General features: G+C 31.4%; 5 protein-coding genes and 2 long non-coding RNA genes across 8 annotated transcripts; 4 read left to right on the top strand and 3 right to left on the bottom strand.

Moving 5' to 3' along the window:
- The first annotated feature begins 57184 nt into the window (after positions 1 to 57184).
- LOC115879277 lies at positions 57185 to 102416 on the top strand. The gene is made up of 6 exons (XM_030895994.1): positions 57185 to 57401; positions 86030 to 86194; positions 87583 to 87705; positions 99619 to 99759; positions 100775 to 100906; positions 102085 to 102416. Exons 2-6 carry the CDS (start codon positions 86140 to 86142, stop codon positions 102243 to 102245), a joined length of 612 nt encoding a protein of 203 aa, XP_030751854.1. The 5' UTR covers positions 57185 to 57401; positions 86030 to 86139; the 3' UTR covers positions 102246 to 102416.
- Positions 94863 to 97090, bottom strand: LOC115879278. Its single transcript, XR_004049687.1, has 2 exons — positions 96835 to 97090; positions 94863 to 95221 (listed from the first exon to the last, which is right to left on the bottom strand). It is a non-coding gene; the product is annotated as an uncharacterized LOC115879278 (long non-coding RNA).
- A 2394-nt stretch (positions 102417 to 104810) lies between the features above and the next one.
- Positions 104811 to 122315, top strand: LOC115879286 (dipeptidyl peptidase 9). 2 transcript variants are annotated; one of them, XM_030896032.1, is made up of 14 exons: positions 104811 to 105000; positions 105082 to 105461; positions 105689 to 105806; positions 105864 to 106008; positions 106106 to 106274; positions 106995 to 107102; positions 109559 to 109835; positions 111165 to 111492; positions 113267 to 113503; positions 116939 to 117128; positions 117204 to 117322; positions 119128 to 119350; positions 120033 to 120225; positions 121965 to 122315. In XM_030896032.1, exons 2-14 carry the CDS (start codon positions 105236 to 105238, stop codon positions 122167 to 122169), a joined length of 2538 nt encoding a protein of 845 aa, XP_030751892.1. In that variant the 5' UTR covers positions 104811 to 105000; positions 105082 to 105235; the 3' UTR covers positions 122170 to 122315. The 2 variants fall into 2 exon arrangements, with proteins under 2 accessions (XP_030751892.1, XP_030751893.1); XM_030896033.1 differs by lacking the exon at positions 104811 to 105000 and having other exon boundaries at positions 105007 to 105461.
- A 15815-nt stretch (positions 122316 to 138130) lies between these two features.
- On the bottom strand, positions 138131 to 138839 carry LOC115879257 (39S ribosomal protein L51, mitochondrial). The gene is made up of 2 exons (XM_030895969.1): positions 138467 to 138839; positions 138131 to 138405 (listed from the first exon to the last, which is right to left on the bottom strand). Exons 1-2 carry the CDS (start codon positions 138738 to 138740, stop codon positions 138185 to 138187), a joined length of 495 nt encoding a protein of 164 aa, XP_030751829.1. The 5' UTR covers positions 138741 to 138839; the 3' UTR covers positions 138131 to 138184.
- A 20549-nt stretch (positions 138840 to 159388) lies between these two features.
- LOC115879179 lies at positions 159389 to 160165 on the top strand. The gene is made up of 2 exons (XM_030895871.1): positions 159389 to 159550; positions 159827 to 160165. Exons 1-2 carry the CDS (start codon positions 159389 to 159391, stop codon positions 160163 to 160165), a joined length of 501 nt encoding a protein of 166 aa, XP_030751731.1.
- Positions 160166 to 174302: 14137 nt separating this feature from the next.
- On the top strand, positions 174303 to 175953 carry LOC115879407. The gene is made up of 2 exons (XR_004049708.1): positions 174303 to 174821; positions 174946 to 175953. It is a non-coding gene; the product is annotated as an uncharacterized LOC115879407 (long non-coding RNA).
- Positions 175954 to 192644: 16691 nt separating this feature from the next.
- On the bottom strand, positions 192645 to 266854 carry LOC115879205 (centaurin-gamma-1A). Its single transcript, XM_030895898.1, has 14 exons — positions 266626 to 266854; positions 227855 to 228087; positions 213335 to 213476; positions 210068 to 210202; positions 205583 to 206028; positions 205218 to 205400; positions 204976 to 205159; positions 201694 to 201783; positions 201409 to 201627; positions 199690 to 199923; positions 199218 to 199335; positions 198954 to 199068; positions 197200 to 197619; positions 192645 to 193034 (listed from the first exon to the last, which is right to left on the bottom strand). Exons 1-14 carry the CDS (start codon positions 266852 to 266854, stop codon positions 192942 to 192944), a joined length of 2841 nt encoding a protein of 946 aa, XP_030751758.1. The 3' UTR covers positions 192645 to 192941.
- Between the last annotated feature and the right edge of the window lie 21488 nt (positions 266855 to 288342).

Below are 288342 nucleotides of genomic sequence, written 5' to 3'. Positions count from 1 at the left end.
ACCATTGGAGAACAAGCAAAAATGTGTATAAATGCATTTTTCTTAAAATGTCAATGATAAAATTATTTTTCCCCTTGTAAATACAATCCGGGGATATACTGTATATCTACAAAAATATTTTTAAAATGTGCTTTTCCATTGTTCCCATATTTTATAAAATGGACTAAAGTAAAAATCTCAAATCAAAAACCTAATATAGAACTTTTTGGATCCATGGTTCACCTGTTAAATAAATCACTTTAAAGAAATATGCGTAATGCATTATGGCTTATTCAGGTTTTAAAAGGCCCTACAATTCCTGTAAAATATGCCCTTAATCTAACTCTAGTGGTTCTTACCGCCTTTGAAGTGATATTGCTTCTGTCGACACCTCCCTAATGATATATAGCCTACTAATTTGAATTATTTTAAGATAAGTAGCTTTCTTTTTATCGGAAGAGAAAATGGAGGAGCACTCGAAAGGTTAAATTAATAAATTGAAGTGACTATAAAATATATATTTTATGTGAAAAATATCAGACATATTATGACAAAATATTTTGTTATAAAACACTCAAACTATATTAAGCTGTTTATATGCGATGAGTCAATAATAAGTACACAAATATTTTCAGGACTGGCAGATCTCGATAAAAGAAACAAATTTTCTTTGCCGTTTTTCAAATTTTTTTAAATAAAATTTTCAAAAATATTCTTCGCGAAAAAACCCTCAGAGACGTGTTTCTGGGATCGAAATATACAGTTCATTGTAGACAAAACTGTGTGTCCAGGAAGAGTTCATACTTTCATAGTTGTCGATTTTCGAAAGAAATCAGTACATTTATATTATTTCGTATATTTTTCATTTTATTGTTTTTATGGAAAGCACAGTTCATTAAAATGTTGTATCCTGTGTTATAGGGATTGTTTCTCTCTACAATTTCCTGTTTCACAATGTACCGTTTGTGTCCGGGAAGAGTTCATAGTTTCATAGTTGTCGGTTTTCGAAAGAAATCAGTACATTTATATTATTTCGTATATTTTTCATTTTATTGATTTTATGGAAAGCACTGTTCATTAAAATGTTGTATCCTATGTTATAGGGATTGTTTCTCTCTACAATTTCCTGTTTCACAATGTACCGTTTGTGTCCGGGAAGGGTTCATAGTTTCATATTTGTCGATTTTCGAAAGAAACCAGTACATTTATATTATTTCGTATATTTTTCATTTTATTGTTTTTATGGAAAGCACTCTTCATTAAAATGTTGTATCCTATGTTATAGGGATTGTTTCTCTCTACAATTTCCTGTTTCACAATGTACCGTTTGTGTCCGGGAAGGGTTCATAGTTTCATATTTGTCGATTTTCGAAAGAAACCAGTACATTTATATTATTTCGTATATTTTTCATTTTATTGTTTTTATGGAAAGCACTCTTCATTAAAATGTTGTATCCTATGTTATAGGGATTGTTTCTCTCTACAATTTCCTGTTTCACAATGTACCGTTTGTGTCCGGGAAGGGTTCATAGTTTCATATTTGTCGATTTTCGAAAGAAATCAGTACATTTATATTATTTCGTATATTTTTCATTTTATTGATTTTATGGAAAGCACTGTTTATTAAAATGTTGTATCCCATGTTATAGGGCTTGTTTCTCTCTAGAATTTCCTATTTCACAATGTACCGTTTGTGTCCGGGAAGGGTTCATAGTTTCATAGCTGTCGATTTTCGAAAGAAATCAGTACATTTATATTATTTCGTATATTTTTCATTTTATTGATTATATGGAAAGCACTGTTCATTAAAATGTTGTATCCTATGTTATAGGGCTTGTTTCTCTCTACAATTTCCTATTTCACAATGTACCGTTTGTGTCCGGGAAGGGTTCATAGTTTCATATTTGTCGATTTTCGAAAGAAATCAGTACATTTATATTATTTCGTATATTTTTCATTTTATTGATTTTATGGAAAGCACTGTTCATTAAAATGTTGTATCCTATGTTATAGGGATTGTTTCTCTCTACAATTTCCTGTTTCACAATGTACCGTTTGTGTCCAGGAAGGGTTCATAGTTTCATATTTGTCGATTTTCGAAAGAAACCAGTACATTTATATTATTTCGTATATTTTTCATTTTATTGTTTTTATGGAAAGCACTGTTCATTAAAATGTTGTATCCTATGTTATAGGGATTGTTTCTCTCTACAATTTCCTGTTTCACAATGTACCGTTTGTGTCCGGGAAGGGTTCATAGTTTCATATTTGTCGATTTTCGAAAGAAACCAGTACATTTATATTATTTCGTATATTTTTCATTTTATTGTTTTTATGGAAAGCACTGTTCATTAAAATGTTGTATCCTATGTTATAGGGATTGTTTCTCTCTACAATTTCCTGTTTCACAATGTACCGTTTGTGTGTCTACGACAGGCAAGAGTACAGGTTAAATTGCGCAAACTGGTCTGCACAATCAGCCCGTCCAAAAGGACTGAGCGTCTATGTGGGCTCTTAGAAATACCTAAGATATTTTCAAGGAATAATATTTTTTCTTTAAAGGCAATAAAAAATCAACTAGATATTTTAAATGGAAATATTTGTTACTAGTGATCTACGATCACAAGGATTAGTTATTTATTACCAATTAGAGAAACCGAGGTTTTCAATAATAATAAATCTGCTTTTATCAATATGATTGACAGACGACTTGGTCGGCTCTAAAAAGTGTTCTATAGGCTTCTATAAAAACCTATAAATCCATTTTAAAAGTTAATAGTCTAGACTCTAGACCTTTATGTTGTTTTATTCATCGTGTGTTATATTGATTTTTTATGGGACTTTCTGAAATAAAATTGTATTTTGTATTAGAACTATTCTGGTTTAGTAGGTAAAATAAGTACCTATAATATTTGATTGCTAGATTTATTACTCATATCTGTAAAACCTGTGAAAAAAAGTGTTAATAATTTTGTTGCTTTCTTCTTTCATCTCAGACAAATAATATCCTCTTTACTGTACAGGGTGTCCCATTTTCGTGTGTTTCACAAGGCTTCTCGCTTATGAGTAGAGGTACAATTACACTTACGTTATCACTGGAATATTTTTCAAAAAAAACATGTGCGCCACTGACTTTTTTCTTTTGATATCTTTTCTTTTGATAAAATTGTGTAGGCCGTTTAATGCCAATTAAAAGTTATCTCTTGATATGTTGTCGAATTCGGCCTCCTTGATGAAACAAACGCAATTTTATTAATCACAATTAATAAATTTAAAATAAAAATAAAATTAATAAATTATATATTTTACCTAATTTATTATTATATATTATTACTAGCGTGTACCAGCGACTTCGTTCGCGTCGAATTAATCATTTGTAATGGTGATGATAAAGCAAAGCGAGAATTTCCATTATCACGTAACTAGATAAAATTTTCTCACATTTATGTCAGCATGAGAAAAAACAATATGGCGATATTATTATATAACTTGGTAATATATGAGGGGTAGTTTCATCTTGTTGGGATTCGACTTTCGAAAAATCCGTTTGCCAAATTAAGCTTTTTATGTCAAGCAGTTTGAGCAGAATCGTGGTTAAGAAATTACCAAACTTTTTGGAACACCCTGTATATTTTTTAAAAGATTTTAAAATATGTAAAAAAAACAAATAAATTATGCTTGTCCAAGCGTTCTCCCGAAAGACTAACCGTTTTTTAAATAACAAATATTGTAATATTTGAGGGGCGTTTTCACCCTCTTGGAATTTGAGATTCGAGAAACCCCTCCTTATCGAACCTCTACACCCCACAGTCAATCCGTTTGCCAAAAATCAGCTTTAAACGTCAAGCAGTTTAAGCAGAATCGTGATTACTCAATGGTCATATTTTATGAAACACCCTGTATAAATTTATAAAAAATCATAAAATATGTAAAACAACAAAATAAAATATACGTGTTTAAGAGCTTTTCCGAAAAACTCACCGGTTTTTAAATAAAAAATATTTTAATATTTGAGGAATATTTTCACCCCCTTAGAATTCGAGTTTCGAAAAATCCCTTCTTATCGAACCTCTACACCCTAAAGTCAATCTTTTTTTCCAAAAATCAGCTTTTTACGTCAAGCACTTTAAGCAAGATTGTGATTAATCAATGACCAGATTTTTCGGAACACCCTATATATATTTTAAGAAATCTTAAAATATGCAAAAAAAACAAAATAAAATATAAGTGTTTAAGCGTTTTTTCGGAAACTTGACCGTTTTTTAAATAAAAAATATTGCAATATTTGAGTGGTGGTTTTACCCTCTGGGAACTGGAATTTCAAAAAATCCCTTCTTATCGAATCTCTACACCCTAGAATCAACCTGTACGCCAAAATTGAGCTTCTTAACGTTGAGTGGTTTGAGCAGGATCGTGATTAATCAGTACGTCACTTAAGGATTTTATATATTAGTACAGACAATTAGTTATTATTACTCTTAGTCCAACATAACAGCAATTTCAAATAAAAATAATGGTATTTAAGATAATTGCAAAAAATACTAATTTAAAAAAGTTTTAACATCCTGAAACTCTAAAACTATGCATTTCCAGACCTATGTTTATAGGAACATATTTTCATATTATTTGATGAAGAATCAATGATTACTTATTTAAAACTTTTGCAAGTTAATGATATTAAAATGTTTTAAAGGTTGATATTAGACTTGGATCAAGGCAAATTAATAAAATTGCGTCAAATCTCATCAAAGAGGCCGAAATCGACAAAATACCAAGAGGCAACTTTTAATCGGCATTAAACTGCTTACACTATTTCGCTAACAAAAGAATTTTAATAAATCGAAAAATTATTAAGATTTTAACACCCTGTAGCTACGAAAGAAAGCAGAATCGGACCTATGTTGGTATGAAAAATAAATCTTATTTTTACATGAGGAATCTCCCCACGAGAGATGACACATGCTTTTTGAAACACCCTGCATATTATTGATAGATGGTTATTATTAATTTTGATTAACGTAATATTTTTTGCTGTTGTTTGGTTTGGTTTGGTTTGAGATATTGATATATAGGAAAGAGATAGTATATAGATATTTTGGAAAGATATTACATTTTCCTGTAAATATTATCACACTTTCCGCAGCATTGAATTAAATAAATTGTGTGTTTCTTTAGCATTTTAAAACAAAAAGAAATCTTATACTTTAATTTAAATTATATCAGTAAATCTATGAAGGAATTATAAATGATATTACCATAGAAACGCGTTTTGATTTTTAGGACTTCAAAAAATATTCAGCTATATTTTCATGTTTTTTGTAATTTTCTCTAAAACAGGTATGGAATTTTGGAAAAGTATAAACGGGATTATCCATCTTAAAACAAACAAATTTTTTTATGAAGAATGCATTTTTCTCAAATTGTCAATAATAAAAAAGTGTTTTCCTCTTGTAATCCGGGGATATACTGTAGATTTATATCTCTACATATCTAATTAAGTTTATACGTCTGTGGTTTAACTCTGTCTGTTAAAAATGTATTTCTTACAATGCATCGGTATATAATGAAAGTGAATAATCGGATTTGTTGATATTCAATAGAAAATTATTTGTTGTAGGTTATGAATTGAATCAAGTGTTAACACATGTAAAGCTTTTACGAGATGCATGGTAGGTACTCATAAATCATAAAGTGTTAAGATGAATGGCAATCCAATTTAGGTCTTTACATATGTTACCTACAAACGAAAAAATAATAATAAAGATTATTTAAATTAACTCATATATGATAGGTAATTCTTAAAGATTTTTTTTTCTTCGTCAATTTATTGACGTGAAAAATTACTTAAACGTTTCGTTTTTCTGGAGCCATCACCAACTTTATTTTTTTTTAAATGGGTACCTGATTTTTTATTTCTTTTTTAAAAGCTTCTGACCTCCCAAATGTAATGATACCCAAAAAAGGTTGCTTGTTTTTTACACACACATAACATAAACGACCCGTATACTCATCTCTTTCCAGCACATTGCCCTTTATGGGAATATTATTTATTATACATGTCTTAGTCAAATCTGCTACATTATTGTATTTAGTAGGTAAAGTCATACGTTTATAAAACATAAAATTCAGGCCCGTATTTAACAAAATAAAGTCGATGAAGATTTCAGAAAAACAAAATGTCTTAAATGATGTTTGACATCACCAAGGGATGAAGCTAAAAAAGTTTCTTGGAAAATATATACCGGGTGCTTCTCAACAGTGGCTCACCCCCTATAACTTTTTTATATTTTCAGATAAAAAGACAGATTTGGTAGGTTAGTATATGACATAATTTAGAATTGACTGACGTATTCAATTGTTTTCGGTCACTTCTTATTTCCTATTTCACCAGAAATGACTACAATTTTTGATTTTTAAATGGCACCCTTGGTATTTTTTTTACTTTATTAGATGGAAAATGACATTCTGAATAGAATGACATATCATATGTCAACTTTCGACGTTCTCGCTTAATAAAAAATTGTATTTTAAGTATCAATCTAGAGTGCCATGGCTATGTTAAAAACAATGATTCTATACTCAAGGAGCCTTGGAAAAATAGATTTGATCGTCTAATGTTTTTAGGACCTTGTCCTGGCCGTTAAAAAATGAATAAAATTGTATTTTTAATCATATCTAAATTATTTCAACTGGGTATTAGCATATTTCAAAAAAGCATTTTTTTACGATTAATATGATACCATACACTTGGTATTTCGAGTCAAATTTTCGCCGAATTTGCCGAATTGCAAGTTATATAATTATTGCAGTTGGGGATTGGAACCTTTGGTGTTACACAGCAAAATAAAACACTAAATCACCACAATACTAAACATATTAGCATCATCAGCAGATGATGAAGACTCAAATTTTGAAGTCTTGAAACATGGTTAGCAAACGCGCGTCCAGTGTAAAAGTAAAAGTGTTTTGGTGTATTGTGGTGATCTAGTGTTTTATTTTGTGATCTAGTGTTTTATTATGCTCAAACCACTCAACGTAAGAAGATCAATTTTGGCATACAGGTTTATTCTAGGGTGTAGAGGTTCGATAAGAAGTGATTTTTCGAAATTCCAATTCCAAGAGGGTGAAACCACCCCTCAAATATTACAATATTTTTTATTTAAAAAGGTTTAAGCGTTTCCGAAAAAACGCTTAAACACGTATATTTTATTTTGTTTTTTTACATATTTTAAGATTTTTTAAAAACGTATACAGGGTGTTTCGAAAAATCTGGTCATTGATTAATCACGATCCTGCTTAAAGCGCTTGACGTAAAAAGCTGATTTTTGGAAAACAGATTGACTTTAGGGTGTAGAGGTTCGATAAGAAGGGATTTTTCGAAACTCAAATTCTAAGGGGGTGAAACTATCCCTCAAATATTAAAATATTTTTTATTTAAAAACCGGTGAGTTTTTCGGAAAAACACACGTATATTTTATTTTGTTGTTTTACATAGTTTAAGATCTTTTATAAATCTATACAGGGTGTTTCATAAAATATGACCATTGAGTAATCACGATTCTGCTTAAACTGTTTGACGTTTAAAGCTGATTTTTGGCAAACGGATTGACTGTGGGGTGTAGAGGTTCGATAAGCAGGGGTTTCTCGAATCTCAAATTCCAAGAGGGTGAAAACGACCCTCAAATATTACAATATTTGTTATTAAAAAAACGGTTAGTCTTTCGGGAAAACGCTTGGACAACCATAATTTATTTGGTTTTTTACATATTTAGAAATTTTTTAAAAAATCATACAGGGTGTTCCGAAAAGTTGGGTAATTTCTTAACCACGATTCTGCTTAAACTGCTTGACGTAAAAAGCTTATTTTTGGCAGACGGATTTTTCGAAAGTCAAATTCCAACGAGATGAAACTACCTCTCAAATATTATTAAGTTATATAATAATATCGCCATATTGTTTTTTCTCATGCTGACATAATTGTGAGAAAATTTTATCCAGTTTGTAATGGAAATTCTTGCTTTGCTTTATCATCACCATTACAAATGATTAATTCGACGCGAACGAAGTCGCTGGTACAAGCTAGTTTTCTATAATAAAGTAATCAATACCGAAGGTGCCATTTAAAAATCAAAAGTGGTAGTCATTTCCGGTGAAACAAGAAGTGACCGAAAACAATTGAACACGTCAATCAAACCTAATTTATGTCATATACTCACATACCAAATCTCGTTTTTTTTTAACTGAAAAAATAAAAAAGTTATAGGGGTGAGCCATTTTTAAGATGCACCCGGTACGTAGATTTTTAGAACTGTTAAAATAAACTCATAAAAAAGGGGAAATTTTAGTTTTTCCGCCATATTTCCGGAAATAGCTTCAATTGCTAAACGCAATACGATTGGACCTATCAACAGGCAAATATGCTCCAATTAGAGCCGCCCTGTATCTCTTAATTGTCTCTGTAATTTAACAGTCACATTTTCATTATCTTAATAATCTAATTTTTTTATAAAAAAAAATTATTTAAATTTTCATAATTTATTTATTTTTATTTAAATAATGTTACTATTTTTAAGAAGACACTCTGTATTTACAAACCAACGACTTACTAAACTGACAAGAGTACAAACCCCGCGGACTTCAGACTACACAATACACTTCTTTTTTCTATCTTGGCTTTAACGACCGCAAAACGCATAGACGCAACACAACCATAACTCATAATTTCTGCTAATTTCACACAATTAAAATAGATCTATAAAATCTAATCTAGACTTATGCAGTTTAACGCCATTGCGACAGTAAAGTTCAACAAACCAACCGCTATAAATACGTGTAATGTAGACAAAAAAATAAACAAATTATGGTCTAGGTTTACGGAATTACCTAAATGCATCTATATTTTGAAAGGTAAATATAACAGGTTTTCAGGAAACATCAAAAATATGTTTTAAAGTATGTTTCTTGGCTGGTTAATATTGGAAACAGTTTGGCAAGTTTAACTTCTAACGTTTCACCTTTCAGATGTAATTTGATAGTTTTAAAATCCAAAATTAAAGAAAATATACAGGGTGTTCCCTAATGACATGCTAATATTTAAGGAGGTAATTCTTGGACTTATTCTAAGAAGAAAAACTTCATATGAATATACAGGGTTGTTCACCACATACGACACGGAGTATTGTAGCTAAACGATTAGATTTTTACAAATTGTAAGTTTTGGGTTCGTTGAAGGACTATTAGAGCTACAATTTAAAAATATTTTTACAAGATACAGAGTGTCCCAAATAAATAAAAAATATCAAAGTTGTATTTTTTTAAATGGAACACCCTGTATATTATTACATTTTTAGTTTCTACGATTAAAATAAAGGCAATTTTGATTAAGGTTTATCACACTTAAACCTTACCGTTTTTGAAATATTTTGGTTTTTAAGCGTATTTAAGTTTTTAAAACCAAATATTGTACTCAAGTATTTATATTTACTGAATTTTGTCTTGCAGTAATAAAAATTATACTGCCTTATACAGAGTGTCTAAAAATTTATTTTAAATAATTACTAGCTTTAAACGGCAATAACTTGTTTAATTTAAATGGAACACCCTGTATATTTTATGAGAATCAGATGCATAATTTAATTGTCTATCAAATTGTATTACACCATTTTTACCTATCTCTTCAAGTTTCCATAGAAAATGCATTTTGTTGTAATTTAGAACTCATTTATCAATATACCCATGGAATACTGACATTTTAGCTTATTTTTAAAGATGTATCAAATTTTTAAAGAGTACAGATACTAATATTGTCGATATAATTCGTTTATTTCATTAAAAAATAAAAAAAAACTGTTTAAATATTTGTTAAAGGGGACCAATTAATATGATTCCGGTATTCAAACTACATTAATTGACTGTTTGTGTTGACTAATAATAATTGCTCCAAATACTAAAAAACTGAATTTTGTATGTGTATTAGACACTATGGTAAAAAATAACACCTTAAAAATGATATTTCATTTTTTCACAAATGCTTATTCATAACAACAGTTAAATTAATATTATAATCATTTCTGATTCAAATTCATATTTATTCAGAATAATTTATTAACGAACACAATTAAGTATGTAATAAATCAGTATTTGGGCGGAAATAATGGTGGTATATTTAATTAATGGTATACTCTTTTATAAAGATTTAAATAGTTTTCTTCTTGCATACAAATGGGCTCGTAATATTATCGTTTTGCTAAAAACGATAATATTACTAGCCTGTACGTTTTGTACATATGTTGCTTTAAAAACAATCTAAAATGTCAATATTCCATGGGTATATTGATAAATGACTAAATGATTAAACTATGTTTAAATTATAAGAAAATGCATTTTCTACGAAAACTTGAAGGGATAGGTAAGAAATAGTATAATACAATTTGATAGACAATTAAATTGTGCATCTGATTCTCCTAAAATATACAGGGCGTTCTATTTAAATTAATCAAGTTATTGCCGTTTAAAGCTGGAAATTATTTAAAATAAATTTTTAGACACTCTGCATGAGGTAGTATTATTTTTATTATTGCAACGTAATAACTGATCAATAAATACACTTCAGTAAATATTTAGTATTAAAAACTTTGATACCCTTGGAGAAATGAAGCCTTAAAATTTTTGTTGCAATTTCACAAAATTGAAAATATTTCAAAAACGGTAAGGTTTAAGTGTAATTAACTTTAATCAAATTTACCTTTATTTTAATCGTAGAAACTAAAAATGTAATAATATACAGGGTGTTCCATTTAAAAAAATACAACTTTGATAATTTTTATTTATTTGGGACACTCTGTATCTGATAAAAATATTTTTAAATTGTAGCTCTAATAGTCCTTCAACGAACCCAAAACTTACAATTTGTAAAAATCTAATCGTTTAGCTACAATACTCCGAGTCGTATGTGGTGAACAACCCTGTAGGTATGTCGTAAACATCTTAACTTTGCAGATACAGGGTGGTACATTTTTTACTTTTTTTTAAATATCTCTGATGGTATATTTGATACACGTCTTCCATGCATTAAAATGCTTATTTTGATATACAAAAAAAATGTTGTATTTCTTAATTTATTTTTTCTCTTTCTTAATTTTAATGGAGATTTTGAAAATAATTTTTATTTTAAGAGAAGTCTTAGTTATTTTTAAGAAGGTGTACCACTTTTTCCTCCAAAAATATTCAATGTAAAACCCGTTTGGACGGCACTGGTTGAAATAAATAAAATTCTTTGTACCCCAAAAAAGTATTTTGATGCATTGAAGACACGTATCAAGTTTCGTAATGATACCCATAATAAAACCAGGGTTATTATGAAAAAAAGTGTTTTTATAGAAAAATTTACCACCCTGTATCTCAGAAATTAACATGTTTAGGATATACATTCACATGATTTTTTTTTAAATGTTCCTGACTTTAAGAAACAATAGCTGCATGATAAATTTAAATGGTCCTAAAAAGTCATTCTATTTAGTTAATAAAATTTATTTACCTTTACTGCCTACCTCCATTGCTTTTGGACGTAAACACAAAATATTATTACTAATTTTAGAAATTAAATGAGAATTTCATTCGAACTTCCAATATTTGCTCGATTTCTGTCACATAAATGACATTGATTGACAAACAAAACCAGAAAAACCAGCCTTCTCGCGCTGGTTAGTTTGGTGACAGTTATAACATAACTAGTAGTGGGAACTATCGAATGAATACTATCGAAACATTCGATAGTTGCAATTCATTCGAATAATTCGATAGTTAGTAAGAAAACATTCGTTGAAAACTATTCGAATAAAAAATATCGAATAGATCCGTCATCTGCCTTGAAATATTGTATTCTAGTAATTCGGCAGCAAAAACATTTATAAAATTCATTCATTTATGAAATTCATTTATTCGTCAGGATCGATTATAATAAAATATTAACTGAATTTTAGTTGTCGCCCGGCGACGTAGGTTTCTTTCCGAGAAACCCGACAGCGGTCGGTGGCAATGCTATGAAAGAAGCCAGCATCTTTGATTTTTTGCGGAGTCAGATATAGATAAGGACACATTATTTTTTTTATTGAGGTGCTAGTATTTACACAAAAAATACATTATGAAAGGCGCTGTTGCCATATTTTGGTATTAGTTGATATTAGCAAAGAATATTATTGTTTGGCTTTAGTTAGTTAGGGATAGTATGTCTATATATTCTGCATTTTTTTTTATTAAATTCTATTGTTACACTGCAATAATACTTGTTATTTTGGATGTAGGAAAATAAGTTGTTTAATGTTTTTAAGTTCAGTTTCAGTTTTTAAAGACTGGTTTAATAAATAATAATAACAGTAATAATTTGTTATACCTATTAACAATAAAATTTAAAATCATTTAATATAAATATTTTTAGTAGTATTTACTTAGTATTTTAAGTAGTAGCAAAATATAAACAACAAATTAGATGTCAAAATTATTTATATTAGATCCTATTTAAAAATAATATAGTCTCTAAATTTTTTGTGTGTGGCAACGTTGGTTTATTAAATAATAATAATTACAGAACTAATTTGTTATATTAACAACAAATTTTAAAATCATGAAATATAAACATTTATTAATTTTCTAAGCATGCAGTGTAATGGAAGAAAAATATAAATAAAAAATTAGAAATCAAAATTATTTGTATTAGGTGCTTTATATTACTATTTAAAAATTATATTTACTTTTACTGGCATTTACTTTAAAAAATAAATGAAATATTTCTTCGCAAAAAACTACATGTAAGAGAATTAGCATAAACAAAATAAAAACATCGTTAACTTTTTTTTTAATTGGCACGTGTAAAACTTTCATTTTAATTTTCTCACCCCATAGTTTGAGTTCGATAACCATTTACTTAACCACATTACTTAAATATGATTATTAAGTTCAATTAATTCATATTATTAAAACATCTAAAATACAAATACGTATTTTTAAAATTAATTGTAAGTTCATCTCATCTCTCTTAAAAATTGCTACTTCTCAAAATTTCCCATTAAAAAATAGACCATATACCATATAAAATTAAATAATTGAAAGATCGGACTACGGAAAACCACACAAATTTTCGGAAAAATTTTGACCACCTGCACATGCACACAATCGTCAATAAATAAAATTAAAAAATAACTACTATTTTAATAAACGCAAAAAATAGCACAGTATTTATACGGCGAAGTTATAAAAATTTGGAAGAACTAATAATGCACTGACGCATACAAAAATCAAACGAATACTAAATTTCATTTGTCAAAAGCATTCGATAGTCGTGGCTCAACGATAACCATTTAGTCGCACAGCGAGGTTGTCACATATGCTTTAGTATACAAATGAATGAATGATTTTATTCGAATAAAACCATTCGATAGTTGAAATCATTCATTCATTAACCATTCGATAGTCTAATTCATTCGATAGTTCCCATCGCTAGTTATAACCGAATTTTTCAGGAGCCGTGTTCTGTAATAAGAAAATTTTCAGGAAACCGATAGAAACGGAACATAAAACCATAACCAAGATAAGCAACGGAATACACCCTAACTAGGAAGTTTTATAATCAAAAATTACTTTCGTCAATCAAGTTCAAACTTCGGACATGAACAATTATTTCATTTCTAAGCCAACTGAACGCCGTTTTTTTTTTCAATCATACGGTACTTAATATCAATACGCAACATATTTTAAAGTGACCCCATAACACTTCGATATAAAAACTGTTTAAGTTATAATTAGTGTATTGACAGATTTATAAACTGACAATCTCGAAATAAACCCAGACCCGTTTTATTCCGGGATCATTTTCTTATTTCTTTAATTAATCGTGAGTAATAGCATATTAATTTTATTAAATTAATTCTAACAGCCAATAATTATGTATTGACATGCAATCTAGCCTATAATCAAGTGTCTCCTGTTTAGTAACTTAGGTAGAATTTTGATGTTAGCATAGTAATAACTGGCTATATTATATGGATGATATAATTTTGGGCTATAATAAACATATATGTAGGTAATTAGAAGATCAAGCTGGTGTTTATCGCAAATTTGGTTTTGGTGGTCTTCTGATGTTATGCCGAAAATTGCTTATTTAGTACTATTAATACAAGACGAAATTTGTTTTGACTATAATTATATCTGCTAGAAGTACCAATTTGTATTTCCGGTTTGAGAATGAGTTGTTTGGAAATATCACTATGTGTGGTATTATTTAGAGTGTGTCAGTGTATTTCATTCAAAATAGCAATGTATTAATAGCAAACATCAGAAGATTTACACAGGGTGTTTGAAAACAAATACAGACAGGTATCATCACCATCCTATCTTGGTCTAGAGCCAGTATTGAGGATACCCATATGTATGACCCGTTGTGTAATAAAACTTTAGATTAGAGCAAAGTAGATATTGCTCTGGAGTCAAAGATAAGGGCACAGGCCAAATCCTAAAACCTAATTCTAAAACCACACATCCCTTGAGAGGATATAGGGTTATCAAGTGCTACACTCAGAAAAAAAATGCATTGTAAATGCACAATAAATCACGTTAAAATAATTAACTCGTTCTATGGAATTCGATTTACCTAATTATTTGTTTCATAAACGATTACTGATAATATAATATTGTTTTATATACATAATAAAAATTAAAGCATTCAAAATAAAGTGAATACTGTTTTATCGGATATCTAATATTTAGTCCTTTTAAAGTAATTATTACTCTATATGATTCAAAACAACCACGTTTAAAATAAACTGGCATTGCCCTATTATTTTTGAAAAGTGTTGCTTGTCTATTTATTCCAATAAGACGTCCTTATAATAAATTTATTTTAAGCACGAGGGATTTTATTTCTATAAGAATTGCTAACATTTCTGTTAGGCTTTTGTCACGTGATTAATATTTTCCAATAGAAAGTTTTGCATTTGAGGTGGACATCGAAAGATGGTGTTTGGCGGTATTGACGGGATAAGCCCGATCAGCCACACGTTGTTGTATGATTTTTGTCGCGGTCCATTATTTTGAATAGTACAATGATATTTATAGTATATGACAGTTGTTAGTGACAAAAAGGAGAATTGTATCGTTTACAGGTAATGTGTTGTTTAATTAGTTGTTGAGAATGATCAAAGGTTAATATTATTTCAGTAGCATTATGGCGGCCAACATTTTTCTTGAAGAGTGATGGAAACGACACCGGCCGAAATGATGCATTGTGATTTTGAATTTAAAGCTGAACGAATTCAACAATTCAAATTTGCAAAGTATGTAATATTTCGCTAGACGATGAGAATTCAGATGTATAGGAATACGAAGTCAAGCTAGCAAAATTGTTAAAAAGGTGGAACTTACTACAGCTCGTACCAGTATAAAAGGTAAAAAAATATATTGATGAACATTACAGAATGTACAGGGTGAGTCAACGATAGAGTAAGGTCATTATTTCCTTTGTTTTGAGATTTACAAAAAAATGTTAAATATAAAAGTTATAGGGAGGGTTAAGATACACATTTTAAAATGATTGTAGAATATACAGAGTGCTTCAAAAAAGTGTTGCGGATATAACATGTTTTTTTTTAAATGCAGCACCCTATTTTTTATTTTATTTTTTAAATTCTACATAAAATTCTACAACTTTTTTTATCTAATAATATTTTTTTTTATAATATACAGGGTCCGGCAGTAGTGCGTCGGGCCATCTGTAGCTCCTAGAATAATAAACTTCACAATTTTGTTTAAGTGCAAACCTAAAGTATGTACTAGGATGTATTTCAAGAAAATATTTCAACTTTTATAGGGTGGCTCAAAAATGCAATCGGTATGTTTTTTTTTAAATGGAAGACCCTGTATATTATAGCATTTTTGGCTTTTTTTTGGACCACTTTACATAATATATTATATATGAGTAAATATATTTCGATAATATCAGAGATATTAATAAATAAATAAAAATATATTTTTTCGACCTTATTTTTTTTTACTGTATGAAGCACCCAGTATATTCTACAATAATTTAAAACGTGTATCTTAACCTTCCCTATAACTATTGTATTTAACATTTATTTGTAAACCTCCAAACAATTATTGAGATAATGGACTTTACTCTATCGTTAACTCATCCTGTACAGAACAGAAATTTGTACAGGGTGGAAAATTTAATGTATTACCCAACTACAATATTTTTTCGCGAAAGAATAAGTGATTGACTTTCGAGTTTTTCAAGAAATTTAAGAACTCCACTTTTTTAAATTCAACATAGCGCGGTTTTCTCATCTATAGTGGCGTTAGGAACCTAAAAAATACTGTTTTTTGCAATTATACGATTCAGAAAATCTGCAAATCCTGTATACCCTGTATAGAAAAATTTGTTTCAGGTTAACTGCAGTTTTAAGATGGAGAAAAGTATATCATATATTTAACTAAACGTTGATTTCTTTTTTAGAATCTCTGTGGCCTTTGAAGGAATCGAGGAAGGAATCTAATAAAGACAGATCAATTCCAGGACATTACAAAAACCATTCGTCACTAGACAAAATTCATCAGGATACCCTTGTATCTATTATTTTCATTTTATTTTGGAAGACATTCAATACAATTGTATTTACCTACTTATCACCAAAAGATTAATTCCGAAATAAAGTTATTTTCCTAATAAATTTGATATTTATTTCATTTAAATTGTTAGTACTGATCCTAAAGCTTTTGATTTTTAAATGGCACCCTCGGTATTTCTTTACGTTATTTGATAGAAAATGACACTCTGAATAGAATGACATATCATATTTCAACTTTTGATATTTTTGCTTAAAAGTGCCATGGCTGTGTTAAAAACATTAATTTTTAATCAAGGAGCCTTGGAAAAATAGATTTGATCGTTTAATGTTTTTCGTGTCTTGTCCTGGCCGGTTAAAAGATGTCCAAATCGTATTTTTAATCATATCTCGATTCTTGAAAACGGAACGAGGGTGGTTCATTAGCATATTTGGAAAAATAAGTCAAATTGTCGTTACATTTGTGGCCATAGCACTCAAATTTAAAATTCAAAATGCTATTTTTTTAAATTGAAAATGTCAAAACTTGACATATATGCTATTTCATTCTATTCAGAATGTCATTTTATATCAAATGAAGTAAAACAATACTGTGTCATTTAAAACTCAAAACTTGTAGACGTTTCCGATGAAACAGAAAGTGACCGAAAAGAATTAAATACGTCAATAAATTCTAATTTATGTCATATAACATACCATATCTCGTTTTTTGTCTGAAGAAATAAAAAAGTTATAGGAGTGAGCCACTTTTGAAACGCACCCGGTATATTATTAAATTTAAAGTCGTATTTGCTTTCAAGAACCATAGCCAAATTCTTTATTAATTCTCTATAGAATTAAACAATGCATCCGGTATAAATAACAAAATATTTAGAAATAAGTCCGAGAAAAAATGGCATTATTTCTCTTAACACCCCGCATATAAAGTTAGGAAGTCGTAAAATAGAACATTGTTTTTGTTCGTAATGCGGGAATGGTACCGTTTCGTGTACAGTAGTGCCCCATTTTCCCATCAGTATTTACCAAACAAAATCGGGAGTATCATTCCGCAGGCCTTAAAATAAATTATGGGTCTTTTAAGAAGTTGTAAATTTCAGATAGAGTAGCGAGGAAAAGGTATTAGATAATAATGGTTTTATTCCAGGAGGAATATCCAGGAATTCCAGGAACGAATCAGTTACGTGGTTTTAAAGTGTAAGCAAACAGTGAGATGCTTTACATAAAATATTTTATAAGAAATGGTAATATACCGGGTGTCCCAATATTCCGTGTACACAGAACTGCTACGTATTTTTGGAATCAAAATAAGTTCAAAGTAAAACCTCTGACGAGCGGTAAGAGGACAAAAAACGCACAAATACAGGATAGAAATAACTTTTTAAAAAGTTTGTATGTTTGTTTGTATGTAAAAAAAACTCTTTGAAAACCACCCCAAAGGGCTCATGAAACGGCCGCTAAGTCCGGAAATAATAAACTTATAAAAAAAATCATTAGGCGAACTTATAGAGAATGTTCTTATGTACAATTTGCGTCTAATTATTATTCTGTTATAGTACAGTTTAAAAAAAAAACACCCCTATTGCTCAAAAACCGCAAGAGGAAAATTTCCGATTTTGTTTATTTTACACTCAAAAGAGAAGACAGTCGCTGAAAAAATCAGCTTGCCCGTAATTTTTTTTCAAAAGACAATTTTATTGGATTATAGACCATGGGTCACAACCTAAAAAAGTAAATCATCAGGTCCAAAATTCTTAATTTTATTTATTTATAACACGAAAAAACACAGCGTTTTAAATTATGGATGCATGCATATGAAAATAAACGAATCAGAAAATTCCAAAGTTCCATCTGTAATCAATAGTTTTCTTTTTCATCTTCATCATCCTCATGTAGTATATCAGTAAAGTTAAAGAGGTCTGGTTCATCTCCATCTTCAAACTCATCTGGATGATAGTTTTCCAAAACATCAGTTAGTTCGGGCCCCCCAAAGGATCCCCTTTGGTCCAATCAATCTTCAGTTGTCCATTTTCTAATTTCCAGCCATGTCCCACTGGACTTAGTGTTATGTAGCACTGGTAGTTTACACGACGGATGTGGTTTTCAAGAGAAGCTTTGCAAAACGGTAGTAAACTTATTTCAACACCTTGTGGATCTGGTGAAGCAAATGTCACTGTGGGACTATTTTTGTGTGAACAAATCGTACCGTAGCTTATTTATATCTGTATATCCTTTATCAGTGTACAAGAAGTAACACACGAATTCCTCTAGGTCTGACATTGATTTTCTGTAAGTGTAAGTGATTCTCCTAATGATATAATGATAGGCACGAATTTAGAATATGTTTCTAATTTAGATTTTACTAATACTACTATATTTAATTTTTTTCTACTATTTTTTTATTAATTTTTTTATTATTTTATGAACTTGCACAGATCTGTTATAATGTGTTCCCGACATTACTTTTGCAATCGAACCACTTGCACATGTTCCTGATTCAAGTAACACATCTTCAAAGCCAGAACCACTCATCAATTTACCTAGGCATCCAAAATAAGAGCAAATTGTATGAAAAGCGCCAACGTTAATGATTACGTCTGGAAATTTTTTGGTATACCGCACAGCATAAGCTTTTATGGCAGCCTCCATATCTAGTGTAACAATGGTATAAACCTGGCCAGTTTTTTCTGTAGACTTTTGCGATAGTGTCAAAATTTCTAGAATAGTAGAATATTCTGTAATTGGAAAAATAATTGGTTAAAAAGAAGTATACAAAAACTCAAAGTCTCGGTTTTTAATTGAAACCAGGTCTCTTTAACAAGAATGGACGCCTTCTTTTAAAAATAATTGGTGTCATATAACCTACAGTTGAAAGTTTCTGTTCAGCTTTAATATTTGATGTTTCTGAAACCCATCCTGACCATCCAGGTACGTGGCATGTTGTGTTAAATCTTGCTCTGCACAATAACCAAAAGAAATCTGATATTGTCACGGTCTCAAATTTGAAAAAACATTGAGAACGTGACTTGGAGTTTTACTGAATTTTTGTTTTTTCATTTTTCCTCAGTTATCTACGTTTTTCCGGGCTATGCTGTAATTGGCATTAGGCAAACAGCTAAAACCTTAAACTACATGACAATACCAAGCAAAAAATATTTAGCTCACAAATTCCCACGGTGGGGGGATGGGGGTATATACGAACCTTCTCTCTATTAGTATGTAACAGATAAACTGTTCTCTATTATATAATACTAATATTTTTCAATATTCAGGTCGATGCTGCAACACACGGTTGGTAATTTTAAGCTAAAAAAAGAACATCAAAGAAAATCAGTAATTCAAACAATTTAAATCGACAAAAGAACCGTCGGAAATATTCGAAACCTTTATAAATAAAAAAAGAGCCGCCAAAATAGTTGCGGTCGAATATGTAAATCACAAACTTCTTTTACATCCGAATCGATGGCTGTTGTATCTCTACGATTCCGATGAATTATTTATTAAAATGTCAACGGGGCTCGCCTAATTTGTTTATTTAAACACCACGGTACAGGACAATAACAAATAAATTTAATTATTAATTTTTTTCGTGGTTAGAATTCGAACAACTTACGCATTTCAATGAAACTGAACAAAAAAATCAACTGAATTTAGAGAAGCTAATTATAAATTTATAAAAGCAATAAAAATAAACGAAATAATAATAATAGTTATTTATGATATAAGTGCTAAAAGTGGTATTTTATTTTGTGAGAAGGGAAACTTGGGGAAAACTCCCCTCCCTTCGAACATATCATACACTATTTTTTCTGCAAATAAGATTATGCTCGTATATATCAAGGTATTATTCAAAGACATTATAAATATAGACCGAACATCTCATTCATAAATACTCGTTGGTAGTGTATCAAACATTCCAATGTGTCAAACAAGGACAGAAGAGACAGAGAAGTCTAAAATTTCCGACCCCGGCAACTTGGCGCATTTGGATTGTTCTAATGGCCAGTGGCGTATCGTTTTTTGGAACGAATTTAATTAGTAAAGTAAAAGTAAAGTAATTAATAAAATGTTTACTCCATATTAATATACTACATTAACACTTTTTCGTCAGATGAGTTTTGTTATAAGGTCTAATATAATAATATAATTAATATCCCACATATACTTATGTTGAAACGTTAGTAGGTAGTTTTCGAAAATCGCTCCAACTTCGATTTTCAATTTAAACTTTCAGTTAATTCTATATAAACTTTCAGTTACTTTTGAATATTTACAGGGTGACTCAGGCTTCCGAAAGAGTTCTATATTAGGTTTGTGGTTGGTGACTTCTCTTTCAATTTTTTTTCAGAATATGGAGGCAATGGTAAAACACATTTTAGACATTTTTGTAAACATAGGTGGCCGGAACATATTTTCAAACTAAAGTTGTAGATTTGCCATTAAATTTCCATTCCAGAAATACCTAGGGTTGCCACCTGCCCTTTTTGAAAAGGGCAGTCCTTTTGGAATAACTCATCCTTTCGACTTTTTGACTTAAAAAGTCATTTTTATTACCTATTTTCCCTGAGAAAATTACCTACAGCAAACAGAAATATTATTTTCGTCCAAATTTAATTAGAGATGTTATAAAACTTATAAATAAATTTTTCTTGTTTAGAATAGGCAACATCATTTAGAACTTCCCGTTTAATCTCAAATGACAATTTAGGTTTTAGTTTTACCTTTTTTGATCTTAAAAAGAACTTTTTAAAATTAGTAATTAGTAACGATTTAGTTAGTTCACAATTGATAGCTTCCTGTAAAGTACTATGTAATAGTTGTTTAATCTTGTATTATGAATAACTTCCTATACCTAAAATCAATATTTAATGAGAAAATTGTGTTTTTTGAAAATATAAGACAATATTTGACTTTCGGTTTTCTTCTTGTATTATGATGGCTGTGATACGAGGCAATTACCTTTTAGTCTCTCAATAGAAGGCATTTATCATTAAAAGTATCAAATCTGTGTGCTACAGTATGGGATTTCTGTCGCATAATAATGAATATTACGTTTATTTACAAATCCATTACTTTTAAAGGTAGCTTCATCAGACAATTAAATTTTAGTTAAATGTCCCAATCTTCATGAACTGTATTAAGCATATGTATTGCGGTTTGAATCACCCCGAGAATCACCCTGTATGTTGACAAAAATATTTTGAAAATGTGCGTTACAATGACCCCGTCTTATGTAAAAAATTGAAATAAAAATTACAAACCTAAAACGTAATAGGTAAAAAGCTTTTTTGGAGGCCTGGATCACTTTGTATATAGGTATGTATAAAACTAGTAGCCTAAATTATTTACAGTTCGTCCCATTCTAAAAAAAAGGTAAACACACCGTACAAATAATTCTAGGAAGAGGTATTTGTACGGTGGTAAAAAATTGTTTAAACGAGGCCGAAGGGAATATAATAATGCAATAAAATGTAAAAAGGGCGGGTAAACACCTTTGTTTATTTGTTGAGCAAAATTATTCCTTTAGAATATCGTATATAATGACCAAAATATGACGCAATTTTAAGAAAAAAATGTCACTTTCTGGCTTATAATAAAGTTTCAAATGCAACGTTTATATTCGAATTTGTTATGATCTACAACAGTTAAGTAGTAATTGAGACGAATTATAATTCAATTACCGGCTACTACGTTCTTGTTTTAATAGCTCAAAATTCAACAAATATAATTAGAAATTATTTTAATTGTGAGAGGGTCCCTTGTGGGACGCCTATGTACGGCGATTACGGCGCGACGGAAACAATACCTACCTGTGAAAAGACAAATTCGGGTAATTTGAGTTTATTTTTCTACACATTTGACACTGTCGTACCATATTGACAATTCGCAGATTCAAAAGTACGTTAAACAAAAGCAAAAACTACTGAAAAACACTGAAAAGTTCACTTCGGACTTATTTCCGACTTCAAACACACCGTAAGCTAAACGTAGTACGCTATAACGGACCAAGGGCCGTCGCGAGGGGTGGTGGGACGGACGGCTCATTTCATTCTAAAAGACTAGCAGCGACGTTGCCAATAGTTCTAGACGTTTCAGCACATTAAACAGTAAACATGTCCTTTAATAGTAACACATATATCCTCTGGTTAATAACATATTATTACGCATTCTTCTTTAAAAATAAACTATTAATTTAATTAAGAAATTGAGATTTATTAATATCCGGTGAAGGTTTTAAAGTCACCTTTTCTGCAAATCAAACTAAGTAGATAGGCGCAAATTTGAGATGTGGCAATGTCGCCTTCTCTATCTCAGTTGGTTTTTACAGTACGTAGTCAACCTCCGATTGTTTGATCGGGTTAAAATGCAAAATGTGATATCTGTTCTTCCTAAATCTATGGTATTATTACTTTTTACGTTAATTAGTGTCATATATTCTGAAATCAAATTAAATGTTGCCAGAACACGAGTACGAAGGGAAGTCAACGCGCAACGTACTAATCTCCTACCACCAGCGCTAATTACCAGGAACGTGCAATGAGACCAAGGGATGTCAACGCGCGAGGTCTCTGTTACAAGATAATGAGCTACAGGCCTAAAAGCTGTGCTAAAAGGCCTAAATACTGAAGGGACGTGTACGCGCGACAGTGCCGTATATCTTATGCTTTATTTATATCTCTGGTAAATAAAAGAGTAGCCTTTAAATATTATCTTCTTTCATCAGTTCAAGACTGATTGTTACTTTGCTTATCTTTGACTTTTATTGAAATGAGTTTATTAATTAAATACTTTTAAAATACGTAAAACTCAGTAAATAAAATAGTTCAAGAAAATAAACAATATACAGTTTTAAAAGAATATTAAGAAATAGATAAAAATGGTATGCTCTGTGAACAACTCACTGTATTAAAAAAAATATAGAAATGGTTACCCTGTGAGATCACTCACCCTATTAATTTGACTTCTTATTTCAATACAAAACCAGCACTACATCGACTGAAGGCAGTCAAGTTAATAATAAACAACGCTTTATTGTAGAAAAAGCCAAAATAGCATCATCGACAAAGCATTTACAAAACAAACAAAAGCACAAAAACAAATATACAAAATAATAAAAAAAATGTCATACAATACAAATCAATTCAAAAAAAATTACGTCATTAAAATTACAAATAAAACATATATGGACATTGTAGAACACAGGCGTATCAAGAAAATTTTACAAAAGGAAAATTGTAAATGGATAAAATCATGTAAGAGTTATACAATATTAAATATTAAATACTAGACCTTTAACCAGTGTGTGAGAGGATCAAAATTTTAAAATTCAAAATTGTTCATGATTAAACATCAACAAAAAAGTCGTTTACCGCATATAGGACTCTCTCCAGTAAGTATAATTTCAGAGCTTTGCGAAATGCGGGAAAGAATAAAAGTGACTTGATATTCAAAGGCAAATGTTTGTACATTCTTCTGGCATTGTACAGTATTGAGTCCTTAACTAGTTCTGAGCTCGGGGTTGGCAGATAAAGATCGTACTCCATTCCTAAGTGGATAGTTGTGAGATGGCCTTTCGGAATAGCAGATATGTGCTTGCGAGTTAAGCAAACGGATTGAAAAATGAATAAGGAAGGAAGAGCTAGTATTTTGAAATTCTTAAAGAAATTCTGACAGTGAGTTGTACTGTTCAGTCCCAATAAGTATCGAACTGCTCTCTTTTGAAGTTTGAAAATACGATCAAATTTTGTCGCGCAGCAAGTACCCCAGAATGGAAGGGCATAACGAAGATGCGACTCAAAAAGGGCATAATAGACCATTATAGAGGTTGATGAGTTAAGTTCCTTAGAAACTGATGTTAGCGCAAAACAGGCAGCGCTTAGTTTCTTTGATAAAGCTTCGATGTGCAAGTCCCATTTTAACGAGTTGTCTACAACAAGTCCTAAGAATTTCGCAGAGTCCACGACGTCAATAGTGCTGTTATTAAGTACAAAAGGTTGTATAGTACTTTTAAAAATGAGAAGGACCCCTCTAGAATATAGAAACGTCCCAGGCATCATAAACGCTTGTGTATTTCCTAGCCATAAATGGCCCTAGACAGTCACCAGGCAGCATAAATACACAAGTTTATTCTGTTTTAGATTTTTAAAGAAATTATTGTTTAAAATATTATTTGAAAATAACTGACTCTTACATTAGCTACACCATAATTGAAAATGGCTACACCATAAAGGCTACACCATAACTGGACATGGTTGAATAAGCCGAAAAAGATGATGATTTTTAAGAAATAAAATGGCACCTTTTCATTAGCATCTACATCCATCAGAACTGGCACTGAAGAGAGGTGCGTGGGGTCCTATCCATCCCGACTTACTCATCTCTACTTATAACCAAGTTAACCTCGATTGTAAAGCCAATAAATTAACAATTATACCCAGTTAAATCACCCGTAATATGCTCAATCAAATCACCCATTACCATTACAGCGCACTAAATAAAATCTCAAACCAATTTAAACCCCGAGAAACGTCAGTCGAAAGAAAAATGACACCGGCGCGGCGACCTTGACAGAAAAACGCCACTAACTAAGGTGAATAAGGCCTTATATCAATTTCTTGCGCTCATCGCCCATTAGCTTCCATGTAAACCGACCCTTTAAAGATGTCTCTGCAGTTTTATCCTTGTTTATGCAAGTACCTAGTACAGGGTGGCGCCTCTCATACGATACGGAAGCTCCAAAGAGAACGACAGTTTGTATTGAAATTAAATGTTGTGACCATATATAGTAGGCTAATTTAGAGCATTTTTTTAAATATACAGGGTGAGTCCTAAAAATTCTTCCGAAAAATGAGGACTAAATTTCAGATTTCAGTAAAAGCTGCTAAAGTGGAATTTACCCCACATAACTTGATATACCGTTTTAAATTAAAATACCTGCTTTTAATTTCTTATTTGGCGTATATTTCTGTCCCATGATTCTTTTTGCTTTTTCGGTTTTCTGTTCAAATGAATTTTCAATGTAACCTTCAGCAACCGAGCTTGATCGCCAACCTCCATGTCGCTTTAAAACTGTTATGTCCGCTCCTGAATCTGCCAGCATTGTTGCAGAGCTGCGCCGGAAACAATAACCAGTGTATTCAATGGCGTTAGAGAGTCCAAGAAATTCCGCTATCTTTTTTGCGGCATACCCCCAATTGTATTGAATCCAACTGGCAGGGTACAGCATTGATTTTTTCGATACATCAAGAAAAATCGCTGATGTGTCACATTGAGTGGTCGAAGTTTTGGGTAGGTACTTACGAAATACATGTAAGAAATTGATACCATCTATTGGCACAAATTACCTATAACAGATGCGAAAGAAAGCGACTGCATCGGAAACCGCTCGGCAAACCCGACACGCCTATTGAGTGGTGTAAATACACCAGTCGTTTAGTCCGGAAACCTATGCTGTGTCGTATTCGCTTGCTGGAATGACATAGTGCGTGGTTATATGTTTCTTTTTAAAAACGCGTGTAGGATTTTTGTTGAACTTTTGAACTGTTATTTCTAAGTTTTGGTAATTTGTATATCTTATTTAAAATGGGATGCAAATGTGTTTATTTATAAGGAAAAAAATATATTTATAGTATAAAAAATGAATTTATTTAACAAAATTTAATTAAAAATGTGACAAAATAGTTACCTTTCTATTGGTTCTATCGGACTTTTTTCGACTATATAAATCTTTATTTGTAAACCTTAATACATCAAATATTTTCAATCTAATAAATCATTTAATGATGTAAATAAGAGGAAATTTCTCACATAGGTGGTCAAATTTTATAGTTTTCATTATATCAAACAGCCTCTGAGAAATGTTTTCAACTCAAAATGCCTTTAATTATGTTTGACTACATCATTAAAAAGGGTCTTCAAATACATCAATGTGATATTTGTCTAAAATTTGCAAAAGAATCCGAATCTCTGGATAACTCGAAATTATTTACCCATTTAAAAGCCTTTGATCATGAAAGTGGAAAAATTTGTTCATTTTATTTACAGGCTGGAAAAATGATTTATATTAAATTTTGATGAGTTTTGCACTGAAGAAAACATACAGAGGCTGTTTGACATAATGAAAACTATAGAATTTGACAACCCATGTTAGAAATTTCCTCTTATTTACATCATTAAATTATTTATTAGATTGAACATATTTTATGCATTAAAGTTTACAAAAAATAAAGATTTATATAGTCGAAAAAAGTCCGATAGAACCAATAGAAATGTAACTATTTTGTCACATCTTTAATTAAATTTTGTTAAATAAATTAATTTTTTATACTATAAATATCTTTTTTTTTTCTAATCTCCTACGAGCTGATATAATATGACGAGCAATCTATTAAATTACTGTGAGATTATACAGAAAAGTCCACAGACTTCGAGACATAGGAAAATCAAGTCCATTTAGCGTGTGTCCAAATTTTGACAAGTTTTCAAAAATGACAGTTTTGTTTAGACTGACGTTTAATTTCACCTGACTTCTCGGTGAATGATTTCTTTTATGGGGGTACATAAAATCTAAAATTTACGGCCATGAAGAAATTCAAAACTTGGAGCAGTTAAGGCAGAAAATATTTAATGCCTTTGACACTGTCACCCCTGATATGTTATCCAATGTGAGGAGGGGATTTTATGATCGTTTGGGTTATTGTTTAATGCAAGAGGGGGGCACTTTGGAACAATTTTTGTAATTTTTTAAATTTCATTATCCTGTTTTTTTACCGTTTATCCATTACCTACCTTGACGAACATGGGAAAACGAAGGTCCTTTTCAGGACCACAAATATTTTGATTGAGAAAATTGGACAATTTTTTGGATTAAAAAACAAAAGTTGTTAATATAATATCAATTTAAAAGTGTTTTAGTAGTTTTAATACACACTATGATATAAAATTTATTATTATTATAATGTACATTATTAATACTATTGTTCATTCGAAATGGCATTAAGGCCCAATTGCAACAATGATTTAAATTTTTCTTAAAGATAAGTAGAGCTTAGAATGAGCTGTATTTATATTTACTTTAATATTCACCTTAAATGAGGTAATTTGACTGATACAATTTTTGAATTTGAATTGTTTTTAATGATACTAACAATTTTAGTTCAATTTTTAATAAAATTTATTTAATATTAATAGAAATCCAAGAGATTTGAAACCTCTTAAAATGAATTACAGGTGCCCTTATTTTCTATGAAAATCACACAGCTTTTTTCATAGTCGCTGCAGTTGCTATAGCTATAAAAAACTATTTTTTTAAGGTGTGAAAATTGCGACACACGCTAAATGGACTTGATTTTTCGTATGTCTCGAAGTCTGTGGACCTTTTTGTATGCCTCGATAACATATTGGTGCAGATTATTTTCACCCAAACAAATAATAACCCAAACTATACATTGATGCGGATTGTCTATGAACTCTTTCTGAAGGTCACAGAAACCTGAACCCGTAATTCGGTGTTCTTTCGCATCTGTTATAGGTAATTTGTGCTATTGGTCTCTCAGTAATCGTAAACACTCTTGGAAAATGAGTTTTTGTATTCGGAATTTTCACACTAATAAATGACTGACAATCTTTAATGGCATCTACAGTCAAAAACGTTATTTTTTCCTTCTACATGCTCCAAATACTCCAACGATTAAGACAACTTTATCTAACAGGAATTCTTTGTCATCGGCTTCTTTTATAAAGCAGTTTTGTAAATACTTTTGATTTCTTTGCCTGATATCCGGAAGCTTTTCTTTTTAAAAATGCAATAAGGTTTGTGAATTTGCTAATATCTACGTTTCTGTTCAGGTAAATCATGGTGCGGAGCATCGAATAGTTACTGCACAGAGTTGACAGCTTTAAGGTGGTGGATAACTTCAGGCAATAGGCTAGCAATACCTTTTCTGTGAAATACTCAACATGTTTTTCTTTGACCCAAGTTGGTTTATGTGGTCTCGTATCAGTTTTTCGACTTCTCGGGCACTAACGTGGATAGCGCAGTTTCAGCAGCTTGTTGAATATCCAAAGACTCGTCATTATCACTTATTTTTTTCACTTTATCCTACAAAACTTTGTAGGAAATACGGCGACGTTTGAACCTGACAGAACTTTGTCATTAAACAATGCATAAACAATGCCTTAGAAACCAATTACCAGAACATTTTAAAAAATGTTTAAAAATAAATAATAATAATAGCACGAAAATCTCAAATTATCCGCTTTCACAAAAAATCTTGTATGAAATTCGTTGCAATAAAGTGTTTTAAGCACTCGGCGCATTGTCCCAATGACACTTTTTGCGTCCCGTGCTTAAAACACACTCATTTCGCAACTTGTTTCATAATAGCTATTTTTAAACCAACATCTCAGGTTGTCAAAAGTTGACATATGATATACGTTCTATTCAGAATGTCATTTTCTCTCAAGTGACCGAAACTAACTGATTACGTCAGTCCAATCTTGATTTACGTCGTATACTAACTGAAAAAATTAAAAAGCTATAAGAGTGAGCCACTTTTGAAAAACACCTGGTAAATATTTTTAAAAAATTCTCTAAATTAACATTTTTGCTCACAAAATGTCATTTCAATACAAACTTTCGTTCTCCTTGGAACCTCCTCGTCATATAAGAGGAGCCGCCCTGTATTTTATATGTAATACATACTACGTATGCATCGAATTCAAGAACTATAGAAAAGCAAAGAAAAACTAACGCCATATTTTTTAAACCACAAAAAGGAAGAGGACATTATTTCTAAAGGATTTGATTTATAGCCCGGTCGTTAAAAGCAGATTGTTTTTTTCGGTGAGTCCTATCATCCGTTTTAATATACATGAGGGGGTAAATTAATACGAAACCCTAGAGAACGATTTAAATGTAAATTTTCTAGTATTCTCTGTGAGGACGTGGCTCTCTGGGGACAAAAAAACTATTTTGTACTGCTTTATGGTGTCACACCTTTTTCATGTAGCTCGTATATACGGTTGAAATATTGTCCCGTGGAACTAATAGATTTGTCTTGAAATTGGCATTTGTGTTTTAATTTTCTATGGCGGCGGTACAGGGTGGTTTAAAATATTGGACAGATTTAGGAGACATCGTTTTTATAATTAATTTTTTTTATGTTTTTGTATTTTTGGGTTATAGGGATGATTTATTTCATTGAATAAAGACCTTAGTCTTTATAAAGGGATAGATCAAACAAAAGTATCGAGTACCGTGGAAGTATTTTAATTTTTAATATGGCTGAGTTGTATTTCATTTTATTAGTGGCATTTTAAGTTTATTCTAACCGTGTTTAAATATAAAGTAGGGTAGATTCAAAAATTTGTTGGTTTAGTTTTGTGTTGTTTATGTTGTATAAGATTATATCGTCTTGGTTCTTCTTGTTTTGTGATGGCTCTGTTACAAGGCAATCGCCAGCTCAATTTCAGAGTGACCAAGATGTTGACTGACTCTAAACTACAGGGTGTCTCAGATTTTAATTGGGAAAATTTAATAGACGATAGAACTTGCAAAAATAAAACAAAAAGTTCAAATCAACTTGTAAGATTTAAAGCTTCGTTTTCCAGATACAGGGTGTTAAACTTACTTAAAAATAGGGGTCGTCATTTTCTTGACAACTTCTTGATCTTGTCTTGATTTCAAGACATGATCAAGACAAGAAATGATTTTTAGTTTTCAAGACAAGACAAGAAATTACTTCTCAAGATCAAGATTTCATGACAAGAAATCAAGAAAATCTTGAAATTTCTTGAAATTATAAAATAAAAAGAAATACTCATTTACTTAGGTATTTGTATGAATATCCATTAATTGATGGATAAAAAAAATATTAAGCAAAAAATATTTGTACAAAGTGACACTTTGCCGGATGTCCAATGTCCAAAGTTGACATTGGGTAAGTCATTGACAAGTTGACATTGGTCTAAAGTCGGATGTTCAAAGTTGGCATACTGTAGGCCAAATTAAATTGGAACCTTTTTTAATGCCTAATAATTTTTTAATTTTTAAATGTTTTTTTTTATATTTTTTTGGATATGTTATGGCCTACGATATTAAACAAAATCTACATCAGTGACAGATACAGACTTTTTGAATTAACGTAAAACTTTTAAAATAAAGAAAATAATAAATTTTAATGTACGCAACTGAAGGAGAGTAGCTTTTATCATTGTTGTTTTGACTGTTTTTATCTGTAGTAGTATACTACTGTCAAGGTCACTAATTAAACTTCTACGTCCAGGTGTCTGAGGTGGTAGGTATTCTGAACCAGATTCAATTACGAATGGCTCAGATTTGCTGCTCAACGAACCATCACAATCACACATTTTAATGTTAGATAATAGTAATAATAATTAACAAAATTGTGTAAATGTGATGATTTTGGCTACTGCAGTATAATGAGCCTAAAGTTTTTGAATTTTTTGAAAATTAGATGCCTGACCTTCGATTTTACGCATAAAGCATAAACATCACATTAACCAATCTCACCGCGACTTTTAAACAGGGGGTTCCCCTTTAATAAACGAATTTTAAACGGGGGTTCCCCTTTTGTCAAGATATCAAGAAATTTCAAGATTTCTTGAATCAAGACAAGAAATCAACGCTCAAGAAATGGTCAAGACAAGATTTTTTTTAATTCTTGAAAATATTTCAAGACAAGACAAGAAATTGCTTGTCAAGACAAGATTTCTTGTCTTGCCGATCCATACTTAAAAAAGAAAAAAAAATAAGATATTCGAAAAACTATTTAATCGATTTTGATATAACTTGTCCCGTTTATAATACTTACTGTGGGACTTAATTTGATGTAATTAGATTTAAGTTTAATGGCCAGGGGCGGCGGTGGGGCATCAATGTTAAGTTATTTTAAAGGAAAAAATAGGCACGCCACTGCTTTTTTAGAAGTTTAATATTATTTTTGGATTTAGTAATTAAAAATATTATTTTTTTGTCTCCTGACTTTTTTGTCTATCTTGCTTACTTCTTGAGAAAAAAATTAAATTCTAATTGGTAATTAATATTATAATTGGTATTTGTATTTACCCTGTATCTCGAAAAAACAGCTTTAAATCTTACAAGTTGATATGAACTTTTTGTTTTATTTTTGCAAGTTCTATCGTCTATTAAATTTTCCCGATTAAAATCTGAGACACCCTGTATATCAAGGCGGATTCTTATCTGATTAAATATACAGGGTGGTCCCAACTGTATTCCGGAAACTTCGACAGCCTATTCTGCAGATAAAAATAAGTAGAAAAGTTCGTATAAATGTATGTCCTAAAATGCTTAGTTTCGGAGATACAGGGTGTAGAAGTTTCATTTTTATTTCGATTTTTCCAAATAATTTATGAAGTAAAGTCAATATTTGGATGAAAATTTGTGTCTGGGAGTTTTTTGGCATGAGAAATTTGATTTTGATGTCAATATGACTCCTACTAGTAGAGGGCCCCACCTACATATTTTTTAACTGGTTTGAAGAGTAATAACTTTTCGTCCGTACCTGTATAAAACTACTGAGTAAAAAAATATACATTTACGACGTTTTTTACGTAAAAAAAGTCTCTTAGTAAAAATCGCTACGAGTAATGGTTTTCGAGATATTTGGAATCGAAATTATCAATACCTGTCATCATTCACATAAATTAAACATGTTAACTAAATCGTTATTAGACTGAGATCATAAATTTGAAATATTTTTGTGCCAAAAGTTAAACAGAAACTGTTTTATCATCATTTTTTTGCAGAAAAAATTATGATTAATATAAAAAAATAAAAATTTCCCAAATTTATTTATTTCAGTCAAATAACTATCGTGTTTGTTTTTTATCAATAATGACATGTATCGACAAAAGCATCTTTCAAAACGTCAAAGGATTATGAAGGGTCATTTTAAACGTCAAAATCACGAAAAATAAATATCAACATCTGCAAACGTCCTGAAAATGATTTATTCTATTGGTAATTATTCAGACATTGTTAACACATCTGGTATAAACGCCCTGGCGTCTGGAGCACGAACAGCAACGCATTAGTGGGATGACGTTAAAAAATCACGTTTAATGTAAAAAGGACTTTAAAAGAATTCCAGTCATTCCCTAATTTTTCCTGGTCAATTTAAAATTAATTACCTTAAAAAATTTTATTTTTAACTGCATATTAACATTTGATGTAGGTAACACTGTAGAAAGGGTAAACATTAAACATCTAAACGCTTTCCAAATATTGTTACAAGTTATATTACTTAATACTAAAGCTTTTTTTGTTTCAGTGCAAAATTTATTGATTAATTTCAAATATGTCCAACGTCTGTTTTTTTTATAAAAAAAGTACCTTCTTGTAGAAAGACGTGCAATGAATTGAAACAAAAATTAGCACAATAAGTCTCAAGGTTTTGGGTATTAGTATGCAAAATGTCGATTTATGATTAAGTTCTTTTCAAAAGTGACCTTCGTTATGTTTTTTTAAATGTATGTCTTTTTTTATTTTATACAAAAGCACAAGCAATTTTTGATGCTCTGATTCCCTATATTATAAATACTGACTGCTTAAGAGGGGTTAAAAAGTGTAATCTCGTATTTTCGTTCTTTAGTGATATCTAATAGTTGATATTATTAATAATATACCGTATGATCGAAAAGTATCGCAATTTGACATGGCCAGATCTATTGTTTTACATCACTTGACGTTTAAAGCCATAGGCTACTGGTTAAAATCAAGAAAATATACGCTTTAAAACTAAATCTTAAATGACTTAAAAACAATTTATTTTAGGTATAGGAACATGTATAGTTAAAAAGTAAGGAATTGAAAAGCCTTTTTACTAATGAAATAAAAAAAGTGGGTTTCCATTTGAAAAAATGATTTATGATAATTTTTCAACCGCTCAATTCCATGACAGCTGCGGTCATTATTATATGACATTCGAACAATTTAATTCTTGAAATAGATAGCCACATGTCTTCTCTTTATGACACAGTGGCTATGGTAATCACTAAATTTGACGTTTAGGCTATATTCATATTTTTGACAGGCAGTTTTTTTCTTTCAAAAATGTTAATTTTTTTTTTCTCAAAAACGTTTGATGTTAGGTATAGAGTGTTTAATATCAAAGTTCATACAATTTTACAGAGAATTTAAGTATGTGATAAAAAATGGTGAGACCCATTTAAAATAAGAAATTTGCTGCCGACTCCGGATGTGCCGCCATATTGAAAATATTTTTAATCGATAGAGGAACTATCGAAAACAGGAAATTGCCATCCTATCCGATAGTCAAGCAGCACTTAACGCGATCAACTCAGTAACCATCAATTCGAAGTTGGTCAAAGAATGCCTAGAGAAGCTCAACAAATTAGGCAAAGAAAATAAAGTCCTCCTACTCTGGGTGCCTGCTCACCAAGGGATAGAAGGCAATGAAAAAGCAAATGATCTAGCTAGGAAAGGAGCGAACACTCCACTAACTGGACCAGAACCGTTCTGTTTTCCAAACGGGAACCAACTGAAAGCAGAACTGAAGAATCTGGAAGACTCCATCCGTAACTTGGAATGGGTGTCCTCCAACGGTCTAAGACACTCGAAAAAGTTCCTTAGAACTTATGACCGAGAAAAATCAAAGGTTTTCCTTGATTTGAGTAAAAACAATCTTCGGATTGTCACTGTCTCCTCAACGAACACCTCAGTAGGCTGAAACTGAGAAACAACGGCGAATGCAGATTTTGTGGGGAAAATGGGGAAACACCAGAACACCTTATCACTGAGTGCGCCGAGACGACGACCATTCGTGCCATGAACCTTGGCACGTCTGATGTCGAGGATGGAGAGCTGGCCTCTGTGGAGCCGTCTCAGATACTGGCTTTTCTTAAAGCCCTGAGACTGTATGATGAGTTATAACTCGTTATAACTCAAGAAAGGGGAACACACAATAGATCTATAAGGTCGCGGTGATTAACTCCCCTTCTAAACATTCTACAATCGATAGATCTCGTTGTGAAACAATGTTGTACAAAAAATTTCCGATCTAGATATTGTAGTTCTCCAGAAACTTCTAATGTACGCCCAGCCTGGGACAAACAATGATAAAGAAGATTTTACGTATTAGTATGCAAAATCTCAATTTATGATTAAGTTCCTTTCCAGAATGACCTTGATTATGGTCTTTTATTTTATACAAAAGCAAAAGCAATTTTTGATGCTATAAAATCATTACTTCCATCTACAAAAAAGAACGTTCAACTATATTAAAATTTCATCAAATTTATTTCTCTAAGCAGATTAGCAGATCAATATATTCGATAGATCCATTTCAACCAAACCTAAATAGCTATCGTTACATAAAAACTCTAATTTTGGTAGTTTTGCGGTCGATTGTGTGACTATTGACCCAGTGATTGACATATTTCGATTAGGCTTCATCTATTTTCGTTGTTGGTTCGAATACGCCTACTGAATGACAGATGAGCCGATTCACTTTTGTTTTAACAATGACAACCGTGTAAGGATATGGATGAGGACAATGACTTATGTCGGCTTAGGTTGATCTAATCAAAAGTTGATTTAATCGTTTGAATTGTTTTTGTATAAGGTTCTAACTATAATGTTCTCTGATGTATTTATATTTCGAGCACAAAATATAGATGATAAATAACATTAGTTTGGAATAATAAACATACCAAAGTTGCTGTGACTATGAATAACTCTATACCATACGGTGGAAAAAAAACTGCATCAGAGATAGCTTGGAAATGAAGATCTCTGTCAATTTGTATGTAAAATTATATGGGAAATGCCATCGATCATCATTTTCGAGCCAACTGGATACCGCGCCGTTTTTTCGATCAAACGATATAAACATAACAAAGAGCACACTAATAAATTAATTTATATGCCAATAATTTTAGATATAGGCAATTAAACAACTATAATTATTAGATACTTTTAAATACTACATATGTTGAAGAATTCTTGGTTTTATAAATGTTTTATTTCTGAGGTTCAAGACAATTTTAAAATGTCTGCAAGATATCTATTTTTATACAAAACATTATATATTTGATTGTAGGTAATACTGTAGAAAATACTAATTTATTAACGCCTTTGTAACCTTAACAGTATTTTCAAGGAGAAATATAAATAATGATAAAAAAGATTCTGTATCTGCAAAGTCAGTGGTTTGTTAAGTCCAATTAAATTTTACATCGTTGTGCACTTACACGACTATCTTCATAAAGAGAATCCTACTCGTGAGACTGAAAGAATAAAAATATTTTGTTGTCAGTTTACGACTAGTATAAGGATAAAATCCTACACTATATGTATATTTGAGCGGTTACAATTCAACTCATTTTTCAGTGGTTACTTTATTACTGTTTAACTAAAGAGTTGCATGATGAATTAACTAACTAGATAAATCAATTCAAAACCTTCCCGATAAATTTTGTTTATAAAAATAATTCTCAAAAGTCTTAACCAGTGTTTTAAATCTCAGTGTGTAATCTCAGACTTTGTTTCTAAGTTTAACCAGTGTTTTAAAAATGTAAAACTCATCGCAACTTTATTAGAATATTTTGAACGGGAAAGAGGTAGTAATGGCCCTCTATGTCCCTTAAGTGCTGCTAAGAAGGCGAGTTTAGTTGATGTAAATAATAACTGTTTACATATTTATAATAAAACTAGCGTGTACCAGCGACTTCGTTCGCGTCGAATTAATCATTTGTAATGGTGATGATAAAGCAAAGCAAGAATTTCCATTAACATACAAACTGGATAAAATTTTCTCACATTTATGTCAGCATCAGAAAAAACAATATGGCGATATTATTATATAACTTGGTAATATTTGAGGGGTAGTTTCATCTCCTTGGAATTTGACTTTTGAAAAATCCGTTTGCCAAAAATAAAGCTTTTTACGTCAAGCAGTTTAAGCAAAATCGTGGTTAAGAAATTACCCAACTTTTTGGAACACCCTGTATGATTTTTTAAAAAAATTCAAAATACATATGTAAAAAAACCAAATAAATTATGCTTGTCCAAGCGTTTTCCCGAAAGACTAACCGTTTTTTTAAATAACAAATATTGTAAAATTTGAGGGGCGTTTTCACCCTCTTAGAATTTGAGATTCGAGAAACCCCTCCTTATCGAACCTCTGCACCCCAGAGTCAATCCGTTTGCCAAAAATCAGCTTTAAATGTCAAGCAGTTTAAGCAGAATCGTGATTACTCAATGGTCATATTTTATGAAACACCCTGTATAAATTAATAAAAAATCTTAAAATATGTAAAACAACAAAATGAAATATGCGTGTTTAAGAGTTTTTCCGAAAAACTCACCGGTTTTTAAATAAACAAATATTTTAATATTTGAGGGATAGTTTCACCCCCTTAGAATTTGAGTTTCAAAAAATCCCTTCTTATCAAACCTCTACACTCTAAAGTCAATCTGTTTTCCAAAAATCAGCTTTTTACGTCAAGCGCTTTAAGCAGGATCGTGATTAATCAATGACCAGATTTTTCGAAACACCCTGTATACATTTTTAAAAATCTTAAAATATGTAAAATAACAAAATAAAATATACGTGTTAAGCGTTTTTTCGGAAACTTGACCGTTTTTTAAATAAAAAATATTGTAATACTTGAGGGGTGGTTTCACCCTTTTGGAACTGGAATTTCGAAATATCCCTTCTTATCGAACCTCTACACCCTAGAATCAACCTGTATGCCAAAATGGAGCTTCTTACGTTGAGTGGTTTGGGCAGGATCGTGATTAATCAGTATGTCAGTCACTTAAGGATTTTATATATTAGTATAGATTTATTTTTGTTTTCGAAAATATTTTAATTAAAAGAAAATATGTAAATGTGGGCAACACTGTGCCGGCCAAGTTTAATCACGTGACTAAAAGTTTATTTGATTTTGATATGAACTATAGATAAATCAATTAAAAACCTCGAAAAAAAAAGTGTTGAATATATGCATATTTATACAAAATGGTGTTTATCAAATAGACACTACAAATGTACTCTTAAATAGATTGTTAGTTAAGAAAAATTTCCTCTTTTGACCTCAAAAATATGTAGACCTCGTGTATTTCGTTGTTATAACATTGTTCTTTTTAGAACCTTTTATAGTGCGAATTGTACAAGATAGCTTAATAGCCGTAAAAACTCATCGCAACTTTATTAGAATATTTTGAACGGGAAAGAGGTAGTAATGGCCCTCTATGTCCCTTAAGTGCTGCTAAGAAGGCGAGTTGATGTAAATAATAACTGTTTACATATTTATAATAAATTTATTTTTAATTATAAAATATTTGTATGCGTTTTTAAAAACACTTCAAATTAAAGAATAATTTTGAAGACAGACATTGCCCTGTCCAAATCTTTATAATAAGTATGAAAATTTGTAAAAACATATTAGGCCATCGGTAATTTTATGGGTGGAAGCGATAACTACACTCTTTATAAACAGACAAACGCCGCAAAACAATATTAATATCAACGAATCCTTAACAACAATGAGTAATAATTTTAATAAATAATGGACAGTAGTGACATAATTCACCATCAGTAATTTTATGGGTGCTGGAAGCGACGCGACGCGTCGAGCTAAGAGTTCGATGAGCTTGAAGTTGGCGGCGCTTTCCGCTGCCCAACGTCCAAATAGCATGTTCGGCATCTTAAATCACCGCCACATCCGCAACCAGCCGATGATTTTAAAGCTTTACAGCGAAAAAAACAGCCGGATAAAAAGTAGGAACCTTCCGCTGCATACTAACGAAGCTACTTGTCTTTTTTTCTAATACTTTTTGCATTTTTAGTTTCCGCGTGATTCATATGAATTTGACGGTTACTTCCAGTCTTGTATCGAGTATTGTTTCCTTTATCATTTCCTTTATGAGTTATATCACAGACATAATGAATATTGAATAAAAAATAATCTTACTGACGGCTGCAATATTGTACTTACCTTCAATGTTCTTCATTTTTTCACCGATTTCTGGGTGGAGAAATCTCACCAAGAAAGAGAGGCGAAACAGTTCATAATAAAACACTCGGCAAAATTCAAAACAGACCAAATAAGCAAAGAAATAGAGACTGTCATAGCTGTAGTGGTAGTACTAACGGGCATTGTAACACAATCCAAGACTGGTGGACAACTTTAAAGCAGTCAACAACACGCTTCGAAGAAGCCTGCGCCAACTAAAGGATAACTGGTGGTTACAAAAAGCAAATCAGATTCAAGAGTACACCGCGCATCACGACTATCGTAAATTCTTCGAGGCTATAAAAGAAGTATACGGCTCAACTAAGAACGTATAAGCTGCCCAATCTAGGCACAAAACGGTGAACTTCTAAGCAATATGCAAGCACTAAACACAATACCTCAGTATAACAGCATCGATGTATTAAATATCCCAATAACGGGACAGGAAATAAAGGCCTTCATAAAACAACTTAAAAACAACAAATCGGCTGGTTGTGACGCGATTCCAGCGGAAATCTATAAGTGTGCAAGTAAAGAACTTATCGGTCATCTTAAGGCTCTCTTTGATGTCATATGGGAAAGCGGAGAGGTACCTCAGGACTTTTGCAACGCGAATATAGTTAATATATTTAAGAACAAAGAAAGTGCATCAGATTGTGGAAACTACCGAGGAATTTCACTACTGGTTATCGGAGGAAAAGTTCTCTAAAAAATTATGTCAAACCGCCTTCACCCACATATAGAAAAAATCTTCCCAGAATCGCTAACGGGCTTTCGCACCAACCGCAGTACCGTTGATTCCAAATTCTCCGTCCGCCAACTCATGTTATAATAACATAAAATCAAGAGTTATAAAATATTAAATACTAGACCTTTAACCAGTGTGTGAGATGATCAAAATATTAAAATTAAAATTCTAAATTGTTCATGATTAAACATCAACAAAAAAGTCGTTTACCGCATATAGGGCTCTCTCCAGTAAGTATGATTTCAGAGCTTTGCGAAATGCGGGAAAGAATGAAAGTGACTTGATATTCGAAGGCAAATGATTGTACATTTTCTTGGCATTGTACAGTATTGAGCGCTTAACTAGTTCTGAGCTCGGGGTTGGCAGATAAATATCGTGCTCCGCATTCCTAAGTGGATAGTTGTGAGAAGGCCTTTCCGGAATAGAGAATATGTGCTTGCGGATTAAGCAAACGGATTCAAAAATGAATAAGGAAGGAAGAGTCAGTATTTTGAAATTTTTAAAGAAATTCTGGCAGTGAGTTCTACTGTTCAGTCCCAATAAGTATCGAACTGCTCTCTTTTGAAGTTTGAAAATACGATCAAATTTTGTCGCGCAGCAAGTATCCCAGAATGGAAGGGCATAACGAAGATGCGACTCAAAAAGGGCATAATAGACCATTCTAGAGGTTGATGAGATAAGTTCCTTAGACACTGATCTTAGCGCAAAACAGGCAGAGCTTAGTTTCTTTGATAAGGCTTCGATGTGCAAGTCCCATTTTAAAGAGTTGTCCACAAGAAGTCCTAAGAATCTCACAGAGTCCACGACGTCAATAGTGGTGTTATTAAGTACAAAAGGTTGTATAGTACTTTTATATGACAAAACTTTAGTTTTTGAAAGGTTGAGGCATAGGAGATTAGAATCGCACCAAGATTTAATGGTGCGTGAGTCACTGGATATAGTATCATATAGTGCCGTAACATCTGGGCCGCTCCAAGTGAAACTAGTATCGTCCGCAAAGAGGCAGATTTTACCGCTAATGTCTAGATTTGCAATGTCGTTGATAAACACCAGAAACAAAATAGGGCCAAGTACTGAACCCTGAGGGACACCACATTCTATAGGCTTACAAGAAGACATAGACGTATCAATCCTCACAAGCTGCCTTCTGTTGCCAAGATACGACTTAAGCCATTCGAGCGGCACTCCTCTGAATTCATAGTATTGCCATTTGTTAATTAAGATATTATGATTTACACAGTCAAAAGCCTTAGAGAAATCACAGAAAATTGTAGCTGTAGAGTGATGGTTATTCAGGCTAGAGTATACATTATTAAAAAGGTCGAACATAGCATCATTTGTGCAACTGTTGAGTCACAGATATTACAGAAAAATCTGATATTGTAGAACTTTTGTTGGCAGAGTATTTTTGATGTTGTTTTATCTAACCCAGTACAAGACATACAAAAATTCCGGCGACATTCCCCATTACAACGAAGTTTATATTTGTCCTTTTCCGAGACGACCTTCTGGCAGGAATTACACTTAAACTCAGCCATTTAAATAGTAAAACTTTCTGTATTATTGGAAAAATATAAGACAATGAAACTAAAATAAAAACAAAAACTCACTGGTAAATATTGTTAGTGGCCAATTAATGACCAATGGTTTATCTAACCCATTAGTACCATTGTGAGCCAAACGCATTTAGATGAGATAAACATGCCCTCAAGTAAATCAAATTGATTTACTTTACTTTCTCTGATTTAATTTAACATTCATCTGTGACAGACTTATTTATAAAGCTTAAGAGAATCTTCAAGATATGAGATAACCGATTGTCAATGAGGAATTTACAACATATAAATCTGATTATCAATTCGAGATTAAACGAATATTGTATTAAATAGAGACAGGTTTAAAGGTAACTGGGCTTATCATTTCATTATAGTAGAGATATGAGTGTGTTACACTAAATGAAATGGGCATATAAAAAGGATATTAATTTATAGAAATGGGTATAGTGTCAGATTCTGATTAAGGTTGATTTAAACTTTTTTGGAATAATAAATTAAACCTGCATTAAGTATATTTACGTCAAATAAAAGTATTTATATTAAAAAATAAGTTGTTGGACTGTAAATAATAAAGATAATACAGTAAATTATTAAAAAACAGCATTGTGCATAACAGAATTGAGTATAATTGAAAAATTAACTGTGAAATTAAGGTCTCTTTGAGATCGAGACTTCAAGATTTCCTTTTCGCGTTCAGAATAATGATATTAAAAGGACAAATATACCTATTAAAGAATTGAATAATTTGAGTCCATTGTCATCCGAAAAATGAGATCAGACGATTGAAGATTAGATATTGAAAATAAAATCTTTTTTTAGATATAAACCAATGGGATATAATAGACAATAGCATAATGGATACTGGATACTGATTTAAATACATAGAAATCTTAGTAAAGCTAACAATTTTTTGACCCTAATTCCAAATGATTTTTATAATAAAATTTCTCGTTATAGAGGTATACAGGGTGTACAAAAATATTTTATTTAAAAACAGTCTATTACTGTTTCATTATTTCATATCTATTGAATACAAAATTCATTGCATCCATTGCAAAATAAGGCACATAAATAAATAAATATTGTTAACTTATATCTACGTACATAATATGTAAATATTATTCTTTTGGTCTTAAATATAACAAGTATTTTCAGAATAAATTTCAAGTGCTTGTTTTTATTTAAAATAAAGTTTGTGTATGTTCTTTCTGTAGTACAACTTGTTTATGTTGTTGCAATAGTACTATATTCATTCTGTCTCGGAATTTTACATATAAAAAGATAATAAAAGTTCCAGTGACATTGAGTATACATACGCAAACGTAGGCAGTAAAACATCAAATTCAATTGAAGACCAATGTAATTTTACAACTTTGTTTAACTGGTCAGTTTTGCAGTATTCGTTTACTTTTGTTTATTTAAAATTAAATTTACTGTTTTCTATATTCATTGAGTTGTAAGTTGAATATCTAAATATACAACATTATAATAAATAAATAAAATCGATCTTAAATTTTATTTTTTAATTACGCGTTTTAAAAGAAAAAAGTAGATATAAAAATAAATTTTCTTTATAGTAATTTTGAACTAAAATGATGAGCCCAACTAACTGTCAATCAAATGTACGGGTCCGTAGTGTACTCTGTCTCAAATAGTTTCTGAAAAATAAAATTATTTTTTTTAAAAGGTCCGATTAAATTTATATCTCCGAAACTAAAGTTCCAAAAAAAGTTGTAATAATCTACAAATTCATTTACCCACTAGTAGATATAAAAAGCATTTTTGGTAAACTCTGTTTCAAATAGTTTCTGAAAAATATTTTTTTTTAAAGGTCCGATTAAATTTATATCTCCGAAACTAAAGTTCCAAGAAAAGTCGTATCATATCTATAAATTCATTTACCCACTAGTAGATATAAGAAACATTTTTGGTCAACTCTGCCTCAAATAATTTCTGAAAAATAAAATTATTTTTTTTAAAAGTTCCCATTAAATTTATATCTCCGAAACTAAAGTTTAAAAAAAAGTCCTACTATATCTACAAATTCATTTACCCACTAGTAGATATAAAAAGCATTTTTGGTAAACTCTGTTTCAAATAGTTTCTGAAAAATATTTTTTTAAAGGTCCGATTAAATTTATATCTCCGAAACTAAAGTTCCAAGAAAAGTCGTATCATATCTATAAATTCATTTACCCACTAGTAGATATAAGAAACATTTTTGGTCAACTCTGTCTCAAATAATTTCTGAAAAATAAAATTATTTTTTTTAAAAGGTCCCATTAAATTTACATCTCCGAAACTAAAGTTAAAAAAAAAGTCCTACTATATCTACAAATTCATTTACCCACTAGTAGATATAAAAAGCATTTTTGGTCAACTCTGTGTCAAATAATTTCTGAAAAATAAAATTAATTTTTTTAAAAGGTCCGATTAAATTTATATCTCCGAAACTAAAGTTTCAAAAAAAGTCCTACTATATCTACAAATTCATTTACCCACTAGTAGATATAAAAAGCATTTTTGGTAAACTCTGTCTCAAATAGTTTCTGAAAATTAAAATAATTTTTTTTAAAAGGTCCGATTAAATTTATATCTCCGAAACTAAAGTTTCAAAAAACGTCGTATGAAACTGCAGAGCACAAGCGAAGAAGTCATTGCGAAGCTCTGGATCACAAGCGATTCTATAAGGGAAGGCAAAGCTAGAACCTGTGCTAGAACCGAAAGAACTACGATCCAATCCTATCAAGGACCTACATATACAAGTTGGTGCAGGGTACAGGAATAGAAGACCGGGTGCAGACATAAAAAGGGAGATATATAACATAATATACCTTACAGGTCGCAGAGTACGGCCTCTTAATATTGAGAAATGTCACTCTCGGATATTCCGGACAGGACCAGCTATAGATATAGGTACAATTCTTTATCTTTTAGGCTAGCAGCTTCTCGTAACTTAGTAAGATAAAAAAATAGAACTTTAAATTTAATATAACTTTCTTTCAGAAAATATGTTTATGTATTTATTTATCTATTGGCATTTCTTCAGAAAACAAACATCTCTGTTTAATATAATAAACAAGAAGAACGTCAATTTCTCCCGTAACTTTAAAATAGCTTTTAGCTAGTATTCGCAATATTTTTAATGTTCTTTTTATTATTATTAAGAAATACATAGACAGTGGCGTCGATATCTATTGTGAAAAAGGTCGCAAGATATTTTCTGTGCTAATACATCGTATACAGTCAATTTCAAAATGAAAAATAAAAACAAAAATCCACTACAATAATAATATCATATTTAAAATAGTTTAGGTATTGAACACTTTGGCACTTTACAGATAACATTAGGATATATGTGCTAATATACCGGGTGCGTCTCAAAAGTAGCTCGCCCCCCCTATAACTTTTTTATTTTTTCATATAAAAAAACGAAATTTGGTATGTCAGTATTTGACATAAATTACGATTGACTCGCGTATTCAATTGTTTCCGGTCATTTCCTGTTTCACCGGAAATGACCAAATTTTGTCACTTTATTTGTTAGAAAACGATACTCTGAATAGAATGACTTTTCATATGTCAATTTTGACATTTTTGAATATGGCTTTTTTGAAATTGTAGCATGCAGACAATTTGACTCAAAATATCAAGTGTGTGGTATCAAATTCGTAAACAAATGCTTTTTCCAAATACGCTAATGAGCCACCCTCGTTCCATTTGAAAAAATTGAGATGTAATTAAAAATACGATTTGGGAATATTTTAACCGGCCAGAACAAGACACTAAAAACATTAGACGATCAAATCTATTTTTCCAAGACTCCTTGATTAAAAATTAGTGTTTTTAACACAGCCATGATACTTTAGATTGAAATTTAAAATACAATAATTGTTTTAAGCGAAAATGTCAAAAGTTGACATATGATTCAGAGTTGTCATTATATTCAGAGTGTCATTTTAAATAGAATAAAGTAAAAAAATACCGAGGGTGTCATTTAAAAATCAAAAGTTGTAGTCATTTCCGGTGAAACAGGAAGTGGTCGAAAAGAATTGAAAACGTCAATCAATCCTAATTTATGTCATATACTAACGTACCAAATCTCGTTTTTTTTTTATCTGAAAAAATAAAAAAGTTATAGGGGTGAGCCACTTTTAGGACGGTTCCGGTATACTATGATAATACCTTGTAAGCTTTAGATTTGGGAATATGACGTAAAGTACCTACCACTAACATTGAATACATTATTGAAAAAGAAGCCTAATCAGCAAAAATAAGCTTACCATTTCAGGGGATATATCCAGAAAACCTCACTTCGTCGTCAGAAGCAAAAATATAAACAATAGAAAAAAAATAATTTAAAATGTTTAAATGTACCTGCATAACGAAAATGTACTATTTAATTAATTGTCTATTAATTAATACTATTGTCGTTCTGATGAGACAGGCATTACATAAAATTACACTTAATTAACAATTACTACCAAATATTACAGGTACTTGATGAGGTATGACAAGAAATCTGAAAATGTTTGTATAATGAAATATTTTATTACTAAAATTAAAATGAATTAGACATACATTACTAACATCTACAGAAGATTGAGCAACACATTTATCTAAATTTGATTGGATTAGAAAAACCTCTTTTATTTTTCATTCAAAGTCTATCGGTTCATTCACTATAGTTTTTACATTATTAAAGTCTCCTGAACATTGAAAATATTGTGTGTGATATGTGATATACAAAATAACCATGCGAATTAAATATTTGGTGTACAGAAAAAAAATATAATTTAAAAATCATATACCAAACCAAACCAAATCTAAAATTTGGCGAGGGTCTAAGACATTATACAATGGTGAAAAGCTCTGGCATACCTGTAGTGACGAATTAGTATAATTAGTAGTAGTGTTGGTACTCCAATGAAACAAAATTTATTCAACGATTTAGGGAAGATTTCAACAGATGACATTGAAAAAATTAACTAAAATACAATTTTCCTCAAATTTAAAATCACAAACACGACAGTCATTGCGATGTATCCTCTCTGGACATTCTTTTTTTTATCCATTTTCAGAAAAATACAATAATTCTATAGAAAGAATTCTTGTCGAATAATTATGATATTTATGACATAAAAAACGCCCTGATAATCTTCTAGTAACGCCAATGGTCCTATAATAATAAAAACAGGCCATTCTGAAATCAAACCAAAAATACCTATAACAGTAGTATGTATTTCTCTTGGGTAAACATAAAATCTGAAAGACCTCCTTTGATATTTTATAGGTGCTGTTTTTTTGCGAATTTCAACCATTGAATGGACGAAAATATTCGGGTCAACCGAAGCTGAATTATTTATAAAGCGCACACTGCTGCAGTCAAGAAGAAACGTCAAAATGAATAACACAACTTGATTTTTATTGGCCACAGTTTTTATTCAATTTTCATTCAATTTCATTCATTGTTTTTTCATGAAAAATATACAATTTAATATTATTTCTTTTCTTTTAAATTATATATTTTTATTTTTAAATCAATTAGATATAAAGAAACAGAATGTTGCAATGTCATTGTCTAATAGTTTGTCATTAATTAATTTAAGAATAAGCAAAACCATACAGATTTTTTTTAGTTAAAATAATAAAAAAATATTCTCATTGCAAAACTTTAAAATTTTAGTTGAATGTTGAATATAATATATTATTTAACTTTCACGACTCATGTGTACTACCAGTCATGGCCTATGCATGGACACTTAAAACGGACAATATAAGGAAACTACAGATGGTACAAGGCTCAATGGAACGAAATATGGTAGGAATAACCAAGAGAGACCGTGAAAGAAGAGATACGACAAAGAGACCCAAGTAATAGATATCATCCACAGAATCAAATCCCTCAAGTGGCTATGGGCAGGACACTTGGCAAGAAGGACGGACAACAAATGGACCCTAAAATTGCAGCATGGTATCCACAAGGAATTAAGAGACCTAGAAGAAGACCGAACCTGAGATGGGACCATGATATTAGGAAATTAGCAGGGATAACTTGGGTCCACACAGCCAACAATAGATAACAATGGGCCCAGCAACAAAGGGAGTATCTAACTATGTGAAGGAGGCTACACCATAATTGGAAATGGTTGAATAAGCTGAAAATGATAATGATGATAATTTAACTTTTACAATCAAACTTAAATTATTTAGTAGATATGATTTTTTGACAAATATGACAAAATGTTATTAATAAAAATACTTAACATTTTATTTACGGTACCTATAATAAGAAAATATGTAGAACACTAGTTCACCACAATACACCAAAATACTTTACTTTTAACATTGGACAACTCTAATGTATGTTTCAATTTCAATTTTGTTTTAAAATACACATCTTGGCCTTATCAAGAACAAAAAATACACTAAATCTGACAAAATACTATAAATATTGCAGAAGAAATAAAGAAAAAGATAAAAGCAGATAATTAATTACAGAACTTACAGCTCTTTCCAGAGCCAATAATGATATTAATTAAAACAAGCATACATAAAGATATAAATAGGTACACAAAAGCAAAGGCATATTTCATATAAGATAATAAACATATTGAGCGTCTTCCTGAAGAGAATATCTGATTATTAAAAATAGTTTATTTGTGTTATACTTATATAAAATAATCATTCCTTGAGTGTTTTCATTACTAAATATTATAGTCATATATTAAAAAAAACGTTTTTTTATTTTTGTTCTTGGATAAGACACACACGTATTTTGAAATAACGGTAAAATTGTTAATTTTAAACCACTTGTCGAAAGTATGTTGGGTAATTTACTATTGAAGCTTGAAGCGAAAAGCTAAAATGTTATTTTTTGTAAAATTCTTGAGCGAGACTACGTTATGGTCTTGCAGTATTGCTCAAAAAACAATTATTATTGAAAAATTACAAGATTTGCAAGAGTCTTGCAGCAAGACCAATACCAAGATAAAAAGAGTCTTGGTCTTCGGTCTTTTTAACGGCTTGAAGTGCGGATTTTATCTTAATTTCAGAGCTCACTTGTCCAGAATTTCCAAAATATGTTGTAGAAACTCTATTTATGTAGAGATTTCAGTGTTAAGTCCTGTGATACCAGTACTACATTTTTATTTATTTATTCAGTTTTATTCTTATCTTCAACTACGTATTTTTTGAATCAAAATACATATTTTAATTGCACATAATTTACCTTTATACCAAAGTGCTTCGTTTGTTCGGTAGGGCTTCAATCAAAAATAAACCCGGACGTTAATTAATTCAAAATTTATTAATTTTTGTTATGTAGTAAGTAGTAGTAAGTTTTTTTTATGAAGCTTATTGTCAAATACAGGGTGAGTTTCCTACGATGTTCTCTGTGGTTATCTTGGAAACTACTGGAGATAGAGAGGCGGTTAAATGGGGAAAGAATTGCAGTTTTGAGGGGTCATAAATATGCGCCTTTCATATTTTTGAAAAAATTCATGGCTTACTAGATATTTCGAAAAAAACTAATTTTTGGCTATTTTAAAAAATATCCCTAATTCCATTATAATCTATTTTAGACAAAAAGTTTTCAGATAAAAGTTGTAGATAATTACATCCCTAATGAGTTTGTGTTCTCCGATTTTTTCTAAAGCCTGTCACTTTTGACATATGACACAAACATATGTTTTTTTAAATGGAAACCATAGTTGACCATGACTTCATAAAAACCGTTATTTTTTAAGCTTTTCAGCGATATAGCTATAATATGTTTATTTCGAAAAATTACTGAGTATAGCCAATTATTATCATTTTTAAACAATTTCACATAGTTAGCCATGGAAACAATTTCAATCGCTGCGCTGTCGCTCCCAGAAATGTGAAACTGTCACATCCAAACTTTGTAAATTAAAATTAACAAAAATTGTAAATATGAATTTTTCAAATGAAGAAAAGTGTGTAGGATTATTGGCTCAACTTTTCTTGGTCATACGTTTTCTAGGTTACGTTGACAGGTGAACGTTACTCACGTTTTTTAGAGAAAGGTTTAGATATTCGCGCATCAATAGAGTTGTTCCAACATGACTTTCATTATGACACCCCCCTCTCCCCCGCCCCCCATAAGCATAAGGTATATTTTTTTTTCGAAAAATTACTGTGTTATAGCCAATTCTTATCTTTCTGGCTAATCTCACGTAGTTGGCATGGTATTCTTATTCTGTTATGATTTATATCTTATAAAAAGACAGAATATATTATTAAATGGTTATTTACAATTTACATTGCACAAACTAAAACTTAAAAAAATAATATCACTACATACACTTTAAGTTATTTTAGAAAATGTTCAAAAAATCAGCCATTGTTTTGAGTACATAAATTGATCTTTTTTAAAACTGAATTACTAGCTAGTCTCACAGAACGACCGGTTGATTTAATTAAACTTCTCCCATACCGCCTCCTCGAGTGCCTCTCTTAATTCATAAGTTCTTTTGTGAACATTGTTGTTAACCATATCCCATAAAAAAAATCTAAAATGGATAGGTTATGAAATCGAGGAGGCCCATGCAATTGGTCCACCTCCTATCCCTGAGTGCATAATTATGATATAAATAATTTTTAACATTTCTTTCATTATGGGGGGTGGGTCATAATGAAATTCATGTTGGAACCACTCTATTGATGAGCGAGTATCTAAATTTAACTTTTCTAACATGTCTTCAAAACCGTTCTCTAAAGAAACGCAAGTAACATTCACCGGTTAACGTATCCTCGAAAATGTATGGCCAAGAAAAGTTGAACCAATAATCCTACACGCTTTTCTTCCTTTGAAAAATTCATATTTACAATTTTTGTTAATTTTAATTTACAAAGTTTGGATGTGACAGTTTGACATTTCTAAGAGCAATGACAATTGAACTTGTTTCCGTGACTAACTATGTGAAATTGTTTAAAAATGTTAAGAATTGGCTATAACTCACATATATACCGTATGATCGAAAAAAAGAGCGTCCAGTTGGCTTGGAAATGACGATCGATGACATTTGCCATATAATTTTACATATAAAATGACAGCGATCTTCATTTCATAGCCATCGTTGACGCCGTTTTCATTCGATCATACGGTATATATATAATACATATTATATAAACATACCATTAAATCTTTTCTGGGTTTTCTTACGTGTAAATTTAATCATACTTACTTAATTAAATTTTAATTCCTTAATTTAATTTAAAATTAATCAACTACCTATGTTGCCATATTATCAAGAAATTATGGTTTTTAACTAAAAACTAAAAAAAAATATTTTTTTTCCAAAAAATTCCAAATTTTCAATTTTTTTTTCGCGAAAAAACCTCATAATAGTGTTACTGAGGTCAAAATATACTACCCCTAAAAATATTTGCACTTATTTAAGACTCACCCTGTATAATCTAAGTTTAATTAACTTAATTTTTTTTAAAGAAATAAATGTAAATTTTGTTGAAGCAATCGATACGAAAAATAACAATAAAAATTTTAAAAAATAGATCGTATCATTTCGTTTCAAAACGATGTTCTACAGCTTGTCAGATTCACGGTTGATTAGCAGGTTTCGAATCATGGCTCGCCAAAATGAACCTCGTCATCAGGCTGGGTCGAAATGAAGAAGCGATAAATCATTGGCCACGGACGGATAAGTAATGATACTGTCAAAAGTATTCGATTTCGTTTATAATGTGTTTAATTTTGTTTTGTTTCTTAACATTTAATTTAGTTTTTGCATTATGGCATTGATCAGTTCATTTTTAAGTAATGAACAAGAACACCTAAGCACATAAGTAGGAAAATATATTTTTCTACAAACGTCAGTAAAAATGTAATTTTTAACGCATGCTGTCTGTGCCTAAAATGTGACATTATGTCACTGATGGTAAAAGTCATTTACTTTTAGCACTAGTGCTAAAAGTAAGTCACGTGATTTACACTGAAAGTCACGTGATTTAAACGTGATTACACTGAAGCGATAATATTACCATAGCAACCATAAACTTCATAATTAATTTGATTTCAGAATGACATATTATGAATTATTCATTAACGTAAAAAGTAATAATACCTTCATTATACGAGCATAAACTTGTTTGTATAAAAAATAGTGTATGATATATGTATAAGGGTTCTATTCGGAGTAAAAATTACTTTTTGTGCCTCGCCTGTAATGTCAAACGAAGAAGCTCACTACAAAAAGTATCATTTTTACTCCTAATAAAACAATATACTATCTAAACTGAATATTTTGATTTGAAAAAAAAAACAAGAGAGTAAATGCCATTTCGAGAAATGTCTGGGATATTTTTTATTTCTATTCCAATTTATTTTGTCGCATCCGAAAATAAATGTCTTTGACAGTTGACAGCTCAGACATCTATTACATTCCAGGAAAATACTTCACACATTTTCAACGCAACAGCGTAATACTGTGGGCAAATTAAATTCATCTCACTTGTCCTTTTCTATAGGGGTACTTCTAAATGTTCAAATTAAATATCCAGATTAAAAAAAAATATTTTTCGAAATTTATTTTCTTCCTTACTTCTAAAAGCTTTTCACCAACTCAGGAAACGAATCACCAACAAATTTATAAAAAATTGAATCTGTCAATTAATAACTGAAAATCTGTATATGGAAAATTTGTTACAAGTGTACGACGTTTAATATACAATTATAGATTGCTGTATTTCTATTTTGCGCAAGCATTTAACATACTAAATAATATAACAAAACCTTTATTAATATCTAAATAATAAATTTTTAAAATTTAAAAGGTTTGCATAAGGTATGTATATTCTGATGTACCTATCTATAAATATAACAGTTTTGTTATTGTTTCCATACTTTCCATACTGTCAATGGGCAGTAACATACATTTTTTTTTAGTTTACGAGAAAATGGTAGTGTAATCATTAATCAATGTGACCCTCCATAAGCTACACCGTTTGGCATATCAAAAAGTAGCTTTAAAACAAGTCAAAATAATCTGGGATAGTATGGAAGCTGGATTGTAAAAGCTGGGTATTGTCATCGAATAAAAATACATATATTTTTATAGGTTAAAAGGAATAATTTAACTATTTTTCGGCATCTCTGTATTTTTTAATGGATTGAGGTACTAAAATATTAATTCCTGTAGATATTTAAACCAGTTTCTAGATGTTTTTTCTTAAAATGTCATATGATCGCAAAAATAAAATGACGTGAGAAATGGTTCTGAAATGAAGATCGCTCTCATATTATATGTAAAATTATTTTTTATTTAACTAAACGCCTTTTTTTCGATCGTACGGTACTATTCCTTAAAATCCCTTTGTTATACCAAGAGTAAGAGAAGGGAGGGGGGGGGTTAATCAATGCGACCTTAAAGAAAGGATCTATTGCCCTACCAAACTTGTTATACCAAACTTAATTATATTAATAGGATAATTTTTTTCTAAATTATCTATAAAATGTATTGTGTACAAAATTTCTCACCCTGTAGGTCTAAAAGACTGTACTTAAGATCATTATTGGTATAAAGAAACTTTTTCTATCGTAATTATGGGTATTTATTATTATAGGTTTTTTTGGCGCACTTAAAGATCACACACTATAATATAAAGAGTTCATAACACCTCTCGTAACACCTACAGTTGCAACTGTAAAAACTTCGTATATTTTGTGTCTAAATACGTTTGAGGTAAATTTAGACTGTTTTTACCTCTAAAAATATAAATGTCTATTTCGACGTTTTTTCTATTATACGAACTATTATCACGAGTTATTAGTTGAAGGTGTGTTTTGGGATATTTCCAAAAGTGCTACAGAAAACATAACCGAAAAAATGTTACATCTTGAGATCAAAAATTTAACTAAAACATAAACATCTGAAAATAAGATGGTGAATGTAACGGTTTTAACGAAATGCGAAAATATTTCATTCATACACACTGTTTACCTTTGGATATTTTTTATAATAGATTGAACCAAAAAAATGCATTTTATAATAATTTTCGCATGAAAATTGCTTAAAAATGATAATTTCTAAAACCAGAAAAAAAAATAAAAAAGCTCTGTAAACTTAATCGTTGTTTAATAACAACAGAACCATAAAATCAAAATACTACAGCTATTAAGAATTACACGGCTTAAAACACGCCGTGTAGCATAATAAATGTATTTTAGTAGCAGCGGTAGTCAATAGAAAATGATACAGCCTTTTAAAATACAAGGGGACTTATTTTTCATTTTTACAACCCTCTCGTTTAATTTTTATTTGGGCCTATCAATCAAAACCCTCTTATTTGGGTTCGAAAGATGGGAGAGAGTTTTCGGAATAACTCCTTTATTTTTACTTATTGAAAATATACTTGTATTTTTGTATTCATGTTAAAAAAATAGAAGTTGACAAGATTTCTACTAGTTTTACACATTTACTTAGGTTGGCATAATATACCATACGATGAAAAAAAAACGAAAAGAGATAGACTAGTTAAACAACAACAACGATTTTTGTTGAACTTTTGAACTGTTATTTCTAAGTTTTGGTAATTTGTATATCTTATTTAAAATGGGATGCAAATGTGTTTATTTATAAGGAAAAAAAAGATATTTATAGTATAAAAAATTAATTTATTTAACAAAATTTAATTAAAAATGTGACAAAATAGTTACCTTTCTATTGGTTCTATCGGACTTTTTTTGACTATATAAATCTTTATTTGTAAACTTTAATACATCAAATATTTTCAATCTAATAAATCATTTAATGATGTAAATAAGAGGAAATTTCTCACATGGGTGGTCAAATTTTATAGTTTTCATTATATCAAACAGCCTCTGAGAAATGTTTTCAACTCAAAATGCCTTTAATTATGTTTGACTACATCATTAAAAGGGTCTTCAAATACATCAATGTGATATTTGTCTAAAATTTGCAAAAGAATCCGAATCTCTGGATAACTCGAAATTATTTACCCATTTAAAAGCCTTTCATCATGAAAGTGGAAAAATTTGTTCATTTTATTTACAGGCTGGAAAAATTATTTATATTAAATTTTGATGAGTTTTGCACTGAAGAAAACATTCAGAGGCTGTTTGATATAATGAAAACTATAGAATTTGACCACCCATGTGAGAAATTTTCTCTTATTTACATCATTAAATTATTTATTAGATTGAAAATATTTTATGCATTAAAGTTTACAAAAATAAAGATTTATATAGTCGAAAAAGTCCGATAGAACCAATAGAAATGTAACTATTTTGTCACATCTTTAATTAAATTTTGTTAAATAAATTAATTTTTTATACTATAAATATCTTTTTTTTTTTCTAATCTCCTACGAGCTGATATAATATGACGAGCAATTTATTAAATTACTGTGAGATTATACAGAAAAGTCCACAGACTTCGAGACATAGGAAAATCAAGTCCATGTAGCGTGTGTCCAAATTTTGACAAGTCTTCAAAAATGACAGTTTTGTTTAGACTGACGTTTAATTTCACCTGACTTCTCGGTGAATGATTTCTTTTTATGGGGGTACATAAAATCTAAAATTTACGGCCATGAAGAAATTCAAAACTTGGAGCAGTCAAGGCAGAAAATATTTAATGCCTTTGACACTGTCACCCCTGATATGTTATCCAATGTGAGGAGGGGATTTTATGATTGTTTGGGTTATTGTTTAATGCAAGAGGGAGGCACTTTTGAACAATTTTTGTAATTTTTTAAATTTCATTATCCTGTTTTTTACCGTTTTCTCATTACCTACCTTGACGAACATGGGAAAACGAAGGTCCTTTTCAGGACCACAAATATTTTGATTGAGAAAATTGGTAACTTTTTTTTGGATTAAAAAACAAAAGTTGTTTATATAATACCAATTTAAAAGTGTTTTAGTAGTTTTAATACACACTATGATATAACATTTATTATTATTATAATGTACATTATTAATACTATTGATCATTCGAAATGGCATTAAGGCCCAATTGCAACAATCTATGATAGATGATATATCTCTCTTTCTCTATTGCCTCCTTTGTTTACCTTATGATTACCGTTTGATGCAATAGCTACAATAAGGGTATAGCCTTCAACAACAAATTTAATATAACCATATGATACCAGAAAGGGAAGACTGGAGTAAAAGTGTACCCATTCAAGCTGAGGCAACCTGGTATACAGACGGCTCGAAAACGTCAGAACGCGTAGGAGCTGATACTTCCACGTAAGCCTATCTAAGGATGTCACAATTTTCCAGGCATAAATAACGGCAATCCACTATTGTGTAGAAGAAATAATAAGGCAACAAAGAAAAAATCGTTCTATGGCCATCTTCACAGACAGTCAAGTAGCGCTAAAGGCACTCGGCTCCGAGGAGGTCAATTCTAGACTAGTGTGGGACTCTGAATACTTTAGACGAATGGAGCATTGTTACGTTAGCCTGGGTACCAGGACACAAGGGTCACAAGTGTAACAAAAAGGCAGATGAAAGGGCCCAGCAAGGCTCATCAATGCCATTCATAGGCCAAGAACCCTTCTGCGGCTTTGCAAAGGCGGTCACGAGAATGGCAACGGAACGATGAGTGGCCAACAAATCTCACCCAGAGACAGGCGAAAAAGTTGATTGTAGAACATTCGCCAAAATTCACGGTAGACTTGATAAGCATGCAAAGACAGAAAGACAGTCAAAGCTGTAGTGGGTGTACCAACAGGGCATTGTAAGCTGAATAGGCATCTAAAGCTGATGGGACTGACAGACGAAGCTATGTGTAGGTTCTGCCAATCTGAAGAAGAAACGTCAGAACACATTTTATGTCGGTGCGACAGCCTGGCAAATGTGCGGTTCTTGGTAATAGGCAATGATAGGATATTGTCAGGAAGCTACATGAAGGGTTCAGTCTCCAAGTTGCTAAACTTTGTGAAAAGGATAGGATTGGAGAATGTAATCTAAGGATCAGAAGAGGACCACAATAGATGTAGAAGAAGTTTTGCGACACCTAACCTCCACTTTTCTCTATTTAGCAAGAAATCATCAGGTATTTCTCTATTTTCTAGTTCTTTATCCACACCCTCCCTCCAGCTTCGTCGCGGCCTTCCTCTTTTATTTCTGCCCCGAGGTGTCCACAGTAAAATTTGTTTTGGTATTCTGCGATCGGGCATTCGTTGCACATGACCAAACCATATGAGTTGTTTTGTACTTATGTCATCCACAATTGTGTGTTCTGCTCCCATAATCTCTCTTACTCTGTCGTTGGTTATTTGTTCTCTTTTCGATTTTCCAGCAGATCTCCTCCAGTAATCCATTTCGGTCGCAATAGCATGTTCTCTGTTCTGCTTTTCAACTGCCATACTTCGCTTCCGTAAGTTATTATGCTTTTCACTACCGTATTATATATGTTCTTATTAGCTATAGAGATTCCTTGATTCCACAGTACACCATTCAACATAGATATTGCCCACCTACCTTGCATTATTCGATCTTTTATACCCTCATCGAGTTTTCCATCGTTAGTTATTTTTAATCCAAGATATTTATATTTGTCACAGTTTTTTTATTCACTAGAAAAGACTCCAAACGTAAAAGAGACCATAATCTACTCAAAGCTACAATAGTACACAAACCGAGAAGGCCCGATCTAGTTTCTAAATTGCCAATTCCTATTGTGAGGACCTAACCATGACCCTCCTTCCTCGAGTTGATGACTCGCTAACTAACCATGACCCTCCTTCCTCGAGTTGATGACTCGCTAACTCGATGTCCTTACATCATAAAAGTTCTGTCCAAGATGGTGCTGATACACCGCAAGGGTTAGTCGGTTCACTTCTACAGAGCGCCGCATGTAAAAGTAATGGAGACGAGGATACAATGGGTTGCCTCTTGGGTAAGATATTGCTTTAATTACACATCAATTGCATCTAACAACTCTAAAACTTAACACAGTCCATTATTACCATGACCATATGGTTAACATTGATTATATGGTTATAGACTTAACTAAATTCAAAAATTATTTACAAATTTTCCAAATAAAAACTGTATCTATCTATTCAATATCTATTTGACTTCTCACGCAAAGTGGCGATTAATTTCAATTTCCCAAAACCGATGAAAAAGTGTCCCGGACTTAATCAAACGTCAAGTAGGCTGTGCGGCGTTAAAAAACAAGTGCCGCCGCAACCGATACCGATGATGAATGAAAGCTCCACGCGCTTCCAGAGGCCAGCAAGCAAGAGAGTGACAAAAGTTGAAAACAGTTGAAGCTCGCTCTCGCTATAGTTAGCATCGCAGTGGTCCTCGAGGCTGATTCGATACTCTTTTTTTTTCTGTAATATTACCGATAACATTTTTCGAAAAAAAAAATTGGAAGAAAGTTTTTTCTGGAAGAGAAAAATAAAAGGATGATTTTTTTCTGAACGGGGTTTCCGTGTTTTTTTTTGGAAAAATTTAATTGGGTGAGTTTTTTAAAAATGTTTTTTTTATTTATTTTTTCTGGTTTTGTTAGTGCTTTCTATGTCTATCTTTTTTTTTCGTTTTTAAAAATGTATAGATATTTATTTTGGAAAAAATATAATTTAAAAAAAAACAAAAAATTTGTATAAATATCAATCAAAAACCTTATCATTATTACCATTTATTACCTAGCGTTTGAAAGTAAAAAAAATAAAATACGTATTTTTTTCAAAAATATTTTTCTTTTCATGTTTATATTTTTTTATTGTTCTAAATAAATATTCACTTTAAATTAAATAATTTCCTATGTTCAGCAAAATTTTCGATATTTTTTTATTTATTTTTATATTTTGGCTTTGTTAATGCTTTCTATATTTATCACATATCTTTTTTAAAAATTTAGTTTTCAATTTTTTAAAATATTATATTTAACTGAAAAACCTGTGTTTATAATTTAAAAGAGTATGATTTAAAAATACAGAAATTTGTTTAAATATCTGTTAAAACCTTACCAATATTACTTATAGTGTATGCTATTTAATTTTTCTATTTGTTTCATTTCTATGAAATTAATTTTTTTGTCAAAAATTTTTCTTAGTTTTATATTTTATTATTTTAATAGTTATATTTTGATAAAAAGAAGATATTGCCTAATAAATATTCAATTTAAATTAAATATTTGCTTATATGTCGTAAAATTTTCTTAATTTTATTATTTATTTTAAACTTTGGTTTTGTGTGTACTTCTTATGTTTGTCATATTTAAAAAAAAAATAATTTTTATTATTTAAAAATAATAAGAAATAATTTTTTTTTTAATTATTTTTTTTTTCAAAAATTTTGAAAAAAAAATGATTAAAAAACAAATTTATATAAATATCATTTAAAATCTTTTCAAATGATTTTTCAGAATTATAATTCTATTTTCCCCTTTTTGGTTTATTTAGCATCAGAAATAAGAATTAAAGATAATAACTGTGTATATAGGTACCATTAGCTTTTAGCAAATTTATATTATAGTTTTAAAAATGTTTTATATTTACTATTTTATTGCAAAAACGCAGTAAGCAATATTATTGATTTTAACTAGGACTTAGTAACCCATTATTTAACTCAATGTCTGATACAGAGGTAATAATTTACAGATTAAATTTTATAAAATATTTTTTATAATATTAATAATTTAGTACAAAATTCAGTAGCTTTCTGAGACATGCATCTTTACTAAACCTATTGAACCCTACTGAATAAGGGTTCAGAACCGGGAAATCCCAGTACCGAAAGTACCGGAAATGATGTATATGGAAATGATGGAATACCTCTTTGATGTCTCAAAAGAACCGGGACTCGAAATTATTAATTTCCGGTTCTTTCTGTACTTTCGGGACTCGGTAATAATAATTAAAAACATATTTTTTGTTACGTGCGGAAGATTTTTGATACTTTCTAGCGGTTGAAATCAAACTCTTCTAAAATAGTGATGCTATGTCTTACTGTTCTTGTTTCTAAAGTTATTTTGAAGTTCGAATATGTTATTTTATTATTTAGTATAATATTGCTGAATGTATTAGTTATATTTTTTTGTGTTATATTTTTATAGGCATTTGGATCTTTAATTGAAAATGTTAAGTTTTTTTTTCTAATTTAGTTAAGTTGGTTTCGAGGTTGGTTGATTTTGTTTGATGTAATTTTTAAGCTTCCTATGTGTTTTCTTTTTTTTTTTTTTTCGCTTGTGTTCATTATTTGTGTTCATGTTTACTTTCTGATGACTTAATAATTGGATAATACATATTTTCATTTGAAACTCAATTTTTTATCGGTTTTACTTTTGAGAACCATCCCTTGCTTGCTAATTGACGAACTCCACAATAGTTGAACGAAAATATTTTAGTACGCTTCTGGAAAATCTAATTAATGCTACCAATTAGGGTTCAGATCTTTTTGGCCATTACAGAACCGGGCCTCGGTAACAATAATTAAAAAAATATTTTTTTTGTTACGTGAGAGAGTCCTTTGATACTTTAAATATTTTGAAATAAGTAATGATGCTGTTTCTTATTGTTCTTGTTTCTTTTCTCTTTTGAAATTCCTATAATATTTATTATATTATGTTTTAATAGATATATGCATTTTTAATTCAACATCTTAGGGCTTTTGCCTCAAAAGTTAGTTTATGTCGTTTGATGTGAAATTTAAGTTACCTATACTTTTTTCTTTACTTGTGTTTATGTTTGTGTCCGTGTTATTTTTTTCATGACTAATTACTTAATAATTTGATATTATTTTTATTAAAAATCTCAATTTTTTATTCATCTTCCCTTGCTTTCTGATTGGTGGACTGCACCACCATTGAACAAAAATCAGTCAGCACCGAAAGTACCGAAAAAAAAGGGGAAATTCCGGTTCCTAAGAGACGCGGTATTAGTGTTCCGGACTGAACATTAGGGTTAACTGAATATTAGGGTTCCGGAAATCCTAATATTCAGTTAAAGCAACAAAAGTGGATAGAACTTCTGGACTTAAAACTTAAAACCATCTATTTTCAACTTATTTTCATAGAGTTTTCAATGAGAGTCAGATTAGAAAAAAGCAATAAGCCCTATTTCATAGGGGTGCGTGTTCATGAGGACCAAAAACAGTCATGCGTTTAATGCTAAAATTGCTGTAAATCGTTACTGTCTTCTTCCAGAGCGAATATCTTCAATAAAAATAAAGATATTGAAATGAACCAAAAATGAGAGAATAGATGCTTCTTGATGATAAAGTGATTTTTAAATTCCTTACTTTGTTAAACAATTCCATATTGTTACAACAATTTGTTTTTTCATCGTATAATAAACAAATGAGGACTAAAAAGTTAAATAATAAAGAGACAAACTGCTGAAAAAATTATCAAAATCGACTGACCAGAATAAAACATATTTAACTATTATAATTATAATTTAAATTTTAAGTACAAACATTTTAAGGTGTCTCTTTTTCGTTAGACGGTCAGTGTTAATATAATTCCCAAAGCATAAAATAACAATAAATACTAGAAAGTAAAAAATGTTGCAACAATTTGTCAATCGTACAACAAATTAATGTTTCCGCTAATAAGTGTAGTTGTAGAATGCATCCCAATTAATTTTAAATGTTTATTTAATAGCCAAATAAACAGCGTAACATAAAAACCGGCAGCGGAACTTGATACACCTATAATAAAAATTCATGATGTATGAAAACAGTACCAGATACATGAATTTAAAATGCATCGTACCCTATAGTTATGTGACGAACATATTCTACCATGTAACTGTTTGTACATAATTGAAATATACAACAGGATAGATGCTATATTATATGTAGATATCAAATAGCACTATCGTTTAGGCTGTTTGGATCGGCATAATTTTTTTGCTTGGACATCTTCTCGTGATGAGAGAGAAGATGTCCAAGCCAATGTTCTAGTAGATGATACACCTATGGAGAGAGTACAAACATATAAATATCTAGGCAGTTGGTTGACCGAAAACTTGGATCAATCAGCAGAAATAAAAGCTCGAATAGAAATAGCCAGAGCATCCTTTGTAAAACTCAAAAAATGTCTGCAGTGGAGACATCAACTTAAAGCTTAGATTCAGAATGCTAAGAGGTATATATTTGTAACTCTACTCTATGGTTCAGAGGCTTGGACACTTAAAAAGACCGAAATGGTGAAGCTTGGGGCATTCGAAAGATGTTATCGGCGTATGCTGAGGATTGCATGGACTGACAAGGTTACAAATGTAGAACTGCGACGCAGAATTCAGAAGGATGAAGAGGTGTTTAACACCCTTAAAAAGAGAAAACTTGAGTACTTTGGACACATAATGAGAGGACCTAAATATGCTCTGCTGCAGAACATAATAGAAGGAAAGATAAAGGGGCAGAAGGAGCCAAGGAAGAAGAAGAACATCATGGCTCAAGAATTTGAGAGAATGGTTTGGAATGAGCCAGCTTCAAACCAGTTATTCAGAGCAGCCGTTAACAAAGTTAGAATTGCCATGATGATTTCCAACTTCCATTAGGAGATGGAACCCGAAGAAGAAGAAGAATTTTTTTGCTAAAAAGTGATTTAAAAACTTTATTTTATTTATATCGAAATTTTCCACTCCAAAAGAGCGACGCATCTTCTAAAGAAAAGAAAATTTTGGGAAAGCTATATTTTTGCCGCCTTTCTGGACTTCATTTCATTGTACAGAAACATTTTGCAATATCATGCCACACATTCACATGGTGCTCCATTTTTCTGGGGCATTTTATACTAGCTCATCTCTACTTAGACTTATTTTGTTCATTATCATCTAGGTGCATATTTTCTTGATAGCTTATTTTTTTGGTTCATCACAATAGCTTTATTTTTGTTGGAAATATTCGTTTTTGAAGAAGACAAGGCCTGCTTTGGGACCACAATTTACTAGGTCTGTTGACTGGGACCAAAAGAAAAGGCATGATTTTAATGTAAAAATTACGAAAAAAGTGTCTTCTTCAAAAGCGAATACATATCTCCTTCTTCTTCTTAAAGTGCCTTCTCCATTCAGTGAAGATCGGCAACAACCATGGCAAATTCCTCTCTATTTTTCGCTCTTCTCAGCAAAGTATGTGAGTCCAGGCCTGTCCAATCTCTGATGTTCTTCAGCCAGGAGCATTGCCGTCGTCCGGGTCCGCGCTTTCCCTCAATTTTACCCTCGATGATGAGCTGAAGGAATTCATACTTGCTATGTCTCATGATATGGCCCAAATAGGCTGCTTTCCTCTTTTTTATTATGTCGAGGAGTTCTCGGTCCTTGTTCATTTGGTTTAGAACTCGTTCATTCGAGACACGGTCAGTCCATGGTATTCTCAGCATTCTGCGATATACCCACATCTCAAATGCTTCCAACTTATTCATTGCGCTTACTTTGAGTGTCCACGACTCAACCCCGTAGAGAAGTGTGGAAAGTACGTAGCACTTGACGAAGTTGTCTTTTATATGGATGTTGAGACGTTTATCGCACAGTAGGTTCCGCAATTTTAGGAAGTTTGATCTAGCCATCTCAATTCGAGCTCTGATCTCAATGTCTGGGTTTAGGTCTTCACTAATCCAACTGCCCAAATATCTAAACTTTGAGACTCTTGCTATTGGTGTCCCACCTACGACTACCTCCGTTGCCTGTCTTGCATCTCTATTTATCACCATGACTTTTGTTTTGTTTGTATTTATCCTGAGACCCATTGAGTCGCCCACCGAGGACAGTCTATCAAGAAGTCTTTGCAGGCCCTCAGTGGTGTCTGCAATAACGACGGTATCATCAGCATATCTCATGTTGTTAATCAGCCTGCCATTCACTTTTATGCCGTCTTCTGATCCCTCAAGCGCATTTCGAAATATTAGTTCGGAGTACATATTGAAGAGCATAGGGCTCAATACGCATCCTTGCCTAACTCCACGCTTGATAGGTATTGCTGTTGTTTCAGTGTCCTGTAGTTTTACTGTCGCTACTTGTTGTTCGTATAGCTTTTGGATAATTTTCAGGTCTTGGGTATCCAGGCCTCTTCTTTCAAGGATGCTCAGCAATTCCCTGTGGTTGACGCAGGGAATTGCTGAGCATTGCTACATATCTCCAAAAAAAAATAAATCTATTGAGATGAACCAAAAAATAAGCTATGGAGAAAGATGTACCCGGATGATAAAATGATTTTCAAATTCCTTGGTTTTTTAACATATTCTACAGGGTGTGTGGTGTATTAGTTTTATTAGATTCATTCCCTTTTTCAAATTCGAAAATGATTTAAATGAAAAAAATAATTGAAAAATGAATGAAATTTTGTTTGACATATATATTTACAAATATTTTTCCTTTTTCTAGAAACTAACTGCTTACTACTTGATGAAAGGTTTTTCTGAAGGGAATATATTTTCTAATTAGAAATCTTGAAAACTATGAAAAAGTGTAATTTTTATTCGTCATTTTTTATTTAAAATTTATTGCAGCTTCAAGATATATTTTTGTTGTTCCTTAACTAGTCAATTACAGTCGTTTTTATTTATATATGCAAGCTTATAAGTTACAGGATATAGTAAAATACAACTCTGCATATAGTTAATACCAGGTTGTCATTTTGAATGATGTGCTAATATTAATAGAAAAAAATTGGCGCTGGGAGGCACGTATAGCCGCCCATACTAAAATATGTTAATATCTCAAAAACTGCGACTTTGACTGATTTTGATGTTATTACAAATTTTGTTGCAAATATTATTCCTAATCTTAATTTGAAAACCGCGTTTCGCTATAACTACTGACATTTTGGAGTTACGATTTTTTAAAATTTTTAACCCCCTCCCCATACCCCCTTACCAACCCCCCACCCCACCAAAAACTAATGGCCAGATTCTCGGGTGCCACAGTATTTTTGTGCCAAATTTGGTTAAAATCGGTTCAGCGGTTTTTGAGTTATCGTGTTACAGACGGACAGACAGACGGACAGACATACAGACAGACACCATGAAAATATTTTGTATTTAGGTCATTTATGACCCAAATAACTCATTTTGAGTGAAATTAAAAAAAACTTCTTTTTGCCGATCTTAATAGCCTACCATACCTATTGGTATGGTCGGCTAAAAATAATCTTAGAAGAAATATTATTCTTTAACTGATTCTGTAGGAGAATTCTAGTTTGTCTATTACAGAAACTTTGTAAGTTTGTCTATTTGTAACTAGATACCGTGATTTGAAATTCTTAACTTCCTACTGTCGACAGGAAGAGTACTATAGATCTCATTCAGTCATCAGTCATTTATTTCAAAATGATCTTCCTGTTTATCTAGGATCCATTTATTCTGAAAAGTTAACCGTTAATTTTACTTTCAGTTGTTTATATGTTTTATTATTTAATATTATCATTTGTTTTAAAAATTTTCTAAAGAAAACCAGTGCATCTAACCTTGTGCCAGAATTTCATGAGTGAATTAATTTTTCAGGCTTCAATATAGAACTCGTTTATTGATTTGGTGTAGCTTTTAATGAATATTTTTAGAATTTATTTGATCATGGAAAGTGATATAACTATCCTAAGTTCCTAATTGTGTAAATCAGAACATAAAACCAATGGAAATCCAAGATGAAATATTACTTCTCTTTTCATAATTTTTATGGTAGGATTTCTGTTTCTCTTTAATTAGGTCAAACGAAAATATTTACTTTGCTACAGGCTACAAGAACTATTAATTTGTTAACTACAGCACCTACTTTCAAGTTTTTTTTTCAAAATTATCTGTTTGGTAAATCTAGGATCTACTTGTTCTTAAAACTTAACCGTTATTTTTTTTACTTTCATTTTTGAACAATCTATCATGTTCATTATATTACAATACATAATTATTTTCTCATCTATCATTAAAGTATTTTTTAAAAGAAGATAAACTATACTTCTTAGTATACTTATCAATCAACTTGACCCCAATGACAATTTTATAATAATTTAAATTTAGGAATATATTTTCAGCCTTTTGTTTTGTCATCTATATAACAACAACGAAAGTTATTTGCTTGTTTTTTTTTTGAAGTTGAATGTACTATACCATAAATTACATCAATACAAAAACATATAACTTTATATTTAAAAGAAACGCATTTGTAATTTGGATTCAGAAATACTGAAACTCGAATCCAAATAAAGTGTAATATTTTACAGATGGAATAAATGTTATTTGGGTTATACAAACATAAACTTAAATGAGGAAATAACAATTGAGGTAATGAGAGTATTGTCTACAGCTGTTATTTCTTTTTTGTTTATAGAAAAACAGTAAAACTTTCTGAGAAATGAAACTTAAACTTAATTAGTTTGCAAAAGAAATGGGTTTTAAATAGAATAAGAATCATAAAATATTAATAGTGATAAGTTTCTAAAAAGTAATTTTTTAAATATAAAAAAGAGAAAAGCTTATATTTACTGAACCACTATAATTATTATACCGGATGTGTCTCAAAAGTGGGTCATCCCTATAACTTTTTTTATTTTTTCAGATAAAAAACGAGATTTAGTATTATTTAGGTTATTAGTATATGACATAAATTAGGATTGATAGAAGTTTTCAATTGTTTTTGGTAACTTCCTGTTTCACCGGAAATGACTGCAACTTTCGATTTTTAAATGACACTCTAAATAAAATGACATATTATATGTCAACTTTTGAAAAAAATTGTACTCTAAATTTCAATCTAGAGTGTACCATGGTGTGTTAAAACACTAATTTTTAATAAGGAGCATTGGAAAAATAGATTTGATTGTCTAATATTTTTCGTGTTTGTCTTGGCCGGTTGATGCCGAAATCGTATTTTTATCATATCTCAATTTTTTCACGTGAAACAAGGATGGCTCATTAGCTTATTTCGAAAAAGCATGTTTTTACGAATAATTTGGTACCACACACTTGATATTTCGAGTCAAATTGTCGTTATAAACCGCATTTACAATTTCAAATAAACCATATGCGAGAATGTCAAAAGTTGACATGTGATATGTCATACTATTCAGAGTGCCATTTTCTATCGAATAACGTAAAAAAATACCGAGAGTGTCATTTAAAAATTATTACTTTTAGTTATTTCCGGTGAAACAGGAAGTGACCGAAAACGTCATTGAATACGTCAATAAATTTTAATTTATGTCACTATATAAGGACTAACATACCAAATTTCGTTTTTTTATCTGAAAAAAAATAAAACACTAAATCACCACAATACACCAAAACACTTTTACTTTTACACTGGACGCGCGTTTCGCTAACCATGTTAGCATCATCAGCAGATGATTATAAATTCTTGGAGACTTAATCATCTGCTGAAATCTAAACTTGGAGTTTATAATCATCTGCTGATGATGCTAACATGGTTAGCGAAACGCGCGTACAGTGTAGAAGTAAAAGTGTTTTGGTGTATTGTGGTGATTTAGTGTTTTATTTTGCTGTGTAACACCAAAGGTTCCAACCCTCAACTGTAATTTTTATCTGAAAAAATAAAAAAGTTATTGGGGATGAGCCACTTTTCAGACACTCCCGGTATAATAAGCTCTTCGTCAACAAACTTTCAATAAAAGTGGCAATATAGCATTTTTCTCTTTAATAGCTGGTTTGTATACCTACATTACCTTGGTTTAGTACAGACTTGCTTGTCTAGTTATGTTATATACAGGGTGAGTCTTAAATAAGTAGAAATATTTTCAGGGCTGGTAAAAAACATATTTTTTTCCTTAAATTTAGAGAACCACTGGATCTCTTCTGGGTTTTCTTTCTTGTAAATTTAATCTACTACCTATGACGCCATATTATGAAGATATTGTGTATTTTAACTAAAAATTTTAAAAAAATCAATTTTTTTCTTCAAAAAAATCAATTTTTTTCCAAAAAATCAATTCAAATTTCCAAAATTTTCATTTCGCAAAAAAAATCTCATAAACGTGTTTCTGAGGTCGAAATACACTCCCTAAAAATATTTGCACTTATTTAAGACTCATCCTGTATTGAAGGGTACCACCAAAAATTAAGAAGAAGAACATAATACATCATAGACCTATCCATAAAGCTTTGGCTCTATTCTCTGAGATATCAAGCATCATATATCATATTCGTAGTTTAATCTTGTTAATTTTTTAACATTTAAATTATATTTAGCACAAAGGCGGAACTTGTAGGCTCTAAAATTACACGCACACACTGACAATAATTGACCCAAACTGTGCGGAAATGTTAATACTTAAAACAATCGCTGTTTCACAGCTGTTAAGAGTTTCAACTTCATACGGCCAACTCTATTTACGCATACAAAATTTTCGTTTTTTTGACGCACAGTGATGTCACAGATGAAAAGTCGGCATCGTTGGGAGATTTTTTGATATTAATTGATTTACATCAATACAAATTTGATCCTGTAAGGCAGTAAGCGAGGGTTTCAAGGGTCCGAATTCTGAACACCTGCACCGATTGATGTGAAATTTTAACAGTGAATAGAGATATATGTAAGAATCAAAAGTTACATAGTAGCGATGTGTGCTTTTACCCTGGGGGGTGAGTGCCACCCTTTCTCGGGGGTAAAAAATAAATCACCCATTTTAATTGAAAAAATCAATAAGGAGATGAATTCTAAGATTTCTAAGCAAAAAATGTCCTATTACATTTTTGCAGAAAATTAATATGTTTTTTATTTATATTTAGGATTGAAAACTGTGGTTTAGATTTTTAAAAAAGCATTTAAAAGGTCTTTTCAAGCGCCTTAAAAAGGGCCCTATTCATTTTCTTCGAAAATGTATTTTTTCGCCATTATTTTTCGGTAAAAAGTTGGAATTCTTAGTTTTCGAAAAAAATCACCTTTACAGAGTGATAACTCGGCTATTATTACACCTAACGGTATAATCAACACAAACGAATCGATTCGTTATTCCACAAGCTTCATTTTTGCTTTATATGAGTTTTGCGATAAAACGCAAGGTTTTCGAGTTATTTATAGAAAATGATAGAAAAATATGCAGTTTTTAGATGAAAAATCAACATTTTCAATCCTAAATAACTCGGAAAACATTAATTTTCTCGAAAAATGTTATAGAAGATTTTTTGCTTAGAATGCATCCCTTTATTGATTTCTGTAATTAAAATGGATGATTTATTTTTCACCCCCGAGAAGGGGTGGCACTCACCCCCATGGCAAAAGCCCACATCGCTACTATGTAACTTTTGTTTCTTACATAATATATCTATTCACTGTCAAAATTTCACGTCAATTGGTGCGGGTGTCAAGAATTCGGAGATAATAAATTATTTTTATCCTCGCTTTACTGGCCTACTGGCATTTGGGTAGATATTAATTTTTGCTTTGAAATAAATTAAAATTGACATAATAAAATTTAATCTGTGTGTTAAGTGTCATATATCTGTCAAATTTGACATTTAAAGTTGTAACGTTTCTACCAACTTTCAGCCATCTAGATGATTTTATGTTTTTTTAACCAATAGCAGCCCTTTCTGCAGGCAGAAGCAAAAATAACTGACGATAGTTGGTTTGTTAGTCAAATATTTATATGAGGATCATATCATATTTAGTTAAATAAATCAAGAATGGTTTTTAAATAAATCATTAGCATCATCATCATTTTCAGCTTATTCAACCATTTCCAATTGTGGTGTAGATAACAAATAAGGTGGTGTGGAAACAAATACAGTTAACCCCGGATATATTGAACACGTACATTATATCAAACTTTAATTTTGTTTTTGTAAAATTCGATACTTTGGGTAGTCGCACGAAAAAACCCATACAAAGTTTTTTATAGAGTTTTTCCCCTTCTTTAATTTTGGTTTCTACATATTTTGCACTAAAGTTGATAGAAATCGAGTTATTAGCAAATAATGAAAAATAAACCGAATTTTAGCCAATTTTTCCAAGATGGCGGCCAAATCCGGGCTTTACGGGAAGTGCAAATTTAATACGTGCTTCTCGACACCAAACTAAACAAAATAAAACTTATTCCAGCTTGTCCGAATTTGCTCCCGCCATCGATGCACTTGCCGACTGGCCTATGACAACAACCGAGATATTTTAAACGTAATATTTTATTCAAAATACGGAACCACACAAAACTATAACACTTATCTTTCTCAAGCGAACGGTTTGTCCATCCGAGCACGCAAAATGCCCTCTGTCATCTTGACTACCCAATTCACAACAATGTTCACAACAATGAATCTCCAACAATCAACCTTATTATCCGACTGAAATTAGTTGATACCTCAGTGACCGAAAACGGCTCGCGCATTTTATTTCTTACAATACATATCCTACTTATAAAATTGTTAGTTTATACATTGTCTTTATACAGTTTCACACCAATTAAAAAAATATTAGAAATATTGTTTAAATAACTTGCCACTAGAGTGGGCCTTATTTAAAAAAAATTAAACTTAAGTATATGCAAAGATAAATTTAGGAATGATGTTACCTGGATAAATGGGTTAGTTATACATAGTTAGCATCACGCAAGCCATTTTTTTTACATCAAAATCTAACTTTATATTAAAAACAATTAGTTTATCCAAGATTAAATTAGCATTAAATAAATATTTGACTGACACAAAAAGCGGCTGTTTATTGGTTAAAAATTATGATAAATAGTTTTCACTTAATGGCTGAAAAAAACTTTTTGAAAATTCAACCAGAAAATATATTTTTAGCCATTTATGTCTTTAAGTGTCAATTTGACAAATATATATGATAGAAATCTTAAAAAAAGTAATTTGAGTTCAGGAACAGGATCTTAAGGAAATAAAAATTCAAGCAAAATGACTAACATATGTGCTCAATCCAGTAGTTCAATTTGCTGTTTATGTAACGCAAGGTTATCAGAAAATGATTATTTATGTAGACTATTTTTATTTTTTTCGAAAAGTCAAAGACCCGCTGACATTGAGCCAAAAAATCCAAAATAGCTTCACTGTGTCATATCAATTGTTACCTAGTTTTTTTTTAATTAAAATATATCTTTAACTTATACCTCCTTTAATTAAAAAAATATAACTGCAAATACATATTATATTTAATGAACCTATTTTATATCTCAGTTTTATTATCTCATATTGTATTAATAAATTATTGGCCTAAATTGATTAGAAATTTAATGTTTCATAATTTTATGGTTCATAACAATTTGATTTTATTAGATGTTGACTATATGACTGCATTTAATAATATAATACCGTATAATCGAATAAAAACGGCGTCAGCGATGGCTATGAAATAAAGATCGCTGTCATTTTATATGTAGATTTATATGGGACATGTCATCGATCGTCATTCATTTTTATTCGATGATACGGTACTTTCTAACAGATTAATAGGAAAAGAAAGTTACATAAACACGAATAAAAATAAAAAGCATTATAAAATATAAAATCTATTAGTCAAATTTTTTACTTAAAATTTATATAACAGTATACTCTCTAAGATCACTTATTTCTTTGAGTATTAAACACATACTGGCATACAGCTTTTTGAAGAAATTAAATTAATAATTTTGATTGATACGTCATCGACGAAATAATTAAAAGTAAAATATGTTGTAAAGCAATAAAACAGAAGAATGGAATTTTATTTGTCAAGACGACATTTCTAGTAATTTAGCTATTTTGTACTTTTATGGTCACTTCGCTTATAACGCTCGCTTTTAATTGCAATGTTGCACTAGTCATCTTTTATAACAATTGAAATAATCAAAATTTAACAGAGACATATAATTAAAATATTAGTATTTTTATTAGGATGATAAGATATTTTTATAAATATATATTTCAGGGAATTCTTCTTTCTAATTGGGATGAACACGCATTTATTTAATTATTATTCATTTCTCCTCCTTCTCATCATTCAACAGTATCAAGTTAATAAAATACCGTATGATCGAAAAAAATGTCATTCTATTCAGAATATTATTTTCTATCGAATAAAGTAAAAAAATACCGAGGGTGCCATTTAAAATTCAAAAGTTGTAGTCATTTCCGGTGAAACACGAAGTGACCAAATAGAATACGTCAATCAATCCTAGTTTATGTCATATACTAACATACCAAATCTGGTTTTTTTATCTGAAAAAATAAAAAAGTTATAGGGGTGAGCCAGTTTTGAGACGCACCCGGTATATTTTTACATATAAAATGAAAACTATACTCGAAACCATCTCTGACGCTCTTTTTTTGGCTATCATTTGGAATTATTATTAAAATACTTCTAAATATACTGCAGATAAATAGATTATGCCTATTTCACTGTGATTTTTACAGACCTATTGTGGTCTTCTTATCTTAAGATAACATTCTTCAGTCGTATCCTTTTCAAAAAGTTTCATAACTTGGATCGTGATCCTCCCAAATAGCTCTTTGCCAATGACTTATCATTGCCTAGTACCGTTGGTACAAAGAACCGTACAGTTGCCAGATGTTCGCACTGACAGTGACTGTGTTGCCATTTCTTCATTTGATTGATAGAATCAGCACGTGATTTCGGCTGTCAATCTTATTAGCTTTTTAAATGTCATTAAGCTTACAAATAGCTATGTCTATTATTATTTTGGCTATTTTTATTATTTAATATGAGTTTTAAAAATTCTAGTCAAATATCTATTTGATGACAAAGGAACTTTATAACAATTATTTAATAATTTCTAAAACTAAACAATTACCTATCAATCAATTATTGCATGAAGGTCAATAAATGTTTATTGCTTACAATTTTAGAGGTTAAAAAATGTGAAGAAATGATCAATCATTGAAACTTAACATGCCATCTTTTAAAGACCAGTTATTATAAGCATTTATATCGCTCTGAAAAATAAGAAAACTTTCAAAAAAAACTTTCAACAAAAAAAGGAGCGTTCCCTCTATGTTTTATTTCTGAGCTTTATTTTTTTTTCTTTTTTTATTTATTTGAGCGTAATATAATAAGTTAAGTCCTGTAAGTGTTTTTTTTTCTCATATACAAATTATGTTATCACTCACAAAATGTTGGTATAATTTATTTAAAAAGCTGTTTTACATTTCATTTTAGTTCAAAATAAGTTGTTCATACAGGGTCCGGCAATAGTGCGTCGGGCATCTGTAGCTCCTAGAATAAAAAACTTGAGAATTTTGTTTAAGTGCAAACCTAAAGTATGCATCAGGATGTATTTCAGGAAAATATTTTAACTTCTATAGGGTGGCTCAAAAAAGTGTGAGTGGACCTGGAAGATTTTTTTTAAATGGAACACCCTGTATATTATTGCATTTTTGGCTTCCTTTCAGATCACTTTACATGACCCTAAGATATGAATAAATATATTTCGATAGTTTCAGAGATATTAAAAAATAAATAAAAAAATATATATTTTTCAGCCCTTCTTAAAAAAATTATTAAAAATACAAGAACTGTTCTAAAATCAAAACTATATTAGATATTTACTTTAGATAGTCTGTTCTTACTTTGCTATAAATATGGTAATCGTAAATCATACAGGATGTTCAATATTCTACGCCAAACTTTCTAAAATATAAAATAAATTTTCTTTGTTATTTTAAATGGAACACCCTGTATATTATTTTTTTATTAGATGGAGAGTTAAAAAATGAACATTTTTTGTATTTAGAGTATTTCAAAATTTTCAACGGTTTCGCAGATACGCGCAGTATTATTTCATATGGCGCTTTCAATGGTAAAATAAGATGTGCGGATTCCCTTTATAAGTGGGGAAAAATACCTTCCCCAGAATGTGATTGCGGATCCCCTCACCAAACCATCCATCACATAACTAGAGAGTGCAACCTACGCGCTTATGGTGAAGACTGGAAGGACTTTCTGGAGGCTTCTCCATCAGCTTTGGAATGGATAGAGCATCTAGATGTTAATATATAGTGTTCGTAAATACGTTTTTTATGTTGTCTTTTTACATTATACTTGTTTTTTTTTTATATTTACATTGTAATGTTTTCATTTACATTGTAGTTTATTTTATGTCTATGTTTAAGTGTCTGGTTTTCTTGCATGTATATGAGCCCTACGATAAATAAATGGTAAAATACGAGAGAAAAATCATTGGGTGGCTTTGATAAAAATTTACTGTGGAAAATGCCATATGAAATATAAACCCGCAAATATCTGCGAAACCGTTAAAAATTTTGAAATACTCTACATACAAAAAATGTTCATTTTTTAATTCTCCGTCTATTGAAAAAATAATATACAGGGTGTTCCATTTAAAAAAACAAAGAAAAATTATTTTATATTTTAGAAAGTTTGGCGTAGAATTTTGAACATCCTGTATAATTTACGATTTTCATATTTATAACAAAGTAAGTACAGACCATCTAAAGTAAGTACGTAATATAGTTTTGATTTCAGAACAGTTCTTGTATTTTTAATAATTTTTTTAAGAATGGGCTGAAAAATATATATTTTTGATTTATTTTTTAATATCTCTGAAACTATCGAAATATATTTATTCATATCTTAGGGTTATGTAAAGTGATCTGAAAGGAAGCCAAAAATGCAATAATATACAGGGTGTTCCATTTATAAAAAAATCATCAAGGTCCACTCACACTTTTTTGAGCCACCCTATAGAAGTTAAAATATTTTCCTAAAATACATCCTGGTACATACTTTAGGTTTGCACTCAAACAAAATGCTCAAGTTTTTTAGTATGAAATGAAGATCGCTGTCATTTTATATGTAAAATTATATGGGAAATGTCATCGATCGTCCAAGCCAACGGGAAGCCTTTTTTTTCGATCATACAGTATTACAATCATATGTTTAAAAATACCCGAGTAGGTTAATAAGGAATTAGGAAATAACTTTAAAAAGAAACTTTAAATTTGTTTTTCTCAAAACTACGTTTTGTGACTTAATATAGTTTTCTTCTGGGGTACAGATAGGTATTTACTTTATAAAAAAACTTTTAATAGTAGCCTCTCGCAAATTAATCAAAGCTTGCGAAATGCCAATTTAAATACTATCTTTTTTTAATTACATTATTTAACTTGTCAGTGGCTAGAACTGTTTATTATGCACTTTTTGAGTCGCACCTCAGGTATGCCCTTCCATTCTGGGGTACGTGTTGTGCGACTCAATTTGACCACATTTTCAAGCTCCAGAAGAGAGCTGTTCGATATTCACTAGGACTAAACAGCAGAACTCATTGCCGGGACTTTTTTAAGGAATTAAGAATATTGACTCTTCCTTCCTTATTTATATTTGAATCCGTTTGCCTAATACGTAAACATGTATCAGCTTCTCAAGAAAGGCCATCTCACACTTATCCACTCAGGAACGCGGAGCAAGATCTTTATCTACCTACCCCACGCTCAGAGTTAGTTAAAAGTTCAATATTATTCAACTCGAAAAAAATGCACAATCACCTGCCATTTGAAATCAAATCCATAACATCATTTTTTTCATTTCGCAAAGCATTGAACTCTTATTTACTAGACAAGGCTTTCTACGCCGTAAATGAATTATATTTGAATTGAAAATCGAATTTGATCTTGAAAACACTGGTCTAATGGTTGCTATTGCTATATTTACTAATGATATCGAAATTAATTTATTTAGAGGTCATTGATATTTTGCTATAAACTGGCTAAATATTTTTGAATATTATTTTAAATTTTTTGTTCTTTGACATTGTAAACATTTATAAATGTTTATTTTAACAATAAGACTGACAATATTATTTATATAATGTTTTGTATTATCTTTTGTTTGTTTGTTTGTGTACCTTGTTTTTTTTTCTACTTTTGTTTGTTAGTTTACCTTTGTCTACAAATTGAAAAATTTTTTGACAATAAAGGCATTTATTTATTTATTTATTTATTTATTTAACCGTCCTGATTGAAGATGATTTAATATTAAGCGAAACGTCAGTGTTGGTTTAAAAATCATATGTGTATCAAATGAGTTTAAACTATTGTCGGAAGTGGCTTCAGTCCTACATCATGCGTTGTTAGCTTATTAGCTTTGTAACAAATTTGTTTATAATTCAAACTAATGATTGTCTCTTCGCAGGCGACGGAACATGCGTTTGACAGATGGATGTGAATATATGTAAATTATAGCGCCACATTATTGATATTATTTTATATTCATGAGAGCCAGAGCAGAATCGAAAAAATGTGTTCGTAGTTTGAAAGTTTGATGTAGTACCTTAGCTTCCAAACGCCTGGCGTTATGTACTATGTAAATCGTGTTAACGAGGACACACAAACATTAATTTAGTCACTTATTTGTTTCTCATTGAATTTATGGTACTTTTTTTTAATATAACATGCTTTCTACATGACTAATATTACCATAAAAAGGCTTTAGTACTAGTTCTTAATATGTTTTCTTTTTTAAAGTATGTTTGAAGGTGGTCCAGGTTTTTAAAGGTTCACGCTATAAATGACTTTTTATTTTATTTTTTTGTAAATTTAAAATTGTTATTGCTTCATATGTAACAGGGGACATATTATATATCGTTTAAAAATATACGTAAAGGAATTTAAAGAGTTTTTTATTCATAGCTTTGAAATCTGTAATAAACATTTTTTTGTTAAAATGGATATGGTAAACAATGTTTATCGTTCAGACCCAATATTATTACAAATTCTTGCACATTTCGATTTGGCGGTCTCTTGTGTTTCAGAAGAAATTTGACCATTGTTTTGGCCTTACAATTCCTAGAAACATTATTTTACAGTTTAATAGAGTCAGAATAGTAACACTGTCTCAACAGGGCTACCGGCAAGTTGCAATAGCTGAAATTGTAGGAGTTGACCAAAGCGATGTTTCGCGAATATTAAAAAAATTCAAGGAGACAAACGAGGTTACAGACCGGCCTGGAAGAGGAAGAAAGAGAGTTACTACTGCTGGTGCAACACCGTCAAATATCCCTAATTGCCACGACGCTATCCCCTGCTTTCTAGTACTGCTATTAAAAATGAGTTAACTCGCCTTGAAGGAGTGAATGTTTCAAGAAAAATCATAGCAAGAAGACTCCATGACAGAGGATTACATTTAAGGAGGCCTCTACGTGTTCCGAAGCTTAATTTATAGCACAAAATTGCGACTACAATGGGCTGAAGAGATGAGAGCTAATTGGAAATGGACTTAATTGAAATTTCGTCACGTTTAATGATGAAACAAGAATAGGCCTAGTGTCAGACTCGCGACTAACTTTGGTCTGGAGAGCATCTGAAAGACGAGCACGTTTGAATGCAGCTCAATTCCGTATCCCATTTCAAGGGGGCATTATGGGCAGGTATAATGCACGGAGCTCAAACTCCTCTTGTTGTTATTGATAACACAATGACAGGTGCCTCATATCTTAGAGGCGTTTTAGAGCCTATTGTGCGTCCATATCGAGGGGGCAGTGAGGGATGAATTTGTTTACATGGACGATAATGCTCCTCCCCATCGCACTTTAGCGGTTCGCGAATTTTGTGAGGAAGAGGGTATAAGAAAACTGTGGTGGCCACCGATGTCTCCAGATATGAATGTGATCGAGCATGTTTGGGACATGCTATAACGCCATATTGCCAAAAGGAATGATCCCCCGTACTTTAAATGAATTGAAAATTGCTGCGCGCGAAACATGGGAAGTCATTCCTCAACATCTTCTGGACAACTTAATTGAGAGCATGCCACGTCGTCTCACAGCTTGCATTGAGGCTCGAGGAGGCAATACAGACTATTAGTTTTGGGAAATAAATAAAATTATTTTCAGTATTTTCTGTTCAAAATGAAATTTGTTTTTGTTGATTTTCACTCATTATGAAATAAAATTATAATAACAGCCTAGTTGCACTTAGATTTTTAATTTTATATTAGTTAGCCGTGTAGTAAGCCAATATGTCCAAAAATATAAAAAGAATCATATTAGGTCCAAAATAAAATAAAAATATCGTTATATGCAATAATTTTGGCCGTGTGTGTATTTTTGGAATCAAAATATGCCAGTTGAACACAATTTACTCAGTTTAAACAGGGGTGCTTCGTTTGTCCGCATGACCAGCTTGTACTGAAAAAGCTGTGATCAGATGAATACTAAAATATGTTACATAATAACGCAAGTTGGGAAAGTCCTGAATACGCAACCATTAGTAATTATCTATATACCTAAAATTGATGGTTTCAAGAATAATAAGATGGTGTGCTAGCCTACAATTCAAGAGTTGTTCGGTAACATTTAAATGAATGATTTGAAAATAAGTGGATCGATACAGCGAGTGATCGAAAATGGAGGGCCAATAAAAAAAAGTTTGAGCACTATCTGCTTCAGTACTATTATTAATAATCTTTACTCCATTAATTCCCCATTAATTAAAATTTATTTTGCATACCATTTTTACTATTTTTATTTTATTTTTCAGACTTATACCATTATATAAATGACACCATTTTGAGTAGAATTTATAGCCTTTTACGAGCTAATTACTACTTTGTTGGGATACAAAGATTTACATTGATTAACAAAAATTGCAACATATTTGGCTACATCATAACTGTCCAATATTCTTATACACTCTCTATAACAGTAGAATATTAAAAACATATATTTTTAATGACGACTTCACTACAGTTAACAATACATAATAAAAAATACTCAAAGTACCTTCAACTTTCACTTTAGATCTCTATCTCTCTGAACAAGCGAGGCAGTACTACTGAGAGCCTCTATAAATCATCAACCACCTCCACAGATGACTTTAACAACAAAATAGTACCTGTTTTATAGAGCAACTACCACAAGAAGCCTTAGATTATCTTTAAAGTAAATGGTATGTAAAAAAGTACTGTTCTTAAAAGGGAAGAAAATGAGCATTGTTTAGTACTATTACTGTATTTGCAACTGCTCATTATATTTTATTATCTTGTAGTTCAAAACACGGCCATTAAAAAATAAAAAGGAGTACGGGCCTAGTATAATGACATCTAGTGCTTGACCTCGCCAAAATTATCATCGATTATCATTCCCCAGCCGTCTTTGACGCCGTTTTTTTTTCGATCGTTATGGTATATTGAACTTAATACAAAGTAAACCTAATATAGAAAAATCCATCTTTTTTTACAACATAGTTTACTTACTAATGGTTATTTTATCTATTCTATACTCTATTATTAAAGAAAAGACAGTTTGATTTATGAATATATAAAGTAACAAGCCAATCTAGATTATTATATAGTTCTTTAATAGAGTGTTTACATAAAAAACAAGCTTTTGGAGCCCTCATATTTTACATCTTATCATGTAGGATCATCTAATAAGATATAACCAATTTAATATTCGGTGATACACACTACACCAATTTTTTTATGGGAATTTTTTTACTCTCTCTCTCTAATGACTATATTATCTACCTCAGTGTGCCTCAGTTCAAAAGGATTGATATGATTTATTATATGATTGACGACTTGAACTTTAATAATTAATTCAACAATAATTTCATAATGAATAATCAGCCCAGAGTAAAAAGGTACGAAGATTAAGATTAAGCGCAAAGGAATTTAGATAAAAAAAAATTAAATTATTTTGGAGTTTATTTAATTAATTATTTGGTTTCGCCTATTTTTTTATATAGCAATTTCCTATATAATTATCAAGTTATAAAGAGTGAACCAAGGTCACAATATTATCCACTTTAATTTTAAACAGGAGACACTAGAAAGTTGAAATTTGGCTTGAACATCTATACAAGCAACATAAGAATATATCATGTCTCTATTATAGCCATATTATATCTTAATTGAACGTTGATTATGTCCTTTGAATCTATATATGTATGTAGTTATTATCTTCTAGTCTACTCAGAATATTTCCGATTAAATGATATTTTATAAAAACCTGAGCTCTTCAGTAGATATGTTTTATCTTTAGAATTGCCTCATAGTATATGTAATTTATTATTAACGCTGTTATAGCTTCAATCACTAATTTTTAATCAAGGAGCCTTGGAAAAATAGATTTGACCATCTAGTGTTTTTCATGACTTTACCTGGCCAGTTAAAAATGCCCTAATCGTATTTTTAATAATAATATTTTTTTTTTCAAATAGAACAAGGGTGGGTTATTAGAATAGGTTTAGAAAATGCATTTTTTACAAATAGTTTGGTACCGCCGAGGGGTGTCTCACTTGGGTAAAAAATGTACATGGGCTCAACTTTCGTTTAGCTGAAATCTGTTATATAAAAAATGACTTTATATATGCGTTCTAGAAGGCGTTAGGAGTACAAATATACAAAAATTTGCCTGCGGATATGAGTCATTTTCATTTTTTGGAATTTAGTATAGCCGAAATCTGTTACATCAAAACTAGTCTTCCGGGTGTGTGCGGAAATTTTTTATTTTTATTTTACATAAAAAATGCTTTAACTTTAGAATAGCCGCAATCGGTTACATGAAAAATGAACTTATATTTGTTTTATACGAGCCTTTACGAGCAAAGAGTTGTGAAATGTGTCAATGTCATTTTATGCACTTTGTTTTTCATACATTTTTCAGTTTAGAAGCTTACGGGACCCAGGAGCGAATAGGGGTGCTGGGGGGTGTAAAACATCTTTCGGAGGAATAACAATTCTTGTAGAATAGATAATATAGGTTCTTGTAAACTATAAGTACCTCGGAATTACACTTTGCACTTATTCTTGTTTTTTATTAAAGCTTTACGTAAATAGGGCTGATTCAAAACAAAAAAATTTTCTTTTATATTTTAATAATTAACTGTGATTTTCCAAAAATATTAGATTGGTTAGCATTTGGGTTGCTTTGGTTAACTTTTCTTTGTGGAGGGTGTTAAGCTGTGGTTTTTATATTTTAATAATTAACTGTGATTTTGTAAAAATATTATTAGATTTATTATTAGATTGGTTAGCATTTTAGACACTTTTAAATGATTTTTTTTTGGTTCAAAAGTGCTTCGTCCAAGGATTTTTTTCTTTTAAGTGTTCTATAAGCATAGGACTTTCGGCGAAAAAAAAATTTGGTAAATTCGTGGGTACTTATACTTTACAAGACCCGATAATAGTAATAAGGAACAAATGGAAAATGACAATCAAGCATTTCCGCAGGAAATTTTTTATTTTCCTGAGTTTGTAAACGCTTCTAAAAGGCAAAAATATATTTATTTTTTATATAACTGATTTCAGCTATTCTAAAGTCTATTAAATTTCCTCAGAAAATGGATACAGTTTATTTCCAGAGAAAAACTTTTATTTTCCTCAATTCGTGAATGCTTCTAAAAGGCAAAAATTTATTTATTTTTTATATAACTGATTTCAGTTATTTTAAAGTCTAATAAATTTCCTTAGAAAATGAAAACAGCTTATTTCCGCAGGAAAATTTTTCTGTTTATATGATCAGAAAAATATTAAAAATAAAACGCAAAATGTACTTTTTTATAGCAGATTTCAGTTATTCTAAAGTGCGAAATTTGGAAATTAAGCATATCCGCAGGAAAATTTGTGTTTTCCGTGGTTCACAGTAGCTTTTTAAAGACAATTTTTTTTTGTAATAACTGATTTCAGCTAAACGAAAGTTGACCCTGTACATGTACTGCCAAAATATAATTTTACTATCAAGCTACTGCCAATGACTGCGAAGAAGGCTGCCTATGACTGCCATGCCATGTAATGATTACTAGTGAGACACCCTGAAACTGTATACTTGCTATTTCGATTCAACTATTCGTTATAATTACAGCCATGATACTCAAGATTGAAATTTAAAACACTATTTTTTAAGCGAAAATCAAATGTTGACATATGAGATCTATGATATATTATTATATTCAGATTGTCTCTGTGGCAATGTTTTTTCGATCATACGGTACTGATTACGTTAAAATTATGAACATTTTTATATAGAACAATTTATTACTGCCCTACCATCTACGGTATATTATTTATCAAGTCTCAGTAGTATGAAAACTGACATAACTCAAAAACCTAATGAACTCAATCTCTGGAATAGTTTTATTAACAGATAGTTTAGATAAGTTTTTTATTAACGGTCGATAATACAGAGCCCTTTTTTTCTTCTGCTTTCATAAACACTCTTCTTATCAGTTCACCATTACAAAATTAAGATAATTTAAAATACAGTATAATAACAAAGAATATTAAATTGTTCGTGATATGTAACAAATCGGAGACGACTAATTGATTTTTTCAGTCTCGGGTGTGATCTTCGAAGACCTTACATTTAAAAAAGGGTTTCATTTAGATGTAAAATAAAATTTTATCAGCTGCTCGTCGCTGTAAACAATTATGTAGTCATTAGGCGCTAATTATATTTCTATTTGTTATTGTTAATGCTATTGTTTTAATTTAAAAAGAATTGCAATAACAAAAGTGTCATTTATTATATAGAAACCTTAATGAAAACCTAAACAATGATCTAAGAAGAGTTAAACATATAGACTACTAAGTTTGTTTGGTTACAAGGTATATACCGGGTGTTTTTTAAAAGTGGCTCATCCCTGTAACTTTTTTATTTTTTTCAGTTAATAAAACGAAATTGTTGTCAAATTCTCTATACGAGTCAAATTCTCTTTGATATGTCATTCTATGCAGATTGTCATTTTCGTGTGTAGTAATTTCCGGTGAAACAGGAAGTGAGCGAAACTAACTAAATACGTCAATCCATCCTCATTTCATATCTTAAAGCCGCGTCCAAGCCAAGCGAACAAATAGATAGATTAGAATAGTAGATCTAGGAACTATAGATCTAGGATGCGTTTAAGCAATCGCTGTTTTTTCGAGTGCCCGGCTTAATGTGAGTTAAAAAAATAAATGTGGATGATAAGGTCAAAATTGCGGCAGCTGCTTTTATTGTATTGGCTAATGCTTGCAAAAAAAAACAAAAAAAGAAACTCTGTAGCAAAACAAAATTGGTGCAAAGCTGAGAAAACTACAGTACCAGTATTTTATTAAATAAATTAACCGGTTTAAGAACTTTTGTCGTTGAAGAATCAATATTTAGCAGGCGGACGGTTTTTTGGTAGATTATTCGTTATAGTGTACTTTTAAGACCTGTATTCATTTTCAGCCGATTCTACCAGGTGTTTCTCAAAAGGGGTTCTCCTTTTTTACTTTTTTATTTTTTCAGATAATACAACGAAATTTGGTTTGTTAGTATATGTTTGTTAGTATAAATCGGGATTGATTGACATATTCAATTACCTTCGGTCGCTTCTTGATTCACCGGAAATGACTACAACTTTGGATTTTTAGATTGTATCCTTTGGATTTTTAGAAAGTACTTTTACTTTATTTGATAGAAAATGACATTCTGAATAGAATGACATACCATATGTCAATTTTAGACATTTCCAAGTAAATAAAAATAGCATTGTAAATTTCAATCTAGAGTGCCAAGACTGAGTTAAAACTATTAATTTGTAATCAAAGAACTTTGGAAACATATATTTGATCGTGTAATTTTTTTTCGTATCCTTTCATGGCCGCTTAAAAGATGCCCAATAAATCGTATTTTTAATGATAACTCAAATTGTTCAAATGGTACGAGGCTGGCTCAGCATATTTGGAAAAAGCATTTTTTACGAATAATTTGGTATTACATACTTGGTATTTGAGTAAAATTGTTGTTACGTTTATTTATGGCCATTTTTTAATTGAAAATGTCAAAAGTTGACATATAATATATCATTCTATTTAGTCATTTGTGTCAAAATGTCATTTTCTATCATATACGGTAAAAAAATACCGAGGGTACTATTTAAATCAAAAGTTGTTGTCATTTCCGGTGAAATGGGTAGTGACCGAAAATAAATGAAAACGTCGATCAATCCTGATTTATGTCCTATACTAACATACCAAATCTCGTTTTTTATCTAAAAAATTAAAAAAGTTATAGAAGTGAACCACTTTTCAATATTCCACCGGTATATTTATTTCTAAAAATGTAATGGTAAAAATTTCAATTTCAGAATCCCATTATAATTCCGGTTTTTAATAAAAATAATCATAAAGGTCTTTATTAACAAAAATGAAATTATATGGACGAAGTTTAGCTACATAGCTATTCACACTCAACCCACAATAAAATTAAAATTATAAAATCTTTTCTTTGTGTACACAAATTAGTTGTAAATGTTTTACACGATCCCAGTCAATAACTGCGTCTCCCATTGTCGAATACTCGGTAAAAAATAAAAATCACAGATGGACGCCCGAAATTAAATGAGACCCTTCCAAGTGTCCGGTACAATGTCCGCCGAAGTGCACGCCGTTCGCTCCTCTTGATGTACCGACACCCATCGGAAAAAGAACGCGCGCGCTCTAGCATAGGCAAACGCACGCTCTGGCGTACAGCTAGTCGTTCGGCGCTCCGCGCTCAGCGCTCCTTAATAAGTGTGCGAACACAGTGCAAGCAGGTTTGCCGCTTACTGGTAGCCAGCGCCAATCTGGGTACCTATTCTTGACATCGTTCGCAAATTTGCGTATACGCATCACGTGTATTGTTATAAACAGGGTATCCCAGAAATAAGTGCAAGTATTTTAAAGGGTGGTAGATCTCGATAAAAGAAACATATTTTCTCTTTATCGTTTTTCAAATAAGTCCAAAATAACGGAGTTATTTTACTTTGAAAATTTCCAAAAAAAATGATTTTTTGCTCAAATTTTGAGAACCTTCTTCATGTGCCTTCTCCTCATCGGAGGTTGGCGACCATCAATTGGAATTCCTCCCTGTCTTGAGCCAAACGGATAATTGCACTTGCCTCTCCTATATTAAACCACTGGCGCAAATTCCGCATGCAGGAAAACCGTTTACGCCAGATGCCTCGTCGTCCTTCAATCTTTCCCTCAACGATCAGCTGTAGGAAACTATATTTGTTATTTCGAAAAATATGACCAAAATATGCTGCTTTCCGTCGTTTTATTGTAGTCAATAGTTCTTGGTCCTTACATATTCTTTCCAATACTTCGAGATTTGTTTGAGAACCACTGGATCTTCTTCTGGATTTTCTTTCTTATAAATTTAATCTACTACCTATGTTGCCATATTATCAAGAAATTATTTTTTAAATAAAAACTAAAAAAATTGCAAAAATTCCAAAAATATTTTCAAAAAATTCCGAATTTCAAAAAAAAAAAAATATTTAGAAAAAAAACCTCATAGGCGTGTTTCTGGGGTTGAACTATACTACCAGTTAAGTTAAAATACTTGCACGTATTTCTGGGACACCCTGTATATGGTTACATAGTAGCGCCGCGCCGCGCCGCCTCGCGCTTATAACCTTGAAAAATTAAAGCGTGTTATCAAATCGGCTAGTTCACAGTGAAAGCAGGTAGGAGCCGTCAACCAGCGTTCATCGGCGTTCTCGCTTTACCCGAACGAAAATTTATTTATTTCTGCTTTTGCAGGCGCCGACGGCACAGAGGGTATTAAGAACTAAAGGTTGGCCAAAATTATGTTTTATGATTTTTTTGCTTTTTTGTTAGTAATATTAATTATTAGAGGAGAGGGTGCTAATATGGAACCCCATTTTGTTTTTCCTACACAATATTTTTTCCTCTACTCTGAAACCCTTTCCACCGATCAAATTATTAGAGGATTAGAGGAGAGGGTGCATTCTGTGCAAAACCAAGCAATTGGATGAGGATGCTAGAACAAGAAAGTAATTTGTATATTATAGACGATATTTGAGCGAGGATGGGTGTTATAGGGTAAAGACTATTTCGTTTAAGAATCTATTTAAATCAATGTTTTTTTTGGCAGTGGCAAATATTGGCAAGATTTTTGTACATATTCCAAAGCTGGAGACTTTAAGCACTGAACGGATACTAATTTCCATGCGGAATATTGCCGAATAGTCTTACACCTTATAAAAATGCCTCTGATTTTTTAAATATAAAACATTATAAAGAAATAGAATAGAAGGAAACGTTTCAAAATAAAAATATGGCATAAAACAGGACTTGCCAGCTGGCTCTGTATCCATCATGACAGTTATTATAAACAATTTGTAAAAAAGCACTACAAACAATTCCACTATTTTATAATCTTAGAAATTTTCAGAATACACTCAAAATAATTCATACTTATAATTGAAATATATTATTTATTTGATAGTCAACTTACGACTTAAAAAAGCTAATAAACGCGCTTACATTTAGTATTTATAGATTTGCATTCAGTTAAGATAAAAAATGAAAATAAAAATATTTCACTTTTGGCCAGGTTTATAGACCAAATACCCCTATGTGCGGGGCCGGCGCGGCGGGAGCGGCGTTTGGATATGGTTAGGTTAGGTTAGGTTAGTTAATCAGGTAAATTTCCTCTTAATTAACTACTTCCGAACCCTGCTCGCATCTCCGAAAAAGCCATATAACAATACACGGCATATACGCAAAGTTAGGCATCACGTGTATTGTTATATGGCTTTTTCGGAGATGCGAGATGTGAGCGATATGTGGTCAAGAATAGGTCCCCAGAGACGGCGCTGGTTGCCGGAAAGCAGAAACCTGCCTCCACTATGTTCATACCCTAAGCCTAGGCTAGCTGTACTTGTTGGCTTTATTATTTATAAATCTACCTATCTCACAATTTTCACTTAATATCTGTTTAATTAAATATGTTCGCGAACATTTTGTTCGCTTAGCTTGGACGCGGCTTAACATATCAAAGAAATTAATTATATTCTGACCCTATTAATTGTACTAAGTGGTGATTTGTTAGATTGATGGTCTACAAGACACACTATGCTATAATTCCTATAATAAACTCTCTATAGCAAAGAAAAATAGTATTGTCTATATAAAATTTCATAGTTTGCACTTGTATCAAATGTATTAGCACAGACTATAAAGTAAATTGTGGTATTATCTTACTTAGAGACAATAACCTGTATAAAAACACCAAAAAACATAAAAATAGAACAATATACATTACTTAATGAGCACTTTTCTCAATTGCTTCCATCACAGTTTACATATTAAATTTAATATGTTTATCTTAAAAATTTTACTTTCATTCGAGTACTCTTAACACATCGTATAGTAAGCCGTGAAGCAATAAATCTATTAATGTTCATTATATTTTGTTACAGACCATGCATCTCATTGTTTACCTAAACAATTTGATGAGGGCAAGCTTTACGATTTGATCGAAAATTTAAACTGAGAAAAAGGATTTTTACATTAAGGCTATTATTCAACGATGCATTTGGAGATATTACTGGTCTGTGTGGCTTGTGTTATCGCAGGAATAAAAGGTACGTATGTTTTAGAAACACCTACATATGTTTTTTAAAGGATTTAAAAGGTTTATGGTAGTGCATATCTAATTTTAATCACTTATAAGTATAAACATGAATATTAAGTGTAATTATAGATTAAAAAAATGGTTAGTGAAGAAGTGGAATTGAAGAAAAACTTCGTCACAGAAGACGTATAATTTCAAAGTATTTTGGTGGAATAGTAGATAGTTAGACAGATAAAAATAAACATTTGAGTTTCGAGTTTTAGATGTTGTCTGCCGTAGTATATGTAGGCACTAGGCACTAATATAATAAAAAGTATTATTCTACAGGGTGGTCCCAACTGTATTCCGGAAACTTCGGCAGCATATGCTGCAGATAAAATAAGTAAAAAAGTACGTATAAATGTATGTCCTAAAATGCTGAGTTTCGGATATGCAGGATGTAGAAATTTTATTTTTATTTCCATTTTTTCCATATAATTTCTGAAGTAACGTTAATATTTGGATGAAAATTGGTGTCTGGGAGTTTTTTAACATGAGAAACTTGATTTTGATATCAATGTGACTTCTACTTGTGAAGTGGAATGATGAGAAGTGTGATAATTTTTACCAAGAGTCATTTTTTACGTAAAAATTCACCGAAATGTATATTTTTAACTCCATAGTTTTATACAGGTACGGAGGAAAAGTGTGAACACATGTAGGTGGTGCCCTCTACAAACAGAAATCCTATTGACATCAAAATCAAATTTCTCATGTCAAAAAACCCTCAGACATTAATTTTCATTCAAACATTGACGTTACTTCATAAATTATTTGGAAAAAATCGAAATAAAAATGAAACTTCTACACCCTGTATCTCCGAAAATAGGACATACATTTATACGAACTTTTTTACTTATTTTTAAATGGAGAATGCTGCCGAAGTTTCCGGAATACAGTTCGGACCACCCTGTATATTATAAATTAAATAAATATGTAGAAAATCTTAGAAATTTTAAAAGTATATTGTCGACCTGTGACCTATAGACTACTCTTAATCTAATGCAATATTGAAGAATGTTATAGTGGATAGGTAAAACTAAAGTTAGTTAATTTAGAAATATTATTTAATTATAAAAATGTATATAGTTAAAGTGAATTAATGAAGTTTGATCCAATTAATTTAACGAAGTGTTTTGTAACATCCTCATTACAATTTCCAACAATTTATACGACTTATTACATAAAATAGTCCATATATGTACTTAGCGCTTTAAAGCTGTATGGTATCGTTTATAAGTAAAATACAATTAAATAAAACTTGGATATCTTTAGTACAATTGCTCATCTATTCTAAAGTCATTAATTGTTTTTCATTTATGGATTTTTTTAAAGAAATAAAAGTTTTTGTTATTTTAGCGTCAGCAATACATGGTCCATGCGAAACAGATGAAGATTGCGGTACAATAGACACAGAATGCAATAATAATGTGTGTACGTGTAAACCAAATTTTGCAGTATGGTTTGATTCCTGCGTTGCACGTAAGTTCTTTTTAAGGATACAATGTTTATATTTCTAATGTACCCAAATTAGAGAAATTTGAGATATTAAGAGTATTTTAAATTTTATGTTGCTAGCAAAATGAAAATTGAAAATCTCTCGAAATTGAAAATAATTTGATACTAGAGGCCAGTAAAAGACTTTGAAGTTTTTAAACTTAGTAAATATTGTTACGTTTTTCGTCGGTTCCGTGTGGATAGAAAGTCACACTTTATTTAAACACAATTTATTTACACTAAGTAACAAACAATAACGATTAAAAGACTTAAAAAACTATATACAAACTATTTATAACTATTTATCTAGAAAGAATTTATTTTTGAATTTAGCGGGACAACTGTACTCGTCTATTTATTTCTGTCCTCTTCAGGCCCCCAGCCGACGGCTTTTATATCCACAGCTACCCATAGCTAAAGAGTTCTCGAATAATCCATAGATCATTAGGTGCATAGAGAAGGTTTCGAATGTTCTCGTATGTACTACTCCATTCCAGTTGAGCTCGGCTGTTCTCAGTTATGGTTATCAGTGGACGTTCGAATGAATCATTACGGTGTCTATTCTTTAATGCGATATTAAGGTCATATGGGGCGGGACATTTTAGCTAGTTAGGTTATGCCGAGTCCACACTCCACACGGGTCCGCAACAATATTTTTCGGTCAGAACCGCGTCTTCTTTTGCATCTGTATAGTTTATGTCATATTTCTACTACAAGTAGTTAATTGGTTTTCCACAAGTTTTTGTAATAGTTTTCATCAATCAATTTCAACATTATCTGTGTCGTTTGAAAAAGCGACAAAGGCTGAAAAAAGTGATCCGCTCTGCCACCCACGTTGTTTACAGAATTACGGCAATTGTTTAATAATAGGCCGCGATAAATAGTTTAATTGATTACATATAGGAGATTTTTATTGCTTTTTAACACTGCGTACTCAATAGGACGTAAATCAAACTCGTAATTTATAGCTGAGGCAATATAAAAAAGATTCTTATCGGCTTAGATGCTATTTTGGCGCCATTTAATTTATACGATGACAGGAAAAAGTCCAAAATGATTCATGAGAGATGCTGTTTTTGTTATAAATGTGAGTTCTAGATCTATATTTTTATATAAAATGTTTATTGATAATATTCTTCCGTTGATTAAAAGAAAATAAAGGAGTATATCAAAAAGAGGTTTCGAGATGACCGAGTCATAAATTTACTGAAGATATTCTGTAAAACTATCAGTAACCTTGAATGAGAATCCTCCAATGGTCTAAGACGCTCGAAGAAATTTCTCAGGACTTACGAGCGAGAAAAATAAAAAAGATTCCTTCATTTAAGTAAAAAAAATCTTCGGATTGTCACGGGGTATATAACAGTCTCCTCAATGAACACCCAGTAGATTGAAACTAAGAAACAATAGCAGAGAAAGGGGAACACACAATAGATCTATAAGGTTGCGATGATTAACCCCCTTCCTAAACATCCCTCCAGCTCCTTTTCTGCATTCTCCATCCGTTGAGTCAGTTAATGTTAATAATGATTAAAATGTAAAGAAAAAAATTGTAATAAAATATAGAAATAAATGTAATTATTTTACATCAAAAATATTGATACGAACGAAACAGTAGTAGGTAGTGTCATGAATACAGTGATTGTTTAAAATTTTATCTTTTTAATTTATTTGGCCATTTTTTAACCTAAAGCACTTATTTTTAATGACCATAGAAATATAAGTTACAAAACATTACCCAAAAACAAACCAGTACAAAAATTGACACTGCATGAACTAATAACAGTTCTGTTGTTTCATAGTTAATCACTTTTTGAAATCTTGGCGCCATCCTATTCTGTATGGCAATAAGTCATATGTCATTAAATCCCGTACATAAAAAAACACAATTAGGTCAAGTGATGACACACTTATGTCTTAACGACTTCCAAAAACGTCAAAAAGTTAGTTTCGAAGTCACCAAAGGATGCGTTATATTCATTCTTCTATGTGTCTATTTTTTGTGGAATTAGTTTTAAAAATCAGAGTAACAAATTAAAGAAATCTAGTTTTAGTAAACAGTCTCTAGTAGGAACTATACTTACTAAAACTACTAATGACTTTAGTCAATGGCTAAAGAATATAAGGACATGTAACGCCCATATGTGGGCTGCAGCAGAATTTGTGATCTTAGAGGCCATTCTTTTGATGGCAAACAATGAGTGATCATTTGGTCACCAGCGACAAATTTAGCGATTTTTAATAGTTTGTGTGTAGTAAACTTTGTATAAACTTTATTACAATGGTGATTAGTTGTTCAGCTTTCAAGTTTAAAAGCAGCAGAGATAAGAAAGAGCCAGGAGTTACGTTTTATAGGTAAATAAACAGTCCACTCCAACTTTTTAGCGTTTTCTTATTGAATTCGATATCTTCACTTTCAATTAACATCTATGTGTACTTGATATGTGCTATACGTCGATACTAGTTTTGTACCTTTTGTTAACATTTTAGTACGTTTTTTCGTAATTAATTAGTATGATACACCATAGGCGTAGTCAAAACAATTATCAAAAAATATAAATATTGCTTCAAACAGCTAGGTTAAGAAAAATATGTGCCACGGCACTGTTTGGTGACATCGGCACAATTTGCTCTCGGGTGTTATTTGTCCTTGGATTCTTTAGTCATTGACTTTAGTAGTAATCTCTAGAAGTAAAATTGTCAACCCCAATGACATCTGTCAAATCTCTACAAGCGCAAAAAGTGCAGATTTTTTAAAGTTAAAGAAAATAAATTTATTTATTGTCTTGCTCTATCTGTCTTCTGGGGTTTTCTATGAGGACTTATTTTTTCTTAAAACTACGTATATCTAAGTACCTATAGTTCATACCAATTAAACTTTTAGTGACGTGATTAAGCTTGACCGGCACAGCGTTGCCCACTTTTACATATTTTCTTTTAATCATAATATTTTGAAAGGAAACAAAAATAAATTAATTATAAATATATAAACAGTTACTATTTACATCAACAAAAATCACCTCCTTAACAACACTTAAGGGACATTACTACCTCTTTCCCGTTCAAAATATTCTAATACGGTTGCGATGAGTTTTTTGCAACGGCCGTTAAGCAAACTTGTTCACTTTGCTCTACAAGTTGTTCTAAAAAGAACAGTGTTTGACTGCAAGGTCTACTAGTAAAAAAAATTAAGGTTAAAGTATCACAACAACGTGTATGTGGCAACTTGACATTCTTGACAGCAGAGCTACCACCTGAATCCTCAGGGGGAAATTTAAATTCCAGTTAGTCAACCCGGCGCCGAATATGTCCATGATTGGCAACAATTAATTTAAAAATCGCGCCCTCGATTACGTAACTAAAGGTTTAATTGGTATCGCTTATATCAATAACGAGTTATACAGATTTTTTTGTAATTTTGACAAACGGCAGTATTTGAGACGGTTTTTCATCCCTAGTTATTACTTCTAAAACAGTAAAGTAATTAACAGTCTTAAGGAGGAATATTATGAACAAAAAATTAATTAGTCTTTAAAATTTAAAAATGTAAATATCCAAATTGACATTTAGCTATTCATTGGCCTTTAACAATATTAATTAAATGTCATAAATGACAAGAGACGTTATTTTTAAAGATAAAGCCTGTAAAATTGATCTCAGTCGTTAATGGCAACTCCTAGTAGTAGTACTGTAGTACACCATTTTTCTTTGTTACTGTAAATGTTTGGCTAAGCCACCCATTACCAAACATTTACAATTTACAATCGTTTTAGACCGCACAATAAAAACAAAATCGTAAAATTAAAGACACCGACAACCTCCCGAAATTAACGAAAGAAAGTTAAAGTACACATATAACTTTTTTCAACGACTCAAAGGAGCACCGTACAAAGAACTCTTTATTTACGAAAAGACTTAGCCGAAAACGTAAATCTACCGAAAGGTTGTTTGGATTTCGTCTAGTTTCTGACACCTCTTGATCCTAAAATAATAATCTTGACTTGTAGAGCTTTTAAACACGTTGAGCTGTTGGCGGAAAGCTGCTAAACCTCTCTATTAGGGAGGGATATCGCATTATCTAATACCTCCTAAAATATTAAAACCACACTTAGGGACGACGGCGACGCACAGTGGTTCCCAGATAGGTCATTACTTAGAAATACTAATTTCAAAGTGTTTGCATGAAACTGTTGCAATAATACTTTTCTTATATTACCCTGTAAACGATACATAATAAATAACAAAATCAAGTAAGCCTAGTGTAGCGCTTTTTTATTAGAAATGTCACATTTTTGCTACTGGTATCAAGCTGACATAAACAGTTTTCAGATAACGCCAATTAATTATTTATTTGATTAAAATTGGCAAAAGCTGTTGCCTTTTCTGTAATGGTCGTTCGAAAAGAAGGTAAAAAGAACTATTTTTTCTTTTTTGCACTTAATTAAACCTAAGTAATTTTAGTTTATGGCAATTTATTTGAAGGAAACAAAAATAGTATTCTTACATTTTTGCTTGTCACTCTTTAAGACTTTTAACTACTTTCCCTTTCAAATCCTCTTAAACGACATGAAAATACTTGTTGCCTAAAGTATATTGCATATAAATTAATTTCCACTGGCTGCCGCGAATTGCCGCCGGATCTTATACCGGGTGGTTAAAGATTGATTTTTTATCTTAAAATAAAAGTAACTTATTTTTTCCTCTTCGTGTCAACTTATTTCGTGGACACACTGTATATCAATTGGCAATAAAATTGTATTTATAAAATGAAACAACTGTCTCTTTTATCTTTACAACATTTAAAATAAACTTGACCTCTTCAATATGAAAAAACATGTTCTTATGTGCTAACATAATCTGTATACCTTTCTGAACAGTTAGAACTTAAAATGCAAATCACACGAACTGGGCACAATTTTTTTAATACATATTACATTAAGTTTTTTTATATACATTTATTTAGCATTTGTTATCAATTTCTACTAATAAAGGTGCAGTCAAGCTATATCTAGATATCTAACAGTTATGACCGCGCAGCTAATTAAGGGGAACCACTGTGCGACGTGACGACTTCCAAATTTGTTGGAAAAACAAAAAATATATATTATACATAATGTTTATACCTTAGTGGACGATATTTTTGGAAAAAGAGCTGTAATAAGTTTTGTTAGAAATGTATGGCTACGGCATTTTTTGTTTTTCAGAAAAAAAGAACAGAAAAAATAACAATAACAATCACACAACTTAAACATTGGTAAGCAACAAAATATTTCATACCGGTGCGTCTCAAAAGTGGCTCATCCCTATAACTTTTTTAATTTTTTTAGATAAAAAACGAGATTTGGTATGTTAGTATATCACATAAATTAGGATTGATTGACGTATTCAATTGTTTTTGGTCACTTCCAGTTTCACCGGAGATAATTACAACTTTTGATTTTTAAATGACGCCCTCGGTATTTTTTACTTTATTCGATAGCAAAAGACATTCTGAATAGAATGTCATATCATATGTCAACTTTTGACATTTTCGCATATAGTTTATTTGAAATTGTAACTTGTGGGTCTTAACGAAAAATTTTTTTTGACTCAAAATACCAAGTGTTCGGTACCAAATTATTTGCAAAAAATGCTTTTTCCAAATATGTTAATAAGCCACCCTTGTTCCATTTGGAAAAATTGAGATATGATTAAAAATACGATTTGGGCATCTTTTAACCGGCCAGGAGAAGACACGAAAAACATAAGACGATCAAATCTATTTTTCCAGTGCTCCTTGATCAAAAATTAGTTTAAACACTGCCATGGCACTCTAGAATGAAATTTGGCTGAAGAGTAACAACCCGGTATATTGAAATTTGGGTAAATACAGGGTACATTGAATTTAGGTGAATTCTATATACCCGGTATATATCCAAGTATATTTTGTTAATTTAACGTAATATAACAAATTTTAACAAGAATTTGTTGTTACCTTACTTGTCTTACCACACAAGGACTACACAATAGCGCAATATTCTTAATTGTATCGAAAATACAGCACAACGCAGACATTTCAATTTAGGTTAGGCGAATAATCGAATTTTACAATACGGTTCCTCGACGAAATATATTGTCAATGGGTATATACCCTACACCTTCTGGGTAACAAGTATATACCCAAATTTCTTTATTATACCCATTGGATATTAACCCACCGCCTATCACTGTTCATTATACGTGTTATTTTTTGGTAAAAATCTGTCAAAATTTGGAAAAAGGGCAACTATATTGTAATAATTCTTATAATCAGTTGTTTTATAATTAATAAATAATAAATTAATGAGAATTAATATCCATAATACAAAAGGAGATGCTTTAGTATTTGAGAAGGTATTAGTTAAAGACGTTCCACTCTCTACGTTCGGTTGTAGGTTGCTAAACTTCTCTATTAAGGGTGTTATATTAGATCAGGACATAGACTTAGAATAAAATATAGACTGAGCATCTCATTCATAAATAGCTGGAAGATGCGGACAGACAACGTCTTGTTATTGTTGTGTTATTGTTTTTGGCTCTAACGAGTGCGACACGAGCGATAGATAGGCTGTCTCCGTCGTAACGGTCGTTTCCTGACGGCTCTGCCGCCCAACGCAACACTGTCTTTTGTTTCTTCAGTGCACCTGCACTCTCCGTATCATAGGCGGGTATTTTTTTTAATTTTAATGAAGCTATAATTCGATTAAAATATATCGTATTTAAACTTTTTTATATTATTAAGATTTAGGATAAAGAAAATAGTTTAATATAAAGCAAAGTTTAGGACTTAGAAAAAAATACGTCTTAGAGTCTAAAAACGATAAAAATAATAAAGTACGTGTTATAGAAGAAATTTTAATAATCGAAATTATTTAATTTTTGAAATTGATGATAAATTATTAATTTAATAAAATATTAATTTTAGTCAAACATTTACAACTCTAATATTAATCAAAACAGGATCTATTCTATAGATATAATAGAACAGAAAGAGAAAAAACTTTATAATTGTTTAATTTTTTTTTCCGGTAAAAGTGATGTCTTATTATGTAAATTAGAAAAAACAGGAATCTGTTCCATTAAAGCAAGCTTTTAGGAAGTGAATAAAATGAAAACTACATTTATTTAACTCGTTACTGTCTTTATTATAGAGTAAGTATAATAATGGTAATGGTGACTATACTTTATTCAATGGAAATATGCACCAAATTCAAACAAATATAAAAGGCATGAGTATAAACAGTATTACTACAGTAATATTGAACATTGGTTCAAAAATATTACATTAATATAATACAATATTACTGTAGGTATTACTGTCAACGTGCAAGCTTGTTTGAAGCTTGATGTATTTGTATGCGCTTGGTACATCTTGGCGTTGGAAAATGTATAGAAAATTATTAAGAAAAACTAGTACGTAATGGGGGATATCTTGATATACAGAGTGGTCGGAATTGTATTCAGGAAACTTTGGCAGCATAATCTGCAAATAAAATCAGTAAAAAAAATAGTATAAATTTATGTCCTAAAATGCTTCGTTTCAGAGATACAGAGTGTAGAAATTTCATTTTTATTTCGCTTTTTTCCAAATAATTTATGAAGAATGTATTGATTAATTCGTTTCCAAATATCTTGAGAACTATACTTGTGGCGAGTGTCAACAAGAGACCTTATTAAGTAAAAAACGTTGGAAATGTAAATTTTTCTCAGTAGTTTTATATAGATACAGACAAAAAGTATTACTCTTCAAATAACTTAAAAAATATGTAGGTGGCGCCCCCTATTAGTAAAAGTCAAATTGACATCTAAATCTAATTTTTCATGTCAAAAAACTCCCAAACGCCAATTTTCGTCCAAATATTGACGTCACTTCAGAAATTATTTGGAAAAAAATCGAAATAAAAATGAAACTTCTACACCCTGTATCTCCGAAACGAAGCATTTTAAAAACTTACAAGTTCATTTTTTTAGAAAGCCAATGCAACATTTCTGAGTTTCAAATAAAGATAAAAAACAGTAAAACATATAATAATAATATGTAAATTATTTTCTTGGATACATACATATATGGCAAATAATAACAGATTGTTTTATTAAAGATTTACGTTTTGGTTAATTCTAAAACTATCTTCAGATTATATGTGATATTACTTAAGTGATATTACATTATAAAAGAAAAAATGAAAATTATACCTTATAATCGAAAAAAAACGGCGTCAGCGATGGCTATGAAATGAAGATCGCTGTCATTTTATATGTAAAATTATATGGAGTATGTATCGATGGTTTTTTCCAAGCCAACTGGACGCCGTTTTTTTCGATCATACGGTATTACAAATTAATAATAGATTAACAGTCGAGAAAAAAAAAGAAAAAACTCTAGGTAAGTACTGGATAAATTTTAAAATGGCATATTTATTTTATCTTTGTTTAATATAAAAAAAACGAAATATCTACCTGGTTTACATAACCCTGTATAATTTGTGAAATAATAATGGACAAAAATGCAAGCGGTAAGAAAAATATTTACAAAAAATATGTACTTGTTTACATTTCTGGACCATTGTTCGTCATTTTTGTTATCATAATGGTGACCCTATCATAAAAACGTAGTTATTTCTATACCTGATGTGAAACTATAGGGAAAAAGTAATGTTTGTAAAATATTTTAGTCTTGAAAAAAAATAAGGAATGTTTGGTATTTTAAAATGTTTGGTAGCTTGTAATTTTTTCGACTTTCTCGATTGTTTATAGTTTATAATAAGCCTTAAAAATTGTTGTTTCATAATGGAATATCATTCTGGAATTCCTGTATGTTATTTTAGATTCTAAGGATGGTTTTAGAATAAAAAGAAACACATTTTTCATAAAAAAAAGCATTAAATTAACCAATGCCCAAGAAAATAATGTGTCTACTTCTTATGTACTTAATAATGTATCTACTCGTTATATTAATAACGAGGTTAGTAAGAACCTTTACGTAAATGATAAATATAAAAAATACAGATTTTCCAGGGTTTATAATTTACTAAATTATTATCTAAATAAGCGCCTTTCTACAACGCCACTGACGCCAAAATAGTAAATTTGACTTACCTGTGGAATGTTGTTCCAGGACTTAAATAGTCCAATTTCTTACAAATTTGGCACTGACGAACCATGTTTTATAGTTTTTAAATAAAAAGTAATCAAAATAAACACTAAACCGACACTACACACTAAGAAAATCGAATCAAAAAAAAATACAAAATCAAAACATCCAATAAAAACAATAAAATAGCCATGGAGAAACTGTGACAACAAGGTTTTACGACACGTGCTTTACTCTACTATGCACAAAACACATACACAAGGAGAAGTGCGAGCGCCTTGCTAAATATTGGAAAGTGAAATTGACGTTTAAATTTGACACTGTTGACAAGTCTACTGCTACTAGCGCCCCCAATATCGCTTGTAGGAACTACGGACTAGATTGTCACGCATGGCGGGAAGTTTAAAAAAATAAAAAATTTTAATTCTTCATTTATTTTTAATTATGACATAGATAAAAACACAAAAAAATACACCATTTTTTAAAAATATGTTTAATATCAATATCAAATATACAACAGAAATTAATTTCACCACAATAAATTAATAAAATTAAAAAATAATGTTACAAGTAGATCAAGAGACAAAATTAATTATAACAAAACTGAAAAAAATGGCGTCATAGATGGCTTAGAAATGACGATATATATCATAATTTTGAAAGTAAAATTATATAGGAAATGTCATCGATCATCATTTTGAAGCCAACTGGACGATTATTTCAAACATACAAGCTGAGTTCGTTCATAGTGCTCTGAGAAATCTAGATAAACAAAGAATAATAAATTAAAAGTATTCCAGGGGAAAAGAGAGGAAAAACCTGTATCGTCTCTGATATCTGTCAGGGTTTTGTTGAAAGTGTCATCTTTTGCTCGAAGTTTTCAGGTCGATTAAAAAGATGACATTTACAACAATACTTTGCCGTAACTTTCACAAATATCAGAGAGAGAGTACAGGTATTGCCTCTCTTTTCCTCTGGGATGCTTTATATCTGTTCTTCTTTGTTTACCTATATTTCTAAGAGCATAATGCCAAACACGACTACAGTATATAATAATTTCAATATCCTAAGTGGAAAGAAAAAAGATCACCTTTCTGTTTTGTACTATGGTCCCTTTCTTCCGATGGCTCATCTCGCTGATATTTAGGAAGGTATCCATAAAATATATATTTTATTATCGGTCCTGGGATGAAAAAATATAAAATTCAATTTCATTTGATGATCCTTTTCTGTCACCTAAATCAGGAGAATGACAATGAGCATGTTAAGATGAAAAAAACTTACTTATCAACACTTACCTACACGTTAGTCCAAGGAGTTTTATCAAAAACCTATATTTGCCTAAATAATTTATGTATTCAATTTACAAAGCAAACTGCAACGTGTAAACAAAAGAAATAAAATGGCGACAAGTCAACGTCAACGACCCGACAAGGAGAAAAGTGGTGTTCGAATAACAATTTATGGGTTGCAAAAAATTGTTTTTGTCTCCTTTCAACGCACACTTTAGAAAGAAAAAGAGCTGAACAGTTATACTGAAAGAATGTCAAGGTTTTATCTGTCACTCTTGTCAATAATTTATCGGTAAAGAAGATTCCTAGAAAATCGCTTGTAGTCAAGTTTTCAACCATTTCCAGTTCTCCCATAAGAAGTGTCATCCACCTGCTACTATGGCTCTACTACGAGAGAATAAAGAATGAACAGGCGACCCGGCGATTGATGGGTGTTGCCAAATTGTAAAGAATTTGTCATTTTTAAATAGTCTCCGACTTATAATTTAGTAGTATAGGGACTATTTAATACATCTTTCTACTATTAAACACTACTTTATTAAAATACAGTTTTAATATCTCAATATATGTGTATAACAACAAAAAAAATATTAATAATATTTTAGACGTGACAACATAGGCTGGAGGCGAAAGACTCAGACGGCCGAGGTCAGCTGCACCCAGGAGTAAACATGTTTACAAAAATTAATATTGGACCGCGCTTAAATGTAAATAGTGTAGTCTATATTTTATTCTAAGTCTATGGATCAGGACCAATAATCCAGAGAAAGATATCAATATGTCATCGAGGCGATTTAAATACTGTCGGAAAATAATAAATGTTCGAAAAAAGACTCAAATTCCATAAGTAAATATTGTGAGGAAGCAGTAGTCTACTTTAAAGATACAGTGTGTCTAAGAAAATTGACCATATAGAGATAAAAAGATCTTGTTACTCGGAAATGTTATTTCTTTGTAATAAACAACGAAACAGCAAATAAACTACTCAACATTTAAGATTACTATTTTATCGATTGGTAGTCTTTGAAAAATTGAAATTGGCTCAAATACATAGTGACATATAATTTTTCAACATTCGTACAAAAGTTATTTAAAATATATACTATAGACGTCTTATTTAAAATTACACTCATGTACTATAAAAATATATGTATTTTACAGCTTTTTGTCATATTTTTCTTAAAGATCTGTATTTGCCAAGTATAGAAATTTACACGATGTAGCAACCACTTATAAACCGTACCAATCTATGGCACCAATGCCCTGGCGTCCTCATTGGAACAAAAACATTGTGTAAAGTTTGAAAATTAAAAACATTATTGGTACAAGATAAAGATATTTTGTCATAATTCATCATTCTCTACCACTTTCAAACATACCAAACTGCGACTGGCATACTGCATACGCGAATGAAAACAATAATAAACTAATAATAAATAATAAACATAAAAAAGAGTCAATTATTTCTTAAGTTTTAATTTAAATTATTTTTTGCAGTACCCCAGCCTAGGATAACCTGTCACAAGAAACACGACTGTCACAGATCCCTAGGAGTGAAAAGTATGTGCACAAAAAAGAATCAGTGTGCGTGTAAACCTTTCCACCACTTGCACCAAGGACAGTGCGTTAAAAACAGAGGTAATAAAGGTACATTCAGGCTGAGAGCGTCGAGCGTCGCGTCGCGTTTGTGTCGCGTCCGCGTGTCGAAATGGAATCAATTCACTTAACTTAAATTAGACCGTTCAGACAGATAGCGCCGCGTTTGGCGTTGCGCTAGCGTCCGCTGAGCGTCGGGGTTCGAGTTCAATGGGGCGGACGCGACGCCAACGCGACGCGACGCTCGACGCTCTCAGCCTGAATGTACCTTAAGAATATGATACAGTATGATCAAAAAGTTGTCTGATGACTGTTTTGTGTAAAGAATGAAGGGAGATAAACAATTTTCTTAAAAGAAATATATTATTATTATATAGGTATTTCAATAAAAAATTACACTATCAGGGTCAAAGAATTTATAATCAGACTACTCCAAAATACCTGCTTACTTGTTACTCTCAAGTTTATAAGATCTAAGCTCTCAAGTAGCTTCAGAGTAATAAGGTGTTTCGATGCAGTACGTTAAATAATTATGTGATTATCTACTATACTCCGAGGTGCCCGATGGCGTAGAGGTACAGGCTCTCGTCTACCAATCTCAAGGTAGTGGGTTCGAATCCCACACCCGGCATTTCATCAGCCGAGTATTTTTATTAAAATAAAAATAGTTTGGATACCTAGGTCGACTCAGCCTTAACTGAGTACTTGGGAATCACAATCCTGAGGTAATAATAGGCGGTTGAAGCGTAGTGCTAGCCACATTACCTTCCTTGTTTACCGAACAGCTCTAGTATGGCAAGCTGTACCTTGCTACTCCCAAGGCGTTAAACGCTATATACAGGAGCTATTATTATTATCTACTAAACTCTGTTCTAGTTCGCTATATCGTTGATTATATTACCTAATATTAATATATTATATTTGTTAATCGTCTTAGTATAAAACAGTGTGTTCATATTTAATATAAAGAAACTATATTTTTTGAAAGAATAACTAGTAATATATAAGACTTTGTACCAAACCAAACCAAACCTAATTTCTTAAATTTTGTTTACAGATCTGCATGACACATGTGATCACGATCACCAATGCTACTGTGGAGAAGACTGTCAAGAGAAAATTGCTTGTATTCACAAGAACTGTTCGTGTAAAGCTGGTCACAAACCCTACCGAAGTAGGCGATGTATTTGTACGTATCAATCAATTTATTTTAACGTAAAACATCAACCACTGTGACCATTATGAACTATAGTCTACCGAGCGAAAGAATATACAGGGTGCCCCAGTGTTTTGTGAATGCTCTATGTCAGATCGTATTTTAAATTTCAATCTAGAGTGCCTTGAGTGTACTAAAAACTCTGAATTTTGTTTTTAGTGTCTTGTCCTGGCCGGTTAAAAGATGTCCAAATCGTATCTTTAATCATATCTCATGTTTTTAAAAAGGAACGAGGGTGGCTCATTAGCATATTTGGAAAAAGCATTTTTTAACCAATAATTTGGTACCACACACTTGGTATTCCAAGCCAAATTGTCGTTATGAACCGCATGTTACAATTTCAAATAAACCATGTGAGAAAATATCAAAAGTAGACATGTGATATGTCATTCTGTTCAGAGTGTCATTTTCTATCGCATAAAGTAAAAAAACCTAGGTTGTCATTTAAAAATCAAAAGTTGTAGTCATTTCCGGTAAAACAGGAAGTGACCAAAAACAATTGAATACGTCAATCAATCCTAATATATGTTAATACCAAATCTCGTTTTTATATCTACAAAAATAAAAAAGTTATAGAGGTAAGCCACTTTTGAGAGGTACCCGGTATACTGCAAATTTAATGTATTTGAAATTTGAATCGCCCTACAGGGCATTTTTTTATTTTCATCAATGAAAATGAAAATATTCTTAAAATATAAAACACTAATGTCTACCACTGCCCCCGTATTTTCTAAAAAAAATAAGTAAAAATCTCAAATAGGAATAATAAACCTGATTTTGCATGACTATGTTAACTTTATTTAATAGTAATAGTAAATTCTAAACCTGTGTGATGAAAAAGTTTAATGGTGCTTATCACGTGGACTTTGATTTTGAGAGTTAAAAAAATTCTAATGTAATTCCCTAATAAGATTTGATCTTTGGTAATCATGCAAAATATGAAGCATGCTTGGTCATAAGACCTTTCGGTCATATCGTATGATCGAAAAAAAAACGGCGTCAGCGATGCCTATGAATTGATGATCGCTGTCGTTTTATATGCAAAATTATATGAGGAATGTCATCGATGTTCATTTTCAAAGCCAACTGGACCCCGTTTCATTTCGATCATACGGTATAATGTATTATTAACTAAACTTTTTTATTTTTAGCTGACACCCCATTCGTCTTGAGAATAGCAGATCAAGTACAACTTGCACCTATAAAAGCGACAGAATCATTCGTCAAAGAATCCACAGTTGCCTCCAGCACGAAAACTCTATTTTCTTCAGTTATATCTATAGTATTACCGATTTTTTTGTTAATAAAGTAAGATAGAATATAGAAAACGATAGAACTCGACTGTACTGATTATTATTAGACTTCTAGATTTTAAAATTAGTTTTACTGTAATTTTAGTTTTTAGTTCGTTTACTGTGTAAATATTGTAGTACTCTTTTTATACATATTGTATATTTTATACCAAATAAACATTTTTTACCTCGCTTCGAGAAAAAAAACTGGTTGTCTTATTTCAATCATAAGTATCGATATTTTAGGAATTCACCCATCTCTAACACTTTCTTCTTATCAGCAATGCCTTCTATTAAAAGATCAGCCTACGGGCGAGATTTATGACGTCACGCTAGTTAGATATAACGGATTAATAAATATGTTGTAGAATACATGGAAAACATAATTATTCCTCAGATTTTTGGTTTGTATTTTAAAAATGATATAGTTTAAATGAAATATACATAACATACAGTTAATAACTACAACATATATACCTATTTATAGTAATAAATACTTTGGCAAATAAACTATGAACCATACAAATGCAGCAAATGTTTTACAATGTACAAATAATGTATAGGTACATAAGATAATGGGTAAAATGTAAATATATTTTAAATTTTGGGGTTTGAAAATCGATCTAATTTAACAAAAAACATTTAATATCTACTAATAGTGATGGATTATTATTTGCATTCACAAAATTTATATGTATATTTTGCAAGTATCAATGTTCGAAAAATTATATTTACAAATAATACAATATTATCTAAAAAAAGGCGTCAGCGATGGCTATGAAATGAAGATCGCTGGCATTTTATATGTTAAATTATTCTAAAATTTTTGATTTTCTTGGGATTTTAGGTTCAGGAAAAAACGCTGATTAAGTTTTCATTTGGGTTTCATTATTTTTATTTGGTTTAAAAAAACGTTTCGGCTAACTATAGTCTTCATTAGTGTTGTGTCATATGAGAAAAATAGTGTCGAATATAATCCAAAAAATTACATATACAATATAATTCACACCTCATAATGTTTACTGCAATTAATAAACTAATATAAACTTATCAAAAGATGACCACATATTTTTTAAAATTATTATTCTTAACACTAAAATTATCTACATTGACTATGGAGTACGCAGTAAACATTATGTGCGTGGTGTGAATATTTTATATGCAATTTTTGGATTATATTCGACACTATTTTTTTTCATATGACACAACACTGATGGAGGCTATAATGTTAGCCGAACCGTTTTTTTTTTAAACCAAATAAAAATAATGAAAACCAAATGAAAAATCAATCAGCGTTTTTCCCGAACCTAAATTCCAAGAAAATCAAAAAATTTAGAATATTTAGAATCAAGGTTCAAGAATATCAAATTTTCCAAGATTGTAAAATTCTAGTTAATTATTTTATGTGTACAGTTATTTAGGGAATGGCATCGATGTTCATTTCCAAGCCAACTAGACGCCGATTTTTTCGATGATACGGTATAATTCTTACGTAAAATGTAAATAACATTAGACCAATTAAAACAAAGAAATATGAATTTCTTAGTATTTTTAGTAACACCTTTATTCTTAAAACTTAATTTTGTATTATGCAAATATACCAATTTTATTTTTATTTTATTCATATTGTATTCAGCCATCACTTAAATATTTGATATTAATTTGGTATTATAAATAATCAATACTATTCATTAAAAATTACTGAACAAATATATGTTATGCTTAACATACATTATATATTATCAAACAAAAACACATTCTTCTTTTTAAACTGTATCAGTCTTGTCTTTACAAAATCTTTTTTTAAAATTTGAACTCAAAATAATAATCTTTTTCATGATCTCTAATACACATATTCTTTATTTTTCCCTAGATCATAATACCTACTTACGTGTTTGAATCTATCGAAGCTGAACCAGCAACACTTGGAGTGGAGATTCCACAATATGAATAAAATAAACATAATTGTCCAGTTTTCATTAATACCATCATGGGAGAATATTATTTTTAAATTTATTAAAGATATTTTCAATAAAATTCTCTTGATTTATAACTCGTACCCACTTTTCTTGCTCTTCCGGACACTTTAGGCTGCCTAGTATAATAACTATCCTTAGTAACCATCCTTTCCAACAGGAACACAACAAAGATGAGGCATAGCACCAATAACACACTCCACTTAAGCTTTATTGATGAATTGTTAGAGTCTTAAAAAACACACACAAAAATCACGATAAGTAAAAAATGTATGGGCACTTTTAGGTTAAATCACTTGCACAACGTGTAATTTTAAAATTTCTATTTTTTGTGCGAAACCGAGAGTAACCATATATCTGGTAGTAGTTTATGTCACTTCAACACCAAAATAATTAGTTTTTTGCACTACAATAATAAATAATACCAAAAATCAAAGAGTTAAAACCAAAAATCAACCGACAAAATATGAAACGGAATCTAACCCAATATCTAAGTATGTACAGCTGATGAAGTAAACAAGAGTCCGCCCGTAGGCTGATCTTTTAATAGAAGGCATTGTTATCAGATCTTCTGTCAAAATTGTACGTTGCCAAAATTAATTAATTCATCTGTCAAATTTCTAATTTCAGTTTGTTTACAAAGAGATTCTTTGGCTGTCAGATTTTTATTTTCGAAAAAATACGCAACGTTGATAAATTCTGTAATCCAGATCTTAAGAACTTAATCCAAACAAGGGAATCAGTTTAAATTATCGCAGTGGAAAGCCGGCAACATCGATATAGTGACATGTTGAATGAGGTTAGTTTCGTTTTTGGCCAAGATTTGGGTCAGAAAAGAAATGTTTTTTTCGGAGAGAATGGTGTTTTACTCTATTTTTAGGACACGCCGTAACGAAATATGATTTACTTAATTCATAAACACCGGTTTTTTGTGTCGTACTAACAAAAATATGTGGTTGGTCGTGGCGTACACAAAAGGCTGTTTAGTTTTGAAAATACTCGAGAAAATTTAATTGTTACAAACTCGGTCCGAAATGGAAGTTGAAGTGAAAGAAAACGAACAGGAATTAGTGCCAGGGGACGTTAAAAAGACCCTCGTATCGAATGATAGAAAGTTATCATGGTCCGAGCTCAGAACCCTAGTCAGCGAGCTCAGGAGACAGCTGTCCGGGTTATCTACTATGGTTCCTACATCGTTTACCTTTAGAACGTTACAGGATGGGCGAACAAGAATTTATTTTTTAAGCACTCCTCAAAATGGTTAGTACACACACAAACAGCTGTTTTTTTTTTATTGTACAGACAACTATATTAAGATAAAATAATCTCAATGAACTCTTAGATACATATTAGAGATATGAATATGTATTATAATGTTTCTTACTATCACATACTTGTGGTATGTATATAAACACTCTTTATTATTATTAATGTATCTTTGAATATTAAGTAGGACAATTTTAATTATGAATTTTTAATTGATACAGGCTGGGAAACAACCCTACTTTTTACCGATATTCCAAACACCAGCCAGCCAAACAGCTTAAAACTGCAATGGCAGTGTGTTTTAGATTTAAATTTTCCCTATTTATCTTCATGCAACAGGTTTGTTTATATATTTTTTACACATTCAAATATAATATAAGATAAATATTTCTTAAGATCTTCCAAGGAAGAGCAACTTCTGTGGGAAAGAAAAAGATTGACAACTTGGGGTATTAACAGTTACGAGATCCATGAGCATTCTGGAAAAATTGTTTTCCCTGCAGCTAGTAGCTTGTTTCAATGTGTAGATAGTGGATTTACGGTAAGATTTTAAACCCTTTATTTATGAATTTTACAAAAAAATTACTAAGCTAAGATTAATAACAAAAATCTTTGAAAATAATTGTTTTATTATGTAGAATGGCCAGTTGTTTCCGACTAAACTACGAATGACTTCTATGGGTGCTAAGCTGAACCCACAAATATGCCTGTCTAACCCTGAACTGGTGGCGTATATTTGTAACCATGACATTTGGGTCACCCACACAGTATCTGGTTCAAATGTTAGAATAACGTATGCCCACAAAGGTAAAATGAACCTTGTTTTATATACAGAGTGGCCCACTGATCTGAATAAGCTCCATGTCAGGTTTATTCTAAGTTTTACTTTTTTTTCAAATTGTGCAGGTCATGGTAACATATATTCTCATATGAGTTTTTAAGTTATGGTTTAAATATAATTCTATATTGAGTTGTATTTTAAATATATGACATTTAATATACTATAAATTTAATTTCTCAATAGATTTGCGATAAGTCTTAATCCAAAAACACTGTAAACTCAAATGTTGATCTTAAACATAAAAATTTCTTACCAAAATAATAAATTGGATGTCAACATTTGTATATATTATAATATAATATAGAGATGAGTATTGCATTTGAAATAGTGGAGAAAAATACAGCATTTGTTTTTGAGTCACCCTTTATCTACCAAGCAATATAGCATATTTTTTCTATATTAGTTTGAAATGGACAGTTTTATAAAATATTTCCAATAAACAAAGGATAATTTAATTTACATTTGATATAGATGGTTTTTTTAAATAAAAATTTTACAGTAAATACACTGAGAAAAATACTATAGTATCTTAGTAGTTCATTTAAGACATTACGTATATAGTGTAAAAATATATTTGAATCACCCTGTATATCTATGAAAATTGAATCCATGACGGAGCTTTTTGAGGACACTGGGCCGCCCCCAGCCCTGTATATAATATTCTATAAATAATTTTATTTATACAGGAGGAAGGAATTTATCAGATGATCCATTAAGTGCTGGAGTACCATCTTATGTTATGCAGGAAGAGTTCTGCAGGTACCAAGGCTATTGGTGGCAGCCCAAGTGCACAGGTGATGTATGATATAATGAATTAAAAAATACCAAGGAAAGATTTAAAGAACGAATCCATTTTTGGCGAGATTTCTATGACTTTTCTTGGTAAATTTGAATTTTCGCCAGTCAGTAGTCTTTTCCGTGTTTATTTTATATTAGATAATTCTTGTTTATTGTGTAACTGATTTTATGCAAAGTGTACAAATCTGGATTATATTGTGTCAGGATTTGAAGTGCAGGGTGTCCAAAATTTCAGCCTCCTCATTGGAATCTCGGAAACTTGAAAAGATATGGGGTCTATTAAATCAAGGCAAAGTTGCATAAGTTGATGCTGATCCATATGCCACATTAAAAGTTTAAAAATTTCGAATACCTCAGAAGTTTAAAAAAACGAATATTTGCGATTTCATCTTTATTTTTTTGTGACTATTTGAATAGATCATAAAGCACAAAATTACAAAAGTATCAGAGATCAAAAAATATCAAAATTTTTATTAATTATTAAGATCTACGTCCTCAGATTAGTAAATTATCTTTAAAAACGCTGATATTTGTTATTAACCGCTGTAAAAGAAGTATTTGAATTAATTTTATTACTTTTGATTGGGGTTTTCAAACTGGCATCCTGAGATTTCGAAAATTTCGAAATATTTAAATGTCCAATCTAAAATGATTCGACTTTAGACACTTTAGTCTTTCAAAGATCATATTTTACTTATACTAAGCAGAACGTCAATATCTAAAAAAAAGTTAAATTAAAAAAATTATTATTTAAAGTTATATTTCCGTGTTTGCTATATTTTATTCTTTTTGCAACAAGAATTGGATTTTTTACATACTAAATATGAATGTTGCTTTGTTGTGTCTATTTTAATAAAGCTCTTTTGTCATTGTCTATTTGGTATATATAGCTGCATTTTTTTAAGTATTTCTTTAGATTAAATTTCTTATTCTGATAGACCAATCTATGGAGTGTACAGATGAAGAGAAATATATCTCTTAAGGGACTTTATTTGAAAAAGTGTTCACAAAAATGGGAAGAATAAGGGTTCACTAAATAACCACAGTGTCGCTAATGACGCATAAATCTAAAAAATGAAAAGTAACTATAGATAGGAGAATAAAAGTAACATAATCAAATATTATTCAAAAAACTTTTTTTTTACTTTTCGAACATAAAACAATTATTTTTATATATTAGAGGCCCAGTCTTATTGCTGCTGAATAAAAATCGATAATTTATTTCATGTGACATGAAAATAAAATTTGTATTTTTTTGAAACTTGCGCCTTCACGTTAAATATTTATCTCTTTTGAATCGTTTCCTGTTATAAACATTTTCGGCGCATATTTTAAATTTTAGGTTTTTGCTACAGCAGCGCCATCTTAAGTCTTCCCGTTTATATGACCATTTTTTAATGCACGAAGATATTTCTCCTTAGCTCTACACACCATAATCCAATCGAGGATTATAGATTCTTATCCCGGGACTTCAAAACGGGATCTCGATCCCGAAAATTGGAAACTGTACTTTTGATCTTTTAATCTATATATATATATATATATATATATATATATATATATATATATATATATATATATATATATATATATATATATATATATATATATATATATATATATATATATATATATATATATATATATATATATATATATTTTTTATTTCTGTATAGCCATCGAAATTTAGGCAGATACACCAAAAAAGTAATGTTGACGCTTTTTACGTTTCTGTTGGGTTTTTTTAAAAGGTAAAACACAAAAAAGGTAAAGGATGTTCTGGTTTCCCACCCATCCCTTTGATATAGTCCTTCGTTAATCTTTTTTTTTCAGTGATGTATGATGGAACATTATTTTTTTCTTAAGAGTCCATTTCACTACTCCGAAAAAAGTAGCAAAATAAGCGTTCGGCATTTAACGTTTTATGTTGGTATTTTAAAGTAAACTGGCTACGTATTTTTACACAAATAAAGAAGGAAATTAAAGATAAAGGATTATACTATATCTCTATTGTAGCACATTTTTAGACAACTTTTTTATTTTTAAAATTTTGATGGTCAAACATCAACAAAATATACATTATGTTTGGACTAAATTATCTCGAAAATAAAGACATAATTTAAAATTCCGTTACAATACGTAAATAGATTGAAATTTTGTGATTATAGTGATATATAATTTATATGGTTGTGTAACAAATTGCTCGCTATTTTATGGCAAATGCTAAAGGTCTGCAAACCTTAATCACGCCTTAATTAAAGCACGTGTGTTCGGAAATTAGGATGTGGCTTAACACGACAGGATCGGGCTAAGCCTTAGGCAGATTTCTGAAATATAATATATATTTCCTTCGGTCACACACCCGCTTTACCCGACCCCTGACAGCGACCCGAAAGTACAGCGCAATAGACTCTTAAGCACATCAACATAGAACAAAGTGTTTTTTTTTTAGACGGTGTATATAGAATCCTCTATGAAGAAGTGGACGAGGGCGAAGTCAAAGTGTTCTGGTTTCCTTCCTGCCAAGCAGAGGGCGACATGGAGGAGTTCCGGTTTCCTAGAGCGGGTTGTGCCAATTCCAAGTCGTACTTGAAACTTGTAGAGTTCAAACTCAACGACCACTTGCAGATCGTTGACTTGTCTCTCTTGGACTTGCAGTTTTCTTTGAATGTGTTGTTTCCTTGGATGGAATATATGGTTCGGGTTGGATGGACACCTGATGCAGAATAGTAAGTAGAATAATAATTATTGATATTTATAGCACTTTTTAATTTTAAAGTATTTTTTTTGTTTATTAGACTTCTTTAAGTTTCTGTGTTTTTTATAATATTTTTTATTTTTAAAGTACTTTTTTTGTCTTATTAGTCTTCTTTGGGTTTCTGTGTTTTATATTGTAGCAATTTCATTGAGAATTTAAATGATTTTCTTTCAATATGTTAAATACTTTAGTCTAAGTTAAATAGTGTTTCTCAAAAATGTTGCAACAAATGGCAAAGAATGTTATTATTGAGTTATTAAAATAAGTTTATGTGGATTTACTTTCTACGCTATTTTCAAAGCTATTTGAACGAAAAACGTGCAATGAAAAGAAATGTTTTTGTACGGATTTGGAATATGCCATTTAATTTTGTATCCAAATTTATGAAGGGCGTAGTTCGGAAAACATAAGTCCGAGAACAAAAATGTATACAACCATTTTAGAGATTTTTGTCAGCTTTATTTTTGTATATGGAGTGTTTTTCAGTAGATGCCATAGTTTCTGAGACATAAGCAAAAAAGTGAGAAACTTGACATTTAAATTTCCCTCCTCCTCCGCACTCCTCGTCTATTTTTGGGGATTTTTGACTAGTGATGGGATAACTCGAGCGAAAATTCGCTCGAGTACTCGATTCTTCAAATAACCGACAGCGCTCGATTATGAACGAGCGATGCAAGTGGCGAGTTACGAGCGACGAACGCAAGTTATTCCAGAATGAAATAAATTGAAATCCGATTTTAATGTGACATACTCGATAAAAAACCAAGCGAATTTTCTACATACATTGCAGGTAGCAAATTTATACGACGTTATCCGTTGCGTATCTGAGGGACAAAATTTTACGACCTACATCGATAATGCTTTGAATTAACTAAATCAAGCGATCGAGCGAATCGCTTGCTACTTGCCATTCATCACCGAAAGAATATGTGCCCTGCGCAAGCCTCTCACTGCTTGGCGCTTGGCGTTAACGAGTACTTACAACAAGCGACGGGTGAAAACCCGTATTTTAAATACGAGCGATATTTCGCTCGGGCGATCGCTCGGTTATTGCAATTGCTTGAAACTTGAGTACTCGATTATTGAAATTAATCGGTTTTTCCCATCACTACTTTTGACACGTATCAGCCCAAGTCTAGAGGAATCGTTTTAAACCATTTTCAAAACTGTGGGAACTTTTTACATTCATGGACTTTTTTTTAACTAATTTGACTAGGGAATTAGACACATTTAAAACGCTAAAAAAATCTTAAAACATAACCCTGGGACATTGAATCACCCTGTATAATTTTCTTTGCAGTATTTGGGTGCAACTACTAGACCGCCGACAACAACACCTAGAACTAGTCCTGCTATCCCTCAGCAACTTCACTCAGGATCTTCCCTACTTTAACAATTCCTCTTGCAAAATGAACAACTCCGTCTCCGACAGTCCCATAGTCCAAGTGATCTACAGGCAGGACTCGCAGTATTGGATCAACGTGCACGATTTGCTGTACTTTTTGCCGTCCGACGACCACAACGAGGTCAAATTCATCTGGGCCAACGAGGATACTGGTTACAGACATTTGTATTTGATCACTGCCCAAATTTCATCAATGGCCAATGGCGTCACTGAAGCATCTCAGGTATAGTATTTTTATTATTGATATACAGTTTAACCTATCAAAATGGTTATCCTGTCAAGTATCGTTTAGGGTCTACCTAAGCTGTAGGTGGTGTTTTTATCTCACTTTGATATAGTAATGTCGCAATTGACAAAAAATCGACGATTCTATATTTTGGAACATACCTATTAGTAACGGAGCACAAGCGGGAATTTTGGGATTTATTGTGCAGCATAGAGATGGGAATTCTAGTTCCTTGGGAGGAACTAGTTCCTTAGTTTTAGTTTCTCCAGAGGAATAGTTCCTTGAATTAGGTCTTTAGTTCACAATAGTTCCCGACTAACATTGACATCCCCCTTGCTTGCTAATGCGTTTTGTTATCAGTCAGAACTATTCACAGTATGATCTGTATAATTAATATGGATAAGAAAATATGGTTCATTGGTCCACAATAGCAATATTTCCAGAAAGCCCAAGGGTAAGCTTATCCGTTACTTTGGGTAAATACACAACCGTATTCCAGGCAGAAATCTTCGCCATTCTACAATGTTCCATTCCAAGGCAACGAAAAAGCCGATGAGCTAGCTAGGCAAGGATCATCGGCATCCTATCTTGGTCCAAAGCCAGTACTGGTAATACCCAAATGTATGGCCCGTAGTACACTAAAACTCTCAATCAGTAAAAAAGCAGAATGTCCACTGGAGAAACAGACGGGGGCTCAGGCACAGCAATGCCTTTATCCAAGGACCTAGCTCAAAAACCGCAAGAAAACTGCTAAAGCTTAGCAGGAATAAAGTACGAATTACAACAGACCACTTGATGGCTGTGTTACCTGAACAAGCTCAACCTGTATCAAGGAAGTCTGTGCTGCAGACTCTGCAATAAAGATACTGAAACAGCGGAGCACATCACTGCGAAGCTCTGGATCGCAAGCGATACTTTTTACTTGGGAAAGCTAGGCTAGAACCGGAGGAATTATGCTGCCATCCTATCAAGGACCTGCATAACTTAGTGCAGAGCACAGGGATAGGAAAATGGGTCCAGATATAGAAAGGGGACAAACACAATAGGCCTCACAGATCGCAGTGTTTCCGGCAGAGGACGGCCCCTTGTTATTGGAAAAAAATGCGCTTGGAAAAACACTTGTCCTTCTCACTTTCTTCAGTACATCTTAAAGCGCACTCTCACGACTTGTCTACTTGGCAAGTACGCCAATATTTGCGTACTTGGCAAGTATCCCCACGTTGTAAACAACATCGGCAAGTGTGGCGCTCGCACGACGTGTTCATTTCAACAAGTACGCCAGCACAAACATTGTTTAAATCCTTGGCAAGTAAACAGTATAGTCGCATCGATAGATACCGGTCGTCCCGAAATTGTCGTTGCTAGTGATTCTTTTTTCTTTTTAAGTTCTTTTACTGTACACTGCAATACGATTTCTATGTTCTTTCTACCAGTTCTGAATTATTAATAGGTATTGTGAATTATCGCCATATTCTGAAATACCGAAATAAAAATGTTAAAATGCAAAACAGGGGAAAAACCAGGGATGTCCAATTAAAGGTACACTTGGCAAGTGTACGATTAATCGTTTGACTCGGGCTATGTTTACCGAAAGAGAGTGGGGACGCGACGAGTGACCAAGGAAACCGTTCTCACGACATGGCGAGTACATTCCAATAACAAATGTTTGTCAAGTACACCAGTCGAGAGAATGCGCTTTATATGTATAAAGCTTAGAAACGAACCTTTAGTTTTCGCAATGACGTAAGGACTTTGTTTCTTTTTTTTTCAGTCCACAGACTATGTATTCCTGGCTCCGAAAATCACGTCCAAAGTCCAGCTGACGTCCGGCGATTGGGAGGTGATGGGACCGGACTTATGGGTGCAAGATGTGAAGCAATTAGTTTATTTTATGGGACTGAAGGAGACTCCTCTGGAAAAACACTTATACGTGGTATCTCTAAAGCGGCCAGGCGAGATACGACTGCTTACTAGGCCGGGATATTCGTATATAGTGGAGTTTAATGGGGTAAAACTTGCTTTAAATATTAGTTCTACTTCTATAATCGTAAAAAATGTCTATATCTATGTGGCGGATTCATCTCTCCAAATCCTGTATGGGTATTTCGCCACTGCACTGCAAGAAAATCTACAATAGTTATTTTTTGTAAACACTTCTGGCGTTAGGGCTCTAACTCACTGACGACCAGGTCACAACGACCTGGCCGTCGGCTGGCCGGATGTATTGCGTTTATAGCTGCAGCCAGATGAACGACCAGTTTCAACAGAGTTGTCAGATCTAACGATTTTTTTTACGTTTTACCAATTAGAAAATATTGTTTCAGAAAGAATTAAGTTTCAGAAATGTTAAAATATCCGAGTTAATTAAAAAGCGAAGTTGCTATTCATGAGCTTATTAAATGTTCTAACATTAAATAATGCATTTAAATATTCTTGGATTTTTCGTTAATAAATACTGGTGTGGTAAATGGAGTAAGTAAAATCTCCAACCCTAACTATACGATAACGTCGTTATTTCCATGTTTTTCAAATCCGCGGTGCCTGCTATTCCATCAGTCGTTTCATAACAGAATATTCTACATCCTACGTCTATGTAATTTAATATGTGTAGAGTGACATGTAACTCGTGAAATTTCAGCATTATATCAATAAAGGACAAAAACAGTATTGTTCCTAAAGGTGCGTCCAGACTTGGGCATTTTAGCCCGAACAAACGAACGCGCACGAACAAGCAGAACAAATAGGCCGAACAAAAAGCATTGTGTACGCTCGACCGACAAAAAGGGAGATATTCTGTTTCTTTTTTCTACTGATATAGACTTCTACTGATGGCTCTTATGAACTTAAAAAGTAAACATATTAGGGCCATCGTAAAAAAAGGTCGTCAGACACTGGCTCTAAATATAAGCAGGTACAAAGTTTAGCTTCCAGTTATTTCAATGTTTACAATATAAATTCCTTTTTTTTAAATGGTTTTATTTAGCTCGACCCATACGGTATTTATTTATTTGTCTGTTTATTTGGGTCAAAATTAGAAATTGAAATTTAAGTACCTTCCTGTTGTCAGATTGATCTGAAATTTGGTACACACCTTTAGTTCCGATGACAATACAATATAGTAATATCAATAACATTGTAAATCTAAGATGGCCGCCGGTACAAAATGGCGGATTTCATATTTTTCCACAACCCCCTCAATATGGGTATCAAATGAAAGGGCTACACTAGTAGAATACTGTGATTGTGACAAAATTTAAAATCCAAGATGGACGTCGTTACAAAATGGCGTATTAGGTGAGGGCATGAGTAGTTGTGTCCAGAACAGTTGTGTCCAAGATTGTGTGACGTTAGAAGGACAGATAAGAAAAATAGGTGATTAGATGTACCTACGTAGTTAGCGGTAGCTTTACAACCCAAGTTAAGGTAATAGGTTAAAACGTGCTGAGGACTGTATGGCATTAGGGTGGCTAAAAATGTAATATCGTAAGCGTTTTCTCCTCAAGAAAATGAAACCTATAGTCGACTACAGAAACGAAGAGAACGGTTAGCAACAGAAACACCTGAGCAACATGATGCCAGATTAATAGCACAACGTGAGAAACAAAGGCAGCTGGTAGAGTCAGAAACACCTGAGCGTCATGAGTCCAGGCTAGCATCACAACGAGAGAGACAAAGAGAGTTGTTAGCGTCAGAAACACCTGAGCGTCATGAGTCTAGGCTAGCATCAGAACGCGACAGACAGAGAGAGTTGTTAGCGTCAGAAACACCTGAGCGTCAGATTGTAATAAATTATCAGGTAAAAAACCATGTAATAATGATGCACTAAATGAATTAAATAGAATGAGGAATATTCGGTAGGCATTTCCGTTAAATACTAAAAACTAGAAAATAAAAATCGTTAAAAAAACTTTTAGTTAAACGGTTTTATCTTATGTGCACTGAAAACTAGAAAATAATAATAATTATTAGGTATTTTGAACTTCTAGTTCAGAAATATTTTAGTACTAGGCAGAATAGCTTTTAGGCATATTAGACTAAAATAAAAACGTGGGGCCCATTAACTATTGCTGTAATACTTTCTTCTATACTAAGTGTGGATTGCATCGACTTACTATAATCGTAACTGGAGATTTTGACAATCAATAACCAGCCGTGGCGGCTTCACCAGCGAACGCCGAGCTCATGATCTACCAAAGTATAAATATATGCTTTGCCATAGGTAGGATTTCAGAGGGGCCCCACGTTTTTATTTTAGTCTAATATGCCTAAAAGCTATTCTGCCTAGTACTAAAATATTTCTGAACTAGAAGTTCAAAATACCTTATTGTTATTATTATTTTCTAGTTTTCAGTGCACATAAGATAAAACCGTTTAACTTAAAAGTTTTTTACCGATTTTTTATATTGTTACTGAGAATCTACAACAGTAAATACTTCTATTTTTATGATTGTTTAAGTTCCTTTCACTCTTAATTTTTTTTTAAAAATAATGTACCTAGTAGAAATATAGTCTAAAGGACCCTGTTTGAGAAACGTTAAATTAAATATAATATTTAAAATACAGTTGTCCTCCTTGTACATGACTACAATACAACTAAAAAAAATAAATAATTTAATAAAAAAAACAAGTGGTTGTAGAAAAACTTTAAATATGATTTTTTTATTTTTTAACATCGAAACTCGAAGGTATAATAACAGGTATCATACCAACCATAAATAGAGTATGTCATATAAAAATGTTTTGAATTTTTACTAGAATCGACCCTTGATAAAAAAAAGACTAGATTTAAGTTTTCCTTTGATCCAGTCTGTATACTATTTCTTTGGATTTTCTGCACGTGTGCAAAAACTACACTAAAACACTATATCTTATAGAAAATAAAATATTGTGCGTTGAATTTGAGTGATTTCATATGAAAAATTATTAATTTGGAAGAAAACCGGCAACAAGAGGGCAGAAAATTATATTTTAGTGCAGTCTACTGGTCGCAACGACCAACGGACGGCCAGGACGTTAGTGTGCGCCGTATCATTTGATTTAATGGTTTTAGAGATAGCAGCGACCTGGCCGGTGCGACCTGGACGTCGGTGTGTTCGAGCCCTTAATCCAAACTGAAACAACTTGTCAGAAGTTAGGTTTACAAATATATAAATTTGCCTAACAAACAAAAAAATGCTTAACGTTTCGCAAAGAAAAAAAAAACACTTTCCGTCGTCGTCGGAAGCAAAAAAAATACAAAGAATAAAAGAAAATATTTAAAATATTTAAACTATTCGAGAACACTTTAGCTTTTTAAAACAGATACGTCTACAAAAAGAACGTCAACGATTTTTGTAATTTTTTGCAATTAGCGTAGATTTTTCAGAAAGTCAAGGTCATATTGTCAAGCATTTTTGTCATAGTAAAGAAATCACATGATTTATGGTAATTTTTTTCGATTTAGGACTGTTCACTGTTAGTAACTCTGTACAGTAACATTCAAAAACCGCCCGCTTGTCAAGTATTCAGGGTTGATGAGTCAGAATGGACTGTAGAGGGCGTTAACTTGACTCCCTTAGGTTACCTGGTGGAAACACCAACGTCCGTGAGTGAGTGCTACTCACCAGATTTATATACTCACAAAATTAGCTCAGGTAAATACAATTTATATTATTATTGTTTAGTTTTTTATTATTTCTTTTTATTTTCAATTATATTTTTGTTTTTAGGTCATGTTTTATATGCAATGGTGTTCAAACCTCATCATTTTGAACCGGATAAAAAGTATCCTACTATTTTGAACGTGTATGGCGGTCCAGAGGTCCAGTTAGTATCAAACACTTTCAAGGTTAGTGTTTTAAATTTTTATACAGTGCTTTTAAAAAAGTTCAGTTACAGGTCTTTATCATCATATGTTGTGTTATTATTTTTTATTTTGATAAAATTTTATTGCAATTTGTTTGCCTGTCTCTTAGACAAGGGAAGAGAGGGGATGGGTAACACGCATATTCTCCCGTGATCGGTTAGTGAGGCCAAAATTCGATCGGCGGCCATACTATGGTGACAAGATTTCGAGGTGACACCGAGCGAATTTATTTTGTTTTTTGTGACAACTGTTCTGTTTTAAATTTATAAACTGTGTTGTTTAGTATGGTAAGATGTTCAGCGTATGGCTGCAAAGGCTGAAGCGAGAAAAAAATGACTGGAATACATTTTACAGGTAAAAGTCGATACACAACTTTTGTTATATAGTCATAAAATGTACATTTTTTTCATTATAGCAGTAAAAATATGTAAAATGCTTTTAATATGTCTTGTACCACATCCAAAGCAAACTATTTTTATTAATTCCAAGTAGTATTTTCAATATCCTATATTATAATTAATGTTTGAAACTATAAATAATGCTACTCAGACTGGATTTCTCAAGTGGCGTAGGGTATTATAATCAGAGAAATACAATTTCTGCAATAAACATTTTTTTATATATTTTACATGTAAAAAAATGTTTAAAGTATTGTTATCAAATATGTATAATAATAATTGTAAACTATAAAAAAAAACATGAAAATTTTTGGTTATAAAAAATCTATATGTATAGTTGTTACATAATACTTAAATTTACCTGCCAAGATTTACTGGGGGTGGACAAACTTGTGGTGGGCTACTTGTTATTATATTTTTTTAAATATCCTTTCAAAAAATTTGCTAATTTAGGTGTATAATAATAGTTTCAGTGAATAATTAATAAAAATTTAAAAATAAATAAATAAAATAACACAAAGCTTCTAGAATTGTTAATTTTTTTGCGGAGAATTAGGTTATTCTTATGATTGAAGGTAACAAATATTAAAAATTACTTTATTCTTTGAATATGTAGGCAAGTTTGGAAGGGATTGGTTAGATTCATTATTATACCGTATGTTCGAAAAAAAAACGGCGTCCAGTTCGCTTGTAAATGACTGTCGATGACATTCCTCTCAGTCTTTTTTCGATGTCCGTTTATATAGTTTTTGTGTCATTTTATACGTAGAATTATTTGGGGAATGTCATCGATCGTCATTTCCAAACAAACAGGATGCCGTTGTTTTTCGATCATACGGTATATATGTATATACACGTTTAAAACATATATATTTACATTATTTTTTATTTAATTATACATTATACACACGTTAATAAATAAATAATTGCCTTGATGATCAGTTCAATGTGACTGTTAAATAAATTTTCCTTTATCGACTTAGATATTCTAATATTATAAAGGTTAGACTATAAAATACAAAATTGTATATGCATTACTCAAAAATAAACGATATTTATTAAATTTTTAGTTATCGTCTTAATGAATATTTTTATCGTCTAGTACAAGCTAATTTCTGATGCTACGCCATTGGAGAATTTTGCGTGGTGACAAGTGGCCTCACTTTCAGCTGCCGTGTTACCTGTCCCCTTTCTTCCCTTGTCTAAGGCCTGTCTTTTATGGATATGCAATATATTCTGATATTTTTAAGTAGTGAAATGCAAAGATGTGAAATTTGTATTATTTTTTAATTTTTATATAATTATCAAACAAAATTAACACTTCTAAACTCAAAAGAATTACTATATTTAATTAATATTAGGATTGGTTAGAATTAAATATATTTGAAGGGTATGAGACAACTAAGGATGCACATGTTGGCCGCAAGGGGATACTGCGTAGTAGCGATTGATTCCAGAGGGTCTTTTCACAGAGGTATTCATTTTGAAGGGCATATTAAAGGCAAAATGGGCACGGTAGAACTCAGCGATCAGGTCGAAGTACTGAGGTGGTTAGCGGATACCTTGGGCTACATTGATTTAGAAAGGGTGGCAATTCATGGATGGTCCTATGGTAAATAGTAAAATGTACCTAAATCATATATACTTTGTGAATATCGCTATGTCATAACATGTGGTATACTTCTAGAGAATGTAGAATGAGTGGGAGGGGGGTTAATTACCGCAACCTTAAATAATACATAACTTTAACTAGGGATTACTGTTTTTATTCAATTGGAAACTATGGATTAAATCTTCTTTTCTCGAGAAATAAAAAAAATATTTCGAATGCTGCTATATTAGTGATAAATTACAACCTGATTGAATTTATTGTAATTGATAAATAATTTTAATAACTTCAGTATAAAATCACTTTTTAAACTACTCTAGATCCCATTTAATGATCTACAGTAATCGCAAAACAATTTCCGATGCACGTGATCAAGACAAGCGATGGCGACAGCGCTGCCAGATTGTAATGGGTTTGTGAAATGAATCTTAATTTAAAATTGGGAAACAATATATTTATTATATCATTTTTTAAAGATTTTTACGTTTTATTTTTAATTTAATAACTAAAATTTAGTAATTAATTGATTTATTTGTTTTATAACTTATTTTACTTTTAACGTAAAAACTAGTTCATTATGAACCTAGAAAAAGAGGAAAGAAAGAGTTTTTTTAGGCTTTGTTCACGGAGTTTATGTGATATAGGATCACAAAAAAAATGTTTTGGTGTAAACGTAATTTTTTAGGAGGGTATTTGAGTCTGATGGGCCTAATTCATTACCCGAACGTCTTTAAAATAGCTATAGCTGGTGCTCCAGTTACAAATTGGAATTTGTACGATACGGGATACACGGAAAGGTATATGGATTTACCTGCACATAATATCGATGGCTACAGTGAAGGTTCAGTTTTAAATTTCGTTCACAACTTCCCAGACGAGTAAGTATATTGGGTTTTATTTTTAAGTCTTGTCCGTCACGTATTTTTATTTTATTTTTGGCATTTGACAGACGTAAACAGATCAATAGAACAAAAAGACGATGTAAATACTATTTAGCGCTTTTCTTGTAACGGATGCGATCCAAAGCTTTTGATAATTTCGGAAAGGTTCGACTTTTTTCGGAATTATGTTGCCAAATATTGTCTATTCAAATTTATTATTACTTTTATTTCCATAAAAAAAATTTACCGTGTGTTGCATCGCCGACCTGGACATAGGAAATCCCATGTAAATTTTAATTTTATTTTGCAGAAAAATGTTTTTGAAACTTTTTAAAGAACTCCTTAAAATGAAGCAAATTGTTCATTTTGAATGGTTTATGCCATTTCGTTCTTGAATTATAAAAGATACAAAAATAATAAATTAGGCGAAATTTTAAAATAGTGCGGTCCTGATCAAACAAACATCACAGTCACAAGTTATGTCATAATATGACAAATCTATTATGAGTTTCTTCTACAGAGATCTGTCAAAATAAAACTGAGAGTATGTTTTATTCTCTATGAAAATTTACAAAAAGTATACTGTAAACATAATAGTATATTTATAAAATCAAATATATTTCGTCGATAAGTAAACACCACAGATAAAGGAAATAAATTTAGATCGGAAAGCCCGTCAAAATATATAATTGTTTTGGGTCGCGACCGTTGTACGCGATCTGGCGCTGCTGTAGCGGTTGCTAAGAACAACCGCCAAACAATAACAGAAATAATTTTCTCTTGTAAAAATCAGAATCTTAAAAATTATAAAATCTTTTAAAATTTAAACCACCCTCATTGAAAAAATACCGAAAAGTGTTGAAAGCGTCCATTCTCGAAGTAATTATTGCTGTCTTGTGAGTTTAATTTAAATTTTACTTACTCAAACCCGTGATAATTGTGAAAAAGTGGCATTAAAAACAAAACTGTGTTGTGAACTGTGAACTGCAAAAACCATCGTGGATCGTGGCATAACGTCGGTTTCCAATGTTTCATAGGAATTTCACATACATATCCTTATATAAAACAAAGTTTCTTGTATGCAACATACTGTATTTTATTTATAGAATTAAAAGAAAATAATAATAAATTTGAATAAATAATATTTGGCGACATAATTCCGGAAAAAGCCGAACCGATCCGAAATTTTTTAAAGAACCTACATATTATGTTCCTTACATATTTTAAAATATGCGAGAGAATTAAAAATATTCAAGATGGACAGGCTCATTGTGATATACTGGCCCTGGTCACTTCATCTGCATGGTCTGTATTTTAATGCACGCGACAGAGATAAATCTAAATGAACGGTTGACAGACAGAGAAACAAAATTAAAAGCGACATACAATGTTGCCGGTTTTTACGTTTGAAGGAAAATGTGTATAAAAAAATAAACTATTTTAAAAACTTTCGTATATACTACTGAAATGAAAATAATATATCTAAGCTAAATATAATTTATTGCAGCTGTAGTAAAATGAGTAACTAATTGTGAAAAATAAAATTCCAACCCTAGATGCAAAATCGGGCAATACCGCATAGAAGAAATATATCAACCCAACTTTTATCTCTTTTTAATACATTTGATTTCCCATTAAGCTGTCGACATCACTGTCCCACACGTTAAAATCCAGACCACGCAGTTTCAATGACCAGGTCGGTATAGCGCGTTAATGCACTATGTATTTTTTTTTAGGGAAAATCGTCTATTGATAATACACGGTCTGATAGACGAAAACGTCCACTTTTATCACACCACTCAGTTGATCAACAGCATGATCAAAGCAGGAAAACCGTATCAGTTACAGATCTACCCGAACGAAAGACACTCATTGCGTCACCTGGATTCAAGCAAACACTACGAAACTACTTTGTTGTCTTTCCTACAAAATAACCTTTAAAAGCGGGTCTTTCTTTGGTTTGAAGATCTCAATATTGGTGCAATCTTATAGCGAACTGTTTCGGCACTATGAGCTTGTATAAGTAACGATGACTCTCGTTAATACGGTAATTTGCAGAATTTAATAAATGTATAGTGATATTTTTATTTGCTAGTTTAGGAAGAAAAAACCTCTTTTTAGCCATGAGACTCTTCTGATTGGCTAGAATTGTACAGTATTTATGCATCACTTGATTATCTCGACAGAACACGAATTATTTTTTACTTTATTATATTATATTTTTCCGTTATCCTTGAAATATACCGGGTGAGTCTCAAAAGTGGCTCACCCCTATAATTTTGTTTATTTTTTTAGTTAAAATAACGAGATTTAGTATGTTAGTATATGACATAAATTAGGATTGATTGACGTATTCAATTGTTTTCGGTCACTCCTGAAAATGACTACAACTTTTGATTTTTAAATGACACCCCAGGTACTTTTTTACTTTATTCGATAGAAAATGTCACTCTGAATAGAATGACATATCATATAGTATGTCAACTTTTGACATTTTCGCATATGGTTTATTTGAAATTATAACTTGCTGTTCGCAACGAAAATTTGACTCGAAATGCCAAGTGTGTGGTATCAAATTATTCGTAAAAAAAACTTTTTCCAAATATGCTAATGAGCCACCCTCGTTCCATTTGATTCTGCGAAAAAATTGAGATATGATTAAAAATACGATTTGAACATTTTCTAGCTTGCCAGGACAAGACACTTGAAACATTAGAGGATCAAATCTATTTTTCCAAGACTCCTTGATGAAGAATTAGTGTTTTTAACGTACTCATGGCACTCTAGATTGAATTTTAAAATACAATTTTTGATTAAGGGAGAATGTCAAAAGTTGACATATGATATGTCATTCTATTCAGAATGTCATTTTCTATCGAATAAAGTAAAAAAAATACCGAGGGTGCCATTTAAAAATCAAAAGTTATAGTCATTTCCGGTGAAACAGGAAGTGACCAAAAACAAATGAATACACCAATCAATCCTAATTTATGTCATATACTAACATACCAAATCTCGTTTTTTTATCTGAAAAAGTAAAAAAAGTTATAGGGGTGAGCCACTTTTGAGACGCACCCGGTATAAAGTAAGTTACATACTTTATGGTACACTTTTTATGTTTTTAACACACTAAGCTTAGAGAAATAAGTAAACATAGAAGTCGAAATTAACTAAGTATTTATAATAAAAATACTGTAATAATGTAATTTAATTTTGCTTTATAGCAAAAAGGAGTCGTTAACTTAAAATACTTTAATCAAGTAAATAAACACTATACATCTTCTAACTTAACTATTTCTTATTAATTCTAATTACTATATAATGAAAAGAAACATCTAAAATTTAGGCTCTGTGTTTACTTATTTCTCTGGGACACTAACCAGCCTGTAGAATTAGAAGAACTGATCAAAATCCAGCCACACATTGAATTGGTAGTACTATTACCAATACAAAAATATTAGTACAATAAAAAGAATTTATTTTATTTGTTATGTATTATTGTTTAAATCATTATAGTCGGATTTTAATCTTTGACATACGACCTTGAAGATATTGTCAATATAATAATTTTGGTTTAAAAAGATAGGATAACAAGCTTTACGTTTTTTAAGTTTAAAACGTTTTTTTAAATTTTTAACAGTTGTATAAATATAATAATATAATGGCTCCAAATATTAAAATCTGACCATAGATGATGAGTCTTAAATAAGTGCAAATACTTTAGGGGTAGTACATTTCGATACCAGAAACACGTCTATATGAGTTTTTTTCGCGAAAAAAAAATTGAAAATTTTAAATTTTCAGTTAAAAAACATATACCTTCATAATATGGTAATATAGGTAGTAAATTAAATTTACAAGAAAGAAACCCCAGAAAATATACAGTGGTTTTCAAAATCTAAGCGAAAAATCATTTTTTTGCATTTTCAAAGTAAAATATCTCGATTATTTTGGACTTATTTGAAAAACGGTAAAGAGAAAATGTTTCATTTATCGAGATCTACCAGCCCTGAAAATATTTGCACTTATTATTAAGACTCACCCTGTATATTGGAGTTATATTGCGTCAGATATACTAAAAATTTACCTTAGTAATAAAGATTGATGAGACGAATGTCATCGATCGATATTTCTAGGTAACTTGACGTCGTTTTTCGATCATACGACAAAACAGTGAAATGATTCAGTCTAAAAAGAACATTTCAATAGAAAATTTCATCACCTTCGCTGTAGTTTTAGTAATGAAATAATTGCCTGCATTTATGACATACGATTTAACATATTTAGAGAAACATTATGATAGAAAGAAGTTATAATAGACAAAAAGAACTAAAGTCTGTTCAACGCGTCAGGAAACATTTTGACAGACGACTAGAAAAATGACAGAAAATGTAATTTACGCGTGAATTAAAATGACACCTGACACTGTCGTGTATTCTCTCGCTGGACAGACTTATATTTTTTTTTATTAGATATACAGGGTGTCTCAGATTTTAATCGGGAAAATTTAATAGACGATAGAACTTGCAAAAATAAAACAAAAAGTTCATATCAACTTGTAAGATTTAAACCTTCCTTTTCGAGATACAGGGTGTTAAAGTTACTTAAAAAAGAAAAAAAAATTAAGATATTTGAAAAACTATTTGATCGATTTGGATATAACTTGACCCGTTTATAATACTTACTATGGGACTTAATTTTGATGTAATTAGATTGCAAAGAGCTTAATGGCCAGGGGCGGCGGTGGGGCATCACTGTTAAATTATTTTAAAGGAAAAAATAGGCACGCCACTGCTTTTTTAGAAGTTTAATATTATTTTTGGATTTAGTAATTAAAAATATTATTTTTTGTCTCCTGACTTTTTTGTCTATCTTGCTTACTTCTTGCGAAAAAAATTAAATTCTAATTGGAAATTAATATTGTACCCTGTATCTCAAAAAGGAAGCTTTAAATCTTACAAGTTGATATGAACTTTTTGTTTTATTTTTGCAAGTTCTATCGTCTATTAAATTTTCTCGATTAAAATCTGAGACACCCTGTATAGTAGTGATTACTTCAGACAATAGCAAAAAATCACCTTCACACTGCCAAACATTTATTCATACGTCAAATATACGGGGTGTTTTAATATTCCGTAGTCATAGAACTACTACGTACGTCAGAACGTCAACTACTAAGCTAATTGGACACAATTTATCTCTATACAAAAGTTCTTCGTTTATCCTTTAAAGGGCATCAAATTTAATAAACCAAAACATTATTTAATTTAGGCTGTATTGCGTTGCAAAACCAGGCGAACCAGACCGATAAACTACTATAAAGAGCGGTTCCTGAAAAACTTAGTTTTGGTAAAATACTGGAAACGTCAAATGTTGACGTTCTTTTATTCAATGGAGTTTAATATTGAAAAGTACTTTATTAATAAACTGTTAAACTAGTTAGACAGCTCAAGTGAAGATTTGCAGGTCCAATATTAAAACAGATCAATAATAAATAAACAAATCTAATCAATATTTATATTTTTATAGCTTACAAAACATTCACGATTACTTGTTGTCTTGTTTTTCATGTTTTCTTTAAATGTTCCTGACTTTAAGAAACAATGGCTGCATGATAAGTTTAAATGGTCCTAAAAAGTCATTCTATTTAGTTAAAGAAATGTATTTACCTTTACTGCTTACCTTCATTGCTTTTGGATGTAAATACAAAATATTATTACAAATTTTAGAAATTAAATGAGAATTTCACTCAAACTTCCAATATTTGCTCGATTTCTGTCACATAAATGACATTGATTGACAAACAAAACTAGAAAAACCAGCCTTCTCGCGCTGGTTAATTTGGTAACTGTTATAACCGAATTAGAAAACTTTCAGGAAACCGATAGAAACGGAACATAAACCATAACCAAGGTAAGCAATGGAATACACCTTTAAAGTGTATGAAGCTTATTGTCATAAATCATTTGACTCTGACCTAAATCATCGCCTACTAGAATTCGGTATTTTTATTCTGTTATGATTTATAACTTATAAAAAGTCAGAATATATTACTAAACGGTTCTTTACAATTTTCATTACGCAAACTAAAGTTTAAAAAAATAATATCACTACATACACTTTAAGTTATTTTAGAAAATGTTCAAAAAATTCGCCATTGATTTGAGTTGCATCTTTTTAAAACTGAATTACTTTAATTATATATTCTCACAGAAGGACTTAATTAAACTTTTCTCGTACCGCCACTTCGAGTGCCTCTCTTAATTCATTAGTTATTTTGTAAACCTTATTGTTAACCATACCGCATAAAAAATTCTAAAATGGATAGGTCAGTTGATCGAGGAGGCCCATGCAGTTAGTCCACCTCTTCCTATCCCTGCGTTTGCATAATTATGATATAAATAATTTTTAACATTTCTTTCATTATGTGAGAGTGGGGGGTAGTGTGTCATAATGAAAGTCATGTTGGAACCACTCTATTGATGCGCGAGTATCTACGCGCTTTTTTTCATTTTAAAAATTCACATTTACAATTTTTGTTTATTTTAATTTACAAAGTTTGGATGTGACAGCTTCACATTTCTGAAAGCAACGGCGATTGAACTTGTTTCCATGGCTAACTAAGTGAAATTCTTTAAAAATGATAAGAATTGGCTATAACTCAGTAATTTTTCGATGAAAAGATATTATAGCTTATATCACTAAAAAGCTTAAAAAATGGCGCTTTTTATATGAAGTCATGGCCAACTATGGTTTCCATTTAAAAAAACATATGTTTATATCATATGTCAAAAATGATGATGATTATCTTCAACTTTTATCTGAAAACTTTTTGTCTAAAATAGCTTATAATAGAATTAGGGACAATTTTTAAAATAGCCGAAATTTGTTTTTTTCGAAATATCTAGTAAGCCATGAACTTTTTGAAAAATCTGAAAGGCGTATTTATGACCCCACAAAACTTCTTTCCCCATTTAACCGACTCTCTATCTCCAGTAGTTTCCTAAACTCACCCTGTATATTTAAAAATGTGTTTTACGATTTTTTTAAAACTTGACGCCCTATAACAGACAAACGAAGCACTTTTATATAAAGGTAAATGGTGTTCAATTAACATATTTTGATTCCAAAAATACGTAGTTCTATGTCCATGCAATGTTGGCACACCCTGTATAGAGCTTTGTTAAATAAAATATAGTTCTGTAAGTTCGGTAAATTCTGCCAATTTACCGTATATTCGATGTGAAAAGGAAAACTAGACCTTGACTTAAGTAATGTGAGTACTTATGTGCTATTAATACTGATAATTCGTGATATAAATCGATATTCTTATCGTACGAATATCGATAGATATATTTTACTGATTGTTCTATTTTTAATAGATTCCGTAGTTTCCAAATAATTATAGATTAACATGGGATTGTTCTAAAAAATAAACAAATTAAATTAAAATGTCTATAAATAAAATGTAAAGTATATTTCTTGAGTAATGTTTACGACATGGAAACTACTATCTAGACTTTATGTCTTCTTGTTATATATCTATATTTGTCTCAACCTTAAGCCCATTTATGTCGCTTTTACAATATATTTACCATAGTTTTATGTGTACTAAAAATTCGTCATACTTTTAAAATAGGTAATGAAGTATTTTTGATTGTGATATAAATTTTGCTTTAGTGAATGCTCAAGTATTTTTCAGACTCTCCTAAATCTCATTTTTTTTTCATGTAATATATTTTATTAGGTGCTTTCCCTGTCAGCATAATTAAAGTTTAAAGTTTTAGATAATTCATATCAACAAAAAAAAACTATAACAGGAAAATTTGATTTTGAATATTTTATTTATACACGGTGTTTTAAAAAGCATGTGCCACAATAACATTTATTTTTTATATCAACAGAAGGACGCCCGATTCGATGCTTTTCGTAGGGGTTAATCTTCATTTTTTCGATTTATATTTTTTTCCAAATGCTTTTAGCCATTTGAATGAAATTTTGAGGGTAAAAGTGTTACATATTTTAATACTAAAAAAGTGTTGGCAGCTTCACCAGGGACGTGGATATGGCTTATCACTGGCTTATTTTTCTAAAAAAACATGTGCGCCACTGACTTTTTTCTTTCGTTAGCAAAATTGTATAGGCCGTTTAATGCCGATTAAAAGTTGTATCTGGGTGTTTTGTCAATTTCGATCTCCTTGATGAGATAAACGCAATTTTAGTAATCTCAATTAATAGAAATATAATGAATAAATTATTTTTTTAATCTATTTTATATTATTAAAATTTATAACACTGATGTTCAGTGCTACCTACAGCAAAATCAGGAAAAAAATAATGGAATTTAAGATTTATGAGGAATGAATGAGTGGTACGCAATTTTTTTTTTATGACGATTAGCAAACGAGTAAAATTTCTTGTGCGCAAAAATAAACTCGCGTTCAAACAGCGTAATAACTGGGCCGATCAGGCGCTGTTCACAATCTTAGAGGCCATAAGTGGGCGTGCTATGTGCGCAAACTAGTAACCTAACTAGTACGCGACTCCGAAAATTGGAACCACGAAAAACAATGCTTTTGACGGTAAATTTATAATCTGTACAGTAGGTCTGCTGGATCTGTGCCTATGAAAGGAATGCGGACAAAAAACAAAAACATTTAAATAAATAGCAATATATTTTATACGTCGACTTGACGAGTACGTCACCGCAAATCGCTCCACCCACTAATTTATTGGCTACTTGCAAATTTGTCGAATTTTTATTGATGGGACGCGTCGTCTAATTTTTTACGAAAAAGATCGAGACAATATTGTTTCCCCTCTCACGGATACCCCGTAGCTACAGAACGGACAGACATACTGTATAATCTGTGCTATTAGTCTTGGATTAAGATAAATTAATAAAATTGTGTTTATATCATCAAGGATATTGAAATTGACAAAATATCTAAGACAAATTTTAAACGGTATTAAATGGTCTACACAACTGTGCTAACAATATTAGCGTAACTAGCAACTTATCCTGGGGTGGGCCTGGGGGCCTGGGGTGGAGCCCAGGGCCTTTGTTTTCTTAAAAATGAAAAATAATTTTAAATTTTTTGAATAAAACGTTTACATGAATTTCTCTATCAATAAATTTCATAGACTTGGTTATCAAACCGTGTTCCCGTAGATTACTTAAATACCTACAAATGTTCTAAAAAAATAAAAATTAACACATTTTTTGAATACAACAAAATAATATTAACTAAACAAAACTATAGAAAACGTCATTTTTACTGCATCACAAGCAAACAAAAATTAATACGTAGTCAAGAATCATAATTCAGGACTTCTCTGGGGGGTGCCCAGCAGTACCTGGGGGGGGGGCACCCCTTTAGTTACGCCAATGGCTAACAAGAGAAAAAAGTCAGTGGCGCACAGATTTTCGTTATAAAAAATATACCAGCGATAACCCATATGCACGTCTCTGCTGAATCTGTTTTTTAGTCTTTTTTAGCATTAAAATATTCTAGGCTAAAAGCATTTAAAAAAATTGTAATAAATCGAAAAAAAAATGAATATTTTAACCCTCTGTAGCTAAAGAACAAAGCAGAATCTGACCTAGGTATGTTGATATAAGAAATAAACCTTATATTTACATGAGGAATCTCCCCTCTAGAGATGACACATGTTCTTGAAATACCCTGTAGATATAATTCTTCACGCGATGCTTTTTCTCGTTTCCCGTTTGTTTTTTTTTTAATTTTTGAATAATTAAATAACTTAAAAATCAAAATATTCCTCTTTACTGACGGTAACATAACGTCTACCACAGAACACATTTCGTCGGCTTTATGACGAAAAGGCGTATCTCGATTTTTGCTACTTTTCAGGATTTGGCCAATAAATGTGAAGTCTTTAATTTTTTAATAGTGTTTTTGTATTAACACTTAAACGGAGACATTGAGGAAACGTTCTGAAGATAAATTGAGCGTAAATTCTAATAAATAATTTATTTTTAGTTGTTTAATAGAGATAGGCCTTTTTGTTATAATAATAATAATAAATTTATTTCCGAACGAATAGTATACATACGCCCATGAAAAATAAATTTAAAAATGACGGTAAAGTGTTCTTAATAAGAAAAAAAATACAATATTCCAATTATGGAATACTTACAAGAAAATACAATACATACATACAAGAAAAAATCTGAAAATCGCCAAAAAATCAGAAACAAATATTTTTAAATACTTTTATTCACGTTGGACTAGATCAACTGAAAACAAAGACAATTTTCATACCAGAAGCAAAGACAATAATCAATTAAAATACTCTTATCTAGCTTATTTTAATAATATTGTTTTTTATTCAATAATGCATTTTTTTAACTAATATATTTTTAGTAATTATTAAGTTAATTGAGTGCATTAATACAGGGCATTTAAACTCACTGTCCATATAATAAAAACCAAACTAAACAAAAACAAAACATGTTTCTTCATTCGTTTTTTTTTATACAAATAACTGTGGAGTAACAGTGTCTGTTTTCCCTGTTCAATGATAACAAATTCGACTTCCATTCTACGTGTTTATGCTGGATGATGATAGGCAAAATAAATAAAATTTTCCAAAAATTGGCAGGGATGACAATGCCAATGGCCTCACAATGATAATGAGATGAAAATTATTGTATTTTTCGGGCAAGTTTTTGGTTCGCTAAAATGTTCTTAGAGAAATTATGATTTCGGGAAATTTTCCATTAGGGAAATTTTCGTTTCGTTGTTTTGCTTTCGATCAAAATTTTCCTTTTATTCGGCCATTTATTCTCGGACAATCTTTTGCATACCCGATACAGCTATGTGCAGAGTCTAGCTCATTCTAACAATGGTTTTTGGCAAAAAAACAGACTCTAAAATCACACTGTAAAAGAGAGCTGCTGCCATGATAGAACTTTTATTTTGTCCCAAGCAACCGTCAGAAAATAATTAGGTAGAATGGTGTGATTTTCTCTCGCATGCATTTTCATAACTTAAAAGATAAGGACCTATCTCAAATTCCATCTTTCTTGTATTATAACACTTGGTATAACAATAATTGATATAACAAAGAGCCCTATCTCAACATACGTCTCTTCGTCATAACGAAGAATTGTAGTATTTGAGATGGGGCAAATTTTTAAACTAATATAAAATGAAAAAGGTACAATATTGAAATGCGCAAATTCGCTATGTCAAAATATGACCCGTTGGGCATATCATGACGTTGATATCTCAAAATCGCCAAAAATCGAGATACGCCTTTTCGTCATAAAGCCGGCGAGTTATATTCAATGTTTAGGTATTTTGTCGTTTGAACCAAAGCGTTGCCATATGCGATGTCAAATGTCCCAATGAGGAAAAGTAATGAGAGACGAATTATATAAGAAATAAAGATGGTATTTTATTTATATCCACGTAAAAATGCTTAGGGAAAGTATCTTTTATGACAAATTTCGGGGTGTGTCGGTTACAAATATCTCTGAAATATTCCCCAAAACATTTATTTTTCCAGAAATTACTGCTTGGTAAATAACCTAAATAAGGTTTTAAGCATATTGCTTCATAAAACACAGTTCTGATCAGGGTTGGCATGATTTAAATCAAGTGATTTTTTTAATTTTAATCATGTGATTTAAATAAAAAAAAATAATTTTATTAAAACTTTATTATAAGTCAAAAAATAACTGTAAAAGTTATAAAAATGTGTCCTAGAAAACTATAAAAAATATTTCTATAACAGATATAACAGATAATAAATCGAAAAATAATTGTAAATGGTATAAAACTATATAAAATATCTATTCATCAATTTAATGAGGAAAATGCATGTTTTTAAATAATCGTTTTAAAAAATAGTTCATATAATTACAAATTGAACAAAAAAAAAATCGTTGATATCGGTTAAGAAATGCCTCTAATATAAAATAATTAAATATTGTTAATTTAAATGGCCGGGCAAACGCTCTCTACTGCGCCTTGCTGCTGTGACGTCACCCGCCGTTCTTCTGGTTGAGTGGAGCCAGACGCGTGTTTATTTTACACAGTTTGCTTTTAAACGCTGTTGAATCCGAGTCAAAATTTTAGTTATTTGTGTTAATTAAAACATAATTAGTAATTAGTGATATTTATAAATAGTAATGGATGATCGAAAACAGAAAAAAATGGTCCAAGGCCATGAGAAGAGATGCAAAGAAAAACGTTAAATTATCCTCTATTTTTACGATCTATTGTTGTGAAGATCATTTTGACGTAAGTTCATATATTTATGTATATTGTCTTACATAGGTATATGAAATTTGAATGTACAGGGTTATTCATTATATTTTGACACCCACATACAGCCTTAACTGCAAGTTTTAGATGAAAACATTAAATAAAAAAGTTGCATGGTTTTTCATATACTCTCTTTTAAAATTAATTCTAGTTATACAGGGTATCTCAAAAAAAGAGGTGCAGAAAATTGTAGGTATTTTTCGCTTTTCAACTGTCAATATTTCGTAAACATTTGAAGATAGGTATAGGATATTATACATGAAATATATCTAGAATATCTAGAAATTTCCTAAGGATGCAAAAATATATAGGGGTTTTCGCTTAAAAAAATAACTTAATTTTGGCGTTTGCTCTTATGGGACACCTTGTATAATATTTTCATTACTGATAAACAATTTATTTCCTATAATTTCGTAAAAAAATAATCTTTAAAAATAACAAGGGCAAGGGGGTGTCAATATATAAAAAAAAACTTTCTTTTTCACGCTATGCTCTGGAGTTATTTTTCCACGTACTAAACAAATATTTTTGTCTCTTTTCACTTCTACATAACCTACAGCATTATCTCCATACGTCTCCCTACCTGATCTGAAAAATAAGTTTATAATATTAATTTATAACTATATAAAAGTTCGTAACAGTAGGTACCTACTTATACTTAAATATGCCTCAGTACTACAAAGAATAAATGTTACATACCTCTCTGTTTTTTTCCTCGTAATTCAGCACCAATAAATTGGGAATTTGTATTTATAAAAGCAGCCAACTTAAAAGCATCGACTTTTGGCAAGTTATCTGATTGTGCTTTTACAAAGTTGGAATCTACCATTACTTAAAAAATTCTCAGAACACACAACACATACAAATAATAACTGCACAAAAAAAGCATAAAAAGCTCCTTCAATCAACGCTAAAAGCAACAAAAATGTCTTAGTACGCCACCTACATACGTACATAAACGGAACACGTCTGGCTGCTGTTGGCCATCGCGCGTCGACGAGAACGGCGGGTGACGTCAGACCAATAGAATATCGTTTCAATTCGCGAGGCGTCATTTGCGTTATCCATAGTATTTTAATGGCCCGTTTTATAAAATTGTGGTACTGCTTTCAAGAAAAAAGTTTTTTTTTGCATTTACACATATTTATTCTAATAAATTGAACAGTTTCTGGCGAAAAATAAAATATATGCATCTTCCTCATACTAATTTAGTGTGAATCCATTAGACCGCTAAACGCAGGGATTTATTTTAAAATTGATGTATAAGTGACAAATATTCGCTGTTCGAATACATATAATTTCCAAAGTCTAGTGCAGAACTAGGTTCTTCTTATATAGAGACTATATCTTCATTCCTGAGAATCTTTAATCGTTGTCAGAAAATATGTTGTTTTATATTTTTTTGCATGTTTCCAAATTCCTACCGACATTTTGATCTGCAGTAAGTACTTTACACTTTGACAGTAGATACTACATACTAATTTCATTCTCGACTTAAGACTATTTCCGAACAATAATGTATTTTATTAGGAGTAAAAATTTTTCTTTTTTTGACGATGCTGTACCTTTGATCCTTTGAAGGACCATCGTAATGCTATTCCATCGTTACAGGGAGGCACAAAAAGTACATTTTACTCCGAATAGAACATACTATTTCTTTTAAAACATTAGAAATATTTTTTTAATCAATTTCAAACATTGCAAATAATATAAACAGTAATCGAGTAACAATTTGTACACTCGTTGAATTTGACACTTAATATCAGTTTAATAATATATTTTTGCACTTTTGCGCCTAGGCTTAACAGTGCTTTACTTTTATACCTAGGCGTTAAAATGACAAAAATTAATACTTCTGAGACGTTTGGGAAAAAAGCCTTTTGATCTAAAGCGAGCGACTTTTTTTGCGGAATATATTGGTGACCGACATGGGCGCCGGACAGGGGGGGCAAGAGGGGGCATTTGCCCCCCCCTGGATCACTGAAACAATAAAAATAAAAGCTATCTTCTTACATCCATCTGTAAAAAAAATAATCATTATTATGAAATTGTTAGGTGTTACCTGTAAAATAATAAAAAATGTGGTAATTATTGGGAAAACTGGAAATCGTCCGATTTTCACCAAAATTGGTATACACACTATTTTGAAGTCGTAGATTACGAATCTATTTTTTTCTTGGCGGTCTCTTACCGTTTTTCAGAAAAACGGAAAATTATTTCAACATTGATTTTTTCTTTATTTCGGCCCTATAAAGTAATAATTTCACTATATTTTCATTTTGTTATAGTTTATCTAAAAGCCACACTTGATTCAAACAAAAGATTAACACCCTCTGCATGGAAGTTGTAACCAATGCAATCAAAACTCTTTCGTGCAAATTCGTGGGTATAAATAGTCAGATCTCGTTGGTAAAATAGCAGTTATGGGAAGGAGCCGTTCTTCTGGCGACCGCCTTTCGTAATTCCAGAATGAGCGAAAAAAACACGCTAAATTTAGGTTTAGCATTGGCAACGTTGCTTTAAATGCCAGAAACACATAAACTTACTTCGGGTTTCTCTTATTACCGATTCTGAACCGTCCTAGAACTGTGATGCGTATGCGCAGAAGGAAATATGAAGACATTATTTCATTTGCTCATGCGCTGCAGAGTTCTTGGACGGTTCAGAATCGATAATGACAAGAACCCGAACAAAGCTATAATCTAACATTTTCAGATTGTTTACAAATTTATTTTAGCAAATTTTCCTCTAGTATGTACAGAATTGGTTAAAAAAGTAACAGAAAATAGCAAAAACATTATTGATTATTGAATACCTAACAAAATATGTGCTAGAAAACCTTAAAAATATGAGAAATTAAGAAAAATTCGATATTGAAATTATTTTGCGTTTTTCTGAAAATCGGTAAGAGACCGCCAAGAAAAAAGTTCAGATTCGTAATCTACGACTTCAAAATAGGGTGTATACCAATTTTGGTGAAAATCGGACGATTTCCAGTTTTCCCAATAATTACCAAAAATGTCAATTTTTTATTCATTTTTACCTTGCCCCCCCCTAAATTTCATTCTTCCGGCGCCCATGGTGACCGATGTGGAAAACATGCCGTATGCGCATGACAACGCGCCGTAGAATTGTTAATTAGCCATTTAGGATAGGTCTTTAATTAGAAATAAGTCCTAGTCATTTGGAAATCCGATTTAAATATTGTTTTGAATTAAAATCAAAAAAATCTGTTTTTTTTTTGATTTTTTTTTTAAATCATGATTTTTTCCAACCCTGGTTCTGATAATGCAATAATTTGCCAAAACTTATAAAATTGTCAGTTTGTTTGTGTCACATTATTTGACAATGTTTTAATTGTTGTTATTAAGGAAGGAGCATATATTAAAAATCTTAGATTGACGCATAGATAAATGCAACAAGTTTAGATTGGAAAGCCCGTACAAATTTTAGGTCGCGAAATTATTTTGTCGCGACCGTTATACGCGATCTGGCGCTGCTATAGCGGTCGCTATAAAGTCACTAGATATATATATATATATATATATATATATATATATATATATATATATATATATATATATATATATATATATATATATATATATATATATATATATATATATATATATATATATATATATAGGGACTTTAGGTCGCTAAGAACAACGGCAAACAAAAACAGTAACAAATAATTTTCTCTTGTCAAAGTCAGAATCTTCAAAAATCATAATAATCTTTCAAAATCTAAACCGCTGCCATTAAACAAATTCCGAAAAGTGTTTATAGCGTCCATTTTCAAAGTAATTATTGCTATCTTGTGAGTTTAATTCAAGTTTTATTTACTCCAACCGGTGATAATTGTGAAAAAGTGGCATTAAAAACTTAAAAAGCTGTGCTGTGAACTGTGAACTGCAAAAACCATCGTGGATCGTGGCATAACGTCGGTTTCCAATGTTTCATAGGTATTTCATACATGCGTCCTTATATAAAATAAAGTTTCTTGTATGCAGCACACTGTATTTTATTTATACAATTAAACGAAAATAATAATAAATTTGAATAAACAATATTTGGCGATATAATTCCGGAAAAAGCCGAACCGCTCCGAAATTTTCTAAAGTTTTGGGTCGCGACCGTTCCAAGAATAGCGCCAAATAGTGTTTACATTGTCCTTATGGGCACTTTCCAATCTAAACTTGTTTCATTTATCAATGGGTTGACGGCGACGGGGTCCTGAGATGGCTGACTGAGATTCCGGTTTATCAGGGCCGTTCTAATTTTATTCAAAACGTGTAAAAATGATGTAGACTCAATAATTTGTTGTTTTATTTTACGTTAATAAAAAAAATACTAAAAAAAATGACTTAAACAACTATCAGTAGTCGAATAAATGATAAATAACATAAAATAAGCTCAGTAAAGACTGAGAAATCCACAAAATTTCAAATTTAATTCAAATGTGTCAAATAAATCGTCAAACAGAACTGTCAATGATCCCCACCCTAGGGCCCTTTATCCGTCTACCTTGCATCTGTGCTTGCATGAATACATTATACTCCTTTCTTAATCTTTTTATTCAAAGTTATTAGTGAACTTGTTAGCCAATAATAGCAACACAGAAGTTTTAAAACTGTTATAAAATACACAAACTAATGTTAATTTCTATAAATATAATTTTCAATGTATATAAATAAAAGCTTTCTTAGAACTGGTCTTTAATTAATAATAATTGTATATTTTTCTTATTGCATTACAAAATAGGTATATTAAACAGTCTAAAATTTCTGGGTAGGTAATATATTTGCTTCTGTATTATTTACCATATATTGGTTTTACAAATAACGTCCAATATTTTATTAAGAAATAGTTTAATTTAAAACCTTGACACACTCTGTATATATTCCGATTTTAAGCAATAACATTTAAAACAAATTTATACTTCAAAGCAAGTACCACTGCAGTTAAAGAAATAATTTGTTGCAATAAATAAATCCTTTTTCTTGTTATTTATGACTTTATTTTGCTACTATATTCCAGATTTTGTGGCTAAACAAATTGTTGTGCTAGGTAATGTAAAGGAGTGTGTGGAAAATATTTTTTTAAACAATTATTAAAAGCATCTAAGCATATCAAAGTTTGGTGGCCACATAACCTTTTATATAAAGTTATATTAGGATTGTTTTAAATAAATATTTTTACCACACTATATGGAACTGAGAAGATTTAAAAAAAAATGTAGGTATATTGTTCATTGTTGCTGTAAAGTATTCTCTATGTAATTATTTGAAAATTTGATATCCCTTAGCCTAAATGTAATAAATCATTGGTTTAAATAATAAACATGATGCATATTTTTAGTTTGGTATGTTCCCTGAATATTTTTTAGGTTTTAAAACACTATCCTCTAAATAGCTTACAGCTTATTTAAGTTATATTCAAACCAACTGATTTTAGATAGAAGCAATCAGATTGCCACTAATATGTAAAAACTCATAGAAAAACTTGTATAAACGTTATAAATTATTTACAGATTTCTAATAAAATTAACCATTTTTACTTATTATTATTTCGTTTTTTATTTTATACACACAAATAAAACCAAGTTAAGTTAATATTAATTTTTATTTCTTTAACTAAAACTATTTTTATGTACATTATTATTTCGAATACCCTGTTTTCGTTTTCCTATTCATAAACCTATAGAGATACTGAATGCGTTTCTCGAGCTGATACCATTTTGTCGGTCTAGCCGTAGGATAAATTGTTTTTCCCAACATTTTCCTTTTCCGAATCATCACTTGCATTTCGTTACCGCCAACGCCTCTCAGCCATGGTGGCATATTGTAGAGGATTTTAGTAGGATGTAGTTTTTCATTACCTACAAATGCACATAGGTAAGTTTAAAATACTTATTGTATTTGTTAAAATACTATTATTACCTAAGATATCGATATAATCATTTTGACCAAACAGTGCTCGTTTTTCGCTCCAGGCATCCTTAGGCCTGTAAATAGGCATCGGTAGCTTTTTCGCATCTTCTAATCTGGGCAGTAATCCTTTACGATCTACGTCTTCCTTGTATCCATACCTTCTTACGAGTCGTCCCCGTGCGACTTTTTCGGAATGATATCTGAAACGTACGGGTATCACGTTTGGCGTCCAAATTTTAATTGTGTTTAGACAAGTTTTAACTAAATTTGTTGTTAATGACATGATTTTATACTATTTTAAGAAGGTTTTCCTAAAAATATTTATTTCATATTTATTTTTAAACGTAATAAAGTGAGGTTAGAGCCGGATGTCAAAATTCTGTCAAAGTCAAATCCACAGATCAAATATGACTTTAAGCTAGTGATGGGCTAATATGAGTAAAGTTCGACATTTTAAAATTTGAACGTAAAAGAGCGTTCAAAAAATATAATTTGTTTATTTTTTAAGTACCCCGATAACGATGCACTACAGGTTTGTTTCTACCAAGTTTTGTAATTTAACAATGAATAGTTTTTTATCATTAAGAATTTATAGGTAATTTATATTTAATATTTAATTTTTTCTGAAAAATATTTTATGAATGAAGATTGTTTACAGATAAATACACATTAGACGAGAAATATGTATAATTTCAAGTCATTTCCCTCTTGAAAATTTAAAATTAACCAATTGACATCAAGAGTTTTGTAAAAGAGCAGGCACTTATCTTATTGTGACTACCTACTTATTTAATAATACAAAGAAATTCATATAGCAACAAAAAAAAACATAAATATGTAATTTTTCCACTTTCTGGCATTTCGTTTTTTATGAAATATTTTAGATTAGAATGACAAAATTTTTGCTATTAATAAATTAATTAAAGTACATATTTATTCGTCTTGAATATGTTTTGGAAAAACAAATTATATTACATTAACATATTATTTGAATTCCATGTCTTTGTAATATGAAACTCCATTTTAGCAGTACACAGCAATAACAGAGGCAAACTTATCTAAAGTTGTCTAAAGCAGGATTCGGTATTACCCAGAATTCTAATTTCTAATTAAAAGAAAATTTTTAAATTGAATCTACAAATAATATCAAATTAGCAACTTCTTGTTCAAAAAACAATCGAGTCAGCCTTGACTCGTTTTATTGTTTTGTTGGGCATGTCAATTGTGTCATTGAAAACAATTTCTAAATGCAGTTTGAGAAAGATTTTGAATTTTAATATCATGAAAGAGGTGCTTTATTATTTTTAATGTATTTGGAGATGATTTGGAGTGTTAAGAGGCAGACATAGGGCGATAGAATTGGATATGGAAATGCAGTTATTGTAAAGTGTTACCACTTGTTTTCGTCAATGTTGGCCTAAAAAACAACAAACAGGTAAATATTTGTTTTATTTTAATTATCTTAACCCATCCTTTGACATTTTTTAACAAAGTTCTCATCATATATTGTGTAGTCACCAGATATACCGTATGATAAAAAAAAAAACGGTGTCCAGTTGGCTTGGAAGTAAACATCGGTGACATTCCTCATATCATTGATTAATCCCCTGGCGTACCCTGGCGCCGTTTTTCCTTCGGTTATATTGTGGCTGTCCTAAGGAAAAAAATTGCTTTGCTATACCCAAAGACATGCTATACCCTTAGCCCACGGCCACACAGAAAGCGTTTTTTGCGTTTTTAGCGTGAAGCGTCTTTAGTGACTAAAACAAAATAACAGGATTATATAGGAGTGGCCACACCAAAAGCGTGTAGCGTTCGGCGTGTCTCGCAAAAAACGCAAATGAAAACAAATCAGTTTGTTTTCTGTAGCGTCTTTAGCGTTTTTTACGATGAGACCCCGTCATAGGCGGACGTTATATTTAATAATACAATAAAAATAAATTAAATAGTATGCATTTTTTTTCATTTTAGGGTATTATCTAAAAATATTTTTAAAAAGAACATCGACTCTTTAGGTAGATTCTATTAAATTCAAAAATTTGAAGGAAATGTTTGGAAAAGTGTAGTTTGAAATGTTGAAAAAGTAATAAATTAAAGGAATATTTTCTTACGCGTAAAAAATAGTTTTTTTATGCGTAAAAAGTGTCTTTTTCTGCGTAAAAAAGTTTTTTTAGCAGAAACAAGTAGTTTTTGACGCTTAAAAAATAGTTTTTTACGTGTAACAAATAGTTTTTTTACACTTAAAAAATATTTTTTTGGGTAAAAAAGTTTTTTTACCAGAAACAATAAGTTTTTGACGCGTAACAAATAGTTTTTTTACACGTAAAAAATATATTTTTTTTTGGGGTAAAAAAGTTTTTTTACCAGAAACAATAAGTTTTTGACGCGTAAAAAATATTTTTTTCGTGTAACAAATAGTTTTTTTACACGTAAAAATATTTTTTTTGTGCAAGAAAGGTTTTCTACCAGAAACAATAAGTTTTTGACGCGTATATAATAGTTTTTTTACCCATAAAAAAATATTTTTTTTTGCTTAACAAAAGGTTTTTTACTAGAAACAATAAGTTTTTGACGCGTAAAAAAATAGTTTTTTACGTGTAACAAATAGATTTTTACACGTAACAAATAGTTTTATACGCGTGAAAAACAGTTTTCTACCAGTAACAAATAGCTTTATACGCGTAAAAAATAGTTTTCTACCAGTAACAAATAGTTTTATTCGCGTAAAAAATAAAAAATAGTTTTTTACGTGTAACAGTTTTATTCGCGTAAAATAATAAAAATAGTTTTTTACGTGTAAGAAATATTTTTTTACACGTAATAATTTGATTCACTTTTACAAAACTTGTATTAAAATATCAATATTTTTGATAAACAGGTGGAGTGCTCACAAATACACACGTCGCGTCACTGCGTATTTCTAAGCCGTTAACACGTTTCGTTACAACTTACAACCAGCTCGTGTATCAGGGCCGTCTCAATAGGTCGTATGCTACGGCCTTCAATTTTTATTCCCAGCGCGCGTAAAGAAGTTCACTCCAAAATGTTTCTAAATCATGTCCTAAAATTGCATTAGCAACTAGAAATATTTACTATTCTATTATATAATTATAATTACTTATTATATTATATTATAATTATAACAAGTACTAATCACAACACTACAACATAAAAAAACTATACACATATAAACTAAAATTCGTAAAATAAATGGCAAATAATAGTTATTAATTTTACACATACCACTGGCACTAGCAGTAGATTATTGTGTTTGTCTCCGAATATATGCCCCGGCCCGTCCACAATTCAATCCCAGCATGTTTCATCTTCGTCTCTTCAACGCTAACGGCGCCGATCTCGCCTATCTCTTTCTCACAGGATTGATTGTTGGACGGGCCGGGAATCCACGAGCTTGTGACGTTACTAATTGACATCTTGATAGAAACTGCAGACCTGCCGCGTCTTTTGCGTGTTTTTAATGGACACAAATCGAAAAAACCGCTTAAAACGGTAAAATCGCAAAAAGCGCTTGAGACGCAAAAAACGCAAAACGCTAAAAACGCTTTCTGTGTGGCCGTGGGCTTAGATTAAGAATAAGTTATACCGATCACATTTAAGATTTAAACCCTCTACATGAATTTTCGACAGTTATAGGGAACATTAATTTAGAAAATTTATATAGGGTGTCCCAATATTCTGTTTATTTTAAAATAATAAAAATAAATGGTAAAGGTGTGGATCCGGTGGCTGACCTTGAAGCCTATATTTGCTGCATTTGATCATCGATACTACGCAAGCGCACATCGTCGATGTTGCCAAATTGCAGTTTATTTTCGAATTATTTGCAGTTGAAAAATTTTTTTGCGTGTTAATCAATAATAATATGAATTCTATAATTAATTTTATAATTTCAGATTTATCTTGATATCCAAAATTAAGGTAAGAAGGATAATGAAGATTGTGAAATGAAAGTATTATGAATATATAAAATTGTAATAATAATAACATTTATTTATATATTTACATTAGAATTAAAATTTATCATTTACGGATTTTTGCTTAATGGTTTTAAACTTATTAGAATTATTTTATTTCTTTCAAGTTATTTAATTTCTAGTTATTTACAGGCAACAATAGTTTTGATTATATGTATTGATGTTTTGAGGTACTAGTGGTACTACCATGACGAGTCTTATTATAGACAGTTATAGAACAATACACGCGCGTCAATCGGAAATAGAGGTAACATTTTACCTATAATGTTACTAATATAATATACTTTGATTATAATTAATGTTTGTATCATAATTTCTTAAAAATATCAAGTTAGTGGATTAATAGCAATTTTAGACATATATTTTATCGAAGAGTGTGTTGATAAGACTAAAATAAGCTTTATGTTTTATCTTTTTTTTTAGAAGGGAGATGGTTTGTATCGTAGAATACATTACAGTATTTAATATCGTGTACTTTGATATTCTTTTCTTAATTTACTGTAATTTCTTGTTTCCTATAATGCCAAATCTTGACAATATGGTGAAGGTTGATTTTTGATCTTATTAGTTTTATAAGAATAATAATAATAATAGAAATACAAGACTAAATTAAGACTTAGTTTGTGATTTATATTAAGATCTTTCTTATAATATTTGTTATGTCTTAATCTTAATACTATATTATGCTTGGTCTGGAAAATAAATGTTAAAATATCTTAATTTTGCATATCCTATTCCATCCTTCCATTAGGAAAAATATGGTTTATAAATCATATATGCTAAGAAAATCACATAAATTAGGTGTAAGAATAGAGAAATCTTAATGTAGCAGAAAAATTAATGCAATATATGTATAAGCAGAATTAAACAAGGTCACTGATGTTAATGTTGCTGAAGGCTGATTCTACAATTTTAATTACGGAGGCTAAAAGGCCTTTTAAGGCCTCCGTAGTTTTGATGGAATGTTAAAAAACTATTATGAACATGACATGGAGCTACAGCATTTAAAAATTAAAAGAAAAAACTTGGACACATCATTTTTAATTTCCCGAATTTTTAATAAAGCACTTTTTAAACGTAGCATAATAATCTAGATAGGAATCTAGAGTTTTATTTCTATATAATTTTATTGACTACATAATAAGCGTTCACGTGTTGTACGAAATATTAAAATAATAATATAAATAATATACCGCGTACTATGATTGAAAAAAAAATAGCGTCAGCGATGACTATGAAATGAAAATCGCTGTCATTTTATATGGGAAATGTCCTTAGTCGTCATTTCCCAGCCAACTGAACGCCGTTTTTTCAATCTTATGGTATATATTGACAAAAAACACTGAAAAGCACATATTTGTTTTCTACTGAAAATAATTCCAAAATTACTCACAATCTGGCAACATCAAAGATGTGCGCATGCGTAGTGTCTAAGACTATATGCAGCAAAAACTCGTTTCAAGGTCAGCCACCGGATCCACACCATTACCAAATAAATAAATATTTCAAGATTTTTTTCACAAAAACTATGCGATGTAGCGTTTTTTTACAATAGATAAAAAATGTAATAAATACTGGAAGGACCATTTTATGAAAAATAAAATCTGTTGTTGGTGGAGTTGAATAATATTTACTAAAATTCATGTAGGGGTGGGGGTAGTTTTCACCTTTCCCGTACTTTTTTTGAATTTTGTGAAAGCCATATGTTAAAGCATTTAGCAAAAGATAGACACCTAAGATCTCATTCAAATCGGAATAACGGTTCTTAAAATATCTGAAAAAATGTGTTTCTTTTTTTAAAGTTTGATGCCCTCTAAAACGGATAAACGAAGCACTTTTGTATAGAGGTAAATTGTGTCCAAATGAACTTATTTGATTTCAAAAATTCGTAGTAGTCCTATGTCCACGGAATATTGGGACTCCCTGTTATTTATTATTCACATTATTATTCACACCCGTGTATAAATAAATTCTAATAGATTAATAATAATGTCAAGGTGTATTACTGGTTGCATAACTGCATACTGCTAAAAAGTCGCGGCGTGCATTGAGGAACCTGGCGCATTCGCCAGAAAGTAAAGAAAATTATAGAATTCTTTAGAAAAATCTAGAAACAACCGCCAGGGGGTATATAAGGCCCGCGCTTTGACAGTTGGACAAGTTTAAAAATTTGAAGTTTGAAGTCTAAGTCTGAAGTTTGAAAATACCGCGAAATACCTTTAGAGTAATACTAGTTGCATAAGTTGTGTTGTAAATAGTATAAGTTGTGTACAGAGTGAAACAAATAAATTCGTTAAGTATTTTATCGTGAGTTTAAATAGTGGACCCACGGAATCCGTAACAATAATTTCAAAAATCCAAATTTTTTTAATTCCTTATCTATAATATGAATATTGTACATTTCCGGGCCACTTCACATCGCGTACTTTTATCACACTGCTGTCGAGTGACGAAATTTTTTCATTAAGCATCTAAACTAATAAGTATAGTAAATAAAATACTTATACACGGGATATAGATCTTACTATATGTATATTTCTAGTGGCCCCCTAAAGTGGCACAATGAGGTAGACATAGTAGACAATGACTTCATCATGTTGCCTTGTGGAATATCAACCCCCATGTGGTTACTTAGGCTACCTAGAGTTTATATAGACCGATAAAATTTTATTAACACTACCGGCGATATTATATTAGCATTTTTAAAGGTTACATCAGTTATTGATATAAACTATTTTGTTTAAATGGGACATCGTGTATATTAAGTGGAAAAAAACAACCCCGTAGTTCCCAACTGGCAAAGGAGTACGACAGGGAGATGTTTCGATATCCCCAAAACTGTTTACAGCAACACTAGAAGACTGGACCAACCATAGACTTAAAATAAAATATAGACTACACTATTTACATCTCAACGCGGTCAAACAATCTTTTTTGTACACATGTTTACTTCTGGGTACAGTCGACCGAGCCTTCCTCGTCCAGCCTATGTTGTCACGTCTTTAATATTATCAATATTTTTTTTCTTGTTATACACATATATTGAGATATTAATACTACAGTTTAATAAAGTAGGTTTTAATATTCCATAGATGTATTAAATAGTCCTTATACTACTAAATTATAAGTCGGATACTGTTTAAAAAGGATAAGTTCTTTACAATATGACAACACCGATTAGAGGCGAGGGAGCCTATTCATTCATTTATTACCTTGTAGTACGCGTCGCACGTGTGCGGTAAAGCTTTGTTGCCGCTATGTCCCCGGCTGTATTAACGCATTTTCTTAGCTTGTAGTCCTTAAGTGTTTATTTTATTGACTTTTTCTGTTCAAGAACTATAAAATATGGTTCGCCAGTGCCAAATTTGCAAGAAATTTGACTTAAATAATCCATTTAAGTCTTGAAACGACTTTTGACCGGTAGGCAACTCTCAATTTACCCATAAGGAGTCAGTGGCGTTGTTGTAGAAAGGCGCTTATTTACATAATATTTCAGTAAAATGTAAAATCTGAATTTTTTCTCTTACATTACATTATTTACTTACTTACATTGTAACAAAATCATAATTATAACCCTGTTAATAATTAATAATGTTTTTGTTAAAAATATATTCCGGTTTATTCTAAAATTATCTTCAGAATCTAAAATAACATACAAGAATTTTAAAATGATATTACATTATGAAACAATATTTTTTAATATACCGGGTCGTCTCAAAAGTGGCTCACCCTTATAACTTTTTAATTTTTTCAGATAAAAAAAACAGATTTGTATGGTAGTAGGTATATGACATAAATTAGGATTTATTGACGTATTCAATTGTTTTTGGTCTCTTCCTGTTTCACCGAAATGATTACATCTTTTGATTTTTAAAGGCACCCTCCCTATATTGCTACTTTATTCGATAAAAAAAGACACTCTGAATAGAATGACATATCATATGTCAACTTTTGACATTGTCGCTTAAAAACAAATCGTATTTTAAATTTCAATCAAGGGTGCCATGGTGTTGTTATAAACACTAAGTTTTAATCAAGGAGCCTTGGAAAAATAGTTTTGATCGTCTAATGGGTTTCGTGTCTTGTCTAGGCCGGTTAAAAGATGTACAAATCGTATTTTTAATCATACATATGTCAATTTTTTTTCAAATGGAACAAGGGTGACTCATTACCATATTTGGAAAAAGCATTTTTTTATGAATATATTGATACCACACACTTGGTATTTCGAGTCAAATTGTCGTTATGAACCGCGTGTTACAATTACAATTAAACCATATGCGAAAATGTCAAAAGTTGACATATGATATGTCATTCTATTCAGAGTGTCATTTTCTATCGAATAAAGTAGAAATATACCGAGGGTGCCGTTTAAAAATTAAAAGTTATAGTCATTTCCGGTGAAACAGAAAGTGACCAAAAACAATTGAATGCGTCTATCCTAATTTATGTCATATAGGTACTAACATACTAAATCTTGTTTTTTTTTATTTGAAAATCAAAAAAAATTATGGGGATGAGCCACTTTTGGGACGCACCCGGTATAATAAAGACAGTACCGAGTTAAATAAATGTAGTTTTCATTTTATCCACTTCCTATCACCTTCCTTGCTTTAATGGAACAGATTTATGTTTTCTCTAATTTACATAATAAGATATCACTTAACCAGAAAAAAATTACAACAATCATATTTCTTTTTCTCTCCCTGTCGCCGATTCTATTATATCTGTGGAATAGATCCTGTTTTGATTAATATTAGGGGTTGTAAACGTTTGACTAAAATTAATAATTTATTATTAATTTCAAAAATTACGTAATTTCGATTATAAAATTTCTTCTATAATGTGTATTTTATTATTTTTATCCTTTTTGGACTCTAAGACGTTTTTTCTAAACTTTTATTTAAAAAACCGGTCCTAAATCTTATAAAATATAAAAAAATTAAATACGATATATTTTTCATTTAATTATAGCTTCATTAAAATAAAAAAATTATCCGGCTATGATACGGAGAGTTCATGTGTACTTGAGAAACGAAAGACAGTGTTGTGTTTCTCGGCAGAGTCGTCAGGGAACGACCCAATGACTAAAGAATCCAAGGACAAATAACACCCGAGAGCAAATTGTGACGATGACACCAAACAGTGCCGTGGCACATATTTTTCTTAACCTAGCTGTTTGAAGCAATATTTATATTTTTTGATAATTGTTTTGACTACGCCTATGGTGTATCATCCTAATTAATTACGAAAAAAACGTATTAAAATGTTAACAAAAGGTACAAAACTAGTATCGACTATAGCACATATCAGCATGTTCCAGCTATTTATAAATGAGATGCTCAGTCTATATTTTATTTTAAGTCTATGGGACCAACAAAGAATTAAAAACTGATGGAGAATATCTTCACCATCTAAGATTCGCCGATGACATAGTCCTAATTGCCAATAGTCCTGAAGAACTGCAAGCACAAATTAACGAACTAAATGCCGCTAGCGATATAGTGGGTCTCCAAATGAATCTAGCGAAAACTAAAGTAATGTACAACAAACTAGTGGACAGAAAAAGACATTTTAATAAGTAACACAACACTGGAAATAGTAGAAGAATATATACCGGGTGTTGCATCGTCGGACGGGACATAGGAAATCCCATGTAAATTTTAATGGGGTCAATTATTGACTTCCCTAATTATTTTAGAGAATAATTCTATTTAGGTTTATTGAAGAGCACTAAAACCCACATTCAAAAGAATAACTTTAGATATTTTTGATTAGCCCGTTTACGAGTTATCGCCGATTTCTTTTTAAATATTTCTCTTTTCTTATGGCCCTGTATTTACTTATGAGCACCAGTCAAGGTAAAAGATAACTGTCAAATGAAGTTGTCATTTCAGAAATTTACCTATTTAGTGCTTTATTATTATTGAAAACTCATTCCTACATCGGAAATCTTAAAGATGTATTTATAAATACAAATTAATATGAATTAAAGTAAAATAAAGTACCTAATCAATTACAAGGTTAATTATAGTATTATTACAATATTCAATAACTTATTAATTTAGGTACTATTAAATAGGTACTTTTTCTTCGGTAGTGTAATTCATGGCTAATATTTTCGAAATACACACAATATACCCCATACCAACCGTTTCCGAGTTATTGACTTTTGAAAATATCACTTAAACAATTTGATTTTATTAATTTCGATATGTTCAGTTTCATTTAGCGATACCATTTTGCCGAAACTGTGATACTTAACCACATTTGACATTAGTTCTCAAGTTAGCATTTATAAATATATAAAATTAGAGTATAGCAAGTCTGGAAATTACAAAATTTTCGTTTAACATTTCAATTCTTCAATTTATGTACATTGTGTATTACGATTATTGTTTACAATTGAAGGAAGAATTGAAATATGCTATAATATACAGGGGGTTTCATTTAAAAAAAATAAAGTTTGATGTGACACAACTTTATGGCCAACCCTGTATACTTAAATTTACTAGTATCACAGTTTCGGCAGAATGGCATCATTTTTAAATTAAAGCAAACACATCGAAATTAATTAAATCGAACTGTTTAAGTGATATTTTCAAAAGTCAGTAACTCAGAAACGGTTGCTTTGAGGTACATTGGGTGTATTTCGACTATTGCTTAGAATTGAAGGAAGAATTGAAATATGTAGTAATTTACAGGGTGTTCTGTTTAAAAAAATGAAACTTTGATATGCCACGACTTTATGAAAAATCCTATAAGTTTTGTATTTAACTTTTTGCGGTATCTCCTATATTTTACCTAATAATCAACCGTTTCCATACATAAAAGCGACCCTGTATTTGGGACAACTATGTTAATCATATTTAAATCTAGAAATATAAGTAACGCTTGAATAAAATAATTTAAATGTTATTTTCCTCAGGTAAAATTTGACAAAAATCAAACACGTGCTATAAACACAGTCTAAAAGAGATAAAGTAAAAAAATCTAGTGCAATGAGTAATTTATATTTCGTATTACACTGAAACGTACTTATCTAATTGGCTAATTAAATGTCGAGTTCAAAACACTTTAGATATCGTACGTATGTAAACAGACATGTCAGCTTTCGAAATTGTGTCGGTGTTGTTATTTGATTCCGAGAAATCACTCGGTGGTTCGAAGATTCCTGTCTATCGATTATTATTTTTTAATTTTCTGGTTACCTGTAATCGAGTCTGTGATCCACAGGGGGTATTTTTTATAATAAAAACTTAAAACCTACCACATTATAAAAATAGCATTTAATCCAATAAAATTGTCATTTGAAAAAAAAATTACGAGTAAACTGAGTTTGTTAGCGGCTGTCTTCTGAGTGTAAAATAAATAAAATCGGAAATTTTCCCCTTGCGGTTTTTGAGCAATAGGGGTGTTTTTTTAAAACTGTACTACAACAAAATAATTAGGCGCAAATTGTACATAAGAACATTCTCTATAAGTTCACCTAATGAATTTTTTTATAAGTTTATTATTTCCGGACTTTGGCGTTTCATGAGCCCTTTGGGGTGGTTTTCAAAAAGTTTGTTTTACAGCAAATTGACCCGTATGAAAGTTGTTCATAATAAATGGACAAGCAACTTTTCCTCATGATTTTTTTTTAGCTTCATTATTTTTGGAGATAGCGTCCAGTTCATGAACAAATTGGGGTAGTTTCATAATTTTAGTTTAGTTCTAAAAATTTACCAATTTAAAGGTGTTCATATTAAAATTACATGCAAACTCCACAATTTCAGCAACATTCAATAATTTCTTGCAAATAAAACACGAATCCATTTTCCAATAGAACTTGTGAATTTCCTGAAAAAAAAAGACATTTAAAGCTACCACCACTTGTTCATGATCTGGGCGCTATCTCCAAAAATAGTCAAGTCACAAAAAAGAATTTTTTAATCCTGATAATTTTAAATTGTGGGGTTATCTTCAACATGGCAAGGCGCATATCATCTGCGACGTTCAATCGGTTGCGAGTTTTTGTTTTTATTGAGACCAGAACCGAGAACCTTGCCTCGGGGGCAAAGGTACGTAATAGCCAATGGTATCAGGACATAGCTCGCTTGACAAGAAGAGGGTAAGCTTGACTTAAAGAACACCAAAACTCGCCGAGATCTTTTGCATGAAATTCAGCTTTTAAAACTTCTTTTTATCTCATGCCAATTAAGTCATCTTTAATGAGATCTTCATCGCTGATGTTATCCGTGTCGTAAAAAATGCGTGTTATAAATGGACCCCGCATCCACGTTTCATTTTCAAGCGATTCTAAGTTAAAGTAGCCTTCAAAAGAAGTTTGCAATATTTCCAAATGCTTAGACACCTCTTTCTGTAGCATTTTCGATATCGTGTTGCCGTCACCTTGTGCTATTAACTCTTCAAACATCGGAAAATTTGCAAAGTTACCACTTTGGAAAAGGAGGGTGGAAGTTACCAAATTCCACCCTCCTTTTCCAAAGTGGCAGTTTACATATGAAACTTTTCAACCGTTCAAGTTAATCTCATTCAATTGAGTAAATATATCTGCCAAATACGCTAGCCTCCGTACAAAATCTTCGCTCTCAAGATATTCAGACAGTGAATTTTCTTTATCTTTTAGAAAAAGTAACACTTCTGTCCTCAACTCAAACAATCGTTTTAAGACCTGTCCCCTTGACAGCCAACGAACTTCTGTTTAGTAAAACAGTACTTCATGTTCTGACCCTATTTATTGACAAAGTCTTTTAAACAGGCGGTGCCGCGGTGGTTTAAGGCTCTTGCTCTGTTAATTATTTTGACACATGTAGACATAACTTACTTCACGAATATAGGTAAAGTCCGTGAAGCCAAGGCATGACGATGCAAGATACAATGAGTTATTATGACATGAGGGATCTCGTTCTTGACCAAAGCCGCGAAACCAGACGTATTACCAAGCATTGCGGGAGCTCCATCGGTGCAGATACTACGTTTAGTCTTCCAGTCTATATTTTGTTCGATGAAAAACCTTTTTGTCATTTCAAAAACATCTGAGGCCTTTGTAGTCCCCAAAAGTGAATTGCAAAAAAGAAACTCTTCTTTAATACTACGTGTGTCTTGTTGTACGTAACGGACAAATACTAAGAGTTTGCTACATTGTGACACATGGGATGCTTCAATCCAATTGAATACTGAATGGAAACGGTGAAGCAAATAATTGTTCAACAACTTGTAAAACATTTGACGACATTTCAACAATTCTAGAATGAATAACATTGTTTGATAAAGGAACAGCTTCAACTTTGTTTTTTGGATCCTTACGCGCATCGCGTAGTGTTTAGTGATTACATACCTACTGAATTCGCCGTCGTACACTATTTATTTTCTTAATAAATATGTTTACAGTTAACTGGTGTAATGCGGATCGCGGACGCCTGATACACGTTCTATGGACTCCTAAGGGGTCCATGGACCACACTTTAAGAAACCCTGATTTAGAGGAACGCCATCTACCTATTATTAGGCTCTACATAAAATATTTTTTTTTATCAAATAACTTATTATTTATATTTTTCACTATCATTTTTTTTTAAATTGACATAATTTATTTTAATAAATAAAATCCATTAATCCTGATAACATAATTTCTAATTTGGCAACAATAATGAGAATACGACCACTAGCAGACCACATGTCTCCTTTATGTGTTGTGATTTATATTTATCTTTGCTCTCATAAATTAAAAATTAATGAAAAAAATTCCACCGGCCCGTATATTAGAACTCATTCTTTGACGTTTGAAGATTTAAATTTCGCTTGGAAATTTTTGAAAAACGAACTTATTGATAAAGTAACCTTCAGATTATTGGAATTATAAGTGAGACGTATATTCTTCGAAAATATCAACTTTCTGCAACTGTATGTTTCTTTATATTGTAATTTTAGATATAGCCTGTTCAACGAGAGGAACCGTGACAATGACAATTGTGTCTGTCATTTTATATTTCACAGGCAAATTGTATTTTTTCTCATTATTATTTTTTATATCGTCTGTCAAAATCTTTCCTGATTCGTTGTACATACTATATCTATGTATTGGTCATAGCACCGTATGATAAAAAAAAACGACGTCCAGATGACTTGGAACTTGAAAATTGACGGACATTGCCCATAAAATTTTACATATAAAATGACAGCGGTCTTTATTTGTCCGTTTTTTTTTCGATCATATTGTATATTAAAACAATTAACAATTTAGTTATACCGGGTGCGTCGCAAAAGTGACTCACTCCTATTACTTTTTTATTTTTTCAGTTAAAAAAGAAGATTTTGTATGTTAGATTGATTGACGTATTCAATCGTTTTCGGTCACATCCTGTTTCACCGGAAATGACTACAAAACTTTTGATTTTTAAATGGCACCCTCGGTATTTTTTTTACTTTATTCGATAGAAATAACACTCTGAATAGAATGACATATGATATGTCAACTTTTGACATTTTCGCATTTTATTTATTTGAAATTATAACTTGGAAAGTGTAACATGCGGTTCGTAACGAAAATTTGACTCGAAATACCAAGTGTGTGGTATCAAATTATTCGTAAAAAAGTGCTTTTTCCAAATATGCTAATGAGCCACCCTCGTTTCATTTGAAAAAATTGAGATGTGATTAAAAATACGATTTGAGTATTTTCTAACTGGTCAGAACAAGACACTAAAAGATTAGACGATCAAATCTATTTTTCCATGGCTCCTTGATTAAGAATTAGTGTTTTTAACATAGATATGGCACTCTAGATTGAATTTTAAAATACGATTTTTTATTAAGCGAGAATGCTAAAAGTTGACATATGATATGTCATTCTATTCAGAATGTAATTTTCTATCGAATAAAGTAAAAAATACCGAGGGTGTCATTTAAAAATCAAAAGTTGTAGCCATTTCCAGTGAAACAGGAAGTGACCACAAAAACAATTGAATACGTCAATCAATCCAAATTTATGTCATATAGTAACATTCCAAATCTGTTTTTTTTTATCTGCAAGAATAAATCAGTTATAGGGGCTAAATAGTTATAGGGGCGGGCCTCAAAAGTGACTCGGTATACATACCAGATATGATCTAAAAAAATACAAGATGTTTCAAAGAGCTGTAATGACTTGATAGGGTTTCAAAAACCCAGAAAACCTCTTACGGCATATGCTCATAGGAACACCCATTGAAGTTTGGTAAAAAATAGAAATATTATAAAATGTAAATTAAAATATAAATAATATATGGTATAAAAAATATAGTGTAAAAATTATACCCTTTATATTTTTTCTATTTTCTTACTTTTTAGTTACTTAAAATATGCAGTGGTAATGTTTAAAACTAAAAAGTATATTTAAAAAAAAATATAGATATAGTTTGCCCTAATACATTTTAGTTTCGGAGATATAGCAATAATTTCAAGATTTTATTTTTCACAAAGCAAGTATTGGAGACACTTGTTTCTAAATATTTTTTTATACATATGGATATGGAAACATTCTTTAAATAATTGAAATTTAAGTTTAGAAGTATAAAAATGTCGTTTAATTTATCTTCCATCGAGCAATATACTATGATAAACTGTCGGAAAGGTTATTTTTTAAAAATTGTACTTTTACCCACAAACACAAAATCATGTTTCTGTGTAAATAAACGATATTTGATTTGCAATATTTTTCATGCCACTGATAAACAAAACAGCATTTGGAATTTTTTTCTTAACCATATTTGTTGACGTCAATTCCACGCAACTGGACTCCTCTGGATATATTATATCTCTTTATTTATGTTTATGCTAAAATTGTTATTGTTGCCATCAACTGCAAGACCTTCATCTAATACATTTATAAATTTCTTTTTGCGTTACTTAATGTGACCAAAAATAATAATATTATTAAATCATTTTTCAACACCACTTATCATTATTACGTGTCAAATATTTTATTTTTATTATTTTTTCCTTTGTTCTTTGAGTATTTACAAAAACACCTCACTTTAATTCATTTCAGAATTAGGTGCACAATTTAATTGTCTATCAAATTGTGCTATACCATTTTTTACCTGTCTCTTCAAATTTTCGTAGAAAATTCATTTTCTTGTAATTTAGACCTCCATTTTTCAATATACCCATGGAATATTGACATTTTAGATTGTTTTTAAAGCAACAAATCGACAATATGTACAGGTGCTAAAAATGATAATATTACTAGCCCATTTGTATAGAAAAAGAAAACTATTTAAATCTTTATAAAAGAGTATATATATATATAAAATATACCACATTATTTGTATACCATTATCCGTCCAAATATTAATTAATTACATACTTAATCGTGTTAATAAATTATTCTAAAAAAGTATGGATTTGAATCAGAAATCAATATAATAATAAGTTATGAAAATAAACGTCTAGGTTGTTATAAATAAGCCAAAAAATATTTTACCACACTGTCTGATACACATACAAAATTCAGTTTTTTAGTATTTGGAGCAATTATTATTAATCAACGCAAACAGTCAATTAATGTAGTTTGAATACTGGAAGCCATATTAATTGGTCCTTTTTAACAAATATTTAAACAGTTTTTTTTTTATTTTTTAATGAAATAAACGAACTATATCGACAATATTAGTATCTGTACTCTTTAAAAATTTGTTACATCTTTAAAAACAATTCAAAATGTCAATATTCCATAGGCATATTAATAATGAGGTCTAAACTTATAAGAAAATGCATTTTCTACGAAAACTTGAAGAGATAGGTAAAAAATGGAATACAGTTTTATAGACAATTAAATTGTGCATCTGATTCACGTGAAATATACAGGGTGTTCTGTTTAAATTAAACAGGTTATTGCCGTTTAAAGCTAGTAATTATTTAAAATAAATTTTTAGACACTCTGTATAAGGTTGTATAATTTTTATTATTGCAACACAAAATTTAGTAAATAGAAATACTTCAGTACAATATTTGGTTTGAAAAACTTAAATGCGCCTAGAGAAATGAAGCATTAAAATTACTACTGTATTTTTACAAAAAAAAAAATATTTCAAAAACGGTAAGGTTTAAGTGTGATAAACCTTAATCAAATTTACCTTTATTTTAAACGTAAAAACTAAAAATGTAATAATATACAGGGTGTTCCGTTTAAAAAAATACAACTTTGATATTTTTTATTTATTTGGGACACTCTGTATCTTGTAAAATTATTTTTAAATTGTAGCTCTAATAGTCCTCCCAACCCAAAACCCAAAACTTGCAATTTGCAAAAATCTAATCGTTTAGCTACAATACTCCGTGTCGTATGTGGTGAACAACCCTGTATATTTTAGGTATACTCGGCCGAACGAATCAGGGAAGATTTTGACAGACACAACTGTCACTGTCAGGGATTATGTCGTTGGAGAGACTGTATTATGTAGTAGGTATAATATTTCATACTCAAATGTCAGTGTCCGGCAACTAGTGCGTCGGACATCTGTATCTTCTACAATAATAAACTTGGAAATTTTGTTTAAGTGCAAACCTAAATTATGTACTAGGATGTATTTCAGGAAAATATTTTAACTTCTATAGGGTGGCTCAAAAAAGTGTGGGTGTATCGGGATGATTTTTTTTAAATGGAACGCCCAGTAAATTATTGCATTTTTGGCTTTCTTTCAGATCACTTTACATAATACCACAGATTAGGTATACTATATGTATACAGATAAAAATCTTATCCCTAATTCGCGGTACGAAAATTGTTTTTTATGACGATGTGCAAACGAGTAAAATTTCCTGTGCGCAAAAATAAACTTGCGTAAAATAACAATAAACAGCATAATAGAGAGATATCGCTAAACCGAATAGCGTGCATGGACGTTAATAAGGGTGTTATTTCCTTTACGTGAGTTGGTATTAACTCTCTTCATTTATAGTTATCGGATCGGAAAGAATTCTGTTCTCGTCGCGTCCGCTATTTAAACTTAACCTAACTTTGAATTTAAAACCTTGAAATTGCTTTGTTTACTAGGTATTTTAAAACTAAAGGGCTAAAGTGCTTATTTCCAGTGCCTCATTGTTCAACGTCTGACAGTGGGTTTAGGGCAACAAGCAACAAATTCTCTTAGAAGGGCTAAGTCGTCATCTGCTGTAAACCGAAGCCTCTTTATAGGTTCTTTAATAATGGAAGAGGTGGAATCCATATTTTGGGCCATATTTAATTAATTAAAACTTATCCCAGCTACTTAGATATCAAATTACCTAATAAAACTAAAGTAATAATTCAAAACAATTCAAACATAACCTAAAATAAAAGATCTCGCCGCTCGCCGGCCGGCCCCGGTTGTCAAATGTACCCGCATATACCCATTTAAGCAATTTTTGAACGTTATTTAGAAATAGCGCTTGATGTAATTGATCCGCAAATTACGTCAGGCGGTAACGTTATTAGCGGGTGTTGCGTTAAAAATTGACTCGCGCATATCGTAACCATGATAAGGTACGCGCACAGAACACACTAAAGAAGAACGCTAACTCCCATGCATTTTTTAGTTTCAAAACGGTTTCAAATTTGTAAAGAAATCTGTAATCTGTATATTGAAGTGGCGCCATCTAGCCACCCAGGAAAGTAACAAATGTGGCGGCAAATTTAAATAGATGCAATTTATTTTTAAGCAAGACGTATTGACTTGTTCGCCAGTTAGAGCCAATCAGATTTCTACAAAATAATGTGTAGTCATCTGATTGGTCTCAAGTTGGCAAACAAGTCAAATGGTAAAAAACAAGGATTTATATATAAAGGTTAAACCAGGTTAAACTATTGTAAAGTGTTAAATGGTTTGCTTATATCATTATGTGCATAAAAACCTACAATAAATAATTTATTTTAATTTACAGAAAATTATACCATGAAACATTTTACAAACAAATAAAACAACAGATTAAAAAGTATAATATTTATTATAGTACCAGATTTAAGAACACATAACAAATATCGTTGGAATACAAGAGAAAGTGACGTCCATTAGAAACAATGTTTTATTTACGTGTATTTTTTACATATGGACTTGAACAATTGTGGAGTTTATGTACAAAAATATGGAGTTGATCAATTTTTTTTTGTAAAAATATATGGCGTTGTAAATATTACATTGTTAAAAAATAAAATTCACAAACATTTGGACTTGGTTAGGTTACCTCACCTCACTTTCTCGGATTATTAAATAAAATTGTTAGATAAATCAAAGACCTTTAATTTAAACCTTACCTTTAATAAAGATCTTAAAAATCAAACACAAAACAAAGTTCAAAAAAATTCAAATATACAAAATCACGATTGTAAAATGAAGATTGCAAAAAACACAGCCAAACAACCAGAAAACAGCGAAACGCACATCTCCGTTCAATTGCAAAAAACACAACTGAAGAGGAAGGAGGAAGCCGGAAAGGGAAAACGACAAACATAATTAATAGGCCTATTTAGGCAACTATAAAAACAATTTTGTACGCAATTGTTAGGCAACTAGAAAAATTAAAATAAAAATACGCCATCTAGCGCCCCAGGAAATTACTACCCCAAAAAAAAGATCGTTCAAGGTCGTATATCTCAGTTGACTGGCCCTGGGTACGCGTAAATACTGCATGACGCTATTCGGTTTTCCGATATCTCTCTAATAACTGTGCCGGTCAGGCGCTGTGCACAATTTTAGAGGCCATAAGTGGGCGTGCTATGTGCGCAAACTAGTATCCTAACTAATGCCCGATTCCGAAAATTTGAACCACGAAAAACTATAAAGAAAAAACAAAGTTTATAATCTGTATGATGTGTGATAATACTAAGATATGAGTAAATATATTTCGATAATTTTAAAGATATTAATAAATAAATAAAAAATATATTTTTTTTTTCAACCTTTCTTAAAAAAATTATTAGATACAAATACAAGAATTGTCCTGAAATCAGATCTATGTTAGGTATTTACTTTAGATGGTCTATACGTATTTTGCTATAAATATCGTAAACTTAAATCATACAGGGTGTTAACAATTCTACGCCATACTTTCTAAAATATAAAATAATTTTTGTTGTTATTTTTTTAAATGCAACACCCTGTATTTTTTTTGTATTTAAAGTATTTCAAAATTTTTAATGGTTTCGCAGATACACGCAGTATTATTTCATATGGCTCTTTCAATGGTAAAATACGAGAGAAAAATAATTGGGTGGCTTTGATGACAATTTACCGTGGAAAATGCCATATGAAATATAAAACCACGAATATCTGCGAAACCGTTAAATATTTTGAAATACTCTAAATACAAGAAATGCTCATTTTTTAATTCTCCATCTATTGAAAAAATAATATGCATGGTGTTTTATTTAAAAAAAAACGAAGAAAAATTATTTTATATTTTAGATTGACGAAGAATTTTGAACATCCTGTATGATTTACTATTACCATATTATTTATAGCAAAGTAACTGTGTTTCTCTTAAACAATTGATGATGCGGCCACTTTACAAATCGATTTCATAGCCTCTATAAAAACTACTGAATCACTATTTTCTTAATTTGTTTTGAAAGGATTTCCTTCAAAACAGCAAAACATATTAGTCTGGCATGCTTTCACGAAAAAAAAGGAAAGATGCACGTGATTATAGTTCACCAAATAAGTAAACAAAAACAAAACAGTCTAATTATTTATGTAATTTTTACAACGATCGTCCCATTCGTACACATTACATACCACCACCTACGTCATGCAGTGTGATAACTAGACAGAGTATAAGTACCAACCTCTCCAGTCGTTTTGTCATTGTGTCTTCGATTGTTCCATCGAACACAATCAAGAAAACTGTATAGAGCAAGCTCTGTACCAGTCAGTTTAGAAGAATCTCTTCTTGTTCCAACAAAAAACTCAAGAAAATGCCTGCTCCAAGCATCCTCCTTGGTTCCGCCACCAGATACATCGCTGGAAGGAACGCAGTTCAGACAGTGTACTGGAAAAGCACCCCTGGACACCAGCAGAGGTTCCTGAAGTTGGCCAAGACCTGCAATTTTGGCAAAGCGCCCAGTCCACCGTTGAAAGTGAAGGAAATGCAACAAATTAAGTTCTACTAAGTATTATTATTACTAACGTTTCCTGGAACGTTGTAGTTTCTTTGTGATTTTCCAGCTGTTGATGTTCTTAATTTATTATTTATTGTGTATCTGTTATTTTCCGATATCGATGTAAAATAACTTGTGATTCATTCTTTGTTGATATTGTTAAGTTAATTTTTTTACTAGAATTCAATATAATATGCTGATTTAAATAATTACTGTTATATGTTTCATTCAATAAGCTCCTTATCATTATTAAAGTGTGTAGCTGTATCTGACACTCTTAGCAGACTGTACGGAAAAATACTTAAAACCCTAATAGAAGATGAATTTAGCCCCCATGAGATTGAAGAACAAGCCGGGTTCAGAGCAGGCCGCTCATGCATTGATAATATCTTTCCAATCACTCAGATCATTGAGAAAAAGAGGGCAACGAATAACGACCAAATTCATATCCTGTTTGTGGACCTTAGTAAGGCTTATGATACGGTACGAATTAAGAAACTATGGGAAGTTTTCGAAAAAAGCCCAATAAATATAACACTAATAAAAGCGGTACAGCAACTCTATCTGAATTATTCCCAATATCAAAAGGTCTAAAACAGGGTTGTTGTCTGTCCCCAACTTTATTTAAAATCTACCTATCAGAAGCTCTTAAGCACTGGCGCAAGAAGTGCTCTCAGATGGGAATACCTATTAATGACAACCTTTCTCTGTATATACTCTGCATTTCTGCATAAAGTCTGACTATTAAAAATATTTTAAATTTCAGATGGAACTAATACAAAAAAGGACTTTTTTATTAAAAACCAAAAATTGCATCTTTTCAATTTTGAGATTATTTTTAAATAAAACAATGAATAAGCATAATGCTTGTAAATTGGACCAGATATATTCCAAAAACTACTTATTTTTTACTTCATGGAACTTCATCCTAAAATTTCAAATACTAAATTTTCATGAAAAATAATATACTAATCATAAGAAGATATATAGCATTTGATTTAAAAATATACAGTTTTAGTGTTAAAAAATTTGAAACACTCTGTATATTAATAAGAAAAACCAAAAGGTACTATATTTTTTTTTTGATAAAATTGTTAAAATCCCATGTAGAGAATAACTGCTAATTTTGAATAACATTATTAATCAAAGATATTTGAGTATTAATAGAGAATTTTTTAATAGCATCCCTTCTTATAATCTTAAAGTTTACTGCTATTACACTTTTTGACTATACAGGGTGGCGCACCTTATTCGCCTCGGTTTATTATACGAAAACGGAAAGATGTAGAAACAAAATATTTTATGGGTATATATGGCGAGGCAATGTGCATAATTTAAAATTATTTTGAAATGTACAGGGTGTGTCAGAACTAAGACCCATACCAAAGTTATATTTTTTCTTATGGAACACCTGGTATTTTATTTCATTTTTGGATTCTTGGACATAAAATAAGGCATTTATTATAAAGGTTTAATATGTTTAAAAGCTTTGGTTTTTAAAATATTTAAAGATATTTAACTAAGCATGCTGTAATAAAAAAGTTTGTCAACACCCTGTACATTACTTTTCAGAGTTAATTCTTGTGTTGACTTTGAAGCCAGAGAAATAAACTTTACTAAAAAATGTTTTTGCTTCCTTAAATGTATACAGGTGGTATCAAAAATTGCTGGTCTATTTTAAATATTTATTTAACATAAAAACTCCGTTATTTCAAATGCAACATTATGTATTTTTTTAAATATGTCGAAGCAGATTTAAATGTTCTTTCAAACTATATTAGGGTTTCCTATACCTATCTGGCTCAGATTTTGAATAAAAAGCGATTTTTCAATAAAATTGTAATAAAGATGGCTGATGTCGCCATGGCAATTTTCCAGTGACACTCAGTAGCTATTTTCAAAATCGACATTAGTTTATGGACTTTATTTAAATTTATAACGGGTTATTTCTAAATAATAATTGATTTACCTACAATAAGGTTAATAAGTAAGTATTTATTATTTTATTAAGAAAAATAAAGCAGTATCTGTTGGCAGAAGAAATGGAACATAATATCCATTCCTTCCATTCATTTTACTAGTGCTAGTGATTTTTTTTTTGTGAGGACAATTGCTTGTTGGCCTGAAGAGTTTATGCTCAAAGATATCCAAATAGAAATTTTCTTGACAAGAGTTTTTTGGAAATACTACTTTTCCTATTTCGCAGAGCTGATAGTGTGGTATGTGAAAAACCTATTAGGCAGAAACCTGTAGTTGAAAGTGAAGAAAATGAATTTGCCTTAATTCGTTCTTTTATAGAAAATCCAATATGTCTACAAGTCATCGTAATATAAATCAAAGAACTCCTTCTTTATTTTTCTTGATAAAATAATAAATACTTACTTATTAAACTATTGTAGGTAAATTAAATAAAAGTTAACTTTTATAAATTTAAATAAAGTCCATCAAGTAATGTATATTTTGAAAATAGTTGCTAACTGTCACTAGCAAATTGCCATGGCGACACCAGCCATCTTGATTGCCATTTTATTTAAAAATCGCTTTTTATTCAAAATCTGAGCCAGATAGGTATAGGAAACCCTAATATAGTTTGAAAGAGCATTTAAATCTGCTTCGACTTGTTTTAAAAAATACATAGTGTTGTATTTGAAATAACGAAGTTTTTATGTAAAATAAATATTTAAAATAGCCAAACAATTTTTGATACCCCTGTATACATTTAAGGAAGCAATAAAATTTTTTAGTAAAGTTTATTTTTCTGGCTTCAAAGTCAGCACAAGAATTAACTCTGAAATGTACAGGGTGTTGACAAGAATCCAGAAATGAAATAAAATACCGGCACATTACCTCTCTACATATACCCATAAAATTTTGTTTCTACATCTTTCCATTTTCGTATAATCAACCAAGGCGAATGAGGTGCCCCACCCTGTATAACCCCAGAGGAATTATATAGTCAAATATTATACTAAGCATAGTTAGAAAAATATAAATAGTTTTAATAAAACACATAAAAGTAATTGTTTAATTCAGCATGTATTGCATTCTAGTAAAAAATATACTTATAGTAACAATATAACAACAAAAAATCACAAATTCTTTTACATCAAAATCGGAAAATAACAGATACAAAATAAATAATAAATTAAGAACATCCAGAGCTGGAAAATCACACAGAAATTACAACGTTCCAAGAAACGTTAATAATAATAATACTAGTAGAACTTAACTTGTTGCATTTCCTTCACTTTCAACGGTGGACTGGGAGCTTTGCCAAAATTGCAGGTCTTGGCCAACTTCAGGAACCTCTGTTGGTGTCCAGGGGTGCTTTTCCAGTACACTGTCTGAACTGCGTTCCTTCCAGCGATGTATCTGGTGGCGGAACCAAGGAGGATGCTTGGAGCAGGCATTTTCTTGAGTTTTTCGATGGAAAAATGTACACAAGAAGAGATTCTTCTAAATTGACTGGTACAGAGCTTGGTCTATACAGTTTTCTTGATTGTGTTCGATGGAACAATCGAAAACACAATGAGGAAACATCAGGAGAGGTTGGTACTTATACTGTTTCGTTATCTCACACTGCGTGACGTATAGGCGGCTGTATGTAATGGGTATTAGAAATGCGACGATCGTTGTAAAAATTACATCAATGGATTGTTGTGTGCTTGTTTACTTAGATGGTGAACTTTAATCACGTGCACGTTTCAGTTTTTTTCGTGAATGCGTGCCAGACTAATGTGTTTTGATGTTTTGAAGGAATGTCTTTCAAAACAAAATGTGTGAAAATAATGATTTCGTAGTAATAACTATAATAGTAATAATAAATAATACTATTCTAAAATGTTAGATTACCTATGTAAAATTTAAAAATTAAAAAAGAAACATATTTCCTCTTTATTAAGTTTCAATCAAGTTAAATCCGTTAAGGTTGATTCTGACTATACCTTGCGTTTCCATTCCATATTCGTTCCGTATTTTTTTATTGTATTGATGCTATACGTAAGCTTCCGTTCCATTCCGTTCCGTGTCAGTTCCATACTTTTTATTGTACAGGGTGGGTCAAATTGGACGCTTTTAAAGGGAAACGCTCTTTTCTATAGGAGATAGACGAAAACTAATATCGGTGTCTGGAGCACAATTTTTGTCAAAAACATGATGGTGAAAACCGCATATCGATATCTGTTACCGTTTCGGAGTTACGGGGTGTTTTTAAAAATATGAATTTTTAACAAATCGCTGTAACTTTTTTGCTACGAAAAATTTTGTATTTTTAGAATTTAATTGTTTAAGTATATTTTTTTAAAAATTAATAATTAAAGAATTTTCAACAGAAAATTTGATTTTTTATATGGGACACCCTGTATATTTTTAATTTATTGAAAAGAATTTAAAATTACCTTTCCAAAAATATAGCACACTTGATATTTTGCTCGATTCCTCTTCGAGATATAGAGTTTATAAAAATTCGCCCACTTTAAATAAGTAGGCTTTGACTGTAGGCGCCGGCTGTAATGCAAAAAAAATTCTAGCTGTGAGCATCAGTTCAAAGGAAAATAATATTTGATATGAGAGATGCAGAATTTTATAACAATTTAAACTATATTTAAGCAACATCACAACACATTTAAACTATATCCAATAACAATAAAAATAAATAGCAAACCAAGACATGAGATTTTGCTACAGGTGTTCGACATTACAGTTGAGGGTTGGAACCTTTGGTGTTTCACAGCAAAATAAAACACTAAATCACCACAATACACCAAAACAATTTTACTTTTACACTGGACGTGCGTTTCGCAAACCATGTTAGCATCATCGGCAGATGATTAAAAACTCCAATACGACATATCGACCGTCTTATGTTATGGACAGACGGGGCCGTGTTTGATCATTTCTTGCGAAAATTCATTAACTCAGTAGGGGTGGAAGATACCTTCTCATAACTGCTAAATATTTCTAGGTCTCGTCTAGATTATACGGGAAATTTAAAAATAAGAACCTTTATTCTTCCGCAAATATTTCCATAGGGTTAGATCCATAGGCACTAAGTCCGGCGGCCTCGACGGCTAACGGCTGGGATCTTGGTTAGCTATTCAATTATTCTTGGCTTATTAAATTGGCTGCGAAAATGTGCTGATAACTTCAGCGTTCTGAGGCGGTGCCTCGTCTTGCTGGAAAAATATGTTTTCGAGTTCCATTAGGGACATTATCATCAATAAGGGGCCCTAAACCTACTAGTTAAAAGAGGCAAACTTTAAAAAATTCTGTATTTCGAAGGGGATTACAACAAAATATCAAGTGTGCTACATTTTTGGAAAGGTAATTTTAAGTTCATTTCAGTTAATTAAAAATATACAGGGTGTCCCAAATAAAAAATCAATTTTCCTGTTGATAACTCTTAAATTATTAATTTTAAGAAAATTATACTTAAACCATTAAATTCTACGTAAAAAGGTGCTTTGAAAATGTTTTCACAAAAATACAAAATTTTCCTTAGCAAAAAAGTTACAGCAATTTCTTAAAAATGCACATTTTTGAAAAACACCCCGTAACTCCGAAACGGTAACAGATATCGATGTACGGTTTTCACCATCATGTTTTTGATAAAAATTGAGCTCCAGACACCGATATTAGTTTTCGTCTATCTCCTATAGAAAGGGGTGTTTCCCTTTAAAAGTGTCCAATTTGACCCACCCTGTACAATTTATATCATTACGAAAGTTTTATTTTAACAATTTGTATCTTTTAAAAAGGGTAATCGATTTAATTAAGAGGTGAAAGAATAAAAAAAAATAAATAAATATGAGCAAAATGTTAACAGAGAGCTGGTACAAATGTAAGAACTTGACAACGCTGTTTCCGATACGCTCAAGTCCGTCCGCCAAAAAATGTATGGAAGAAAAGGACATGGAACGGAAGGGAAACGAATTGGGTATAGTATAGTGTGCATTGTTCTATTTGTCTACATGATATAATATTTTATGTAAACGGAAGGGAAACGGAAGGTAGCTGATACGGTAAGTATAATGAAAATCAACCTTTACCGTTTTTCAAATAAGTTCAAAATAACGGAGTTATTTTATTTTGAAAATTAAAAAAAAATGATTTTTTGCTTAAATTTTGAGAACCACTGGATCTTTTATTTAAAGATATTATTGTTTTTAACTAAAAATTAAAAAGAAATCCAAATGAGTTTTTTTTTTCGCGAAAAAAACTTCATAGTCGTGTAACCTCCATAGATAGTGCAACCTTCCAAGTTAAATTAGATGATGACCTCAAAACAGAAAAAATACCACTCGGCAAGGGCGTGAGACAAGGAGATACCATCTTTCCCAAGTTATTTACACTGGCACTGGAAAATGTCTTCAAGAAATTAGAATGGGAAAATAGAGGTCTAAACATCGATGGGGTACACCTTAGCCATCTTAGATTTGCAGACGACATTGTCTTGCTGAGCAGCGACATTTAAGAACTGAACATCATGCTAAAGAAGCTAATTGACCAATCCCAGAAAATTGGCCTTTAAATGAACTTGAAGAAGACCAAGATAATGAGCAACAATATCCATAACATTACCGTTGACAACCTTATTCTTGAAAACGTAGACCATTATATATATTTAGGTCATAAAATCAAGCTGGGTAAGGAGAACCAAAATACGGAGATCAAACGCAGGATCCATTTGGCATAGGTAGCATTTGGAAATATGAGCGATATTTTCAAGGATAAAAAAAATCGGTAAAAAAACTTTTAAGTTAAACGGTTTTATCTTATGTGCACTGAAAACTAGAAAATAATAATAACAATTATTATGACGTATTCAATTGTTTTTGGTCACTTCCTGTTTCACCGGAAATGACAACTTTTGATTTTTAAATGGCACCCTCGGTATATTTTTACTTTATTCGATAGAAACTGACAGTCTGAATAGAATGACAAATGGCGATTGGCATTGACTCGAAATACCAAGTGTGTGGTACCAAATTAATCGTAATAAATATTTTTTTCCAAATATGGCAATAAGCCACCCTTGTTCCATTTGAAAAAATTGAGATATGATTAAAAATATTTTGGGCATTTTTTAACCGGCCAGGAAAAGACACGAAAAACATTAGAAGATCAAAACTATTTTTTCAAGGCTCCTTGATTAAAAATTAGTGTTCTTAACACAGTCATGACACTCTAGATTGAAATTGAAAATACGATTTGTTTCTAAGCAAAAATGTCAACAGTAGACATATTCTATCATCATTCTATTCAGAGTGTCATTTTCTATCGAAAAAAGTAGAAATATACCGAGGGTGCTATTTAAAAATCAAAAGTTGTAGTAATTACGGGAAAACAGGAAGTGACCAAAAACAATTGAATACGTCAATCAATCCTAGTTTATGTCATATACTAACATACCAAATCTCGTTTTTTTATCTGAAAAGATAAAAAAGTTATAGAGGTGAGTCACTTTCGAGACGCACCCGGTAGATGTTTTGTCCATCAGAGGATATCTGGCAGTGACAGTTGTGTATGTCATTTTAATTTACAGGTATTAGAAATTGTATTTTTGTCATATTTTAGATTCATTGTACCGTATGATCGAGAAAAAATGGCGTCAGCGATGGCTATGAAATGAAGATCGCTGTCATTTTATATGCAAATTTGTATGGGAAATGTCATCGATCGTCATTTCCCAGCCAACTGGACGCGGTTTTTTTTTTCGATCATACGGTATTTTCTCTAGATTTTAGGATGCTTATACCATCTCTATTCAATACAAATAATATAGAAGTTTAACTGATATAGACGATACGTATATTTCAATAATATATCACAATAATAGAAAAGAATAATAGAATCACGAGACTGCTTACGATTTATGTGATAAATGTCATGACCTGGAGGATGACCCACCATTGTCCATCTTAAGACAAGAAGGCACTTCTTTGTTCCAGTAGTTATTATAACATAAATAGATCTATTAGAAAGTATTATTATTTTCTAGTTCTAGTGATATTTAGTTAAAATATTGTTGGGAAAATATCCCAGATTCTCTTTGTATAATGATAAAAAAATAATCAAAATGTCCAGCCATCAGTCTTAAAAATCCGTAACCGTGATAGACATTAAAATGAAGAGTCTTCATTTCAGTGCCCTGATTCCCTGATACACTAAAATACTTATTTGTTTTGCTTGTATTTGTTTTAGTTGACCAATTCCTGAATACCTATTTTGTATTAAGTATGAAATAAACATAACAATCTAGTGCTAGTGGAACTATATTTTATTCCTTTTTAAGTCTTTCAACAAGTTCAACTACGAAAAGTAGGTATATTACAATAAAACTAATACGAGTAAAAATAATAAGTATTTAAAATACACAAAAAATATTGCTTTAATGCTTAACTTTTAAGTAAAAAAACTTTGTTAGAGTCTTTGCTGTCTTAGAAACATTATCTTAAACCTTATATTTATCTTATATATTTTTCCATGTTTTATATTCGTATGCGCTATGCAGAAAATCATTTTGGAAATTTTTGCCTTATTTGTTTAGTATGGTATGCAACCAGTAATACAAAGATGTCAAAAATATTAAAGGCGTGGCTTCTCTGAAGAAGACGCTTTTTCTGTATTTTATTTTACATAAAGCAAATCATAGGTACAATGCTTCTAAAGCTTTATATTTTTTACTTCAAAATACAAATATTTCTTGGTTATTAAAAATCCATATTAAATCCACAAGTTACACACAAAATATTTTAAGTAATTCACTATGATTGGTCAGTTGAGAAATGTCATTTAATTTTTACGTCTGTGTTGCCAAGTTATCGTCGAAGTCCTGAAACTAATCTAAATCAATATTTTTGTAAGTATAAAAGGAATTTAACCATCACGAAATTATGATAAATTTAATAAACATATAATATGACCATTGTGTCGGTAAGGTTTCGGTAGAAATACTATTTTTTCTAAATAAATACAACATGATGTATACAGCATAAAATTATCATTTTTTTTTACATCTGTTCAATCTGACAACATTGGCAGTGCGACATTTTCCGTTGTTAGCAGCGTGTCATTATGTCGTTCTTGCAAATTTTTTGATTTTTGATCGAAAAAGTGATTTTCCTATACACTGTTTGAGTGTATGCTGTTTGTTAAGGCCTTTTTAATATCCTGAAATTGTAAGTACACATTAATTTCTATGTTTTCTATAGCTTTTTTCACTTTCAAGTATTTCAGTTACATCATCTTTAAAAGCTGATATTTTTCCTCATTTGGCCATTTTCTTGTTCTAAATTGAGTATATGGAAGTATAGATATATTCCTTGATGTCTCTATTGTACATTAAAAATATAGTTACTTAGAATATTGCTCTATATTTAGAGATATTTGGACCATTTTTTGCTAGATTTTGTTTTTAAAGATGTTTTTTTATTCCTCAAGCTCAAGGGATTTTTTAGGTGTTTATCCGTACAGGCAAATGAGTCTTTTCTACGTCTCTCAGAATGGATCAGGTGTTAGTATACCTGAAGGGGCCCGCATTCTCAAAAATTACATAATATTTTCAGATAAAATAAAATACCTTTACACACGTTTAATACTCTACATTGTCGTCAAATTTTACGAGTATTTAAAATGTTTGCATTGTTTGAATGTGTGTATATGGTGTGTAATAACTTTAATTATAATTTTCTTTTTTAGGAGCGTTAATATAAAACACATCAGCACACAGAAACCACCCAAAAGAGAGACTTGAGTCACTTCTTATATAATCTTCATGTTTGGACATATTTCTGGTTTATGAAAGTATCTTCAATTATCTGATTAAAAGTAAGTTTAATTATTTATTATTTATAAATAATTTTCGTAATTATATATTAAACGTTTATTAACAGACTAACCATATTTTTAAGATATATTTAAAATACTGTGGTAATACTATTTATTTCTTTTTTTACAGATTTTATACAACAAATCGATGGATGTATACAGTTCCAGGGCAGTACATTTATCCTTTTCACTAATATTACCAATATTACCAACAATCCCTCAGGACTTATAAGCATATCCAAAATTTAATTTCTTTTTTCGGGTAAATATATTTACATATAGTGGTTTTTAATTTTCATCAGTGGATTTCATGATTTCTAAAATTTAATTAAGTAGGAAAAAAAATCCCAATGAGTCTCCGAGTTAAATTTTAATGGTTCCTTATTATTAGTAGAGAAAGTCAGACCAAATATTTTTAATTTTAGCCAATTTTTGGTTTGGTTTGGTTTAGCTATTTTTTTTTTCTTTTTGGTATAATAACATCCACTTAGAACTTTACTTGATGGCGTACGCATGAAGATATGTTTGTTTCATTTAATTTTTTTATTTATTGTGATTGTTGTTTTTTTGGTTTACTTCCATTTCCCTATAATAGCTGATGGCCTCCCATACTTTTGTTTGGTAAAATATACTACTAAATCTACTTCGAATTTTACTTCATTTTGTTTATGGTTAACTATAATTATTTTATAATAGCTTGACTCCCATATTTTCTTCATTGTGGGGATACCGAATAACATCATTTATCTATTCTATAAAATATATACTTTTTTATTATATAAATAATCCATTGACATGCATTTCTATAAACCATTTATTTGTATTATTTTTTTTATTCTGTCATTCTTCCAATATTTTTTTGCTTGTGTAATTCCTTGTACAGAATTTTAGATTTGATGGTTTTACTTTCATGTCATTTTTCTTCTGTTGGTTTGGTTTGCCTTGTTTAGGTATAATTTAAACACATAATATCACACACATATCACTCTTAAAAATCTTATAATAAGGACTAATTCCTGATCAATTACTGGCGCTTTCGCCATTTATTTAAAAAAACCTGATTCATCGACAGGATGTCACTTCTGCCATTTCTTAGCAATTTTCCAATGATTTTTCCTGAGTAACATCGACTCTAGAGCATCATAACTAGCCTCCCCTAAGAGGAGGAGACCCGGGTCACCCCCTAACCCTGATGTTCGGGCATCGATGACCTATGTAGCATGCATAGGTACCCAAGGGAGTCACCACCCTCTGGTTTACGAGCTAGGTGTTCTAATGCTAGAGGCTTCGGCCGGATACGACCTGGCACTCAAGCTACGAGACTTCTTCGTGCACGTATCCCGTGACGTCTCGACGGTAGAGGGGGCGGGATATCGGACACATTGAAGATGATGAGGGGGGTCCGCCTGTAGGGGGTTCCGGTGGATGTCCGCTCGATGGGTGACGAGGGTGACCCGAGATGAGGCTGCTTAGCTGGGATGGGAACTGACTGGTGAGGCTTAATCGTCGGCCAAGGGTTAAATCTGATGAAGGGAGGCGAACTTATATGCTCTGGAGGATTTTTCTTTATGTGCTTCAGTCATATTTTGACTAGATATTCGTTAGAGGTGGCTAAGCATAATTTTTTCAATTTTCCTGTTCTTATTGACCACATACTTCATTATTTTTTTAATACCATCTAATAATTTTTGCTTCATCTTGCTTTTGGTCTACCTCGTTCTATTTTTGTCTGCCATATTTTCTTTATATGAATATCATTCATCAATTCTATATATATTCTTCCAAAGATTGTTTTATATATTTGTATATTTTTTGTGTGTTTACATATATTCATTTTCAGGCTATTTTCCCCAATTTAATCCAAGTTTTCATGCCATTTTTTCAATACACCATATTTTTCTTTCATTATTTTTCACTCATATTTTCTTTCTTATTGGAATTACATTATTTATCACTCTTCTATTGGTAGCCTTATTTATATATTTTTAACATTTTTGTGTCACCATGCTCAAATTTTTCTAAGACATAATATTTCAATATTTCTGTTGCCTGTATAGAATTAAGTATATATTTTTATTCCTTTTCATACCATTTTTTTAATTCATCATATCTCTTTCACTATTTGTCTCCCATATTTTCTTCATTGGAATATCATCATAGTACATCAATTCTATACACTCTTCCGTTGATTGTATTTCTAAGTCTTCTTATATGTATATAATTTTTTGATTTTTTTTTCTGATACTTCTCTTAAGTTTGTTTCTCATTTTTATGCAGTTTTTTTCAATTTATCAAATCTCTATTCTTCTCTCATATTGTCTTCATTCTGGAGGGGTGCAAAGCTAGTTCGCCTCCTCGTGGTGCACCCTGGATAACGCTAAATGAACTAGCAAATACTGGTAATTAGATAATCTTAGGATCTTCGACCATAAGACTCATTTCGCATAGTTTCTCTTTTCTTTAAGAGATATGCTGTCAAACAAGGGTTGTCTGTCTTTTACTCTTTATTATTTTTCTTCTATATTGATTGTACTTCTAAAACTTTTATTTGTATTATTGTTTATTTTACTCCTATTCTTCTAAGACTGCCAAGTCTTTGATTTCATTTCTATTGATGCCTACATGAAATTGTATTGTTTTGGGTTCATTTTTTTTTCAATCCATTTCTAAGTCATTTTAAAATTGAGTTTGGAAATGGGGTATTGTACTGCCTTGGAACATGGATTTTATGGGACAGCTGCATTCAATTCAACCGCATCCTCTTCAAGATCTCTATAGGTTGATTAAATTCCACATTCAACAGTGGAATGAGGATGAAATTCATCATCGAAGAGGAACTAAATAATTTTAGGTAAATATTATACTAAAATGTTTTTTTTATCAAATATGTGAAACCCCTAATATTATTTAGTTTTTTTAAGATATGTAAATATAAATATGATGAAATATAATACTATTTATTTCTTTTTTTACAGATTTTGTACAAGTCGATGGACGTATTCAGCTCCACGGCAGTACATTTATCCTTTTCACGAATAGTACCAACAATGCATCAGAATTAATAAGTATATCTAAAATATTATTTCTTTTGGGTAAATATATTTATACTGGTTTTTAATGTTCTTCAGTGGATTTCATGATTTCCTAAATTTAATTAAGTAGAAAAAAATTCTATCGAGTCTCTGAGTTACATTTTCTGGTTCTTTATTATCATAGAAAAATTCAGATCATCTATTTTTAGTTTGGTCAATTTTTGGCTTTTGGTCATTTTTTTTTCTTTTTATTATAATAGCTGCTGGCCTATATTTTTTTGATTGTAGAATTTTTTCTATAATAGCTTGACTCCTATGTTTTCTTCATTGTGGGTATAATAACATATCATTCTTTGATTCTTTAAAATATTTCACTGAGTGCATTTGTATAAGTTTTCTTTTATTTGTATTACTTTTCTTATTGTGTCATTCTTCTAACACATTTTTGCTTATCTAATTCCTTGTACAATTTTTTAGTTTTGATGGATTCATTTTCATGTCATTTTTCTACAAATTCCTATAATTTTACCAATTCTGTTGGTTTGGTTTCCCTATGTTAAATATAATTTAAACACACTTAAAAATCTGAGAATTTCCGACCAATTCCTGGCGCATTCGCCATTTATTTAAAAACCTGACTAGTCCAGAGGATATCATTTTTCCAATTCATTTTCCTCACAGTAACATCGACTCCAGAGCATCATAACTAGCCTCCCCTAAGAGGAGGAGACCCGGGTCACCCCCTAACCCTGATGTTTGGGCATCGATGACCTATGTAGCATGCATAGGTACCCAAGGGAGTCACCACCCTCTGGTTTACGAGCTAGGTGTTCTAACGCTAGAGGCTTCGGCCGGATACGACCTGGCACCCAAGCTTCGAGACTTCTTCGTGCACGTATTCCGTGACCCTCGAAGAGGCAGGGGGCGGGATATCGGACACATTGAAGATGATGAGGGGGGTCCGCCTGTAGGGGGTCCCGGTGGATGTCCGCTCGATGGGTGACGAGGGTGACCCGAGACGAAGCTGCTTAGCTGCGATGGGAACTGACTGGTGAGGCTTAATTGTCGCCCAAGGGTTAAATCTGATGAAGGGGGCGAACTTATATGCTCTGGAGGATTTTTCTTTATGTGCTTCAGTCATATTTTGACTAGATATTCGTTAGAGGTGGCTAAGCATATTTTTCAGCAATTTTCCTGTTCTTTCTGACCACATACTTTATATTTTTAATATCATCTAATACTTTTTGTTTCATCTTGCTTTTAGCCTACCTCTCTTTATTTTTGTCTGCCATATTTCCTTTATTATTTGAATATAATTCATCTATTCTATATATTTTACCTTTCCAATTACTGTCTTAAATATATGTATATTTTTTGTGTTTTTATTCATTTTCATGCCATTTTTTCCCATTTTATGTCCCATTTATATGCCATTTTTTTTCAACTTATCTCTCACTATTTGTCTCCCATAATTTCTTCATTATGGAATTGTCAAGTTTTTTTTTATATATTTGTATAAATTTTTGTGTCATTTCTGATACTCTTCTAAGGCATATTTCGTCACTTCTATGACCTGTAGGTATAGAATTATAGGTTTTTCTATTTTTTTTCATACCTGTTTTTTCAGTGCATCGTATCTGTATTTCATTATTTGTCTCCCATATTTTCTTTCTTATAGGAATGTCATACATCAGTTCTATAAACTCTTCCACTGATTGCATTTCTAAGCCTTCCTTTGTATAATTTATTGTGTTAATTTTCTCAGACTTTTCTAAGTTCATCTCTCATTTTTATGCAGTTTTTTTCAAGTTATTTCTTATTTCATGTATTTTTCTTTCTATTTTCTTCATTCTGGAGGGGTGCAAAGCTAGTTCGCCTCCTCGTGGTGCACCCTGGATAACGCTAAATGAACTAGCAAATACTGGTAGTTAGATAATCTTAGGTTCTTCGACCATAAGACTCATTTCGCATAGTTTCTCTTTTCTTTAAGAGATATGCTGTCAAACAAGGGTTGTCTGTCTTTTACTCTTTATTATTTTTCTTCTATATTGATTGTACTTCTAAAACTCTTCCCTTATGTGTATTATTGTTTATTTTACTCCTATTCTTCTAAGACTGCCAAGGCTTTGATTTCATTTCCATTTCTATTGATGCCTACATGAAATTGTATTGTTTTGGGTTAATTTTTAATTTTTTTTTAGTCGATTTCTGAGTCCTTTTAAAATTGAGTTTGTGAATGGGGTATTGTACTGCCTTGGAAAATGGATTTTATGAGACAGCTGCATTCAATTCAACCATCCTCTTCACGATTTCATTAGGTGGACTAAATTCAAAATTCAACAGTGGAATGGGATGAAATTCATCATCGAAGAGGAACTAAATAATTTTAGGTAAATATTATACTAAAATGTTTTTTTTATCAAGTATATGAAATCCCTAATATTTTTCAGTTTTTTTAAGATATGTAAATATAAATATGATGAAATATAATACTATTTATTTCTTTTTTTACAGATTTTGTACAACAAATCGATGGATGTATACAGTTCCAAGGCGGTACATTGATCCTTTTCACGAATATTACCTACAATGCATCAGAACTAATAAGTATATCTAAAATATTATTTCTTTTGGGTAAATATATTTATATGGTTTTTAATGTTCTTCAGTGGATTTCATGATTTCCTAAATTTAACTAAGTAGGAAAAAATTCTATTGAGTGTCTGAGTTACATTTTCTGGTTCTTTATTATCATAGAAAAATTCAGATCATCTATTTTTAGTTTGGTCAATTTTTGGCTTTTGGTCATTTTTTTTTTCTTTTTAATATAATAGCATCGACTTTGAACTTTACTTGATGTCATACAGCAAGATGGTTTTTTTTATTTTTGTGATTGTTGTTTTTTTTTATTTTACTCCATTTCTCTATAATAGCTGCTGGGCTATATTTTTTTGATTGTAGAATTTTTTCTATAATAGCTTGACTCCTATGTTTTCTTCATTGTGGGTATAATAACATATCATTCTTTGATTCTTTAAAATATTTCACTGAGTGCATTTGTATAAGTTTTCTTTTATTTGTATTACTTTTCTTATTGTGTCATTCTTCTAACACATTTTTGCTTATCTAATTCCTTGTACAATTTTTTAGTTTTGATGGATTCATTTTCATGTCATTTTTCTCAGACCATATGCCACGAATTCCTATAATTTTACCAATTCTGTTGGTTTGGTTTCCCCATGTTAAATATAATTTAAACACACTTAAAAATCTAAGAATTTCCGACCAATTCCTGGCGCATTCGCCATTTATTTAAAACCTGACTAGTCCAGAGGATATCATTTTTCCAATTAATTTTCCTCACAGTAACATCGACTCCAGAGCATCATAACTAGCCTCCCCTAAGAGGAGGAGACCTGGGTCACCCCCTAACCCTGATGTTCGGGCATCGATGACCTATGTAGCATGCATAGGTACCCAAGGGAGTCACCACCCTCTGGTTTACGAGCTAGGTGTTCTAACGCTAGAGGCTTCGGCCGGATACGACCTGGCACCCAAGCTCCGAGACTTCTTCGTGCACGTATTCCGTGACCCTCGAAGAGGTAGGGGGCGGGATATCGGACACATTGAAGATGATGAGGGGGGTCCGCCTGTAGGGGGTCCCGGTGGATGTCCGCTCGATGGGTGACGAGGGTGACCCGAGACAAAGCTGCTTAGCTGGGATGGGAACTGACTGGTGAGGCTTAATTGTCTCCCAAGGGTTAAATCTGATGAAGGGAGGCGAACTTATATGCTCTGAAGGATTTTTTCTTTATGTGCTTATGTCAAATTTTGATTAGAAATTCCTGAGAGGAGGCTAAGCATAACTTTTTGTCAATTTTCCAGTTCTTTTTGACCACATACCTCTTTATTTTTGTTAATGTCATCTAAAACTTTTTGTCCCATCTTGCTTTTAGCCTACCTCTATTTCACTATTTTTGTCTGTCATATTTTCTTTATTGGAATATCATTCATCAATTCTATAATGTAATTCTGTCCCAATGATTGTTATATATAATTTTATATTATTTTTGTCATTCTTGTGAGACGTTTCTATGATATATTTTATCAATTCTAGTGCCTGCATAGAATGATAACTATTTTTTAATCATTTTCCAATCCATATAATATCTCTATTTCATTATTTGTCTCTCATATTTTTTTAATGGAAATATTACCTTTCATATAGGCATATAAAGTCTTCTATTGCTTGTTATATTTGTGTATTTTGTTTGTGTTGGACTTTGTATTCTTTTTTAATTCTTTTTTTTGTCAGACTTTTCTAAGCCATAGCATTTTCACATTTTTATTGCCTGTATAGAATAACAGCTTATTTTTTATAGCTGCTATTCTTCTGAGACTTCCAAGTCTTTGATTTTATTTCTTTTGATGCCTACATAGTTTTGTCTAGTTCTGGATTCATTTTCTAATTGCTTTTGATTCCATTTCTAAGTCCGTTTAAAACTGAGTTTTTGAATGGCATATTGTACTGCTTTGGAACAAGGATTTTTTAGAACAGCTGCACTTCAATGCAACCACCCTCTTCAAGATGCCATTACGTCGATTAAATTCAACATTCAACAGTGGATTGGGGATGAAATTCATCATTGAAGAAGATGCTTATTAATTTTAGGTAAACTATACTAAAAGATGTATATTTTAAATTGAATTGAATTTGTTTAATAAATACGTAATATTGTATTTTATAATAAGTAAAACATATAGATATTAAACATGTAGATGTATAAATGATTAATTTCAAATAAAACATTTTGGCGCCTAATTTACTTATTGTATAGGCAACTAAAAATACACTTAACGTGTATAATGAGTTGCCTGTATAAATAGTTTGAATTTTTTAATTTAGTTTTTGACACTTTAATATTATAATTATAATATTTCTTAATTACAAATACAGCTTAAACACGTTATTCTTTGTATTACTTTCAAAAAATGTACTCTATGTTACGAAGATTCCTATATATCTTATAATATATTTTATGTACCCTATCAATTTAGTGAAAATTTTAACTTATAGATGTAATAGTTTTTAATCATGCTTGGTAGTGATAAATAATTAATTGTTTCTTTATATTTTTGTTACAGAACCAAGACTTTCCAGAAGAGTAGGCAGAAGATTTATTTACCTCAACATAAGACACCAGCATGTCCATCAACACCTTGGATGTTAAAATACTTTTTATATTACTCTTGTTAATAAAATATAATATGTTAATAAATAATTATTAAAAATAAATGAGTTTAATTTAACCAAAATATACCTCTTAGAAATACTGTCTGATCCTGAACAAAAAGAAAAATTCATTTAATTATCACAAAATTAATATATTCTAATAATAAACAACTTAATAATTTGTTCAGAAATTAGACAGTATTTTATATAAAAATAATACCTACGATTACCTCTTCGCTCTTATGCACCCCTGATACAACCCCTGATACCGAGAAAATTCAGCATTGAACGAAAAATTTTAATCATTATTCAAAATCACCGATTTCTATCAGGAACACATAAGTGTGAAGAGGTAAGGAGTAAATTAAGTATCAACATTTACCTAGTCGCTCTTATACTCCTGATACAAATCCGACAAAATCCAATTTTTGTCAAACACTGCACGGAAATTTTTAAACCGTGTCAAAAATCACCGATTTCTATCAGGAACGCATAAGCGTGAAGAGGTAAGGAGCAAATTTAGTACCACCCGTAATTAAAGCATTTTTCAACGATATTTCTGCTATCTCTAGCACTTCGAACTCGTTTCCAAACTTCAACCCCTAATATCTCGGAAACTATAAGAGCTAGAGAGAAACGGGGGGCGGCTTTCGATAGGCAATTTAACCCTCTATAAGGGCGCAAAACGAGGGCGCGATCGGCAACAAAAAAAATTTTTGGCGAAAAATGAGGTAAGGGGTAAACCTTCCTTCATTTTTGGCGAAAATTTTTTTTTGTCTCCCATCGCGCCCTAATTATGCACCCTTATAGAGGGTTGAAAGGCGAATCGAATGCCGAGTTCCGTTCCTCGATATCTCTTTTAGTTTAGAAGTTATGGCCGTTTTTCCAAAAAAATCTAGCAATTCTAACTCGTTGGTCAGTTGCTCCAAAATTTGCCAGGTCGAAATTATTTTTGGTCGGTTTTGTCAAAAGCGGAGAAAAATTTAATTTGTATCAGGAACATATGAGTGCGAGGAGGTATTTTTCGATACAAGGAGTAAGCAGTTACATTCGCCATTTTGTCAAGATTCTTAAATATCGTATAGAGAACAAAATCCTTAAATTTGTATCAGGAGCATATAAAACGAGAAGGTATTTTTCGATACCAGGAGTAAGCAGTTACATTCACCATCTAGTTGAAAAAATTTGATATAAATAACTGAACATTTACCAAGTCAAATATGTTATGAGAATGCTATATTTTAATCAGGAATGTATAAGAGCGAGAAGGTAAAGTATTAGGAGCAAAGTTTAAAGGATATTTACTAATTATTCTTTATAAATCTAGGTATTAAAATAAAACAAACTAAATATTTTAATTAATAAAATTTATTATACAAAAAAGTACAAATATTTATAAAATAAATACATTATTGTGGAATGTAGAATGAGTGGAAGGGGGGTTAATCACTGCGACCTTAAAGATCTATTGTGTCCCTCCTTCTTGAGTTACAACTCACCATACTGTCTATAACTCATCATTCATCATACATGAATTTTTCTGTTGTAAGGGGGATAGGGTATTTCCACCTCTTTAACTTGTTCTCTCCTTTAGACCTGATACCGGTGTTGTCTCTTTCTCTATTGCCTCCTAAAGTACATGATTAAGGGTGATTACAACGACGCCGACGCCGACGTCCCGTAATCCTGCTGTTAAGACATAACAGCTGGTTTTTATATATAAAAACCAATTGTTATGTTTTAACAGCAGGATTACTGGACGTCGTTGTAGCCACCCTAAAGTAGTTTAACAAAAATAGGAAGTTTTTAAGTACAAACGTCAGTGTATGTGAGTGTTCGGACCAGTTTTGCCAGTTCTTTAAAAAAAATTTCGGTGCATTGTACCTTTTTCTTTCCGGGATATTCTTTTTACCCCAATTACCGCCGCTACTGCTGGCGAGTTGTTTCTTGAATCAATCGTTCTTAACTACCTGGATAAGGAACAAGTTCCTTATAGGATAAGGACCAGGATAATATGAACTGACCAAAATGAGACAGTGTATGGAGGTTACTTGCCCGTGCTTTCTAACAGCGCGGCTTTTGACTGCACGGTTACAACCGAGCAAAATAACCGAAGTGTATGGGGGCATTTATAGAGATATTTACAAGGAATCCAGTAGCGTTGATAGTTTTTTTTTTAAATATTTCTATTTTTGATATATTCACCCCAAAGCGTTTACGTTTTTTAAAATAAATAACACCCTTTATATTTTTCACCCGAATCAATATATCTTTTTACAAGCTTTTTATTGCTAACAATCCATAGCCAGCATATAACATATCGTCCACACAAAGTATCTATCTTAACTAAAATTTTGAAAATTTTACAGTAATGTGGCAGAGGGTAGTATTTTAATTTACAGTACTTTTACGGTGATCTAAAAGTGCTCAGATTGTCGCAACTGTAACAGCAAAAGCTCTAATGCTGTAGCAGACAAAATAAAAGGCATATCTAACAAAAGTCAATCTAGATCGCACTAACGGCCTTTTTTTGGTCTACTGTAAAGTTTTCAAAATATTAGTTTGGACACTTTGTGTTTTAAGGCGACGATATATTAAAAATATACTTATCCATTATACAAGGTGGTCGGAAAATTAGTAACAAAAAAAATCGAATAAAAATATCTAAAAATATTACAAATTATAAGGGGATTATTGCTGTATACTATAATTTTATAAACTTATCAATTTGAGAAACAGTGAATAACTATTCAAGAGTCGTTCATAATATATTTGAACAAACATACCATGAACACTTATTTATCGATTGATTCTCTATGATCACCAACCATAACTCTTGCTATTTTATCATATTTACCATTAAACAAAGTGTTTTAGCATGATTTTTGCATGAAACTATTTCATGACCGAAAATAAGTAGTAGGGGTGGCGAGGATGCCAAATATGGATTTACTTGAGCATCGTGGGGACCTATTGTACTGTAAAAATTAGATGTTAAAAAGAAAAAAGTGGGAGGAGTGTGTACAGAGGTATTCAAAAAAGTCACAAAGAAATACTTAGGCGATTCTAATATTTATAAAAAGTGCATAATCTGTCGGTTTTCATGGTGGGGTGGCCATACAAAAAGACAGAAAATGAGAAAATACAAAGTTATTCAAGCGCGTCACATATTCAAAAGTGAACCCTTAAGAATCTCCTATTCAAAAGACGGACTATTTGGACGCGACCAAAACTCATAGGAGATTTTTTAGAAATACATAGTTCTCACCACCATACTTTACTGATGATTTTAACTACTTCGGCTTGTGGAAACCGAGAGGTTATATTATTCCCGTGGTTATTGAATGATTTCCTTCAAAGTAAAAAAAAACACGCTCGAAAATGTCTAGCTAACGTTATTTTGCAACTTATCTTACACGCTTAATAGTACGAGAATACTACTTAATGTATTTTAAGAAATATGACTCTTTGATATATATTTTACTATGCTCTCTGGAACAGCGTGCTGACCGTCTGACTGCCGGTAAACGTTGCGTTCACTACTGCGCATTGAAAGAAGATCCTATATTTATTATTTTATTTTATTTTATATTCTGATAGTAAAGTATTAAATAATTCTGGTTATTAAAAAAAATGAAATATCAGAATATAAACGAAAATAAAATAAAAAAGTTCTATATCCGGGCCGGTCTCGAACTCGGACTCCTCGTTTCATAGGCGGAACCGCGCTCTGGGGACTTGCTCGATTTATATTCAATACTAGAATTTAACGGACTAAATAAAAAAAAATATAGGATCTTCTTCCGATGCGCAGTAGTGAACGCAACGTGTATCGGCAGCCAAACGGCCCGCATACTGTTCCAGAGAGCATAGTAAAAGATATATTTCAAAGTTCTAGCTTTCTTAAAATACTTTCTCGAAAACGTTGCTAGACTATTGCTTAAATGCACCTTTTTGCATTAATTTGACGCGCTCGAGCTTTTGTAACGATATTTTTTTTTACTACTCTGATCTATTACTACCCTATACGCACGACCCTGTATAAATGGTTCATGTATGGTGGGAGTACTTAACGGGGGACTCCCTATGTTATTCTGTCGCACTTGAGCAAATCCCAAAATCCCCAAGTGGGCACCCCTACTATAATATATGTAATATAATCATTGAACAACAATAATATCGTTAATCGGTATTTGCAAATTTTTATCTCAAATTATATCTTCCCATATGTTTAATAATTAACAAAGTCTACTATTATTACGTCGATGTTATTGTTTACTACAGATCTTATGTAAAAAACGAGATGTTATTCCAGACTGCATTCCCTATACCGGGTGGTGAGTCGGAAAAAGTCAAATTTTGAACTGTCCAAATATTGGTTCCCTTGTTCACTTTTTTAAAGATTTTTTATGCTGAATGCACATGCCAAGTTTTAACAAATTTGGACAAGCCGATTTTAAGTAATTTAAGAAAAACTGCATTTATTTTTAAATCGAAACTGAACAGATAACTATGCAAAACCAGGCTAATGCCAACATACCTTAAGTAGTCAATCTATGATCATAGATATAAGAAAATATCTATGATTTTGGAAATGTCAAATTGCAGTTCCTAAACGTTAGACTTTTGCTTGTTTGTAACAAGTTTTAAATTACAAAAATGCATTTCGGGCACACTTAACTGTAGGCACTATAACGTAGTAGCGCAAACAGCACAACAAATTGACAAAACCACAGGTTGAGGCAGAGAGTTGAGAATTTAAGCCATACTTAAGATATATTGACATTTTTCTGGCATTGCATTGTTACCTGTACAGTTTTAATTTAAAAATAGATGCAGTTTGCTTTAAATTAGTTAAAAACAGCTTATCCAAAATTGTTCAAAATTTGCATGTCTATTCAGTATACGCAGACCTTTAAAAATCTATTTACAACTTCGCTGTAAAATCAGCCAAGGAGCCAATATTTGGACAGTTCAAAATATGCATAGTATTTCATGTTTCCATTCTGCACCACCCGGTATAACATACACATAACATTTATCTCCAAAAAGCGTCTACGAACAACAACAAAACAAATCATCCAATCAAAGTCTCACCAATTTTTTTTGTTGGGAAAACATTCAAAACATTCAAGTCAAAATACACATCCAAGTGTGTAAACACGCAGAAATTAACGTCATAGATGCACGATAATGGTAGATATATATTGGGTTAGATTTATATGCAAATTACTGCAGTTCAAAGAAATTACAGTCAAATAAACATCGTCCAGAAGTCCTTTGAGAAAAAATCATTCAAGATGCCCGGCAGTAACCTTATTGGATCAGCAACAAGATACATTAGTGGAAGGAATGCCGTCCAGACTGTGTACTGGATCAGGGCGACAGAGAATCCACAGAAACTGGTGAAAGTGTCGAAAACTTGTACCTTCAAAGGACCGAACCCATCATGGAAATTGCAAGAAAAACTGGAAAATAAAGTCAAGGAATTTTAGGTACATACTTCAGTTATTTATTATGTTCTTTTGTATTGTGTTCGACGTACTTTTAATGCCTATTTATTTATATTCAGTTAATGTTCTCGAAATATGATTAACTGGATTTAGCATCCACTTTTTTTTTAAATTAATACACTCAATACTAAAATTTTCTTTATAAGAATATTGTATGACATCGAAAGTATATAAACTTTACGTACCAATGGACTAAAAAAATAGTTCCATCTAAAATATCTTGTAAATAATTATTTCTATTTAATAAAAATTGTAACTTTTATAGTTTTATAATAGTTTCATTTATATGACTTACTTATGCCGTATGATCGAAAAAAAACGGCGTCCGGTTGGCTTGGAAATGAACATGATGACGTTCCAGATATAATTTTATATAACATAAAATGACAGCGATCTTCATTTCACAGCCATCTCTGACGCCGTTTTTTTCGATCATATTGTACTTACCATCAAAAAGTTATAAGAGCAACCTAACTTTGTACAAGAGATTTGTACTATCCCTCTTAGTTCCTGAAATACAAGGTGAATTTGAAACTGTTGCATTTTTCGGTTATCTTATAACTTATCGAAAAGATGAAAATTGAAAAAAAGAAAGAATCGAAAAGATGAAAAAAAAAGAGTCCCGTAGCGTTTTTCTAACTAGTTCTTTGTTGAGAGCTCTTATTCTTGAAATATGACCCAAACTTATGTTTTTTTTAATGGGACACCCTGTATATCACTTTTAATTTTATTTGCCTTGTTATGAGCTTTCGAAAAATTTAACCCCGGATTAGGAAATGCAATCCCCTCAAATGCGGGATCCCTCTATGATTCCGCGGGATTTACCGTGCGGGATCTGCGGGATCGGGGATTCCCCTTACGGCTTGCCCATTAAAAATAAGTGAAACAAACAGGTTAGTTGTTAGATTTCTTTCTGGTGTGCGTAAGTGAAGAAAAGCGTTTAACTAGTACTTGTGGACAATTTCGTCAAATAAACTGCCGGACATAATTATCGGGACAAGCAAAATTTTTAAAGTTGAATATCTCTTGAACTAAAAAAGATTTTGGGATGCGGTTTGGACCAGATTTTAGATGCATCTATTGTGATTTAAGATACTATGTGATTTTCGAAAATATATTTAGCGAATTCTCGTATACAGGGTGTTTTATAAGGGTGTGAAAATTTGGTTAAGTATCTTTTTTACCGCAAATTTACAGTTTTTAAAAAATCGAAATTTTTACCAAGTACGACTAATCTGTATTGAAATTAGAAAAAACAATTTGATCGGTTTTTTATTTTTTTTGTTTTAAGAAACGTTAATGTTATACGACGTTTTTTCGAAAAATATGCATTTTTAGTCATACGATGGCCCTAAATGGTACAAAAAACTTTGTACATTCTGCATATGCCAAAAAATTATTGATATAGAGTGTATCTAAAAGCAGATAACTAACACAAATTGGAAAAAAAACCTTCAACATCAGAATAATATTTTTATTTATAAAATAAGTATATAAATTATAAGAAAATTTAAGTTTATTTAATATTAAATATATTCTTTGAACACCCTGTATACATCGGTCCAAATTTCTGTTCAGCTAGTTTAAGATACATGCTATCAGTATATTGTGGGCCTATGCAAAATGTACAATGCTTTTTGTACTATTTAGGACCAAATGTATGACTATAAATGCATATTTTTCGAAAAAAACTCGTATTTTCCTTAAAACAAAAAATTTAACAAAAACTCCAAATTGTTTTTTCTAATTTCAATACAGATTAGTCGTACATAGTTAAAATTTCGATTTTTCAAAAATTATAAATTTTCGGTAGAAAAAATTCTTAACCAAATTTGTATACTATTATAAAACACTCTGTATACGAGAATTCGCTAAATATATTTTCGAAAACCACATAGCATCTTAATCATAATAGATGCATCTAAAACCTGGTCCAAACCGCATCCCAAAATCGGAGAAAGAAGAGCATTTATTGTTTACAATCCCGCAATTTTGCGGATCCGCGGGATTGATTGCTTTAATCCCGCGGGTTTGCGGGATTGAAATTTTGGTGCGGGATTGCATTCCCTACCCCGGATTGTATTTACAATAGTTTTTGATTATTGAAATTTTGAGAAAAATGCGTCCTTCATAAAAAAAAGTTTGCTTGTTTTAAAATGGTTAACCCCGTATATACTTTACCAAATTTCAATACCGTTATAGAGAAAATAAAAAAACATGAAAACAGACTTGAATTTTTTCCAAGTCCTAAAAATCAAAACGTGTTTCTATGGCATTATAATTTCGTTTTCATTTTTTGGTAGATTCAGATAGATTGTTGTTGTTAGAATTTTAATTAATGTCAAATTTTTTGCTGTTTTAAACTGTTAAAGAAGCACAAACATTATTTAGAGTGATAATTGGAAATTGTAATACCGTATGATCGAAAAAAAATGGCGTCCAGTTGGCTTGGAAATGACGATCGATGACATTTCCCATATAATTTTACATATAAAATGACAGCGATCTTCATTTCATAGCCATCGCTGACGCCGTTTTTATTCGATCATACGGTACTTTAATAATAGCAAAAAATATAACGTTAACTAAAATTAATAATAACGATCTAGGTATCAAAGAATGAAATTGAAATTATATTACCATAGAAACGCCATTTAATTTTTAGTACTTCTAAAAAAATCAACCATAATTTCATGATTTTTTCAATTTTCTCTAAAACGGTATGGAAATTTGGATAAGTATAAACATTTTAAAACAAGCACAAATTTTTGCGAAGAATGCATTTTTCACAAAAAGTCAATAATAAAAAAGTTTTTCCTCTTGTAAAGACAATCCTGGGACATACTGTATACTTATTTTAATAAACAACGTAAAATAAGCATTATTAACATTTTTAACCTAGGTAGTTTTAGTGGTTTTAACATAACTAATAACATAAATATTGGTTATTGAATATTCCACGTTAGTTTTTCTGTGTGAAATTATTTGCATACAAGCAATGGCACAAGTCATCAAAAATATCAATCTCTGATTGACAGCGTTGTCATTGCAATAGTTTATTAGATATTATTAAGTAGATGGAAAGCAAAATTCTCTTGCTAAATTAAATTAAATAAGGTAATATTCGCTTCTAAACTAGGTGTTAAATAATGCATTTGTTACCTTAATTATGAAAATAAGTATATTATGTTTTTAGAAAGCTCATGAAAAGCAAATAAAATAAAAAAAAATAATATGCAGGATTGTTCCATTAAAAAAAACATAAATTTGAGTTATATTTTGAAAATAACAGCGCCCAGCAAAAAACTAGTTACGCCACTGGATTCTTCGAGTGACTACAGTTCTACAGCTTCAGATGACTTAAAATTATTGTACAAATGTGAAGTTACTCAACTAGGAAAGACCTTACAATATTTTAGAAATAAAACATACATTTTGTATAAGTTTTGCTGTATTATTTCAAGGAAGAACAACATATATAAATTTCTGTACACAAATTTAGCCTTATATATACAAAAAAAACAATAATACGTACAAACTCTTTGGCGAAAATATATACAAAATCATTAAATAAAAGTAACCAATAAACATAACAAAGGAAACATATTTATAAGTTATCATAACACAGCTGGACATAAAAAGTGTATAATTATGCGCCAATTAAGTTCAGGTTTTCGACGCCATTCAAATTATGTTACTACATTAGTCATTTTTTAGGTTATCTAATTTTTTTTAATTAAGTACACTTTAGATTCTTAAATATTAAATATCGCAGATCCGATGATGAGTTCGTCACAACGATTTTAATTTATTTAAAAACGGCCCATACAGGCAATAACGTACGACATGTAGTACGACAAATGTTTACGTGTGTGGACCGTTTTAGATAAACTTATATAAAAACGTATGGTAACCGCGCATAGGAAAACCTGAACTTAAAATGCAAGAAACTTATCAGTTAGTAAGTAACCAGCGCTAGAACATGACGAGATTCGACGAAGAACAAATTTTTCCGATCAAAAATAGACTTACAAACATGTTCACAGTTCTATTTTATCTTACAAATCACACATGGTTCGCATTATTCTATAAAGGACTAAAAACGAAATTATTAACAAGGGTAAAAAAGTGCAAAATTTTAACACTTATGGGGTATATTGGTCGGATTTTCTTTAAAATCTTATTATTAACAATATACTGTTGTCATTTTAAAAAATATTCGTCTTGGTACAACATAAGGTGTGGAAGTAGTTAAAAATGTTTGTTTTTGAATAAAATGTGATATAAACATATATGTCAACTTATAAAATATTGATATGTTGATACTATAAAAATTGGAAATAGCAAAGAAATAAAAAACTAGGTTATTAAGTATGAAAACGATGTCATAGTAGGCGTAGGAATAACATTTCAGTCTTTACTATGTGTAGCTTTACTATGAATAGCAAATTGACAGTCATAGTTATAACCACAGAATACCTTAGCTATAGGGAAGAGACAGTAAGCGTGACTCCGTTAAGTATCTGTCCCAAATTTTCAAGTCACACATTATGACAATTAAATTCACGTGTACAGGGTGCCCCATTTTCGTGTTTTATGAAGTTTATCGTTTATGAATAAAGACACAAAGATGCGGTTTTCATATCACTATATTACTATTTTTTTTATAAAACTAAAGATGCTATACAGGGTTGCGCCTCTCATACGACGCGGAAGTTTCAAAGAGAACAACAGTAAATATTGAAATGAAATTTTGAGAGCATATGTAGATCAAGAGGTCTACAGGGTGTCCCAAAAAAAATATTCATCAAAGTTGTGTTTTTTGTAATGGAACATCCTATATATTAATCGATTTTCGGATTCTAGGAAAAAATAAAGGTGCGTTTTATTAAAGAAGCATATGACTAAAATGTAAGGTTTTTGACATATTTAATATTTTCTAAAAATGAAGACCAAATTTTAAATTTCAATAAAAGCCACCTAAGTTAAAATAACCATTGTATATTAAACCAAGCCAAATTTTAATTTAAAAAGTTAAACAGGGTGTGACAAAAATAATATTGAACATTTTGTCACTTTCGGTAGGTAACTCCTTTACTTTAAATGGAACACCCAGTATATTGTTATGCCATTCAATGAGGAATTCATGTCCTTTCAAAATACTGTTAAGGTTGCCTACCCACCAGAAAAATACCTTTCTAGATATTTCCATTTTTATGATTTAATTTTTTTTATTAATATATTTTTAAAAAATGCCTTTAATTGATCTACATATGCTCCCAAAATGTCATTTCAAAACTTTGGTGTCCCATTTAAAATAAAGGAGTTGCCTTCCCAAAGAGACCAATGTTCAATATTATTTTCGTCACACCCTGTAACACATTTCGAATCAAGTTTTGGTTTGGTTTAAGATACAACGATTATTTTAATTGTATATTAGAATATACAGGATAAATTACAATTTAGGTGGCTTTTATTGAAATTTAAAATTTAGTTATGGCGAAAAAACTAGTTATACAACTGAATTCTATGTGAATAATTTTACGGGACACAAATTTCACCTGTATGATAAGTTGTAAGATAATCAAGATATAAAGGGACGTAAGCACTAAAAAGGCAAGGACAAATGTGAGTGTAGCATGTTTAGCTCCATAAAAAAGTAACACAGTAATGTGAAAACCGCATCTTTGTATATTACTACTACTCATAAACGAGAAACCCTGTATAACACTCAAAAAATGGGACGCCCTGTACACTGGAAAAAAGTCTAGAATTTTACTGAAAGATATTTTGAAATATAATTTGATAAAAATAATTTCTTTATGCAACTGTTTTGTGATATTTTATTTGATACCTACTACATTTAGTAGATACAAATTTTATAATACTTATAAACGTAATTATACGAGATAGAAGAAATGGCCTCTTTCACTTCTGTATGGTTAAAATCTGTCCAACGGGAGGCATAGATAAATTTTCCTTTAATTTTATAAATAAAATAGAGTGTGTTGCATACAAGAAACTTTATTTTATATAAGGATATGTACGTGAAATACCTATGAAACATTGGAAACCGACGGACGGGACGTTATGCCACTATCCACGATGGTTTTTACAGTTCATAGTTCACAACACAGTATTTTAATTTTTTTCGTCATACTATATTGTTATATTATTATAACATAAGCAAAATCAGAATGGAAAAGATGCATATAACGTCCGCCGGACGTTATCATAACGGCCGGCGGCCGTTAAGTTTCTAAGGTAATCGTAACGTCTGTCACCTGCAACAATGACTATTTATTGTCAGTTGGACTTTTCAAAAATTGGGAAAATAGACCATAGCGAGATGTCGCGAGAAATTCCGTTGGAAATACAGGAGGAAGCGGCTGCGGCTACTCAAAATTTACTTCCGACTATAACCAGAGAGAGATATCAGCAGGAATATGACAATTTTTTGAAGTGGCGGCAGGATAGAAGTATAAACAGCGTAAATGAAGCGGTATTGCTGGCTTATGCTAAAAGAATGTCTGAAATGTATTCTCCTACATCACTGTGGACAAAGATATCCATGCTGAAGCTTGCGTTGAGAGTATATGAAAACATCGACATATCAAGGTAAAAAGCCATTATATTCTTCGATATTTAATCATACTCATCTAAATTATATTTGTTCATAGATTTGGTAAACTGTTCATGTTTCTGAGGCGCAAAAACGAAGGTTATTCACCAAAAAAGCCAAAGTTCTGTCGGAGAATGACATAAATAATTTTCTACTGGATGCCGATGATTACACCTGGTTACTCGAAAAATTGTATTGGTGCTTGGTATTCTTGGAGCTTGTAGGCGCAGCGAGCTTTGGTCACTCACAGTTGATGATTTCGAAGATTCGGAGAAAAATATTCTTGTCTCATTAAGAAATACTAAAAATAAGAAAGATAGGAAATTTCTTATTCCAAAAACGGGCCTTCCGTTTGATGCCTATGGTTTATACAAAAATACATCAACCTGCGTCCTCGTAACTTTGACAATCCAAAATTTTTCATTGGTTACAAGAAAGGCAAGTGTGTTAAGCAAATCGTCGGTATACATACCATCGGGAGCGTACCGCAGAAAATTGCAAAATTTTTGAACTTGGAGAATCAGAACGTTATACAGGGCATTCATTTCGTAGATCATCAGCAACCATGCTCGCCGAAAATGGTGGTGATTTACTATCGCTAAAGGAGCTAGGAGGATGGGAGTCTTCAACAGTGGCAGAAACTTACATAGAAAAATCAGTTTCCAAAAGAATGAAAATAACAAATCAACTTTTCATGATAGCTCCAAAAATAATGTGTCTTTAGTGGATACAAATATTTGCCATTCTTCAGTAGCATCATCTTCTTCTATAAAATCTGTAAATCCCTGGGAAGGATTACAGATTTCTAAGAACAACAAGTGCACTTTTAATTTCCATGTTCATTATCATGAAAAATGAATTTTAGTATAAGACATTATGTATTTTTATCCTTACTTGTGTTATTGTTCAATAAAATTTGTTATTAAATAGTAGTGTTTATTGCTCTAAAAAATCTGCAGTATGACGAAAAATCTAGAACGCAACACGGCCGATAACAAATAACGGCCTTGGCTGCTTATGATCCTCGGCTATCGCCTCGGATCACAAACTTCAGCCCGGCCGTTATTTGTTGTTTATCGGCCTTATTACGTTAATAACTATAATGCCACTTTTTCACAATTATCACGGGTTTGAGTAAGTAAAATTTAAATTAAACTCATAAGACAGCAATAATTACTTTGAGAATGGACGCTTTCAACACTTTTCGGTATTTTTTCAATGAGATCGGTTTAACTTTTGAAAGATTTTATGACTTTTGAAGATTCTAACTTTGACAAGAGAAAATTATTTGTTATTGTTTGGCGGTTGAACTTAGCAACCGCTATAGCAGCGCCAGATCGCGTACAACGGTCGCGACCCAAAGCAATTATATATTTTGACGAGCTTTCCAATCTAAATTTATTTCCTTTATCTATGACGGGGGGATCCCTAACAATGACAGATATTGTCTATCAAAATCTTCTCTGACTCATTGGATATACTTTAGGTATTCTGTGTCATAACCAGAACAGTAGTAGTTCATTTGTACCAAAACATTTTAGATATAAAAAGAAAATCCGCACCACAGACATTTAAGTACAAAAGTGCCCTATTATAACAGTTATCAGTGAGTATTGGGGAGTCTTGTAATTGATTGTTCAGCTGCTTGACGCCACGAAGGAAATTAAAAAGACCATTGCCAATTTTCGCAAAGGAAAAGATCATTTGTACGTCTCATAAATAAAAATAAAGGACGGAATAACGAAATAGTTTCTTTTATTTATTTTATTTGTTCGTTAAATTTTAAAACCTAATAATCTAATAATTTATACAGGTTGCACCGAAATTGCTATCAAACGAATTAAAATTATTAAGTAGTAATGTTTTAGTTTGTATTAGAACGTGATAAACATATAAAACTTAAATAAAACATCAGTGCGCTTAAAATTAGTTAAATATTTTTATTTTCGCGTTTTGTACTAATAGGAAAAAATTAGCGATGGCCTGACGGGGGACACACACGTTGTCTTAAATTAAACTACTATCAGTCAGTAGGGTGTACCAGGTGTTTTTTAAAAGAGGCTCACTATAACTATTTTAATTTTTAAGATAAAAAAAAACGAGATTTGGTATGTTAGTATGCTGGGTGGACCGAAGTGTATTCCGGAAACTTCAGCAGCATATTCTGCAGATAAAAATTAATAAAAAAGTTCGTATAAATGTATGTCCTAAAATGCTTAATTTCGGAGATACAGGGTGTAGAAGTTTTATTTTTATTTCGATTTTTCCAAATAATTTCTAAAGTAACATCAATATTTTGATGAAAATTGGTGTCTGGTAGTTTTTTGACATGTGAAATTTGATTTTGTTGTCAATACAACTCCTATTTATAGGGGACGCCACCTACACGTGTTTTAACTGTTTTGAAGAGTAATAACTTTTCTTCCGTACCTGTATAAAACTACTGAGTGAAAAATTATATATTTCCGCGACTTTTTACGTAAAAAATGTCTCTTGGTAAAAATCGCTACGAGCAACCGTTCTCAAGATATTTAGAATAGAAATAGTTAAAACATCATTTTTGACAAAAAAAAATAAACACGTTGAGTAGATAGTTATTTGAGTTATTGATTTATTTTAAAGCGATTTTTACCAAGAGATCTATTTTACGTAAAAAACGTCGTAAATGTCTATTTTTTTACTCAGTAGTTTTATACAGGTATGGACAAAAAGTTATTACTATTTAAACCAGTTAAAAAATATGTAGGTGGCGCCCTCTACAAGAAGGAGTCATATTGACATCAAAATCAAATTTCTAATGTCAAAAAACTCCCAGACACCACTTTTCATCCATATATTGAGTTAATCCTGATTTATGTCATAAACTAAAATACCAAATCTGTTTTTTGTCTGAAAAAATAAAAAAGTTATAGCAGTGAGCCACTTTCGAAAAACACCCGGTATATTAAATGCGTCGTTACCAAAATAGATAAAATGGCAGGAGACAATGAGTGTCGTGGATTTATTCTTACACTTATCATAGAAGAGATCAACAATATTGATTACTTGCAGATTCTGGACACTCTGTATTATATCGGGGGGAGCCATTTTATCTTGTAGACGATTTTTCTTAAAACGGATCGAAGTTAAATTGCTCCAATTGCTAAATAACGCTAGAAGGTAGTTTGTCGAATTGCGGTAACGTTTGACTGCCTCTTCTTCGAGGAATTGTACCACTTATTGCAACTGTTGCCATCTGAAACAAACCAAAAAATGATACAGAAGCCTATATGTATAACCATTTACTGTATACAGGGTGAGTTTCCTACGATGTTCTTTATGGGTATCTCGGTAACTACTGGAGATAGAGAGTCGCTTAAATGGGGAAAGAATTGCAGTTTTGTGGGATCATAAATATGCGCCTTTGAGATTTTTGAAAAAGTTCATGGCTTACTAGATATTTCGAAAAAAACAAATTTCGGCTAATTTAAAAACTGTCCCTAATTCCATTATAAGCTATTTTAGACAAAAGTTGTAGATAATCACATCCTTCAAGAGATCGTGTCCTCCGCTTTTTTCTAAAGCCTGTCATTTTTGACATATGACACAAACTTATCGTCCCATTGCTGCCAAAAGTCACTAACTTACTTTTTATTACTTCCGAGAAAAATGCGTCTAAAAATGTTGCATAAAGATGTTATAGTTAGTAACTATGAAATGAACAGTTAGTTGAATTTAATTTAATTAATGAATTGTTAGTAACTATTCGGTATTAAAATAAAACATAAATAGCCACAAATCGTAGTTAATGGCTTTTGCAATCGATTCTCCGCTTCAAAACATAGTTAGTGATTGAATTTGGTTGTTCGGAAAAATGTGTTAGTGACTTTTGGCAGCAATAGGACATGTTTTTTTTAAAATGGAAACCATAGTTGGCCATGACTTCATAAAAAGCGCCATTTTTTAAGCTTTTTAGTGATATAAGCTATAACATCTTTTCTTCGAAAAATTACTGAGTTATAGCCAATTTTTATAATTTTTAAACAATTTCACTTAGTTAGCGATGGAAACAAGTTCAATCGCCGTTGCTCTCAGAAATGTGAAGCTGTCACATCCAAATTTTGTAAATTAAAATAAACAAAAATTGTAAATATGAATTTTTCAAATGAACGCGCACCAATAGAGTGGTTCCAACATGACTTTCATTATGACACACAACCCCCCACCCCCCATAATGAAAGGAATTTTCATCAAAAATTAAAAATTATTTATATCATAATTATGCAAACGCAGGGATAGGAAGAGGTGGAGTAATTGCATGGGCCTCCTCGATCAACTGACCTATCCATTTTAGAATTTTTTATGCGGTATGGTTAACAATAAGGTTTACAAAAGAACTTATGAGTTAAGAGAGGCACTCGAAGTGGCGGTACGAGAAAAGTTTAATTAAGTTGACCGGTCCCTCTGTGAAAATAGGTAGTAATTCAGTTTTAAAAAGATGCAACTCAAATCATTGGCGGATTTTTTGAACACTTTCTAAAATAACTTAAAGTGTATGTAGTGATATTATTTTTCTAAGCTTTAGTTTGTGTAATGTAAATTGTAAAGAACCGTTTAGTAATATATTCTGACTTTTTAGAAGTTATCAATCATAACAGAATAAAAATACCATGCAATCTAAGTGAAATTAGTCAAAAAAGATAAGAATTGGCTTTAACTAAATTTAACTTTCCTAACATGTCTTGAAAACCGTTCTCTAAAAAACGTAACATTCACCGGTCAACGCATCCTCGAAAATGTATGGTCAAGAAAAGTTGAACCAATAATCATACACTCTTTTCTTCATTTGAAAAATTCATATTTACAATTTTTGTTTATTTTAATTTACAAAGTTTGGATGTGACAGCTTCACATTTATGAGAGCAAAGACGATTAAACTTGTTTCCATGGCTAACTAAGTGAAATTGTTTAAAAATGATAAGAATTGGCTATAACTCAGTAATTTTTCGAAGAAAACATATTATAGCTTATATCGCTAAAAAGCTTAAAAAATGGCGCTTTTTATGAAGTCACGGCCAACTATGGTTTCCATTTAAAAAAAAAAACATATGTTTGTGTTATATATCAAAAATGACAGGCTTTAGAAAAAAAAAGGGAGACACAATCTCATTAAGGATGTGATTATCTACAACTTTTATCCGAAAACTTTTTGTCTAAAATAGTTTATAATGGAGTTAGGGACGATTTTTAAAATAGCCGAAATTTGTTTTTTACGAAATATCTAGTAAGCCATGAACTTTTTCAAAAATCTGAAAAGCGCATGACCCCACAAAACTGCAATTCTTTCCCCATTTAACCGACTCTCTATCTCCAGTAGTTTCCGAGATACCCATAGAGAACATCGTAGGAAACTCACCCTGTATAAAAAAAACATAATACATATTAACGATCTAACATTGAACAAAAACACAAAGGAAAGAGTCATAGATTTAGGTTTGGTTTTTGGAAAGAGTATAACACTATTTTTGTGTAAAGAGTGAAGTGTAGTGTTCATGCATGAGAGACCGAAGAGATACTACACAAGACAAATTATACAGGGTTGTTCACCACATACGACACGGAGTATTGTAGCTAAACGATTAGATTTTTACAAATTGTAAGTTTTGGGTTCGTTGAAGGACTATTAGAGCTACAATTTAAAAATAATTTTACAAGATACAGAGTGTCCCAAATAAGTAAAAAATATTATAGTTGTATTTTTTTAAATATAACACCCTGTATATTATTCTATTTTTGATTCTACGATTGAAATAAAGGTAAATTTGATTAAGGTTTATTACACTTAAATCTTACCGTTTTTGAAATATTTTCAATTTTATGAAATTGCAGTAAAAAATTTAAGGCTTTATTTCTCCCAAGGGTATCAAAGTTTTTAATACTAAATATTTACTGAAGGTTATTTATTGATCAGATATTGTGTTGCAATAAAACATTTTTACTACACAGTATACAGAGTGTCCAAAAATTTATATTAAATAATTACTAGCTTTAAACGGCAATAACTTGTTTAATTTAAATGGAACACCCTATATATTTTACGTGAATCAGATGCACAATGTAATTGTCTATCAAATTGTATTGTTTCATTTTTTACCCATCTCTTCAAGTTTTCATAGAAAATGCATTTTCTTATAATTTAGACCTCATTTATCACTATACCCATGGAATATTGACATTTTAGCGTATTTTTAAAGATGTAATAATTTTTCAAAGGGTACAGATACTAATATTTAATTAAAAAATAAAAAAAACAACTGTTTAAATATTTTTTGTTAAAGAGGACCAATTAATATGATCCCAGTATTCAAACTACATTAATTGACTGTTTACGTTGTAGTAATAATTGCTCCAAATACTAAAAAACTGAATTTTGTGTGTGTATTAGACAGTGTGGTAAAAAGTAACATCTTATAAATTTTATTTCATTTATTGACGAATGCTTATTTATAAAAACAGAGACATTCATTTTCATAACTTATTATTATATTGATTTCTGAGCCAAATCCACATAGGAAATAATGGTGGTATACTTAATTGGTATACTCTTTTACAAAGATTTAAATAGTTTTTTTGTATGCCAATAGGCTTGCAATATTTACCACCTGTACGTTTTGTACATATTATGGTGCTATAAAAAATCGGAAATGTTAATATTTCATGGGTATAGTGATAAATGAGGTCTAAATTGTAAGAAAATGCATTTTCTACGAAAACTTGAAGAGATGCGTAAAAGATGGTAAAATACAATTTGATAGACAATTACATTGTGCATCTGATTCACGTAAAATATATAGGGCGTTTCATTTAAATTAAACAAGTTATTGCGGTTTAAAGCTAGAAATTATTTAATATAAATTTTTGGACACTCTGTATAAGGTAGTAACATTTTTATTATTGGAACACAATATCTGATCAATAAATAACCTTCAGTAAATATTTAGTATTAAAAACTTTGATACCCTTGGAGAAATAAAGCCTTAAATTTTTTACTGCAATTTCATAAAATTGAAAATATTTCAAAAACGGTAAGGTTTAAGTGTGATAAACCTTAATCAAATTTACCTTTATTTCAATCGTAGAATCCAAAAATAGAATAATATACAGGGTGTTCCATTTAAAAAAATACAACTATAATATTTTTTACTTATTTGGGACACTCTGTATATTGTAAAAATATATTTAAATTGTAGCTCTTCAAAAAACCCAAAACTTACAATTTGTAAAAATCTAATCGTTTAGCTACAATACTCCGTGTCGTATGTGGTGAACAACCCTGTATATTTAGTAATAATCGAGAACAAGAAGAATACAAACAAACAATATTATTGTATTAGTAGTAAACACACAGAAAATTACCTTACCTCTGGACATCCATAGCTAATCAGCAATTCCACCAAATTCTTGCTAGCCATCGCCGACCCGTCCAGACTAGCGCTCTTCGCCGCCGAGCACTTCGCCATGGCTATACTCGCCGCGGCTTTAGCGTAGGCCAGACACGTCCTGCCATCCTGGTCCACAGCCTTTACGTCCGCGTTATGCCAGATGAGCAACTGCGCCACTGCCAGGTTGCCCATGGCGCAGGCCAGGTGCAACGGCGTGCGCAGGTCTCGGGGTCCCACCGTCGTGTTGACTTGTTGGGCGTTGACCAGGGCTAGGACGTGGATGATGGACTTTATGTTGGAGGCGCAGACGGCGTCTATGAGCTGCTGGCCTAGGGGCATGGTGGTGTTGGGTGGGGGGAGGAATTCTTTCTGTTCGTATTTCGATCGTATCCATCTTTCCTGGAAATAAAGATATGTTTGGAACGACTCTTTTTTATTATAAGACAAGAATATTCAATGCATTTATAAAATAGAACTCTCTCTTATTTGCTCAGATTCAAATGCTTTATACTAAGGGCTGGCAAAGATTAGTCTTGAGTCGAGATTTCCGTATGTAAGAAGAGTACAACGCATTTATAATGTATTGAACAAAGAAAAAACAGAAGAAACACGTTGCCAAACGTATGAAATAAACCGAGAAACTATACACATTGCTAAGAGACGTGGAAGGGGATATAGCAGATTTGTCGCAGTTGGCCGGTCGGTCGACCCAATCAGTACCTCTGTCAGTACTTAAAGTTGTAGGGAAAGGTGTATACATCATGGGTTCAGCTTCACGATTTAATTACGTCTCGTGATATTTTATTTGTTTATTTATAAACGAGTCGTTGTAATTTTCCCTATAGCTTAAAAATGTTTAAGTGCAAGCTAGAAACACTTGCATTAAAAATAAGTTGAATTGAGTTAGTTTTCGACAGTGATTGCGCTATTAGAACTCTAAATTCAAAAATCAATATCTCGAAATCTATTAGAAATAATTGATTATAGTTTTTTTTAAAACTTTCTTAATATTTCTGCTATATTTTCTTCGCAGGCAATATGTGAAAATATTTATAAATGAAAAAGTTATACGATTGCTGTAAATTGCTATGCACTAAAAGTAAATGGATGGGTTATTTAAAATTTTTGAATGGAAAAGAGCAACCTTGTCGAATTTTTCTTAAACATATTGTAAAAGATCCGATCTTCAAAATAAAAAAAAATCTAAAGTGGTTCTTAAGTTATGGCATTACTAACGTTTTCTCGTTATTAAAAAATGGATACCTTAACAATGTCCTTATAATTCCATTTCAGATGCTGAGAAACATACCTAATAATTTTATCTAGTTTTCTTTTCGAAAAAAAAGTATTTTAAAAATAAGCGGTTGGTGATCGTGATTTTACTTTAGCTGATATGGAAAGGCATACCAGCAACGCCGCAACAGCACACCGTCGCATTTCTCTCACTCCGACTTAGTAATAAGATCCCTATGCGATTTACTTCCACACATGTAAATACCGACTCAAAAGTAACAGTTGCCAGCACGGTATAAACTGATTGTTAGGAATTCCACCTTAGGGAAAAAACAGAAGAACAAGAGTTTTTTAGAGTTAAATTTAAAGATTAAGTATCCTCTAAAAATTATGACATATTATTATAATTTTTTAACTGCGTTGCGCTTCTATCATCAATAATTTCATCTGTGGAAATAACTTTATAAAACAGATTATAGTAGCGATGTTCCTAAATTTACCTTTTCTTCACGACTAGATGTTGGTGTAGGTTTGGTACGATTGTGCGTTTGGCATTCCCAAACCGAGTTTGCCAGAGTATTGCCGATTGCGAGCATCACACTTTGATTCCCGGGACTAAAAAAAAGCAAACATATTAAACATAAAACCATAACCATTCTAGATTACAACTATTAAAAATGTGCTTATACATAACAAAACTATTAAATTTACATTAAATACATTAGGAAAGTCTAATTATAAGCTTTAAAAACACTAATACTTACGGCCATTCATCCAGATCCAGTGATCTTACTCTAGAGATGTGTGAACCGAGATTCCTGTGGATTCCAGAACACTCTATACACATCAGTACGCCTAAATTTAAACTAGCCCAGTCCGGATCTGAAAGTGTAAAAGAATACGTAAATTACCTATAATTTTTAATATTGTGGGAATGTGGCTTCTGAAAAAAGCAGTAAAATATCAGTGGTTGCTCGTACTAAAGGCCACAAGAGCACTTGCCCACCCAACACCCAAGATGAAAGGAAAAAAATAAGTATACAATTGAATGTATGATCATATATTTACGTTACAGTTTACACGATCAAATAACGATATCATTTCTAGCATGAAAGGCAAAAATTAGAAGGACAAACTTTATGTACTAAAAATATAAGATATGTTTTTTTGTTGAGGCACCGTCCTTCAGAACTCACAAGTCGCGTATTGAAAAATATTGAATTATAATGGACTTACTTGGTGCATCACAGTCTACACAAAAACCATTGCCGGGTACCCTGTTTTTAATTGACTGAATTGAAGCGGCCTCGTTTGGATTTTTGGCTTTCGATGATTCGTTCAGTTGGAGGGAGTTGAGGATTTGCTGCTCGATAGCGGCAACCCATTCGTCCCTTTCCTCCACACTGGAAGCGTCGAAATGCCATTGTTTACCCTCGAGGGAGACGATGTAGAATTCGTAACCGTCCGCATCTAGAACATGAGTAAAAATTAGTCAGTAAATGAGTTGGTTAAATCTTAACAGTACTAGAGGGCAATAATGAGCGCTTAAAAACTAAATTTGAAGTCTATTTCAAGAGATGCGAAAAAAAAAATAGCTAAACGAATCAGAATCTAGACAGATAGTCCCTTTCAATTCTACAGACGTTCCAAATACCGTATGATCGAATAAAAACGGTGTCAGCGATGGCTATGAAATGAAGATCGCTGTCATTTTAAATGTAAAATTATATGGAAAATGTCATCGATCGTCATTTCCAAGCCGTCTGCATGGGAAAGAGATTAAATAGTAGGACTAAAATGGGAAAGATTAAAATTAATTACTCATTAGAACCATGGTTGGTAAACTTAAATGGAAATGACAGTTCATTAAAAATAGTTGGTACTCCAGCCCCCAGAGTATACAAAATTCCAAAACTGTCAATATCAATAAGGAAAATGTTAGAGACTTGATTTACAACTGACACGGGGCGCTTTAGCTGTGATTTTACGCTTTGGATTCGTTTTGCTTCTATGAATTACGCCGTTTTTCAGATCATATTATATTATCCGACCAGCTAGCCCTCTCCAGCTTGTTGCATATCAGATAAATGATAGATACAATCTAAGATATCGCTCTATAATTAGGGATGCCAAAGTCTGGAGACATCTACAAGCTGTAACAGGAATTTAACAAGGCATCCAGCTTTATGGACACTACAAAATTAGAATGACAGTTCATTTCAAATGACCCACAGCTCCGCAGGAAATGTAAATAGGAAGAGGAAACTGTAGCTAAGCAACTGCTAGATCTGTTATAACATATGAGTGACATCTAGACTACTGTAGAGCGACTTCCCAGGAGACTTCTGGGAGTTATATTCCCACTACCCTCTTTTTTAAATTAGTTTGATCGATTGTCTATGTGATTTGATCATATATATGGCATATCCTAGATCTTATCACACTACGTGAGCTACTCGCCAGCTCATACTTTTCTTTTTTGTAATTTTTTGAACTAGATATACAGGGTGGTCCGAACTGTATTCCGGAAACTTCAGCAGCATATTCTGCAAATAAAAATAAGTAAAAAAGTTCGTATAAATGTATGTCCTAAAATGCTCAGTTTCGGAGATACAGGGTGTACAAGTTTAATTTTTATTTCGATTTTTTCTAAATAATTTCTGAAGTAACGTCGAATTATTCGAATATTTCGATGAAAATTAGTGTCTGGGAGTTTTTTGACATGAGAAATTTGATTTTGCTGTCACCAATTTTCATCCAAATATTGACGTTACTTCAGAAATTATTTGGAAAAACTCTAAATAAAAATGAAACTTCTAAACCCTGTATCTTCGAAACTAAGCATTTTAGGACATACGTTTATACGAACTTTTTTAATTATTTTTGCCTGCAGAATACTGCGGACCACCTGCGGACCACCCTGTATATTAAAAATTATCTAGTAGCGACACTTACCATCGTATTCCGAGTTTTTCACTCCGCTACTCTTCACCCTTCTATGCCTCTTCTTCACGTTGGGCGTTTCCGTCTTGTTGATTTCCCCATTCAGGAAGGAATTACTGCTGGAAAGGGTCATCCCTTCGTCCCCGCTCGCTTGGGAATACTTAAAACTGGGATCCTTGACCGTTTCGAAAGCGCTCAGGAGGACTTTCTCCGTCGGTCGCTTATCCTTACCTAAAATAGTTAATTAATAATTGTAGAGTTTGGAAGAAATGAAAACAGTGTTGAGGTAAACTTTACCTATAATTGACAATCCTCCAAGGTTTTCATGCAGAGCGCTGTTGGTTCCACCGTAGCCTTGAGATGAAACGGTTACAATAGATTTAGATCCTGAAAAAAAAAACACAACATACAATTAGAAGATTGCCGCGAATTAAAATATAGAGGGCGCGCACCTCATTCGTCTCAGAAATATGTAGAAACAAAATATTTTATGGGTGTATGTGGGAAGGCAATGTGCACAATTTAAAATTATTTTGAAATATACACGATGTTTCAGAATTAAGATCCATACCAAAGTTATATTTTTTCTTATGGAAAACCGGTATTTTATTTCATTTTTGGATTCTTGGGTCAAAAAAAGGCATTTATTATAATGGTTAAATACGTTTAAAATATTTGGTTTTTGAGATATTTAAAGATATTTAAATATGCATGCTACAATAGAATAGATTATTAACACCCTGTACACATTACTTTTCAGAATTAATTCTTGTGCTGAGTTTACAGGGGTACCAAAAATTAGTGATGGGAATAATCGAATTATTTTCACCATCGAATAATTAGTAATAATTCATATTTCACAATCGAATTAATAATTCGAATTATTTAGTAGAATCTTTGAATAAGAAGACTAAGGAAGGAGCATATCAAAAATCTTAGGTACACCGCGATGGGCCTCAAATATGGCCGACTTAAATTCCGGTTTATCAGTGTCGTTCTAATTTTATTTAAAAAATGTAAAACTATGATGTAGGGTAGACGTGGGGTAGACTCAATAATTTGTTGTTTTATTTTACGTTGTGAATAAATGTTGGTAGTTATTAAAATTGTATAAAAATATATAATTCTAATAAAAATAGATAAGTTATAATAAGTATTTATTAACACAAACATCCGATACGCTACTGAAGCAGGTAAGTCAAATTAGCGTATCTAAATTCTTTGACATCTAATCTTTGACAGTAATAAATAAAAGCTAAAATGCAAGAAAAATATATAATTTAGTTAATTTAAGTGAATTTCATAAATGATCGGTTTACTACACGTAAGTATATTATATAGTCACTTACTAGCGAAAAGTTGTTCCATTATTTCACTCAGTTTTTGCCGAGATTTTACCGCACGCTACACAACCAACTATTTTAGAGTCTTTTTCGATAAATCGCGATAGTGTCACTGTTAATTTAAGTTCTGCCACAATTTCCATCTAGATTTACTACCTTTATACAACTATCAGTAGTAGAATACATAATAAATAACATAAAATAAGCTCCGTAAAGACTGACAAATCCACAAAATTTCAAATCAAATTCAAATGTGTCAAATGAATCGTCAAACAGAACTGTCAAGGATCCCCACCCTAGAGAGCTTTTATGGTGCCTTTTCCGCCCACCATGCATGAATACATGGATAGCATTATGCTCCTTCCTTAGTCTTTTTATTCAAAGAGTAGAATTATAAATTTAACCTAAAAATAAATTCGTCCCAGCTAGTGCTCGTCTAGGGGCTATTTTAAACAAATTCTGAACCATTGCCATACCTATATTCTATCACTGAATAAAGAATAAAAAAAGATATTCTTTATTCAATGTATTCTATTAACTGTACCGAAGCCGTTTAATAAATTAAACCATAATTTAAAGTTTCAAATTTAAAAGTGCCGAGTTTATGATTGTTATTGTTATGGCCTTTTATAAACATTTCAATTCCTATTGAAAACCTCATATCTAAAATAAAAGCTTCTTCTAAAACGATATAAGTAAGTCCTTGTTTACGTGCGGTTCGTATTTCTTTTTATTTTATCAGTTGCAATCAATAATTATTTAAATAAAAGAAGAAAATTAATGTTAGTGTTCGGCAGGTGTTCGGTGAAATTTGGGTGAGATGGAAATGAACCAAATAATAGTAGTATTCTTTCGTTCTGAACGAAATGAAAATTTTCACTTAAACTGATTTATTCCTACGTGGTATAGGAAATAACAATGATTTCTGGATTTTTCTATATCGGATCGTTCCTTTCTTTGTCGATTCCCTTTATAAATCAGTTTATGTTAAAATTTTCAGTTCGTTCAGAACGAAAGAATACTACTAATAGCTGCTAATAGTACTAATTACTAATATTCGTCCATACCGTCCATAAGAGGTTATGTTTTATGTTCATTTGTAATTCGGTTACCACAGATATAATATAAAATACTACTAATTTTTATCTCGATTATATCGAAAAAGATAATCGAATTAGTTAGTTTTAATTTACTATCGAATTAGTCGTATTATTTAATTCGAATTCTCTCAACACTACCAAAAATTGCTTATCAATTTTAAGGATCTATTTTATATAAAAACTTCGTTATTTCAAATGCAACACCCTGTATATTTTTAAATAAATCGAAGCAAATTTAAATGTTCCTTCAAACTATATTAGGGGTTCCTATACTTATGTAGCTCAGATTTTGAGTAAAAAGCGATTTTTCAATAAAATGGCAATCATGATGGCTAGTATCGCAATGGCAATTTTCTAGTGGCAGTTAGTAACTAGTTATTTTATCAAGAAAAATAAACCAGAATCTGCTGGCGAACCGAATGGATATGTTACTAGTGAGTTATGAGAAAAATTGCTTCTTGGCCTCAAGGGCTTATGCTTAAAGATATCCAAATAAGAATCTTCCTGACAAGCGTTTCTTTGAAAAACTACTTGTCCTATATTGTTCTTGTCTCGTCACGGTAGTATAGTTCATAAAAAACCTATTAGGCAGAAACCTGTCGTTGAAAGTGAAGAAAATGAATTTGCCGTAATCGACTCTTTTATAGAAAAGCCAGATATCGACAAGTCATCGTAAAATAAATTCAAGAACTACTTCGTTTTTTTTTGATAGAAAAATAAATACATATTTAATAAATATTATTTACTAAACTATTGTAGGTAAATTAAATAAAAGTACACTGGTATAAATTTAAATAAAGTCCATAAACTAATTTCGATTTTGAAAATAGCTACTAAAAGTCACTAGAAATTTGCCATGACGACAATAGCCCTCTTGATTGCCATTTTATTGAAAAATTGCTGTTTATTCAAAATGTAAGCTAGACAGGTATCGGAAATCCTAATATTTTTCATTTTTTATTTTTATAATTTCATTTCACTAATACTAAAATTTAGGAAAAGCAAAAAACTTGAAAATACGATTTCCCTTAGCCAAGTAAAAAAGAATAATAAACAGCTCAAAAATAAAATTACGCGATAATTTATGTAAAAAGATTATTTATTTCAAAATTTTACTTAGAATGTATGTAACTTACCTCGAGGTTTTTGACCTGGAACCTTAACAGTGACATACTGGAGTGAAATCTCCTTTCCATGAACATCATCCATATAATCGTGCAAACTCGGATGATACGTCAACCTTCCATCATCGCAAAGCGTCACGTACTTCTTTTTCCATTCCTTATTCAACGGTTTACTGGATTTCTTATAAAGATACCCCTGTTATAAATACAATAAGAATTATCCCAAAATTTATGAGTAAAGATTTATTAAATACCTGTTTCAATGGTATGGCTCTACCACTACCAAAATCACCACCGTTCTTCAGCTTATCATTCTTGGATGGAGTGAAGAGATTCGATCTTCTTCTGTTTTTCCTTGACGTTGTTGGCGTAGAATTGGGCGTGGGTAAGTCTTTTAGGTCCTTAGAGTTGTTTTGTTGCTGTTGCTGCTGCGCAATCTAGATAAGTTAGTTTTAAATAAGTTCCATTTTCGAATAAATTAATGTATATACATTCTACAATCTAGAATGGATGTTGCATTTTCAATGTCACTTAGATATTAATATTACGGATCAACAAAATAAACTCTTGCCAACTTTTTGGCGGGATTAAGATCCAAGGTTCCCAAACTATATTTTACCTGAAGATTATCCAAGGAATGAGGCGCAGCAAACTTGGCAACGTTGTTATTCTCCGTCGTCACCGCTATCATCCCTTGCGACGAATTAATACTAGCCAATGTCGACGACGAAGAGTTCCACTTTCTCTCCTCCTCGCACGACTTGTAACTATTGCTATCCTTGTCCGACTGACTGTTCTGATGCACCTGCTTCGGTACGATATGTTGCCGGATGTCCTGGATCAGAGACATGTCCTTGAAATCCTTGTTGTGAGGTAACGTGTGATGTCCGGGCGACATGTGCAGCGACGTTTGACGTTCCATTTGCACGAAGCCGTTGTTGGCGTGTAGGTGGCGCTGCACGGCGGCGGGGTGGTAGTGGCTATTTGGGGTGGAGGGACGGGAATTGGTCGGGGTGAGGCAGATGGAGGATTGGCTCAGTCTTTGTTGGACAATTTTTTGACAAGCTGAAAAGAAAATATTAAAATAAAATGATTATTATCAATGGCAATAAGTATGTATAGGGTGGTGGGTAAACTTTGTTATACAGACTACGCAGCTAAACAACTTTAAACTATTTTAATTCGTTACACGATATCAATGTACGAATAATCAAACATCTACAAAAATACTGAAAATCACGAAGAATAATCTGGTTTAAACGCCTCCAGCGCTAGACAGCTGTTGCTCGTTATCAGTAAACCTACGATTTAGAGCTAGAAGGATAATAAATTTCCCGGTAAAAGATATTAATGATGCTGGGGTAATTACGTCTGCCGTAAATACAGAACTTGCGGAGTATCGTTTATCTTTTCGAGCGCTTTTTCCAACAAGTGGGTGCTAGTTAGACTTTGATTTGAAAATAGTATCAGACATATTCAGACAAATTTTGAAGGGGATAAGTTCACTAAGTTGAGAGTAAAAGATTCATTAAAAAAGTTTTATAAAAAACTTTATTTTTTGTTGACAGAAAATTTAATGTCAATATATTTTGTTTCATCAAAATATTCCTTTATCTACTTAAAAAGAATTCTAGGTTTTTCGCCACTAGAAGAAAATCTACAAAATAAAAAAGTTGTTTTTTGTATGTGCTACGGCTAAAATGGATACTTGGCTAGTTTTCAAACTAGCCAGCTATTTTGCAAACAGCGCTGATATTTTGTTGGTTAGGTGTTAGTTTGCGGTCTTTCCATTTTATATATACTCTGTTTTTTTCTCAGGTAAGATTTCGACAGACGATGACAGAAGAAAAGCAGATGACGTCCCATACCAATCTATTTATTTTACTAAAAAAAGTTTCTAATTATTTTTAAGTTATCTATGGATGGGTTTAAATATAAATCCGTCATGCGTCGTGTCTTGTTGTTTTTAACCAGTTTTATTGGTTTATTTAAAAAATGACAGATCGTATTTCAATTTTATTGGTTTGACGGAACGATGAACGACAAACGGACGCCGATGCGTATGAACTCGCCTTTAGATTTTTGTCATTTTTGACGCTTGTCAAAGTCTTGCCAAATTATAGGTTATAATTTTGTGTCAACTTTTGTTGAATACCCTGCGTTTTGGAAGATGATGCATTTTGATTCGTATTATTACGTGTGTTTTGTGTCTTTTGAAGTCAAGTGGAGGAAAAATCGAGTGAAAATTAACTGTAGACCCAGAGCACAGTTTATGGTTAATACTCGCTGCCCAGGCAGGAAGTCTTAAACCAATGAAGTTGCCATCGATAAAGTTTGTATACCATTTCGTCGTAGATAAATGCATCTCGTATAAGGTAGAAGGATCAAACTAAACACATACTAAAAACTGGAGTAGCTGTAAAATATCGACATCACACGATAGGCAAATAATGGATTTTAGTACTGCAGAAAAATAATGTCAAAAGGTACTGGTTTAAAAAAATTAAGATTAAAGTTAATTAATCAACCTTTAAGGTATAAAATTTGGTAGGAGTTATTATTAATAAAATAGTTTGTTTTATTTACCTATGTTGTTTTATTTATTCCTGCGGAATATTACAAATTTGTATTTGTACATAAGTTATATTGATAAATTTAATCATAAATGCGGGTAGTTTCATAAAGCTTGAAAGTAAATAATAGTTCTTTTTTATATTTTTTTGGTATGTAGTGTCTTGTTCTTGTTTGTTTTGTATTAACACATACCGTTTTTATTAAATAAAATAACTCGATTACATTTTTTCAGTTTTATACAGTTTTTTTTCACAATATTTTGAAGTAATCACTTGTCATCTTGTCAATCAAATTTTAAATATTTCCTGCTATGCGTTCCAGTTGTACCAACTTATTCCTTTGTAAAATAAAATAAACTACTTTGAAATTAAAATGACAGACACATCTATCACTGTCAAGGATCTTCTCGTTGGACAGACTATATATCCATGTTAGCCGTAACATATATACCACTGCGTCGATCCAATGAAGAACAATTTGTCAGTAGTATTTTACTAATAAAACAAATTTGCCTGACTGACAAAAAATGCTTAACGTTTCAAGAGGTATATCTTATATCCCCCCCCATCGTCAGAACCAAAAAAAAAACACAAAAAACAAAGAAAAAACTATTTAAAATATCTAAATACAAAAAAAAAAAAAATAAATTAATTATATTATTATTATTCAATTATTTTCTTTAATATTTCTTGTTGCTTAGATAAGTACATATTTAAGAGGCATTGGGAAACTTAAACAAAACAAAAATATTTTTCTTAGAAAAATTAAAAATGGTAGTTTTCCAAAATCAGTTAATACATAAATAGTACAAAAATATAATTTATAACAAAATTTTAATTCAATGAGCAAGTATTACTTTCATACTTTCTTACTGCAATTACAACAAATAGGTTGTAAGATGTTTACAGTATTCCATCTTTAAGCCATCTTTATGTTTGTTTAGTATCTATTTCAGTGAAAATATACATGGGAACGGTAAATAATAGCATTTAATTAATTCACTAGTTATTAAGCAAATCTCAAATATTAACAAATTAAAAAATTTCAATTAATATTCATCATTCACAAGGTATAGTTGTTGTCAGAAATAATTCAGATTGTTTACATTTAAAATGGAGCCAAATGCATTCAAATGATACAATCATCGTTATAAAGAATTGGGAAGATAGACAACCTAATGGGCAAATTCGTGACAAGGCTGATTTGATTTCCCCATACGTCTCAAGGGCTGTACTGTGGAGCCTCTACTCGTTCTGCGGCCAACGCATAAAATACTCATTTTCTCTAATTTGGCTAACGAAGGCACATCGAATACGCTGTGGAACTGAAAGCGACAGTGTTGCCATATTAAAATGTATCTGTAACACGTCTGATGAAAATATCTTTGTATTGAAAACCCGCGTTTATGTATTGAACATTTATTCGTGTTGAACATAGAAAAAACATCAAAAATAAAATTAGAAAATTTTACCACCCTGTATCTAAAAAGTTAAGATGTTTAGGACATACATATTTGCATATGAAGTTTTTTTCTTAGAATAGGTCCAAGAATCACCTCCTTAAATATTATCATGACATTAAGGAATACCTTAATGTCATGATAATATTTAAGGAGGAATAATATTATTGTCGAGAATTAAGGCCTCTACAACTTGGTTAATTAAATGTTCCTCTTATTTTTATTAGAAATGATCGAAAAGTTGAAAAAACTTCTATGTTACAAGTTTTGATACTTCATGTTAATTTAATAGTAAAATAAATGAAGAATGAAAAACCTACAATGTCCATTTCACAAACTCATGCTAAAATGAGAGTGAATATAACAATATCCAAATAATAACGCATAGAGTAATACTTTTTTGTACCTTTAACATGATATTTGGCAACATTAAATCAGTTTCCATCGGCATCGTCTGTTTTCCCCTTATCTTTCAAATACTACTTTTTTACAAAATTATTCATACAAAAGTTGTGTAGAATTTACTGCTCAATAAATTCGTTCACAACCTTCTTTTGGCGAAAAATGCAAACCGCAAATAGTTATTTTTTATATAAGACGATAAAATGGTATTTTATCTTTGACCGAAAGGCAAAATGACAAATATTTGCCGGTCATTTCAGCCTCGTCCCAGTGTTGTTTTAATTGTAAAATGTGAACGTGTATTTGGATTAATTTTAATTGTATTTGTAAGTTATGACGACCTTTTTATTATTTGTTATTTATTTAGGTTCTTTCTTGTTGGGTCTGATGATGCTCGTATATGAGCGAAACACGTGTAACAGTTTAACATTGTATAAACGTTGAGACCGAGACTTTGAGTCTTTTTTCTACCTTTTTTAATTTGAACCAGGTCTCTTTGAGAAAAATGGATGCCTTTTTTAAATATCAACTATAATTGAGCTATATTAATGCCATTCATTATTACGAAAATTCAAAGAGATTGCTTGACTAACGTTCATCATACTCGATTACTCATCCCTAACGAAAGGAAGGAAAATATTAATTATATTAAGCAAGCGATTCACTTACCATCTTGGAACACTCGTTCGACGTTGAGGCCGTAGGTGGCGCAGGTTTCGTAGTAGGAACACCTCTTCAGATCGTTCGCCAACTTCCTCGCTCGCGAATCGTCTATGACGCGTGGGTTGTTCTCGCTTATTGCATCTGGAAAAAAACCACCGTTCTTAGTTTAATACCATCTTATCTGATATTCATAAATATGCTGCCTCATGGGCGCAACATCATCATTAGTGTGAACTGCAGATAAATAAAAAAAATATAAAAAAGAATTGATTAATTAAGATAATTAGATTAGCAACTTGGAATGCAGACAGTATTTCTGATTTTAGTTACAAAATAGGGTTATCTCGTTTATTAGTAAAGACAGAACCAAAGCGCCCAAAAACTGAAAGTTAAAAAGATAGTACAGATAGACAAGGCGAGTAAGATTAGAGTTAAGCTTCATTCAGAACCTCGAAATTAGTGAAATAAGTTAGTGATTTCAATTGATGCGTTAAGTTGCAAAACCCGCCTAATAACATATATTAATAGTGGGACTGAAATCTACATAACCATAATCCCAAACAGCAGTAAAAGTCGCCTATTCCTATATAAAATTCACTACAAATTACGTTACTACAGCAAAATCTGTCTTATCCACTTATAATTACTTTTTATTGTCAATATTGTTACAAATCCCGCATTTTTTCATAAGCTTCTCTTACACAAGTATAACATTACTACTGACGTCTTTTTAAATCCTTACTTACTTTTAATAAAATAGTATATCTAATAAATCAGTTTAGGATGTATACCGGGTGCGTCTCAAAATTGGTTCACCCCTATAACTTCTTTATTTTTTCAGATAAAAAAACGAGATTTGGTATGTTAGTATATGACATAAATTAGGATTGATTGACATTGGTCAATTGTTTTCGGTCACTGCCGGTTTCACCGGAAATGGCTACAACTTTCGATTTTTAAATGGCACCATCGATATTTTTTTACTTGATTCGATAGAAAATGACACTCTGAATAGAATGACATATCAATCAACTTTTGACATTTTCGCATATGGTATATTTGAAATTATAACATGCGGTTCATAACGACAATTTGACTTGAAATACCAAGTGTGTGGTATCAAATTATTCGTAAAAAAATGCTTTTTCCAAATATGCTAATGGGCCACCCTCGTTCCATTTGAAAAAAATGAGATATGATTAAAAATACGAGATGGACATCAGTTAACCGGCTAGGACAAGACACTAAAAACATTAGACGATCATATCTATTTTTCCAAGGCTCCTTGATTAAAAATTAGTGTTTTTAACACAGCCTAGATTGATATTTACACACTCTAGATTGATATTTAAAATACAATTTGTTTTTGAGTAAATATGTCAAAAGTTGACATACGTCATTTGATTCAGAAAGTCATTTTCTATCCAATAAAGTAAAAAAATACCGAGGGTGCCATGTAAAAATCACAAATTGTAGTCATTTCCGGTGAAACAGGAAGTGACCGAAAACAATTGAAAACGTCAATCAATATCAATACTAATTTATGTCATATACCTACTAACATACCAAATCTCGTTTTTTTTTATCTAAAAAAACAAAAAAGCTATAGGGGTGAGCCACTTTTGAGACGCTCCCGGTATAATGTCTTGGTCGAAAAAAACGGCATCCAGTTGGCTAGGAAATGACGATCGATGACTTTTCCCATATAAAATGACAGCGTTCATCATTTCATAGCCATCGCTTGCGCCGTTTTTTCTCGATCATATTGTATCAAAACCCACAATATGCATCATACTGCAATAAAACCCGCCTTATCCGAATTGTTTTTGTGTTTTTTTCTGTTTAAAAATTAAATATTAATTTTTATTTCTAGAAAAACGGACCCGTTTTTTGTAAATTAACGCTTCAAACATTTGCTAAAACAGTTTTTGCATATTATCTCGAAACGTTTGTGAGATAAGACGGGTTTTGCAACTTGACGCCTCAATTATACTTTATACTTAAAATTTTAGGATCATTTACAATTATTCCAAAAAAATAAAATTAGAAAAAAAATAGAACCAGAAATAAAATAATATCCTAGCAGCAGTTTGCTGTAGTCAGTTGTATCAGTAGAAATAGCTGATAATAAGCTTATAAAACAAAAAAAAACTTGTCATTTCGAATCATAATAATTTCTCTTGACGGATGATAATCAAAGAACAAAGCATCACTAATTTTAACGTTTGGAATGTTTCAGAATACAAAAACTGAAAGAAATACACAGGGTGTTCCTTTTACAAAACCGAAGAAAAATTATATTATATTTTAGAAAGCTTGGAGTAGAATTTTGAACACCCTGTGTAATTTAAGGTCACGATATTTATAGCATAGTTAAGTATATACCATCTAAAGTAAATGTTTAATATAGTTTTAATTTCAGGACAGTTCTTGTATTTGTAATAATTAAAAAAAAGGCTGAAAAATATAATTTATTTATTTATTTATTAATATCTCTGAAACTATTGAAATATATTTACTCACAAAAATGCAATAATATACAGGGTGTTCCATTTAAAAAATCATCCCAATTCTCTCACACTGTATAAAGACTATATGATTCGCAATACCAAGTGTGAGGTACCAAATAATTATTAAAAAAAACGCTTTTTCCAAATGTGTTAAAGAGCCACACGCGTTCCTTTGAAAAAATTGAGTTATGATTAAAAATACGATTTGATCATGTTTTAACCGGCCAAGAAAAGACACGAAAAACATTAGAGCATCAAATCTATTTTACCAAGGCTCCTTGATTAAAATTTAATGGTTTTAACATAGCTATGGCAATCTATATTAAAATTTAAATTACATTTTTTTTATCCAAAGATGTCAAAAGTTGACATATCGTATGTCATTCTATTTAGAGTGTCCTTTCTATCAAATAAAGCAAAAAAATATAGAGAAGACCATTTAAAAATAAAAAATTGTAGTCATTTCCGGTGTGAGAGGAAGTGACCGTATTTAATACGTCAATCAATTCCGATTTATGTCATATAGACCAAATCTGTTTTTTTTTATCTGAAAAAAAAAATAAAAAATTTATAGCGGTGAGCCACTATTTATAAACACCCAGTATATTACAGTATTTAATACAAAAGTATGTATATCTATAAAATGTATAAACTTTGTATTCATTTCCGAAACACCACGTGGCTGCCGTCGCGTCGTAAACAAAACCCCATAAATTTTACTGCGGACATCGGGACGCGCGTCTGCCAAAACCGTTTTTATTACCTTGCGTTCCGACCAGGATGAATGGTATCTCTACCGAGTTCCTGTAATGCGACATTTTCGTGTAGTAGTTGTAGATGGCGTTGAAAGACGACTCGTTCTCCAAACTGAAGACGAAAATAACGGCGTCCACCCAGGCAGTAAACTGAAACAAGAGAGAGAAATAGTGTTATAAATAAAGTCAGGAGTGTAGTGTTGGAAGTGCTGATAAAATATACAAAAGAGGGCATAAATAAGGCACGAAAATATCTTAACTGTACCTACAACGTTTTACACATTTTTAGTTGAATTTAAAGTTTAATTAGATGCAGCGACTCTGATAGTACCGTATAATATAAACCGAGAAGATTTATAGTGAACAATATCCTTATATTATGGAAACGTGTTAATGCAATACGTTCAATTCTCAAATGTCCTGATCTATATTTTAACTTTTAATATATTTTTTGTACAGAAATTAAAACACTTGCCAAAATCTAAGGCAGACCTGATAACCAAAAACAAAAGACAACAAAATTGTAAAAACTAGTGATTCTACTAAAATGATATTGTAGATTGTTTGGAAGAGGGAGAGGGAGGATATCTTTATTATGTTTTATGTCTCGACAAGATTATATTGGAGGGGGGAAGTTAATAACCGCAACCTTATAGATCTATTGTGTCTCCCTTTCTTGAGTTATAACTCATCATACAGTCTCAGGGCTTTGTCAAAAGCCAGTATCTGAGACGGTTTTACAGATGGTGGTTCTCCATCTACGATATTAGTCATACCAAAGTTTAAGGCACGAATGGAGATCGGGGAAGTTAGCAAACTCATTGAAAGCAGGGATTATAAAATATAATCCTGCTTGAGCTGCTACAATCCTGCTTCAAATTCCAACCCAGCCACATCTACCAATTTTGAGCTATAGTTACTTTTATTTTGGTTGCTGACTTCCCAGTTGGCAACACATGAGAAGCAGGATCGCCAAAACTAGTTCCTGCTTGCGCTGCTATACCCCTGTTGCATCCTGCAATAAATTTCATCCCAGCAACACTTGCTGTTTTAGGTACAGCAAGTTTAAGTCTGATTGATGTCGTCACACATAGCAACACAATAACAGCAGGATGGCTGAAACAAGTTCCTGCTTTTGCTGCTATAATCCTGCCTCATCCTGCTTCAAACCCTATACCAGCCACTCTTGCCGTTTTTGAAATACAGCAAATCTCGTTTTGATTACCGGAAATCGGGAATTGGGAAATTGGAGTTTTCCAATCATATCACCTGTAAAATATCAAATATAAAATGCTTCTAATGATTCCTTTCACAACGAAACTGCCAGTAAATTACGTAAAAATACCCATGGGCTCATTGGGGATGTGAACTGGAAAAAACATTAAACATATACCTATGAAAAATGAAATTTTTATTAAACAAAAAACTAAACTGAATATAAAAGTATGTGCGCGTTAACTACGCAAGAAGCCGATGTATTGCGAAATTCTTTGTCGCAGTCATTAAACACTTCCCACTTCCCATCAATTCTCCTGCAATACGCAATATAGTGTCCAATGGCAGTGGGATCGGTAGGGATTGGCTTCTCGAAGTGACCTACAGACCTTAATATAGGTATATTCTACTGATTGTATTCGAATTGTTAGCGGAATTTCCGTCAAGGCACAATATCCCTTATCGCAATCTATAAAAATGAAGGGTCTGAACGTGTAAACTGATGTTATTGATTTTTTACAACTATTGCAAATTACTGAGCGATCAAAACTTTCGAAACACTTTGACAAACTGGAAAAAAAAGCTAAAACTTATCAAGTTAAAAAAATCATTCCTAATCTTAATATGCGACTGATTACCAGGAATCGATTCGTTCTATTTTAAAAACGACAAGAGTGGCTGGTATGGGGTTTGGAGCAGGATAAGGCAGGATTATAGCAGCCAAAGCAGGAACTTGTTTCAGCCATCCTGCTTTTATTGTGTTGCTATGTGTGACGACATCAATCAGACTTTAACTTGTGTATCTTAAAACAGCAAGTGTTGCTGGGACGAAATTCGCAGTAGGATGCAACAGGGGTATAGCAACGCAAGCAGGAACCAGTTTTGGCGATCTTGATTCCCATGTGTTGCCAACTGGGAATCTAGAATCTAGAATGTTTAGAAGGGGAGTTAATCACCGCGACCTTATAGATCTATTGTGTGTTCCCCTTTCTTGAGTTATAACTCATCATACAGTCTCAGGGCTTTAAGAAAAGCCAGTATCTGAGACGGCTCCACAGAGGCCAGCTCTCCATCCTCGACATCAGACGTGCCAAGGTTCATGGCACGAATGGTCGTCGTCTCGGCGCACTCAGTGATAAGGTGTTCTGGTGTTTCCCCACTTTCCCCACAAAATCTGCATTCGCCGTTGTTTCTCAGTTTCAGCCTACTGAGGTGTTCGTTGAGGAGACAGTGTCCTGTTAGAAACCCCGTGACAATCCGAAGATTGTTTTTACTTAAATCAAGGAAAACCTTTGATTTTTCTCGGTCATAAGTTCTAAGGAACTTTTTCGAGTGTCTTAGACCGTTGGAGGACACCCATTCCAAGTTACGGATGGAGTCTTCCAGATTCTTCAGTTCCGCTTTCAGTTGGTTCCCGTTTGGAAAACAGAAACCAACTGGGAAGCCAACTGGGAAGTCAGCAACCAAAATAGAAGTAACTATAGCTCAAAATAGGTAGGTTTTGCTGGATTGGGATATGAAGCAGGATAAAGCAGTATTGTAGCAGCTCAAGCAGGATCGTATTTTATAATTCCTGCTTTCAATGAGTTGCTAACTTCCCTCACCTCACGAATGGTCATCTCGGTGCAATCAGTGATGAGGTTTTCTGGTGTTTCCCCATCTTCCCCACATAATCTGCATTCGCTTTTGTTTCTTAGCTTATCTAGCAATCTACTGGGGTGTTCATTATGGACACAGTGTCCTGTTAAAAACCCCGTGACAATCCGAAGATTGTTCTTGTTTAAATCAAGAAAAATCATTGAGTTTCATCTGTCGTAAGTACGGAAAATGTTTTTCGAGTGTCTTAGATCGCTGGAGGATTCCCATTCCAGGTTACGGATGGACTCTTCCAGGTTCTTGAGTTCTGCTTTAAGTTGGTTTTCACTTGGAAAGCAAAACGGTTCTGGTCTAGTTAGTGGACTGTTCGCTCCTTTTTTAGCTAGATCGTTTGCGTTTTTATTAAGGATATTGTAAACTCAATGGCTTTTAGAGCTGATGCGATTAACAAACGAAGCCATGTGCAGATTCTGTCAGTGCCATATAGCTTGCTAATTGTGCGGTTAATATGCTAGGGGATATTAAGGCATTGGCAAAGAGATATATTAAAGGTCCCCTGTCTCAGAGTTATTAGACTCATTGAAAAAGATACGACTGAAAAATGAAATGCAATGAATGAATGGTTGCCATAGACGTCTCAAAATCAGAGTTAATGAAACAAAATAGGCACGTTTATAAGCACAACCACATGTCAAAAGTTGACATATGATATGTCATTCTATTAAGAATGTAATTTTTTATCCAATAAAGTAAAAAAATACCGAAGGTACCATTTAAAAATCAAAAGTGTGAAACAGGAAGTAACCGAAAACAATTGAATACGTCAATTAATCCTAATTTGTGTCATATACTAAGACACAACAGCTCGTGTTTTTATCTGAAAAAATAAAAGTTATAGGGCTGAGCCACTTTTGAGACGCACCCAGTATACACAAAAATATGATAAATTATCAAAAATCATGTTTAAATAGTATTTTTTTTTATTACAATATAATTCAGGTACATGGTAACAGTGTAACAACAAACAGCAAGTAAAATGCACAGAGCATTGGTGTATTCCAGTAACCCAGTACCAATATTCCAGTATTTCAGTAACTGAAAGTTTTATAATACGCAAACAAAGAAAATTTTATGACCAAGATCATCCGATTATTGGAATCCTCGAGGATCAATACTCGAAAATTGAAATCATCCGATTGTTCCCAATACTACCTGGAACTATTACGAGGTATCAGCAAAAGGCTTTGAAGCCCCTAAAGTAATTTATTGAAGGTTCAAGTTTTAATCCTTTTTTGTTACACAGGCAAATTTATTTATAGGGGTCAAGAACTACTGAGAACTCTTCACGCGTCTGTGGATTTTAAATGTATTGTTATTTTACAAAAAAAATAGTTATTTTTTATACAAGACGATAAAAGAGTATAATGGTATTTTATCGCTGAGCGAAAAGACTAATTCCGGAGCGATGAAATCGCGAGTGAATTAATTTCGGGAGACGATAATGCAATTTTATCGTCGTGTATAAAACAATATTTTTTCCATAACGAGTTACGTTTTAAAAAATATTCAGAAATTATTATTTCAAGGAATTTATTACGAGTAGAAAAAATATTGTGCTGGGTTGGCGTTGGTTTCTATGTAATTTGACAAATAAATAAAGCTGTGTCTTGAGCTGTCAGTTTTGAGTCAATGTTTTTCAATTCTCTTTCCTGTCGATTGCTGATTGAATTGGCGCCAGAAATAGCTCAAAACGAAATAAGTAAATTATCAACAGATATTTAGGCTGAGGCGACAAACGCCATATTCAAACTACTTCCATTTAAATCCCGAATAACTTATGAAAAGGAATACAATAATTTTCAAAAATGGAATCAATTAAAAAACGTGCGAGAAGAAATAAAGTTTTTAACATATCCTCGCTGTTAAAGTATCATTTAATCTACCCTTGCGGTTAAAGTACTATTTTATCTACTATTTTTGATAGATATAACGCAATTTTAACAGTTGCTATGGAAAAAAATATATTTCCCAGCACTGGTAATACACGTTTCATTAACCAAACGACGAGCGATAAACTCAGTAACCATCAATTCGAAGTTGGTCAAATAAGGCCTACAGAAGTTGAACAAATTAGGCAAAAAAAGTACTGCTAAAAGTCCTGCTAGGTAATGAAAAAGCAAACGATCTAGCTAGAAAAAGATCGAACACCCCACTAACTGGACCAGAACCGTTCAGCTTCCCGAGTGGAAACCAACTTAAAGCAAAACTCAAGAACCTGGAAGACTTAATCCTTTCTCGACCTTACCGAGAAAAATCAAAGATTCTTCTTGATTTAAGTAAGAACAATCTAGGGATTGTCACGTAGTTTTTAATAAGACGTTGACAGCTTGAAGCTAAGGCACAACGGCGAATGCAGATTCTGTGGGGAAAATGGGAAGACAGCTAAACACCTCATCACTGAGTGCGCCGACAAACATTCGTGCTACAAATTTTGGTACGACTGATATCGGTGATGAATAACTAACCTCTATAAAACCGTTTCAGGTACAAGCTTTTGTCAAAGCCCTGAGACTGTATGATGAGTTATAACTCAAGAAAGGGGGACACAATAGATCTATAAAGTCGAGGTGATTAACTTCTCCCCAACCCATACAATCTGCAACATCTACAACCGAACGTGCGGCAGAGGTATAATATTATTTTACAAGAAAGTTATGGTGTTTTCTTCTTATCTCTCGGAAAAATGCACCGTCCTGCTATCACCATCTCGAAGAAATCTTCCAAAGAGAAAGTCGGAAAATAAACATGTTTGTACGACGGAAAGAGAGACAAGTTCTTGAAACCGATAAGGCAAGAACAAGCGAGAAATTTGCTGGCATTTCGCGACTCGTGGCCATTAATTATTATACAGGGAAAAGAAAAGGATAAACGTTAATTTGCGAAACTTATCTAGCGCCGTTAGGTCGCGCGATCCTAGCGACCAGTCAAAGTTAATAAAATATCTAGCGATCGATTTCTTGCAGCGGTTTCCACCAGTAACTGGTTGCGGATTTTATTGGCTCGCACTTGAATTGGTCCTATTAAGAAATGGAGAAAATAATCGATCTATTTTTAGAACGAACTAGTGCATAATTGATACTGGAAGTGGACTTTTCTTTCAGCTTTATTCCGATTCTAAGTAATTTATCGATATACCATCTCCGCTTTGCTTCTATGCAAATTCTAATTTTCTTCTAAGTCAATATTTTTCGTTTATGTAAACCATTTATTAAAATGTTTAATAGACGTGTCTGTCAAAAACATCATGTGCCAGTATACCGGGTGCGTCTCAAAAGTCGCTCACCCCTATATTTTTTTTTTATTTTTTCAGATAAAAAAAACAGATTTGGTATGTTAGTATATGACATAAATTAGGATTGATTGACCTTTTCAATTGTTTTCGGTCACTTACTGTTTCGGAAATGACTGCAACTTTTGATTTTTAAATGGTACCCCCCCATATTTTTTTTACTTTATTCGATAGAAAATGACTTTCTGAATCGAATGATATATCATATGTCAACTTTTGACATATTCACTCAAATAAAAATTGTATTTTAAATATCAATCTCTGTTATATATTTGTGTTAAAAACACTAATTCTTAATCAAGGAGCCTTGGAATCGTCTAATATCTTTAGTTTTACTCTGGCCGGATAAAATATGCCCATATCGTATTTTTAATCATATCTCAATTTTTTCAAATGGAACGTGGGTGGATTTTTGTGTGTGGTGGAATTTGATACAATATATATATATATATATATATATATATATATATATATATATATATATATATATATATATATATATATATATATATATATATATATATACATACTTGGTATTTAAAGTAAAATTGTCGTTATGAACCGCATGTTATAATTTCCAATAAACCATATGCGAAAATGTCAAAAGGTGACATATGATATGTCATTCGATTCAGAGTGTTATTTTCTATCGAATAAAGTAAAAAAATACCGATGGTGCCATTTAAAAATCAAAAGTTGTAATCATTTCCGGTGAAATAGGAAGTTACCAAAATCAATTGAATACGTAGATCCGGTGACCCGTTTTCATGTGTTTTATCAGATTTTCGGTTTTTAAGTGTGGATACAAATATGAGGTTTTCACATCACCGTGCTACTTTTTTTATGAAACTAAAGATGCTACACACATATTTGTCCTAGCCCTCTTACTTCCTGAAATACAGGGCAAATTTGAAAATGGTGTATTTTTCGACTCTCCTCGTATCTCGGTTAATTTATAACTGATCGAAAAGGTGAAAATTGAGTCCCATAGAGTTTTATACGTAGATTTCAGTAGCGTAACTAGTTTTTCGCTGAAAGCTGTCATTCTGGAAATATGGCCCAAATTTATTTTTTTTTAACGGGAAACCCTGTATTATTTTTTGTTTTTTTTTGCATTGCTATGAGCTTTCTAAAAACAAAAATATAATCTATACTTATTTTCATAAATAAGATAAAAATTTACATTACACTACAACATCAAATTTTGGCTTTTCAATGATAGTTTCCATGTGAAAAATTATTGCACAAGTACATCAAAAATATCAATAACTCTGATTGACAGCGTGTTATCTAAAAGCTGTACAAGTTCATTTTCGGTGCAGTTTATTAAGATAACATAATGGAAATCAAAATTTATCTGGTTAAATTAAATGAAACAGAAAATAATCTCTGTCAAACTATATAGGTTGATTAATGTTAAAAAGTTAAATAACGCATTTTTTAGCTTATTTGTGAAAATAGGAATAAACTATATTATATTTTTAGAAAGCTCACAACCAGGTAAATAAAATAAAAAATATACAGGGTAACCCATTTAAAAAAAAAACATAAATTTGAGTCGTTTTTCAAAAATGACAACTCCCACCGAAAAACCAGTTACCACTGGATTTTATGTAAAAAACTCTACGGGACTATATCACATAAATGTGTAATGTAATGCATATAATTTAATTTAAAGTTTATTTTCTTCTTTTTAGAGCGTTTAAAATAAAAGCTTGTTTTTAAAGGACTTTTTCAATTAATAGATTTTTATATTAATAATTGCTCATTTGTTGTTTTATTATTTCTTTATATGAATAAGTTTTTTTTCGCAACACACATATTAAAACGTAAAAGTTGGCTAAGAGCATTTCGAAACGAATGGTAAAAGATACAAAATAATATATTATTGTACAACTATGAACAAAAAAGAACTCGTCAACCAGAACATGTATCCTATCTAATTTCCTGCATGTATTCGCAATTTTCTGTCTGTATCTCTCTCGTGCATACCTTGACATTAAAATTAACACGCAGCCCTAACCGTAAACCCGCCAAAGATGTCAACGTTCATGTTTTGTTTAGTTTATTTCGCACTATAATTTTTACGAGCTGTTTTATGGCGAACCTTATTAAACCGTTTAAAACCTATAAATACATTTAAACGGTTTCACTTTCGTGAGAGTTATGTAACGTTATCAAAAAAATAAATCGACGAAATTTCACTTTCTTCGTGGGGTAATTTGAATTCGTTTACGGATATTCGTAACACCAAATGGATGTTGGAAGTAAACATACCGAATCGAAGAACTAATTTTTTTATACAAGGGATGTCTTTTATATTTTGCTTATAGACTTGGTGCATTTCTGTTGATTTTAAAAAATTCCGATCGCAGCGCTGTATACGGCAGAAATCAGAAATTTTCGTTAGGTATTTCACGCCGTCCCGGTCACAGATCATGTCGATCGCATTAAAATAATATTGAAATCGTGTCTTTGTCATAATATTTAAGTATTTTAGTTTCTTCCCAGTGCCAGTTATTGAAACTATAAAAAACTCAGGTACGAGGTTTGCGTGATGTAACGCTGTTTAGGCTAGTAAAAAATAAGTGAAAAGTTATTAGTATACTCTTTTTTTTCTCAGGTAAGTTTTCGACAGACGATGACAGAAGAAAAGCAGATGACGTCCAATACCAATCTATTTATTTTACGAAAAAAAGTTTCTAATATTTTTTAAGTTAACTATGGATGGGTTTAAATATAAATCCGTCATGCGTCGTCTCTTGCTGTTTTTAACCAGTTTTATTGTTTTATTTCAAAAATGACAGATCATATTTCAATTTTATTGGTTTGACGGAACGATGAACGACAAACGGACGTCGATGCGTATGAACTCGCCTTTAAATTTTTGAGGTTTGTCAAAGTCTTGCCAAATTATAGGTTATAATTTTGTGTCAACTTATGTCAAATGCCCTGCGTTTTGGAAGATGATGCATTTTGATTCGTGTTATTACGTGTGTTTAGTGTCTTTTGAAGTCAAGTGGTGGAAAAATCGAAGGAAAATTAACTGTAGACCCAGAGCACAGTTTACAGTTATTACTGGGTGCCCAGGCAGAAAGTCTTATACACCAATAAAGTTATCATCAATAAAGTTTGTATACCATCTCGTCATAGATAAGTGCATCTCGTATATGGTAACTAAAGGAACTTTAATTAAATATACTAATTAATAAAATGTTTAAATTCCCCATTTACAGCCAAACAATACCCCAAATGATGGTTAATTTCATGCCTCACAACACGAAGCTGTTAAGGGGAGAATCTTTAGCTTCTACACAGATATCGTTTCCAGTTCATCTAAATATCTGTATTTAATATGCCCTCAAAGACGGTTTTTGAGTGTTCTCCACAGGAAGAAGCCGTTCGGCGAAAAATTCTGCGGTCTTTTCCTACTGTAACCCCAATAGACGGAAGTCAGTGTTTTTCTTTTCTTCTACATGAAGAATATTCAAGTTTGTATTTGTATATTATTGTTGTTTTCTTCCTGTTCAATTATTTTTGTCTTTACACTTCCATGTGCCTAAGCCATGACTTTAGTTTCAAACCCCTGCCTAGTTTATTCTTTAAATTGTTGACTTATTCGGTCTAGGCTTTCCGGAGACTGAGCTGCGAACAACTCTAACAGAGCGTGAATACTATTTCCAGCAAAATACCGTTTACCCATTGTAACTTCTTCAGAAGTTGCAAACATCTTAATTATTTTATACAAAATTACTTTATTTGGTACAACCCAAAGAATATACCTAGCTAGAAAAAGAATGGACTCTGCCATACTGAAAAATGGTCCTACAGAAGTGGCGCCATCTATTGAGTTTAAATGGATCAAAGCGCGGGCTTTTTAAATGAGCGTATTTATTGAATTTTACTCTAAAATAATTAAATTTGATTATTAAATTTTATTTTTTACACAAATTCAACAATACTAATGACAAGTATCGTTGTGTTGTGTAAAAAATAAGATTTAACAGTATAATTTATACAATTATTAAATAAAATTAAAGCCAAATATGGGTAAATATTATTTATTATTCAAAGTTAAATAATAAAACAAGACCTACGTAATACACCCAAAGTTTTGTAAATGGAGTAAATATAAATAAGTACTTAAATGATGGCAAAAATAAAAGACTTACATTATATTTTTAGGGCCACAAACAAAAGGAATTGTCTAATTAAAACACATATAACAAATTATAGTTTGAAAAACGTTTTGATAATCATTTCATAATATTATGATTGGCGCTATGACAACGACAATATTTTTTGAGAATTTGACAATAGTATGACAATGGCCGTTGGAAACTATGGAAACTACAAAAAACTTCTTAACCTAAAAATTAATTGCACTACCACCTAGCGCCTGAGGCTGGAACTATTTTATTTGAAATTTCCATGGAAACGGTGGAACCGCTTTTGCTATTTTAATTTCCCGCCCCTGGTACAACCTTCAAATTTTTGTAAACAAAATGTGACATCGAATTTGACAATGACACACATCACATTTTTGCTGGTATTTTAATTGTTTTAATTTAATCTTTCTTTGGTTTGGTTTGGCCGTATTATAAATTTTGCTAATTTGAAGGTAGATTTTTGCATATAACTTTTAAATGACTACTCCAAATGAAACAAAATTCTAGACAAAAGTACAACTCTAGCGCCTCTTCAAAAAAGTATAATACAACTTTTGCATAAAATTATCTGGGGAGATAATATTTGACTTTTTCAAAATTTACATGGATATCCTGTCTCGTGTTTCGATGCATCACACGGTATAATGGATGTTGTAATTTCTATTATTATTTATTTCCTTACACAAACTATAATTAATTTTATAATTAAGAAACTAAAATACCTTAGCTTCTTTTGACCAAAAGTTAATAATAATAAAATATATGATAACAATACACAATATATACAACTTACAATTCTATACATACGAGGCGTTTCGGAAAAAATAAGAAGGATAGGAAAACAATATAACATACGAACATCTTTCAAAACACAAAATACACTCAGATCCATTTTATCACATACTAAACCAATGAATACAGAACAACAAACAAAAAATGTAATATACCAAATACCATGTGAATGCGACAAATTTTACATTGGTGAAACATCTAGACCCTTAAATGTTAGAATTAAAGAACATAAAGATTAATTTAAGAAATGGAGATTTTCACAAACTTAAGATTTGTCAGCATTCATGGGACACAGGGCACATAATAAATTTTAATAACGCCAAAATTATAATGAAAGAAGCGATAGCCTCTAAAAGAAAAAGAAAAGAGGCTTTTTTAATTCAATCTAATAAAAATAAATGTATTGCTCATGCATCTGTAGATGTTAGTAATGTATGGCAATCGCTTCTTTGATTTTAAAGAACATAACATACGTAAAATTTAAAAATTATCATACAGAAAGTTTGAGGCTTTTTGGTTTTACCTTATTAAGTATTTGTTATCAGGTAGTAATTGTTAATTTTGAAGTTTAACTTGATGTTATTTTAACAGAACGTCAACGGTTTCTTGTAGACGTATCTGTTTTAAAAAAGTAAAGTGTTCTCGAATAGTTGAATTTAAATATTTTAAATAGTTTTTTTCTTACTCTTTGTATTTTTTTTGCTTCCGACGACGGAAAGTGATAAACTTTCCGAAACGTTAAGCATTTTTTTCTTAGTTCTGGCAAATTTGTATAACTGTAAACATAATTTCTGACAAGCAGTGTCCGTTTAGGTTTAACGCAGAAGTGTTTACAAAAAATAACTATTTGATTTTGTTATAATAACTATTTTCCTGCAGTGCAGTGGCGAAATACACATAAAGGACTTTTTTGGAGAGTTAATAAAAATAATAAAAAATCCAAACAAAGAGACTTACCTGAAGCTATCCATCCTACCTAAACCAAACCCAAATAAACCAGCCTACGAGGTATCAGAAAATCTGGACGAAAAGCCATGCAACAACGACGGGAATTATCGGATAAGTCAGTGTATAAAGCGCCACCACTTTCCAGAAGAAAGACATCGAGAAAACTACTGCTGCCCCGTGCTGGCGCCAAACCACTTTCTAGAGTGCATTTTCATCGGTATTCCCCATCTTCCTTCGTATCGTCCCTACATCTACCCCTTTCCCTAGGTCCGTCCTTGTTCCACGCACGCGGATCTTGAGAGAGACAAGCATGTTCTTTTCGTCCTGTTCCTTTCTCATCCCTTTCGGACTAGGTCTATCTTGCTTGCACTTGTTCAGGAGTGGAATAGGAGCGTCTTTGTCGGGTTTATCGTGGTGATATGGGCCCTTGTATGTGCCAGATCGATATTGCATTCGCGGGCTAAAAATAGGGGCGAGCCTAAGGGCCCTGGCGACGAGTGATTTTTCACATAGTGACAGAGGAACTGGAAGAAAAGTGCAGTAATTAAAACTGTACAGGGTGCTTTTTTTCTTGTTGTTTTTCATCCCCAAAGGGTAGAAAGTGACTCTATTAAAAAAGTGCAAGTGCTTCTCTTTCCTGGAGGTTGATATCATAGCATTTTGTGCAATTCTATCATCTGTAATTCTTTCTACATATTCCTTCCATTTGTTTTTATATACTTTTACTTTTTCTTCTAATGGTTGTATTTTTAGTTCATTTCTTATTGGGTGTCATTTCTTATTCTATCTTCTCTACTTACTCCTTTTATTTTTCATAAGAATGTCATCTCCATTGTTCTGAGTCTTTGTTCTTTAACTTTTGGGGTAGTCCAGGCTTCACTTCCATATAATACTATCGATACCGCTAATGTATTATACAGTCTTACTAGCGTTTCTAGCTGTGCTTTGTTTTTAAAAGTTTTTGCGATACTTCCACACACTGATTGGAATTTTTTTTTCAAGTATAGTCGTTATCTTTATCATAGGTTACATCGCATCCCAAGAAACTGAAGTGCGATATTTGCTTTAGTGGTTTATTTCTTAAAAAGTGTGCCATCAGTTTTGATTTTCGATAGATATTTTTCCATCATATTGAGATGAACCTGCCTTTGTAAGGTATTCTCGTCTGAGACGACTTCATCACTTGGTCCTCTGCAAACAGCAGTATATTCAGAAAATATTGTCGGTCTATTTGGATACCTCTTGGTGCTATCTCTTGGTCTAGATCATATGAATATTATACATAATATCTTCTCTTTACCATTTTTCAAATAAGTCCAAAATAACCAAGTTATCGAAGTTGGAAAATTTAAAAAAAAATGATAACCGCCAGATTTTTCTGTATTTGCATCCCTTTTAGTGTTGTAACCATAGAGTAAAGCCGCAACCATATAGTAATATCAGAGATTAAGAAATTATACCGTGAGAAAATTTGCGGTAAACGGGCAGCTCTAAAAAGTTTTCTAAAGTATATAGGAAAATTAAAAAAAAATGCACAATTTTCAACATTTTTTTAAGAAAAAACCCTCATAGATGTGTTGCTGGGGTCGAAATATATTTATATTTAAGACTCTGATATACTGTTATGCTAATTTTTTTCCGTATGGATATTATATTTAATGATACTAATGTTATTTAACTTCGATGTAATTCAGAAATGCTTTTGGCGGGTGCTGAAACTAAACAAACGGTTTGTTTACATTTTGCATCTCTATGTTGGGCCAAAACAAATCAATATTATGTATATGGTTTATATGTCTGTGGTTTTAAGTAACGCCGATGCCAATAGCCGTTAGATATGTCTCATATTTCCCTTTACAATTTTTCATCCTCCTTTTCAAAAGTTTGACGAAAAATTCTGATGAACAGCATGCTTTCATTATACTATAAATAACAGTTGTTAATGTTAGTTTTTAACTAGATTCCAACGAAAAATCTAGTTTTTTTCTTCCACCTTTGCATTTCGTACCCAAGCCAAGTTTTTTTCAGAAGAGGGGTTGGAAATAGACAAACCGGAAAAAAATCGTACCCATTTAAAAAAGTGATTTAAAGGGGGCCGTTCTTAGATACCTGCTTTTTCAAGTCGTGCAGGGTTGTTTTACCTAGAGGTAAGTTACCGTTGGGCGAGCCTACGGGGCAAAATAAATTGGAGTATAGTACGAGGGAAAGTATAATAATTTTAAATTATAGGTTTCGATGTTGCAAGGCTCTATCGACCTATTTAATATGTGATTCTATTAAGGTTAAAATCTCAGATTGTTGTCGTTTTTTGTTGATATATAATTTAAAAAGTATTAATAAATTTAAGATCTAAGATTTATAGACGCCTAGACCTGTAAACTAAAACTGTAACTAAGCCTGTTGGTCTATACCTGTAGTTTAAGTTAAAAAATACAAATAATCTAAACAACAGTTGTTACCTGTAATTCTGGGGGTCCACCTTCATCCCTTATAAGCAGCAAATAGCTCTGATTGTCCACCAATATCTCTTTCTTAAATCTACCACCTTCCGGAGATTCTTCCTGCATGTAAGATCCTGTAAGGTACCTGTGTACCAAAGCTGATTTTCCTGAACTCAGTGAACCGACTATTCCCAATCTTAAATCGGGAACTGATCGAGACAGGGTCCATTCCTGGGAGTTGACAAATGAATCTGGAAAGAATAAAAAACGTTATAAAAATATTCATCAACAAGATAATGGTAGAAGATTATTTTAAGATAGATAAGATATTTTATTGATTTTATGGAAAGCACTGTTCATTAAAATGTTGTATCCTATGTTATAGAGCTTGTTTCTCTCTACAATTTCCTGTCTCACACTGTACCGTTTGTGTCCAGGAAGGGTTCATATTTTCATAGATGTCGATTTTCGAAAGAAATCGGTACATTTATTTTATTTCGTATATTTTTCATTTCATTGATTTTATGGAAAGCACTGTTCATTAAAATGTTGTATCCTATGTTATAGGGCTTGTTTCTCTCTACAATTTTCTGTCTCACAATGTACTGTTTGTGTCCAGGAAGGGTTCATATTTTCATAGATGTCAATTTTCGAAAGAAATCGGTACATTTATTTTATTTCGTATATTTTTCATTTTATTGATTTTATGGAAAGCACTGTTCATTAAAATGTTGTATCCTATGTTATAGCGCTTGTTTCTCTCTACAATTTCCTGTCTCACAATGTACCGTTTGTGTCCAGGAAGGGTTCATATTTTCATAGATGTCGATTTTCGAAAGGAATCAGAACATGTATATTATTTCGTATATTTTTCATTTTATTGATTTTATGGAAAGCACTGTTCATTAAAATGTTGTATCCTATGTTATAGGGCTTGTTTCTCTCTACAATTTCCTGTCTCACAATGTACCGTTTGTGTCCAGGAAGGGTTCATAGTTTCATAGATGTCGATTTTCGAAAGAAATCAGAACATGTATATTATTTCGTATATTTTTCATTTTATTGATTTTATGGAAAGCACTGTTCATTAAAATGTTGTATCCTATGTTATAGGGCCTGTTTCTCTCTACAATTTCCTGTCTCACAATGTACCGTTTTTGTCCAGGAGGGGTTCATATTTTAATAGTTGTCGATTTTCGAAAGAAATCAGTACATTTATTTATTTATTATTATTATAATAATAATAGCAGTATATAAAATAAAAATATTACAAGTAACAATATAGGAGAAAGTCTCTGTTTGTGAGTACTCTACAGGTTAGGTTAGGTTAGGATTGATTCATATTTTGCCCATCTCTAATAGAGCTAATAGCTATGTTGTGTAGTGATCATTATAATTTTTGTCGAATGTTGTAATATTTTCAAAATTTTATTATGCCTTATAAATCCAGAATAATTCTCTTTAACATAAATCTACAATAACATAATATATTTATGTTACAAAATGCATACTAACACAAGTGCAAATCTAACTACATAAAAAATGTTTCGGTATTTCTTGTAATTTATAATGTAGCGAAATTAACAATAAATAATGTGCTTATTAGGTATAAATTGTAATATAAATAAGGTCAGTTTTGCAATGACCAGGTTTTTTTAATTTGCTGAGCTTATTACAATAATTCGAATAGCAATATTGTTGCAAACAGAAAATGCATGAATTCCGGAACATATACATTTTTTTCTTAGAAATACAGTTAAATATATAGGTATTAAATACCAAAACATATGCTTTAAGAAATATTGAAATATTATTGAAAAATATCTTAAATTGTATATGGTCTTCCTCATAGCTGCAAGAAAATAATTATATATGGTATACACATTTCCGGAATAAGGCAATTTCAGATACAGTAAATATATTATTACATTAACTTTTACTGAGTTACAAAAAGTAAAATTTTATTTATGCAGTATTTTCTATATGAACAATATGTGAAGTGAAACGGTAGGCGGTAAAAGAGGTGTGAACAAGTAGTTTTGGTAGTTATTTGAAAAATAACATTATTTATTACAATGTTTTGTTAGAATTTATAAATTAATTTTTACATAAACAAATTATGTGTTAATCAATTATTACTAGAAATTTGATGATATTCTCATCAGAATCACACTTTTTATATCTAACTAGCGTATACCCGCGACTTCGTTCGTGTCGAATTAATCATTTGAAATGGTGAAGATAAAACAAAGCAAGAATTTCAATTAACATACAAACTGGATAAAATTTTCTCACATTTATGTCAGCATGAGAAAAAATAATCGAGAATTCCCTTCTTATAGAACCTCTACACCCCACAGTCAATCCGTTTGCCAAAAATCAGCTTTAAACGTCAAGCAGTTTAAGCAGAACCGTGATTACTCAATGGTCATATTTTATGAAACACCCTGTATAAATTTTTAAAAAATCTTAAAATATGTAAAAGAACAAAATAAAATATACGTGTTTAAGAATTTTTCCGAAAAACTCACCGGTTTTTAAATAAAAAATATTCTAATATTTGAGGGGTGGTTTCACCTCCTTAAAATTCGAGTTTCGAAAAATCCCTTCTTATCGAACCTTTACACCCTAAAGTCAATCCGTTTTCCAAGAATCAGCTTTTTATTTCAAACGCTTTAAGCAGGATCGTGATTAATCAATGACCAGATTTTTCGAAACACCCTGTATACATTTTTAAAAAATCTTAAAATATGTAAAAAAACAAAATAAAATATACGTGTTTAAGATTATAGATTATAGATACGTGTTTTAAGTTAATAAAATATACGTGTTTTAAAAAAATATTATAATATTTGGGGGTGGTTTCACCCCCTTGGAACTGGAATTTCGAAAAATCCCTTCTTATCGAACCTCTACACCCTAGAATCAAATTGAGCTCCTACGCCAAAATTGAGCTTCTTACGTTGATTGAGCAGGATCGTGATTAATCAGTGTAATTTTATATATTGGTATAGATTGTAAAAAACTTTTTCAATTGTCAACTATTTCAATCATTGTTTTGTATTAGTCTTCCTCCTTAAGAAGTACAGTTTATACTAAGTACGTATATATTCCCACTAATTAATAACACAGAAGACAAGCACTGTTTAAAATAGTACTAATTTAATATTCCAGATAATAAATTATAGACCATCTCCTACGGAAAAGGAGAATAAAAAGAAAATCTACAGAATCCTGATTGTATCTGCGCTTAAACGCTCAAGGTAATGAAGACATAAATTTCCTACGTGTACGGAGGAATAATCAGCAACGCTTTTTACGTTTTACTGATTGAGATCAGATTGTGGCTAATCCGGTTTGAAGGACTGGCAAAAATCAAAAATAAACAGCCTAGGCTTATCAGTTATTATCTAACATGGTCCGTAATAAGATTAAATAATCATTTTCATGCTTGAAAATACATCCCTACGCGTTAATATTGAAGTATAATATGATATTAATAACATTATCTTAGTTTATTAATAAAAAATCGCTGTAAACTTAGGTTAGTGTTAATTATCAATTATTAAAGTTTGTCTAAGAGGATAGATATACAGTATAATCAGAGAGAGTTGTTAATTTACAGGAAAACTGGATTTTTTAAGATTTGTACTTTATACTTAGGAGTATATAAAAAGGATAATCCATAAATTGGATTATCATTTAAAAAAAAGAGAAAACTTTCGATATTTCTTTAGTTACTACAAATGTTCGTTATGGCATTATGAAATGCTTATTTTTATTGGTAAAATTAAATATTGCACGTTATACAGACCGGACCACCGTAGTAGTAACATAGGCAGAACCGGACGAATTAGCGTTCCGCAGGATAAAAAGCAGGCAAAAAATGCGATAAAATAAAAATAGGTAGATATGTGATAAGAATGTTTCAGAATTTGTATTTATTCGTATTTTAATAGCCAAAACGAATACATAGATTCTCACGACAGTTCTCGTGTAAAATTTATTTTTTAGTAAAATAATGGATGTTTACGAAGTTCGTGAGAAAATTCAAATTGTAAAATGGTATTTCCAAAATAGGTCTTATCGGGATACACAAACAATTTTTCTACAAACTTTTGTAGACAGGCCCCTTCCATCTTCACCTACTGTATCAAGAGTTATTAATAATTTTGAAACACATGGGTGCGTGTTCCCACAAAAACACAAAAAGCCTGATGTGTTGATTAATGAAGAACAGGAGTTAAAGCAAGTGTTCATTTGTGCTACCGCGGATCAAAATCCCACGTTTTCAAGTAATCAAATTGCTGAGGTGGTTGTCCTGCCCACAATGCCCGTATTGTTCACGAATATTTGAACAATATTTTTCCCAACCGTTTAATTAGTGGACATGGAACTATTTTGTGGCCGGCTAGATCATCAGATCTTTCTCCCAATGACTTATTTTTGTGGGGTTATGTAAAATCCAAAGTGTATGGTCATAATAGGGCTAATAATCTGGATGAGCTTCAAGTCAAAATACGAGAGGCTTTCCAAACTATTAGCCCTAATATGTTAGCCAATGTCAGACGGGGATTTTACGACCGCCTGGGTTTCTGTCTAGCACAAGAAGATGGTCTTTTTGAACACTTGTTATAATTTTTTTTTATTCAGAGTAATATTTTAGTTTTTTTTTGGGTTTAGAGAATTTATTTATTTTTAGTTTTGGCTTGTAAACACACTCAAATAATAAATATTTAAGTATTTTCATTTTGAATGTTACCTTAAGTGAAGGTAAACACTTAAAATGAAAATAATAAATACTCGGCACTCCTCGAGTCGTATTCCTATTCTGTCATGACCGACCCGCCCAAGCACAACTGCAACTGCGTACTGCCTGACCAGCCGACTAGCCGGCAGTGAATCTCGAGTACGAACGCAAAACGGGTAAACGTAAATTCGTCCGGCAACTTGCTATGTTACTAGTAGCCTGGTCTTTTCTGTATACTGATGTTTCCAAACCAATTTACCTGTTTCACGATCGAAAAAGAAAAATGGCATCAGCGATGGCTATGAAATGAAGATCGCTGTCATTTTATATGGGAAATATCATTGACCGTTTTTTTATCATACGGTACAATTGACATGACTTAAAGTCTGTCCACCGAAACAAGGAAGATTTCGACAGATGACATTCAAAAAATTACAAAAAATACAATTTACTTATAAATTAAAATGACAGGTACCGTTGCGATAAAAAAAAGTAGTACAACAAAATATGATTTAATTTGCTGGTCTATAATAAAATATTTTCTTTCAAACTGATAACTCAGTGTCATCAGAATTCTCGTGTCAGTGTCACGTAATTTTTAAAAAATGCCTTAACTTCAGAGCCAAAATCGATTATATTTACGCGATTAAGGGATGGGGTTCCCATAAGGGACATTGCAGATGCATTAGGGTTAAACAAAAAAACAGTGTTGTTGGCTAAATCCAAAATTCGAGAACATATATCCTTATAGACCAGGAGTTCTATCTGGGACTACTAATTCTTGTACTACTTTTTTTTGATCGCAATGATACAGCTCGAGATAGCATAGTTGCCAGGTCTAGGGAATTTTCCCCATATTTAGAGAAAATCAGGGTTGTGAAGGGAAGAAAAATAACATTGAGGGCAAATTGAAGAGAGAAATATATTTTAGAAAACATATTTTTTACATAAAATATAGTGAAAATTGCATTTAAACTTCTAACTCTTTATTGGCTTTTCTAATTAGTATCGTCAGAAAGAAGCTTTTAAGGTAATATTTCTAATAAAAATTGTATGTGCACTATGTTATTTGAAGTGAAATTCCTAGTAACAGCTATTAAATTGAAAGATTTGTTACGTTTGAAAAAATGTAGTTTGAAATGTTGAAAAAGTAATAAATTAAAAAAATATTTTTTTACGCGAAAAAACTAGTTTTTTAGGTGTACCAAATTACGTTACGTGCAATAAATAGTTTTTTTACGAATGCGAACTATTGTTCTAACAATTGATATTATTGAAATTCTGAATGAAGCTTAACGATCTCTCATCCAGAACCTCAAAATTAGTGGATCAATTATATTTTATACTTATGAGTTTACGATCATTCACAATGTCTAAAAAATACAATTAAAATTAATAGAATGTCCTAGTAACAGTTTATGGTAGTCAGTTGTATCCATAGAGAAAGTCTAATTTTTATTAAGCTTAACTCCGTCTAATTTTTATTAGCTTTATTAATCAATAAACTTTTTATTTCTAACCACTCTTGACGGATGATAAGAGAATGAGATGACTATGAGATTACCCGCAAACTTTGAAGTAAAATTAGTGGCAAAAGTTAAAAGTTTAACTTTTGTTCTAAATTGAAAATTACTACCACTAATTTTGAGGTTCTGAATGAAGTTTTAAGCTCTTTCAGAACCTCGCAATTAGTGGAATAATAAATTAGTGGTTTCAATTAGCGTAGAAGTTTGTTCCTCTAATTTCAATGTAAGCATTCAAAACGTTAAAATTAGTGGTAGTCTTTTTCAATTAGTAGAAAAAGTTAATAAACTTTGACTTTTCCACTAATTTTACTTCAAAATTTGCGAGGAATGTCATTTTTGCCTTTGATTATCATCCGTCAAAAGAAATTGTGGTTAAGAATCAAAAGTTGATTGTTTTATAAGCTAAATATTAGGCTTTCTCTATGGATACACTGACTAACGCAAGCTCTTGCCAGGATATTCTATTAATTTTATTTGTGTTTTTTAAACATTGTGAATGATCGTAACCTAAAAAGTGTAATTGAAACCACTAATTTGTTCCACTAATTGCCAGGTTCTGAATGAAGCTTTATGATGATTATTCGGTTAGATATCTGTCAAATTTATCAAAATCGAGTATTCAAACACTTGCGGTTACTAAGTCGGTACCAGAATAGTTAGTACCTTCTGTTGGGCGATCACGAACACGAACCCATCGCATACATGCACATGTACACACGGGCCGTTCGGCAACAGGTGGCCGAAACTGTTGCCCGTTTCCACCTTACCTATCCGACGTCTATCATCCGGGTAATTTGCGGTTGGAGGAAGTACCGGCCCGCGGTGGTGGGCCATTAAGTACCCGTACCACGTTCCGATTCGATATCCGTTCCGAAATAATAACTCATCGCAAGTCGCGCACTGTACCGGTACTGTTAGACGCTGCAGGTTGTACTGTTTGCTCGTTACATTCAGATGATTCGAATTTTTCTTTCGACTGCCAGATGCACTATCTAATAATTTGTAAATTTTACTGTGCTATCTGAACTTGACTGATTCACTGATTAATCACGATCCTGCCCAAAACCACTCAACGTAAGAAGCTCAATTTTGGCATACAGGTTGATTCTAGGGTGTAGAGGTTCGATAAGAAGGGATTTTTCGAAATTCCAGTTCCAAGAGATTTAAAAAACGGTCAAGTTTCCGAAAAAACGCTTAAACACGTATATTTTATTTTGTTTTTTTACATATTTTAAGATTTTTTAAAAATGTATACAGGGTGTTTCGAAATATCTGGTCATTGATTAATCACGATCCTGCTTAAAGCGTTTGAAGTAAAAAGCTGATTCTTGGAAAACGGATTGACTTTAAGGTGTAGAGGTTCGATAAGAAGGGATTTTTCGAAACTTGAATTCTAAGGGGGTGAAATCACCCCTCAAATATTAGAATATTTTTTATTTAAAAACCGGTGAGTTTTTCGGAAAAACTCTAAAACACGTATATTTTATTTTGTTGTTTTACATATTTTAAGATTTTTTAAAAATTTATACAGGGTGTTTCATAAAATATGACCATTGAGTAATCACGATTCTGCTTAAACTGCTTGGCGTTTAAAGCTGATTTTTGGCAAACGGATTGACTGTGGGGTGTAGAGGTTCGATAAGGATGGGTTTCTCGAATCTAAAATTCCAAGAGGGTGAAAACGCCCCTCAAATATTACAATATTTGTTATTTAAAAAACGGTTAGTCTTTCGGGAAAACGCTTGGACACGCATAATTTATTTTGTTTTTTTACATATTTTGAATTATTTAAAAAATTCATACAGGGTGTTCCAAAAGTTGGGTAATTGATTAACCACGATTCTGCTTAAACTGGTTGACGTAAAAAGCTGATTTTTGACAAACGGATTTTTCGACAGTCAAATTCCAACGAGATGAAACTACCCCTCAAATATTTTACCAAGTTATATAATAATATGGCCATATTGTTTTTTCTCATGCTGACATAAATATGAGAAAATTTTATCCGTTTGTATGTTAATGAAAATTCTTGCTTTGCTTTATCATCACCATTACAAATGATTAATTCGACGCGGGTACACGCTAATTGTTATTAAACACTCAAATTAATTTTTTCACACAATTTTTTTTTCATCTAGACGGCTGAAAATTGTTATTCTTATTATCAGTAACACTTTATATTAAACGATTTAGCACAGCAAATATTTTCGAAACATTCAAACACATTTTCAGCCAAAACCTACTATATCCAGCAACAGCTGATTACACTACACACACCTCTCAGGTATATTAAATGCCGATCGGAAATCAACAGCTGCCCGCTGTGATTAAGAGAAGCTTGAGGATTGGGCGAGAGGGCCACAATAGAAACTGGGGTGGTTTCTAAGAATCGGTGTGTTTTCGGCTAATAAATAAGGGCCTTTGACGGAACTGCAGTGCATTTAATGGCGAGCAGCCTGTTGCACAACGCGCCGGTGTCATATAAATAACAGCGGAAATGGGTTTTGCATTGATTTCGGTTGTCTAGTAAATAAAGTGAATTTTAAAACTTTTTTTTCTTATTTATCTAAAACTTCATTGAATTTTAAATATTAAGTCTTTTTAAAAGAAAAATATTTTGAGATTGAATTTGAAAATTTTTTGATAGATTTTGATGATTTTTTAAACTCAAATTATTTAGATACAAATTTCTAAATAATTTGATTTTTTAATATCTTTTTCTAAATTAAAAACGAAAGTACATCTGTCATTATACGAGAGAAAACAAAATGTTGATATTTTGGCGAAAGTTTGAAACACCCTGTGGAATATATTAACAAAGCAAGTAGTTTAAAAATCATTTTATAATATACCTAGGTGCATCTTTTCTCAATAGTTTGTTTTTTGGTTCAGCTCACTTGCTTTTTTTTTGCAAGAACAAGAACACACTAAAATTTTTTCGTAATTTTTACATTAAAACTATGCCTAGTTTTTGGTCCTAGTCAATATGGTAGATGCATTAACAACTGTTCTTAGGAGTCTAATTTAAAAAAAAATATTTTATTTTAGTTTTATTTTTGTAAAATGAATATCATTAATATGTAATTCTACTTCGGCTAATTGATTAAGAACACTTTGCGGAGTATTTGGTGACTGAAGGAAATGACGAACGATATCAATATGTTAAAGTGCCTCTGATGTGGTCGGAATTGCTCTCAATTCTGTACTCACAGGGTCTTAATCTTCCGCCTCCTCATCGTCATCAATATAAACTGAAGAAGACACAGAAGCGACAATGGCATCATCATCCAAGTATTCGACACTTACAAGATTATCATCAATATGGACAAATTCATTAAACTCATTTTCAGAACAAGGAAGATTGTCTAGAATATTGTTATCATCTTCTTGTCCAACTTTTTCCAGCCATTCGGCTACTGTCAAGTCATCGTCTGAATCCAAATCATGTTCCACTTTTAGGAAACCACCGTGTTGAAAACAATTAAAAATTGTGTGTTTTGATATCCTCTGCCATGCCATATGAATGAAGTTTATTCCATCCAAGAGGTTGATAGAAAAATTTTTACCCCCACTATCAATAAAATGTACCATTTTCGAAAGAAAAAGTCGACGATAATGGCTCTTTAAGCTATGGATGACATCTGATCCATAGGTTGTAGTTTGGAACTGGTATTTGATGGCATGAACATTAACTTGATGCAGTACAAACATCTGGATGAGCTAAGAAGTTGTCCACTAACAATATGATTCTTCGGTTTTTATGTCGTAACTCGCCATCCCATTCCAGCAATTCATTCGCAAAAATCTCTGAGGTCATCCATGCTTTTTTTTATTGAATTTGTAATTTACTGGCAACTGTACGACATTTTTAAAACATCTAGGGTTTTTGAATTTCCCAATCACCAGTAGCTTTCTTTTTTCTGTTCCTGTTAAATTTACCACTATCAGCACAGTGATTTTTTGTTTGGAAAGCTTTCCACCTTCACATTTCTTACGATAAATCTTACGATTATATCAAAATTTAAGGTTCGTTTTATCCGAAAGTTCGTTATAAAAAGGTTCGTTATTTGCGAATAAAAACACACGTTTAGTAATACCGAAGTTCGTACCTATAGATTTGGTTCGTTATAAACGAAAGTTCGCAATACGCGGGTTCGTTATAGGCGGACATTACTGTATGTTAAAAATGATATTTACAAAAAAATGCATATACTGTGTTTCTTCTTGGGATAGCCGAACTTATGGACTAAAAACCGTCTCTGCTTGAGTAGCTACCCAACAGACAATACTATGATAATATTATGATTTTTCAAAGGTGTGTTGACGAGGACCAAAAGCAAAGACATGTTTTTAATGATAAAAATGCTGTAAATCGTTACTGTCCTCTTGAAAAGCAAATATCTTTAATAAAAATAATGCTATTGAGGTGAATCAGAAAACAAACTATCGAGAAAAGATATAACTAAATGATAAAATTATTTTTAAATTCCTTGCTTTGTTAACTTACTTCAAAGGGTGTTTCAAACTTTCACCAAAATATTAACATTTTGTTTTCCCTCGTATAATTGACAGATGGAAACTCATTTTTAATTTAGAAAGATATACTAAAAAGTCAAATAATTTAGCTACAAATTTCTTAAACAATCATCAAAATTGGCCCACTAGAACAAAACATATTCAACTTCAAAATACATCACAATTTTATGGTTGCTGTTGAGTGTAAATACCAATTGTCCCTCAATATTAATTACAAATAACTTTCAAACGTTTTTTTTCACTAGTACTCTATTAACTTTACCTATCAAGAATATCTCCGTGAACTAACCAATAAGATTAAACAGTTAGTTGTACTTCAAATTCAATGCTCTTCAACAAAACGTTCAAGTTTTTACTTAGAACGTTTCAAAGGCGTAAATAAACTTTCCCAAAGGCCATCGATTGACGAAACGCACAAAAAAGTTTCCTTCAATAGAAAACGTTTTCCGGCTTTAGTTTGATACAGTTTACAATATCAAAAAAGTCGAAATACAATTTGTTCGATCTAACGTGACAAATGAGATTTGAAAAACTACAAAAAAACACGAGCAAGAAATTAAAACTTAAAAGTCATTATAAACAATTCACTGAATTACGGGAATAAAAACAGAATTATAAATTTTGCATTGTCATTTGATAAGCGGTAGGCTTAATTTTCTGTAATTCTTGCCACAGATTATTGTAGTAAATTTATCATCCGTTTTTTAGTTTTACAACTCGTTTGTAAAATCGTTGTATGGCTAATTTATGACATGTATGTAAATATGTTATAATATATCTTTATATTCACCAATATTCTTTGTGAATTTATTTAAAAAATGTGTATCTCATAGTAAATTTAACTTAACGTATGGTCACAAATTACCTATAACAGATACGAAAGAAAGCGACTGCATCGGAAACCGCTCGGCAAACCCGACACGCCTATTGAGTGGTGTCGACGACACCAGTCGTTTAGTCCGGAAACCTATGCTGTGTCGTATTCGCTTGCTGGAATGACATAGTGCGTGGTTATATGTTTCTTTTTAAAAACGCGTGTAGGATTTTTGTTGAACTTTTGAACTGTTATTTCTAAGTTTTGGTAATTTGTATATCTTATTTAAAATGGGATGCAAATGTGTTTATTTATAAGGAAAAAAAAAGATATTTATAGTATAAAAATTAATTTATTTAACAAAATTTAATTAAAATGTGACAAAATAGTTACCTTTTCTATTGGTTCTATCGGACTTTTTTCGATATATAAATCTTTATTTGTAAACTTTAATACATCAAATATTTTCAATCTAATAAATCATTTAATGATGTAAATAAGAGGAAATTTCTCACATGTGTGGTCAAATTTTATAGTTTTCACTCGAGTTTTCATTATATCAAACAGCCTCTGAGAAATGTTTTCAACTCAAAATGCCTTTAATTATGTTTGACTACATCATTAAAAAGGGTCTTCAAATACATCAATGTGATATTTGTCTAAAATTTGCGAAAGAATCCGAATCTCTGGATAACTCGAAATTATTTACCCATTTAAAAGCCTTTGATCATGAAAATGGAAAAATTTGTTAATTTTATTTACAGGCTGGAAAAATTATTTATATTAAATTTTGATGAGTTTTGCACTGAAGAAAACATTCAGAGGCTGTTTGATATAATGAAAACTATAGAATTTGACCACCTATGTGAGAAATTTCCTCTTATTTATATCATTAAATTATTTATTAGATTGAAAATATTTTATGCATTAAAGTTTACAAAAAATAAAGATTTATATAGTCGAAAAAAGTCCGATAGAACTAATAGAAATGTAACTATTTTGTCACATCTTTAATTAAATTTTGTTAAATAAATTAATTTTTTATACTATAAATATCTTTTTTTTCCTAATCTCCGACGAGCTGATATAATATGACGAGCAATCTATTAAATTACTGTGAGATTATACAGAAAAGTCCACAGACTTCGAGGCATAGAAAAATCAAGTCCATTTAGCGTGTGTCCTAATTTTGACAAGTTTTCAAAAATGACAGTTTTGTTTAGACTGACGTTTAATTTCACCTGACTTCTCGGTGAATGATTTCTTTTTATGGGGGTACATAAAATCTAAAATTTACGGCCATGAAGAAATTCAAAACTTGGAGCAGTTAAGGCAGAAAATATTTAATGCCTTTGACACTGTCACCCCTGATATGTTATCCAATGTGAGGAGGGGATTTTATGATCATTTGGGTTATTGTTTAATACAAGAGGGAGGCACTTTTGAACAATTTTTGTAATTTTTTAAATTTCATTATCCTGTTTTTTTTACCGTTTACCCATTACCTTGACGAACATGGAAACCAAACCTTGACGTACATGGGAAAACGAAGGTCCTTTTCAGGACCACAAATATTTTGATTGAGAAAATTGGTAACTTTTTTTTGGATTAAAAAACAAAAGTTGTTAATATAATACCAATTTAAAAGTGTTTTAGTAGTTTTAATACACACTATGATATAAAATTTATTATTATTATAATGTACATTATTAATACTATTGTTCATTCGAAATGGCATTAAGGCCCAATTGCAACAATGATTTAAATTTTTCTTAAAGATAAGTAGAGCTTAGAATGGGCTGTATTTATATTTACTTTAATATTCACCTTAAATGAGGGAATTTGACTGATACAATTTTTGAATTTGAATTGTTTTTAATGATATTAACAATTTTAGTTCAATTTTTAATAAAATTTATTTAATATTAATAGAAATCCAAGAGATTTGAAACCTCTTTTAGCGATTTATAACATTCTCAAATGAATTACAGGTGCCCTTATTTTCTATGAAAATCACACAGCTTTTTTCATAGTCGCTGCAGTTGATATAGCTATAAAAAACTAATTTTTTAAGGTGTGAAAATTGCGACACACGCTAAATCGACTTGATTTTTCGTATGTCTCGAAGTCTGTGGACCTTTTTGTATGCCTCGATAACATATTGGTGCAGATTATTTTCACCCAAACAAATAATAACCCAAACTATACATTGATGCGGATTGTCTATGAACTCTTTCTGAAGGTCACAGAAACCTGAACGCGTAATTCGGTGTTCTTTCGCATCTGTTGTAGTTAATTTGTGGTATGGTCCTATAGTTTGAGGAAAAAATTCAGAAACTGACAACTCTTATAAAAATAGTTTTATATTTTTATATTTATAAAATATTATCATATTTTTAAACAACCTATATTTACTATCCTAATTATAAAATCAAATTCAAACAGTGGACAATGGACCGTTATTTTCGATTTGCCTAAGAATTCCCCTGGCGCGTTGCATCATCCTTTGGACAACTGGACAAATTCGGCGTCGATTTCTCTAATTTTTCTGAATATACGGAATTCTCCGTAGCTAGGCCTCTGTATATTTTGGAGCTTTCCTCCTTTTTCGGAAGACAATATTGTTACTTGATAGTGTTCTATACACCGTAGTCCTTCCAATATTAAATCTCCTGGCCAGTTTTCGCTGCGAGGTCCCAATTTTGCTGCTTCAATTAGTATTCCTTCTCTTATTTGGTTAAAAACCCGCGGCCAACCGGATTTAGGCAAATTTATACATGGTATCCCTTCTTCACATTCTTTGATTGTGCGATAAATTGTCGATTTGCTAATGTTTTGATCCCGATAAATGACGACAATATCTCGTTTTGCCATTCGCCCAACAAGATTATAAACTCCTCGACAAAGATCAATTTTATAAGACATTTTAAGAAGCAGAACCCAAAATCTTTTGCTTTGTTTATTGAAGTGACATGACTGATGACATTTCATTGCCATGACTACTTCATTAAATGCATTTTATTACTTAACCAAACCAGATGAAATTTTTCCCAAAATTTTAGGACCGTACGTTATTCATTGTAAATTTATATTTTAAAATCGCCAACTTCTTGTAAAATTATTATAGAGTAAAAACCAAACCAAACATTTTATTATAGTGAATTTACAATTACTTTTGTAAATTTACAAAGCGTTAGTAAAAATTAATAAATCTAATAAAACAGGTGTTTATAATAATTATAATATTTATTGCAAAGGTTAAAAAAAAGCCGCAAAACAGAACTTATGTATGTAAGATCCTCACTACATCTCTTCTTGTCTAGAAATAACTATTTAGTCAATATGTTTAATTTATGTCAACGATGACAGGTATTGATTACTTTGATTCTAAATATCTCGAGAACCATTACTCGTAGCAGCATTTTTACCAATATATGTATGTTTTACGTAAAAAAGTCGTAAATGTATATTTTTTTTTCTCAGTACTTTTATACAGGTACGCACTAGAAGTTATTACTCTTAAAAACAGTTAAAACACATGTAGGTAGCGCTCCCCTACAAGTAGGAGCTTTGAATAAGAAGACTAAGGAAGGAGCATATCAAAAATCTTAGGTACACCGCGATGGGCCTCAAATATGGCCGACTTAAATTCCGGTTTATCAGTGTCGTTCTAATTTTATTTAAAATATGTAAAACTATGATGTAGGGTAGACGTGGGGTAGACTCAATAATTTGTTGTTTTATTTTACGTTGTGAATAAATGTTGGTAGTTATTAAAATTGTTATAAAAATATATAATTCTAATAAAAATAGATAAGTTATAATAAGTATTTATTACCACAAACATCCGATACGCTACTGAAGCAGGTAAGTCAAATTAACGTATCTAAATTCTTTGACATCTAATCTTTGACAAGTAATAAATAAAAGCTAAAATGCAAGAAAAATATATAATTTAGTTAATTTAAGTGAATTTCATAAATGATCGGTTTACTACACGTATGTATATTATATAGTCACTTACTAGCGAAAAGTTGTTCCATTATTTCACTCAATTTTTGCCGAGATCTACCGCACGCTACACAACCAACTATTTTAGAGTCTTTTTCGATAAATCGCGAAAGTGTCACTGTTAATTTAAGTTCTGCCACAATTTCCATCTAGATTTACTACCTTTATACAACTATCAGTAGTAGAATAAATAATAAATAACATAAAATAAGCTCCGTAAAGACTGACAAATCCACAAAATTTCAAATCAAATTCAAATGTGTCAAATGAATCGTCAAACAGAACTGTCAAGGATCCCCACCCTAGAGAGCTTTTATGGTGGCTTTTCCGCCCACCATGCATGAATACACGGATAGCATTATGCTCCTTCCTTAGTCTTCTTATTCAAAGAGTAGGAGTCATATTGACATCAAAATCAAACTTCTAATGTCAAAAAACTCCCAGACACCAATTTTTAATCGAAATATTGAAGTTACTTTACAAATTATTTGGAAAAATCGAAATAAAAATTAAATTTCGATACCCTGTATCTCCGAAACCAAGCATTTTAGGACATACATTTATACGAACTTTTTTACTCATTTCTATCTGCAGAATATGCTGCCGAAGTTTCCAGAATATAGTTCGAACCACCCTGTATAATAATTATTTACATTTACACAACACAGTATAAAAGAACTTTCAATAGGAGTAGCATTTTCGTTACATCAAAGACATTCTAGTTTGCGCGCAATTCTGTTTGATTTTTGCAGTTGCTATACAAACACTCATACTTTATCTGTTTTCGAATGTTCTAATATTTGAACAGCATTATTTCAAACAGAAACCAAATAAACACTCCTCGTGCAGTTCAACTACTTTTTTTCAATTTTAAAAACTGATGTTTGCTTTTCATTTTTCCAGCGATGCAGACTCTGATCCCGTCGGCCATCTGGTGACACGTTTGAACAACTAACCAAACATTTTTCGGTCTGATCAAACACAGAAATACCTTCTCTCAAAACGAATGGAATTACGTATGTACATTTTTTTCTTACAAATAGGTATGTCATTTTTTTTATAACTTGAAATAAATTAGAAAATTTAATTTCTTTTCGACATTGATTAAGCTGACCATATTGGGCAACGCTTCCCAGTGTGTGTTTTTTTTCAATATTAAGGGGAATTGTATTTCTATATCTGCACCCGCTCTCTATCCCTGATGTACCCTGGACCAACTTGTGCAGATCTTTGATTGATAGAATGGGAGCATAGTTCCTACGATTCTAATCTTGCTTTCCCATATAGAAAGTGTCTCTTGCAATCCAGAGCCTCGCAGTAACATATTATGTGCTTCGCTGTTTCAGGATCTTCCTTGATACAGGTTGAGTTTGTTCAGGTAGCATTTGACAGCCATATATCCTGTCAAGAAACTTGTTATAATCCGCACTTTATTCCTACTAAGCATTAGTAGTTCCTTTGTAGTTTTAGATTATAGAATAATCCTTTGATAAAGACTTTGCTATGCTATGTACCCCTGTCTAGTTTCTCCAGCGGTCATTCTGCTTTTCCCTGATCTAGAGTTTTACTGCACTACGGGTTATACATTTGAGTATCCCAGTACTGGCTCTGGATAAAGATGGGATTAGTACAATGTCAATATATCTAACGCATGTTAACAAGCAAAGGTACATCTTGAATAGAATGGATATAGAAAAATGGCGCAACTACTATGCAGAATTACTGACAGAAAACCGACCAGAATTACAAGCAGTAGAAGATGAGAACAACCTTGCAGGCACTTTAATGATAAGCGAAAGAGAAGTACATCAAAGTCTCAAAAGAATGAAAAATGGACGGTCACCAGGTCCTGGTAATATTGTAGCGGAATTGTTAAAGTGTGGAACCCAAAGACTGCGCTGGCGTCTGGCAGAGCTATTTAACCAGTGCTGCCTGCAAAGTAAACTACCCCGAGAATGGCGGTGGCTCACATAGTGTCCATCTTTAAAAAGGGAAATCGTAACGACCCCACTTGTTATAGAGCATTAACAGTTCGGTCAGCAGACTTTTTGGAAAGGTGCTACAGGGTAGGCTCAGGGACAGTATTGGTGACAAATCTCGGAAGACCAAAGCGGATTCACACCGGGGAAATCTTTCACAGATAACCTTTTTGTCCTGCAGCAGGTGATGGAAAAAAAGATAGCAGTAGATCAAGAAGTCCATCTAGCATTTATTGATTTGGAGAAAGCGTACGACTCTATTCCCCGCAGCAAGATATGGGAAGTATTGAATATCTTAGAAGTAGATAGACCTTTGCTTAAGATAATAAAATAGCTATATAAAGAAAATGAATCGTACGTTAAGATAGGACACAGGCTATCTAATCCAATTAACACCACAAAAGGGTTGCGACAAGGATGCAGCTTATCTCCTCTGATCTTCAACGCTTAGTCGAAGTAGCCCTTAGGGAATGGAAGACGAAATGTCAAGGTATGGGAATACCCATTGTGGACAACACACTATTTACCCTGAGCTTTGTAGACGATCAGGTCGTGATTGCGCAGGATTCATACGATCTAGAGTTCATGACTAAGAGGCTTTATCAAGAATACAACAAATGGGGACTTCAGGTTAGTCTAAAGAAGACCGAATACTTAGATGTCAATTCCAACGCTCGTTTTGAAGTCTTCATTAATGATAACGTCCAGATTCAACAAGTAGACAAATTTAAATACCAGGGTGCTACTATCAACAACGAGGGTTTGGGCAAAGAAGAAATACAAACCCGAATTCAGAAGAGCAAACAAGTTATTGGATGTCTGGTGGGACTGAAACTTATCTGCAACAACTAAAAAGAGACTTGGAAGAACATTGGTGGAGTCAGTTCTTTGCTATGGTTCAGAGCTATGGACTCTGAGTGCATACGCGAAGCGCAAAATCCAAGTTGTTGAAATGGACTACCTTAGAAGAAGTGCAGGTATATCTAGGATGGAAAAAAAGACAAACATCGAGGTCAGGTGTATCATGAATGCATCGGAGGAGACAGTACTGGATCGAATCGAAAAATCCAACTTAAAATGGTTTGGACATGTTCTGCGTATGCCGGAGAACAGGTGGCCAAAAAGAGTTTTTCAATGGGCCCCCAGGGCAGAAGAAAGAGAGGTAGACCTAGAAAATCCTGGAACGGAACGGTTACGGAAGCAATGGAAGCTCGTAACCTAGAAGCTGATGACGCTCTAAATCGAGATGTGTGGCGTAGGGTAACGGGAAGGCAGCAATAGGCTGTAGTTGGAAATGAGTATTAAATACTTAAACCAAATCCCGTTTATATATATATATATATATATATATATATATATATATATATATATATATATATATATATATATATATATATATATATATATAAATTTGTAGAAGTTATTAAAGTCTAATTCAAATTCTATAAAAGTCTATTCGTACTAATAGGAACAACTCATACAGAATATCTTCATTTTTTGTATTTAGCTCGAAAATAAGACGGCTTATCCGTTATTCGACCAGATGAAAGATACATTCCTTTTGTTACTTAATATCAATAATATTTTACGTCGTACTTAATAGATGTTACGCGTAACTGTAAACGAATCAAGTTAATGGGATTAAAAACACTTTTCGATATCTGGTAAGCGTAGCTGTACTACTACAAAACATAAAAGATCTGAAATTGAATGCCATGCATTTTACAGCATCTCTGAATAACCCATAAGAGATAGAACGAAGAAAATTATGACATCGAATTTGACAATGACAAAATCATATTTCTGCTGGTATTTTAATTGTAGCTTTCTCTGGGCCGTATTATAAATTTTACTAATTCTAAAGTAGATTCTTGCAAATAACATTTGACACTGTATACTGTACACATTTAAAAAACTAAAAAGTATCCTTAAGTTTCATTCAGAACCTCGCAATTCGTGGAATAAATTAGTTGTTTCAATTAGCGTAGAAGTTTGTACCTGTAATTTGAATGTAAGCATTCAGAACGTTAAAATTAGTGGTAGGAATTTTCAATTAGTGGAAAAAGTTAACAAGCCTTTTACTTTTCCACTAATTATACTTCAAAATTTGCGACAAACGTCCTTTTGGCCTTTGATTATCATCCGTTAAGACAAAATTTGGTTAGACATCAAAAGTTTATTGTTTATAAGTTAAATATTAGGCTTTGTCTATGGATACAACTAACTACCGCAAGCTGTTGCTAGGATATTCTATTCATTTTAATTGTGTTTTTTAAATATTGTGAATGATCGTAAACTAAAAAGTATAAAGTTTAATTGAAACCACTAATTTATTCCACTAAGTGCGAAGTTCTGAATGAAGCTTTACTCTTTATTCATGAAGAACTAGAATAATTTATATGTTCAGTGTAATGCTACTTTAGTCCTTTAGACATCTATAATGTTAAATTTAAAAGTTCAAGTTTAGATACAAATAAAACATGTCCCAATTCTTTCAATCCAATTCTCTATTCTATTTTTAAACAATCTGACTCTTTGCCAGACCTTAATAATGCTTTTTAAAAATGTCTTTTTATTACAGGCACATTTATGTCGTTTATATAGCGGATTTTATATACAGCGAATAAAATACCGTTCTGCCCGAGAACATGTGTGTACAATATTATTACATTTATGACATCATTTTCGCAAACTTGGTCTGCCATATGATTCAGTTATGAGGTCAGTTATGACTTAGAATTTTAACAATTTGTTGGTGTTTAAAAGCTGTAACGCAGAAACTTGTTCTTTTAATATATATATATATATATCAATTTAATTTATTAACTGGAATAATTAATTCACCCGTCCATTTATCTGTTTTAAATAATTTATATTTATTTATTAATAATTTTTGTGTCCTATTTCTACCATATATATCGAAAAATATACCATACCATCGAAAAAAAAACGGCGTCAAAGACGGCTGGAGAATGACAGTCGATGATAATTTTAGGGAGGTCAAGCCCTAGACGTCATTTACTTGGCCCGTACTCTTCTTCGTTCGTTAATGGCGCTTACTGCCAGTTGGCCTTAAAAAGGTTGTAATTTATTTTTATACTAGCGTGTACCAGCTACTTCGTTCGCGTCGAATTAGACATTTGTAATGGTGATGATAAAACAAAGCAAGAATTTTCATTAACATACAAACTGGATAAAATTTTCTCACATTTATGTCAGCATGAGAAACAACAATATGGCGATATTATTATATAACTTGGTAATATTTGAGGGGTAGGTAGTTTCATCTTGTTGGAATTTTACTGTCGAAAAATCTGTTTGCCAAAAATAAGCTTTTTACGCCAAGCAGTTTAAGTAGAATCGTGGTTAAGAAATTACCCTACTTTTTGGAACACCCTGTATGATTTTTTAAAAAATTTCAAAATATGTAAAAAAACAAAATAAATTATGATTGTCCAAGCGTCTTCCCGAAAAACTAACCGTTTTTTAAATAACAAATATTGTAATATTTGAGGGGCGTTTTCACCCTCTTGGAATTTGAGTTTCGAGAAACCCCTCCTTATCGAACCTCTACACCCCACAGTCAATCCGTTTGCCAAAAATCAGCTTTAAACGTCAAGCAGTTTAAGCAGAATCGTGATTACTCAATGGTCATATTTTATGAAACACCCTGTATAAATTCATAAAAAATCTTAAAATATGTAAAACAACAAAATAAAATATACGTGTTTAAGAGTTTTTCCGAAAAACTCACCGGTTTTTAAATAAAAAAAATATTTTAATATTTGGGGGATAGTTTCACCCCCTTAGTATTCGAGTTTCGAAAAATCCCTTCTTATCGAACCTCTACACCCTAAAGTCAATCTGTTTTCCAAAATCAGCTTTTTACGTCAAGCGCTTTAAGCAAGATCGTGATTAATCAATGACCAGATTTTTCGAAACACCCTGTATACATTTTTAAAAAAACTTAAAATATGTAAAAAAAACAAAATAAAATATACGTGTTTAAGCGTTTTTTCGGAAACTTGACCGTTTTTTAAATAAAAAATATTGTAATATTTGAGGGGTGGTTTCACCCTCTTGGAACTGGAATTTCGAAAAATCCCTTCTTATCGAACCTCTATACCCTAGAATCAACCTGTATGCCAAAATTGAGCTTCTTACGTTGAGTGGTTTGAGCAGGATCGTGATTAATTATGTCAGTCACTTAAGAGTCCATTTCACTAGTCCGAAAAAGTAGCAAAATAAGCGTTCGGCATTTAACGTTTTATGTCAAACTGGCTAGGTATTTTTACACAAACGAAGAAGAAAATTAAAGATAAAGGATTATACTAAATCCGTCGTGTGGCACATTTTTAGATAACTTGTTCATTTTTAAGATTTTGATGGTCAAACATCAACAAAATAAACCTTATGTTTGGACTAAATTTTCTCGAAAATAAAAATATAATTTAAAATTCTGTTACAGGAGGGATATAGATTGAAGTTTTGTGATTACAGTGATATATAATTTATATGGTTTTGTAACAAATTGCTCGCTATTTTATGGCAAATGCTGAAGCTCTGCAAGCCCTAATCTAAGGAATTTAAAAATTATATTTTTTCGCTGAAAGCACGTGCGTTTAGAATTATGGTTGTGGCTTAACACGACAGGATCGGGCTAAGGTTTAGGCAGATTTCTGAAATCTAATACATAAAAAATTGTCTTGTCACAGTTTTAGATACCGTACTCCTCCATAACGGCTTAACCGATTTTGATGAAATTTTATATGTATATTCAGTAGCTCTGAGAATAGGTTGTTATCTATTTTTTATACCCTAAGTGACAAGGGGGGCCCACCCCATTTTTTAAAATTTTTTGGACAAAATTTTTAAATTTTGTTTTTTACGATGTGGCATTAAAAAATACATACAACACTAAATTTTCACTTTCAAATAGGTTTTTTTAAATTTTTTGTTACGTACTTCTCCGTAACGGCTTGACCGATTTTGATGAAATTTTATATGTATATTCAGTAGGTCTGAAAATAGGTTGTTATCTATTTTTTATACCCTTAAGTGGCAAGGGGGGGCCCACCCCAATTTTTTTTATTTTTTGGACAAAATATTTAATTTTAGTTTTTTACGATGTGGCATTAAAAAATACATTTAATACTAAATTTTCACTTTCAAATAGGTTTTTTTTTTAATTTTTTTGTTACGTACTACTCGGTAACGGCTTCACCGATTTTGATGAAATTTTATATGTATATTCAGTAGGTCTGAATTTATTTGTTATCTATTTTTTTATATCCTTAAGTGACAAGGGGGGGCCCACCCCAATTTTTTTTATTTTTTGGATAAAATATTTAATTTTTGTTTTTTTACGATGTGGCATTAAAAAATACATTTAACACTAAATTTTCACTTTCAAATAGGTTTTTTTTTTAATTTTTTGTTACGTACTTCTTCGTAACGGCTTAACCGATTTTGATGAAATTTTATATGTATATTCAGTAGGTCTGAAAATAGGTTGTTATCTATTTTTTATACCCTTAAGTGACAAGGGGGGGCCCACCCCAATTTTTTTTATTTTTTGGACAAAATATTTAATTTTAGTTTTTTTACGATGTGGCATTAAAAAATACATTTAACACTAAATTTTCACATTCAAATAGGGGTTGTTTTTTTTTTAATTTTTTGTTACCATACTTCTCCCGAATATCCGGAACGGCTTGACCGATTTTGATGAAATTTAATATGTATATTCAGTAGGTCTGAGAATAGGTTCTTATCTATTTTTTATACCCTTAAGTGACAAAGAGGGGCCCACCCCAATTCTTTTTATTTTTTTGGACAAAATTTTTAATTTTTGTTTTTTTTACGATGTGGCATTAAAAAATACATACAACACTAAATTTTCACTTTCAAATAGGGTTTTTTTTAATTTTTTGTTACGTACTTCTCCGTAACGGCTTGACCGATTTTGATGAAATTTTATATGTATATTCAGTAGGTCTGAAAATTGGTTGTTATCTATTTTTTATATCCTTAAGTGACAAGGGGGGCCCACCCCAATTTTTTTTATTTTTTTGGACAAAATTTTTAATTTTTGTTTTTTTACGATGTGACAATAAAAAATACATACAACACTAAATTTTCACGTTCAAATAGGGGTTGTTTTTTTTAATTTTTTGTTACCATACTTCTCCCGACTTCTCCGTAACGGCTTGACCGATTTTGATGAAATTTAATATGTATATGCAGTAGGTCTGAGAATTGGTTGTTATCTATTTTTTATATCCTTAAGTGACAAGGGGGCCCACCCCAATTTTTTATATTTTTGGACAAAATTTTTAATTTTTGTTTTTTTACGATGTGACAATAAAAAATACATACAACACTAAATTTTCACTTTCAAATAGGGGTTGTTTTTTTGTTACCATACTTCTCCCGACTTCACCGTAACGGCTTGACCGATTTTGATTAAATTTTATATGTCTATTCAATAGGTCTGAGAATAGGTTGTTATCTACCATTTTTGAGATTTTGATGGTCAAACAAAGTTGTATTTATTATACTTAAAAAATATTGATTGAAATAAATTTAATAGTTAATTTAATTATACGCGATACTTTCTTATAATTTAAAAATAAATTTTAATTTAAGTTCAGGGTTTAATATTTTTTTCTTCAAAATTAATCGGTACCCCACATCGTTCAACACGTCATTTATATTAGTATATATATTAGTATAAGAGCCGCGAGGAATGTCCCTTTTAAGAGTCGTGTGCGCCTGTGGCTTTTTAAAAAACAAATTGTTTAATGTATTCAATGTAATTCAGTGAATTCAATTTTTTTTTTTTTCTTTCCTTTTGTATTTTTCTTGAATTATCATTTTATTTCGCGTAAGGGGTTAAATGGAAGAGCAGAATTGGGTTGTTCTCAATTCTGAATTTCGCTCCTTTCCGGGTCTGTTATTTGTTGTTGTATAACCTATAAGTTTGATTATCCTTGGCTGTACATATAGATTTCATTATTATTATTACTTATCTTCTGTCATACATAATTAAATTGTTCTATTTACTGACTTGGAAATAAAGACATTTATTTATTTAAAAATATAAGGTTTATAAGACATGTCTATATTGGAAAGAGTATTATAAGTTAAAATTCCGTTACAATACAGACATAAATTAAGGTTTTCTGATTACAGTTATATTTAATTTATTTTTTTAATAAATATTTTTTATGCTGAATTGTGAAGCTCTGCAATTTGTTGTCTGTGGTCATATCGTCAGTTTCGCGTAAATTATATGTTACTTGTTCTATTTAAGCAAACTGATGGCATATTTAGTTCTTTCGGTATTTTTTTACTTTATTCGATAGAAAATGACACTCTGAATAGAATGACATATCATATGTCAACTTTTTGACATTTTCGCATATGGTTTATTTGAAATTATAAAGGAAATTATAACATGTGGGTTCATAACGATAATTTGACTCGAAATACCAAGTGTGAGGTATCAAATTATTCGTAAAAAATACTTTTCCAAATATGCTAATTAGCCACCCTCGTTCTATTTGAAAAAATTGAGATATGATTAAAAATACGATTTGAGCATTTTCTAACTGGCCAGGACAAGGCACTAAAAACATTAGACGATCAAATCTATTTTTCCAAGGCTACTTGATTGAAATTTAAAATTCAATTTCGTTTTAAGCGAAAATTTCAAAAGTTGACATATGATATATGATATGTCATTATATTCAGAATGTCATTTTCTATCGAATAAAGTAAACAAATACCGGGGGTGCCATTTAAGAATCAAAAGTTGTAGTCATTTCCGGTGAAACAAGAAGTGACCAAAAACAATTGAATACGTCAATCAATCCTAATTTATGTCATATACTAACATACCAAATCTCGTTTTTTTATCTGAAAAAATAAGAAAGTTATAGGGGTGAGCCACTTTTGAGACGCACCCGGTGTAGAAATTAAAATAGACAAAAATTTCTTTGAAAGTCAAATGTTGCCAAAGCTGGAGAATTTTTATTTTAATTGTCTTTATCGGAAATGAATAAAAATTCTTTTTTTTGAAACCTTTGAGCACACTTTCCTGATTAAATAAACGAATTGGCAGATTAAAAAAGCTTTATGTTGGTAGTCATGGCAAATATTACCGATTGCATTGAGATTTTTCTTTAAAAATCGGATATTTTATCACTTTCGACTGTAATATTTTTTTTCTATTTGACATATGACATTTTAAATTTTGCTCTGAGTTTTTAAAAAAAAATTAAATTAAATCTGCGTTTTGTGTACGTAAAACTGCGATTTTCATTGCAATAAAATATGAAAACCACTAAATAGTAGGAATCAGCGACTTGTCTCATTATACTAATCAATTAATTTGAACAGGTAAAAGGATTACAGGGAGCCCCTTTTGTCATTAAACCACGCTAGATCGAAAACATTGTTGCCTAAGTATTGTCGCTTTTATTGAAATACATAATATACCGTATGATCGAAAAAAAAACGGCGTCCAGTTGACTGGGAAATGACGATCAACAATATTTCCCATGCATATATAAATTTACATATAATAAAACAATAATTAATAATAACCGTCTATCAAAGAATATAATCGAAATTATATTACCATAGAAACGCCCCTTGATTTTTAAGACTGAAAAAATTCAACAATATACAAACGGTATGGAAATTTGGAAAAGTATAAACGGGATTAACCATTTTAGAACAAGCAAAATTTTTTATGAAGAATACATTTTTCTCAAAATGTCAATAATAAAAAAGTTTTTCCACTTGTTTTTCCACAATCTGGGGACATTCTGTAGAATTATATAGAATTATTTATGTAATGGAATTATATTATTATTATTTTTTTTTTATATTTACGGTAAATAAAAATAATTAAAATTATTCTGGTTTATGATAAATTATTCAGCTCTATTGGCAAAAAAAATACTGACTATGGAATTTTAGCGATCATATCAATTTTATTATCAATGAATTTATTAAAAAATCTTATTAAAATAGGTTACAACATAAGATACCTGTTTGTCTAGATGTTAATTTGTGATGTTTGCCCTTTTTTTCTATTTTATCACATATCAAAAATATTATAATATCAAAACCGTTCTATTTAACTAGTTTTCTTTTTGTTAATATAATATATTAATAATTGTTAATATAATATATATACAATTATTAATTAATATATGAAGCATACATCATTTTGCCTTTTTCCGCAGCATTTATGATTATGATAGTTTTAGGTTTCGTTATAATAGGATTTAAAAACCTATCATTTTTTGTTTATAGTTTTTCTGCAAATTAAAGAGTCGATAACTAAATAATTTATAACGTACTGAATTAACTAAATTTCAAACTGCAGGTACAATACAAATAATCAGAAATAGGCCTACGGAACATCGCGTCCGCCGTGTCGCCATATAAAATCAAAGTCTCAAGGCGGCGAGGCCCGAGTGGTCTCACTGCGCGCAGCCTATTCGTAAACTTAATTTAGGATAACAAGAAAAGTATTAGCATTAGAAAATTGTACCAAGTTTCAAAAACTTTTTCAATATTTTACTTTTATTTCATACGCAGATACTATGTAAAAATTCCTTCAAATAAAAAGTTTCTCGCTTACCGAAAATCATGATACAATAAAGTTAATGTTTGAAGTTTAATCCATTTTCCAAAAAAAATACACTCACTATGGAATTTTAATTACCTCAGCTATCACCGCCTATGTGTTCTCAATCGATTAAAAAAAGAGTTTGTAAATAAGTTGATTAGTTTAGGAGTTATCGCGTAGGAAAGATAAAAAAGCATGGTTATACATTTTTGACATTTTGCTAGTTAAAAAATTTCTGACACCCCCAAAAAGGTCGTAATTAGTTATTTCACATGCACAAAGGCCTAACTGATAATCCTGTATAGATATCATGTAGTTATACCTCCAAAAAAATTTTTGACACATTTTGATATCGTTTTTACTCCACTGAAATAATATGGGAAATATTCAGACGTGATTTACACTGAATGCGTCCGACCAAAAATCAGGCGGTGGGGGATCGTGAACGGACCGCCTTCCACAGCACACCCGCTCTACCCGACCCCTGAGACCGACCCGAGCGGTGTAGCGCAAATGGACTCTTAAGGATTTTATATATTAATATAGTTTGAGCATTATTGGTGTAATTTAAAATTCCAGGAAAAATCATGTTTTCGAAATAGGTTTGTGTGTCTGGAAACGGTCCATCCCTTTTTAATCTCTTCATTATTAGCTTTAATTTTTGACGTTTTACGCCAATTTTTTATCATTCCATTATATTTTTTTTATCAACCATTATTTCTTTCTAGCTTTGAATATGATTGAGTTTCTTCCATAACATCATCATCAACATCTCCATGCTTACTTAATTCATCTATTGATTTCTGGTAGTAGTTTATCTTTAATTTATATAATTTATAATATACTCAGTGTTTCAACAAAATAATTTGTTAGGGTAGGTATCTACTTGAAATTCCATAATACTAATCACATTAAATTAAAATTTTCTCAAGAAATTTTAATGCGATTTTCTAACGCCAAAACTATTTTAAATACGTCCCTGTTATGTCCACAACAATTACCATACCGGTAATTGCAGAGGGAAACGATTTAAAATATGTCGCAGTCGTTATACACATATAATTTATTTCTAAAGTAGCATTCTTTCGAAACGCTCTAGCTAAAGCGAAGAATGCAAATGGCTTAGAGGAGGAAATCTTCGAGCTATTTGCACAGAACATTAACTAGAAATGCCAACCAGTGGCATAATTAGAAAGCAGGGGAAGTGCGGTTTAGTTCGGACAGTCTGATACTTTTCGAAGCATGAACATAAATACGTTAAGAAAAGTTGTATTTAAACGAATTTTTAAAGTCTTTTTATATTCATATGGTATTTTGTATATTACGTTTTTTGTTTGTTGACCAGTGGTCATTGGTTTAGCTTGGGTTAAAATGGATCTAAGGGTAGCTACATAATGAGGCATCTCGATAATAATCGAATAAGTGCGCGTTGGATGCTTCGCGGCGAGCATCGCATCGAAATGCCTCACTATGTAGGTACCCTAAGACTATTTTTTAATCTTATTTTTTCTACCTTTTCGAAGAACTAAATAGAAGAAATAAAAAATAACTAATTTCTCTCTCCATATTTTGTAACTGACTGACTTTTGACACAGCGTTTATATAACAAACTATCTTTCCTATTTATTTTTCCGCCATTTGTTTTGAAACGTCCTGTATAATACACTGACTAAAAAATGGACACCTTAAAATTTTCAGGTATTTTAAAATCCAAAATATTTTGTGTTCTATTGGCTCGATTTTGATGACTCTTTAACCAATGTATAGCTAAATTATTTGACTTTCTAGCCTGTTTATCAATTAAAAATTAAACTGCCCATCTGTCTTTTATCCGAGGAAAAACGAAATGTTATTTTTGAGATCATTTTTATGTAAAATTGGACGATCTACAACTTTTATTTGAACTTTTTTTTTCTAGTTCTTACCGTTTCTTCAAAATTTCGAAAAAATATTTTATTAATTTCACCCCTTCCCGGGGGTGAAATTTATAAAATCTTTCACAATTCGTTTTTGGATCTTTTAAGTAAATTATATGAAAAATTCAAGTTTTTACCAAAACTTTGTATTTCAGAGCCTATTTTCTTGAACTATTGAAACACCCTGTGGAATGGTTCAACAAAGTAAGGAATTAAAATCGACTTTATAATCAAGGCGAATCTTTTCTAAATAGTTTGTTTTTTGATTCATCTCAACAGTTTAATTTTTATTGAAGCTATTTGCTTTTAAAGAAAACAGTAATGATTTACAGCAATTTTAACATTTACCACAGCCTTTACTTTTGATCCTCATCAACACACATATTAAATTAATAACGGTTACTGTGTATTTATTATTATTGTGTACTGTATGTCTTTCACTTAAACTAATAGATAATTTTCTTATGTTAATCATGGAAGATTATTATAAATACACTCTACATCCGAAAGCAATAAATCCTCTTAATACGTCATCAAGGCTATTTTTGTCCTTTATCAGTGTAACTCTTGACCTTCTGAAGGGCAAAAAACCGTAATATATTAATAAAAAAAGTACACTGATAGGGTTAATAAACAACATACAATAAATAATCATTTCCAATAAATACAGTTAAAGCGTTATCAAGAAAACATCCTATTCTTAGATCCAATGATTAACAATTAGTATTTAGCGGAAGCGTTGAAGGTTTATTAAGATAAACCTACGCTTTTGTCATAAAACTATACCTACATAAAAATACACTTTTGTTGTTCTCTATACCATGCTTTGAATAAGAAGACTAAGGAAGGAGCATAATGCTATCCATGTATTCATGCATGGTGGGCGGAAAAGCCACCATAAAAGCTCTCTAGGGTGGGGATCCTTGACAGTTCTGTTCGACGATTCATTTGACACATTTGAATTTGATTTGAAATTTTGTGGATTTGTCAGTCTTTACGGAGCTTATTTTATGTTATTTATTATTTATTCTACTGCTGATAGTTGTATAAAGGTAGTAAATCTAGATGGAAATTGGGGCAGAACTTAAATTAACAGTGACACTATCGCGATTTATCGAAAAAGACTCTAAAATAGTTGGTTGTGTAGCGTGCGGTAGATCTCGGCAAAAATTGAGTGAAATAATGGAACAACTTTTCGCTAGTAAGTGACTATATAATATACATACGTGTAGTAAACCGATCGTTTATGAAATTCACTTAAATTAACTAAATTATATATTTTTCTTGCATTTTAGCTTTTATTTATTACTTGTCAAAGATTAGATGTCAAAGAATTTAGATACGTTAATTTGACTTACCTGCTTCAGTAGCGTATCGGATGTTTGTGTTAATAAATACTTATTATAACTTATCTATTTTTATTACAATTATATATTTTTATATAACAATTTTAATAACTACCAACATTTATTCACAACGTAAAATAAAACAACAAATTATTGAGTCTACCCCACGTCTTCCCTACATCATAATTTTACATTTTTTAAATAAAATTAGAACGACACTGATAAACCGGAATTTAAGTCGGCCATATTTGAGGCCCATCGCGGTGTACCTAAGATTTTTGATATGCTCCTTCCTTAGTCTTCTTATTCAAAGATACCATGGATCCTTTTTCAAAATCAATTTATAGACAGGTCATTTAATACAATAGTAACCTGGCAACTAAGTTCCTATCAGCAGCATTAATACAAATATACCGGAAGATTAAAAATGCAACATTTGTGTCGTTTTAAAATGGGACAAAATATACTAAATTCAGTAAGAAATGAAGTTATCTAGGTATGTACCACGGGGATTATATGTAAACTGGAACAACTTCGACTACTGTCTTTTCTGAAAAAAAAACGTAACTTAAAATTGTGTTGAGGTCTATTGAGTAATACGGACTACTTCAAATAAATATATCGCATGAATAGGCAGAATTCGGCAGACCATTTTTTGTTTATAAACAAATACATTCCTCAAACATTATTATTTGCGATAAGAGGAAACGTCCATAAGCGTCGATAGTATTTTTTGGTATTTTGAAAACTAATAAAAATATGGATAAAAACGACGTTTAAAAAAAAACATGAAAAATTAATACATAATAATAATTTCAGAACTTTCTTAGTAATAGTCCAAAAGTAGAGAAAACCTTTTCTTTAAAATATAAAAAATAATAATCATCTCGGGTTTTTTAAAGCCTCCAGGAATATTTAGATTCTTATTTGCTATCAGTAAGCGAAAAAGACAATTAAATATGATGGGTTTAAGAGAGAAAAAAACATGGTTACAAATTTTATTCAAAAAATTTGTTATTGTTTTTTTTTAAACCAATGCTACTACTATTCAAAAAGTTTAACAGTGTGTCATATAGTTTAATTTTTCCAAAATCACTTATGGCCGCTCTTTAGCATATGCAAGAGCCACTGTGCGTTGGTTTCTATGTAATTTGACAAATAAATAAAGTTGTCTCTTTAGTTGTGAGTTTTGAGTCAATATTTTTTAATTCTCTTTCGTGTCGATTGCTGATTGAATTGGAGCCAGAAATGGCTCAAAACGAAATAAGTAAATTACCAACAGATATTCAGGCTGAGGCGACAAACGCCATATCCAAACTACTTCCATTTAAATCCCGAATAACTTATGAAAAGGAATACAAAAATTTTCAAAAATGGAAGCAATTAAAAAACGTGCGAGAAGAAAGATCAAGTGAAAACATACTTTTAGCTTATTTTTCTGAAAAATCAAAGAAAATGCAGCCGTCCAGTTGTTTATGGTCGTACTATTCAATGCTAAAAAGTACAATACTGGTCAATGAAAACATTGGGTCATTACATATTTCGGGTAATGTCAATTGTACCCAAAAAAGTTGCATGAATACCAATAATAATGATGATTCTTTGTAATTTGAATATTTTTAATACAGGATTGCAGAATAAAGTTTTTAACCTATCCTCGCTGTTAAAGTATCATTTCTACCCTTGCGGTTACAAAGTACTATTTTATCTACTATTTTTGATAGATATAAGGCAATTTTAACAGTTGCTATGGAAAAAAGAGACAAAATGAACTAATTGGTAGTAATTGTAATTTAAACAATAATTTAAGTTCATTATTACTTCTCTATTATTATTGTTAAACAGAATTGTACTAATAATTAAAACAAATATGGTCTTGTCAAGTACGACTGCAAGATAAATATTAGTTTAAAATGTTACCGTATTTTTTTTAATATGTCAATAAAGAAAAGCCATACAATTTCGGCCTTTCACTGAAACGTGTAAAACAAAGCTAATAAATAATGTGCTTTTGTTCCAAACCCATTGTTAGTTGATATATAACTATGTACAATGTACAGGTATTATACATATAAAAAATTATTTAAATGTCAAATAGAATGATTAATAAACAATAATTGTATTAGATATGTTTTAAATATAGCCTGAATTTCTGTAAAAAATGTAAGCATTTAGAACGCCAAAATTAGTGATGCAAATTTTCAGTGATGGTCATTTTCAAAAAAAGCTAATTGTACTTCAAAATAACTTCAAAATTTGCGAGTAATGTCATTTTGGCCTTTGATTATCATCGATCAAAAGAAATAGTGGTTAGAAATAAAAAGGTTGTTATTTCATAAGCTAATTATTAGTTTTTTATGGATACAAGATACAACTGACTACCGCAAGTTGTTGCTAGAATATTCTATTCATTTTAATTGTATTTTTTAGATACATAGTGAATGATCGGAAATTCTAAAGTATAAAATACAGTATGATTGAAGAAAAACAGTGTTCAATTGGCTTGGAAATGAAGATCGATGACATTCATCATATAATTTAACTAGTGATTACTCGCTCGAGTACTCGATTATTGAAATAACTGACATCGTTCGATTATGAATGAGCGATGCAATTGACGAGTACCAAGCGATCCTAGAATGAAATAAATTAAAATCCGATTTTAATGTGACATACTCGATAAAAAGCCGAGCGAATTTTCTACATATATTGCAGGTAGCAAATTTATACGACGCCGTATATATATTTATGCGTTGCGTATCTGAGGGACAAAATTTTACGACCTACATCGACAATGCTTTAAAATAAACTAAATCAAGCGATCAAGCGAATCGTTCACCGCTTGCTACTTACCATTCATCACTGCGCACGCAACTTACTGCTTGGCGTTAACGAGTACTTACAACAAGCGACGGGTGAAAAACCTTATTTTTAAATACGAGTGTATTTCGCTCGAGCGATCACTGGATTATTGCAATCGCTTGAAACTCGAGTACTCGATTATTAAAATTAATCGGTTTTTCCCATCACTAAATTTTACGTATAAATTGACAGCGATCTTCATTGCATAGCCATCGCTGACGCCGTTTTTTCTCGATCATACTGTAGTTGACAATACGGACAATTGCAAGTAAAATAAACGTTTGCAAAAACAACAAACTGTCCGAACTAACTCACCATTCTGCTTTATAATTTAATTTTTCATTAAGCTTCATTCAGAACCACGCAATTAGTGGAATAAATTAGTGGTTTCAATTACACTTTATACTTTTTAGTTTATTCGATCATTCACAATGTTTAAAAAACACAATTAAAATTAATAGAATATCCTAGCAGCAGCTTGCGTTAGTCAGTTGTATCCATAGAGAAAGCCCAATATCATTGATAAAAGAAAATAATCTACTATTAAGAAAGATATAAAACTTAATAGTAAAATTTTGGGTCAAAGCGCCCCTCCGTGTTTTTAGTGAAGACTACGTTTAACCCAGCGCCTTCGCCTTTTCTGCTGTAAATGTTTTTTATGTTTATATTTGAATTCAAAGGATTTATTTTTAAAGTTACACTGATATATTAGTATATCAGAGTAACTTTAATAAATCATAAGAATATATATATATTTTACAATTTATTTTTTTATTTATTTTACATAGTTTCATGTAAATGATCGTAAGTCGACTGGCTGTCTAATGAATAGACCGAGATTTATAGATTTTAAAGCAAACGAAAAGAAATCAAACAACGAATACATACCATATATTTTTCTTTTATCTAAGATACATACCTTATCATCTTTTGGAAACACGTACCTACATTTTTGCAGTTTTATTAGTTTCTTTGCAAGATGCAACACAACACGAAAACGCCATTTTTACAGTTAATAAATAATAAAACTATTTCTGACTATGATATTTAAAATTTAGATAGATAGAAAATTAAAAAACAAACGAGTATTTGCAAACGCAGGCCCAAATTCAATAAAAATCAAAATTTTTCCTGCGAAAATCAGGCTTTTGTCACTGAAAAGGTATTTTTTGATTTATCAGCAGTCATTGTCAAGTTGACAATATACAGGGTGTTTTCGAATTAGTCTAAAAAAATTAAGGTGTGATTCCTCATGTGTTCTTAAAACAATTTTTATATAACCATTGGGTCTAAAGTACTTCCTTTCTGTTCTACAGGGTGTTAAAAATTAAAAAAAATCGATTTTTTTGCTTAACATATATGGTACAACACTGCTTTTTTAAAGAAAATATATTTTTTTCTTGACTGGCCATCCTTTTTCAACCAAACTGATCTTTTGAGTTTTTCTTGTTCATCAAACGGTTGTCGAGAAAAAATTAAATATACTTATTAAGAGCCCGCCTTAATTCGTTTTCTAACGATTTTTTATTTTTTAGATTAATTAGGAAACACTCTGTATATGCATATCACAGGCAACCAAATAAACTAGTAACCTCTAAAAATTATTTTTCCTACCACTAGCGACATACCGTGTTTTTAGTGTGTACTAAATTATTTTATCAAAATTTCCCCATATAAGTTTCCAGGCAATGGCCCAATATACAGCTTACAAAACAATCAATTTTTGATTTCTAACCATAATTTCTCTTGACGGAAGATAATCAAAGGCCAAAATGGCATTTCTCGCAAATTATGAAGTATAATTAGGGGAAAAGCTAAAAGTTTGATAACTTTTTCTACTAATTGAAAATGTCTACCATTAATTTTGACGTTGTAAATGCTTACATTGAAATTAAAGGAACAAACTTCTACGCTAATTGAAACCATTAATTTATTCCACTAATTGCGAGGTTCTGAATGAAGCTTAAAATTAAATCGTCTCAAGTAAAATACAATAGTGATTCGTGTTTGTATGTAATTTAAAAATTTTATTTTTAGAATTACTGGCAAAAATTAGAGTTAAATTTAAGAATAGTGGTAAAGTAAATAAGCGGTTTCTTAGAGGTTTTTAACCTATTTTCCTAATTTATTTTTGTTTCGCCAGTATAACAGACAGCAGTTTTTGTTGTATTCGGTACAATACGTACTAGTTTTGGTAATAACAATTTAAAATTAGAGTAACCTTCGGTTCAATAAATCCAGGTACCAACAAAATTCAAAATTTTACGGTTTATTTATTTATTGTAATCGTAACAAGAAAAACACTATTAAGTAAAGTATAGGCTTTAATCAAATATTAAATTGATTTTTATAGGAGGATATCTATATAGATTGTTATTAATTTTAACAAAAAGTTCAAATTAATTTTACAGTTAACATAATTTTAATTTTACAGTATAGTTTATTGATTTTATTGTGTGCAAATATTTATTTTTATTTTAGTGGGGGTATATTTAAACCTCAGAAAAACTTCTATGATTTTTTTGCGAAAAACACAATTTATTATTTTTAGAATTATAATTAATACTCTTCATAAAGTTAAAGTCTTTAAAAATATATACAAAACAGAAATGATACATTCAAAACATGACTGATAAAAATTTACATGCTATACATCTTGTAAAAAGATTTGTTTTCCATTATCCTGCCAGTCATTTCAGCGATCTAAAAATATCAATGAAATAAATTACAATGTTTTCAGTTTAAAGACTTTCTAAATTATTGATTGTCTATGCACGCAGATACTCTGTTTTTATGAACTTTACAATCGGCGAAAATATGCCAAAAATCAGCATTCCTGGTAAATACTACGTCAAATTGCAAAATTAATGCTAAACATTATGACGAAGTACGTAGGTAATTATACTATGGTATACGCAATTATTCATGACGATGTTTAGGTGAAATATGCATATAAATCAGCATAAAATTACCCTCCATGAACAGCCGTGTTACCAGAAATTATTTTTTAAACATTTTACTTAAAATCACTACATGGAAATGAATTGAGACTAGCAGGGCAAAAACGGCGCAACTCCAAAAAGCTTGTTTTGGGAAAACTTGGAATAATGAACTAAACTTTAGACATATTAGACTGTTTTTCTTTATGTATTTATTTGCAAAGTTAGTAGGCCAATATTAATAATTGCATGAAAACTATTAATGAAGCAAATTTTGTACCTTAAAACGTTTATTTTTATTTAGATACAACATAAATTTAATAAAATAAATATCATTCAGCTCAAATTTGCGAGTTTGTGGATTAGGCCGTTGTTGCGCTGGTAGCCTCCATTATGGAATGAATTTCTATGTCTGGCTTTTAAGTTCCGTCTACACATAACGTTTTACCTGTTCAGTCAAAACGTATCAAGTAAAACCTTGTGGGTACGTTTAAAAGTGTGTTTACACGGGTCTGCGCCGCGCCGCGCAAAATATTTTTTTAAGATGTACTTTTGAAGTGTATTTTTTTAGCGCGCACAAAGGTATATGTTAAAAAAATGAATTGCGCGGCGTGGCGCAGAGCGACGCAGCCGGCGTGAACGCACCTTAATACAGCATCTTTAAAATTAAACGACTTTTAAAAATCAAATATTTTTTGCATAGTTTCACAAAATAATGCAATTTTACATAATTGTTTTTAGATGATTATTACCAAACGATACTATTTTCACATTTTTTTATTTAGCTTTACGCGTTGTATTTGTGGAAACCATAATAATTACGATTTTGTAGTAAAATTCCACGTTTTTTATTTTTTTTTCTGATTGTTAAAACCACAGGTAAAACTTCTAGTGTATATGCTAGTTTTTAATCGGTCTTATCTGACAGATAAAACGTTATGTATAGGCCGGGCTTTACTGAAATAGCTTATTTATCACGAAAAATAAATCATAAAAGTAAAAAATAGTTTAGCCTTTGATTTTCTAGAATTTCCTTGTTTTTGATGTACTGTAAAATGACCAGAGTATGTTAAATGTTTATTCCAGTAATGCAGTCTAAAAATATTAATGTTTCATCTACCGAGAATTTCATCATTTAAACAATTTTATTATGCATTAGGTATACCTACATATTATCTAAACCCAGTTAGGTACATATTATTTTCTTCACTTAGAAAAATGAAATATTTTGATTTTATGACATATATTTAAAAAAAAGGTTTATGTATGTTATAATTTATAATATGACCTAAAGGAAGGAATATATCAGTAAATAATATAAATGCCTAAATGATGACAAACGTTTAAATAATTACCTTGACATTCAAGTTTGTTGAATGGTTACTTACATAGAAATAAAAAAAATATTTTTTCTTAAGCAAGTTGTCTTGTCTAGCAATCATTATTTCATACTTTTTATTGGAAAAATAAAGAAGTCTAAAGTTAAGAACTTCCTACGTCGTTCATATATTTACATGTCTTCTAGATTTAAAAAAAAATGTGTTCTGTATCTCTTAAACTACACAGATTATATTAGTTAATGTAAACGTTCATATAAACAAAAACAACACCAACTTTGCCAGATATAGGCAAAAGATTGCCTATATCTAGAAGGGATTTTGAAATTGAAAGTGTGAAATATTTAAAAAATAAAATGATTTAAATGAAAAATCATCAAAATTATATCAGTAAAGTAAGTATTTAGCGATTTTTTAAAATTTTGACCAGGAATTTTAATAAAATAAATAATTTTCTACTGAATTTTTAAAGAATGAAAAGTATTTTTGTAACCACATGTTCTTTGATAATATTTGATCTACAGTTTAAAAAAATACCTGGTATTAATAACCGGTATAAACAGGCTAAAATATTTAAAAAAAAATAATATATTTAAAGCAACATTTTTCCAATTACACTAAAAGAGACGACAGATATTAAATAAATGCTTAAGTAAAAGTTCTATACCACGATTTCTCCAAGTAGGCGTTTCGAGTTTCTGGAGATCTGTTTGGTAATAGTAGCAAGTTCGTGACAAAATTTTAATTATGATGCCATAGAAACTGCAAAATCACAATAAAACACCAATTCACAATCACAGTGCACTAAACATTTACTATTAAAAATCAGCTGTTGATGATACGCCGATATACCTTATACGCCAAAAAATTAAATCTCTCCACCTTTATCAGTCCTCGATATCTTTTAAAGCAAGAGTTCTTATTGGGTAAAGACATACCAACAAATAAAAAAAAACTTGTATTTATAGAAAAAAATTAGCAATAAAAAGAAATTTATAACAAAATAGAAAGATAATTTTGTCTATCCAAAGCAAATCAAAAAGTTTTCTTGGTACAAAACTCGTTACTTCTGAAGTAACTTAAGAATCCAGAACACCAACCAAAAACTTCAAACTTTCCACCCTTACCGCTCTTTCTCTTATCCGGCAACACGAAACTCTTGCTCCTCTTCACCCTCAACGACCTCCTCCTCAAACTCCTCAGGAAACTCTCCGGCATCTTCTGAAATTTCGGCGGTTCCATCGACTCCTTCTTCGTGTCCGACATCATCAGCCAGCTTTTCACCGTGCTCATCGACAACCCCCTCGACTTCTTCGGCGTCGGGGTAGGAGGTGGCTCGTTCCTTATATCCACCATCTTGGATGAGGTTAGTCCAGAATGAGAGGAAAACTTAAATTACACTAACACCGATAAAAGTTTTTCATTTTAGCACGGCGCGATCTTTTTTACGCGACTGGATTGGAGATAGCGCGACACCGGTTTCAATGCGTGCGGTTTGGCGCCCGTCGAGCCAATGCCGCTTCTTTGCCGTTTTGTTGAGAAACGGCTTTAGATAGGACGGTCGCGTGGTGTCGGAGCTTGCGCGCGCAAGGGAGCTTTCCGAGCGCGTTCGGAATCGTGCTTTACTACGAATTAAGCACGGTTTACTACGAACTAGGTGAGTTATGAATGGTTTCTAAGAATGTCGTGACGATGTGTAACCTTTATCGGTGTCTGAATTGATAAAAATCGACAATATATTTTACGTACCACGGTAGTTTGAAAAGTTTTCGACCAACACAATGTAAGGAATAAGGAATGCCTTGATGAGCCATGTTTGACCATCTGTTGTGAACATACATTTAATATGGTTATATGTATATGTATATTCGACAAATTGTATAAAATATTATTTTTACCCTTATTCTACGGCTATGCCTAAAGAATTTAAGGTACGAAAAATACCATCAACATTATTATTCTTCTCAGAAAGATGGGTGATGCAAATAAACAGAACCATTACCTTATCGATAACTTACCTACCTACTTATTGCCATTACTCGCTGACGGGTATTTGATACACATCAGAAGATGGTTAGGTTAGGAAATTTAATTTAACGAAATTCCTGAAATAGAACTATAATAATTCAATTATTAATTTTTAAATGGCTCTACTTTAGAAACCGGAAGGTTTAGGTATAGGAACATGATATATCGTTATATCGTATTTTATTAGTCTTTTGATTTTTTGAATAATATTAATAGGGTTGAATTTAAAATAACAACAGTAATTTTATAACAAACGGAAATAAATATTTTTGCTCCCTCTGTGTAATATTCAATTGGTTTATTTAGACAGATCGAATATATCGACTTTTGTTAACATATAACCCAAATTTCAACTTTAAAAATGTTTTTTGTTTCCATAGCAACTGTTAAAATTGCCTTATATCTCAAAATAAAAACACTAAATCACCACAATACACCAAAACACTTTTACTTTTACATTGGACGCGCGTTTCGCTAACCATGTTAGCATCATCAGCAGATGATTATAAACTCACCTGATGTTTATAAACTCTTTTTATAACTCAAAGTGTTTTGGTGTATTGTGGTGATTTATTTTGCTGTGTAACACCAAAGGTTCCAACCCTCAACTGTAATCTTCGATAGCTTCACGGTCAACGGAACTGAATCTTTATCGTAAGTTTAGTACTAAGATTAGGTTATTAGGAGCAGATATTTGGTTTCTTAAATCATGCAAAGCCAATTCAGTTTATCCTAGTTTTATTAAAGTTGATATTCCGAAAAGTAACGTTAGTGATAAGGTAGAGAAAATTGCAAAACAAAAATGGCTAGATTTAGAAATCAAATTTCTGTATAGTAAACGAAGTATGCTTGAAATTGAAGCCTATGGACTTTACAAAAAACTTACTTATAAGCTAACTAATGTAGATTATGAATGTTGGTGTCTCTTTTAGAGAAATATATTTGTGGTTATCAATTCAAAATTTGTTAAGAAAATGTCCATTTTGACTAGTAAGTTTAAAAAATTAAAAAGCTCTAAAAACAAACATGTTTTCCAAAGAGACATAAACATAGTAGAGAATCTTTCTTCGCAGACTTTTGATAAACAAGAGCTCAGTTTATTAAACAAAGGTTTAAAGTTTGCATTGCCCAACTCTGGTAGCGCTTTGGAGGAAATCGTCGTTGGTGTTAAAACTGCTATTCAGCACTTGCCCGAGGCTTCTAAATTTTACAGTTTATAATCATCTGCTGATGATGCTAACATGGTTAGCGAAACGCGCGTCCAGTGTAAAAGTAAAAGTGTTTTGGTGTATTTTGGTGATTCAGTGTTTTTATTTTGCTGTGTAACACCAAAGGTTCCAACCCTCAACTGTAATAATGTCTTATATCTATCAAAAATAGTAGATAAAATAGTACTTTAACCACAAGGGTAGATTAAATGATACTTTAACAGCCAGGATAGGTTAAAAACTTTATTTCTTCTCGCACGATTTTTAATTGCTTCCATTTTTGAAAGTTTTTGTACTCCTTTTTATACGTTATTCGGGATTTTAAATGGAAGTGGTTTGGATATGGCGTTTGTCGTCTCAGCCTGAATATCTGTTGGTAATTTACTTATTTCGTTTTGAGCCATTTCTGGCTCCAATTCAATCAGCAATCGACACGAAAGAGAATTAAAAAATATTGACTCAAAACTGACAACTAAAGAGATAGCTTTATTTATTTGTCAAATTACATATAGAAACCAACGTCAACCCAGCAAAATATTTTTTCTACTCGTAATAAATTCCTTGAAATAATAATTTCTGAATATTTTTTAAAACGTAACTAGCTATGGAAAAAATATTGTTTTATACACGACGATAAAATTGTATTATCGTTTCCTGAAATTAATTCACTCGCGATTTCATTAGCCGTCAATTAATCTTTTCGGTCGACGATAAAATACCATTTTATCGTCTTGTATAAAAAATAATTTAAAGTACATTATAAGAAAGATATTTAAATAATTGAAATTTTATATACTATCATAATCTACGCAATCATATATCAAAAGAACTACCGAAGAGCAAACACCTAAATAGATAGACATCTTAACGTTTTGCCGAACCGACCAACTCTTCGTGGAGGTACAGATTTTCCTACAGATACCATGCAAATACCGTAATAGTAACAGAATACCTTTTTACTTAAGATTGTTAAGTGATATTCTCTTTTAAATAGAGTACCTAGATGTAGCGATAGATATCGGTGCTTTTAAGTAGGTTGGCAGCTAGCTATAGCGGTCCGCAAGTTAACAGCTGTCAGTTTTCAGGTACATTAAAATGCATTTCGGAATGTTTTACAGATAATAGATATGTATTACTAGGTAAATATAATTTATAGCACGTGTTTTCTTATTAATCTAATCTGTTATTAAGACATTAATGTATTATGTGTGTTAAATTATTGTGAAATGTTTGATAAAGAAATTTAGAGCAGAGAATTTGAATAATTTTAAATTGGTTTTGACTTGTACACTTATAAATAAAGGATCAGTTATTCATAAAATGATAATTTGACTGTACAGGGTGTAACAAATTCGAGCCTCATCATTGGGATCGCAAAATGGAGACAAAGCCCAAAATGGAGGCAACTGATCGGCATGTTACATATTGTCAAATTAAAGCATCATTGGGTATTTCAAAGATCTCAATTCAAAAAATTTTACATGCAGAATTATCTGTTAAAAAATTAGTTTCCCGTTTGATACCGCATCTGTTGACGGAAGAACAGAAAGCAATTAGAATCAATTGGTGTCAAAAATCTCTAGACCAGTTTAACGCAGAAAACTAAAAAAAGTATGAATCAATCTCCGTTCTCAAAGTATTTCCAAAAAAATGGTGGCGACATTTGTCTCAAAAACGGGTTAGGTAGCAACAGTTCCTCTGCAAGATTAATGAACTGTTAATGTTGATTGGTACATATCTGTTTTTTTTTCTAAAACTAACCCTCAACGACGAATGATCGTCCACCAAGACAATGCAAGTTCCCACACAGCTCCAAAAGCAATCGAATTTTTAAAGCAAGAACACATAACATTGTTGGACAATCCTCCATACAGTCCCGACCTAAGGACTTTTTTACTTTTCCAAAAATTAAGAAAGAACTGCGTGGTCAACGGTTCCAGTCACTAGAAGATGCAAAAATACTCTTCGAGGAGAATACTTCTAAAAACAGTAGTGTTTGAAAGTTATCTACTGTTTTTTCTACCTCTAGATGCAAAATATAAAAGACAACCCTCGTATCTACTCTAGTAAAGCCTTAAAAAATAAAAATGAAATCGCAAATGTTTATTTTTTCAAAAATTTTCGGAAGTATTCAGAATTTTTAAATTTTTAAAATGTCATTTTGATCAGCATCAAATTGCGCAATTTTGACTAACCGACCACGTATCTCTTCTCGTTTCCGAGCTTCCAATGATTAGGCGCTAGGCTCGAATTTGGGACACTCTATACTTAATTAGTATCCCCTTATAAATGTTTTCATATTCTTATTAATGACATATCAAGGCAGCGTGGTGCGTGTGACTCATAGACTAAAGAGGGATGTTTGTGACTAGGGGTGGGCGTCAAATGTAATGTCAGAAACGAATTATATCATTAAAATGAGATTAAAAGGAGGCATGTCGGCGTACTTGTGCTTCTAATTATTTTATAATCATACTAATATGAACAATTTTATTTAATATGTAATCATGTAATAATGACGCGTAATAATCGTTGACTTTTTAAAATTATGAGTGTCACCCATTATCTACTATAATTAAACTTTCCTCTTCGAATTCCCTCACTTGCAATGGCTGTCTTTTGTTTAGAGAAACTGAACAAATTAGGCAAAGAAAATAAAGTCCTCCTACACTGGGTGCCAGCCCACGAACACTCCACTAACTGAACCAGAACCGTTCTGCCTTCCAAGTGGAAACCAACTTAAGTGGAATTCAAGAAACCGTAACCTGGGGGGAATAGAAATCCTTCAATGGTCTAAGACAGTCGAAGAAATTTCTCGGGAGTTACGAACGATAAAAATCAAAGATTTTCCTTGATTTAAGTAAGAACAATCTTCGGATTGTCACGGGGTTTGGTTTAACAGGACAATTTCCTCAATGAATACCTTAGTAGGCTGAAAAAACAACGGCGATGGCGGATTCGGTGGGGACAATGGCGAAACACCAGAACTCCTCATCACTGAGTGCGCTGAGACGACAACCATTTGTGCCATGAACTTTGGTATGACTGTTATCGGAGATGGAATCTCTAAAGGGGCGGCCATCACGGTCTTTCTGCCGAGAAGGAAGGGGAAAGACACCACCTATCTGCTGAGCCTTATCCAGGGTCAGAACTTCAATGTAAGGACATCGAGTTGGCGGGTCATCAACTCGAGGGAGGAGGGTCATGGTAGGACCTCACAATAGAAATTGACCTCAAATCCAAGGAGGCAATAGAGAAAGAGGGACATATCCTCTATTATAGATACGGGACAACACCGGTATCAGGTCTAAAGAGAGACCAAGTTAAAGAGGTAGAGGTAGGAATTCTAGTTCCTTTGTTCTAGTTCCACCAGAGGAATAGTTCCTTGAACTAGGTCCTTAGTTCACAATAGTTCCCGAGTAACATTGACATCCCCGTTGCTTGCTAATGGATTTCGTTTTCAGTCAGAACTATTCACCCCCAGTTTACTATTCAAAATTATACAGATCATTATAATTTTTATAATGTACGAAATATAAGAAGACGTGTAATTGCATATGTTAAAAACATATAGGTAAGTTTTATAGCAAATAAAAAAATTAAAGAAACTCAAATCAGAATTTAAAAACTATATCACAAATCAATTGGAGGAAATAATACGAAAAATTTACGAAAAGATGTATTTTTCCTCACTTCAAGTTTTTTGTTTTTGTCTAAAAATTCAGAATATCTACTTCGTTTTATAAGATATTTCTTAATTTTAGGGACCTAAAGTGAAACATTCCCATAAAATATTTAAAAAACAAAGTAAAAATCAAAAACAGTATCCACGACAATTTTCTGTGATAATTACGCCGCGCCGCGCCGGCTCGGCTGTGGCAATAGACAAGGCCGAATCCATCGTCGTCGCCTTGTATTATATCTCGGATCTGCCGACTGAATAGATTCCCGTGAACTAGTCTTTTAATAGTTCCTCTATGTCCGGATCCGATAACATTCGGCTGGCACTCCCCACGCCTGCCTAGCATCAATCGCGCTGGCTGATCCATACGTAAACTAGTCTTGTATTTAGTTACTGTAGTTCCTTTAGGTCCGGATCCGATAACATACGGCATACGGCTGGCACTCCCCACTCCTGCCTAGCATCGATCGCGCTGGCCCGATCCATTCGTACGTAAACTAGTCTTTTATTTAGTTTAGTTCCTCTAGGTCCGGATCCGATAACGTACAGCTGGCGCTCCCCACTCCTGCCTACCATCGGGCTACGCGCGCTAGCCGATCCGTCGCCGTCGCATATTATTCTATATCGGTCACAGTCTCGATCCCGGAACAGGTCCTGAGGAACTAGTTCTTTGAGAAACCAGGACCTAGTTCCTTGCATTCTGGGGTCGGAATAGTTCATTGGAACTAGTTCGTTCACGAACTACACACCTCTATAAAGAGGTGGAGAAAATGGAGACAGATCCTCCAGCCTCCACCTCACGGGTTCCTCAGCCGGAGGCAAGCTCCTCGACTGTGTCTAGCTGGAGCAAAAAATAAATAAACTTTTTTTTAAAAACGTGCCAAAAGTCTCTAATTCCATACGATGACTCATCGGAGGATTGGTTACGGCCTAAAGGCAAACAAAACCGGAGTAATAGTGTAGGGACGCCCAGGCTTAAAATTACGTAAGGACGGATCAAGCCAAGTGGAAGGAATCGTAAGGGAAAAACGATGACGAATCAGATAGAAATCCTGAGGGAAATAAGAAGTAGGAAACGAGGGGTGAGATTTGGGAATTGAATTTTCAATCAACACAACGTTGAATGGTGTGGTGCGAAAATGCGGAAATCTATAAGTCAATCGTCTTAATTACGCAGAAAATAATCTATATCGGGAATTCTATAGACCGTAGATATATGGATATATATTATTAGATTTTTATAATTAAAAATAAGAACAGCTATATAGGATATTTTTGAAATAGATAACTGCAGGTTATTTGATAAGCCTTCCTTTAAGACACTGAGAGAAATTAACCCTCCAGAGGTCGCGCGCGGACTCATAGTCCGCTGGTACCTATTTTTCCCGATTGGAAACATCAGATGCTGCGCCACTTAGTATCTTCCTGTCTCTGCATAGTTTATGAGAAGTGTACGTTTGCACATCGTTTAGGGTAATTAGTATATACGAAAAGAAAATCCGTCTTCGGTGGAGTTGGAAAATACTTATAGTAAAATGTATTTAGGGATGGAGGTAGTTTTCATCCTTCCCGTACTTTTTCTTGATTTTTGAGAAAGTCAAAGATTAAAGAACTCAGGAAAACATAGACACCCAAAATCTCATTCAAATCGGAATAACGGTTCTTTATCTCTGAGGAAATGTGTTTATTTTTTTAAAGTTTGATGCCCTCTAGCGGACAAACTAAGCACTTTTATATAGAGGTAAATTGTGTCCAATGAACTTATTTTGATTCCAAAAATACATAGTATAATACGAGCCCTAACAACTATATGTTGGGACAAGATCATATTTTGAAATAGAATTATTGCCCTGGTTTTTCAAAATGACTGAAAAATATATGTTTAATTTTTTAAATATAAACATAGCCATATATCCTAAACAATTTGACAATATTTTTATGAATTTGTAAATCAATCCATATTTACAGTAGCGGATTTTGTTCATAAAAGGACAAATTTGTCTGACAACTAAATGTTGGGACAAGTATTTTTAAATAATTTATATCATAGGCGGCTTTGCTATAAACGTCACAAATGTCGCAAACTGTTTACTTCAGCATTGACAGCTTGTAAGTGACTCGATACTTTGAGTAGTGAGACTTACTGTAAGTAATTTTAATTTTTTTAATTTTCAATTTTAATTTAATCCAAAGTAATGGTCCGTGGAAAAGCTACAAATCAAAAACTACGCGAAATTATCATTCGTCAATACAGTACGGGAAAAACAATTCGAAAAATTTCTGATGATTTAAGTATTTCAAAAACCACGGTCTTTAATATAATAAAAAATACGGCGAATCTGCCAGTGTAGGCGTTAGAGGTAAAAGTTCGGGAAGGCCAAAAGTTGTATCTCAGAGATTTACGAAATTTAGTAAAAATTTGCAAGTCTGCGAGAAGAAGTACTCTTCGCGAAGTAACAGTTAAATGGAATACTGTAACTGGATTAAACATATCAAGAGAATGTTGCCGAAAATATATCCATAAATGCGGTCTGGGGTTTTACAAGGTAAACTTTATTTTGTGTGGATAATCAATTACCGGAAGATTATTGATACAAATTCTTATTTAGGCCAAAGAAAAACCGCTACTGATAGAAGTTCAAAAGAAAAGTCGCTACAATTGGGCAAAATCTAAATTCTCGTGGACACAAAATGATTGGAATAAGGTCATATTTAGCGATGAGTCTAAATTTGATGTTTGCGTTGGAGATCATCGAAAAAGAATAATACGAAATATAAAGCAGAAGCCTTTCATAAGGATTGCTTAAAGAGGGCTGTTAAATTTCCTAAGGGGATTATGGTTTGGAGTTGCATGTCAGCAAGAGGTTTGGGCAAATTAAATTTTATAGATGGCACTGTTAACGCCCAAAAATATCAACATATACTTGAGACCTCACTTTTGCCTAGTGGTTAGGAATTGTTTCCAAACGAAGACTATATTTTTCAACAAGATGGAGCATCGTACCATTCAGCAAAATCAACTAAAAATTGGTTCGGTAATAATAATATAAAAGTTCTATCCTATCCTGCAAGTAGTCCGGACCTCAATGTTATAGAAACTGTGTGGCATAAAATGAAGCAATATTTAAGAAACCACCCTCAACGAACAATTTTTGATTTGCGGACAAAACTGCAGGAAATGTATGATAATTTTTTTCCTCAAATGTGCCAATCTTTGGTAAATACAATGCCATTAAGAGTTCCGGCAGTTGTTAAGGCGAAAGGTGAGGTAACGTATTAAACAAATTTCTTGTTGTGCTGTCCCAATATATAGTTGTCAGCAAATTTGGCTTGATTTTGACAAAATAAGCTATTATCAAAAGTGATTTGTTTGCAAAGTTATAAAAATATAGTAAAATTGTCTAGATCATATTGTAATGTTTGAATTTAAAATAAAAAACAAAATAAATTGAGCCGTTTTAACAAATTACTATTTTTATTGCAAAAAAAGACCTTGTCCCAACATATAGTTGTTAGGTCTCGTAAATCAATAAATTTATTAGCTCACATAGTATCGTATACTAAAAAAACATGATGGACCTAACCCTAACCTAAGAAGACTAGTTCTAACGTCGAATGGTATAGAGAGGGGGCATTATCTCCAAAATGATGCAGAGGCTGAGACGTTTTGCAGCAGCTGCCCTCTTTTAGAGAAGTTACGGTCATCGTGAAATGGCCGAAACGCGTGCTGTCACTTTCAGGTCAGTTTTTTGCCTTGCGTCTCGTCATATTTAATGTTCGTGACGGATGACGAGCAGTATATGAAATGATTATTAAGTCCGGGGTTCGAGTCGAGTACAATATAAACCCTTGAGTTCGGTAATTTTATTTAAATGGATGATGATTTGAATAAAATGAGAATTGTAGCATTTTCTTAAATTAAATATGGATTACGTTGAATGCTGGAATTTTCCGTTTAGACATACTAAATAGTTTTTCTTTATTATTTTTTGCTTCTGACGATGAGGAGAGATATACGTTCAGAAACATTAAGCATTTTTGGTTGGTTACGTAGGTTTTCCCCAAATTTGTTTAAGCGTAAAAAGTCAATGACAAGCTGGTTACTGTGTGGATTAAGACATAGTGGCATTTTGCAAAAAAAATACTTATTTATTTTTAATTTCTGTTTCAGTGGCAAAATATTTACGATTACTCATACTTATGTTATAGTACAGCCAGATTGCAATAAGAAGTGCAATATATTAGTAACCTTGATACACTTTGTTATCTATATCTATACTGATATATAAAATCCTTAAGTGACTGACAAACTGATTAATCACGATCCTGCTCAAACCACTCAACGTAAGAAGCTCAATTTTGGCATACAGGTTGATTCTAGGGTGTAGAGATTCGATAAGAACGGATTTTTCGAAATTCCAGTTCCAAGAGGGTGAAACCACCCCTCAAATATTGCAATATTAAAAAAAACGGTCAAGTTTCCGAAAAAACGCTTAAACACGTATATTTTATTTTGTTTCTTTACATATTTTAAGATTTTTTAAAAATGTATAGGGGGTGTTTCGAAAAATCTGGTCATTGATTAATCACGATTCTGCTTAAAGCGTTTGACGTAAAAAGCTGATTTTTGGAAAACAGATTGACTTTAGGGTGTAGAGGTTCGATAAGAAGGGATTTTTCGAAATTCGAATTCTAAGGGGGTGAAATTATCCCTCAAATATAAAAATATTTTTATTTAAACACCGGTGAGTTTTTCGGAAAAACTCTTAAACACGTATATTTTTATTTTGCTTTTTTACATATTTCAATTTTTTTATAAATTTATACAGGGTGTTTCATAAAATATGACCATTGAGTAATCACGATTCTGCTTAAACTGCTTGACGTTTAAAGCTGATTTTTGGCAAACGGATTGACTGTGGGGTGTAGAGGTTCGATAAGGAGGGGTTTCTCGAATCTCAAATTCCAAGAGGGTGAAAACGCTCCTCAAATATTACAATATTTGTTATTTAAAAAACGGTTAGTCGTTCGGGAAAACGCTTGGACAAGCATAATTTATTTGGCTTTTTTACATATTTTGAAATATTTTAAAAAATCATACAGGATGTTCCAAAAAGTTGGGTAATTGATTAACCACGATTCTGCTTAAACTGCTGGATGTAAAAAGCTTATTTTTGGCAAACGGATTTTTGAAAGTCAAATTCCAACGAGCTTTATCATCACCATTACAAATGATTAATTCGACGCGAACGAAGTCGCTGGTACACGCTAGTATTCTTATATAAAGGTTATCTTTACGATACTAATAAGTTACATACTAATAAATAGTTGGAAATTTGAAATAATTTAAATCACTGATGCCTAAACTACATTTTTCTCCAGTAAACACGTTTACAAAATAGTTATAATTATAATTATAATATAAAAACAATATTTACTTAAATCTCACTTAATAAAACATACCGTCCTGTTTTTTTAAATAGCCAGAGAAAGGGATTAAAGTAAGCCTTTTGGATTTCCATAATTTACAGCCATAAATTTGTGACTCTCGCCATTTAAATCTTCGAAACCTCAACACTAAGAGCCGAATTTATCGCTCAAAGCCATACATAAAACATGTAAGGATAAAGTGAGGAGGAAAAATAGGAACAGGGCAGCGTCACGTGTCACTTCGGTAAGCTCTTACCGAAAATTATGAACAATTAAACCTCGATTACCAATGCGAGACTATTTTAACCGTATAACATGAATATATAAAGATAAACAGGTAAACTATATATCCAATATAAAACTGTTCAGAGTGTTAAATAAGTGCCAGTTTTTGGAGTGGTACTTTTTTTTGGGTCGTTCTCAGGAGTGGGGTAAAACGGGTGTGTGGCCGAAGGAAATATATATTATACTAGCGTGTACCAGGTTTAAGGAATAATCCTAAATAAGGAACCTTTATTTTTACGCAAATATATCCATAGGATTACATCCATGGGCACTAAGTCAGGCGGCCTCGACGGCCAACGGCTGGGATTTTGGTTAGCAATTCAATTATTCTTGAAATTGGCTGCAAAAATTTGCTCATAACTTCAGCGTTCAGAGGCGGTGCGTCGTCTTGCTGGAAAAATATGTTTTCGAGTTCCATTAAGAGCATATTATCAATAAGAGGTCCAAAGCCTACTAGTTTAAAGTGGCGAACTTTTACCAACTCTGTATTGCAAAGGGGATTATAACAAAATATCAAGTGCTATATTTTTGGAAAGGTAATGTTAAATTCTTTTCAGTTAATTAAAAATATAGAGGGTGTCCCAAATAAAAAATCAATTTTTCTGTTGATAACTCTTAAATTATTAATTTTAAAAAAATTATACTTAAACCATTAAATTCTACGTAAAAAGGTGCTTTGGAAATGTTTTCAAAGAAATACAAAATTTTCCATAGTAAAAAAGTTACAGCGATTTGTTAAAAATGCACATTTTTGAAAAACACCCCGTAACTCCGAAACGGTAACAGATATTGATGTGCGGTTTTCACCATCATGTTTTTGATGAAAATTGAGCTCCAGATACAGATATTAGTTTTCGTCTATCTCCTATAGAAAAGGGTGTTTCCATTTAAAAGCGTCGAATTTGATTGGTTGTAACCCACCCTGTCCATTAAAGGTTCGTCTTATTTATATCATTTACCTGAGTTTCAAAAGGTATAATCTTCATCACCAGAAATAATAAAAAATTAAAAAATATTACTACAAAATAATTCTTCAGTTAAAAAAAAATACAGGAAGCAGACAAAAGAAAAATATGTTTATTTTAAAGATTATATAATTCAAACTACAAACAATCCTCGTCCTTGGACTAACCAAAATGCTCTTGATTTTGACAGTTGACAGCGATTGAGACCCTCATTTTTTCGCTCTCTTGTCTAAACGATACAAATACGCCCCTTTGTAACTTCGCTTATTGTTCGGTCGCGTTGTAGTCCCTAAGTTTTTTCTCCGCATTTTATTTTCGGTGTTTTTTTTATTTCTTTTCTTTAGGCTCAGGTTGGGCCATTGCGATATATGTTATGTACATGCAACTGAATTATGATGAGTTATGCCGCTTTTATTCGGACAGTGGCGTGCAAGAATATTACCTAATTAATTCTTGGGAATTTTGAAAGTATTTTAATGGTATTTCATTAACGAAACAGAAAACTAAAATAAGAGTAATTTTTGTAAAATGCCAAAAGTCATTGAGAAGTGTTTGTTTTAGTGCAAATCTAAAGTATGTATTAGGATGTATTTCAGGAAAATATTTTAACTTCTACAGGGTGGCTAAGAAAGTGTGAGTAGTTCGGGATGATTTTTTTTAAATGGAACCCCCGGTATATTATTGCATTTTTGGTTTCCTTTTTGATCACTTTACATAATCCTAGGATATTATTAAATATATTTTGATAGTTTCAAAGATATTAAAAAATATATAAAAAATTATTTTTTTGGTCTTATTTTTATTTCTTTATTAATATCTTTGAAACTATCAAAACATATTTAATGATATTTTTAGAACTATGTAAAGTGATCAAAAAAGCAGCCAAAAATGCAATAATATACAGGGTTTTTCATTTAAAAAAATCATCCCGATGCACTCACACTTTTTTGAGCCACCCTGTAAAGGATACAATATCTTCCTGAAATACATCCTAATACGTACTTTAGGTCTACACGAAAAACAAAATTCCTAACTTTTTTATTATAGAAGCTAGAGATACCCGACGCACTATTGCCGGACTCTGTATAGTATTTTTATAAAATTCATTAGATATATAATTAACAGTATCTTTTTATATAACAATCACATTTAATTAATATTCCTTTAAATTAAATACTCTACTAGGCTACAAACTATTCACATCATTGATCCCGACACATAATTTTAAAACAAATAAAATGGCAACATTTCACATACTGCAATAAAAGAGAATATGATTTATGAATACTATACATATTACATTATTAATATCTCATTACTAAACATTTTAAAACTATGTAATATTTACTTTAATAGTTGAGAAATAAAAAATGAAGAAATTTTAAGAATATTTATGATAAAACTGAAAATGAACAAAATTAATATATGTATATCTGAGCCTAAACTTTAGGCACCTACATGACAAAATCTTAAATAAAAAAATAAGAGATAAATAAAATATATTTTCATAATATATCTAATTCACAAAAAATTATAAAGTAATAAATAACTGAAAGATAAAAAACAAAAAGCCAAAAAAATAATTAAATAAATAAGAAATAAGATCAAAGATAAAATAAAAAAAACATAAAACCGCAAGTTACTTCGGTTTAGAACAAAAACTAATAAGGAAAAATAGGTTACTCACCAATAAATACAAATACCTATTAATTCTAATATGTTTAAGGATATTAAAATTAGTTTTATATACAGGGTGTTTCAAAACAAATGCGAAAAACTTCAGGGGGCGATTCCTTGTTCAAAATAAAGGGTAGTTTGCTTCATAAACGTTGGGTCAAAAGTCAACCATTAGGGAGATATCGGGGTACAAAGATGGCGGAAAAATAATGTTTTTATTTTTTATCTTGAAAACGAAAAGAGATAGACTAATAAAATTTTATGGAAGCATTACTGTTATGAAAACACACTTTCTGGTAATTTTTTCACTTTTTTAAAATGAGTTGAAGAGGTTGAAATAAACTACCCCTATCATTCTTGTTAACGAAATTTAAAGAAAAATCTTATCAAACACATGCAAAAAAATTAATTTGAATAGTTTAGTTTGTTTAGAAACTTTTTTATCTCTTGTAATTTTTTGATAAAACTCACCGATTTGAAATTAAAAAATAAAATGTAAAGCATTACATGTCAGGACAAAAAACATTTTCTGATAAAGAATCTAGTGGGCTGCTGCAATTTTTTTAGGAAAAAATCTAGTCGGCCGCTGTTACTTTTTAGGATGTTCCTAATATTATTTTATTTGACATTACTCGACTGCAACACGTTATTATCTACATGATTATTATTAACGTTATTATCACTAGATTCGTAATCTAAAAATGTTTTTTTCCTGACATGTAATGCTTTACATTTTTTAATTTCAAATCGGTGAGTTTTATCAAAAAAACACAAGAGATAAAAAAGTTTCTAAACAAACTAAACTATCCAAATTAAAGCATTTGCATGTGTTTGATAAGATTTTTCTTTAAATTTCGTTAACAAGAATGATAGGGGTAGTTTATTTCAACCCCTTCAACTCATTTTAAAAAAGTGAAAAAATTACCAGAAAGTGTGTTTTCATAACAGTAATGCTTCCATAAAATTTTATTAGCCTATCTCTTTTCGTTTTCAAGATAAAAAATAAAAACATTATTTTTCCGCCATCTTTGTACCGCGATATCTCAACGTTTATAAAGCAAACTACCCTTTATTTTGAACAAGGAATCACCCGCTAAAGTTTTTCGCATTTGTTTTGAAACACCCTGTATATACATAATGTCTTCCTGGTTAGCGAATAAGCATGCTGTAGATCCCGTTACACCAAACCATGTCGCAAATGTATACATTTCACCGGAAAATACAATAATTATTATTTGAAATTACTTGTGTAGATATTTTTGTCGCAATTTAATACGCCTCGATGCTGCATTTCCGATTTCCGTTCTATAACTCATGATTAAAGCGAAATATTTCTAATAGCTATATAGTTAAACTTCCTTTCGTATGTGAGTATGCAGTAGAATTAATATAATAATAGTATCACTTGAATTTATTATTATTTTCTTTTACCTTACTTAAGTCTTGTTATTCCTTCTAGCTTTTTCCCGATAATATTCCTATAAGTTATCTAACTTGTAGGTCCTGTATATAATACCAGGTTAATGCAAGGCCAAGAACCCCTTGGTATTGGCCTTGGCTTTATGATTTTACAGTCAAATGAGTTGTCTTGGTCTTGGTCTCTAGTCTGCTGCAACGCTCTTGCAAGTCTTGCACTTTTTTACTAAATTCTTACTAGAGGCCACTTTCTACATAGAAAATCTTTAATACCATGGTATTTTAAATAATTTAATACAAATGATAATTTAAAGGAAGAAACAATATTTCTCTGATATTTTTTTTTAATATACAAGGTTATTCACCTCATTCGACACGGAGTATTGTAGCCACACGAATAGATTTTTAGAAATTGAGAGTGATAGGATCGTTGGAGGATTACTAAAGCTACAATTTAAGATTATTTTCAAAAAGTAAAGAGTAGGGTTTCAAATTCTCTCGGGATCTCGTTTTGAAATCCCGGGATTCCCGGATTTGACATCAGAATGAGAAATTTAATCTAAAGAAATACTTAATAAAAATTCATCTACATATTATATCAAAAGAAAATGAGAAAAGAGCTTTATTTAAATGTACAAAATAAAGTATAACATTCATATTTAGTGATTAAAAAAATCAATACTTAAAAAAAAATATAGCAAACACGGAAATATAACTTTTAGATATTGACGTTCTGTTTCGAATAAATAAAAAAAAATATGATCTTGAAAGAATAAAATGTATAAAGTCGAATCATTTTAGATTGAGCATCCCGGGATTTCCGGATCCTGGTTTGGAAACCCTAGTACAGAGTATCCCAAATAAATAAAAAATATCAAAGTTTTATTTTTTAAATAGAACACCCTATATATTATTACATTTAGAGTTTCTACGATTAAAATAAAGATAAATTTAATTAAAGTTTACCGCACTTTAATATTACCATTTTAGAAATATTTAGGGATTTTGTAAAAATACCGTAAAAATTAATTAATTCTTCAGTTCTCTATAAGGCGTATTTAAGTTTTCAAACACAAATATTGTACTGAAGCTTTTCTATTTACTAAATTTTGTTTTGTAATAATAAAAATAATACTACCTTATACAGAAAATATTTGTAAAAAAAGGACCAATTAATATATGATTCCAGTATGCGAACTACATTCATTGACTGTTTGCATTGGTTAATAATTGCTCCTAATACAAAAAAACTGAATTTTGAATATGTATTAGACAGTGTGCTAAAACACCTTATAAATGTTTTTGAATAATGCTTATTTATAACAACAGAATCTTTTGGAGTCTACCTCATTACTCAAAAACCGATAATATGAGTAATAGAGCTAAGGTAAATAGAGCTTAAAAATATTTATAGAGAAATAGGCCAAGGAGAATCGCTGTAATGATTTTGAAGTTTGAAAGTTGGACATTAGGGAATGTAACAGCAACACCAAAATCTAAAATATGAATTTTCTCTTAAATTTTCCTAGTTGAGGATGTTGAAGATAAAACTGCTTGAAGATAATAAACTGCTTGAAGATAAATAACTGCATTTTTTAACCAACCAAACACTTTTTAAACGGTTTTATTTAGCTCGACCCGGACGGTATTTCTTTATTTGTTTGTTTATTTGGGTCAAAATTAGAAATTGAAATTTAAGTACCTTCCTGTTGTCAGATTGATCTGAAATTTGGTACACACCTTTAGTTCCGATGACAATACAATATAGTAATATCAATAACATTGTAAATCTAAGATGGCCGCCGGTACAAAATGGCGGATTTCATTTTTTTCCACAACCCCCTCAATATGGGTATCAAATGAAAGGGCTACACTAGTAGAATACTGTGATTATGACAAAATTTAAAATCCAAGATGGACGTAGTTACAAAATGGCGTATTAGGTGAGGACATGAGTAGTCGTGTCCAGAACAGTCGTGTCCAAGATTGTGTGACGTTAGAAGAACAGATAAAAAAAATAGGTGATGAATTTGTGAAAATGTTGCGGACCAACATTGACGTTACAAAAGGATTGGTAAATGGTGCTATAGGCCACATTACAGAAATTGTTTGGCCTCAGTTCCGTCGAACCCAAATGTACGAAACAGATGTACCATCAGTTTGGATTGACTTTGGCAGAGACGGCATACACGTTATACACCCGAAAGCCATACAGTTTCCAGCAAAATTCAATTATGGTACGGCTAAAGAAGGATGTTACCCTTAATTTTGTCATGGGCATCCACCGTCCATAAAATGCAGGGCAGCACAGTCGACCATGCAGTAGTGTATTTGGGCTCAAAATTGTTTGAGGAAGGGCAAGCATACGTGGCTCTAAGTCGAGTCAAGTCTCTGGAAGGGCTATGTATTGAGGAATTAGATTGTAATAAATTATCAGGTAAAAAAAACATGTAATAATGATGCACTAAATGAATTAAATAGAATGAGGAATATTCGGTAGGCATTTGCGTTAAATACTAAAAACCAGAAAATAAAAAATCGGTAAAAAAAACTTTTAAGTTAAACGGTTTTATCTTATGTGCACTGAAAACTAGAAAATAATAATAACAATTAGGTATTTTGAACTTCTAGTTCAGAAATATTTTAGTACTAGGCAGAATAGCTTTTAGGTATATTAGACTAAAATAAAAACGTGGGGCCCCTCTGAAATCCTACCTATGGCAAAGCATATCTTTATACTTTGGTAGATCATGAGCTCGGCGTTCGCTGGTGAAGCCGCCACGGCTGGTTATTGATTGTCAAAATCTCCAGTTACGATTATAGTAAGTCGATGCAATCCACACTTAGTATAGAAGAAAGTATTACAGCAATAGTTAATGGGCCTCACGTTTTTATTTTAGTCTAATATGCCTAAAAGCTATTCTGCCTAGTAATAAAATATTTCTGAACTAGAAGTTCAAAATACCTAATTGTTATTATTATTTTCTAGTTTTCAGTGCACATAAGATAAAACCGTTTAACTTAAAAGTCTTTTTACCGATTTTTTAATTTATTTTTAGAAAAACGTAGGTTATGAATGTACTACGTATGGATGCATAAAGAAATTGAAATTTTCACGAATTTTTTTTTCACTGACATATAATTTTTTTGTTCTATTGTCAAAAAGAAAGTGTTAGGGACAGGGTAAATATTTTTACATTCAAATGATGTCTGTGTTGTGGAAAACGAATTTTAATCAATTTGGTATCGAAAAATGTGCTTTTTGGTCTACTTGTGAAGCCATAAACTGTGTTGCAATGAATACTACTAGTCACTAGAGAGTGTTGTTTTTCTAAAAAAAAATAAGTGATATTCCCCCCAAAAAATAAAAAATTAAGCTATAACTTTTATATCGCCATTAATTTGATAGTTTCCATTTGTTTTATGACGAATGTTCTAATATGTAACTATTTTTCACCAGTCTCTGCCCTGGTGAATTTATCCACCACTTAAAGATTTGTTGGCCACCGATAGTGATCATTCTTGTGACTGCTTTGCAGCGCCGTAGAAGGGTTCTGAGCCTATGAATGGCACTGATGATAGTGAAATAAAAAAGTCAGGTTCATGTTTAAATTAAAAAAGTTGATGATGGGATTCGAATGCGAAACGTCGTATTAGAAAATTACCCTTGCCATTCTGTAAAGGAAAAAATGTGAGAAAATTTTGGGAAAACCAAAAAAAAATGAAAATACCAATGTTTTTGCTAAATTTTTAAATTTATTGAAATGAACGTGAAGATACGCCAATGAGACAAAAAGAAAACGGGATTCCTTCGATGGCCTGCCACTTGTGATTAGAGCAGCGTTTCTCATACGAGAGACCCTTTTGGCGAGCCGAACCCTTCCCGAAGGGCACCAATTACCATAATTTTTTAAAACGCGGGAGGGTGAGGCCTGGACGGAACGGCATAGGTAATTTAAATGCAATATTTTCATCGTTATGATATTTTGTTGTTGTGGCTTGCGACCGAGCGTAATCGTCTTACGTTGATGGAAAGCCATTTACGATTTGAAAGGAAGAGGCGGAGATTTGGCAGGATTTAAATATGTGAAATCGAAAGGGTGGATAATATACATTGTTATAGATTAGATTTTATAGGGTAGTTATTAGCATAGTTGACTGAAACCTTTGCAGATCTATTGTGGCCCTCTTCTGATCTCTAGATTACATTCTCCAGTTGTAGTTTAAAATAATTTGGAGTTTTTGACAAACATCAGTCTACAACAGAGCAACACTGGATAGCTTTATGAATATACCTTTATGAAAATTTCAATCCAACCATAAAACATCAATAAAGGAAGGCATTATTTCCTGTCTCACAATGTACCGTTTGTGTCGGGGAAGGGATCATAGTTTCATAGTTGTCTACTTTCGAAAGAAATCAGTACATGTATATTATTTCGCTATTTTTCATTTTATTGATTTTATGGAAAGCACTGTTCATTAAAATATTGTATTCTATGTTATAGGGTTTGTTTCTCTCTACAATTTCCTGTCTCACAATGTACCGTTTGTGTCGGGGAAAGGATCATAGTTTCATAGCTGTCTATTTTCGAAAGAAATCAGTACATGTATATTATTTCGCTATTTTTCATTTTATTGATTTTATGGAAAGCACTGTTCATTAAAATGTTGTATTCTATGTTATAGGGCTTGTTTCTCTCTACAATTTCCTATCTCACAATGTACCGTTTGTGTCGGGGAAGGGATCATAGTTTCATAGTTGTCTATTTTCGAAAGAAATCAGTACATGTATATTATTTCGCTATTTTTCATTTTATTGATTTTTGGAAAGCACTGTTCATTAAAATATTGTATTCTATGTTATAGGGTTTGTTTCTCTCTACAATTTCCTGTCTCACAATGTACCGTTTGTGTCGGGGAAAGGATCATAGTTTCATAGCTGTCTATTTTCGAAAGAAATCAGTACATGTATATTATTTCGCTATTTTTCATTTTATTGATTTTATGGAAAGCACTGTTCATTAAAATATTGTATCCTATGTTATAGGGCTTGGTTCTCTCTACAATATCCTGTCTCACAATGTACCGTTTGTGTCGGGGAAGGGATCATAGTTTCATAGTTGTCTATTTTCGAAAGAAATCAGTACATGTATATTATTTCGCTATTTTTCATTTTATTGATTTTATGGAAAGCACTGTTCATTAAAATGTTGTATTCTATGTTATAGGGCTTGTTTCTCTCTACAATTTCTTGTCTCACAATGTACCGTTTGTGTCGGGGAAGGGATCACAGTTTCATAGTTGTCTATTTTCGAAAGAAATCAGTAAATGTATATTATTTCGCTATTTTTCATTTTATTGATTTTATGGAAAGCACTGTTCATTAAAATGTTGTATCCTATGTTATAGAGCATGTTTCTCTCTACAATTTCCTGTCTCACAATGTACCGTTTGTGTCCAGGAAGGGTTCATATTTTCATAGATGTCGATTTTCGAAAGAAATCGGTACATTTCTTTTATTTCGTATATTTTTCATTTTATTGATTATTTATAGATATTATTAGATCGTACACTGGGATTTGAAATTCAGAATAAAAAAACTTTTTTGATGACATCTTGGTGAACATCCGGTCATGTCGTATTTAGACATCACTTACCCTCTACCGCCAACTTCTTACATTTGTTATTAAAAATACCATACCTGTAAATAAGAAAAAAAATTATTAATAAATATTAAAAATAAAGTAGATAAGTAAAAAATTTTGTCCGGACATAAACTACTCAAAACTATTATCACATATTTTCTAAAAAAAATATTAATTTGAAAAACAAGACACTTTGAATTCCCTGACTTACTTAATACAACAATATTACTTTTAAATAATATGGATGCTGTGAAGGAAAAATCGATACAATAAGCCTATGCGCTGTAATTTTTAGTCGGTCGACTATTTAGTTGCAAAAGTGAAAACAATACAAAAAACTTTTTTTATAAATAAAACGAACAAATAATTAATATTTAGTCCCAAGAAACGTCAGAATTTTTGATGTTCTGTATAATTATATTACAGCATCTTTAATAAGGGACTTCCAAAAATTTAATATTTTTGCATAATTTCACAAAATGATGTAATTTACATTTTTAATCTT

Source organism: Sitophilus oryzae, unplaced genomic scaffold (genome assembly GCF_002938485.1).
Source record: "Sitophilus oryzae breed Bouriz unplaced genomic scaffold, Soryzae_2.0 scaffold_1576_pilon_pilon, whole genome shotgun sequence".
NCBI lineage: Eukaryota > Metazoa > Arthropoda > Insecta > Coleoptera > Curculionidae > Sitophilus > Sitophilus oryzae.
This window is presented reverse-complemented; position numbering and strand designations above follow the sequence as displayed.

What these genes read in the sequence shown, in the direction of transcription:
- LOC115879179 (XM_030895871.1), top strand. Translation starts at nt 159,389, where the DNA reads ATGCCTGCTCCAAGCATCCTCCTTGGTTCCGCCACCAGATACATCGCT. An exon ending in CGCCCAGTCCACCGTTGAAA is followed by an intron (nt 159,551 to 159,826) that starts GTGAAGGAAATG and finishes TCATTATTAAAG; the next exon opens with TGTGTAGCTGTATCTGACAC.
- LOC115879286 (XM_030896032.1), top strand. Translation starts at nt 105,236, where the DNA reads ATGGAAGTTGAAGTGAAAGAAAACGAACAGGAATTAGTGCCAGGGGAC. An exon ending in GCGTCACTGAAGCATCTCAG is followed by an intron (nt 111,493 to 113,266) that starts GTATAGTATTTT and finishes TTTTTTTTTCAG; the next exon opens with TCCACAGACTATGTATTCCT. An exon ending in TACTCACAAAATTAGCTCAG is followed by an intron (nt 117,129 to 117,203) that starts GTAAATACAATT and finishes TTTTGTTTTTAG; the next exon opens with GTCATGTTTTATATGCAATG.
- LOC115879205 (XM_030895898.1), bottom strand. Translation starts at nt 266,854, where the DNA reads ATGGTGGATATAAGGAACGAGCCACCTCCTACCCCGACGCCGAAGAAG. An exon ending in ATTCCTTGGATAATCTTCAG is followed by an intron (nt 205,401 to 205,582) that starts GTAAAATATAGT and finishes TAACTTATCTAG; the next exon opens with ATTGCGCAGCAGCAACAGCA. An exon ending in TTAGCTATGGATGTCCAGAG is followed by an intron (nt 193,035 to 197,199) that starts GTAAGGTAATTT and finishes GGTTTGTTTCAG; the next exon opens with ATGGCAACAGTTGCAATAAG.
- LOC115879277 (XM_030895994.1), top strand. Translation starts at nt 86,140, where the DNA reads ATGCATTTGGAGATATTACTGGTCTGTGTGGCTTGTGTTATCGCAGGA. An exon ending in TGTTATCGCAGGAATAAAAG is followed by an intron (nt 86,195 to 87,582) that starts GTACGTATGTTT and finishes TTGTTATTTTAG; the next exon opens with CGTCAGCAATACATGGTCCA. An exon ending in ACAGTGCGTTAAAAACAGAG is followed by an intron (nt 99,760 to 100,774) that starts GTAATAAAGGTA and finishes TTTTGTTTACAG; the next exon opens with ATCTGCATGACACATGTGAT.
- LOC115879257 (XM_030895969.1), bottom strand. Translation starts at nt 138,740, where the DNA reads ATGTCATTAACAACAAATTTAGTTAAAACTTGTCTAAACACAATTAAA. An exon ending in TGATTATATCGATATCTTAG is followed by an intron (nt 138,406 to 138,466) that starts GTAATAATAGTA and finishes GTGCATTTGTAG; the next exon opens with GTAATGAAAAACTACATCCT.